Source organism: Oncorhynchus mykiss, chromosome 5 (genome assembly GCF_057628025.1).
Source record: "Oncorhynchus mykiss isolate SJ-2025 chromosome 5, ASM5762802v1, whole genome shotgun sequence".
Classification (NCBI taxonomy): Eukaryota; Metazoa; Chordata; class Actinopteri; order Salmoniformes; family Salmonidae; genus Oncorhynchus; species Oncorhynchus mykiss.
This window is the reverse complement of record NC_143026.1, coordinates 55393027-55658731: the sequence shown is the minus strand read 5'-3', so window position 1 is coordinate 55658731 and position 265705 is coordinate 55393027. Positions and strand designations below refer to the sequence as shown.

The 265705-nt window shown below is 43.9% G+C and overlaps 9 protein-coding genes across 29 annotated transcripts; 3 read left to right on the top strand and 6 right to left on the bottom strand.

The window, feature by feature from the left end:
* Positions 1-9734: 9734 nt before the first annotated feature.
* Positions 9735-21456, bottom strand: LOC110524041 (nexilin). 4 transcript variants are annotated; one of them, XM_021603338.3, is made up of 14 exons: positions 20934-21456; positions 20428-20619; positions 19717-19801; positions 19264-19412; positions 17751-17948; positions 15533-15709; positions 14758-14946; positions 14369-14560; positions 13580-13627; positions 12815-13012; positions 11476-11697; positions 11180-11371; positions 10635-10998; positions 9735-10431 (listed from the first exon to the last, which is right to left on the bottom strand). In XM_021603338.3, the coding sequence occupies exons 1-14, from the start codon at positions 21423-21425 to the stop codon at positions 10418-10420; spliced, it is 2712 nt and encodes a 903-aa protein (XP_021459013.3). In that variant the 5' UTR covers positions 21426-21456; the 3' UTR covers positions 9735-10417. The 4 variants fall into 4 exon arrangements, with proteins under 4 accessions (XP_021459013.3, XP_090091322.1, XP_090091321.1 ...); XM_090235196.1 differs by lacking the exon at positions 13580-13627; XM_090235195.1 differs by lacking the exon at positions 9735-10431 and having other exon boundaries at positions 10600-10998.
* A 15073-nt stretch (positions 21457-36529) lies between these two features.
* On the top strand, positions 36530-53338 carry LOC110524038 (TGF-beta-activated kinase 1 and MAP3K7-binding protein 3). Of its 4 annotated transcripts, XM_036977838.2 has the most exons (8): positions 36530-36590; positions 40145-40467; positions 43671-43844; positions 45267-46578; positions 46734-46894; positions 47292-47385; positions 47500-47583; positions 52456-53338. In XM_036977838.2, the coding sequence occupies exons 3-8, from the start codon at positions 43743-43745 to the stop codon at positions 52602-52604; spliced, it is 1902 nt and encodes a 633-aa protein (XP_036833733.2). In that variant the 5' UTR covers positions 36530-36590; positions 40145-40467; positions 43671-43742; the 3' UTR covers positions 52605-53338. The 4 variants fall into 4 exon arrangements, with proteins under 4 accessions (XP_036833733.2, XP_036833732.2, XP_036833734.2 ...); XM_036977837.2 differs by lacking the exons at positions 36530-36590; positions 40145-40467 and adding an exon at positions 42149-42531; XM_036977840.2 differs by lacking the exons at positions 36530-36590; positions 40145-40467 and adding an exon at positions 42394-42531 and having other exon boundaries at positions 45187-46578.
* On the bottom strand, positions 39281-42482 carry LOC110524039 (uncharacterized). 3 transcript variants are annotated; one of them, XM_021603335.3, is made up of 5 exons: positions 41049-42482; positions 40707-40764; positions 40152-40522; positions 39739-39930; positions 39281-39386 (listed from the first exon to the last, which is right to left on the bottom strand). In XM_021603335.3, exons 1-5 carry the CDS (start codon positions 41579-41581, stop codon positions 39308-39310), a joined length of 1233 nt encoding a protein of 410 aa, XP_021459010.3. In that variant the 5' UTR covers positions 41582-42482; the 3' UTR covers positions 39281-39307. The 3 variants fall into 3 exon arrangements, with proteins under 3 accessions (XP_021459010.3, XP_021459011.2, XP_090091320.1); XM_021603336.3 differs by lacking the exon at positions 41049-42482 and having other exon boundaries at positions 40707-40798; XM_090235194.1 differs by lacking the exons at positions 39281-39386; positions 39739-39930 and having other exon boundaries at positions 40105-40522; positions 41049-41865.
* Positions 53339-53457: 119 nt separating the features above from the next.
* LOC110524040 (transmembrane protein 47) lies at positions 53458-64580 on the bottom strand. The gene is made up of 3 exons (XM_021603337.3): positions 64030-64580; positions 56974-57114; positions 53458-56877 (listed from the first exon to the last, which is right to left on the bottom strand). Exons 1-3 carry the CDS (start codon positions 64253-64255, stop codon positions 56699-56701), a joined length of 546 nt encoding a protein of 181 aa, XP_021459012.1. The 5' UTR covers positions 64256-64580; the 3' UTR covers positions 53458-56698.
* A 10850-nt stretch (positions 64581-75430) lies between these two features.
* Positions 75431-80216, top strand: prrg1 (proline rich Gla (G-carboxyglutamic acid) 1). 6 transcript variants are annotated; one of them, XM_036977836.2, is made up of 4 exons: positions 75431-75677; positions 76465-76510; positions 77028-77191; positions 77837-80216. In XM_036977836.2, exons 2-4 carry the CDS (start codon positions 76501-76503, stop codon positions 78266-78268), a joined length of 606 nt encoding a protein of 201 aa, XP_036833731.1. In that variant the 5' UTR covers positions 75431-75677; positions 76465-76500; the 3' UTR covers positions 78269-80216. The 6 variants fall into 6 exon arrangements, with proteins under 6 accessions (XP_036833731.1, XP_036833730.1, XP_036833729.1 ...); XM_036977835.2 differs by having other exon boundaries at positions 75550-75677; positions 77819-80216; XM_036977834.2 differs by lacking the exon at positions 75431-75677 and adding an exon at positions 75788-76300.
* A 416-nt stretch (positions 80217-80632) lies between these two features.
* On the bottom strand, positions 80633-90544 carry LOC110524036 (oxygen-dependent coproporphyrinogen-III oxidase, mitochondrial). 2 transcript variants are annotated; one of them, XM_021603332.3, is made up of 7 exons: positions 89845-90544; positions 88809-88952; positions 88459-88569; positions 88220-88361; positions 87342-87560; positions 84799-84903; positions 80633-81366 (listed from the first exon to the last, which is right to left on the bottom strand). In XM_021603332.3, the coding sequence occupies exons 1-7, from the start codon at positions 90380-90382 to the stop codon at positions 81282-81284; spliced, it is 1344 nt and encodes a 447-aa protein (XP_021459007.3). In that variant the 5' UTR covers positions 90383-90544; the 3' UTR covers positions 80633-81281. The 2 variants fall into 2 exon arrangements, with proteins under 2 accessions (XP_021459007.3, XP_090091316.1); XM_090235190.1 differs by lacking the exon at positions 84799-84903 and having other exon boundaries at positions 89845-90517.
* A 465-nt stretch (positions 90545-91009) lies between these two features.
* ccdc181 (coiled-coil domain containing 181) lies at positions 91010-96985 on the top strand. Of its 2 annotated transcripts, XM_021603329.3 has the most exons (6): positions 91010-91267; positions 91941-92045; positions 93418-94440; positions 94616-94762; positions 95108-95265; positions 95566-96985. In XM_021603329.3, exons 1-6 carry the CDS (start codon positions 91064-91066, stop codon positions 95735-95737), a joined length of 1809 nt encoding a protein of 602 aa, XP_021459004.2. In that variant the 5' UTR covers positions 91010-91063; the 3' UTR covers positions 95738-96985. The 2 variants fall into 2 exon arrangements, with proteins under 2 accessions (XP_021459004.2, XP_021459006.2); XM_021603331.3 differs by lacking the exon at positions 91010-91267 and having other exon boundaries at positions 91841-92045.
* On the bottom strand, positions 96986-193639 carry LOC110524034 (prolyl 3-hydroxylase 2). 5 transcript variants are annotated; one of them, XR_016496149.1, is made up of 16 exons: positions 192827-193639; positions 126922-127074; positions 122119-122308; positions 110701-110832; positions 108345-108472; positions 103797-103886; positions 102259-102299; positions 101502-101593; positions 101048-101175; positions 100510-100605; positions 99972-100122; positions 99514-99631; positions 99219-99294; positions 98830-98970; positions 98122-98593; positions 96986-98061 (listed from the first exon to the last, which is right to left on the bottom strand). XR_016496149.1 is itself a non-coding variant. In XM_021603328.3 (16 exons), exons 2-16 carry the CDS (start codon positions 193085-193087, stop codon positions 98492-98494), a joined length of 1899 nt encoding a protein of 632 aa, XP_021459003.3. In that variant the 5' UTR covers positions 193088-193115; positions 193334-193442; the 3' UTR covers positions 96986-98491. The 5 variants fall into 5 exon arrangements, 4 of the variants coding, with proteins under 4 accessions (XP_021459003.3, XP_021459002.3, XP_090091313.1 ...); XM_021603328.3 differs by having other exon boundaries at positions 96986-98593; positions 192827-193115; positions 193334-193442; XM_021603327.3 differs by having other exon boundaries at positions 96986-98593.
* A 27298-nt stretch (positions 193640-220937) lies between these two features.
* LOC110524032 (coiled-coil domain-containing protein 50) lies at positions 220938-258273 on the bottom strand. Of its 2 annotated transcripts, XM_036977829.2 has the most exons (12): positions 257144-257750; positions 249696-249758; positions 242966-243095; positions 237113-237203; positions 236238-236340; positions 231961-232938; positions 231159-231319; positions 230624-230668; positions 226876-226992; positions 226483-226562; positions 223808-223917; positions 220938-223480 (listed from the first exon to the last, which is right to left on the bottom strand). In XM_036977829.2, the coding sequence occupies exons 1-12, from the start codon at positions 257190-257192 to the stop codon at positions 223461-223463; spliced, it is 1947 nt and encodes a 648-aa protein (XP_036833724.2). In that variant the 5' UTR covers positions 257193-257750; the 3' UTR covers positions 220938-223460. The 2 variants fall into 2 exon arrangements, with proteins under 2 accessions (XP_036833724.2, XP_090091312.1); XM_090235186.1 differs by lacking the exon at positions 231961-232938 and having other exon boundaries at positions 257144-258273.
* Between the last annotated feature and the right edge of the window lie 7432 nt (positions 258274-265705).

Below are 265705 nucleotides of genomic sequence, written 5' to 3'. Positions count from 1 at the left end.
GATAGAGTTCAGTGTGTCAAATCTGAGGGTCTGTTGTCCGGACCTCTGGCAGTCTCTATGGGGGTGCCACAGGGTTCAATTCTTGGACCGACTCTCTTCTCTGTATACATCAATGAGGTCGCTCTTGCTGCTGGTGAGTCTCTGATCCACCTCTACGCAGACGACACCATTCTGTATACTTCCGGCCCTTCTTTGGACACTGTGTTAACAACCCTCCAGGCAAGCTTCAATGCCATACAACTCTCCTTCCGTGGCCTCCAACTGCTCTTAAATACAAGTAAAACTAAATGCATGCTCTTCAACCGATCACTACCTGCACCTACCCGCCTGTCCAACATCACTACTCTGGACGGCTCTGACTTAGAATACGTGGACAACTACAAATACTTAGGTGTCTGGTTAGACTGTAAACTCTCCTTCCAGACCCATATCAAACATCTCCAATCCAAAGTTAAATCTAGAATTGGCTTCCTATTTCGCAACAAAGCATCCTTCACTCATGCTGCCAAACATACCCTTGTAAAACTGACCATCCTACCAATCCTCGACTTTGGCGATGTAATTTACAAAATAGCCTCCAATACCCTACTCAACAAACTGGATGCAGTCTATCACAGTGCAATCCGTTTTGTCACCAAAGCCCCATACACTACCCACCATTGCGACCTGTACGCTCTCGTTGGCTGGCCCTCGCTTCATACTCGTCGCCAAACCCACTGGCTCCATGTCATCTACAAGACCCTGCTAGGTAAAGTCCCCCCTTATCTCAGCTCGCTGGTCACCATAGCATCTCCCACCTGTAGCACACGCTCCAGCAGGTATATCTCTCTAGTCACCCCCAAAACCAATTCTTTCTTTGGCCACCTCTCTTTCCAGTTCTCTGCTGCCAATGACTGGAACGAACTACAAAAATCTCTGAAACTGGAAACACTTATCTCCCTCACTAGCTTTAAACACCAACTGTCAGAGCAGCTCACAGATTACTGCACCTGTACATAGCCCACATATAATTTAGCCCTATCAACTACCTCTTTCCCAACTGTATTTAATTTATTTATTTATTTTGCTCCTTTGCACCCCATTATTTTTATTTCTACTTTGCACATTCTTCCATTGCAAAATTACCATTCCAGTGTTTTACTTGCTATATTGTATTTACCTTGCCACCAAGGCCTTTTTTTGCCTTTACCTCCCTTCTCACCTCATTTGCTCATATTGTATATAGACTTGTTTATACTTTATTATTGACTGTATGTTTGTTTTACTCCATGTGTAACTCTGTGTTGTTGTATCTGTCGAACTGCTTTGCTTTATCTTGGCCAGGTCGCAATTGTAAATGAGAACTTGTTCTCAACTTGCCTACCTGGTTAAATAAAGGTAAAATAAATAAATAAAAAAATCTGCAGAGTTAGCTCCAGGTAAATGTTGCAATTCTTCAGCCATTCCTGGACCTGTGACCAAAAACAAGCTACATGTGGACAGTACCAAAACAAATGATCTAATGATTCTGTCTCTCTTCACAGCCAAATCTGCATGGTTGTATCCCCCCATATATATAACATTATATTGGTTGCAAGAATTCTGTATAATAATAGAAATGGAAAAATTCAAAGTTTTGAATCCGGCGTCGTTTTGAGTATAAGTTCATAAACCATGTGGCATGGAATCAGTACATTGAATCTCTTCATTTCCACAATTAAGGAAGGATTTCCATTACAAAAATTACATTTTTGGCAAGCAATTATTATTTTAGCAAACAATTATTGTGATTCATCCTATATTGTCCCTAACGTCATTACCCCATAGCAACAGATGTGGGACACACACACACACACACACACACACACACACACATACACACATACTCATACACACTCCCCACCCTTCCCTCACAAACAACCACAAGCTCAGATGTTCAACAGTTGTTCCATCCCCGAGCCCAACTCCAGAAAGGACTTGATGTGCGAATGTCTATACAGTTGCAGCTGTTTGAGAAGGCATGCAAGATGTAGGAAAAATGGGGAGATTTGATTAACCAATTTCAAGTCCTAGCTGAAGGAAATCAGATACACCTCCTTTCCCTGAAACACACACACACACGGGTTCCCCTTGTGACCATTTTCCCAAGCATAATTTACCTCCTCTCTGATTGTCCAAATGTGACCACCTCCCCATGGGTTACTGCAGCTAGTGTTGCCAGCACTGGGTGGGGGTGTAACGGATGTGAAACGGCTAGCTTAGTTAGCGTGGGCGCTAAATAGCGTTTCAATCAGTGACGTCACTTGCTCTGAGACCTTGAAGTAGTAGTTCCCCTTGCTCTGCAAGGGCCGCGGCTTTTGTGGAGCGATGGGTAACGATGCTTCGAGGGTGACTGTTGATGTGTGCAGAGAGTCCCTGGTTCGCGCCCGGGTATGGGCGAGGGAACGGTTTAAAACTTAAACTGTTACATTGGTGCCGTGACCCGGATTACTGGTTGCTGCGGAAAAAGGAGGAAGGTCAAAAGGGGGGTGAGTGTAACGGATGTGAAACGGCTAGCTTAGTTAGCGTGGGCGCTAAATAGCGTTTCAATCAGTGACGTCACTTGCTCTGAGACCTTGAAGTAGTAGTTCCCCTTGCTCTGCAAGGGCCGTGGCTTTTGTGGAGCGATGGGTAACGATGCTTCGAGGGTGACTGTTGATGTGTGCAGAAGGTCCCTGGTTCGCGCCCGGGAATGGGCGAGGGACGGTCTAAAATTTAAACTGTCCCAGTGAACAAGCACCAAACCAGCGTGCGTGAATGCAGAGTTGGATGGTGAGACGTGCATTGCATGACTTGCAATTTTGTGTCGTTCTTATCAGAATAAAGCTACATGACTGGTGCTACATGTTGGAGTTCCGTGTCGATGACTGATTGTACACAACGCAAGACGAGTACTGTTACAGGGGCACCCCACCGGAATCCCCACCGGCTAGGTAAAAGGTTGTCAAGGTTCTCCTTAACAGCTTTGAGAAATTCCTTGTATATTATTCTCACCCATCAGGGGGACATCACCGGATTCCTGCCGCTCTGGATCATTACACCGGATCATCGCAGCTACCTAGCTGCAAACGAGTGGCTACTGTTAGCTAACGCCTCTGTCCCGAAGCAAGCACCAGCTAGCCTTGAGCTAGCCTCGAGCTAGGCCCACCAGCTAATTCTAGGGCTACAATACCTCCTCTGCCAATTGGCCTGGACCCTTTATTGTCAACACGGAGCCCCACCGATCTATCAGGACTGGACCACCGACGTGATCGCCCGATGTGGTCTCAACAGGCTATTCTGTTACGATGTCACCGAAGAACCATCTACTAGCTTTTCTGAATGCTGTGTCCCCTGCTCGCCTAGCGTAGTAGTGACTACCGAATGGCACCCTGATTCACCTGTTACTGCTCTTTTGACCCTATGATCACTCAGCTACACAGCTGATGCCCCCTGGACTGTTTCAATAACACGGTACCTAATTTTGTTCACCTGTCGGCCCCAGCCTCGAACTCAGGTCCTGCATGTACCTAACTGACCCGCTCTGCCCATTCATCGCCATTTACCCGTTGTTGTCTTAGCTCTCCTGATCAACACCTGTGATTGCTTTATGTCTCTCTCTAATGTCAATATGCCTTGTCTTATATATGCTGTCTTGGCTAGTTCTTATTGTTTTATTTCACTGTATAGCCCTCAGTCCCACCCAAAATGCCCTCTTTTGTACCACCACACACACATGCAGAGACCTCACCTGGCTTAAGTGGTGTCTCCAGAGATGAAACCTCTCTCATCATCACTCAAACGCCTAGGTTTACCTCCACTGTATTCACATCCTACCATACCATTGTCTGTACATTATGCCCTGAATCTATTTTACCACGCCCAGAAATCTGTTCATTTTATTCTCTGTCCCCAACGCACTAGACGACCAGTTCTTATAGCCTTTAGCCGTATCCTTATCCTACTCCTCCTGGTTAACCCAGGCCCTGTAGCTCCCAGTTCCACTCCTACTCCCCAGGCGCTATCATTTGTTGCCTTCTGTAACCGTAAAAGCCTTGGTTTCATGCATGTTAACATCAGAAGCCTCCTTCCTAAGTTTGTTTTATTCACTGCTTTAGCACACTCTGCCAACCCTGATGTCCTAGCCGTGTCTGAATCCTGGCTTAGGAAGGCCACCAATAATTCTGAAATTTCCATCCCCAACTACAACATTTTCCGCCAAGATAGAACTGCCAAAGGGGGTGGAGTTGCAATCTACTGCAGAGAGTTGCAGAGTTGCACAGTTCTGTAATGCAATCCAGGTCTGTGCCCAAACAGTTCAAGCTTCTACCTTTAAAATCCACCTTTCCAGAAATAAGTCTCTCAATGTTGCCACTTGTTATAGACCCCCCTCAGCCCCCAGCTGTGCCCTGGACACCATATGTGAAGTAATTACCCCCCATTTATCTTTAGAGTTTGTACTGTTAGGTGACCTAAACTGGGATATGCTTAACACCCCGGCCGTCCTACAATCTAAGATAGATGCCCTCAATCTCACACAAATTATCAAGAAACCTACCAGGTACAACCCTAAATCCATAAACACGGGCACCCTCATAGATATTCCTGACCAACCTGCCCTCTAAATACACCTCTGCTGTATTCAACCAGGATCTCAGCGATCACTGCCTCATTGCCTGCATCCGTAATGGGTCCGCGGTCAAACGACCACCCCTCATCACTGTCAAACTCTCCCTAAAACACTTCAGCGAGCAGGCCTTTCTAATCTACCTGGCCCGGGTATCCTGGAAGGACCTCTTTCTATCAGTAGAGGATGCCTGGTTATTCTTTAAAAGTGCTTTCCTCAACATCTTAAATAAGCATGCCCCATTCAAAAAATGTAGAACTAAGAACAGATATAGCCCTAGGTTCACTCCAGACTTGACTGCCCTTGACCAGCACAAAAACATCCTGTGGCGTACATCTGTAAATAGCCCACCCAACTACCTCATCTCCATGTTGTTATTTATTTTTTTGCTCATTTGCACCGCAGTATCTCTACTTGCACATTCATCTTCTGTACATCTATCACTCAAGTGTTTAATTGATCAATTGTAATTATTTCACCACTATGGCCTATTTATTGCCTTACCTCCATAATCTTACTACATTTGCACACACTGTATATAGATCTTTCCATTGTGTTATTGATTGTATGTTTGTTTATCCCATGTGTAACTCTGTGTTGTTTGTGTCGGACTGCTTTGCTTTGTCTTGGCCAGGTCGCAGTTGTAAATGAGAACTTGTTCTCAACTGGCCTACCTGGTTAAATAAAGGTGAAATAAAATAAATATATAAATGTAAGAATGCTGTTCATTGACTACAGCACAGCATTCAACACCATAGTACGCTCTAAGCTCATTATCAAGCTGGAGGCCCTGGGTCTCAACCCTGCCCTGTGCAATTGGGCCCTGGACTTTCTGACAGGCCGCCCCCAGTTGGTGAAGGTCGGAACCAACCATCTCCACTTCGCTGACCCTCAACACTGGGGCCCCACAAGGGTGCGTGCTCAGCCCCCTCCTGTACTCCCTGTTCACCCACAACTGCGTGGCTATGCACGCCTCCAACTCAATCATACATTTTTCAGATGACACAACAGTAGTGGACTTGATTACCAACAACAACGACACAGCCTATAGGGAGGAGGTGAGGGCCCTCGGAGTGTGGTGTCAGGAAAACAACCTCTCACTCAACGTCAACAAAACAAAGAAGATGATAGTGGACTTCAGGAAACAGCAGAGGGAGCACCCCCCTATCCACATCAAAGGGACAGCAGTGGAGAAGGTGGAAAGTTTTAATTTCGTAGGCGTACTCATCACAGACAAACTGAAATGGTCCACCTACACAGACAGTGTGGTAAAGAAGGCGTAACAGCTCCTCTTCAACCTCAGGAGGCTGAAGAAATTTGACTTATCACCCAAAACCCTGACAAACTTTTACAGATGCACAATCGAGAGCATCCTGTCGGGCTGTATCACAGCCTGGTACGGCAACTGTGCCGCCCTCAACTGCAAGGATCTCCAGAGGGACTGCACAATGCATCACCGGGGGCAAACTACCTGCCCTCCATGAAACCTACACCACCCGGTGTCACAGGAAGGCCAAAAAGATCATCAAGGACATCAACCACCTGAGCCACTGCCTGGTCACACCGCTACCATCCAGAAGCCGAGATCAGTACAGGTGCATCAAAGCTGGGACCGAGAGACTGAAAAACAGCTTCTATCTCAAGGCCATCAGACTGCTAAACAGCAATCACTAACACAGAGAGGCTGCTGCCTACACTGAGACCCAATCACTGGCCACTTTAATAAATGGATCACAAGTCACTTTATACAATGCACTTTAAAAATGTTTCCATATCTTACATTACTCATACCTCATGTATATACTGTATCTTATACCATATATTGCACCTTGCCTATGCCGCTCGGCCATCGCTCATCCATATACTTATATGTACATATTCTCATTCACCCCTTTAGATTTGTGTGTAGTAGGTTGTTGTTGGGGAATCGTTACTGTTACTGTAGGATATTACTGCACTGTCGAAAATATAAGCAAAAGAATCTCGCTACACTCGCATTAACATCTGCTAACCATATGTATGTGACAAATAACATTTGATTTGAAAATGGAATACAGAAATATCTCATTTACATAAGTCTCCAAAACCCTCAGTCAATACAAGTTAGAATTACAGCAGTCTTTCTGGCTACATCTCTAAGAGCTTTGCACACATTGATTGTACAATATACAGTGGGGTAAAAAAGTATTTAGTCAGCCACCAATTGTGCAAGTTCTTCCACTTAAAAAGATGAGAGAGGCCTGTAATTTTCATCATAGGTACACTTCAACTATGACAGACAAAATAAGAGAAAAAAAATCCAGAAAATCACATTGTAGGATTTTTTATGAATTTATTTGCAAATTATGGTGGAAAATAAGTATTTGGTCACCTACAAACAAGCAAGATTTCTGGCTCTCACAGACCTTCTTTAAGAGGCTCCTCTGTCCTCCACTTATTACCTGTATTAATGGCACCTGTTTGAACTTGTTATCAGTATAAAAGACACCTGTCCACAACCTCAAACAGTCACACTCCAAACTCCACTATGGCCAAGACAAAAGAGCTGTCAAAGGACACCAGAAACAAAATTGTAGACCTGCACCAGGCTGGGAAGACTGAATCTGCAATAGGTAAGCAGCTTGGTTTTAAGAAATCAACTGTGGGAGCAATTATTAGGAAATGGAAGACATACAAGACCACTGATAATCTCCCTCGATCTGGGGCTCCATGCAAGATCTCACCCCGTGGGGTCAAAATGATCAGAAGAACGGTGAGCAAAAATCGCAGAACCACACGGGGGGACCTAGTGAATGACCTGCGGAGAGCTGGGACCAAAGTAACAAAGCCTACCATCAGTAACACACTACGCCGCCAGGGACTCAAATCCTGCAGTGCCAGACGTGTCCCCCTGCTTAAGCCAGTACATGTCCAGGCCCGTCTGAAGTTTGCTAGAGAGCATTTGGATGACCCAGAAGAAGATTGGGAGAATGTCATATGGTCAGATGAAACCAAAATATAACTTTTTGGTAAAAACTCAACTCGTCGTGTTTGGAGGACAAAGAATGCTGAGTTGCGTCCAAAGAACACCATACCTACTGTGAAGCATGGGGGTGGAAACATCCTGCTTTGGGGCTGTTTTTCTGCAAAGGGACCAGGACGACTGATCCGTATAAAAGAAAGAATGAATGGGGCCATGTATCGTGAGATTTTGAGTGAAAACCTCCTTCCACCAGCAAGGGCATTGAAGATGAAACGTGGCTGGGTCTTTCAGCATGACACCGCCCGGGCAAGGAAGGGGTGGCTTCGTAAGAAGCATTTCAAGGTCCTGGAGTGGGCTAGCCAGTCTCCAGATCTCAACCCCATAGAAAATCTTTGGAGGGAGTTGAAAGTCCGTGTTGCCCAGCAACAGCCCCATAACATTACTGCTCTAGTGGAGATCTGCATGGAGGAATGGGCCAAAATACCAGCAACAGTGTGTGAAAACCTTGTGAAGACTTACAGAAAATGTTTGACCTCTGTCATTGCCAACAAAGGGTATATAACAAAGTATTGAGATAAACTTTTGTTATTGACCAAATACTTATTTTCCACCATAATTTGCAAATAAATTCATTAAAAATCCTACAATGTGATTTTCTGGATTTTTTTTCTCATTTTGTCTGTCATAGTTGAAGTGTATTTACAGGCCTCTCTCATCTTTTTAAGTGGGAGAACTTGCACAATTGGTGGCTGACTAAATACTTTTTTGCCCCACTGTATATGCTGTACACTACCGTTCAAAAGTTTGTCACTCAGAAATGTCCTTGTTTTTGAAAGAAAATCAAATTTTTTGTCCATTAAAATAACATAAAATTGATCAGAAATACAGTGTACAGTGTTAATGTTGTAAATGACGATTGTAGCTGAAAACGGCTGATTTTTAATGAAATATCTACATAGGCGTACGGAGGCCCATTATCAGCAACCATCACTGCTTTGTTCCAATGGTACGTTGTGTTAGCTAATCCAAGTCTATCATTTTAAAAGGCTAATTGATCATTAGAAAACCCTTTTGCAATTATGTTAGCACAGCTGAAAACAGTTGTGCTGATTAAAGAAGCAATACAACTGTCCTTCTTTAGACTAGTTGATTATCTGGAGCATCAGCATTTGTGGGCTCGATTACAGGCTCAAAATGGCCAGAAACAAATACATTTCTTCTGAAACTTGTCAGTCTATTCTTGTTCTGAGAAATGAAGGCTATTCCATGCTAGAAATTGACAAGAAACTGAAGATCTCGTACAACCCTGTGTACTACTCCCTTCACAGAACAGCGCAAACTGGCTCTAACCTGAATAGAAAGAGGAGTGGGAGGCCCCGGTGTCTAGATTGAGAAACAGACCCCTCACAAGTCCTCAACTGGCAGATTTGTTAAATAGTACCCGCAAAACACCAGTCTCAACGTCAGCAGTGAAGCAACGACTCTGGGATGCTGGCCTTCTAGGCAGAGTTGCAAAGAAAAAGCCTTATCTCAGACTGGCCAATAAAAAGAAAAGATTAAGATGGGCAAAAGAACACAGACACTGGACAGAGGAACTTTGCTTAGAAAGCCAGCATCCCGGAGTCGCCTGACGTCGCCTCATCTTGACGTTGAGACGGGTGTTTTGCTGGTACTATTTAAATGAAGCTGCTAGTAGAGGACTTGTGAGGCGTCTCTTTCTCAAACTATTGTTTCAAAAACAAGGACATTTCTAAGTGACCCCAAACTTTTGAACGGTAGTGTATATTTTTCATATATATATATCATACTTACGTAACTTTTGATCAATGTACATCAAAATCCATGCACCTTGATAAAGGTGCAACTGAAAATAGTATATGTCTTACAACATTGTAATAAACTACAAATGCCCTAGAATAGAATAGAATCAAATGGAATAAGTAGAAACTCTCCATCCATCCATCCATCCCTCCATCCATTCATCCCTCCCTCCCTCCCTCCCTCCCTCCCTCCCTCCCTCCCTCCCTCCCTCCCTCCCTCCCTCCCTCCCTCCCTCCCTCCATCCATTCATCCATCCATCCCTCCATCCATGCATTTACATTACTGTAATTCATGTTAAAATAAATGATAAAACAGTTGCACAGAGACTGGTATTTAGCAAATTTTATTAAAACTTTAAATAAATGTATCACAAATATTTAGACTAGCATAAAACCAATTGTGTCATTATATTTCAAACCATACAACTATATAATGCATATCATGTAGAGTTGTATTTTAGCTTAACATGAAGAAAAAAACTTTTGGGATATGAAAAATCTTTTGTGTACCTTTTAGATGAACAAAATATTAAAAAAGAAAAGAAACAAAAATCCTAAATAGATATTTTTATTAGTAACCAATGTTTCAGACAGATTGTGCATACTGTTGTATCTATTTCACAGGGATATCAAAAGGCTTTAAATTGGGTTGCACCATATTCTCAAATGAAACTTTATGAAATTTGACCTTTGAAGGGACATTTTCTCAGATGCACAGGCGTTGTGATCTATGATATGATCACAAAATCAATCTGAACGTCATTCATGGCAGCAATCACTCATGGGACCAATATGTGATTTGGCACAGATTTCATCCTAAACATAATAATGAAAGGGATGAATGATGAGCAATACGTAAACAACATGATCTTGCACTTTTCATTTTGTGTGTATCCCTAGAAGGAATGGCTAGCATACTGCTGTTTCCTCCTCTTTTTGGCTCTAACATGAGATATTACGTTATACAAAAAGAGTGAGAGAGACAGGGAAAGTTCCAGAAAAAGGAAAGCATCAGTAGTCCTCAGCTGGAAGAGAGAAACAGAAAAGGGAGGTGTTACCCATAGATGAACCAGCTGAACCAAGCCAATGCGGAAGAGGAACATGCGATCCCATCCAATCATAGAAAGAGGAGCATGCGATCCCATCCAATCATAGGAAGATCAGAAAACTAAAACAGGAAGTGGTATCATGCAGGCATGCAGTGGCAGTCAGACGGACGATTGCTTACTTTCTATCGTTAGGATACAGGTGCTGGCAGCGGTGCCTCTGCTGTTGACAGCTTTGCACATGTACTCTCCCTCGTCCTCTGGGAAGGTCTCTGGCAGGTAGAGGCAGAATGTCTCCCCTCTCTCTATGTACTGATAGTCCTCACAGTCCTGGAGCATATTCCCCTCAAACCACCAGGTCACCTCCGGCTTGGGCTCCCCGGTGATCTTCACCGTGAACCGCACTGGCTCGGCATCCACCACCGATTGGTTCTTCAGGGGCTTCTTAAACCACGGAGCCCCCGACCTGGCGTGGTCCTCCTCATCCTCATAGGCTGCCGAGCCATTGATGATGCTTCCCTCTTCCTCCTCCTCATCTTCCCTTTTCTGCCAAAGACATGACACGTGATATCACATTTTAGATTTGTGGAACCCCTCCCCCCTCTCACATTACCACTTCGGACTGAACTGAGCTGTCATGCGTTTTTAGAATGTCATGCGTGTCAAGGATGCCCACAGTTTAACAACGAGAAACCCGATGATTGAACCCGATGAAAGAGGGATTTACTTTTTGGAGAGCAGCGTCAATCTCTTGCTGCTCGAACTGCATCCTCTGCAGTTTCTGTTCCTCCACCCTTTTCCTCTCCTCCCCCTCTCTGGCTTTGGCCATTTGTTCGAACCGTGCGCGCATGTCCACCTTCTGTCTGAACGGAGCCTCCTCAGCCCCCTTCGCTATGTCCTTTTTGCCTTCATCATCCTCCTGAAAAAAACAGCCCTCACAGTAAGTGATTTCAGAAGAACATGATACAGACCAACACGTTGGCGTTCCTAAGCGATTCTGAAGGACCATGCTCAAATATATACCTCCTGGACCCGCTCTTCTTCCCTCTCTTTGATTTCCTCGTCTACGGCCTTTCTCTTTGCTCTCACGTCCTCAATCGTTTTCTGGATCTCCTCGTCTTTCAACTGCTTGATCTTCTCAAACTTGGACTTGAGGTTCTTGGCCTGGATGGAGCCGGTCCTCTTGAGTTTCTTCAGCTCCTCATACTCCTTACTCACTGTATCAGAGCTCTCATTCACTTCATCCTTTGGAAAGAAGCACATTGAACTGATGAGTGATGAGGATACGATCACAATCGAAGCATACAGTGAGCTCCAAAAGTATTGGGACAGTGACATCTTTTTGTTGTTGTATTGGCTCTGTAGTCCAGCACTTTGGATTTGAAATGGTACAATTGACTACGAGGTTAGTGCAGGCTGTCTTTAATTTGAGGGTATTTTCATCCGTATCGGTTGAACCATTTACAAATTACAGCACTGTAAAAAAAAAAAAAATATTCAGCAAATATGTGTATTAAAGTAGTCAAAACTTTAGTACTTGGTCCCAGATTCCTAGCGCACAATGATGACATTAAGCTTGTGACTCTACAAACTTGTTGGATTCATTTGCTGTTTGTTTAGGTTGTATTTCAGATTATTTTGTGCCCAATTGAAATGATAATGGTCAATAATGTATTGTGTCATTTTGGAGTTTATTCAACTTTTATTGTTAATAAGCATAGAATATGTTTCTAAACACTTATACATTATTGTCAATTCTACCATGATTACGGAAAGTCACAAGCTTGTGGTAATCATTGCTGCTAGGAATATGGCACCAAATACTCTACTTTTGACTACTTTAATACGCATATAAGTGAATTTGTCCAAATAGTTTTGGTCCCTAATATTGGGGGACTGCGTACAAAAAGTGCTGTACTTTCTAAACAGTTCTCCCGGTATGGATGAGAATACCCTCAAATTAAACAGTCTGCACTTTAACCTGATTTTATCATTTCAAATCCAAAGTGCTGGAGAACAGAGCCAAAACAACAAAACAATTGCCATTGTCTCAATGCTTTTGGAGCTCACTGTAGGTCTCATGGTTTAAACTGGAGCCGTATGTATCAAGCGTCTCATAGTAGGAGGGCTGATCTAGGATCAGGTCCCACCTGTCCATGTAATCTTGGGATTGTGATCTAAAAGGCAAAACTGATCATAAATCAGCACTCCTACTCTGAGACGCTTGATAAATACAGTCCCTGGTTCTCCTCGTCTTGTCATCAATCTCTGCAGTTGGTAGTTCCATGCCAATATCCATGAGACTTCCCATGTGGGTTTTAGTTAACAGCATTGTGAGACGGATACCATGTTGATGACTGACCTCTCCCATCTCTTGTCTGAGCTGCTCAAACTCCAGTTTCTCCTGCTCCATTTTTTTTTTGCGCGCCTCCACCTTGCGCTTCCTATCGGCTTCCTCCTTCTGCTTCAGCAGCTCCTCGAAGTTCATCTCTAGTTTCCCAGGGTGCAATGCTTCCTGGGACTCGCTCTTGAACATCCCTTCCTCTTCCTCGTCTAGCACCTGGCGGAATACAAACACAGAGCATGGTGTCATTTGACATTTCACTATAAACCAATCAGAATCAAACAGCACAAATAATCTTTAATCACAAATCAATCATCATATCAGCTTCCAATAGCAATTTAATCCACCGGTTTAACACTCCCAGAATGATTCACAAACAGTGAAGCACCCAATGAAAAGCAAAGCTAAGCAACATAGTCACATTGAACAGCAAAGCTAAGAGAACCAAATCACATTGATCTTCTCACCAGATACTGTAAAAAGCCCTAGAATGAGATGAAGATTTTTAATCTCGTTCTAGTAAGTCTTTCAACATCATTGTAGAATCAATCCAAGTAACCAGGACACACTATTACACACTGATGGGGAGCCACTTTTAAAGGAAGCCAGCAGTGTTAGTATGCCTACTGAATATCCCATTCAAACAGACCATTCACATCCATGCATATGACCTTTGACTTACAATAAGAACTTACAGTATTAGCAGTTCATGGGAAACACTGTGTTATTTCTTCTTAGTCAGTGTACAAGTACAATTGTCATTTGAAAGTGAAAATATCTTACTTCTCCATCTTGATATGAAGTCTTAGATTTTTCCCGATCCAGGGGGCTCTTTAAGAAGATAATTTGAAAGTAGGAACAGCAATTGCAAGTGTAGTGTTTCAGTAACGTTACATCATCATGTAGGATTAATCCATGTCCTATTATAGACCAATTAGAGATTGAGTTCTTATATTAAATATAGACTTCCTCAAATGTTAATATTGGGGTTAGTTTTCAGTAGATTATAGCAACATTGGTCCCACTTTAAACAGACTAGAACTTTAAATGAACTATAAGAACCGTGGAGCCATAAAAAAGCCTTCGTAAGGCCTACACAAATCATTTATAAGCAAATGTCATTTGCAGTTTGTTTAAAGTGTGAGCATTACATTGGATATGAGCTCAGATGACACATCTGGATCAAGCAGAGTTCAAAATAGCGCACAGCGTGAGAGACTGAAGGTATTCATCTGTGACATACATACGCAAAACAAGTTACAAAAAGTAACTCGCTGTGGCTCTAATCATGATGAAAAAACAGGAATAAATTATTCATCAAAATAATTTTTATCTTTTCACATGCTCCTTCTGAACGCAGCCTACTATAACCTAGATGTTAGCGCAGGGCTTCATAAGCAACATGCTGGTGCTGCCTGCAGAGGTGTGTTCATAGAGATCCTATGATTCACAAATGTTTCTAAAATCAAAAAAAATTCCTGGCAAGATGGCAGATTTTTTTATCATGATGCTAAGATACCAAATTCCACTAGTGAATTGTAGGATCTTTATGGGTATGTTACCCAGTCCTACCATATTCTTGCGGGCCTCTGCAAAGAGCCTCTTCTCCTCCTCCAGCCTCCTCTTGGCCTCCTCCTCTGCTTTCTTCTCCTCCGCCTCTCTCCTCTGACGCTCCTTGTCCTCGAAGCTGACGCACAGCTTCCCTGGCTTGCTGCCCTCCAGGTTCAGCATGGCCAGGAACACCTCATCATCATCATCCACTATCTGGAAAAGGAGGACAACAACGAAAGACGCTCAAACTAGTGTCTGACATCTCTGGGTGGGATCAGTATGAAAAAGGATCTCTAAACACAATGACCAATGGCAATGGCAATGACATGGCAATGACCATAGGAGATGGCAAGACAGCACAAACAGATCTGGGGACCAGGTGTAGTGACCATGATATTACTCTCACTGACCATGCTTTTCCTGGCCTCGGCGAAAGCCCTCCTCTCCTCTTCCATTCGTCTCTTGTACTCTGCCTCTGCTGCCTTGCGCTCATTCTCTACCCTCTGTTTCTCAAGCTCCTCGAAGCTCAGCCTTAGTTTACCAGGCTGGATCACCTCTCTCTCGCCCTGAGCTCCTTGTGAGTCCTCCTCATCGTCGCCCTGCAAACACATCAACTTCCAAAATCACACAAGGCACAAGGCTGGGAAGTATAGCTCAGTTGGTTAGAACGCAGCGCTAACAACAACATCGCAGGTTCAATCCGGGAAGAGCATCAAAGCACCTTATCGAAGCTTGATTGTACGTAGTGCTAAGTAAATGCTACTGTTAAGAATGCACTGACTGTTTAATACAGGTTTTTTTTCCAGGGGGTTTTCTTGTTCAGAAAAGATGGATCGTTTTAGGTCTCATCCCATGTTTACGAGATTATGTTCACCTTTATAACTACATTATACACACCAACATACAAGCTCTGACAGATTGAGATTGCTTCTTTAAAAGTCTTACCAAGACCTAAAGATGCCACAAGTCAACTTAACACTTCAAAAGCACAAGAGAAAAGATATGCAGGATGTATGAAGGGGATATGCAGGGTTGGTACAGAATGGCCACGCTGATAATTTACCCCCAAGGTTTACAGTATCTAGCAAGTCTGAAATATCTCAGCTATCACAAGGAAAGTACAGGCCATTGAAACGTAATATGCTAATAAGGAATGAGCTAATAATGTTTCATAAGATCTGTCACCATTTCCAGCTTGGCCACTTCGAAGGCTTTCTTCTCCTCTTGCAGACGTCGTTTAGCTTCCCTCTCAGCCTGCTTCCTCAGCCTTTCCTGCCTCTCCTTCTCCGCCTCCTCAAACGTCATCTTCAGCTTCCCAGGAGTCACCTGTTCCTTCTCCGTGGGTTGCTCCTCATCCTCATCCTGCATTGACCAAGACAGTCTACCTTAGAGACCACCATATCCACATGAAGTAGTGACACAGAACGGCTGTCATGAAAGATGAGATGTTCCTAGTTTCCTAGAAACACCTACAGTGCCTTGCAAAAGTATTCATCCCCCTTGGCGTTTTTCCTATTTTGTTGCATTACAACCTGTAACTTAAATGGATTTTTATTTGGATTCCATTTAATGGACATGCACAAAATAGGTCAAATTGGTGAAGTGAAATGAAAAAAATTACAAACAGAAAAGTGGTGCGTGCATATGTATTCACCCCCTTTGCTATGAAGCCCCTAAATAAAGATCTGGCGCAACCAATTACCTTCAGAAGTCACATAATTAGTTGAATAAAGTCCAATATAAGTGATCTGTCACATGATCTCAGTGTATAAATACATCTGTTCTGAAAAGCCCCAGAGTCTGCAACACCACTAAGCAAGGGGCACCACCAAGCAAGCGGCACCATGAAGACCAAGGAGCTCTCCTAACAGGTCAGGGACAAAGTTGTGGAGAAGTACAGATCAGGGTTGGGTTATAAAAAAATATTGGAAACTTTGAACATCCCACAGAGCACCATTAAATACACTATTAAACAAATGAAATAATATGGCTCCACAACAAACCTGCCAAGAGAGGGCCACCCACCAAAACTCATGGACCAGGCAAGGAGGGCATTAATCAGAGAGGCAACAAAGAGACCAAAGATAACCCTGAAGGAGCTGCAAAGCTCCACAGCGGAGATTGGAGTATCTGTCCATAGGACCATTTTAAGCCGTACACTCCACAGAGCTGGGCTTTACGGAAGAGTGGTCAGAAAGAGCCATTGTTTAAAGAAAAAAATAAGAAAACACGTTTGGTGTTCGCCAAAAGGCATGTGGGAGACTCCCCTAACATATGGAAGAAGGAACTCCGGTCTGCAATTGAGCTTTTGGCCATCAAGGAAAACACTATGTCTGGCACAAACCCAACACCTCTCATCACCCCGAGAACGCCATCCCCACAGTGAAGCATTGTGGTGGCAGCATCATGCTGTGAGGATGTTTTTCATCGGCAGGGACTGGGTAACTGGTCAGAATTGAAGGAATGATGGATGGCGCTAAATACAGGGAAATTCTTGAGGGAAACTTGTTTCAGTCTTCCAGAGATTTGAGACTGGGACAGAGGTTCACCTTCCAGCAGGACAATGACCCGTAGCATACTGCTACAGCAACACTCAAGTGTTTTAAGGGGAAACATTTAAATGTCTTGGAATGGCCTAGTCAAAGCCCAGACCTCAATCCAATTGAGAATCTGTAGTATGACGTAAAGATGACTGTACACCAGCGGAACCCATCCAACTTGAAGGAGCTGGAGAAGAATGGGCAAAAATCCCAGTGGCTAGATGTGCCAAGATTATAGAGACATGCCCCAAGAGACTTGCACCTGTAATTGCTGCAAAAGGTGTCACTACAAAGTATTGACCTTGGGGGGGTGAAAAGTTACGGACGCTCAATTTTTCAGTTTTTTTGTGTTATTTCTTGTTTGTTTCACACAAAAAAATATGTTGTATCTTCAAAGTGGTAGGCATGTTGTGTAAATCAAATTATACAAACCCCCCAAAAATCTATTTTAATACCAGGTTGTAAGGCAATAAAATAGGAAAAATGGCAAGGGGGTGAATACTTTCGCAAGCCATTGTAAGCTGTTCCTTTGTCCTACCGAAACTACTTCTCTGTGGGCTGCTCCTCATCCTGCTTTGATATAAACAATCTACACTTAGACCCCCATTTTACCACAAGGTATTGACACAGACAGAATAGATTTCATTAAAGATTTTCCTTGAAACACTTAAGCTCTTTCTTTGTCCTGTGGGCTGACATAAACAATCTACACCATATTCCCACGAAGTATTGTATTGAAGTATTGACACAGACACATGGATATAATGGCTTTCTTGAAATATTAGATTTTCTAAGATTTCCTCCTAAAACAGCTACGCTGCCAGTCCTGCCAAAGCCTATTGGAAAGGTCCTCCTCAGCTCACCTGTACAACCGAGCGCCGCTTGGCCTCGCGGAAGGACTGCTTGTTCTCGTCGTAGCGCTTCTTCTTCTCCTCCTCAGTCCTCTTCTTCAGCTCTTCCTCACGGTTCTTCTCCAGGTCCTCAAAGTTCATCTTGATCCTGCCTGGAGGTCGCGACGGCTTCGATGGCACCACACAGACCAGGATGCTGTCATCTCCCTCCTGACATAAGTGGAGCCATTGTGAGAAAAGGAAATTACATTTAACATGAGATAAGATATGATAAGACAGTACTTTATTGATTCCCAAAGGGGGTTTAGCACATCAGCAACACAAACCATTTCCTGGTCTGTGAACTTGACAAGTGCTAAAGTGGTTGTGTATAACCAAGTAAAGGACTAAAGCTAAGTTATACATTATGAAATTACTAGTTGATACCTGCCTATGTCATGTCAAAATAGAGAGAAAAATCCCCACTAACTAAACACACGCACAGAGAGAGAGAGAGAGAGAGAGAGAGAGAGAGAGAGAGAGAGAGAGAGAAGCTAACAGCCCATAAAAGAGAACATTCTTTCGGCCTAATGGCCACCATTTTCAATGGGTCAGTCTGTGAATGTCAGCCCTAAAATAGGAGGGGTGGGGGGGAAACAGGGGCTAATTTAGTCAGTGGTGTGGGAAACAGTTGCCAGTCACATGTTGTCTACACCTGACAGTGTATGTGGCTCAAGCAGCAGCAGAACTTGTAAGCACGGTGGCCCAATTGTTTATAGCTCACTCGGTCAGTACTGGCTCAGGTTAAAGCTACCGCCCACCCTCAATAAAGACTTCCCCAAGTTTTGTCTCACTACTATACAGTAAAGGTACATGCAGTAGGTTGCAGTGAAAGGAGACAATGAAGATTGAAGTCCATATAGCTTTCACCATGTTCAAGAAACAAATAGATCACTGGAGTAGATCAACAACGAAGATCAACAACATGTGTACAGTGAGCACTGAATAAGGCATAATGCTTACTAGTACTTCCTAGTGTGTTTTGTCACTTACTGAAATCTACCACCTTATCGTATCTAGGTCAACATAAATTTGGAGAACTGGCTTCGGTCCAGTTTGACATGGTTATAGCTACAGCATTGCAACTAGCGCTGAATGCCTTTCGAAAGCAGCAATTTAGTTTGTGATCCATTCTAAGGATACTAAAGCCACTCCGCGATGACAAGTGAGGAAAACCTTGTTCAACTTGACAGATACACCCAAAATTCATAGCATATGACCTGAATGTGTGTTCTCAGAGCTGCTGTGGCTTGCAGCCCCACTGGTCTCCACTGCAGGATTTCCCTCCAACCTGCACCAACTGTTAGCCTTTCAAATGGCACTTAAAATAACTCATCTGGGTGGCAGCTGAGGATTACCTGACTGATTACACATCGATGGAGGCCCGTCCCTCAGTAGAGGCAGCGACTGAGCAATCCAGCCGCACTGTCCCACTTCCTCTATAGGCTACACTACAGTATACCTGGAAGTAATCCCGCATGTTTACCTCTGCGGCTTTCTTGGCCAGCTCCTTCTGCATCTTCGCTTTCTCCATGATGTCCTGGGTGGCGCGCTTCTTCCTCTCCTCCTCCATCCTCTTCCTCTCCTCCTCCTGTCTCTGCTTCTCCATCTCGGCAAACTTCCCCTTCACGCTACCTGTAGAGTGTAGAACCCACACGTAGATGATGGTGAAGATGAGGCCACAGCACAAACAACAGGGTTGTGTCCGTTAGGCATGCAACGTTTTAAAACGTTTTGCAGCTGGAATTGAAAATGAGCGCTCCTTATTGGATGAGTCCAGGTAGTCCCTCCCTGTTTCAGTCCGTATCCTTTCAGTTTGTTGCCAAATGAATTTGCCCCATGGGTTGAGATGAGAATTAGAACAGAGCCCTCTTCCTCAGTCCTCTCCCACAGCCCACCTGCCCTTATCTACACCCTCAACAACACCCCCATTTCCTACCTGTGATCTTGGGGACGTAGGATTTCTCTACCTTGGCTGGCTTCACCTCCTCCTCCTCATCACTGGAGGCAAGTAGTTCTTTTATCTGTGGTGGATCAGAGGGAGAGCTTTGCTGAGAGGTTACCAGTTTATCTGGGATCATCTGCTTTGCACGCTCAGGAGCCATGCTGGTCCCAGCAAGTTCTCAAGCCCCTAATCCTGTGTAATTGCACATGCATGTGACCTGCAGGGGGGCCTCTGATTGGATCATGTGGTTGTGACATGGGGGGAGATCAGCATGAAGGCATCCCGTCTCGGAGAGTTGACTACAATAGTACAGGGCGTTTTCTCTCCCCCCCCCCCCCCCCCCCCTCCCCCTCCTGAGTATCAATGTGTTAATCCCTCGTATCGGTCACTGTTTGTTTTACCACGCTGCAACCTGTGATACAGCTTGTGATAAAGGACAACATGCATAAAATGCACAGTTGATTTAGTATGTTATCAGTAATTATCAGTAAAAAAATGTTTAGAATAATCCCCCTAGATGGATAAAAGCACAACCCAAACACAATTATAAGGTACTTCAATTAAATAAAAAATGTGTAATTTTTCTGCACAAAGTGATGTGATGATGTTCTCCAGTACACCCACACTGTGGTTGTTGAGGCTAGTGCTCCATACCATGCAGGTCACAGTTAGTTGGGGTTATCTCTGTCTTGTTTGACCTCCGACCTGTTGCTTCCTGCGGTTGTATTCCCTCTCCTTGACATACTGCTCCTTCCTCTTCTGGTGCTCCTCCTGGCTCCTCCTACTGTTGCGCTCCTCCCTGGCCTTCTGCATGGCCTCAAACTTGTTCTTCACGTCAGCCTTACCAATCTGGGGCACGTAGCTCCTGGCCACTGGCTTTTTGAAGCGCAGGAGTCTCTGGAGAAAGATGAAGATACACGTGTCAATGTAACATTCTTTTGTAAAGGATTGGGAGTGTGCTAAGGGAAAGATTCATAGGAGTGAGATCCATAGGGCTGAGAGTCTCAGAACTCAAACACGTTTTGAATAGTGCCATTCAGTTGAATGCTGCAGAAACCTTATGAGAGATCTACAGGCACACTCCCTGATGTAACATCAGTAATTGTCTCGACAACCGACAGTATTTCATATTGAACATGTCCAGAAGTAAACCTTACTATTCAGTAAGCTAACTCCAACAGGATAAACTCACAGATATGGCCGTGCCTCACCTCTTGTTTCAGAGCCACTTCAGATATGTTCTGTAACTGGTCTTTCTCTTCTTCCTCTTTTTCATTGTCCATGTCGTGAGCCACACCATTTTGTGCCTCATCCTTCTTGTCCTTCCTCGATCTTGACCTTTGCATCGGCTTGTCCTTTGCCGTGCCATTTTCCCTGTGCTCCACCTCACTCATGTCGTGTGCCTCATCTTCCTCGTCCTCCTCAGGCTCTGTGTGAACCTCGTCCTCTTCGGTGTGAACCTCTTCCTCATTCTCGCTAAGTGCCTCGTCATGCTTGTCAGGTGGGGCATCGTCCTCTTTGTGTGCCCCGAGACCGCGCCACTCGGTCGCGACGTCGCCATGCGCGTTCTCATCCGCATCGGGTGCCGCGTCACTCGTGTCGCGTGCCACATCGTTCAGGCCGTGTGCCACATCAGTCAGGCCGTGTGCCACATCAGTCATGTCGTATGCGACATCCGCAACATTCTGTGCCACCTCAGTCATGTCTGCGCCACTCTGACAAATTGACAAGGTCCTCTTCAAATGTTACCTGTCAAAAAAGAAAGGAAGCATTACGGTATCGTACATATAACAACCTATTAATCTTCACATAATCACTTTATTATTTATTGTGCATATCGCTTTAACAATTTTATTAAGCTCCTCTTTCTCATATTCAAACTTACTCAACCAAAAAATGCTAACTAAATGTAGTCTCATTCATCTCAACCATCATCAAAGATGTAATGGTCTGACAGAGCTACCAATGATGGACTTCAGATTGAGCTGACTGAACTAACTATATTGAATAGGCAACCATTTTACAGGTAAACATTACAAATTGCCCTTTCTGAAATGCGGTGTGGTAAATGACTAGCCTATATGGACTTCAAGAATGTGTGTAACTTTGAATATCTGTCATTGTTTTACTACCCTACATATTACACTGTAAAGCACTTTGTGACAACTACTGTAAAAGGGCTCTATAAAATACATTAGATTGATTAATTAATACCCTGCCTACACAATATCACATTATAAATAAACACAATTGCTGAGCATCTGAAGTCTTGCGAGTGTCTGTTTGGGGAGGCAGGCACCTCATGGCTGCTGCAGTTTAGGGGAGGAAAGGGTTGCTCCTCCTCCTCCCCCTCCTCCTCCCCAGTGCAGGGTCAGAACGCTAAGTATAGCCCACTTGTGTGTCCAGGCCATGTGATCATGGTTATTTCTGATGAGTGATATGCGGTGGGATAGAGCTAGGGTCGGCAGCCGCATGTCGCCCAACAGACCCTTGACAAAACGGACAGACTTAGTCCCAGACAATCGGATGAGCAAGAGATGTTTGGGCCATAGAGTCATCAGACACTAAAAAGGTTACTGTTGATCCGTGTGTTAGAAATCTAAGCTTGGCATCTGGCATGGCTATACATTTTGAATGTGTTCTCATCAATTCACTTGGTAATAATACTGACGTAAACAGTCAGGGGGTTGCGGTGAACAAAGTGCAGTGCAAAGTACCGCTAAACATGTGCATGTGACCAATACAATTTGATTTGATTTGAATTTTTTTAAAGATAGGCCAACAAATACAATGTCATTGATTTGACTGATTGATGGATTGAACGCTTGAAAGGTAGGCCTAAATGTACCCACGGTTGGCCAAATGTTGATTATATGGGCCTACTTAACAGAGTACGACACGCACAACTTTTTGTCAAAAGGACCACCTGTTGCAAATTTGACTTTGAGTTCAAGTTCAGATCGATTTCCCATTACACACCTGATAGACAGCTGTGTTGGCACATATCACATCAACTACTGTGAGTACGACAACTACTGTGACGTTGATGGTATGGATCACCCAGTCTGAGAGTAACAGGTAATTAACTGGATTCTAACAATATATGAAAAACCCAAGGCTTCTTTCTAAAAAAAAAATGTATCTCAACCAATGCACTATTAGACTGGGATCAGTACATCTGTTACAGCTGTGGATTTGGTCATCAGAATACACTGCCCTCTTCAATCCAGCTGTGATAACCAGGCATCATAATAAAGGTGATCATTCATGTAAAAAAAAAAAAAAAAATTAAATGATACCCTTTTTATCGCAAAATTGTCTCTTTGTATATCACAAATGGACACTAATCCAAATGATGCAATATAGGGATGCAGCGACCAAACACAAAGCCCAAGTCACCATCTCTCTACAAAGAAGTTGTCAAGCCTTTGCTGAAACACAAATACCATTAGAGAAATATAATTCCAGGCACATTTATAGTATTGTTGAAGCACTTCCATATGGTATAAAAACTTAAGTAGCTTATCAATCATGACCTCATATTTAATCATTTAGAGTATAACATATTGGCAAGAGGAATAAAAAGTTATTACCGTAAAAAAAAAAAGATCTACAGTCTATTGAATTACAGTTACACCCATGAGTACTTTTCTTGACCCCACATTTCATGCAAGGATTTGCCTCGAATAACTTGAACTGCCATATCATAGTTAACCAACACATTTAGGCCTGGCAAGTGAAGTCCTATTTTGGTCTAACAGATATACTCAGCTGCCACTAAATACCATGACAATGTGCTAGAAGAATCTGTGTGTTCAAATAAAAAATAATCTGTGTTTTAAAAATGTCTGGATTTCTTTGATGTTTGGTCATGTTAGACCGACATTAAAAAGTAAGAGTACCAAACTAACATAATATTTTATTTTACAGCTAAACAAAACATGTTTTTGTGTAAAAAAAATTATACCCAACAGCTGAATGACAAAGCAAAGTCAACTAGGCCTAACTGAAACATTATAACTTTCAATATTTTACCTTTTTTTATGACTAAATTATAGTTTGCCTAGCATTCTTTAAAAAAATGTACATTACAAATCTCAATTTAAAGATCAACAATTGAGGGGCAAATTTGAAACTCTCCCCAACAGGTGAATTTTAACATCCACATAACACACATTATTTTCAACTAAAGTCTTGCAGGAAAAAAAAACGTTTACCTGTTTCAGTGTAATATCCTCCTTTATCATAGGAATTTTCTGTACAAATAGTGGATTAAAACAAAAGTAATGGCAAGATGACAAATCCCAACTTGTCAAAGCACGGAGATGTGTGCGCCCTGTTCACTGTCAGACGACTCAAAGTCGAATGGGTGAGGTTACATATCCTTAACCAGCTTCCATAAAAGTAGGCCTACCGCTACTTTTGCCGTCTAACGCATTCCGCGCGCGCCAGCGCTAGCTTCAGCTGTCGCCTCAAATACGCATGGTGGTTTCTGTTCGCTTGATGCAGATACAGCTGCAGTTCTCTCAGCCAGTCTCCCTGCCTGTGTTTGTATTTGTCAAATGGTATATTCCCTGACGTTATAACGACATTGCGTGAGTTAAGGAAGGCTACATTTAATAAACTATTTTGTTGGCATGTTATCTTTCAGCAATTTGGCTACTACTAGTCCTATGATTGACCCTTTTCCACCAGAACATACAGATTGTCTTAAAAAAAACAAATGCTGACAGTGTGGTAGGCTTGCTATTTGAACATGTCCAGTGGAGGCTGCTGGGGGGAGGACGGCTCATAATAATGTCTAGAACGGAGCGAATGGAATGGTATCAACTGATGAGTTTGTTGTATTTGATACCATTCCACCTATCCCACTCCAGCCATTACCAGGAGCCCGTCCTCCCCAATTAAGGTGCCACCAACCTCCTGTGGTTGAGACATAAACATGTGTGAAACTTGCACAATACTGAACTCATCATCAGGCCTATGTCAAATGTAAAAATTGTGTTTACATGAGAGACCGGCTCAAACTCATGATAGGGTATGCCTACTTCTCAGGACGCATTCCAAGTTCCACTGTTCATCCCTAACTTTTATATGGAATACATTCATAATCAGCTCGGGACACAGTCGAAGGTGGCAGGTACCCTGGTGGTTAGAGTGTTGGGCCAGTAATCAAAAGGTTGCTGGTTCAAATACCTGAGCTGACACAGTAAAAAAGCTTGAGCAAGTCACTTATCCCTAATTTGCTCCAGGGTTGCCATACTACTATGTCTGACCCTGGAAAACAACACATTTCACTGCACCTATCCGCTTGTTGGTGTTGAGAGGCAGGATGGCTTATCTGGTATGAGTGAAAGCAGGTTGCCTTTGTTTTCCCACTTCAGCCCAGCAATAACCCAAATATCACTGTCACTGTGCTATGCAATGACGACTAGCTGCCTAGGCTACATATCAGTGTCTCAAGGGCCATACAATAACAGGTTTACAGCCTTACTTTGCCATATAATAACCCACATATTCCATATACAGCATCAGTCATTTAGGGTCAAGCATTTGTCCAAAGGCTATACCATTCTGTATGATATTACTAACCCCACTACTCCTCATAGTAGGCTGATGCCTCTGAAGTATGATGAGAAAGTAGTGTTCACCAAGGGAAAAATGGTGGTGTAGACAGACTTAGTCCCAGGGGGGGGGGGAACAGTACCCGGTGGGTCCTCCCTTGGAATTGTTTTTGAGATTTCCTGCAATTTCCTGCCATCCTATACAGTTTGGCATGACTTATTAGCCTTCTATTGAGGGGTTTTGAGGGGGATATGGAAGGGTATTTTGAAAACACAGTATAAGTGGGGGGAAAAAAACACTTCAAAAACCCCACCTCAAATCTCAACTGTTTAAAAAGTGCTCGCTATTTCCTCATAGAGGATGATGTCAATTCAGATCAAATCAAATCACATTTTGTCGTGACATGCTTTGTAAACAACAGGTGTGGACTGACAGTGAAATGCTTACTTAGAGAAATAATAGAAAAGTAAAACACGTAATGATAAAAGTAATAATAGATACACAATGAGTAACGATAACTTGGTTATATGCAAGGGGTACCAGTACCGAGTCAGTGTGCAGGGGTACAAGGTAATTGAGGTAGATATGTACATATAACTAGGAATAAAGTAACAGATAGTAAACAGTAGCAGCAGTGTATGTGATGAGGAGGATGAGCTGGCCAATCAGTGGTCATGAATATCTTTTACGACCGGTATACCATTCTGTTGTTGGGGTAAGCCCACACCATTCCAACACAGAAAACCTGCTTTATAACATACTTAACTACAATTTTTTGAAAGGAAAACTATTTCACCCATACTGGAATTAATTATAGGTCATATTTCATAGAAATCTGGAAACACTGGACAGTTACTTTAAAGGTCGACTTGGGTCAAAAACACAAAAATAACTCCTTTAAACTGTATAACTGATCAATCCACCATCATACCAGGTCATTTAATGCTTACATTTATTTTTTGATGAATAACATATTTGGCTACAGAAGTGCCATTTCTTACCGATCTCTACAGCTTCCGTCCAAAAACAAATCTTGTGAAATGACGTCAACGCGTACTGGAGGAGTTACTGGCTAGCTAAAGTGGCTAACGAACTAGCTTCGTTCGTCACGGTGCGCATGACCAGAATGACACATCGATGAACGACCAAAGGCATACCTCATTTCTGTTTGAAAATTGAGAAAGAGAAGAGTTTGAATTTTTTTCTTGAAAACAAATTTCTTGCAATTCTAAAATTTTTGCCATCGCTTATGACGCGGTCATATACTATCTTTAGGGGGATTTTAAAGAAACTAACGGGGGGGATTGACCTATTCTGAATATTGTAGCAATTTTAACCTATGGTGCTCACCATGGTGAAGGATGTAATAGAAACCCTGATTCAGACACATTTGTCAGCTCTTATCAGTCTCACTAATGGCAGTCTCACAGCTGCTGACTCACTGGCCAGTCTGGCCTCTTCTTCACTATGCTGGAAAGCATTAGTAGCATTTTTGTGAGCAGTATACTGGCCATGCACAGGAATGTATCATGTATCATGGCGCCGGAGAAGATGGCTGACGTTTTACGTGCTACTAACCAATTGTGTTTTTTTTTTTTTGTGTTGTTTGTAACTTATTTTTGAACTCATTCCGTACATGATGTTGCTGCTACAGTCTCCTATGACCGAAAATAACTTCTGGACATCAGAACAGCAATTACTCACCACGAACTGGCAGAAGCTTTTTTTTCATTTAACAAGTCCGACGAGCCCGATGTGAAGGACATTCTGCTTTCCCGGGAACAGGCCCAAATCCCCGTCATTTGCATGAACAGAAGACGGAGAAAAAGAGGACGGAGGTCGGGCTGCCTTCTGAGAATTCAGAGGCGATCAAATAAACCCCCACTACAGTGGCTTGCGAAAGTATTCACGCACCTTGGCATTTTTCCTATTTTGTTGCCTTACAACCTGGAATTAAAATAGATTTTTGGGGGTTTGTATCATTTGATTTACACAACATGCCTACCACTTTGAAGATACAAAATATTTGTTGGGGTGAAACAAACAAGAAATAACACAAAAACACACAAAACTTGAGCGTGCATAACTATTCACCCCCTCAAAGTCAATACTTTGTACAGACACCTTTTGCAGCAATTACAGCTGCAAGTCTCTTGGGGCATGTTTCTATAAGCTTGGCACATCTAGCCACTGGGATGTTTGCCCCCTCTTCAAGTCAAAACTGCTCCAGCTCCTTCAAGTCGGATGGGTTCAGCTGGTGTACAGCAATCTTTAAGTCATACCACAGATTCTCAATTGGATTGAGGTCTGGGCTTTGACTAGGCCATTCCAAGACATTTAAATGTTTCCCCTTAAACCACTCGAGTGTTGCTGTAGCAGTATGCTTAGGGTCCTTGTTCTGCTGGTGAACCTCCGTCCCAGTCTCAAATCTCTGGAAGACAGAAACAGGTTTCCCTCAAGAATTTCCCTGTATTTAGCGCCATCCATCATTCTTTCAATTCTGACCAGTTTCCCAGACCCTGCCAATGAAAAAGATCCCCACAGTGAAGCATGGTGGTGGCAGCATGGTGTTCTCGGGGTGATGAAAGGTTTTGGGTTTGTGCCAGACATAGTGTTCTTCTTGATGGCCAAAAAGCAACATTTTTGTACTTTCTTCCATATGTTTGGGGAGTCTCCCACATGCCTTTTGGCGAACATCAAACGTGTTTGCTTATTTTTTTCTTTAAGCAATGGCTTTTTTTCTGACCACTCTTCTGTAAAGCCCAGCTCTGTGGAGTGTACGGCTTAAAGTTGTCCTATGGACAGATACTCCAATCTCCGCTGTGGAGCTTTGCAGCTCCTTCCGGGTTATCTTCAGTCTCTTTGTTGCCTCTCTGATTAATGCCCTCCTTGCCTGGTCCGTGAGATTTGGTGGGCGGCCCTCTCTTGGCAGGTTTGTTGTGGTGCCATATTCTTTCAATTTCTTTAGAATGGATTTAACTTCTTTGGGACAGGGGGGGCAGTATTGAGTAGCTTGGATAAAAAGGTGCCCAGAGTAAACTGCCTGCTACTCAGTCCTAAAAGCTAGAATATGCATATAATTAGTAGATTTGGATAGAAAACACTCTGAAGTTTCTAAAGCTGTTTAAATGATGTCCATGAGTATAGCAGAACTCATATGGCAGGCAAAAACCTGAGAAACAATCCATCCAGGAAGTGGGAAATCTGAGGTTTGTAGTTTTTCAACTCTTTGTCTATCCAAGATACAGTGGAAATGGGGTCATATTGCACTTCCTACGGCTTCCACTAGATGTCAACAGTCTTTAGGACCTGTTTTGATGCTTCTACTGTGAAGGATGGGGGAATGCGAGCTGAATGAGTCAGAGGACTGCCAGAGTGGCATGAGCTGGTCATGCGCGTTCACGTGATAGGTAGCTTGCGTTCCGTTGCAATTCTACAGACAAAGGAATTCTCCGGTTGGAACATTATTGACGATTTATGATAAAAACATCCTAAAGACTGATTCTATACTTAGTTTTACATGTTTCTACGAACTATAATATGACTTTTCGACTGAACTTCGCCTGGACCTGCCTGCGCGTCGTCAGTTTGGATTGTGTATTAAACGTGCAAACAAAAAGGAGTTATTTGGACATAAATGATGGACTTTATCAAACAAATCAAACATTTACTGTGGAACTGGGATTCCTTGGAGTGCATTCTGATGAAGATCATCAAAGGTAAGTGAATATTTACAATGCTATTTCTGACTTTGTTGACTCCACAACATGGGGGATATCTGTATGGCTTGTTTGGGCTCTGAGCGCTGTACTCAGATTATTGCATGGTGTGCTTTTTTGGTAAAACTTTTTTTAAATCTGACACAACGCTTTCATTAAGGAGAAGTTTATCTAAAGTTCCATGCATAACACTTGTATTTTCATCAACATTTATGATGAGTATTTTTGTAAATTGATGTGGCTCTCTGCAAAATCACCGGATGTTTTGGAAGCAAAACATTACTGAACCTAACGCGCCAATGTAAACTGAGATTTTTGAATATAAACATGAACTTTATCGAACGAAACATACATGTATTGGGTAACATGAAGTCCTATGAGTGTCATCCGATGAAGATCATCAAAGGTTAGTGATTAATTTTATCTCTATTTCTGCTTTTTGTGACTCCTCTCTTTGGCTGGAAAAATGGTTGTGTTTTTCTGCGACTATGTACTGACCTAACATAATCGTTGGTGTGCTTTTGTCGTAAAGCCTTCTTGAAATCTGACACGTTGGCTGGATTCACAACAAGTGTAGCTTTAATTTGGTGTATTGCATGTGTGATTTCATGAAAGTTAAATGTTTATAGTAATTTATTTGAATTTGGCGCTCTGCATTTTCACTGGATGTTGGCCATATCCCAGAGAGATTAATGGTGCTCCGTGGGATGTTCAAAGTTTCAGATATATTTTTATAACCCAACCCTGATCTGTACTTCTCCAAAACTTTGTCCCTGACCTGTTAGGAGAGCTCCTTGGTCTTCATGGTGCCGCTTGCTTGGTGGGGCCCTTTGCTTAGTGGTGTTGCAGACTGGGGCCTTTCAGAACAGGTGTGTATATTATACTGAGATCATGTGACAGATTACACACAGGTGGACTTTATTTCAGTAATTATGAGACTTCTGAAGGTAATTGGTTGCACCAGATCTTATTTAGGGGCTTCATAGCAAAGGGGGTGAATACATATGCACGCACCACTTTTCTGTTTTTATTTTTTCTATTATTTTTAAACAAGATATTTTAAAAATTTCACTTCACCAATTTGGACTATTTTGTTTCTGTCCATCATATGAAATCCAAATGAAATCCATTTAAATGACAGATTGTAATACAACAAAATCCCCAAAATGCAAAGGGTGATGAATACTTTTGCAAGGCACTGTACCTTTCATTCTACTAGCTAACATGCAATCATTGGAAAATAAATCAACAACCTAGGAGGAAGATTAAACTACCAACAGGATATTACAAACTGTAATATCTTATGCTTCACGGAATTGGGCCTGAACGACAACATTATCAACATACAACTGGTTATAAGCTGTATCGGCAGGATAGAACAGCAGCGTCTGGTAAGACAAGGGGGTGCTGACTATGTATATTTTTAAACAACAGCTGGTGCACGATATCTAAGGAAGTCTCAAGGATTTGCTCACCTGAGGTAGAGTATCTCATGATCATCTGTAGACCACACTATCTACCTAGAGAGCATTCATCTGTATTTTTCGTAGCATTCTACATACCACCACAGACCGATGCTGGCAGTAAGACCGCACTCAATGTGCTGTATTCTGCAATAAGCAAACAGGAAAACACTCATCCAGAAGAGGCGCTCCTAGTGGCCGGGCACTTTAATGCAGGGAAACTTAAATCCGTTTTACCAAATTTCTATCAGCATGTTAAATGTGCAACCAGAGGGAAAAAAACTCTAGACCACTTTTACTCCACACACATAAATAAGACACACATAAGACACATAAAAGCTCTCCCTCACCCTCCATTTGGCAAATCTGTTCATCCTATCCCCCTGATTCCTGTTTACAAGCAAAAATTAAAGCAGGAAGCACCAGTGACTCGGTCAATAAAAAAGTGGTCAGATGAAGCAGATGCTAAGCTACAGGACTGTTTTGCTAGCACAGACTGGAATATGTTCCGGGATTCTTCCGATGGCATTGAGGAGTACACCACATCAGTCATTGGCTTCATTAATAAGTTGCTTCGATGACATCGTCCCCACAGTGACTGTACATACATACCCTAACCAGAAGCCATGGATTACAGGCAACATCCGCACTGAGCTAAAGGCTAGAGCTGCCACTTTCAAGAAACTCTAACCCGGAAGCGTATAAGAAATCCTGCCATGCCCTCCAACGAACCATCAAACAGGCAAAGCGTCAATACAGAACTAAGATCAAATCGTACTACACCGGCTCCGACGCTCGTTGGATGTGGCAGGAAGTACTTCTATGCTCGCTTCGAGGAAAATAACACTGAAACATGCATGAGAGCACCAGCTGTTCTGACGACTGTGTCATCCCGCTCTCTGCAGCTAATGTGAGTAAGACCTTTAAACAGGTCAACATTCACAAGGCCGCAGGGCCAAATGGATTACCAGGACGTTTACTGCAAGCATGCGCTGACCAACTGGCAAGTGTCTTCACTGTCATTTTCAACCTCTCCCTGTCCGAGTCTGTGATACCAACATGTTTTAAGCATACCACCATAGTCCCTGTGCCCAAGAACACTAAGGTAACATGCCTAAATGACTACCGACCCGTAGCACTCACGTCTGTAGCCATGAAGTGCATTGAAAGGTTGGTCATAGCTCACATCAACACCATTATCCCAGAAACCCTAGATCCATTCCAATTTGCATACCGCCCTAACAGATCCACAGATGATGCAATCTCTATTGCACTCCACACTGCCCTTTCCCACCTGGACAAAAGGAGCACATACGTGAGAATGCTACTCATTGACTACAGCTCAGCGTTCAACACCATAGTGCCCTCAAAGCTCATCAATAAGCTAAGGACGCAGGGACTAAACACCTCCCTCCGTCTGCAACTGGATCCTGGATTTCCTGGCGGGCCGCCCCCAGGTGGTAAGGGTAGGTAACTAACTATAAGCATCAGCTGTCATAGCATCTTACCGATCACTGCACCTGTACACAGCCCATCTGTAAATAGCCCACCCAACTTCCTCATCCCCATATTGTTCCCCATATTGTTATTTTATTGCTCTTTTGCACCGCAGGATCTCTACTTGCACATCATCATCTGCACATCTATCACTCCAGTGTTAATGCATGTAAATATAAATAAAGGGAACACTAAAATAACACATCCTAGATCTGAATGAATGAAATATTCTTATTAAATAGTTTTTTCTTTACATAGTTGAATGTGCTGACAACAAAATCACACAACAATTATCAATGGAAATCAAATTTATCAACCCATGGAGGTCTGGATTTGGAGTCACACTCAAAATTAAAGTGGAAAACCACACTACAGGCTGATCCAACTTTGATGTAATGTCCTTAAATCAAGTCAAAATGAGGCTCAGTAGTGTGTGTGGCCTCCACGTGCCTGTATGACCTCCCTACAATGCCTGGGCATGCTCCTGATGAGGTGGTGGATGGTCTCCTGAGGTATCTCCTCCCAGACCTGGACTAAAGCATCCACCAACTCCTGGACAGTCTGTGGTGCAACGTGGCATTGGTGGATGGAGCGAGACACACAAGGCGTCTGAGGATCTCATCTCGGTACCTAATGGCAGTCAGGTTACCTCTGGCTGTGCGGCCCCCCAAAGAAATGCCACCCCACACCATGACTGACCCACCGCCAAACCGGTCATGCTGGAGGATGTTGCAGGCAGCAGAACGTTCTCCACGGCGTCTCCAGACTCTGTCACGTCTGTCACGGGCTCAGTGTGAACCTGCTTTCATCTGTGAAGAGCACAGGGCGCCAGTGGCGAATTTGCCAATCTTGGTGTTCTCTGGCAAATGTAAGCACAACCCCCACCTGTGGACATCGGGCCCTCATTACCACCCTCATGGAGTCTGTTTCTGACCGTTTGAGCAGACACATGCACATTTATGGCCTGCTGGAGGTCATTTTGTAGGGCTCTGGCAGTGCTCCTCCATGCACAAAGGCGGAGGTAGCGGTCCTGCTGCTGGGTTGTTGCCCTCCTACGGCCTCCTCCACGTCTCCTGATGTACTGGCCTGTCTCCTGGTAGTGCCTCCATGCTCTGGACACTACGCTGACAGACACAGCAAACCTTCTTGCCACAGCTCGCATTGATGTGCCATCCTGGATGAGCTGCACTACCTGATTCACTTGTATGGGTTGTAGACTCCGTCTCATGCTACCACTAGAGTGAAAGCACTGCCAGCATTCAAAAGTGACCAAAACATCAGCCAGGAAGCATAGGAACTGAGAAGTGGTCTGTGGTCCTCACCTGCAGAACCACTCCTTTATTGGGGGTGTCTTGCTAATTGCCTATAATTTCCACCTGTTGTCTATTCCATTTGCACAACAGCATGTGAAATGTATTGTCAATCAGTGTTGCTTCCTAAGTGGACAGTTTGATTTCACAGAAGTGTGATTGACTTGGAGTTACATTGTGTTGTTTAAGTGTTCCCTTAATTTTTTTGAGCAGTGTATTTTGCCACTATGGCCTATTTATTGCCTTACCTCCCTAATCTTACAACATTTGCACACACTTTATATTGATATTTATATTGTGTTAATGACTGTACATATGTCTATCCCATGTGTTGTTTTTGATGCACTGCTTTGCTTTATCTTGGCCAGGTCGCAGTTGTAAATGAGAAATTGTTCTCAACTGGCCTACCTGGTTAAATAAAGGTGAAATAAAATACATTATATGCCACGCTGATCCTCAACACAGGGGCCCCTCAGGGGTGCGTGCTCAGTCCCCTCCATGTTCACTCATGACTGCACGGCCAGGCACGACTCCAACACCATCATTAAGTTTGCCGATGACACAACAGTGGTAGGTAGGCCTTATCACCGACAACGACGAGTCAGTGCGTATGGCCCAGTACTTCACTGTGGCCAAGCTTCCTACCATCCAGGACCTCTATAGCAGGCGGTGTCAGAGGAAAGCCCTAAAAATTGCCAAAGACTCCAGCCACCCTAGTCATAGACTGTTCTCTCTGCTACCGCACGGCAAGCGGTACCGGAGCGACAAGTCTAGGTCCAAGAGTCTTCTAAACAGCTTCTACCTCCAAGCCATAAGACTTCTGAACATCTAATCAAATGGCTACCCCCCCCCCCCCCCGCCCCCACTCCCTCTTTTACGTCGCTGCTACTCTCTGTTGTTATTGATGTACATGTACATATTACCTCAATTACCTCGACTAACCAGTGCCCCCGCACATTGAGTCTGTACCGGTACCCCCTGTATATAGTCTCGCTATTGTTATTTTACTGCTGCTCTTTAATTACTTATTCCTTTTATTTCTTATTCATATTTTTTAAACTGCATTGTTGATTAGGGGCTTGTAAGTAAGCATTTCACTATAAGGTTGTATTGTGTTGTATTCGACGCATGTGACTAATACAATTTGATTTGAAGTACTGTTCAAAACACGCACATCATGAATTGAAATTGGGCCTTCAAACAAATTAGCATGAAGGGAAGGACATCAGTCACACATCGAAAAATAAATGTTTCATCGAAAAGGAATGTCATTCCTTTCTGGTCTAAATGCAGATGTGTGCATTACATTCTTATAAGCAGTGATTTTTATAGAGTTATGGAATGGGAAGAAACCCCAATAACTCAGAGACATTGATGTCAGTGTCATCAGTCAATATGCAAAGAAATATGACATAAGGTTACAATTTTTCACTCAGTTACTGAGATGGTTTTAAGAGTGTACCGGTCTTTGGGAAAGCCACCAGCATGCCAAGAGTCAACTCTCCGGCTAATGTCCGGAATTGAAACCTGAGAGCCAGACCAGCATGCATCACTCAGCCAGACCAGCATGCATCACCAGTGCTACAGGTCACAGTCAGTATAAAAGACACACTGTAATCGGCTTACTGTATACTACGATGTAAGATTTTAAATCGTTGATTTGACAGATAGGACACAGTGAGACTTTGCTCAGGTTACAGAGAAGAAGGACACTGGGGAGTTGTGGGGCCTGTCTTTGACACAGGTCCACTGAAGAAGGTATGTCGTCAAAGCTGGGGACACACCAAATAGTGTTTCAAGAGCACGGATTACTATGATGTGAAAAAAAGCAACGGGTGCCAGCGTCATTACAGCTGCTCTCTAGTGTTCACCCCACCTCATCCATCCACCTCCTCTCTTGGGGCAGAGGGTAGTGTGAACGGTGGAGTCAGTTCCTTGAATCCCAAGACTGAATGGTATTGGTCCCAACCAGAGACCCTCAAGGCATCAGGGACAACAAGAAGACTGCCTTATATAGCCCCACAGCTGTGGGAACTAATCAAGTCTGGCGACAGGTCGCTTGAATCAGGCCAGGCCTGAGCCTCAGCTGCTGTGGCACGGCCAAACACCCCTTCGACCAGCCTCAGAATGGTACGGCCCACACACCCCTATGTCTGTCCAGCCCTGGAGTGGAACGTCTCGTCAGACTTTCACTATGCTGGGTCAGAGGCACTGGTCTAGTGATGGCCACTACCGTAATAATTTTATTCACTTTAATTGGTAAGTGTGAAAAAATATGATACCCCTGCCAAAAGGATACCCAAGCTAAGATACTACTATATGTACATTGCTTTTCCCTCAACATATTGGTATATCTTGTCTCACAAGATAGACCACTACATCAGGGTGTCTTTATGTGAAAACAACATAAGAGATGTCTGTATCGATGAGTAGCTTGCCTATCTATAATTGGCTCATCTGCTGAAACAGACAACACATACACGTGTGTAAAACGAGATGAAAGTTGTGGATGAAAGCTGCCAACTGGTGGCAGGTCTGACTGCGTGGCAGCAGTATCAGACTGGACTAGTGTCTTCCGACACGGCCGGCATGTCATGACCCCGTGACCTGGTGGGGCCTCTCCTTTCCAGGAGCTGCCTTGTCCGTGCAGTTAACTGTGGTGGCACACAGGTGGCAAGATAAGAGGTGAGGTGGCAAGATAAGATCCCCCCCCAAACACAAACATAGAGAGCAAATCAAGTAATTTCTGTTGAATTTTTGCTACTGGGATTGGGGACTTACTGTCATTAGACTTCTCCCTTTAAAGGGGTAACCTGAAGTTGCTACATCCATTTTTGGACTTAATAAATTAATAATATTACCCATTGATTCCTGAAGAATACGGCTTTTTATAACTTGTTTTGCTCTAATGTTGTTATACACAGTAAATGTAAACAAACACTGTTTAGCCTCAAAACATATTTAAAACTAGAATTTTGATATCGCGGATGGTCAGTCATTGCATCCATAGCGCTGCCTATGAATTTGAGAGTGGATACATTTCTCCAGCCCTATCCCTCAGCTTTTTAACCAAAATGGGAACGGGGAGAAAGTTTTGTTATTGTTTCAACTGCTGATTGCCGCTTTAAAGGCAGGATGTGTAGAGGTCCACTACTGTAGACCTTTATTTTTTACAGGAGTCCAGAGATTGGCGCTGTGCTCCACTGAACTACATTGTGGCCACCACAACATCGATGGGAAGGTGCTGTTTCAGGGGAATGTCACAGAGTCCCAGCTGTGGTGTGTGTGAGCTCAGCTGCAGGGGGACTTGACAGGTGAGAGGCCACTATGACAGGTGTAAGTCTCTGGTTAAGTTTCTGCTAGCATAGAGAGCCTACAGGAGATCACATTGGATTATAGCTATCATTTAAGGACTATAAACCTTTCCACAACAGAGTAACAAGTTATGGAATAGTTGCAATGGAGTAGTATTTTTTTTTGTCTTTTTTTATTTTATTATTAGTTTGTGCCTACATAGCCTTGTTAATGTAAACCATATTATTGAGAGACACGAAAAATGGGAATTCAAGATTCTTTTGGGCACATTTTTGAACAGGGCACAAGGGTGAAATTTGGTTCCAATGATTTGCACGGTGGGACAAAAAAGACCTCTGCTTCCTCTAGATGTCTCTGTAAGTAGATACAAAGCCTTCAGAAAGTAATCAGACCACTTGACTTGTTCTAAATGTTGTTAGGTTACAGCCTTATTCTAAAATTGATACAATTGTTTTGTCCCCCTAGTCAGTCTACACACAATAATAATAATGACGAAGCAAAAACTGGATTTTAGAAATGTTTGCTAATTTATTACAAATAAAAAAACGTAAACTTTACATTTACATAAGTATTCAGACCCTTTAGTCAGTACTTTGTTGAAGCACCTTTGGCAGCGATTACAACCTTCTTGGGAATGACTCTGCAAGCTTGGCACACCAGTGTTTAGGGAGTTTCCCCATTCTTCTCTGCAGATCCTCTCAGGTTGGATGAGGAGCGTTGCTGCACAGATATTTTCAGGTCTCTCTAGAGATGTTCGATCGGGTTCAAGTCCGGGCTCTGGCTGGGCTATTTAAGGACATTCAGAGACTTGTCCAGAAGCTACTCCTGCGCTGTCTTGGCTGTGTGCTTAGGGTCGTTGTCCTGTTGGAAGGTGAGACTTTACCCCAGTCTGGGGTCCTGAGCGCTCTGGAGCAGGTTTTCATCAAGGATTTCTCTGTACTTTGCTCTGTTCATCTTTGCCTCAATCCTGACAAGTCTCCTAGTTCCTGCCGCTGAAAAACACCCGCACAGCATGATGCTGCCACCACCATGCTTCACTGTAGGGATGGTGCCAGGTTTCCTCCAAACGTGACACTTGGCATTCAGGTCAAATAGTTCAATCTTGGTTTCATAAGACCAGAGAATCTTGTTTCTCATGTTCCTAGTCTTTAGGTGCCTTTTGGCAAACTCCAAGAGGGCTGTCATGTGCCTTTTACTGAGAAATGGCTTCTGTCTGGACACTCTACCATAAGGGCCTGATTGGTGGAGTGCTGCAGAGATGGTTGTCCTTTTGGAAGGTTTTCCCATTTCCACAGAGGAACTCTCGAACTCTGTCAGAGTGACAATTGGATTCTTGGTCACCTCCCTGACCAAGGCCCTTCTCCCCAATTGCTCAGTTTGGCCTGGCGGCCACCTCTAGGGAGGGTCTTGGTGGTTCCAACCAAACTTCTTACATTTAAGAATGATGGAGGTCACTATGTTCTTGGGGACCTTCAATGCTGTAGAAATGTTTTGGTACCCTTCCCCAGATCTGTGCCTCAACGCAATCCTGTTTCAGAGCTCTACGGACAATTCCTTCGACCTCAGCTTGGTTTTTACTCTGACATGCACTGTCAACTGTGGGACCTTATATAGGTAGGTGTGTGCCTTTCCAAATCATGTCCAATCAATTGAATTTATCACAGGTGGACTCCAATCATGTTGTCGCAACATCTCAAGGATGATCAATGGAAACAGGATGCACCTGAGCTCAATTTCGAGTCTCATAGCAAAGGGTCTGAATACTTATTAAGTAAGGTATTTCAGTTTTTATTTTGATAAATTTGCTAATTAAAAAAATTAAATAAAAGTTTTTGCTTTGTCATTATGGGGTATCGTGTGTAGACTGCTGAGGTTTCCCCCCCTCCATTTTAGAATAAGGCTGTAACGTAACAAAATGTGAAAAAGTCAAGGGGTCTGAGTACTTTCCAAAGGCACTGTATAATGTCAGTACTATCAGTTAACAGCCACTGGCTATATTTAGGCCCATGACAAGTGAGACCTGGCTCGGTGACCAAGTGCCCAGAAGCAGAGCAGTTGACTTATCAATTACAAATAACTTTTCCATGATCCACAGCTCTGATCTGGGTCAGCGATTGACTCTGGTTTACCCATTTGAAAAGCGTGAGCAATTTTGGTAACCTGAGATTCTGTCGCGATCTTATATTGTAGACCATCTTCTTTTATTTATGTGCTGATATAATTCAGTAGACACTTCTCAACTGTGAACTCAATGGCCAATACAGTGTAGTAGTAATGTTATGCCAAAATAGAAATCAGGTTCACCATTCATCAGTAAACTGGGATTGTTATGTTTTGACACCATTCTCCTGTTTAAATATATGCAAATCTTCTGTTCCATAATTGATCCATTCTCGTTGGAAATATACATATCAAAACAAATGTTGAGTTACTCATCTTAATTTTTTCGATTTTGAGGGAAACAAGTGGAAGTTCTTATTACCTACTATAATAATTCACGATCCAAAACTTTAGTAACAGTCACCGCTGCCCTCTAGTGGTGATGGATAAAGTTGGCAGTGCACCTGTTTTTTTGTAAAGGGAATTCATTACACAGTACATAGAAGGTAACACATTTCACAATTAAACACAATTACAACTTTTCCTATGTATTACTTTTAGGACAAGGAGCAAAGAGTCTGTATGATACGAATTAGCATAGAAAATGTAACTGCATTTAATGTAATACCATTATCCTCTGTTTCAACAAAATCTCTGCAAAGCCAACCCTCTCACCGTCTTGGAGAGGGCACCATCTGTGGAGAGAAAGACATTCAGGTTAATACAATACAACATAAAGTCCTCCACAATGTCAATGCAATCTATAATGCTCTAATACTCACAAATGGCTGTTATTTAGTCACAATCATTATGAGATGATAATAACATATTATAAGGGGGTCATACATACTCGTGACAAGTTACAATGCCTTATAACCAGATCATAAGGTCTTATACCTGCATGCTTGAAGTAAGGTGTACCTGAATTAAATCTCAATTTGGGATTTTCTGAATCAACATGAGTCAACATGATAGAAATAGCCTTGATCCCCAAACCCTGGTTATCAGGTCATAATCTGGCTGTTACTTTGCATTGACATGACTGACCTCTTTTTCCTCTGCTGGACCACCAGGGGCTTAGTGGGTGCCAACTGTGGAGGGGTCAGGTAGCATGTAGAGCTGGACTTCCAGGGGTGCGATGGAGGTAGGGGGGTGGTGGAGGAGAGCTGGGTGCCTGGGGTGATGGATCTCCCACTGGGAGGAGATGACTCGGGAAAGGAGCGGCCAGGCCTGGTCCCACTGTCACGTCCCACACAGACAGACATATTCATCCTGCACATCACTTCTGTTCTCATAAAACCGAAGATCTAGGTTCCCCCACATAAACACATCAATCAATCAATCACTTTATTATCCCAGTTGGGAAAACTGTTTAAAAAAATGAACGGATGTGCTTTAAAGAACAGTTTAGAGCTTCACTCTAAGAGCTCAACTCTGTCATTGTCTTTTGCAGGACTTACTTCTGACTTGGAGGGAGCCTTCTCAACCCTTTGACCGTAAAAGGATTGGCCTTATTGTTTCCTTTCTTGGATGAAGAACTGGGAACATCAGGGAGAGCGGCGGCCTGCATGGAAGAGGTCTCTCGATAGCCGTTACACCACACCACGTTGTTTTTGAATGTTGACAGGGAGATGTCCCCTAAGGTGGCACTCTTATTGGCTCGTGGGTGCCTCCTGATGACAGCGCTGCTCCTGAGTCGCTGGTTCCTCCGCAAGGCGTCCAACGAGGTCTGTGTTTGTTGCACTGTCAGCAGCTTGATGCCCATGTTGTTGATAGGTGAGTAGACTGTGCCATTTGGCTCATAGTAGGACAGCTCCTTGTCTCCACAATTCTGAGATTAATGGAAAAAGAGATCAAGTATAGGTAGAGGAATAGGGGACCATTTGGGACATAACCAAGGTCTCCAGATTCAATCTCATGGTTTTACAGAGCATTCAAAGTATTGTTGAGCAATATCAATCATTCTAGTGTGTAAGTAAACTGGGAAGGTAAAACTTAGATGTAGGTTAACTCACTTGAAATGACCTTAGCATAGCGTGGCAGGTAAAACAGAGCATTTCATCATCTTGAACACTGTTGGGAAATCAGAGTTTTTCCTGAACTCAGTGACAGTGGCATATATTTTAGTAATTAAACCTTACATAAGATTTCGCATGAACAGACTTTCCTGGCTCTAATCTGTATCAACCAAAACTAGACATAATAGAATAGAAGAGAATCATATCAATTTTGGTGTGACATTTACATCTGTCTTTTGCCAGGCTTTCTAGAATAAAGTGTAGCCTATTGGAAATATCATTTTTGAGCACGCATCTAAAAGTTCACATCATCAGACTGAAAGTAGCCTTTTTGCTTACCATGCAGAAGATAACTTTTTACATTCATCCGTCTGTTTGTGTTTGGAAAACGTGTCTCTTTTTTCAGATATAAGTGCATATTGTTGCTCCAAGTAGTCTCCAGTAGCGCTGTTGTTTTTACCTCTGATTGGTGGCATGGTAAAATCGAAGGGCTCTTCCTCGCAGCTTTTCAGCACCACCCATGTCCCCGGATGTGTAGGGAAATGTGTGTGACAGGGGAAACGGCGCAATCTGTCACTTCTGTATTGTTCAATGAACCGCTCAGGGTCGTTGTAATGCTGAGATTGCGATATGACATCACATGTATTCTCTGCACACTCTCTTCTCTGATATGAAATTATTTTTCTGGACAGTTTGACCTTGGTGCAAATATCAATCCTGTAACTACATGCATCTTGCGACCAGGCACCGACTCCGTCATTGCTCTCTGTTTGATCATAGTAATCAACACAGTCATCGCCGACCTCCAATAAATGTGCAGTTGAAAGTCGATCCTGTTCTTCTTTCGCACAACATTTAATATGTCGTTTCATGTCACTTTGCTTTTATCATAGCCTATAACTTCATAAATTGTGGCGTAGGATTTTGTAGGCCCATGTTCATGACATTGGTCCACATTGTTGCGTAAAAGACTCCAGTCCCGTTACATGGTAACCACAGCATCAGCCGACATGACGCCGTACAACTATGGACTTTTTAACTATAGTACCATTTTTTATTAACTCGTTTTTGAAATGATTAATTCAACTTTTGAGGTATTTGATAACTGTCAATACATGTGTCTTCGGGGCAGGCAATCAATTAGGGAATATTGCCTTAAAAAGAGGAGTGTCTTGCATAATTTTTTTGCATTGAATTGTTATAGCATATTTGTAACACATAGATGGAACAACCTTTCCAATATGCAATCAATAGGCCTAAGAAATATAATGACCCAGGGCCTATATGCTATAGCTTACAATACCTGGGCATGCTTGGCCTACACTGGCTGGACTGTGTCCGATAATAAACTAACTCATCATGCATGACGGCCTTCCCTTGTCAAATCAGATTGTATTGGTCACATACACATATTTAAAATATGTTATTGTGGGTGTAACGAAATGTGTGTGAGAGGAAATAAGAGGAAATATCAAATGACAGATAATAGGATTCGCCTCACATACAGTTATTACAATTACTGTACTTAAACCACATCTACATATGTATTAAGGAAAGGAGGGGGGCTCTACTGGACGGGGCGCAAAAGACAAGCATGTGCAGTACCAACAACTTAGATTTAGACCACTTCCTGCTCCGAAAAGCTTACATTTATCGCGATAGATCCAATTTCGTACGTGGAGACGACGGCCTTGTCTTGGAATGAAACACGATCGCTTTATCTATCAAGAGTGAAATACATATTCGTCTGCCACTTTCGGAAAATATCAGATCTCTGAAACTGTAGCTATAATGGTCCACGACAGGAGTGAGTAAGCTCATGGTAAGTCGAAGTAGCTAACGTTAGCTAGCTAAATCTTGGTTTCGATACATTGTGAGCTTGCTAGCTAGCTAACACCTATAGATTCGCTGGCTAGCTACGTTAACGGCGCTTTAGGAAGAAGTTGTCCGCTAACGCTATCGACGTTAACATTAGCTAATCTCTTTAACTCGATACCAAAGATTTGTTTTGTGTCGATACTTGGTGGTTGCTAGCCAGCTAACGTTAGCAATCAACATACGCATCCTATTTGTCTAGTTAACGCGCTTATCCAAAAACGACAATAGTAGGTAGCCAACTAGTTTCGCTGGCCAACTAGCTGGCTACTCTAGTTACTTAGCTAATTTAGTATGTGGACGGCGCGCTATTTTGTTTAGGTTGTCAGCCATTTAACATTAATTTGTTTTTGTCTTCCGTGTAAGTAACGCTAGCTAGCTAAGACCAATAAGAACAACTAACGTAACGTTTGTCAGTTGACGTTATAGCATGATTGACCAGAAATTATGAATCGGATCACTATTATCCACTGCAGAGGGATAACGTTAGGTAACTTAGATGGCTAAAATGCCACAGACGTTGATGCTGATGCGAACGCAAACACGTTAGTGATCAGTATGAATTAGTTAGCTGACGTAGGTAACACTTGAGCATGTCGCGTTCTCTAGCTAGGTAGCAAGCTGTCTTGGGTCGTTGCTTGGTGCAGTGAGATGACTAAACTATCACACGAGACAGAGACCATGCCTGTCTGTTGCAGCCAAACCCGTCGGTTGTGTGAAGTGTCGGATGGGGTTATTGACCAGTTTTAGCCCGGCTAACCTCTCCTTACTGCTTTATCGGCCTGTCTGTTTGGTCATTAGGGCCCATAAACTGTCCGTAACATATGTGTCGCCTAATTACATTGTTTCTGCAGAGGAACCGCTGACCAAAGCTGCCAAAAAGGCTCCTTCCGTTTGTAAGCACATCCTCTAACCCTTGTTGCTATTTAAAGCACTGATCTGGCGGCAGAGGCGCAGACTTTTAATGTTGTCTGGTGTGTGGCTGGGCTGATGTGATGCAATGAAGACAGCAGATTGTTTCGAGCTTTTCATGATTGTGTGTGTGTGTGTGTGTGTGTGTGTGTGTGTGTGTGTGTGTGTGCGTAGAGGATGAGAAGAGCACAGGTGCAGCAGCAGCGTTCAGGGCTGTGAGCTCAGTGACTCTCCTGTGGGCTCAGGATGGCGCAGGGAGGCCCTCAGTTAGACTATCACATCCTGCAGGACCTCAAGCAGCGCTTCCCCGAGATCCCAGAGGGAGTAGTGTCCCAGTGCCTTCTGCAGGTATGCTACCGTAGCCAGACAGCTATGATCACACGCAATAATAGTGTGTGTCCCAAATGACACCTTATTCCCTATAGTGTATTACTTTGGCCGGGGCCATATGGACCCTGGTCAAAAGTAACATTTAAGCCCTGTTGCCACTGGCTCTTAAAATTAGGGCCAAATTCGAGCTGGCTCGAATGGAATTCTCAACTTCGAGCTGGATCTAAGGAAATCCGAGCCAGCGCAGCCCAGTTTCTCAACTGGTGCCAGTTCGATTAGAATTTGGGTTGGGGATGCTGTTACCATGCAACCACCAAGCTGATCACTGCTGGATGCGGACAAAACGTTTAGCTAGCTCTTCTGAGCACATGGACAAGCAGTACTGCAGTAGTTAGACATGAAACAAATTACCACCATAGCTGTATCCTTTATTAATTTATGCACTAAACAATAACCTTTGAGAACAGAGCCCTCAATGCTAGCTAGCTACCCAACATTAGCTAGCAAATCAGTCTAAAGAAGCGAACAGGTATTTTAGCTGGCCAGGCTCTATCGAAAGCTAGCTAGCTGTCATCTGGTTTGCTTGGATAGCTAGCTAGCTAATAGACCATGGCATGAGAGGTAGGAATTAACACTAATGTCAGCGAGCTAAATACATGGCTCTGAGTCTGGCTGGCACTGGCAGGAGTATGGGGTAATGTTAGTTACAGGGGGAATTTCATTCTTCAACATCTCGCTAGCTAGAAGCCAGCTGCAGTCACATATTGGCTGCCTAGCAACATTATATAATTTATCATTTCCGGAGGCAGTGGAAACGCTTTGAAGTCAACCTAGGTTGGGCCCATTTAAGGCCAGTGGAAAGGGGCTTTAAGTGTACTGCATAGGGAATTAGGGTGCCATTTGGGGCTCACTCAGGCTACAAACATGCACCAATTCTCTCATTGAAATGCCTGTATACTGCTTCACGGCTCTAGGCTTATACATGTATGCCTATATATGAAGTTGAACATCGCCTCCCGAGTGGCACACTGCATCGCAGTTCTAGCTGTGCCACTATAGAGATCCTGGTTCGAGTCCAGGCTCTGTCGCAGTCGGCCGCGACCGGGAGACCCATGGGGTGGCGCACAATTGTCCCGGCGTTGTCTGGGTTAGGGGAGGGTTTGGCCGGAAGGGATGTTCTTGTCCCTAGCGGCTCCTGTAGTGGGCTGTAACTACCATTTGGATACCATGAAATTTGGGAGAATAAAGAGTTAAACTTCTTTTTTTTTAAACATTTACAGTTGTTTGTGTGGTTTAGTTGATGATCTGTTATGACCCCAGGAAGTTAGTATGCCTCTGTTTTTCTACTGTAAATCGACAGACCAGTGACCCCTATAGAACTACAACATCAGCCTGGGCCCCGTCACTGAGCCTTGTATCCTGTCTCCTTTCCTCCTCCAGAACAACAATAACCTGGATATATGCTGTCACCTGCTGGCTCAGGAGAGTAACAGATACCTCTATGGGGAGTACCAAAGTCCGGAGGAGGCCCGTCTGAGCCGGAACCACATGCTGCACATCCAGCTAGGGGGCTACCCCCCCTCGGAGGCGGGCAAGGACAACGGAGGCGGGCGCTCCCTGGTGCACAGCTCCAGTGACGGTTACATCGAGCCCCAGCGCGTTGGCTTCACGGAGCCCCTCTCGGCCCCCGCCACCATAGCCCCCTCGCTAGGGTACAACCCCTTCTTCATGAATGACCACGGGGGGCGCACGGCCAGCACCCCCACTCCGCCTCCCGTGCAGGGAATGTCCCCTACCTATTCGCCTGTTCCTCGCTACACCATGAACCCTATCACTGTCACTCTGTCCCAGAACCTGCCCAACGCCCCCCAGGCCCTGCAGATCCCCGCCGGTCACTATGGCAACAGTGGCGGTAATGCCCTCTACATCCGGCCCTCCCCCTCCCAGAGCCCGCAGCCCTCCCCCTGGCCCTCGTCCGGGCAGCCTGTGTATCAGCCCTCGCCCTACACCACTCCCACCTACCAGTCCCCGTATAGCTCGCCCCAGCACCAGCCCCAACAGCAGGTGCAGCCCCAACAGCAGGTGCAGCCCCAACAGCAGGTGCAGCCCCAACAGCAGGTGCAGCACCAACAGCAGGTGCAGCACCAACAGCAGGTGCAGCAGACCCATGTCTTCCTGCCCATCAGCCCTCCCACCTTGGCCAGCATCCCCTACCACCACCAGCAACAGCAGCAGCAGCCCATCTACCGGCCGTACCTGCCCAAGAGCTCCCTGAAGAACCAGATTGAGATCACCCTGGAGGGCCCGCGGCCCCGCAGCAACTCCCCCGTGCACTGCCCCCCGGGACAGACTCTCTACATGGCTACCAGCCCCTCACCCAGCTCACCCCAGCGGGGCCTCAGCCTGAGCGGGGGGAGCTCTGCCACCTTCCACCCCGGGGTATACCTGCACCAGTGCCCCGCGCGGCCCCGGCCCACTTCCTCACCCCAGCCAGGCAGCCAGGCGGGCTACACCTTTAAGATCAAAGTGTCCCCAGGCCAGGCCCAGCAGCAGAGGCCGCTCTCAGGTTCCCCTCCAGTGGCCTCCTCTCCTGAATCTCTGCTCAACATGGTGGACCAGGGGGAGCATCACGCGCTGGCCCCAGCACCCATCCTGCCCATCTCAGCCCTGCCCGGTAACATTGTCAGCCACATCGCCAACCGCATGCCGCGCCGCTCCAGCTCGGGCTCCGATGACTACGCTTACACCCAGGGTAAGCACGGCTTATGAACGGATACATGTGTGTGTGCGCGCGCTCACAGAACCATAGATGTATGCATTCCTGCACATTCACATGCCGTATCCGGCCCACCTCCCGACCCGTCCCACCTGTTTGAAGCCCTGTCTTCCCACCACTGTGTCCCCCAGCTCTCCTGCTGCACCAGAGGGCCCGGATGGAGCGTCTGCTGAAGGAGCTGCTGATGGAGAGGCAGAAGCTGGAGCAGCTGAAGGCAGACGTCAACGACATGGAGTACGACGCCCTCCAGAGACGCTTCAGGCGAGTCAACAGCACCAGCCTCATCCCCCGGGTAAGAGGGACACACACACACACATACAGGGGGAGCAACACGCAGATGTGATTGCATAGGCACCTAAACACATACATCGGTGAGGTTTAAATGCATGATCACGTGCACGCATATACACACTCCTTTTGAAGGCATAGTACGTAACATGTTTTTTCTTTTTTGCACACACACACACACCTTTGAATGCTTAGGCACACAAACACGTTTGAAGGCACACATACAAACACACGCACATTAGCTACATGTATATATATGTGTGTGTATGTATATATGTGTGTGTATATATATTTCTGTGAAATTTGTATACAAACAGTAAATCAATGCAGGGTATAGAGTTGTCTACATTTTATATTTTTTTGGTCTCATCCAACCCACCGATGTTCTGCGGCTGTTCCAGCCTGAAGAGATGACACGGTTGCGCAGTCTGAACAGACAGCTACAGATTGATGTCGACTGTACCCTGAAGGAGACGGATCTTCTGCAGTCTCTAGGTACACACACACAGAGAAACACACAAACAGGCGTTTGAAGATGCAATATGTACAAGAGCACACATTCAGGTGTCAAATAACAGATGCTGTATGAGTTGTGTAATTTGTCATCAGGGAAGTTTGATCCGCAAGCCGAGAACAACTTTTATAAGAACATTCAGACCGGTCCGGTGGTACCGCCCAAGCCAGGAAGAAAAGGTGAGAAACAGGATGTCTGTCGTCTGTTGTACCACTGTAAACATTGGTAGGACTTTTTTTTAAACAGGCAATCTGTGGTTGGTACATCCAGTTTTTGGACTTAAATGAATTATATATGCCCTCTGTTTCTTGAATAATATACAGTGCCTTGCGAAAGTATTCGGCCCCCTTGAACTTTGCGACCTTTTGCCACATTTCAGGCTTCAAACATAAAGATATAAAACTGTATTTTTTTGTGAAGAATCAACAACAAGTGGGACACAATCATGAAGTGGAACGACATTTATTGGATATTTAAAACTGTTTTAACAAATCAAAAACTGAAAAATTGGGCGTGCAAAATTATTCAGCCCCTTTACTTTCAGTGCAGCAAACTCTCTCCAGAAGTTCAGTGAGGATCTCTGAATGATCTAATGTTGACCTAAATGACTAATGATGATAAATACAATCCACCTGTGTGTAATCAAGTCTCCGTATAAATGCACCTGCACTGTGATAGTCTCAGAGGTCCTTTAAAAGCGCAGAGAGCATCATGAAGAACAAGGAACACACCAGGCAGGTCCGAGATACTGTTGTGAAGAAGTTTAAAGCCGGATTTGGATACAAAAATATTTCCCAAGCTTTAAACATCCCAAGGAGCACTGTGCAAGCGATAATATTGAAATGGAAAGAGTATCAGACCACTGCAAATCTACCAAGACCTGGCCGTCCCTCTAAACTTTCAGCTCATGCAAGGAGAAGACTGATCAGAGATGCAGCCAAGAGGCCCATGATCACTCTGGATGAACTGCAGAGATCAGAGCTGAGGTGGGAGACTCTGTCCATAGGACAACAATCAGTCGTATATTGCACAAATCTGGCCTTTATGGAAGAGTGGCAAGAAGAAAGCCATTTCTTAAAGATATCCATAAAAAGTGTAATTTAAAGTTTGCCACAAGCCACCTGGGAGATACACCCAACCCTCTTCCTGGAGGTCTACTGTCCTGTAGGATTTCAGACCAACCCTCTTCCTGGAGGTCTACTGTCCTGTAGGATTTCAGACCAACCCTCTTCCTGGAGGTCTACTGTCCTGTAGGATTTCAGACCAACCCTCTTCCTGGAGGTCTACTGTCCTGTAGGATTTCAGACCAACCCTCTTCCTGGAGGTCTACTGTCCTGTAGGATTTCAGACCAACCCTCTTCCTGGAGGTCTACTGTCCTGTAGGATTTCAGACCAACCCTCTTCCTGGAGGTCTACTGTCCTGTAGGATTTCAGTCCAACCCTCTTCCTGGAGGTCTACTGTCCTGTAGGATTTCAGACCAACCCTCTTCCTGGAGGTCTACTGTCCTGTAGGATTTCAGTCCAACCCTAATTTAACAGTTTTGATTCAGCTAGTTAAGGTCTTGCTGAGCAGCTAATTACTAGAATCAAGTGTGGTAAATTAGGTTTGGACTGAGAACCCACAGGACGGTAAATCGCAAGGAAGAGGGTTGGGCAGCCCTGCTCTGTATAGCCTCAAAACGTGGTTAAAACTATAATTTTGGTTTCATGGATGGTCAGTCCTTGCATCTATATCTCTTGAGTTTGAGAGTGGTTCCATTTCTCCAGCCCCGTACCTCAGCTGTTTACGAAAACAGTGGTGGGGTGTCTGCTTTGTTATTGTTTGAACAGCAGGTTTCCCCTCTGCAGTATAGCCTAGCTCTTTATAACTTGTTTTATGCATGTATGAGCCTTTTTTATAATGCCTTGTATTACATTTTACAGAATATTGCTTGTTTTAGTTTTTTCCTCAAATTCTCTCTGATCACTCCCCTTCAGTAGACCAAATGTGATAAATGATCGAGTGACCATGGCTTTTGTTGATTTACTTTTGTGTTGCAGAGACTCCCTGTGTGGACATTCTCCATATGTTTTTGAAAGCATTTCCTTCTCAGACAGGTCTTAAAATGGTGCTGTGTGTTTGTATGATTCGTGTGTGTGTGTGTGTGGTGTAATGACATTCATTTAATTTCGTGCTTGATATTGTAATTTTGGGTTAACTCACCTTATTCACCACTAAATAGTCTCACCCTCGTTGGTGATATACGACAGCCATTTTGCACCAGAAGGCTCACCACTACCACACCAGCTATAGCAGTGGAAGGATTGTGGCAATTTGATCCTGTATATGACAGTAGTAGGATAATGGAGCAGGTTATGCATCTAGCCATGACACCAGTGTGGTCGGCACCCCTGCTCTTGCCATGAATGCCTATGGGATCCTTGCTGAACACAGAGTTAGGCCCTCTGTTAACATCCCATTGGAAGGACTTTTTTTTTCTCCCTTCTTCTCCCCCCCCCCCCCCTGTTATGTTTGGTACTGTGATGATGAACCGGTCACGCCAGTTTTGCAGAGGGCGAGACCGAGACCCGCCTCTTCATTTAGATGAAACCAGTGGGCGAGCAGTGCGGTTTCGTGTGAGGCTCGCGCTGCTCAGAATAAAATTACGCTGGTTCAGTTGACAAGATTCCATTGCGCGGCTCATGCCCGAGAACACTTGATAAAGTGGCTTGCTGTCTTCTCCTGCCGGCAAAATGCGGTGTAGCGTCTATAAAAATAAAATAAACTGTTTTCCCAACGCCCCAGTTTACCTCCTCTGTAAGACTTGTGGTATCTGCTGTGTTTGTTGGTGCGATACCAAGTAGAGCTGGGAATCGCCAGGGACCTCACGAGACAATGTTATCACCATATTTAGGTGCCGATGCGATATGTATTACGATTCTTACAGTTCTATATGTATTGCAATTTAATGTTCGAAGCATATTGCTAAGAAAACAAGTTTTGGTCACGTTAAGGATATTAAAGTGCTGGAAACATGTTTGCTCATGATTGAGAACAAGCTCTAGGATGAAACATACAGGAGTTTTGGGGGCAGGAACAGCTGACTAGCGCTAAGTACTGAAGTAAAAAAATATGAGTCGAATATCTATATATTATCGTCCCAAAATAATATTGCAGTTTGTACCGCAACGTGTAAAGTGTTGGTCCCATGTTTCATGAGCTGAGCTGAAAAAAAATATCTCAAGACATTTTCCATATGCTCTAAGCGTATTTCTCATGTTTTTACATCCCTGTTAGGGAGCATTTCTCCTTCGCCAAGATAATCCATCAACCTGATTGGTGTGGCATATCAAGAAGCTGATTTAAACAGCATGATCATTACATGGGTGCACCTTGTTCTGGGGACAATAAAGGCCACTAAAATGTGCACTTTTGTCACACAAACCAATGCCACAGATGTCTCAAGTTTTGAGGGAGTGTGCAATTGGCATGCTGACTGCAGGAATGTCCACCCGAGCTGTTGCCAGAGAATTCAATGTTAATTTCTCTACCATAAGCCACCTCTAATGTTGTTTGAGAATTTGGCAGTATGTCCAACCGGCCTCCCAACCCGCAAACCATGTGTATGGTGTCGTGTGGGCGAGCGGTTTGTTGATGAACCGAGTGCCCCATGGTGGCGGTGGGGTTATGGTATGGGCAGGCATAAGCTATGAACAACGAACACCAATTGCATTTTATCGATGGCAATTTGAATGCACAGAAATACCGTGATGAGATCCTGAGGTCCGTTGTGAGGCCCATTTTCTTTTAAGGTATCTGTAACCAAAAGATTAATATCTGTATTCCCAGTCATGTGAAATCCATAGATTAGGGCCTAATGAATTTATTTAAATTGGCTGATTATGAACTGTAACTCAGTAAAATCTTTGAAATTGTTGCATATTTAAATTTTGGTTCGGTTCATTTTATTTCTCCCCCCACCCATTACTAATGCTAAGACTGTATACAGTGCATTCGGAAATTGTTCAGACCACTTGACTTTTTCCACATTTTGTTACGATACAGCCTTATTCTAAAATTGATTAAATAAAACATTTTCCTCATCAATCTACACACACTACCCCATAATGACAAAGCAAAAATAGGTTTTTAGAAATGTCTGCAAATGTATTAAGTAAAAAAGAGAACCAAGAAACTTCCAGAAGGACAACCATCTCTGCAGTACTCTACCAATCAGGCCTTAATGGTAGTGGCCAGACGGAAGCCATTTCTCAGTAAAAGGCACACGACAACCCGCTTGGAGTTTGCCAAAGGGCACCTATAGGACTCAGATCATGAGAAACAAGATTCTCTGGTCTGATGGAACTCTTTGGCCTGAATGCCAGGAAACATGGCACCATCCCTACGGTGACGTATGGTTGTGGCACTATCATGCTGTGGGGATGTTTTTAAGTGGCAGGCACTGGGAGACTAGTCAGGATCAAGGGAAAGATGGAATGGCGCAAAGTATGGAGAGATCCTTGATGAAAACCTGCTCCAGAGTACTCAGGACCTCCGACTGAGGTGAAGGTTCACCTTCCAACAAGACAACGACCCTAAGCACACAGCCAAGACAATGCAGGAGTGGCTTTGGGACAAGTCTCAATGTCTTTGAGTGAACCCAATCGAACATCTCTGGAGACCTGAAAATAGTTGTGCAGCGACGCTCCCCTTCCAACCTGGCGGTGCTTGAGAGGATCTGCAGATTAGAATGGGAGAAGCCTCTCAAATACAGGTGTGCCAAGCTTGTAGCGTCATACCTAAGAAGAATCGAGGCTGTAATCGCTGCGAAAGGTGCTGATTAATTGGTCTGAATACTTATGTTTTATTTTTTTACACTTCTACGCTTGTTTTTGCTTTGTCATTATGGGGTATTGTGTGTAGATTGAGGGGAAAATACGATTTAATCCATTTTAGAATAAGGCTGTAAAGTAACAAAATGTGGAAAAAGCCACGGGGTCTGAATACTTTCCGAATGCACTGTATGTTCTTTGTTAATGACGCTAAGCCTGTATGTGTGCCCCTCTCCCAGAGGGGGAGCGGAACCCCAAGCCTGCTGTCGCGGGGCCCCAGAGGGATGAGGACTTTGAGGGAGCCCAGTGGAGCTGTGAAGAATGCACCTTCCTCAACCACCCTGCACTCAACCGCTGTGAACAGTGCGAAATGCCGCGCTACACCTGAACCGTTCCGGACAGTAGTCCCCCCCTCCTTACTTCCTTTTCCTGTAAACTCCTCTGCCCATGTTCTTGTGTAATGACCCTCCTTCCCTGTCAATCTATATATAAGCCCCCTCCCACCTGTTGAGGAAGAGCCACCCCCTCACCCCCCCCCCACTCCTTTTGTCTCATTAGAGGAACTCACCCATGCACTTTGACCCTTGTCTCCATTGGTGGAAAACATTTTCCCAGGATGAGGACAGCAGGAGACTATTCCCATGGCAACCCAAAAGGGAGGGACTAGCTGTGTGGACAGTGGCCGTGGCTACAGAACAGCCAATGGAGCGTTGTTTTTAGAATACGGAGGAGGCGGTGTGGTTTATCCGGTGAACATTCCGTTGCAGAATGAATGAGATTGTCCTGTTTACACGACTGAGCCCATTCCCAAACCCCACCGACGGGCGGACGTTCTTTCCCTTACAAAATGACCAGGGCTGCACTCTCTGGCAGTGGGACAATGCAATTGCATAAAGAAAGGGTATGATGAACTAATCCTAATGTAGATTATACACTGTATCAGCTCTGTACCAAGAGCTCCTTCTTTCATCGAATGAAGAACACTAAAGAGGCTTGCATATGAATATATTCCTGGTACTTTTATGCATATTATGCCCACACTGTATTCCATGTTAAAAAAAAGATTTCCCCATGCAAATGCCTCAAGTTGCTGTACTTAATAAAGGAGCTGATTCTATGTGATGGATGCTTTACGCCTGGAATATCTTTCCTGTAGTTTAGTGGCATTTCATTTAATGCACTACTGCTTGCTCTGATGTGGTTGCCCCCCTTTTGCAAATGAAAAGCGCACACACACACACTTTTTCCATTACCTGTTTTATTGTGGTAGTGAACAAACTAATAGGCGTCAGCCACACGGCAGCAGCAATCCATACTCATCCACTCTCGGCACACACACACACACGCCTCGCTGCTCCTACGCACACACTGTCTACCTCCAAGCACACATGCATTCCTACACACTCCATTTACTTGTATTGTTTTTAATATAAAGGCCAACTAACTTTCATTTTAAGATGTTATGGATCAGGAACTGTAGTATATTCTAGACAAATATACTCTTGTCTTGAATACAGAGTATTCAAGACGAGCGTTATTGGGAATAGGGTGCAGTTTGGGATGCAGATCCCAACAGTTTCAACCAATAAGAGGCATCGAATGGGGAGTGTGGGAGTGACTGGTCATATGGCTCAAAGGCCTCTCTCACACACACACACACACAATGGTCGTTTGCCTTCTTCACACACATCATTGGAGAAAGTGGCTAAATGGCTCAACGTCAATGTGGGAACAACGGCAGTGATGTAATTCTCCACAAAACTAAACATGCTTACCCAGACATACTCATCCAGAGTTTAAATATTTGGGCATTGACCTAGACCCTACTTTGAACAACAACAGAACATTAAGATGTCCAGCAAAATCGGATATGTCTTTCAAATTTCCGATACATCAAGATGAATTTACATGCAATGATCTTCTCTCACCTATTGTATAACCAGCTGGCCTCAAGCCAATGAAACATAAATTAAGCCCCTTCGATCTCTATGTAAACAAGCACTGAATATCCTTGACGGGAAATCACATTACCATCACCATAGTAATCTCCCCAAATACAAAACTTTGTTTTCTCAGTTGTCTGTCTAGTTTATAAGATTATCAACTACGTTGCACCCCCACCTCTGAAAGATTTTGTCATTTTAAGCTCTGAACACAGCCTGGTCTCCGACTAAGCGTAACATAGTACATGTAAATCCGGGACACTGAAATGAATATGTTACGTTTGGTATGGTTACATAAGACAGATGGTTACTTATGGTAAATATGAAAGTTGGGTGGGTGTTTAATGCGAACTATGCGATCTAGCAACCCAAAGGTTGTGTGTTAGAATTTCATCACGGACCATTTTGGCTAATTAGCAACTTTTCAATTACTTACAACTTTTTTTGTTAGTTTTCAACTACTTAGCATGTTAGCTAACCCTTCCCTCAACCCTAACCTCAACCCTTTTAGCTAACTCTTCCCCTAACCTTTAACCTAACTCCGAAACTTAACCCAAACCCCTAGCCTGGCTAACGTTAGCCACCTAGCTAGAATTCGTAACATATTGTACGAAATGGGTGATGGACATCCACAAATTAATACATACCACACAAAACCCAACATATCAAACATGTCAAATCTTATATGATACTAAATGGAGTGTCATGGATTTGCATACAGAATAAAGCAAAATGCTTTGAGACCAGGTTGCGGAACAAAACAGCAGCGACCTGAACCTCAACAAGAGGAGACTGTGTCATTCCTAAAAGGAATGGAAAGTCAGCATTCTCCACCTCAGTCATCAGAAAATGGAATTCCCGCCCGTCTACCTTCAGAAGCACTAGCGACTTTAAATCCTTCTCCATGAAGGTTAAATCAAAGCTTGGATCAAGGTGCATCAATCCTGCACACATTGACTAATTCTTAATGCACAAAAGTCTCAATGTGTTTTATTCTATTAGTTGTATTTAATGTTTCCTGTGTTTGCTTTCATCTGTTATATCACATATGTCAAACTCATTCCACAGAGGGCCGAGTGTACTTGATTGATGGATTAAGGTCACTAATCAGTAAGGAACTCCCCTCACCTGGTTGTCTAGGTCTTAATTAAATGGAAAAAAAAAAAACCCAGACACTTGGTCCTCCGTGGAATGAGTTTGACACCCCTGTGTTATATTGTACTATACTACTGTATGAGTGATGTGTGTGGATTTAGGTATGTTTATGTATTTCGTATTGCTTAGTTAGGGACTGTGGATTAAAATTAGCTGTGTTGAGCGTATTCTGGTGCAAGCATCATATTTCACTGTCTGAAACGTGTTTTTATTTGCACATTGTCCCTTTAAATAAACTACTACTAATTCTCTAATTTACTGTATTAGAAATGCATTTACCACACAAAAGCACCTCTAACTACTCTATTTACATATCATACAACTGCTGCTATTCGAAGCAGGCACAGATGGGGTTAGGCCGCAGGGTACAGTTGGTTTTAGATTAGAGTTGGGGGCCATTAAAAATCTGAACTCATCACGAGGGGCAGCAGTGGATCGCAGGTCTGCGTACCCACATCCATACCCATACAGGCACCCTGCGAGCATTTTAGCGTCCCCTCTTGACAGCGGAGAGGAAAAAAAGAGTTTTAGAGTTTCAATTTCCTGCAATTCTACAAATTCTTCCATGGGGCGTAGAGAAAATGTTGCAGTTTTAAAAGCAAGTTTGTTGCAATTCTACACATGTTGCCAAGGGTGGAGAGACTCAAGAGTTTTACAACTAATTCTCTGCAATTCTACACATTTTTCAGTATAAGTAAAAGCAAATGACTCTATGCTGCCTGCCTTAACCCATCCAATCTTCTTTTAGATTGGCACAGATTAAATAAAGGCACAAGCAAAGGTAATCACTTATATGAGTGGGGGTGATGTCATGCATCCTTGATTCCTTTTCTTAGGTGAGTCACCTTCCTTTCCTCAAGATCAATCTGTCCACCTGGCCCATCCCTCTGCTCTCCGATTGGTCTGTGTGTCCGTCACTCTCAGCTGTCCCTTCTCTGTGGTTTATTCATGACAAAGCATTGTGCTGCCAATTCCTACTGGAGTTCCTGCATTAAAGGGGACCTACTGTTGGCTCAGAATGTGGACATGATTTCACTGGTGAATCTGATTGGTAAGTAGTATTCCATTGAACTGTCTGATTGGCTCTTTAGCCTCACCACTTAGCCTATGGCAGATGTTGGTCACAACACAGGCGGAGATGCCTGTGGAGGCCACAAGCTCATACTGTGCTAAAGCGTGTCCCTTTAAGTCTGGTATAGTACAGTATTGTAAAGGTTTGAATGTATAGATAGACACTACTGTTGTTGATTCTCCAATTGATGTGTGTGAACATGTGTTTTCTCTACCAGTTAGATAAGGTTCAGTGTTTCAGCTGCTTTCACAGCGAGTGTGGGGGGAAATGAAGTTGTGTAGAGGCCTCTCCTCCTCTCTAATCTTGCAGGGTTTAGTAGTAGTCGTCATAGTTCTTGGGGTTGAGGCAGTAGAGAATGGCCCCTCCAAAAGAGAAGATGGTGGCCCCACAGGCGAGGCCATAGCCCCAGTTGAACTCGTGGTATATCCTCAGGCTGACCGTCTCAATGAACTTAACAGGGTAGAGGATCAAACTGCAGACCTGGAGCACCACTGTTAGGGAGAGAGGAGGAATGGGCGTAAAGGAGAGAAATGGAGCACATGAACTGACACAGAAAAGGAGAGAATAAGGCAGATTCAATAACGTACCTGCAGCGAACAGCATGACAGCAATGGGTCTGTAGCAGTGGCTCCTGGAGCCGAACCACACTGACACCAGGGCCACCAGGAAGGAGAACAGGATGAGGGCTGCACCACCCAGCAACAGAACCAGCGTGGCAATCTGCCAGTCTGAGAAAAAGAGAGAGAGAGAGAGAGCGAGGGGGGGTTGTAAGAAAATGTTTTCGTGGGGGTTATAAGCCTAGTGATCCATGTTTACAGTGTGGCGTATGGTCCAAGAATGTTAACCCTGCACTAAAATCAGATCTTTACGCAACACAGAAGAATGGACTAAAACGAACAAATGCATGCACGCATACTCTCTCTCTCTCTCACTCACACTCACACACACACACACACACACACACACACACACACACACAAACTCTCTTTCTCCATCTCTTTCTCACACACTCTCGCTGCTAGGCTTCTTAATGAATACCAGTGCAGCAGCAGAAGTAGACAAAGCAATTATCTGGGTGACTCCAGTAATAGGTATCCATCCTGACTGCCCGATGCAAAATCAGCAGCAGTCTCAGCGTTTCATTCAGAAGAACTGCAAAACATTCAACTAAAGTAGAGACTAGAAATAGCACTCGCTGGAATGCTAACAGGGATGGGGGATGGGGGGGGGGGGGGGGGTGACAGGGAGAGAGAGCTACTAGCTAGGTCTACTATATTGATCCACTTCTCTGCATGTATGGAATGAAAAATAATCTTGGTATAATAAAAATGTTGGTGGGTTGAGAAGTAAGGGATAGAAATGCTCTGGAATTTAATAGGCGGTATTTGGGGAGAAAGATGGGATACAATGTGCTCCGTGGTGAAGTTTCCCCTCTGTGCAGATCTAGGATCAGATCGACCAGAAGTGGGGGAAATGCAAAATGACCCAAGATCAGCGTCTACTTGGGCCAACTTCACCCTGCGATAGAATGTTAAACAAGCATAGTCTCACATAGCTAGCTGCTAGACACTCCTATCTAACAGGCTAGACTGTGTGGGGGGTAAACTGGCTTCTAGGCACATAATCTTAGTAGACTGAGTGGGCTATCAAGACTGGACTGCTGAGTGAACTATAACTATATAATTGTTGGGAGTAACAGTCTGGACTCTGGGTGGGGAAATGGCATATGTAAACAAACAAGGCGATGTTATGATGGGGTTGTTGATTACCTATAAGAAATATATGTTAACAAAGTAAATAGCATCACAGAAAGGGTTTGGTTTCTAATGATAAAATATACTCATAGTTAAGACCCAAAGAAAAAAGCAGATCTAATATGTAATCACACAATGTTCATTACAGTCACAGCTAAACAGGATGATGCATGGCAAATTATTAACCCCTCTATAGCAATACGAGAACCATCAAACCATTCGACAATGAGAGAATGTGACAGCGTGTAAGCCGCTTCAACTACAGTCCCCGTCCTCGTTGTCGGGGGGGGGGGATTCATTCCATAGGCCGAGCTGCTCGAACATAAACAAACATTCACTTCTTTGACCAAATATGGCTTCTACAATGTAGAGTTTAAAAATGGTCATGTCATCCATCACAGGAAGCTGGAGGGAACCCACAAAACGCAGAGCTCCCTGCGGCCTCAGTGCTTCCATAACATGCGGTACTGACTCGGAACGACCCTTGACCTCTCATTTGCAGCCACCTCACTGGCTGCCTCTCAGACCGCAGGAGCTACACTAACTCCTGTCCGTCTGTATCTAATCATTCTAGTCATCTCATAGTCATTTCGGTCATTTTTCCCCTATCAGACTACAGCTGAAATTGGAAGAGCTACTGCGGTTCTTATCAGTCTGTATCAGTTGTGTAACAGCAGGATACAGAAACTCATCTCAGCAGCTCAGAGATTTGGAACGGACCCACATGTTCTGCGCGAGAAATACAGCCAGAAGTCTCAGTGCTTGAAGGACAGGAAGGGCTAACTATTAATCTGGGGTTGAGTCACAAATGGCACCCTATTCCCTATGTAATGCACTACTTTTTGAGCTCTGGTCAAAAATAGTGCACTATATAGGGAATATGGTCCCATTTAGGATGCAGCCTAGGTACTGTAATGATGACAGATGGAAATGATGATATGCAAGATCCAATCTGATCGGTAATTACATCTCCCTGTGTGTATTTCAGGAGCAGCCATCCCTGTTAATCGAAAAATCTGTATTGGCCTTCAGGGCCCCTCTCGGCCTGAGACAGTAGAGGGAATGTGTCATTTTTGTTGTGGTCCCGGACAGGCACACCTGATTCTACTTGTCAACTAATCGTCAAGCCTTTGAGAAGTTGAATCAGTGGAAAGGGTTATTTTAGTCGTTTTTGTTATTCACTGTATATATTTATTGTGTCACTATTTCTATTAAAATATATATATATATATATATATATTTATCTTTAACTCTGCATTGTTGGAAGATCAAATAAAATGTTATTTGTCACATGCACCAAATACAATAGACCTTACCGTAAAATGTATTATTTAAAAATATATATTTAAAACATACAATATACTTGAAGTGAAGACGCTCAACAACTACATCACATTAGTCATCTAACAGCCTCCCATCCAGAGAGACCCACAGAAGCAACCAGGGTCAACGCCCTGCTCAAGGTCACATTGACAGATCTCCCACAAGGTCAAAACCGGGGACCCGAACCAGCGATCCATCAGCCACCGGCCCAAGCTCCCAACCGCCATGCCTCCAAGATCCCCCCCCCCCAGTTCCCCAAGAGCTGCCCCTCAACCATCCGAGACCCCCCACAGACCCCCACAATAACCAAGAAAATGAACAAAAGAGAAAAAAGACAAAGGAAAACAGAATAAAACAATGCAGAAAACAACCTGAAACTGAGACCAGAAACAGGCTACCTGAGAGCAATACCAAAACAAATGGTCTATTGATTCTGTATCCTCACAACAACATCTGCAGAGCTTCGATGATTGTATGCCCCAAATATTCAACATTTTGTTGGTGGCAAGAATTCTATATAATAATTTCAACTGAAAAGACTTGAATCTTGCGTTGTTTTATATAGCAACTCATACACCCTGTACCATGGAATTGATACGTCAAAAATCTCTTCCCAACCCTTTTGAAATATGTAGGGCCGTGAAATGTTCAGAAAATATATAAGTCAAAAAATAATAGGGCAACAATAAAATAACAATAACGAGGCTATATACAGGGGGTACCGGTACCGAGTCAATGTGCAGGAGTACTGGTTAGTCAAGGTAATATGTACATGTAGGTCGGGGTAAAGTGACTATGCATAGATAATAAACACCCTCTCACTCACCATCAACAAAACAAAGAAGATGATCGTAGACTTCAGGAAACAGCAGAGGGAGCACCCCCCTATCCACATCCAAGGGACAGCAGTGGCGGAGGTGGAAAGTTTTAAGTTCCTCGGGGGACACATCACGGACGAACTGAAATGGTCCACCCCACACAGACAGCGTGGTGAAGAAGGCGCAACAGTGCCTCTTCAACCTCAGGAGGCTGAAGAAATTTGGTTTGTCACCCAAAACCCTGACAAACTTTTACAGACGCACAATCGAGAGCATCCTGTCAGGCTGTATCACAGCCTGGTACGGCAACTGCACCCGCCCTCAACCGCAAGGCTCTCCAGAGGGACTGCACAATGCATCACCGGGGGCAAACTACCTGCCCTCCATGAAACCTACAGCACCCGATGTCACAGGAAGGCCAAAAAGATCATCAAGGACATCAACCACCTGAGCCACTGCCTGGTCACACCGCTACCATCCAGAAGCCGAGATCAGTACAGGTGCATCAAAGCTGGGACCGAGAGACTGAAAAACAGCTTCTATCTCAAGGCCATCAGACTGCTAAACAGCGATCACTAACTCAGAGAGGCTGCTGCCTACATTGAAACCCAATCACTGGCCACTTTAATAAATGGATCACTAGTCACTTTAAACAATGCCACTTTAAATAATGCCAGTTTCAAAATGTATATTACATTACTTATATCATATGTATCTACTGTATTTTATACCATCTATTGCACCTTGCCTATGGCCGACTCATCCATATATTTATATGTACATATTCTCATTCACCACTATAGATTTGTGTGTATTAGGAAGTTGTTGGGGAATTGTTAGATTACTTGTTAGATTACTTGTTGTTCTACAAGGAACTGATAAGGAATAAAAAGGATTCTACCTGGAACCAAAAATAGTTATTTAAAAGTGTTCTCCTGTGGCAGGGTACCCCAACTGGCGGAATTCGCAGGCAGGTTTTACTGAGAATTGTGCGAGAAACAAAAAACATCCCGTCGGGAGCAGTCCTGTGGCCAAAAACAGCTTGCTGGTGAGAGAGGTCGAAGGAGAACGGCAAGAATCGTGCAAGCTAACAGGCGGCCCACAAGGAAGCAAATAACAGTGCAGTACAACAGTGGTGTGCAGAATGGCATCTCGGAACACACAACATGTCGGTCCTTGTCACGGATGGGCAATTGCAGCAGACGACCAGAACCGGGTTCCACGCCTATCAGCTAAAAACAAGAAGAAGCGGCTCCAGTGGGCACGCGATCACCAACACTGGACAATTGAGAAGTGAAAAAACATTGCCTGGTCCGACAAATCCCGGTTCCTGTTGCGTCATTCGGAAGGCAAAATTTGAATTTGGCATAAGCCCAATCCTGCCTGGTGTCAACGGCCCAGGCTGGGAGCGTTGGTGTAATTGTGTTTACACAATGTTTTCCTGGCACACGTTAGGTCCCTTGATACCAACTGAGCAACGTTTGAATGCCACAGCATATCTGAACATTGTTGCTGACCAGGTGCATCCCTTAATGGTTACAATTTACCCTTTGTCACATGGGTACTTCCAGCAGGATAATGCACCATGTCACAAAGCATGTATTGTCTCAGAATGGTTCCAGGAACATGACCATGGGGTGTTCAGTTTACTTGAGTGGCCTGTGCAGTCCCCAGACCTCAACCCAATAGAGTATCTTTGGGATGAGATGGAACGGGCTGTTCGCAGCATGAATGTAACGCAGTCCAATCTGCAGCAACTGCGGGATGCCATCACGTCAGCATGGACCAACATCCCTGTGGAACGTTTCCGACACCTTGTCGAATCCGTGGCCCAAATAATTCTGGAGGCAAATAATTCTGGAGGCAAAGGGGGGTCCGACCCGGTACTAGATGGGTGTACCTACTAAACTGGAGTGTATGCGATCATATACAAATGTAAGCAAGGTTTGAAACGATTATATTTTATGTCTGGTTGGGCTTCTTGCAGTCTACAAATGATTTGTAATTGTGTTCCGGCCCCCTGACCATCCGCTCAAGAAAAATGTAAAAAACAACCCCTATGGGGTCAGCCGAAGAACCTTTTTAGGTTCCAGATTGCACCTTTAATTCTCAGAGTGTATGTGAGGAATAATATGGTGCCAGCCTGAGTCTAATATTCCCCCCATCATCACCTCTGACTGAACTAGAATCAGTGCTAATAATGGTGAATGCTGCCTGCGTAGTGCTCACACACTCGCTCCACATTCGTTGCGCCCCTCCCACTGGACTGGCATCAGCACAAAACGTTCTCACAGAGACACTCCATATTCCTGAGACTGTGTCAACCCCTGCATGTTTTGTATCTGACCCGACCTCTGCCCTGTGTGTGTGTGTGTGTGTGTGTGTGCATAATAATAGAGAGGTCATCAAAAAAAAGAGAAACCGTGTGTGTGCTTGAGTGTAACATCCAAACGTCACCCATCTCCATTTGTCATCTGCGTTAGCAGAATGCTCTTTGGCACAGACATATAGGACATCAGCAAACATGCACATCTATGCACAACAACCCTGCAGAGCTCATTATTTAAGGGTGCCAACCTGGTAATTGCAACACTAACACCATTTGTGTAATGTCCTGGGCTTGACACCGAGAAAACCTGGATATTGGGAGAAGAAACCGACTGATTACTGTGAGTCAAATCAATATGTAAGCCTAGTGCAAGGCCAAGCCTGACAAAAAATAGCAGTTTGCTGTGTGCAGTTAATGTGGCCTGCTGGCTGCTGCTGACATGGAGACTCCGTGTCTTTATAGGGAATCAAGCTGCACTTTGTGTCAGAGTGACAGTAGGAAGAAGCAGGGACAAAATGACCTTCAGTTACTCATCACAGAAACAAAACAGTGTTGTCAGACAAACAACAAAAAAAAAAATACTTTCTGCCTGCACAACACACAGGACAACAATCAGCAGGCCAAAAATAACTCGCTAAAAAGGCACATTAAAACACACGTGGCGGAATAATCGAAATACAGATTGTTTCTACAAAAGATTCTGTGCTGGCTGAAAAAGAAGTCCCCTTTTCAGAGAGAAACACAGCATTTCTCGAATGCGGCACTTGTTGCCCTGGTTACACTTATCTCCCGGCAGGATATTTGGATCTCTGGGACGTTCGGTTCTCAAAGTTTCCCTTGCTCCATGGCCGGCGGAGGAACCCCAACAAAGGCTGATTTTGTCGGCAACAAAAGCACAATAAAACCCCAGCTGCACCACCGCTCGCAAGGCATATTACCCACATCATTTAGCGGCACGCTGGGCAAATAGAAAAGGGGGTAACTGGGATCTTTGTAAAGTCTCATGTACTTATATTATAAGTATTACTTTGAAATAAACTATTTTTAACTGAGAAAAGACAGCTGTTTTAGAGTGCACACATCTTAAATGGGGAATGGGGAAAAATTATGCTCCTGCTATTTCCTTTTAGCCCCATCCACCCCATAAATTGTTACTGAGCAGAGAGAAAAACAATGTTTGTGCTGATGCACCAGTGGACTCAGCAGCAGAGGATCCATTGTCATTTCTGAATTAATATGCATCTCAATGGATGCTTTGAATATGACTGTGGGTATCAAAAATATCCCCAAATCCCTCAAAATAGAACCCTATCACATGTTACCTAATCACAAACACAATATAGATGCATACGGGCAATTTGAACAGTTACAACAGTCATAACTGTTGACTTTAGTAAGCATGAGGAAGGTCTCTCTCACCAGTCTCGAGTGTGGTGTTGCACTGCCATGTGTCCGAGGTGACGGGCTTCCAGCAGGACTCCCACAGAGACAGGTAGTACTGGTTATCCGCCGTTACCCACGCGGGGCTCAACACAGCTCCGACATCCAGGCAGAGCGCGAGGAAGACGCACACCAAGCCCACCAACTTCAGGGGCGTCAACGCCGATACGCGCACTTCCTCCATTCCACTCCCGGATGAAGCCATGGATGGCGGATTGGGTGCTAAACAAAAGTATCTTTCTCCGAGGATCGTGGGTTTGCGGTTGGGTCGCAAACCAAGAATTTTGGGATTATCCCCCGCGGTATGGAGAGTAGGCAGCCTCTGCGCGTCAGGGACGCTGCTGCAGCCGTACCACAACTGCTGATGTGACTGCACTGCACATTGCTGAAATATCACAGAGCGGCACCTGCAGGGTCACCCCCCCCCCCCCCCCTCCCTCCCATTTTCTCTCTCTCTCTCTCTCTCTCTCTCTCTCGCTGTTTCTCCCTCCCTTTCTCTAACTCTCTCCCCCTTTCTCTCAGAAGGAAACAGGGGCTATGTCATCTTATTTTTATAATTGAACCTAACCGATTCTTATTTTTTCAAGGTAGCCAGGCACCACACCCTAACAAGGTCATTTTCCTTTGCCTAATTCTATCACAATCAACTTTTACCAGTTGAATGTAGATACAAATATAGCTTTTTTTGTATTACAATATTTCTGAAATATTGTATTAAAATACGCAAATTAGGTGATAATTCAGCCTAAATATTTTGTTCCATTTTGTTAAAACACTCCAAGACCGGATTTATACATAGCAGATTGTGGATAAATACACGTTCATGTTTCGATATCTGTAAAATACTAAAGGCCTACCTAAAATCCATTTTGGGCAACAACAAAAACATGAATAAAGTGTATAAAAATGGTATGCCATATCAACAATTCCCGATGTATAAGTCTGGAGAAAAAGTCTAAGGATACCCACACAACATTTGGTGAATGCAGATGCTACTGAGGCTGAGTGTGGGAAGAGTCTGACTTTAGGGAAATGGCAGTTAAAGACAACTACACTGAATTTAGACTGCCAAACGCCAAACACTTTTTTTTTTAGCCCCAATCACCATCTCTTCAAAGTAAGTTACTACATTTGGTAACATGTCCATTTAAAAGTGGTTAGAATTCATGACATTTTGATGGCGTAAACTAACGGAAATATACATTATCATCAACTTTTTGAAAAAAATACTGCCTCAACGCTCTAACCACTAGGCCGCCCATTCAATGAACATGGGGGTTTTCTGAGGAGTGAAATTATTTGATATGATTCATGGTTAATTTCACTCCCATGTAGGCTGTTTGACCTATAGGTGAAGTGTTCATTTTAAACTACAGTCAAATGTGATCATAGACTGGAGTTTGATTAGACATTTTGAATTTGATATTTTGTTTTAAAACATCCCAAAATTAATTGGTTTCTCCTAAGCTTGTATGCTGCATAGGCATGCATGATACATCCCATATCTAACTGTCAGTCAGTGGCTTGCTCTTCAACCGATCACTGCCCGCACCTGCCCGCCCGTCTAATATCACTACTCCGGACGGCTCTGACTTAGAATACGTGGACAGCTACAAATACCTAGGTGTCTGGTTAGATTAAATTAAATCTAGAATTGGCTTCCTATTTCGCAACAAAACATCCTTCACTCATGCTGCCAAACATACCCTCGTAAAACTGACTATCCTACCGATCCTTGACTTCGGCGATGTCATTTACAAAATAGCCTTCAACACTCTACTCAGCAAATTGGATGCAGTCTATCACAGTGCCATCTGTTTTGTCACCAAAGCCCCATATACGACCCACCATTGCGACCTGTATGCTCTCGTTGGCTGGCCCTCGCTACATATTCGTCTCCAAACCCACTGGCTCCAGGTCATATATAAATCTTTGCTAGGTAAAGCCCCACCTTATCTCAGCTCACTGGTCACCATAGCAGCACCCACCCGTAACACGAGCTCCAGCAAGTATATTTCACTGGTCATCCCCAAAGCCAACACCTCCTTTGGCTGCCTTTCCTTCCAGTTCTCTGCTGCTAATGACTGGAACGAATTGCAAAAATCACTGAAGCTGGAGACTCGTATCTCCCTCACTAACTTTAAGCTTCAGCTGTCAGAGTATCTTACAGATCATTGCACCTGTACATAGCCCACCTGTAAATAGCCCATACAACTACCTCTTCCCCATATTGTTATTATTTGTTTTTGCTCATTCGCACCCCAGTATCTCTACTTGCACATTCATCTTCTGCACATCTGTCACTCCAGTGTTTAATTGCTAAATTGTAATTACTTCATCACTACGGCCTATTTATTGCCTTACCTCCCTAATCTTACCTCATTTGCACTCACTGTGTATATACTTTTCTATTGTGTTATTGACTGTACGTTTGTTTATTCCATGTGTAACTCTGTGTTGTTGTTTGTGTCTCACTGCTTTGCTTTGTCTTGGCCAGGTCGCAGTTGTAAATGAGAACTTGTTCTCAACTGGCCTACCTGGTTAAATAAAGGTGAAATAAAATAAAGAAATGACATTTAAAAAAGCCCCTAGCTGTACCTCTACTGCAATTAAAATGCCTAGGGGTATTGTTTTTAGGCCAACAAAAAGTTTCAACCAATACAACAGAAATGGAAAAATGACTCGACAACAAAGAGATGTCGCTCTACATTTGGGTCATAGCCAGATAATAGGGTTTCAACCATCAAAGATAAAGCAGAAGTGTACATCGGTGGAAAAAGTACTCAATTGTCATACTTGAGTAAAAGTAAAGATACTTTAATAGAAAATCACTCAAGTAAAAGTGAGTCACAAATTAAAATACTACTTGAGTATAATTCTAAAAGTGTCTGGTTTTAAATGTACTTAAATACAGTGATGGAAAAAGTAGGCCTACTTGTCATACTTGAGTACAAGTAAAAAGTAAAGGCTATACATCAAATTCCTTATATTAAGCAAACCAGGCAGCACAATTTGTAATTTGTATTTATTTAAGGTCAGCCAGGGGCACACTCCAACATTCCAACATAATTTACAAAAAAACTCAGTATCTGTGTTTAGTGAGTCCGTGTGTGTGCGTGCGCGTGTGCGTGTGGGTTCACGCTTGTCTGTGTGTGTGTTCCTGCATCTGTGTTTGCATTTGTGTGTTTTAGGACTGTAGGACGACTGTGCCTCGTGGCAAAAGTCTTTCTACATAATCACTGATGATTACAGATTCTAATCAAGAGGCTCTCAGGGGAACAAGAAGGCACCGAGTGGATCATCACACACTAACACAACACCCCCTGAGCCACAACAACACAATACATCAATCACATCACTAAGAGACATCACACACTTACTCACACACTTACTCACACACACACACACACACACACACACACACACACACACACACACACAGACACACACACACACACACACACCCACACACACATACATTGTGTACATTGCAGCAAATTTGCCAGTAAGCCTGAGCAAGATCTACATCTACAATTATGTGAATCAGTAAGTGGTATAAAGTACTTAAGTTAAAATATGTTTAAATACTTCTTAAGTATTTTTGGGGGATATCTGTACTTTACTATGTAGATTTTTCACAACTTTTACTTTTACTCCACTACATTCCTAAAGAAAATAATGTACTCCTTACATTTTTCCTGACACCCAAAAGTACTCCTTACATTTTGAATGCTTAGCAGGACAGGAAAATGGTCTAATTCACACACTTATCAAGAGAACATCCCTTGTCATCCCTACTGCCTCTGATCTGGCAGACTCACTAAACACAAATGCTTATTTTGTAAATTGTGTCTCGAGTGTTGAACTGTGACCCTGGCTATCCGTCAATAAAAAAATAAAAAACAAGAGTGTGTCGTCTGGTTTGCTCAATATAAGACATATTAAATGATTTATACTTTTACTTTTGATACTTGAGGACATTTAAAACCAAATACGTTATTGTTTTACTCAAGTAGTATTTCACTGGGTGACTTTTACTGGAGTCATTTAAAAAAAAAGTTGTCTTTACTTTTACTCAAGTAGTATTTCACTGGGTGACTTTTACTGGAGTCATTTAAAAAAAAAGTTGTCTTTACTTTTACTCAAGTAGTATTTCACTGGGTGACTTTTACTGGAGTCATTTAAAAAAAAAGTTGTCTTTACTTTTACTCAAGTAGTATTTCACTGGGTGACTTTTACTGGAGTCATTTAAAAAAAAAGTTGTCTTTACTTTTACTCAAGTAGTATTTCACTGGGTGACTTTTACTGGAGTCATTTTAAAAAAAAGTTGTCTTTACTTTTACTCAAGTAGTATTTCACTGGGTGACTTTTACTGGAGTCATTTTTAAAAAAAAGTTGTCTTTACTTTTACTCAAGTAGTATTTCACTGGGTGACTTTTACTGGAGTCATTTAAAAAAAAGTTGTCTTTACTTTTACTCAAGTAGTATTTCACTGGGTGTCTTTTACTGGAGTCATTTAAAAAAAAAGTTGTCTTTACTTTTACTCAAGTAGTATTTCACTGGGTGTCTTTTACTGGAGTCATTTAAAAAAAAAGTTGTCTTTACTTTTACTCAAGTAGTATTTCACTGGGTGACTTTTACTGGAGTCATTTAAAAAAAAAGTTGTCTTTACTTTTACTCAAGTAGTATTTCACTGGGTGACTTTTACTGGAGTCATTTAAAAAAAAGTTGTCTTTACTTTTACTCAAGTAGTATTTCACTGGGTGACTTTTACTGGAGTCATTTAAAAAAAAAGTTGTCTTTACTTTTACTCAAGTAGTATTTCACTGAGTGACTTTTACTGGAGTCATTTAAAAAAAAGTTGTCTTTACTTTTACTCAAGTAGTATTTCACTGGGTGACTTTTACTGGAGTCATTTAAAAAAAAGTTGTCTTTACTTTTACTCAAGTAGTATTTCACTGGGTGACTTTTACTGGAGTCATTTAAAAAAAAAGTTGTCTTTACTTTTACTCAAGTAGTATTTCACTGGGTGACTTTTACTGGAGTCATTTAAAAAAAAGTTGTCTTTACTTTTACTCAAGTAGTATTTCACTGGGTGACTTTTACTGGAGTCATTTAAAAAAAAAGTTGTCTTTACTTTTACTCAAGTAGTATTTCACTGGGTGACTTTTACTGGAGTCATTTAAAAAAAAGTTGTCTTTACTTTTACTCAAGTAGTATTTCACTGGGTGACTTTTACTGGAGTCATTTAAAAAAAAAGTTGTCTTTACTTTTACTCAAGTAGTATTTCACTGAGTGACTTTTACTGGAGTCATTTAAAAAAAAGTTGTCTTTACTTTTACTCAAGTAGTATTTCACTGGGTGACTTTTACTGGAGTCATTTAAAAAAAAGTTGTCTTTACTTTTACTCAAGTAGTATTTCACTGGGTGACTTTTACTGGAGTCATTTTAAAAAAAAAGTTGTCTTTACTTTTACTCAAGTAGTATTTCACTGGGTGACTTTTACTGGAGTCATTTAAAAAAAAGTTGTCTTTACTTTTACTCAAGTAGTATTTCACTGGGTGTCTTTTACTGGAGTCATTTAAAAAAAAAGTTGTCTTTACTTTTACTCAAGTAGTATTTCACTGGGTGTCTTTTACTGGAGTCATTTAAAAAAAAAGTTGTCTTTACTTTTACTCAAGTAGTATTTCACTGGGTGACTTTTACTGGAGTCATTTAAAAAAAAAGTTGTCTTTACTTTTACTCAAGTAGTATTTCACTGGGTGACTTTTACTGGAGTCATTTAAAAAAAAAGTTGTCTTTACTTTTACTCAAGTAGTATTTCACTGGGTGACTTTTACTGGAGTCATTTAAAAAAAAGTTGTCTTTACTTTTACTCAAGTAGTATTTCACTGGGTGACTTTTACTGGAGTCATTTAAAAAAAAAGTTGTCTTTACTTTTACTCAAGTAGTATTTCACTGAGTGACTTTTACTGGAGTCATTTAAAAAAAAGTTGTCTTTACTTTTACTCAAGTAGTATTTTACTGGGTGACTTTTACTGGAGTCATTTAAAAAAAAGTTGTCTTTACTTTTACTCAAGTAGTATTTCACTGGGTGACTTTTACTGGAGTCATTTAAAAAAAAGTTGTCTTTACTTTTACTCAAGTAGTATTTCACTGAGTGACTTTTACTGGAGTCATTTAAAAAAAAGTTGTCTTTACTTTTACTCAAGTAGTATTTCACTGGGTGACTTTTACTGGAGTCATTTAAAAAAAAAGTTGTCTTTACTTTTACTCAAGTAGTATTTCACTGGGTGACTTTTACTGGAGTCATTTAAAAAAAAAGTTGTCTTTACTTTTACTCAAGTAGTATTTCACTGGGTGACTTTTACTGGAGTCATTTAAAAAAAAAAGTTGTCTTTACTTTTACTCAAGTAGTATTTCACTGGGTGACTTTTACTGGAGTCATTTTAAAAAAAGTTGTCTTTACTTTTACTCAAGTAGTATTTCACTGGGTGTCTTTTACTGGAGTCATTTAAAAAAAAAGTTGTCTTTACTTTTACTCAAGTAGTATTTCACTGGGTGTCTTTTACTGGAGTCATTTAAAAAAAAAGTTGTCTTTACTTTTACTCAAGTAGTATTTCACTGGGTGACTTTTACTGGAGTCATTTAAAAAAAAAGTTGTCTTTACTTTTACTCAAGTAGTATTTCACTGGGTGACTTTTACTGGAGTCATTTAAAAAAAAGTTGTCTTTACTTTTACTCAAGTAGTATTTCACTGGGTGACTTTTACTGGAGTCATTTAAAAAAAAAGTTGTCTTTACTTTTACTCAAGTAGTATTTCACTGAGTGACTTTTACTGGAGTCATTTAAAAAAAAGTTGTCTTTACTTTTACTCAAGTAGTATTTCACTGGGTGACTTTTACTGGAGTCATTTAAAAAAAAGTTGTCTTTACTTTTACTCAAGTAGTATTTCACTGGGTGACTTTTACTGGAGTCATTTAAAAAAAAAGTTGTCTTTACTTTTACTCAAGTAGTATTTCACTGGGTGACTTTTACTGGAGTCATTTAAAAAAAAGTTGTCTTTACTTTTACTCAAGTAGTATTTCACTGGGTGACTTTTACTGGAGTCATTTAAAAAAAAAGTTGTCTTTACTTTTACTCAAGTAGTATTTCACTGGGTGACTTTTACTGGAGTCATTTAAAAAAAAGTTGTCTTTACTTTTACTCAAGTAGTATTTCACTGGGTGACTTTTACTGGAGTCATTTAAAAAAAAAGTTGTCTTTACTTTTACTCAAGTAGTATTTCACTGAGTGACTTTTACTGGAGTCATTTAAAAAAAAGTTGTCTTTACTTTTACTCAAGTAGTATTTCACTGGGTGACTTTTACTGGAGTCATTTAAAAAAAAGTTGTCTTTACTTTTACTCAAGTAGTATTTCACTGGGTGACTTTTACTGGAGTCATTTTAAAAAAAAAGTTGTCTTTACTTTTACTCAAGTAGTATTTCACTGGGTGACTTTTACTGGAGTCATTTAAAAAAAAGTTGTCTTTACTTTTACTCAAGTAGTATTTCACTGGGTGTCTTTTACTGGAGTCATTTAAAAAAAAAGTTGTCTTTACTTTTACTCAAGTAGTATTTCACTGGGTGTCTTTTACTGGAGTCATTTAAAAAAAAAGTTGTCTTTACTTTTACTCAAGTAGTATTTCACTGGGTGACTTTTACTGGAGTCATTTAAAAAAAAAGTTGTCTTTACTTTTACTCAAGTAGTATTTCACTGGGTGACTTTTACTGGAGTCATTTAAAAAAAAAGTTGTCTTTACTTTTACTCAAGTAGTATTTCACTGGGTGACTTTTACTGGAGTCATTTAAAAAAAAGTTGTCTTTACTTTTACTCAAGTAGTATTTCACTGGGTGACTTTTACTGGAGTCATTTAAAAAAAAGTTGTCTTTACTTTTACTCAAGTAGTATTTCACTGAGTGACTTTTACTGGAGTCATTTAAAAAAAAGTTGTCTTTACTTTTACTCAAGTAGTATTTTACTGGGTGACTTTTACTGGAGTCATTTAAAAAAAAGTTGTCTTTACTTTTACTCAAGTAGTATTTCACTGGGTGACTTTTACTGGAGTCATTTAAAAAAAAGTTGTCTTTACTTTTACTCAAGTAGTATTTCACTGGGTGACTTTTACTGGAGTCATTTAAAAAAAAAGTTGTCTTTACTTTTACTCAAGTAGTATTTCACTGAGTGACTTTTACTGGAGTCATTTAAAAAAAAGTTGTCTTTACTTTTACTCAAGTAGTATTTCACTGGGTGACTTTTACTGGAGTCATTTAAAAAAAAGTTGTCTTTACTTTTACTCAAGTAGTATTTCACTGGGTGACTTTTACTGGAGTCATTTAAAAAAAAAGTTGTCTTTACTTTTACTCAAGTAGTATTTCACTGGGTGACTTTTACTGGAGTCATTTAAAAAAAAGTTGTCTTTACTTTTACTCAAGTAGTATTTCACTGGGTGACTTTTACTGGAGTCATTTAAAAAAAAAGTTGTCTTTACTTTTACTCAAGTAGTATTTCACTGGGTGACTTTTACTGGAGTCATTTAAAAAAAAGTTGTCTTTACTTTTACTCAAGTAGTATTTCACTGGGTGACTTTTACTGGAGTCATTTAAAAAAAAAGTTGTCTTTACTTTTACTCAAGTAGTATTTCACTGAGTGACTTTTACTGGAGTCATTTAAAAAAAAGTTGTCTTTACTTTTACTCAAGTAGTATTTCACTGGGTGACTTTTACTGGAGTCATTTAAAAAAAAGTTGTCTTTACTTTTACTCAAGTAGTATTTCACTGGGTGACTTTTACTGGAGTCATTTAAAAAAAAGTTGTCTTTACTTTTACTCAAGTAGTATTTCACTGGGTGACTTTTACTGGAGTCATTTAAAAAAAAGTTGTCTTTACTTTTACTCAAGTAGTATTTCACTGGGTGACTTTTACTGGAGTCATTTAAAAAAAAAGTTGTCTTTACTTTTACTCAAGTAGTATTTCACTGGGTGACTTTTACTGGAGTCATTTAAAAAAAAGTTGTCTTTACTTTTACTCAAGTAGTATTTCACTGGGTGACTTTTACTGGAGTCATTTAAAAAAAAAGTTGTCTTTACTTTTACTCAAGTAGTATTTCACTGGGTGACTTTTACTGGAGTCATTTAAAAAAAAGTTGTCTTTACTTTTACTCAAGTAGTATTTCACTGGGTGACTTTTACTGGAGTCATTTAAAAAAAAAGTTGTCTTTACTTTTACTCAAGTAGTATTTCACTGAGTGACTTTTACTGGAGTCATTTAAAAAAAAGTTGTCTTTACTTTTACTCAAGTAGTATTTCACTGGGTGACTTTTACTGGAGTCATTTAAAAAAAAGTTGTCTTTACTTTTACTCAAGTAGTATTTCACTGGGTGACTTTTACTGGAGTCATTTTAAAAAAAAAGTTGTCTTTACTTTTACTCAAGTAGTATTTCACTGGGTGACTTTTACTGGAGTCATTTAAAAAAAAGTTGTCTTTACTTTTACTCAAGTAGTATTTCACTGGGTGTCTTTTACTGGAGTCATTTAAAAAAAAAGTTGTCTTTACTTTTACTCAAGTAGTATTTCACTGGGTGTCTTTTACTGGAGTCATTTAAAAAAAAAGTTGTCTTTACTTTTACTCAAGTAGTATTTCACTGGGTGACTTTTACTGGAGTCATTTAAAAAAAAAGTTGTCTTTACTTTTACTCAAGTAGTATTTCACTGGGTGACTTTTACTGGAGTCATTTAAAAAAAAAGTTGTCTTTACTTTTACTCAAGTAGTATTTCACTGGGTGACTTTTACTGGAGTCATTTAAAAAAAAGTTGTCTTTACTTTTACTCAAGTAGTATTTCACTGGGTGACTTTTACTGGAGTCATTTAAAAAAAAGTTGTCTTTACTTTTACTCAAGTAGTATTTCACTGAGTGACTTTTACTGGAGTCATTTAAAAAAAAGTTGTCTTTACTTTTACTCAAGTAGTATTTTACTGGGTGACTTTTACTGGAGTCATTTAAAAAAAAGTTGTCTTTACTTTTACTCAAGTAGTATTTCACTGGGTGACTTTTACTGGAGTCATTTAAAAAAAAGTTGTCTTTACTTTTACTCAAGTAGTATTTCACTGAGTGACTTTTACTGGAGTCATTTAAAAAAAAGTTGTCTTTACTTTTACTCAAGTAGTATTTCACTGGGTGACTTTTACTGGAGTCATTTAAAAAAAAAGTTGTCTTTACTTTTACTCAAGTCGGAAAATTAGGTACTTTTTTCACCACTGGAATGAGTCCACCATCTAAGCCATGTATACCAAGATATCTGAACCTCTTGATGAGCTGGCGTTGTGGTCCTACTAAGTGGATGGTGTTCTACTAAGGATGCTACAACTACACTACCTCCATCATCTGGGAAACATGCCTGGCCCTGCGCTCATCCCTGTCTCTAGTTACTCATGTGACTCCTGGGCACGCCTCCAATGGCCCCAGGGAAGTGGCATCCTACGTCTGACACCAGTGCAGTGAGTTCAGGAGATAGGGTTGAATGGGATTGAAACCAACAACCTTGGGTCTGTCAGTCGGATATCTAAGCTATTAATACCAGAGATTTACAGTCAATGTGTTTGTCAATGGTGTTGTGCTATTGGATGTTAGAATATTTTAGGGACCTTAACCCAGCACCTAGTGCTGAGCCAGCACATGGCTCAAAGGTTCAAACATCTTGGCATAACGGCTAAGGTGTTGGCTTGACAGTCACTGGATCTGGGTTTGAATCCCGGTCAGGGGCACCCCCTGATTTCACAATAAATTGGTGTCAGAAGTGGGATGGCGCAAAGGCGGTCATCTGAGAGGTGTGTGCACGAGAGGGACACACTCCCCCGAAGGAAGGGGAGTAATGTAGTGACCCTAACCCAACAACTAGCGACCTCCTCAAGTGGTTTCGAACCTCTTGCATAATGGTTAAGGTATTGGCTTGACAGCCGTTGGACCTTGGTTCGAGTCCCGGTCAGGGCCACCCCCTGAATTTGTCACAACATTGTCAACTCTTCAGTTTAATTGATTGATAGTCTAATGCTACTAAGTGATGAGACTAACAACCCATTTTAAATTGTACAGTGCTATCTATTATTTTATCATTCAAGAGATCATTTAGATAATATGTCATTTCAGTACACTTTGTTAAATGACAAAATGCTTAGTGTCTAGGCCCTAGATTGCTAGGGCCTAGACACTAGACAGTAGATTGCTAGGGCCTAGATTGCTATTGACTCGCGAGTCAATGCCTTCGACAGGCAACGTTTTCTTGTGCATTTAATCATTAACTAAATGTGGACTACATATCTCCAGGGTGCCTAACTGTGCGCCGTGAGTAGCTTTACACAGTCTCTTTAGTTCTTGCTGCACACTCCCAAATGATATAATGTGAAACAAATAATGATATTGTGTAGAAATAGCACATAGCCTTCTAGGGATTTGATACCAGTCACCTGACTGTCCCTTTAAAATGGAAAAAAGAGAAAACGCCTATCCAACAGGCTTTTACGCGTGCGTAGAAACATTTTGGCCATTGAGGCGTTAGTGGAGCTTAGAGCGCATTCGGGAAGGAAAACAGGTAAATAAAGTTGAATTATTTACCATTTTCATTTGAATAATAAATGCTTTGAATCCTACGTTTATTCTTGAAGCGGTCAGCTAAAACCTTTGCTCATCGGAACGATAGGAGTCGCTCCTTAGCCTACAATGTAGCAAATCAGTCAGCGAAATTGTTACAAATCATCCGATTGTCAGCGAGCTAAACGTCAGCCAGCTTCAATCTCGGATGTTGTCCATCTCTCTCACTGTTCACACCTATAGGCAGCTGTGATAATATCGCCAGAGATTAAAGCAGTTTTTGTTGTTCTAATAACGGTTTCGCGATTCACATCCTGTGGCGCTTTTGAAGAGATGGAAGGAACGGGGCTGGCGGCGCGTTGTTTGTTACATTTCTGCTGGTGTTCTATTTCGGTCATCGCGGTAACATTCTTGTGTAACCCTGGTCAGCGTTTGGTAATTCAGCTTTTAGCTGGCCACGGATGTCTGGAATTCACAGTACACCGTGTGTGACGGCCAGTTCCGTTAATACGTCTGTCAGGAGTTCAATAGGTATAACAGGATTATGCGAACTCGGATGCTCTATGGGAAGAGTAACGTTAGCCTTAAACACTGTGGCAATTATGAACCTAGGCCTACTTTATGGTTTGTATATGTAGAATGCTTTAAATGTCTGAATCACCTGGTTTTTTTTTAAATTAGTTTTTTTTATGACTAGGATTACTATTGTCTTGTTTCCTCTCATTGACTTTGTCCCAGTTTAAAAACATGGAACTGACTGTTTCTGGTGAATGTTTTTCTGCCAACAGACACTGTCACCCACCCCAAACAGACCAGCAGGAATCATGGGGAGTGGTACGTTTGTTCTCTAGGCTATTCACAGGCTTCGGCATGTACATTTACGTAAATGTACTACAGGCAAGGCTGGTCCTTGTTTAAACAACTACTCAACACTGTGGTTTGTCCAGGAAAATACAAATGTTAGCCAACTCTCCCTTCTGTGAGTCTAATCAATGTTTTTTTACACACAATATGGTTCCTGTCCATGGAGTCCCAAATCAGTCCAACAGAGGGCCGCTCTGTGCCCCTCTCTTGATTCCCAGAGTTAGTTTCATTTATACTGGCCCGGATTGGCCGTTCTAATCAAAGAAGCTTTTGTTTTATACAGAAATGCAGTTAGTAGGCAGCTCCCTCTTTTCTGCTGGCTTTGTATTATCCTCTGCCTCTTTTCTCTCTCTCTGCATCTCTCCCTCTCTCCCGTCTTTCTTTTTGTCCTCTGTTCTCTCCCTACCATTTCTGAATCTTTCATTACATTTTCTTTCTTCCTCCCCTTCTCGCTCTTTTCTCTTCCCTCCATCTCTCTCTCTGACAGTGTTCCTGCCGTCGGACCTGGCCAACTCCGTGTTGAGCCGGCAGCGCAGGGACAACAGCTACCTGTTAGAGGAGATCCGGCAGGGCAACATCCAGAGAGAGTGCAGGGAGGAGATCTGCACCTACGAGGAGGCCAGGGAGGCCTTTGAGAATGACGAAAAAACTGTGAGTGAGACACACACGCAACACACGTGCGCAACCAGGGTTGGGGTCAATTCCATTTCAGCTCCGTCTAATTAGGACGTAAACTGATATTCAAATTCCATTTTAATTTTTTGTTTCTTATATGGGAAGCATTGAGGAAAATTTGTCCTCCTTTGTTTACTTCCTGAATTGAAATGGAATTGACCCCAACCTTGTACGCAACACTCGCTCACGCGGATGCACACACAATGCTCTTTGTCTCGCTGTTGCTCCCTCATTGACACACACGCACTTGATAACAAAAACACGTGTAATCCTACTCCAAGTGTGCTGGCCTGTGGAATGTTCCTGCTTTTCAGGAAGTGATTATAATCAGCAGGAAGGGTAGCTGACTCTCTGATAGTGCTGCTCAGTAGGGAGAGGGTCATTGCTGCAACTATTGTCAGGACAGGGAATGCACAGTCCGTCCCGCAGAGGGATGTGCAGCACGCACATATGTGGACAGCTTTGTGTTTTTGTTTTATGCGTGTGTGCTCTCTGGAGTACGGCATTCAGAATGCTGCAAATGGCATTTGTAGACTTCACATGTTTATTTTACCTTAAATGCCCAGGAATTGATAATTCTGCCCAGTAATTGGTCTGATGTAGCTCTCTGATTGGCTGCAGCAACGGTTCTGGGAGGAGTATGTGCGGGAGAGCAGCCCAGGTGGCGGGCTGCAGTCGGCGGTTGGCGGAGTCCACTCCCTCTACCTGATCCTCCCCTTGCTCCTGGTGCTCCTCCTCATTGCAGCAGTGGCCATCACTGTGTGGCGCTGCCACTCCCGTAAGCGTTCGGAGCGCAGCCCCGCCCTGGGGGGCTCCCACCGGGACCCCACACTATCGGTGGTCTCCATGGACCAGTGGGGACGGGACTTCCACGACCACTCCGAGCTCAGCGTCCATAGCAGCCCCGCCTACCCGGGCTCAGAGGTCACGTCTGCGAGGGGAAGCAGGGGAGAGCCACCGCCGTCTTACGAGGAGGCAGTTGGCCATACGGATGTGCACATAGAGACAGAGCCGCCGCCTCAGTATGACGACATCATTGGCCATGGGAAGTGAAGTAACCCCCCCCCATGCTCTGTCTTACCTGATGCCCCACCAGCTCCCCTCCTCTCTCTCCAGCCCCCATCCAGCTATATCATCCTCCTGGTCTCAGCCTACACCTCACCTCCCTTTAACTGTTACGTTACTACACTAACGGAGAGCTGTTGGATGCAATAACGTCTACGCTTGCACTGACCATCGGATAGGAGTTGAGTGATAGCAGAGACGATACCAAATGTTTGATCTCACAAAACCAAAATGTTTTTTTTTTTTTTTCATTGTATTTTTTTAGCTTCCTCCATACTACCATAGATTTATGTTATGACTACCCTGGAGGTTTGGGGCTTGCAAATGAACGGTGCATGACAATTGTGTGGTGTAAAGGAAAAATGAGAGAACAAACAAGTTGTTTTGAATGTTCAGGAAGTGAATTGTTAAAAAAACAAGCAATTTTGCTGTCGTTTTAGCCATATGTTTTGGTAAGCCAGTATTGGCTATGTACACGTAGACTTACTGGATCTATGCCAGCGTCATATGAATTGTGGAAGACTGTCCCAAATGGCACCCTATATCTTTATACAGTGCACTACGTTTAACCCGAACCCTATGGGTAGTAGTGCACTAAATATGGTATAGGGTAGTTTGGGATGCAAGCCTGTGTCTGTCTCTCGGAGTGACATTATCTGAGCTGTGCTGGCGTGGAGTGACCTGCAAGGGAATATGGGCCAGGAAGCAGCAGAATATGAAGCGACAATGGCCCTTTTTCACTCACGGCGATAAATGCCACTATGGGCAGTGTGTGGGTGAGCATGTATAAGAGTGCACTCGAGTGCTTCTATTTTTTTTTTCTGCAGATAACTGTAGTGACTACATTGATACTAATGTAGTGGATATATGTGGCGTGACTGAAGGCACTTTCTGTTAAGGCTCAAACTGAGCCGTTTGCTCATGAATTCTAAGGCAAGTCTGGTTTGGGTCTATTCAGCGCAACTCAGCAATGTCACCTATTGATACAACGGTCTATTTTACATGCTAATTATGCAGCTGGGGGACTAATTGCAGACATCCTAAGCACCGACTATCTGCCTAATATTCATTATCACAATACGTCAATGGCCCTGTACACACTTTAGGATGTACAACTGATTTACAACTGATTTACAACTCATTTGACACCCTGGTTATGATACAACGGATAGTTTGGCCGGGATTCAATCTTATCCACGTTATTTGCGCGCTCGCCCTTTGAAAGTCATTTCCATTAAGCCGTCATCTACAGTGTTTTGTTAATGCAGGAACATTGACTTTTTAAAAAGGTGCATTGTCGACCGCGTTTTACCGATTTTTGAATCCTGGCCTTTGTCTGCACAGTAAATGTTTACACACTAATTGTGCAGTGTCTCCAACGCTTGTAATAAAACATTTTACAAAAATGTTCTATTGTGCCATATGTTGTACATTAGTTGTAGAACTAATGTACGGGGCCTGTGTAATACGTTCATTACAGATTTGCGAGCACTGATGTTTTTTGTTGACCTGTGGATCTCAGCACTTGTCCCAATGCTATATGACCTGTGACGTGTTGATGGTCTATTGGTACGTTCAAGACAACTCGAACGATGAGGCCCGAGTTTCCCACTTGGAAAGTATCCGAATCAACCTACGCAAATAACTATTGTTCATTTTAACTTGAGGTTCTGAGCTGTCATGAACGCGCCATATGGCCCTGTCCAGACACAGTATGTGGTGACACACAGACGAGGTGGAATTATTGCTAAATTGCTTCCACCTGTCCGTTAAGTTCAGGTCTAGGTAACGGGGCAAGGAATTCTGGGCAGGGCCAATTTGTTGTACTGTTACCTTTTTTGAAATCCAGTTTTTACGCCTTAAGCAAATGTAAAAAAAAAACCTTTGAATATGTACTGAGCTTGAATTGTAATTTATAATAAAATACTTAAACATGCGGGGCAGTTGTCAGTGCCTCAATTTATCAAACCACTCTGTCTAATGTAAAAAGCATGATGGATGACTTGTCTTGGTCCTTCTGCAGTCCAAAAACACTGGACATGCTCTATTTTAAAAAGGCTGTTCAAACCTAACCATGCATGAAGATACTTTATATTTCTCTAAAGCCCTGGTGTCCTAACCGTGTCAACATTCAGGAAGTAGTCTGGCTTAATTGATAAAAGATCAGTGGGCAGAGCATAGTGAGTGGAGTTTACAGGCAAGACAAATAGAAAAATGCCTTTTGAGGTGAAGGGTGGGGATTAAAAACAATCACATTTCTAACTTGACCTATGTGGAAAAACACGACTGGTGCATTCCCCCTGTCCTAGCGCAGTAGATGAGGTACTGGGTTTGAGTCCAGAGAATCACAGGTTGTTGATCCCCTCAATTTATTTTATAAATGTATGACATGTACAAAGTGCTAGACATAACATTTTAATTCTATTTTACATCAATGGCTTATCACACACCCTGAGTGGGGTCAGTCCACTTTCACGGGTCGGTTTGAAACATGAATTCTCTTTCAAAGTGCCTTGCCTGGTGAACACAACCCTGGGTTGCTTTGGAGACCAAGAGGGCTCTCAGACTGTAGCTGGAGAGACAAATATACTAGCAGAGCAAGCCAATCTAGACCAGTTGGTACACAGGAAATATTAACTGAAGCAGTCGGGCGGAAGGCAAAGGGGTAGCGGTTCAGGGAGTGTCGGGCCAGTTACCGAAAAAGTCACTAGTTTGAAATCAACAGGCCCAAATTGTTCCTGTAAGTCACTCTGGATAAAACATTTAAATGGTAGTGTTAAGGCTTATCTGACACAGACAATTTTATATCAAGCAATAAGAAACAGACAGCAAAATAAATAAAGGCAGGTGTGCATTTTCCAGTAACAACTAGCTAATCGCATCAGCGGTGAGTTGGCCAATGACAAAGCAGTCAAAGGGACGGACGCCTGTTCCAGTCAACATCTGTCGGCTCCTGTTCTGAAGGCTGAGTCAGGTTGGTATCTCCACGGCAACGGCCATTTCAGACCCACTCCTTGGGGTTTCGTAACACCTCTAGCGTATCGGCCTCCTGGGAACCTTTAGGAGGTTCATGCATGTACTCCCACCTGTGAAGAGAGTCGGCATGAATTAGGCGTCTGGGGCTTTTTCAGTGAGTGCATATAGAAATGTAATGTACACAGCTGACAGAGGGCTCTGGTTGATGCTGTGGTGCAGCTCGGTCATGGTACGAACCATGAGGGACATGCACAGTGTGTGTTCCACAGGGCTCTGCTCAATTTGTATTTTATTTAACGAGGCAATAAGAACATTCTTATTTACAATGACGGCCTAGGAACAGTGGGTTAACTGCCTTGTTCAGGGGCAGAACGACAGATTTTTGACTCAATCTAGCAATCTTTCAGTTTTTGGCCCAACACTCTAACCACTAGGCTACCTGCCGCCCCACACAGGCTGTAAAACAGTGATCACTAAGGTCATTAAAGAAATGTAGAGCACTATGTAGGGAATAGTGTGCCTTTTGGGATGTATTCACAGAGCACTGTCTGCTTGTCTCAATGGAAACAGCCAGCTCTCATTTCCCACTAGCACTTTGCTAATTTAGAAGACATTAGTGTTTCACTCTCCAAACAAGTTGCTATGACATGACTCCCTATTCTATGTGACAGTCAATTCAGTTCAACACTACACATTTCTACTTGATCATTGAATAAGCCCTAAAGCATTCACTTCGCTACACAGGCTGTACACAGTACTACAAACACAGGACGTACGCAGTACTATACACACACACACACAGGGCGTGCGCGGTACCACACACACACACAGGGCGTGCGCGGTACCACACACACACACAGGCAGTGCGCGGTACCACACACACACAGGCCGTGCGCGGTACCACACACACACACACACAGGCCGTGCGCGGTACCACACACACACACACAGGCCGTGCGCGGTACCACACACACACAGGCCGTGCGCGGTACCACACACACACAGACCGTGCGCGGTACCACACACACACAGACCGTGCGCGGTACCACACACACACACACACAGGCCGTGCGCGGTACCACACACACACACAGGCCGTGCGCGGTACCACACACACACACAGACCGTGCGCGGTACCACACACACACACACACAGACCGTGCGCGGTACCACACACACACACACACAGACCGTGCGTGGTACCACACACACACACAGACCGTGCGCGGTACCACACACACACACAGACCGTGCGCGGTACCACACACACACACAGACCGTGAGCGGTACCACACACAGGCCGTGCGCGGTACCACACACACACACAGGCCGTGCGCGGTACCACACACACAGGCCGTGCGCCAGCTCTCATTTCCCACTAGCACTTTGCTAATTTAGAAGACATTAGTGTTTCACTCTCCAAACAAGTTGCTATGACATGACTCCCTATTCTATGTGACAGTCAATTCAGTTCAACACTACACATTTCTACTTGATCATTGAATAAGCCCTAGAGCATTCACTTCGCTACACAGGCTGTACACAGTACTACAAACACAGGACGTACGCAGTACTACACACACACACACACACAGGACGTACGCAGTACTACACACACACACACAGGGCGTGCGCGGTACCACACACACACACAGGCCGTGCGCGGTACCACACACACACACAGGCCGTGCGCGGTACCACACACACACAGGGCGTACGCGGTACCACACACACACAGGGCGTACGCGGTACCACACACACACAGGGCGTACGCGGTACCACACACACACAGGCCGTAAGCGGTATTACACACACACAGGCCGTGCGCGGTATTACACACACAGGCCGTGCGCGGTACCACACACACAGGCCGTGCGCGGTACCACACACACAGGCCGTGCGCGGTACCACACACACAGGCCGTGCGCGGTACCACACACACAGGCCGTGCGCGGTACCACACACACAGGCCGTGCGCGGTACCACACACACAGGCCGTGCGCGGTACCACACACACAGGCCGTGCGCGGTACCACACACACAGGCCGTGCGCGGTACCACACACACACAGGGCGTACGCGCTACTACACACACACAGGCCGTAAGCGGTACTACACACACACAGGCCGTAAGTGGTATTACACACACACAGGCCGTAAGCGGTACTACACACACACACAGGCCGTAAGCGGTACTACACACACACACAGGCCGTGCGCGCTACCACACACACAGGCCGTGCGCGGTACCACACACACACAGGGCGTACGCGCTACTACACACACACAGGCCGTAAGCGGTACTACACACACACAGGCCGTAAGTGGTATTACACACACACAGGCCGTAAGCGGTACTACACACACAGGCCGTAAGCGGTACTACACACACACACAGGCCATACGCAGTACTACACACACACAGGCCGTACGCAGTACTACACACACAGGCCGTAAGCGGTACTACACACACACACACACAGGCCGTACGCAGTACTACACACACACACACACAGGCCGTAAGCGGTACTACACACACACAAGCCGTACGCAGTACTACACACACACAGGGCGTAAGCAGTACTACACACACACACACACACAGGGCGTAAGCAGTACTACACACTCACACACACAGGGCGTACGCAGTACTACACACTCACCGGGCGTACGCAGTACTACACACACACCGGGCGTACGCAGTACTACACACACACAGGGCGTAAGCAGTACTACACACACACACCGGGCGTACGCAGTACTACACACACACACCGGGCGTACGCAGTACTACACACACACACCGGGCGTACGCAGTACTACACACACACCGGGCGTACGCAGTACTACACACACACCGGGCGTACGCAGTACTACACACACACCGGGCGTACGCAGTACTACACACACACACCGGGCGTACGTAGTAGTAGCCTCCCTTTGCTCCATTTAAAGGGATATCAACCAGATTCCCTTTCCTATCGCTTCCTCAAGGTGTCAGTCTTCAGACATAGTTTCAGGCTTTTATTTTGAAAAATGAGCCAGAAAGATAACATTGCGTCAAGTGGTCGCATGAGTTTTGCTCGCGCAACAGAGTTTGGACAGCCATTGCTTTTCCCTCTCCTACTGATAAAGACATTTGCGGTTGATATATTATCTATTATATATTTGAAAAACAACCTGAGGATTGATTATAAAAAACATTTGACATGTTTCTGTGGACACGGAAACACACACACACACAGGGCGTACGCAGTACTACACACACACACACACACACACAGCGTGCGCAGTAGATCACACAGTACTACACACAGAGTCTTCACTGGTCCAAGGTTGCATCCCAATAATCTCTCACTTTTTCCCAAAGTGTTCACTTCCCTTTATGGGTTTAAAAAGTGCAATTTATGAGAAGTAGTGTAAGAGTAAACACATCAGGAGGAAGGAGAGATTATTGGGACGCAACCCCAGTACTCATTCCCAATCACTAGTGCTATACATCCAGTGCTAGCAGCAGCATGACTGTGACGTAACAGTACTAACTTGGCTGTGAGGGGCAGAGACATGAGGATGCTCTCGATCCTGGAGCCTGGGGTGGCCAGTCCAAACTTCACCCCTCTGTCATACACCAGGTTAAATTCCACATACCTGAAAACACACACACACAGACCAAAGACTTAATGGGACACAAGCACAGACACAGAACCAAACTGCTATTACACATGCACAAGCATGTAGGTACACCTAGGGCTGTTACTGTGACCGTATTACCGACACGTTGCCAGTCAAATTCCAAGTGATCGTTTTAGTCACGGTAATTAGGCTTCTCCAAGCTCTGATGCTGCTGATGGTCATTAGTAGCCTACCAAACTTGCTAACTGCCTGGTACTCAGCACTCTATTGTCCCTCTAATCACTCTGACATCAATGCAAATTTAATCGAACACCTCATGAGCTCTTTTATCTATTTAACTAGGCAAGTCAGTTAAGAACAAATTCGTATTTACAATGACGGCCTACCCCGGCCAAACCCTAACCAGGACGACGCTGGGCCAATGGTGCGCCGCCCTATGGGACTCCCAATCACGGCCGGTTGTGATACAGCCCCAGATCGAACCAGGGTCTGTAGTGATGCCTCTAGCAAAGATGCAGTGCCTTAGACCGCTGCGCCACTCGGGAAATGTTACACATCATTTCTATAGGCTATGGAATTGCAATAGAAAACAGAGTGATGGCCTCTACTAAAAAGAGGATCCCATCAGCTTTTTATAGGCTAGTCCTACTATATTTATTTCTCAACTTTCCTAATATTAAGCACATTGCTTATCTTTACAACAGGAGTATAGCCTACCTGGCTGGCATGAAAAGGAACCACGGGAAATGCGTCCTCAATTTGCTATTTAAGTGCATAGATGACATGTATTTATTTTTTTCCTGTTTCGAGGCACGTGCAAGATAATGGACCAGTCTAATTAAAACAAATTTCACACATATACTAAATAATGTATGTAAAGACAAAGATTAAATCATGGACAGTCTGATGGGTGACTTATGAATGATATACTGTATTAATCAAAAGCGCATGCCTTTTTAAGTTGCATACCTCATGTAGCCTAGCCCATATGTCTATATGTTTTGATAAGGTTTGTATCACAACTAAAAGCATGACATGCATAATCGCATTTGTGGTCACGTTTGAGAATGGTGTTTTCCCGCTACTTGATTGCATTTTGGAACATTCGCGCCTGTAGCCTCCTGCCGTGTGCACATTGCTGCGCTTATAATGTGAATAAATAGTCTAATAGTTGATCAACATTTGAAGCTAAAAAAGTTCTGATATGTTGCGTCAGCCTCATTGCTTAAAAACTTTTTTTATTTTTTTTATTATGTTAGTGGTTGTATTCATTTGGGATCTATCGCATCCCACAACTGTCCCTGACTATGTTTGAAATATTTATTTCTCGCACAGAATAGGTCAACTTTTGTACTATGGTGGATAGTAGAATGACATAGGCAGCTTATGTCAATCTACTATCCCCCATAGTACAAACGTTGATAGGCTAGTGCTTTTGCTGTTCGTTAGGCCCACTCATCTTGTTGGCTGACAAAGTACATGTGGACAGTTCTTCCAATATCTTTAATGTGCACCTCGGAATTGGATAAGGATGAGCACAGTTGCATCCCCGATGTGTTTGTCTTCACTTGTAGCCTGTGAGAAAGACCCGATCACGTGACGAGCACGCAGCCGGGAGAAGGGAATTATAATTATTATATTCAGCCCAAGGGCACAGCGGCCACTGGCCGCAAAAGGCATGGATTTCTTTAGGGTACATTACGGCTACACAAAGGGGATGCCACAGGGAAATTCGAGGTATTAGCAAGTGCATGTCAAATTGTGAATGAGAGACTGATGAAGTGTGTGCAGCCTGCGCAAAAAAACAAAGCAGAGCTCATGCCTTTTCATGTGACTTTTTTCAAATAATCAGAGTCACATCATGCAGCCTTTGATTTTTTTTTATAGACATTCTAACGCTGGTCTATATTCTTTGATCACAACTAAAGTTGCATAAATAACTAAATTAAGCATATAGGAAGACCGGTTTCTTTGTTAATTGCTCACAGAATAGCGGCATGTGCGCACTCCCTCAGAAATCTTTTGGAGAAAACATCCTTTCTATTTTATTCAGCTATGTTCAATTGTATTCTTCATACTATAAAATAATATAAAACAATGCAAATCTGGTCTGCTAAATGAACTAGTATAGCCCACAGCCATATTGCATAGCCAGACTAGGGCCTAACATAAGGACAAGGAGTATGCCATTCTGTTCTTCTGAAATAAGACTACATTTTCTTCATATCATGTTTCTTTAGACGTGTCTAAAATACATAATGGATTTATTAGACGTTCCAAAAGGTCTGCATCAGTGGCTTGTCGTCTATGCGTGGAAGCCAGGGAGATGCTAAATGTGTTTATGTTAATTAACGGTCAATTACCTTGAGACATGCAGTTATTTGCTTGACAATCACAAAACGTCATGACCGCCACAGCCCGAGGTACACCCACACCCTCTCATTTGTACCCACCTGCCTCTCCGCACCTGCTGCCAGTCCTTCTCCTCTGGGCTGAAGGGGTCATCGAGGTGTTTGTAGACGATGGGCAGGTAACAGGGCACCACGGTCTGGGCACAGCTCCTAACGAAGCTGAACGCCTCCTCCTGGCTGGGAGAGTCCAGGTCGTCAAAGAAGATGCCACCGATGCCCCGCGTCTCGCCACGATGGCGGATGTAGAAGTACCGGTCACACCTGCAGGCAGCAGGAGTGCTTTGAATTAAACTAAGCTTGAGGACAAAAAATGTTGCAGGTTACGGAAACACTTGAATTATACCTGCCCGCAGGTACTGTATATTGCCGTATAACTTGTTATACTCATGATTTTATACCAGCAGGGTTTAATTGAAGTGTTACCAATGTTAATTTCCATAATTGCAGCATAACTTGTACAATGCAGTACTTTTACAGGTATTTGAAACACGGTAGAAATGTTGAGCTACTGGTTTCAATGACTAAACACAGAGGTAGTTATTAGACATGATTACGCTCAATGAAAATGTAACCCAATGTTCTTTAAAAATACAACTACTGTATGTTTGAGTTGAGAGAAGATCAAGACAATCAAAATCAAGATGTCAATCTGGAGGGGATGACCACTGCGTCAATGTGTAAAACACAAACAGCTTATAGGAACCTAGCCATTAAAGTAACACAGACACACACATCCATGTACAGTATCCATACTCACTTACCCTCCCGTTCATTGACACGTCATTCACTAGCTCTGAAGAAATGGCCATTCAACAGCTGAAGATAATGACGAGAAACTCCTTATCCCCGTTGAACAGTAGAGACCCACCCAGTGTAGTCACCCACCCACCCACCCACGAAGTCACCGATATGGGTCGTACCACTTTTTGAAGTCGGGGTAGTACTTGGGGTGATGTTTTTCACAGGCCTCCTTCAGACTGTTGTGAAAGTGAGCGCCATCCTCCTTATTGACATAGGTAGGAGTCAGGTCTGTACCGCCACCAAACCACCACTGTTTAGTGCCTGGGACAGACACACACACACACGAGAAGACAAGAGCCATCATTCATTATCTCAGCTCCAACACTTGAATGGTGTGACGTCACAGCCTGAAACTCACCATCTTCTTCTTCTATCTCAAAGTATCTGTAGTTGAAGTGCACTGTGGGAATGTGGGGGTTCTTGGGGTGGATGACTGAGCTTACGCCCATGGCACAGAATGGCAGGATGCCTAGGAGTGAACATAATACAATATTATACAATACTGTAATATATATCTCAACCATAGTCGGACTCAAGGATCCCATTCCTGATTCCTTGAACACATCAGGTTGTCGGAATGGCATGAATGGCTCTCTCTGGTCTTGAGTGACACACGTAGCATGAGGTAACACACGGACGGTACTGCAAGACAACATAAGGTATTGCTGAAATGAATGAGGTTGATATGAACCTAGGGCGGCCACTCACCATCTTTCCCTCGGAGAACCTTCCCTCTGCTGCGCATCTGCTTGGCGGCCTCCTCGGTCAGGTTCCCAAACACCACGGACACGTTGACCCCCGCCTTCTCAAACACCTTCCCATCCTGCAGCACACAGCTGATGCCCCCGCCGCCTGATACAGACGCAAGATGTTAAGACAGTGAAGAAAGAGCCAAACACCAAGGCACCTTAATGATGCTATGTAAAACAGACAGTGAGACAATGGCATGGGTGCCGAATGTTGCAAGGTGCTACTGTGGATGTTGGGCTCAGTTTAAAAACAAGGCCAGGGTGGATAACCTTTGGATTAGCCAGAATAGACTCTGATCTTAGTTTACAGCTGCACTGGAGTCGGACAGGCTTCCTGATTAGGTTAAGACACCGCAGAGCCGGCACAAACTATGGCTCGGAAAACGTACCTCAATCCAGAGGTGAGAAATGTGTCGTACTCAGAATTGTCCCATTATCCCAACTGTTACGCCAAGAAGATTGAACGACTGCTAAAATTCTAGCAGTCGGCACAAGAAACTGTTCGTCGGGAGCTTCATGAAAAGCCTAAGATCACCATGCGCAATGCCAAGCATCGGTTGGAGTGGCGTAAAGCCCACCACCGTTGGACTCTGGAGCAGTGAATCACGCTTCACCATCCGGCCTGCACAGAACCCTGACCTCAACCCCATCGAACCACCTTTGGGATGAATTGGAACGCAGACTGCGAGCCGGCCCTAATTCCCCAACATCAATGCCTGAACTCACTAATGCTCTTGTGACTGAATGCATGTTCCCGCAGCAATGCTTAAACATCTATTAAAGAGTGGAGGCTGTTATAGCAGCAAATCATTCCATGATTTTGGAATGAGATGTTAGATGAGCAGATGTCCACATACTTTTGGTCTTATAGTGTTGGTCTACGTTGGCCTATAGGTAAGATGCTCTGGCCTTAGGTTGGGGTTCCTAACCGACTATCCATGCGGGATGGGTACGTGTGTACCAAATGGCACGTGCCAAAGGGAGCGATTACATGCCTTCTTTCCGTTCCCACTTGTCCACTTTGAACTTGCCGCCGTCCACCTCCTCGAGCGCTCTGCAGAACTCCGCCTGAGTCTCCATGATCAGCATCTCCATCCTCGTGCACATTTCCTCTTTTTTCTGCTGCAGCACTTTGACGTCAGTACACGGCGGAGACATGAACTTCTTGCATTTCTCCGATATCTCCGTCTCCTCTGTTTTGGTGATCATGGTTGCCCTTTCAGCCCGCTGAAAGTGACTAGCGCTTGCCACAAAACCCACCACTGCCGCCGCTGCTCCAGCAACCAGCAGGGCGCTTCTCCTGGTTCGCCCGGTTGCCGTTTTGCCTGCAGTCTCATTGGACATGAACTGCACTCCAGTAGCTTTGGGAACCCATCTCGCTCCCGGAAGCGGAGTTAACCAGCGGACCGAAGTGTTATGGAAGAAAGATACGCGCGAGTCCACTATGGAACCTCGCGTTGAATACGGAAAAAAACATAGTCTCGCCGTGGTTTGCGCCGTTCTGTTCATGGAATAAAGAACGATGGTCGCCATGATTTGTAAATTATCTAGCTGTCATCTCCATGTAAAATGCACAGTTTGTAGACATCCATCTAGCAAAACTGAAAACTACAATCACAAGTAGACAGCCGCGCAGGCACGCTAAGGTCCGGGGGTGTGTCCTTGTCTTGAACCGAGCGAGGAGGCATGGGAAATGGTGTTCTCGATGAGTCTGTCCAGGTTTGTTTGATTGATAGTAAATTACAGCAAACAGCAAGACCCACAAGCCAGTGCTTTTCTGTAGGCGTGTCGTTATTATCCAGAACGTGATAAGAGACCCCTTTCTTCTCTGCTTATCCGCTCTTTGCCAAGATAGTAATTGAAAAATAATAATTGTCGCATAATGACGAATGGATTTATTTTCTTATTCACATGTTATTAAAGCATGACGTAAAATATGCCACATAGGTCTTCATTTATTTATGTCACTATTTCCAACAACACAAAGACAAGACGTGCACTTAATTCCTCATAATAACATGTTCATAATACCATTTTGGAGCACATATTTAGAGTGTAGCCTACGCTAGTCTATAAAATCCTTCCCAGTACTCATGACTGACAGTTTGATAGATGTATAGATGTGTCTGTGTGCATTGAGGTGAAGAAGTGTGTGTTTGCGCGAGTGTGAGAGACTTGTTTTCTGTTTTACGCATGTGCGTGTTGTAGGTCTCTATGACAACAGGACTATTAAAGCCTTTAGTGGAGCAGGGGAGAGGGACACGCACAGGAGATTATCTGGACAGGTGCTCCGGCCGGCTTGTATCACCAAAATGTAGGCCATTAAAACGAATAACGAGTTCCCACATAAGAGGATATAATACACATTATTTTATTTTTATTCTGAGTAAAAAGGAGACGCACAAGCATCTGGTAGTGGTGAGTTCATTTCGATGTTTGGGTAACGGTACGGTTGTGCTTTAACTATTTCAGACTTGCGCCTCATAATAAAGTGTGTAGGCTATTGCTTGTGGAAATAGTAGCCTATTCTAATGTTACATCATCGTGTTAGGCTTCTATGTTTCCTCTTGAATTGGGGCCTAGAGACCAGGCTATGTCTGTCTGTCACATCACGCAGTCCTGTTGTATCAGTAATATTCTACAAGCTGCAATAAATCTGCCAGTAACTCCAACAACAGTTAAGACAAGTTAGCCTATTTCACAATACGATCCCATAATAAAAAATAATGCAAACAACTGCACCTGTCCCAGGTTGAAGTGTTTATCCTGCGCTATGCGTCATTTGGCCATGGGAGGGCCACGGGAGTCGTGAATACAGGTTCACTATAGTATTGTGTGACATATGATCTGTGAGTGTTCAGAAGTTGTATGCTTGTGATGTGTGCTCAAAACAGTCGGGAATGCTATTCTATTTTAGTTGTATGAGGGATTGTCAATGCACAAACTCGAACTGAACTGGTGTGAATTTAAATACAATGGACGTATGTATACCCTTGGAAGTATAATTATGGGGCTATCATCACAATTGGCCCTGCATATACAATGCTCCGGTTGATCTTCTATTGTCCTTCACGCTATTCCTTTGGAGAAGATGAGTCTGGTGCCAACGAGCACTAGGACCCAGGAGGAGTATGAGGACGACTTTGAGAAGGACCTGGATTGGCTGATCAGTGAGGAGGGGACGAACGATGGCCAGGTAGGTCAGTGTGGATTGGCTGATCAGCGAGGACGGGTGGACCGACGGCCAGGTAGGTCAGAGGGATTGGCTGATAAGCGGGAAGGGGAGGAGCGACGGCCAGGTAAGTCAGAGGGATTGGCTGATAAGCGGGAAGGGGAGAAGCGACGGCCAGGTAGGTCAGAGGGATTGGCTGATAAGCGGGAAGGGGTGGACCGACGGCCAGGTAGGTCAGAGGGATTGGCTGATAAGTGGGAAGGGGAGGAGCGACGGCCAGGTAGGTCAGCGGGGATTAGCTGATCAGTGAGGACCCAGGGCTGCGTTAAGTACGTTTTTATGTTCTGGAACGTTCCACTGACCGGAACCGGTGCTGTACTGAACGTCCAGTTGAAAAAAGGGGAGGGGTTGGGTTGTGGGTTGGGCAACGCTGTCAGCAGAGCCACTGCCTTTTAATGTCACTCATTGCTTCAAGCCACACCTTGCCACACCCACTAAATGGGAGCAAACACACCTCAAAGTCTATTCAAGAACGTATAACAACGTTTTGGGGAAACGTGTCGTTCAGTACAAACCGTTCGGCAACGTAGCAAACAGTTCAAGTGAACTGAATGCACCTCAGGAGCAACGGCCAAGTAGGTCAGTGAGCCGCTGGGTCGCCCGGCTTGCCCACTTCCTGTGACAATGTCACAGGGATCTTTTGAGTAGGAAGGCGAAAGCAACCAACTGTAAACAAAAGTTAAGGAGTGAAGTGGGGGAAAGTGCATCTGGGACAGCCGAAGGTCGGACACAAATATCACTTTCAACTATACATGAATGGCGGCAAAGTTGGTTCCTGTTTTAGTCAGGTCTTTGGTCATGATCACACGAGTCAAACAAAAACACCCTAATGATTGGTTGGCAATAGAGCCTCCCACAACGCAGGTAATGGCTGCAGGATGAAGTTGGTGAAGAGCAACTGCAGAAATACATTTGCAGTCAAAATTTCATGACTTTTGATCTGTTGTAAAGCTCATGCAGTCGTCATGCAAGCGCAAATCTGACTATTTTTTTAACCCCATAATACAACACACTTTGGAAGGCGGTGACCAACGATGGTCACCAACCTGATAAAAGTGATCTGCTCAAATGCGCCCACAGTTTGTGGTGTTGTGTTACCGTGCGCCTGCATCTCAGTGTATGTGTGTGAAATCCAACCCACTGACACACATCCAGACACTTTCATTGGGCCACAGCTATAGGGCTCTGGACTGGGTACATTGATAACCACACACACATACACACAGTCGTCATGTCTCTCACAAAGTATCAAAGTACCTAATTAACATATCGTTTGCTGACACACTGTCTGCTGAGAGACTCAGGTGAATAGAACTCCGTCACTCCTCCTCAACAGGAACCTGACTACGAGGACATCGAGGCTGAAATAGACAAGGCGCTGAAGGAGGAGGGGAAGGAGGAAGAGAAAAAGCGAGGGAGGAAGGAGGACAAGAAAAGCCTGAAGGAGGAGAAGTGGGCGAGCGAGTCAGAGAAGGCGGAGGAGGAGGAGAGGTGGCCCTCGCCCATGGAACCTTTGGAATTCGACTCTGACCGAGACAGTCCATATAAGGGCGGATCCCCCCTAGCGCCGCCACCTCCGGTGCTGGAAGACCAACCGGAAGAGGAGAAGAAGTACATCCTGGAGAAGATCCAGCTAGCCAATCGGCAGCTGCAGGACCAGGAAGCGCCGGACATGACTCGGCGCCGACGCCTTCACTTCAAAGAAACGCTGGTGGATTTGGTGGTGGCGCCACTGGAGTACGAGAAAGACAGCAGCACCCCCCAAAAGACGGGGGTGGTAGAGCAGGTGAGCAGCACGGCCAGCAAGGAAATGGAGGTAGAGAGTGAGGTGTCAGGGAAGCTCTCTGAGCTGAAGCTCAACCCTCGGGAAGGGGAAGGAGGAGGGCAGGGGCTCAAGGGTGGGGGTGGTGGGGAGGCTGGCCAGAGTGGACTGGGGAAAGAGGGCAAAGTCCTGGTGGAGAAAGATGGCAAGTTTGACCTTGTCAGCCTGAAGGAGGTGGAGAGCCGTGGCCTGATGCTGCCACCTTTAGCGAGCTTCCCCAGCGACAACTCACGCTTGTCCTCCCGTCCAAGTGACCTAAGCCCGAACAAGACCCCCACATCCTCCCCGCTGCGTCCCATCTCTAGCACTATGTCCATAGGGATCGAGCACCACCGCGCCCCCAGACCTCCGGCCCAGCCCAGGAACCGGCCCATCTCGGCCAGTCACAGCCAGAGGGGCAGCGGGGGGAGGGGCACCAAGCGCAGGGTGCAGTCGGCCAACAGTGCCCCTACCCAGCAGGCCACCTTCACTCTCTCGCCCCAACAGAAGGAGCTACTGAACAAAATACAGGAGAGGAGAGAGAGGCTCGCCAGAGAGGTGGGGAGCACAGTGCTTATCATGAAAGATAAATCCCCTTTTCTGTTTTCCTGTGTAACTCTTTCTACCTCTCCCCCTTCTGCTTTTATATGATCCTCCTTGCTTCCCCTCTCTCTTTATCTCCCCGACTCCTCTCTCTCTCTATATATATTTCTACCCCTGCCCCTTCTCTCAGGAGGAGCAGAGGAAGAGGGAGGAGGATGAGCAGAAGCGTCAGGAGAATGAGCTGGCGTTCCGGGCATGGCTGGTGAGGAAGAGGGAGCAGTTGCAGGAGGAGAAGAGGATCGACAGAGCCCAGGAGATGGAGAGAAGGAATGGCAGGGTACGCACAGGCCACTAGAGGGCGACACTAGCACACAAGCACAGGCTGTAGTAGTACTGTAATTGTACTGTAGTAGTACTTTGTAGAAATCAGTGCTTTCAGCTAAATGTACATGCTATTTACTTAAATAATTTAATAAATAAAGGGAAGAAAGTTATTTTCTAATACGTATTATAAAGAAATTAAAAAGTTGTTATTGGGTATCTGTATGCTAAACTGCTATAATCTTTTGTGCAATCATAGAATATACTGCATCAGAAAGCTTGTGAAAAGCAAATCCAAGAAAGTAGGATAGTGAGTGAAAACGTTTTGACTAGATTTTTCCCCGTGTCCCGCCTCCCTCAGAGGGAGCACAGTGACCCAGGCGAGGCCTTTAAGTCGTGGCTGCAGAGGAAACACGAACAACAGCAGAGAGACAGACAGCTGGAGGAGATGAAGAGGCTGGAGGAGGAGAGTGGATTCTACATGCACAACCGAGAAGAGTGTGAACGAGCCTTCAAACTGTGAGTCCCTACTCAGTCTGTCTACTGTTGAAGGGCCTTGGAGATAGTCTGGACCATTGCTTTCCAAACCTGTTCCTGGAGAGCTGCCATCCTGTAGGTTTTCGCTCCAACCCTAATCTAGCGCTCCTGATTCTAATAATTAGCTGGTTGATAAGCTGGATCATGTTAGTTACAACTGGGGTTGGAGTTAAAAACCTATATCAGGGTAGCTCTTCAGGAACCGGGTTGGATCGCCCTGGTCCTGGACACTCAAGATCTTTTAAATAATGTGTCCGGTTCTCTCTCTCTCTCTCTCCTCAGGTGGCTGAAGAAGAAGCGGGCAGAGAAGCGGGCGGAGCAGCAGGCGGCCAGAGAGCGCTCCCGCAGGCTGGTGTTTGAGGAGCGGCGCGCCAGGCGCATGCAGGACCTCCTGTGCACCGTCAACGAGACCAAGCCTTTCCGCTTCACTGAGCACCTGGCGTACCGCTTCTGAACCCACCATTCGCAATTCGAGAGGAAATAGTCGAGATCTGAGCAAAGCTAAGAGTACAGGATACACAGAGACACATGAACACGGATGAAATTGTATACGACTTAGGGCCTACATAGTTGTCCATTTTTGCTCTATAAAAGGTACAACTTATTGTTTTTGGGGGGGGGGGGGGGGAAATCACCAAAGAAATCTAGGCTCTGTTCCAGTATCAACTAGCATACAACTTAAAATGAGGCATTTTTACTGAAAGTGAATCTTTAGATGGGATCAGCACTGTTGACTACTGTTGAGAGAAGGGCTTTGTTTTCTACCTTTTCATTTGTCACAGATGATCTCCGAAGTTCTGTTCCCTTCGACGTTACCTCGTAAGACATGCACAACTCCTCAGGGTTCCGAATTGATCAGGCGTCGGGGATCAATCCCGTGCTCGCTGTGTACAGTATATAAAGAGATTATTTGAGCAAATGAATGATTATAACCAAGGTGACTGGCTCAATAGCTGTGCGACGACAAATATATATACAGAATGTGATCATAGGTCTACTGGCACTTGTTCTCTACATTGTCAACAGCCTCCTCTCTGTTGCTGATGCACTTTAACCTAGCCTACTAGAAGACATTGAGCTCACCAATGCCTGCAGTGCTAGTAGGTCGTCTCGGTGTGGGTAGCCCATATTGCCACTGTTACCACAATGCCTTTATAAACCGTTTGTCACCGAGTGTTTTTAAGTTTATTCTTAAATCTATCTTAAGTTAGGTCCTTTGTAGTAGTGGCATCTACGCCGACCACATTGTCTTCCGTCAGAGGGCGTCATTCTACGGCTTCATTCTGAAGATGTTTTGAGGGTGGGGGTGCTGCGAAGATTTTTTTGGGTGTGTGCATTTTTTCCGGATTTCTCAGTGGGTGCTGGAGCACCCCTATTTCCCACGGCTATCTGATTTGAGACAATGCACTGACTATAGATGTTAAGAGATTTAAAAAGAACGATGGTTTGATACGGCATACATTGTTTGTAATTAGACAAGTCTGAGTTGGAACAGTCAGTACTATGCATAATTCACCTCTATGTTTATCTTGATATGTAAGATCGATTTACTTATCGTCATATTCATGTATAGATTTTCAAATACATTTTTGTAAAACCACTACATGAAATGCTGTTGGTTTACAACTGAACCTATAGACAATGTGTTCAAATTGTAAACAATTTACAAGTTCCCAAATAATAAAGGACACGGTTTAAGTTATTTATTGAAATATTGTCTTTTTAATTTATAAGTACACATTAACAACAAAAGAGATGGATACAACAATTTGTTTGTGCTACAGCAATTTATATTTAAATATTAGTGAGTGGCCATCCTCCCTATCAAAAGATAAGATAAAACCCCTAATCTAACTTAAAATGCATAAGTTACGTAGTTAGCAGTTGTAATCATTGAAATATCATAGTACACAAGGCACGTTCTTTCCATTGAATTTTAACAGTGTGTGTGCCTGTCTGTCTATTTTGACCCAGGAAATAAGGAAGTTTCGAAAGGAAAGGACACCTATAAGCCACCTTAAAATAGGAATTCCTTTAAACAGGAATAAATGACATCTTTTATTAAAAAGCTTCTAATATCAAATGCCGACAATTGCAATAGCAGCTGTCTATCTTAAAAACAGACACGTAAAACACACAACAACAACAAAACACACTCCATGCCCGTGTGTCAGCTAACTTGTAAACAGTTATCTTGCTCGGCGTTTGATTGCAATTGACGGGAGGGATTAGCTCTGGTCCAAGGCGTTAGTAAGGCTTGCTAACGCCATGGACCAGAGCTAGGGAGGGATGTGAGTCACGAAAACGGTGTCTCTTCACCACACCACAAACGAGAAGAAAGTGCACGGGAAAATAGTGACAGATCAGTTCAGTCATCGTTGTCAGTCACCGAAAGGGATTTACAGCTCCCTGTTTGTAAAGAAAAGCCTGACCTCTTTCTCTCGGTGAATGCATATACTCCAGCCAATGTTTCAGTGAATAAGTAGATGAAACATATCAACTGTGTTTACACCGCCCGAAGGAGATAATCCCACGGCCGATTTGTTTTATGAGTTCATGTTTGAAACGTTATAAACAGCCCGTTGTCTTTTCTATAACAAGAGAACGGCAATGTCGACTGCTGTTCTTCTCTTTCGCTTGATCACAGTGCAGTAAGAACTGTTCATATGTATGACAGGTCTGTGTTGTAACAACCTTGTGCGCGCGCACACCCGCACACTACACAAAGTCATCACAAAGGGAACTGAGCATTTTAAGTCATCGCAAAGTGAACTGGACCTTATAAAGTCGTCACAAAGTCAACTGGACCATATAAAGTTGTCGCAAAGTGAACTGGACCTTATAAAGTCATCACAAAGTCAACTGGACCTTATAAAGTCAACTGGACCTTATAAAGTCGTCACAAAGTCAACTGGACCTTATAAAGTGTGAGGCACAATGACTGGGTTTCACCCCAACAGAGAGAGAGAGAGAGAGAGAGAGTCAATGGAAAGAAAAACAAAGACCCAAACGCGAACTCAAGTACTGGTATGTACAGAAGGAGAAAAAAATCACAACAACAGACTAAATGCCACGACGGCAACACAAACAACTATATAACCTTGCACTTCAAACAGTACAAAAATAAAATTGTTCTGATCCAAACTTCATTAAATAAATAGATAGATATAAAGATTTGGGGGGTGCTGGGCTGGGGGCCGGCGGACTACTACAGCTCGTCTTTGGGGTTGATGTTGAGGCTTGTGTCCCACTGTGATTGGCTGCTCTGGTTGTCCAACGCCTGCATCACCTCATCTGCCTGCAGGCGCTCCTAGAGGAGAAAGAGAGAGAGAGGGAGAAAAGAGAGGAGGAGTTATGTCTCGTGACATAAACATCTTCCCGAAATAATCATCTTCCTAACTAAAGAGCAATAAATATATCCCTAAATCAATAGCCATTATAAACATCTTGTACATAACATGATGTACTATACTCTAGACATGTGTCTCTGTGAAAGACATAATCAAAGAAGACATTATGATAGGGCCACGGCTGTAGTGTGTTTACCAGTTCTCTGAAGAGGGGGTCCAGGGTGAACCACAGGGCCACGGCACACCTCTGCCCCCTGGTGACGGCCCTCACGCCATGGGGGTTCTCCCCGCCAGACGAGAACCCCACCATACGACCACACTTTGGCTTCACCTGTGCCTAGGGGAGGAGGAGGGGACGGAGGAGGGGGGAGACCAGGGTCAGTACCTGACTGTCGTGGTGGAATGGGATCACATTGGACGTGGGAAATTCCAACTTTATTTAGACGAGGCTCCAAACGAAGAAAGGGTAAGACAGTAGGACTAATAAAAACATGCGAAAAGACGGGCAATAGCAATGACATAAGACATTTTGATCACTTCACTCTTCAAAAAAATTAAGATTTCCCTTCTCAGGAGAGGACTCACTGTGACTGTTTTGGCGTCCATTTCTGTGAAGATGAACTCTCCTCCCTCAAAGTCTCCATTCAGGTACAGCAGAGCACTTAGGACACAATGAAAACCATTGAAAATGTGTTCGAGCCATGACTATTTAACACTAGGTAACGGTAATAATATGGTGCCATTGACAGCGCAAATATGTTTCAATGTTGTTAGGAGGCAGCTTAGCCATGGACCAGAGCTTGTACCCTAAGCTGCTTCCTAACTACATTGAAATGTATATTCATCGCGGAAAAATGAAGGCCCAGAGCTAGGTGGTAACCTGTAGTCTCTGTAGGTGTAGGCTGGTGGTTCTTTCCAGCACTCGTTGGCCTCTGGGTCTAACAGACAGTTGTCAGCGTGGATGGGATGGCTCAGGTCATTTCTATGGTCCTGTTGCCCTATACCAAACAGACATAAAACTTATATTAAACCCAAAACAGAGGCCAACTTTATTAACCCCAAAACAGCACCAAACCGAGACGAACTTGACTAAAGCAACAAAGAGGCAAACTAAACCAAATTTGACTAAACCTACATGCTCAAACTCTCAAAGTCACATAATGCTCAATTTTGTGTGACACTATAATGAAAGGTTGATAATGATATAATGATACCATAACAGGGTTGGGGTCAATTCCATTTAAATGAAGTCAATTCAGGAAGTAAACTGAATTCCAAAATGTTTCTCAAGTCAAGAATTTCATTATAATTAGTAGCATCACTGGCGACTTGGCTCACCTGTGATTGCGGTCCGGCACACCAGGTGTGTGTAGGAGAAGTGGAGCGTCGAGTTGAGCAGGAAGTAGGACTCGATGATGCGTCTGGCCCTCTCACTGGCATCATAGAACAGACGAGCGCTTCTCAATGGGACACGGCCCTCGTAGCCGTACTGCAGGTAACACAGTAGAAACATGGGTAAATATTCCCTCAGCATGTTGCCAAGGATAGAACGGCACTGGCAGCCTGGCTAGTAGACTGCAACTTCTACTAGCCTGGGTGACACTCTCCACTTTTTCCAAAGTTTGTTCTACTAGCCCAGTCTGAAAAATACGAGCCTCAGGCTAGCAGGGTATCTTAATTTGCATCCCTGCTTGTAAGGAACCAAACATATTCTGTAGTTGCCTACTAAGGTACTGAAAGAGTGACTTTTGATAACTTTGAGACAAGAGCGTTACTGAGAGATTGTTATATGAAAAGGGCAATACGAATCAAGCGGTTTCAAACAGAGGTTCAGTTAATCTTCTCCATTGTGTCTATGTATAGGCGCGTTGCTTACCTGCAGTGTTTTCAGCACAGTGGCTCCCTCAAACCTCTCGTTGGGCGTGTGAGGAGACATCTTCCCTCGGTATCCGTCTCCTGCCATAGTGACAGTCTGTAGACCAAACAAGAGCACTGAACCCCTGGCTCTCATATTCTAGAAATGCATTTATCAAGTACCAAACAATGGCCATGTTCACAAAGTGCACTAAGGGCCAGTTTTCTGGACACGGATTAAGCCTCGTCCTGGACTAAAAAGCATACTTGACGGAGAATACTCCATTGAAAGCGCTTTTCAGTCCAAGGATTAGGCCTGATATGTGTCTGGAGAACCGGCCCATAGTGTTCACTGTGAACCTGTAACGACACACTAAATAGCGATCAATTGAAATGCACGTTTACACACAGTACAATTCATGATAGTGAATATTTGGATGTAGTTCTGTCCTTGAGCTGTTCTTGTCTATTAATGTTCTGTATTTTGTCATGTTTCAACAGCTAAAGGGGATCCTAATAATATACCCAAAAATACCAAATATAAGATTCAGCCATCTTACATGGGCCAGGTTTGTGAGCTCGGCACACTCGTCCACAGATATGACATCATCCAGAAGAACCCTCTGAGTTCCGTTCAGGGCCTTTGAGTTCTGGACCAGCTGCACACTGTCATACACCAAGGGCCCTCCTACAGTACACACGCAGACAAACACCAGTACAGAGGATGAGGGCAAAGTGTTACCTCATCTATGATGGAACACATTCATCTGTCAAGTTGTTTACACATCACATCATGGGTTAGTTCAATCTAAATTCTGCTTTATTTGCAGAGTCCTATAAACCTCTCCTCAGAGTCAAGCCGTTCCATGTATTTCAACCATTCTAGAGCTAGCACACATTTGCCAACCGATCAAGTGTGCTAGTTCATGGTCTAACACGAAATTGTGAAGCGTCTGGTGGTCCCCGAAGGAGAGGTTGGAAAAGCATTGGTGTCGGGAACAGAGGATGTCCTACCTTCTCTGAGCTCCTGTGGTGGGGCCAGAGTGAAGTTCTTCTTCTCTGAGATGGGTACATACTCCATCCATCCATCGGTACCAGAGGGGATCCTGGGGGAATGCAAGAACAGAGCACGGAGCCACATAAACAGGCAGACAGTACATGCTTATAACAAGGCTGAGGACAATCATTCGGGCTGCGGTAGGCCTTCAGTGTCTTCTTATGTTACATCTATGGAAGTAGCTAGCAGACAAATACATGTGTATTTGAGTCTTTGTATTTGAAATACTTATTTTCTTTCTGAGTTTTTTCAAATAATGTGGCCGAATTGCCTACTTCTATTTGACGTGTTTGAAAGTATCTCCAAATATATTCCGATATTCAACTGACTTGTATATAACACTTACTCTGAAATGTCTTTGAAAGTCATTGAAATACCCTAAATAGTATTTATTGGGAGCATATATAGAGTGTGCAACTATTTGCCACAACAGATTACACAAGATGCATGCCATACTGAAAGTATCCAATAGATGTCAGTGGTGTATACCACACAAAGCAGAGGTACTACAGTCAAATACAACACAGGATATAATACAGTTTTCATTCATTTATTATTGTCTATAATAAGAATCACTTGAGTCTAAACTATCTATCTGACACAGTGTTGTCCTTGTGAACTACACATCTGATATTCATTAATATACAGGACATTCCATGGGACAACTATTGAACAAGTTAACATTTCCAAGAGGATATTTCTGGGTTTGCTCACCTGTTCGAATCCTCTCTTCCACCTGAGCTGGTCCAGTAATGCTACAAGACAAGGTAAAATACTGACAGATCAGAATTTTACATTTGAGTCATTTAGCGGATGCTCTTGTTCTGAGCAACTTACAGTTATAGCGCTCATCTTAAGGTATCTAGGTTAGACAACCACATATTACAGGCATAGTAAGTAAACCTACGCTGAGTGTACAAAACATTAGGAACACCTTCCTAATATTGAGTTGCACCCCCTTTTGCCCTCAGAACTGCCTCAATTTGTCGGGGCATGGACTCTACAAGTTGTCGAAAGCGTTCCACAGGGATGCTGGCCCATGTTGACTACAATGCTTCCCACAATTGTGTCAAGTTGGCTGGATGTCCTTTGGGTGGTGGACCATTCCTGATACACACAGGACACTTTTGAGCGTGAAAAACCCTGCAGTGTTGAAGTTCCAGACACATCCCGTTCAAAGGCAGTTAATTATTTTGACTTGCCAATTCACACTCTGAATGGGACACATACACAATCCATGTCTCACTTGTCTGAATCAGGGATGGGCTGCCCCCTTTTGTCGGCCCACGGACCAATTTCACCAATATATACAGTACCAGTCAAAAGTTTAGACACACCTACTCATTCAAGGGTTTTTCTTTATTTTTACTATTTTCTACATTGTAGAATAATAGTGAAGACTTAAACTATGAAATAACACTTTTGGAATCATGTAGTAACCAAAAAAGTGTCCAAATGTAAATGTAATCCAAATGTATTTTATATTTGAGATTCTTCAAACTAGCCACCCTTTGCCTTGACGACAGCTTTGTACACTGTTGGCATTCTCTCAACCAGCTTCATGAGGTAGTCACCTGGAATGCATTTCAAATTAACAGGTGTGTCTTGTTAAAAGTTCATTTGTGGAATTTCTTTCCTTCTTAATGCGTTTGAGCCAATCAGTTGTGTTGTGACAAGGTAGGGGTGGTATACATAATATAGCCCTATCTGGTAAGTCCATATTATGGCAAGAACAGCTCAAATAAGCAAAGAGAAACCACATGAAGATCAGTCAATCCGGAAACTGTCAAGAAGGAAACCACTACTAAAGGACACCAAAAAGTACATGAATGAAAAGCTGGATCACCAATGGTTTTCCATCATGGCCTCTAGATGGTGCTGTGTCCTGCGGCTATAATGGTGTAACTACCAGGCACCTGTTACTGTCCTACATACAGCCCATATGTATCAACAAGTGTCACAGAGTAGGAGTGCTGATCTAGGATCAGACCCCACCCCACTCAATTTAATCGTATTAATTGTGATCTAAAAAGCCAAACGGATCCTAAATCAGTAATCTGGCCCCAGCGCGCTTGCTCTCATTTTCTGTGTCCCTATTTCAAAAATGACTCGTTCCAGTAACAGGACCAGAACCGTCACCCCCAATTGACCTTTCAGTAGTCATGGAAGCCATTCACAAGTATCAGAGACAGCCCAAAAAGTTCAAAATAAGAGGCTGAGTTTCCATTTTGTCATCAATGCACTGTACTCACCCCCTCTGTAAATTCCACGTGCATGTTCTCACTGCCAATCACTAGTAGCTCCAGCTCCTGCTTATGGCGTCTCAGGTACCACTCGGCCTTCTATAGAAACACAGAGATATCGGGCAGCCATGTTAATCTCCACAGGTTAAAAACAGTTTTTTTTTAATGACATCACTTTAGCATATTACCGAGCGACTGGATCTCCCAAATTTGACCCCTTGAAGCAGAACGTTTAAGGAAGACTATTGTTTTATAACCACTGTGCCTCTTATATCTTATTTACTGTCCCAACCCTAACACCTCTTCAGCAGCCAAGCCCCCTCTTCGCCTCATTGCTGGACCAAATGGACTGTGCGATATTGCCCCCTCTCTCTCTCGGGTTGTTCTACCTCAGAAAGCACAAGAGGATTTTGACCCCGATTCAAGGCGCCACTTAACCAGGTTGTTCTGAACTCGTTTCTGCAGTTAGAAACAAATAAGATTAGCATTCCTGCGTCATTATTTTATTTAAATATCATTTAATCTCTGAAAAATCAAGTGAATTGATTGTATACAAATTGGCCATTTTAATGAATAGGATTCATATATTATTCAATAAAAGAGTACCTAACATCCGATTTGTACAAACATTTTTTTTTCTAACAAGGAGTTAGACATGAGGAATCCAATGAAATTGTCAAAAGCCAACCACGTACACCACACACCAATCCATTCCCAACAATGTGTAGATATACGGAACAAAAGTAGAAACGCAACATGTAAAGTGTTGGTCCCATATTTCATGAGCTGAAATAAAAGATTACAGAAATGTTCCATGAGCACAAAAAAGCTTATTCTTCTCAGATTTTGTGCACACATTTGTTTACATCCCTGTTAGTGAGCATTTCTCCTTCACCAAGATAATCCATCCATTTTACACGTGTGGCATATCTGATTAAGTCAGCATGATAATTACACAGGTGCACCTTGTACTGGGGACAATAAAATGCCCCTCTAAAATGTGCAGTTTTTTCACACAACACAATGTCACAGATGTCTCAAGTTTTGAGGGAGGGTGCAATTGTCATACTCACTGCAGGAATGTCCAGCAGAGCTGTTGCCAGAGAATGTAATGTTCATTTATCTACCATAAGTCGCCTCCAAAGTTGTTTTAGCGAATTTGGCTGTACGTCCAACCGGCCTCAAAACAGCAGACCACGTGTAACCACGCCAGCCCAAGACCTCCACATCCCACTTCTTCACCTGCGGGATCGTCTGAGACCAGTCACCCATAGAGCTGATGAAACTGTGGGTTTGCACAACTGAAACGGTCTCAGGGAAGCTCATCTGCGTGCTTGTCGTTCTCACCAGGGTCTTGACCTGACAGCAGTTTGGCGTTGTAACCAATTGCAGTAGGCAAATGCTCACCTTCGATGGCCACTGGCACGCTGGAGAAATGTGCTCTTCACGGATGAGTCCCAGTTTCAACTGTACCGGGCATATGGCAGACTGAATGGTGTCGTGTGGGTGAGAAGTTTACTGATGTCTACGTTGTGAAAAGAGTGCCCCATGGTGGCGGGTTATGGTATGGGCAGGCATAAGCTACGGACAACGAACACAATTGCATTTTATCGATGGCCATTTCAATGCACAGAGATACCGTTACGAGATCCTGAGGCCATCACCTCATGTTTCAGCATGATAATGCACGTCGCAAGGATCTGTACACAATTCCTGGAATCTGAAAATGTCCCAGTTTTTCCATGGCCTGCATATTCACCAGACATGTCACCCATTGACCGAGCATGTTTGGAATGCTCTGGATCGACGTGTTCCAGTTCCCGACAGTATCCGCCAACTTCGCACAGCTATTGAAGAGGAGTGGGACAACATTCCACAGACGACATTCAACAGCCTATCAACTCTATGCGAAGGAGATGTGTCAGGCTGCATGAGGTAAATGGTGGCCACACCAGATACTGACTGGTTTTCTGATCCCCTATCTCTTTTTTGAGGTATCTGTGACCAACATATGCATATCTGTATTCTAAGACGTGAAATCCATAGATTAAGGCCTAATTTATTTATTTAAATTGACTGATTTCCTTATATGAACTGTAACTCAGTAAAATATTTTTAATTGTTGCATGTTGTGTTTAGATTTTTGTTAAGTGTCGTATCAGTTCTCTAGTACAAGTACTATGGAGCTGCGGCTCGGAGCATTGATTCTTCATCCTATGCAATGTATTCCCAGTGAATTTGTGTATATATATTTTTTGCCCTGTTCAGAAAAATGTGTCATTGAAGTTGTTAGGTTTATGTCCCTACATCCTGATATTGCCATGTTCTGACCACTAGATGGTGCTGTTCCTGCTATTAGGTGAAAAAACCGTTTGAAGATTCCCCCCTCAAGTTTCAAGTTTTATTAGTTGTATGTACGGGATACGCATAGTATACATCGTCCAACGAAATGCTTACTTGCAGGTTACGTCTCGACAATGCAATAACAATAAGAAATAATATATAAATACGAACATAATGTAAATGGCTCAGTAGAATAGAATAAACATTTTAGCATAATTTTAATACAATATGGCACAATTTATAGTCCAACATTTACATGTGTATTTTGGGAAGGGGAGGATGGGGGCAGTGTATAAACTGAGCAGTATAATAAGAGTAAAAAAATAATCACCTGAAAGCAACAACAGCACCATCTAGTGGTCAGAAGCTGGTAATATCAGGATGTAGGATGGGACATAAACCTAACAACTTCAGTGACTAATTTCTTTGAACAGGCGAAAAAAAAAAAAAAATTCACTGAGAATACATTACATAGGATGAAGAAACAATACTCCAAGCTGCAGCCCCATACTACTTGTCAGACATAGAGAACTGATACTGTATATTCAATGTTGGGTTGGTCTTTTGACCATTTATTTGGATTCCTTATGTCTTACTCATTGTTAGAAAAAAGTTTGGCCCAAATCGGATGTTAGGTACTATATTTATTGAATATTATATGAATCCTATAAATTAAAATGGCCAATTTGGGTGCAATTGATTAGTCTCTGAGACAAATTGATTGCACCCAAATTGGACATTTTAATTATATTTCAACAAAATATTGTTGCAGGAATGCTAATCTTATCTGTTTCTAACTACAGAAACGATTTCAGAACAATCTGAGATGGTGGGTGTCAAATGGCATGTTGTTACAGAGGAGGAATGAGGGAAAGAATGGTTGATCATCTGCAATAGACAAGAAGTGGCGAGGCTGTTTTGAAACCCGAGTAGCCAGTGGCATTTATGGTGGGCAAAAAAATCTCCTCTTTCCACCTGTAATGTAAACAGCTCCTAAATTGTTTCTGTGGGCATTGATGCATGATATAACCCCTCCTCCCTGTTCCTGAAGGACAGGAGGCCTTGCCAGGAAGGCAGGCAGACAGACCACGGCTCTTCACTGCTCAAAATGCTGGCTAAATGAGGTCCCTGAAGCTGCAGAGAGAGAAGGACGAGAAAGAAAGAGAGAGGAATGGAGAGGAGAGAAGAGGGGCTGAGAGGGAGAGAAAGATGGAATGGAGGAAAGGAGAGTCGAGGGGCCGAGAGGAGAGACCCAGAGGGACTGAGATGGTTGATGTCAGAGTCCTAACCACAGTCATTAGCTGCACTGGTTTGTCCACTGGCATGCACACACACACACGCACGCACGCAAACTCTCTCGCACACACACCCTGGCCCTACTGGGAGAACTCACGTTCACTCTAATAGGTTCCAGGCTTTCCAGGAAAATGGGCCTGCAAGGGAGGGAGCGCAGAACAAGAGACTCCTTGGCTGTACAGAGAGTGCAGCAGGTTTTGAGGGTTTAAAGTCAAACGTTTTTGGGGGGGACAAGTTCTTCGGGGTAAAACCGGCTGCCAATTTGCCAGTTCGAGATAGTTCTCCAGGCAAACTGACTTTGGATGCACCCCAAATAGCACCCTATTCCCTCCACGGGGAATAGTGAGCCGTTTGAGACGCAGCCTATTCTCTGAATTATCAGCACATTTACATTCCCAATAACCTGATAATTAGGAACAACCAAGGGGATATAATTGCCGGTAAACACAAACGATGAGTCACAAAAAAAAAAATCTGGCATTAAATTCACGCAGCAATATCAGGCTTATAAAACCTATTGGGCAGTAAATCTGTAGGAATTAAAACTAAACCCTGGGCCCCAACTATTTGGCCATACAACGTAGAAAGAGCAACAGTAACTGATTAAAGTACCCTCCAATGTGAACAAAGCAAATAACAAGGTGCGTCTATTCCTTACAGTGCACTATTTATTACTACCTAAAAGTAGTGCACTATACCATATAGGGAATAGCTAGCCTGGGTGCCAGTCTTTTTGTGCCAACATGCCACTCCTTGCCACTCATTATCATGCCAAACAGTTTGGGTTGACAAATAGTTTAAATTATAGCACAAAAATGATCCGGGACCAGGCTAGGGAATAGCCCATGAGGGTCCAGATTAAATATGGTGCACTATATAGGGAATAGGGTGCCATTTTGGATGCAACCAAGGTCCTACCTCCCGGGGCTTGACGTCGTGGCCCACGGCCTCTCTGTAGTAGTCCACGTTCTCCGTCATAAACTCCTCCCCCTCGTGGAACAGCAGGTAGGACTTGGCACACTCCATCGCCTCCTCCACCATGTTCACTGGAGAGACAGAGAGAGAGAGAAGACATTATAAAATGGAAGTTAGTGTTACGTTCTGTTGTATTGCTTTGACAACACAATTGAAAATGGAATTGAATATTGAAAATGAAAGAAAGGGGGTAGTGCGAGAGAGAGAGAGAGAGAGTGTAAGAGAGAGAGAGAGAGAGAGAAACAGAGTGAGAGAGAGAGAGAGAGAGAGAGCGAGAGAAAGAGCGAGAGACAGAGAGAGAGAGATAAATCAATAGAAATAGGTTTCAGGCAAGGTGGTGTTTAATGAGTCGAGGTAGAGAGGTAGAGAGGTTGAAAAGACCTCCATCCATCCTTCTGAGCCCCGCCTATACAAGAGGGACTGTCATCACACCTCCATTATAGACTCCCTCCCTGAACTCCCCTGTAAGACTGCATCCCAAATAGCATCCATGGAGCTCTGGTCAAAAGTAGTGCACTATATAGGGAATAGAGTGCCATTGGGGATGAAGACAGTATGACAGACACTTCCTATAGGTTTCCACTCAAAGTTCGGCGCAGGTCCACGTCATAAAGCAACCCCTAGGTCTAAATGAGATTTTGAAGTCTAGTGCGGCTGAACATTCCAGGGGCATGACCACAATGGAGCAAGCAGCAGTAGCGCTACAACAGTGAGAGGTTGTCAGAGGCTAGGTGAGGTACTGGAAACACACACACACAGCTGCTCCAGGCTCCAGGCTAGAGCAGTATCTCCCGTCCCTAAAGTGCTTACAGCAAGTAGTGGATTGCAAGTAACAAACACACACGCATGCACACACATACATCCACCCGGACACGTGCGCTTTACCATCTTGTAAAGTAGTTGGGCTCACATATCACTTCCTGGTGGGGCGGCCAGGCCTGAGGCAGCAGCATTTCTGCGGTCAGCGCGTCTCCTCCTGGTTCCCAGGTCGTAAACAGTGAGGGGCTTTGAGGCCGTAAACCCCCCCCCCCCCCCCGACAATGTCACCGAACGGATCATTGAGGAAACAGCTTCCCGCAGAGCAATGTGAGGCTGCTGAGTGATGGGGAAACTTGACTTGACAGGCGAATCAAGACTTGTCGACTTCCAGTCATTGCACTAACGCTAGTTAGCATTGGCCTGCGAAACTAACCCTCTTCCCTCATACTGGACACAGATACATAAAAAGGGCATCCATGAGTTCATCCGACTCTGGGGAAGTACATAAAGGGCATCATTGCCAAAATCCTGAACTATCGCTTTAAGTGCTGCTGCTGGGAATGATTCACTGAGCTCTGTGTTTTTCCTAGGATCCCATGAGCCAATTGGGTTTATTAGACATATGATGAGCTCATTGGCTTTTCCTTCCTTCTCTCCTTTCCTATGTTGTCCTGCCAACCCCCCCCCCCTCTAATGTCTGATCCCAAAACAGCTCAGACTACACAAATGCTGGTGGCCTATTATGAACAACAACAGACCAGATCATGGACAAATGTTGCTGAATCAGTTTGAGTGGAACAGTGTGTGCTTCTCTATTGAGGTGTGGTCCTGGTCTGTTTGGTGTTGATTGTCTGGGCCTGTATTCACAAAGTGTCTCAGATTAGGAGTGCTGATCTTGGATCAGGTCCACCCTGTCCCGATTTATTACAATCTAAAAGGTCGAGCTGATCCTAGACCAGCACTCCTACTCTGAGAAGCTTTATGAATACGTGTTCTGGCCTTTCTAATCCCTGCCTTTTCAAATGCCCGCGACCAGGTGTTCCTCAGCTCCCTGTCTCTCAGAGTCAACAGGGGAATACTGACCTAATTCATGATAATTCGATATAGGTGTGTTATCGTTAGTGAATAAAAGCCTGTACACACGACATCCCTCCAAGATCTGGGTTGGCCATCGCTGCAGTCTGAACACCACACCCTGTGGTTTGGAAAGTCGGCAAGCAGTGTCAGGTAGGGTAAAGCAGGGTGCGGTTAGGTAAGACTTGGGGCTGGATTCAATCCGTATTGGGGGGAAGTATCTCGGAAGATCCACATTCAACTGCGAAGGTAATATCCGATTGAGCCGACACATGCAGCGGTTTTTACCGCGAATGCAGTCTCCGCGATCGTGGAAACGTTGCCTTTAAATGGCCATCTAGCTATAGCGCGGATCTCCGGCGATACTTCCAGCCCTTACTCTGGAAGCGGGTGAACTGCAGGCAGTCGAAGCGTAAGAGGTAAAACCGAGGTGAAAGTAGGGTGCAGTAGGGGGATTGTTGCTCACTCTGGAAGTAGGCAAACTGCAGGTAGTCGTAGTGTAGAGGCAGGTAGTTCTCCATGGGAGACAGACGGCCGGGCCGGGTCGACAGGTCCCTCACACACTCGTGTTCACAGTGCAGCGCCTGGGTGAAGTGGTCTGAAACACACACAGGAGGGTGGGTGGGGATACAGGGGGAAGTCATATATTCACGAGCATTTATCAAGCAGAGTTTTAAAGGAAAAGCATTGAGCCGTGTGATCACGACGAGGAACCATTCGCAATGCCTACCGTAATGTCTCATGCAGTGTCGTCATCCGACTGACTGCCTGCCGTACATTCTTTATTGCGATCACAAAAGGTTTCTTTTCAGCCAGGTTGCCACCGATTTACTGTAGATATTGTGCTTTGCGTTCTCCGCACTAGATGTGCAATCACTATGGACACGTCAGCCCAACACTTGGTTCAGATTCAGTGGCTAGTAGATCCGATTCAAAATGTGTTTTCTTTTCATTTGCACTACATTTAGCTTCACTCACTGAGACTCTCAGGTCGACTGAGGAATTCACATCCTAAAGCCACACAACAAACCTTAGCGTTCAACGTTTTCATCACCTTCCACACACAGTGGGTAACAGTAGTGGGTGAATTAAACATTTAGCACAGGAATAAAATGGACCTAGTGACATGCATGTATAAACTATCGTCATCCTTTCTCTAATGGCCGAGGTGGGATTCAGGTTAACCAATGTCCCCCCGGTGACATGCTCCTGTGAAGTCAACCACTGTGAAATCACAGGCCAGACAACCGGATACTCCTGTATCTCTATAACTAAAGAACACTAAAAATAATCTCTTCTCTTGTTGCTAGTCTTTGCATTTGTTGATTCGTTGCCAGGTCTGTAATTTGTTTCTCTCACACATGGATGGAGAAAATAACACCCTAAGTTTATCAACAAACATGTCCGTTCTTTAGGAGAGTCAGTCATGTTGATTTCATGGCGCCGTTGTGTAAGGTTGCTGTATCGTTCCGTGATGTCAGTCTGGAGGGGCTGGGGGCAGGAGTTGGAGAGGAGGAGGGGGAGGGGGACAGGAGCCAGATGGTGTGTTTGTGGCCAATGAGGTTGAGCGTGAGCATGCTGTCACAGAACCACACTCTGCATTGAGGAGAGAGGAGAATGGAGGCACACGCTCTCCAAGGAAGAGATGTCCCCTAATATTGGGTGAACTTAGAATTCTCAAACCATGTGGCTGGACAACTTTCTTTGTATTGCTTTTAAGTCTTTTAATACATTTCTAATCGGGTTAACAACACATTATTCTAGCTAGCTGTTGGTGTAGGTAGCTATCAAGTAAACAAAAGAGGGTTCAATTTGACTGGCTGTCACGAGCAATTTCCATCGCGTTTGAGTTGCTTCGTGTATCAGCAACGTTTTTTGAGATCTTGTCACTTGCAACTGTAAATAAAATTGCACGAAAGGTGCTTTGTGTAACTCCTTATATTGTGCCACCCCCAAAACCACGGAAGAAAGTACGTCGGAAGACATTAAACCACTACAGGATCACATAAATATATAACATTGTGAATACTGTAGTGTAAAGGAAAATTAATTCCTTCCATTCACATGTACACTACATGACCAAAAGTATGTGGACACCTGCTCGTCGAACATCTCATTCCAAAATGATGGGCATTAATATGGAGTTGGTCCCCCCTTTTGCTGCTACAACAGCCTCCACTCTTCTGGGAAGGCTTTCCACTAGATGGAACATTGCTGCGGGGACTTTCAGCCACAAAAGCATTAGAGATGTCGTGCACCAATGTCGGACAATTAGGCCTGGCTCGCAGTCCGGCGTTCCAATTCATCCCAAACGTTTATGATGGGGTTGAGGTCAGGGCTCTGTGCAGGCCAGTCAAGTTCTTCCACACTGATCTCAAAAAAACATTTCTGTATGGACCTTGCTTTGTGCATGCGGGCATTGCAAAGCGGAAACAGGAAAGGGCCTTCCCCAAACTGTTTCCACAAAGTTGGGAGTACAGAATCATCTAGAATGCCATTGTATGCTGCAGCGTTTAGGTTTCCCTTCAATGGAGCTAAGGGGCCTAGTCCGAACCACGAAAAACAGCTCCAGACCATTATTCCTCCTCCACCAAACTTTACGATCCACACACTACGTGTTTATGTTTTCAAATGTATGTCAATTATAAAGTATTTTGTCTGTAATGTCTTTTTCATTATGTGTCGGAACCCAGTAAAACTAGCTGTCGCCATTGGGGATCCTAACAAATCAAGTCAAATCAAATGCCTTTCCATGCAACCTTACTTCTCCATCAAGATCAAAATAGCACTTTAGACTTCATTCAGCACTTGAGGTACATAGTACCACGGTCAAAGAAACTACAATTGCGCTGATTCTACGGTTGTTGAAGCCTTACGGAAAAATAACTCTTGGCATGATTAGACATTGAGAAAAGCCTCATCAAAGCCAAGACTGTACGTTTTTGGCATGTTTGCGCAATGATACGAGTGATTGAGACAAAGCACGCTTGCCATCGACTCAGCTTAGCTTCAAGGCCACCACAATACCGCTAGCAGCAGAGCGTTCTGTGAGGGGAACTGCGCAACTGGCTAATGTCAACACAAACACAGCTGACTACGCTTGTGTGTGTGTGTGTGTGTGTGTGTGTGTATAATTGCATAATCACATGACTATTTTCCAGTGCTATGAGAGGCCTGACACCCCTGTCACCACAGGAGGTTGGTGGCACCTTCATTTGGGAGGACGGGCTTGTGGTACTGGCTGGAGCGGAATGGTCTCAAGTACATCAATCTCATGGGTTGATGCCATTCCACTTGCTCCGTTCCAGACATTATTATGAGCCGTCCTCCCCTCAGCAGCCTCCGCTGCCTGTTACACATCCTTCCACATCAGAACATCCAACATTATCCAGCTGTGCTGCTTCTGGGCCCACATTCATAAAGCCTCTCAGAGCAGGATCAGTTTCCTTTTAACGCATAATGAATAAGATTCCATTAAGAAGGGAGGACCTGATCCTAGATCAGCATTCATGATCTTTATGAATATGGGCCCTGGAGTCTATGGACTCACAAGCTAGGCCTGACGCAATGACACTTTGGACTAACAAAAATGTAACAATACGACAGTACGTTAAGCGAATGCTTTCCCTCAATGGAGCATTAACGCCAGACTGTACACTGAGTACTCGCTGACAAGACTTTATGGAGTAATTATGAAACTGAAGTAGTAAAAAAGGAAAACAAATCTGAAACAACTCTCTCTCTCAGTTCAACGGTTGTAGACGCAGGGCTGGATACGTGGGGCTGTAACTGACCAATGAGTTCACCAAACATTGACCAGACCTGCTCTGGATGACTTTGTGGTCAGAACCTTATGGCTATGGCTGATGAGGAGAGGTTATGAGAGCGTGAGAGAGACAGTGAAGAAAGAGAGAGAGGGTGGGTGGGGAAAGAGAGAGAGACAGTGAAGAAAGAGAGAGAGGGTGGGTGGGGAAAGAGAGAGAGACAGTGAAGAAAGAGAGAGAGGGTGGGTGGGGAAAGAGAGAGAGACAGTTAAGAAAGAGAGAGAGGGTGGGTGGGGAAAGAGAGAGACAGTGAAGAAAGAGAGAGAGGGTGGGTGGGGAAAGAGAGAGAGACAGTGAAGAAAGAGAGAGAGGGTGGGAAAAGAAAGAAAGAGAGAGGGTGGGGAAAGAGAGAGAGGGTGGGGAAAGAGAGAGAGACAGTGAAGAAAGAGAGAGAGGGTGGGGAAAGAGAGAGGGTGGGGAAAGAGAGAGACACAGTGAAGAAAGAGAGAGAGGGTGGGTGGGGAAAGAGAGAGAGACAGTGAAGAAAGAGAGAGGGTGGGTGGGGAAAGAGAGAGAGACAGTGAAGAAAGAGAGAGAGGGTGGGTGGGGAAAGAAAGAGACAGTGAAGAGAGAGAGGGTGGGGAAAGAGAGACAGTGAAGAAATAGAGGGAGGGTGGGGAAAGAGAGAGAGACAGTGAAGAAAGAGAGAGAGGGTGGGGAAAGAGAGAGAGGGTGGGGAAAGAGAGAGACAGTGAAGAAAGAGAGAGGGTGGGGAAAGAGAGAGAGACAGTGAATAAAGAGAGATATGGTGGGGAAAGAGAGAGACAGTGAAGAAATAGAGAGAGGGTGGGGAAAGAGAGAGAGACAGTGAAGAAAGAGAGAGCGGGTGGGTGGGGAAAGAAAGAGAGACAGTGAAGAGAGAGAGGGTGGGGAAAGAGAGAGAGACAGTGAAGAAATAGAGAGAGGGTGGGGAAAGAGACACAGTGAAGAAAGAGAGAGGGTGGGTGGGGAAAGAGAGAGACAGTGAAGAAAGAGAGGGTGGGGAAAGAGAGAGTGAAGAAATAGAGGGAGGGTGGGGAAAGAGAGAGAGACAGTGAAGAAAGAGAGAGAGGGTGGGGAAAGAGAGAGAGGGTGGGGAAAGAGAGAGAGACAGTGAAGAAAGAGAGAGAGGGTGGGTGGGGAAAGAAAGAGACAGTGAAGAGAGAGAGGGTGGGGAAAGAGACAGTGAAGAAATAGAGGGAGGGTGGGGAAAGAGAGAGAGACAGTGAAGAAAGAGAGAGAGGGTGGGGAAAGAGAGAGAGGGTGGGGAAAGAGAGAGACAGTGAAGAAATAGAGAGAGGGTGGGGAAAGAGAGAGAGACAGTGAAGAAAGAGAGAGAGGGTGGGTGGGGAAAGAAAGAGAGACAGTGAAGAGAGAGAGGGTGGGGAAAGAGAGAGAGACAGTGAAGAAATAGAGAGAGGGTGGGGAAAGAGAGACAGTGAAGAAATAGAGAGAGGGTGGGGAAAGAGAGAGAGACAGTGAAGAAAGAGAGAGAGGGTGGGTGGGGAAAGAGAGAGATAGAGCCCCAGGACCTGTTTACAAACACAAACAGACCCCACAGAGTCCCAGGACAGCCCCAGGGTTCGACCCAACCACATCATGAGAAAACAAAGATAATTACTTGACCCATTGGAAAGAATTAATAATAAAAAAAATAAATAAAATAGGCAGACCTGGCTCTCAAGAGAAGACAGGATGTGTGCTCACTGCCCACAAAATGAGGTGGAAACTGAGCTGCACTTCCTAACCTCCTGCCCAATGTATGACCATATTAGAGACACAAATTTCCCTAAGATTATACACAAAGATTCAAAAACAAATCCAATTTTGATAAACTCCCATATCTACTGGGTGAAAGACCACAGTGTGCCATCACAGCAGCAAGATGTGTGACCTGTTGCCACAAGAAAAGGGCAACCAGTGAAGAACAAACACTTTTGTAAATACAACACACATTTTAGTTGATTTATTTTCCCTTTTGAACTACATAATTACAACACTGTATATAGCCACAATATGACATTTGAAATGTCTCTATTCATTTGGAACTTTTGTGAGTGTAATGTTTACAACTTGCTTTGGCAATGTAAACAAATGTTCCCCATGACAATAAAGCACTTTGAATTCAAAGGATGGAGAAACAGAGAGAGAGCGAGAGAGAGAGAGAGAGAGAGAGAGAGGGAGATTTACAAGCAGGGCTCACTATGGCTGTGTCTTTAGGCAATAGCTAGGCACTCATGCTGGCCCAGTTTCAGACTGTTGGCTTTTTGGATCATCTAAGATGGTAACAGAGCAAGTCAAAAAGATGTCAAAAAGGCGTTGCACGTGAACACACACAGAGACAGCCAGAGGAAAGAGTAAAGTATATGCACACCGTACACATTTGTCTCCAACTGTGTTGGACTTCACACAATCAATACACTGCTCATTGTTTTTCCTGCACTCATCTCCGCCCGTTTAGAGGTTCTTTCAAGATGTTCAGTGGTCTGTTGGACCACTTAGCCAAAGACAGACTCATGGCCACAACAATGTTTTGAAATTACAATACCAGGATATTACACAGGAAATGCCAAGAACCAAAATATGTGTGAGGAGTCATGGGTGTTTCAAGCCTTGTCGGCCATTTTCCTTGAGTGGCCAAAAGAGATGAAGGGAGGAGGTTTTAAAATGATCTGTCCCATGAAGTAGTCCAGGTGGAAAAGTCATTTATCTGAAAAAAAGTATCCTCGAGGAGGTAACTTACTGTAAGTAGCTCTCTCTAAAAATTAATGGCAGAACCACATGAGATATGGCGTAGGGGTATTTTCTGTTAAGTAGAGTGTACCAGTACTCCCTTCATGATGAAAACACAGCCTATTCATCAAGATTAATGTTGTTTTAAACTATTAATATGAAAAAAACATTCAACCATTTCCAAACTGAGGGAGTTGTTTCCGTCAAATCAATAAAGATTCAGTTTGCAAGAACGATTTGGCTAAAACATGGCAGCCATCTCAAACTTCACCTCATTCAATTATCCTCATTCAAATATGTTCTGAGCAATGACCAATCTTCGACACTAAAGTGTGACATCAAAAACAAGTCACCATAATTATGTGTGCGCTGTCAGGCCCTGTGAAAGAGAGAAATTGGGCTGTTTACACAACAGTTTGTGATTTCTTGGCATTTGGCAACCAAGCGGTCCAGAACGCCCTCTCTCTCTCTCTGCATATTTTCCCTCATCTGCCTTTTGACCAGAGCTGGAGAGTCACAGATTACATGTAAGGGATTACAAAAAAAAACAGAAACTGCAATCCGTTACATTACCAGCAAAAATATTGTAATCAGATTACAGATACTTTATGAAAAACTAGATGATTACTTCAAGGATTACTTTTAAATTCAGAGAGGATGTTTTCGGGAAAAAGATATTTGACACTTCTCCGTTTTCTCAGTGACCTTCAAATCAGCATTGAAAAAAGGCACAAATTTAAGTTTAAGACCACTATGATGACACACCAAATGTGTTTGATGATTCGCGGGAAAAGAGCAGGAATAGGCTTTTGTCGGCTGCAGTCCAAGCTATGTCTTCCAATGGTGCGACTGCTGTTGGCATCCAAAGATTATCCAACTTGACTAAACGCTTGGAGGTAAGGATGACAGCAGTGGTGTAGTCTATGGTGATACAGATGTCACTTATTATAGGTATCTACATAACACATTGATGTGAATCACACTGCTGCTCTCTCATTTAGCTAATTGCGCCATATGGGTTGTGGTTGTTGTGGATGGCTGTTCACAAATCTAAATGTGTATTTCAACCCAATAATGGTTGAATTCAAGAAGTTTAAGCTGCGTATCAATCATTGATTTTGAAACCAGTGGACAGCCTATGGAATAAAAGTGGGGCTTTTATTGCTCAATCTAATTCAAGCTGATACATTATTTTTTTCCCCTTAAAGGACACATGCTGAAACTCACACACTTTTGAATCTGTAGTTGCTACATCAATTTTGGGATTTATAAATTATGTATACTGTATATCCATTGATTCGTGAAGAATATAACTTATTAAATGCCTCACGAGGTTAGTTCAACTGTCACACTCCATGAGAACCCAAAATATAAGCTTGTTTTTCTCCCAAGGTTTGTAAACATTGTAAATGTAAACTGACACTGTATAGCCTCATAACATGGTTAAAACAATCATTTTGATATCATGGATGGTCAGTCCTTGCATCCACAGCTCTGTCTGTTCATCTGAGAGTGGTTACATTTCTCCAGGCCCATCTGTCACGGTCGTCTGTAGAATAAATGGACCAAGGCGCAGCGTGCGTAGAGTTCCACGTGTTTAATTATTGAAACTCACCGAAACAATACAGAAACAAACAAAACGTAGTGGCGTGCTCACAGGCACTACACACACAAAAAAACAAGATCCCACACACAACAGGTGGAAAAAGGCTGCCTAAATATGATCCCCAATCAGAGACAACGATAGACAGCTGCCTCTGATTGGGAACCATACCAGGCCAACGTAGAAAAGGAACAACTAGACTACCCACCCTAGTCACACCCTGACCTAACCAAAATAGAGAAATAAAAGGTTCTGTAAGGTCAGGGCGTGACACCATCCCTCAGCTTTTTACTAAAACAGAGGCCTACATTTTGTTATTGTTTCATCTGTGGATTTGCCCTTTAAACAACTGCATATTATTAAGATAAAGTGTCACCAACAAAAAGGTAAACAATAGGCCTATAACAAATGCAACATATGCCATTCATTTTTTACATGTACAGTGCCTTGCGAAAGTATTCGGCCCTCTTGAACTTTGCGACCTTTTGCCACATTTCAGGCTTCAAACATAAAGATATAAAACTGTATTTTTTTGTGAAGAATCAACAACAAGTGGGACACAATCATGAAGTGGAACGACATTTATTGGATATTTCAAACTTTTTTAACAAATCAAAAACTGAAAAATTGGGCGTGCAAAATTATTCAGCCCCTTTACTTTCAGTGCAGCAAACTCTCTCCAGAAGTTCAGTGAGGATCTCTGAATGATCCAATGTTGACCTAAATGACTAATGATGATAAATACAATCCACCTGTGTGTAATCAAGTCTCCGTATAAATGCACCTGCACTGTGATAGTCTCAGAGGTCCGTTAAAAGCGCAGAGAGCATCATGAAGAACAAGGAACACACCAGGCAGGTCCGAGATACTGTTGTGAAGAAGTTTAAAGCCGGATTTGGATACAAAAATATTTCCCAAGCTTTAAACATCCCAAGGAGCACTGTGCAAGCGATAATATTGAAATGGAAGGAGTATCAGACCACTGCAAATCTACCAAGACCTGGCCGTCCCTCTAAACTTTCAGCTCATACAAGGAGAAGACTGATCAGAGATGCAGCCAAGAGGCCCATGATCACTCTGGATGAACTGCAGAGATCTACAGCTGAGGTGGGAGACTCTGTCCATAGGACAACAATCAGTCGTATATTGCACAAATCTGGCCTTTATGGAAGAGTGGCAAGAAGAAAGCCATTTCTTAAAGATATCCATAAAAAGTGTTGTTTAAAGTTTTTGAACTTTTTGGCAACAATGCAAAACGTTATGTTTGGCGTAAAAGCAACACAGCTGAACACACCATCCCCACTGTCAAACATGGTGGTGGCAGCATCATGGTTTGGGCATGCTTTTCTTCAGCAGGGACAGGGAAGATGGTTAAAATTGATGGGAAGATGGATGGAGCCAAATACAGGACCATTCTGGAAGAAAACCTGATGGAGTCTGTAAAAGACCTGAGACTGGGATGGAGATTTGTCTTCCAACAAGACAATGATCCAAAACATAAAGCAAAATCTACAATGGAATGGTAAAAAATAAACATATACAGGTGTTAGAATGGCCAAGTCAAAGTCCAGACCTGAATCCAATCTAGAATCTGTGGAAAGAACTGAAAACTGCTGTTCACAAATGCTCTCCATCCAACCTCACTGAGCTCGAGCTGTTTTGCAAGGAGGAATGGGAAAAAATGTCAGTCTCTCGATGTGCAAAACTGATAGAGACATACCCCAAGCGACTTACAGCTGTAATCACAGCAAAGGGTGGCGCTACAAAGTATTAACTTAAGGGGGCTGAATAATTTTGCACGCCCAATTTTCAGTTTTTGATTTGTTAAAAAAGTTTGAAATATCCAATAAATGTCGTTCCACTTCATGATTGTGTCCCACTTGTTGTTGATTCTTCACAAAAAAATACAGTTTTATATCTTTATGTTTGAAGCCTGAAATGTGGCAAAAGGTCGCAAAGTTCAAGGGGGCCGAATACTTTCGCAAGGCACTGTAAATAGCACTTTTCAGTAGTGCTCAAAGCAGGCCATTCCATGAGAGCAGCATTTATTTTCAACTCAAATCAATGAGCGCAATCAGTCCTCCTTGACAACAAATCATAAACAGACTAGCGCTAGCTAATAAGTCCTTAGTTTTGGGGTCATGCTCAGGTAAAACAATTTGGCAAATCTATACTTCCATATTTCCAAGTCCTATTCTTGAATATTTCAGGGGTATAACATTTATTGGAATGACTGGAATTCTGATAGACTTTGTTTTTTATGTAAATATATAATTTAATCGTATTATTATATTTAGTAGAAAGCGATGGGTTAGAATAAGCCTACATAACCAATCCATAAAGTAAAATTGAAAATCCATATATGGCCAGCTATGTAAACTTTAACATTGATTTATCCTGCAATAGACTTCATTCAGTTGGTAACATACATTTTTGTTTTCTTCTAATGCCTCTTAAAGGGAAAGTAATCTAAAAGTAACTGAATGTAATCAGATTACTTTACTGAGTTTGGGTAATCCAAAAGTGACATTACTGATTTTGGACAGGTAACTAGTAACTGTAACAGATTGCATTTAGAAAGTAACCTACCCAACCCTGTCTTTGACCCTGTGCCAAGTCCCCCACCATGTACCAGCCCACTGCCCAATAGCCGTATGCCATTTCAAAACATCTGAAAGCAAGAGATGTTTCCCATCCCACATTAAACCTCCACTTCATAACATGATAAATGGCTGTTTTTCACAAGGCTATGTTTCTCGGGGGGGGGGGACATTTTGCACCAGGGGGTTGTGAGCAATGTGAACCATCACTCAAAGTAGAAAGCTCTGTTTTTTAAATAAAAAATACTACCTCTGGCTGCTGAGAGACTCCTCACTGCAGTAAAGTAGCTGTGAACACAGAGAAATCAAGTACCAAGGTCTTCTGGTCAGTCAGCAATACAGCATACAAAACAAGCAGCTCACACCCACGCAGCGCATATTACATATCCATATATATCTATTCACAGAGGTCAACAAACTGCGCGGTGTCAAAATCCACCGAGCAATCAATCAGCGAGTCACAAAGGAACAGAGTACAACAAGAGTTGAATTCGAATCAAGAGCCAGAAAACTCAGATTTGAGTAAAATAAACGATATATAACCAGATGTGAGACACCACGACTTATGTAGGAGGTGTTAGACACTGCATAGACTGACTATACAAAACATTAGGTATACCAAAGAACACCCACCCCCCCTCCCTCTACAAGGTGTCAAAAGCATTCCGCAAGGATGCTGGCCCATGTTGACTCCAATGCCTCCGACAGTTGTGTCAAGTAAGCCGGATGTCCTTTTGGTGGTTGACCCTTCTTGATACACACAGGACACTGAGCGTGAAGAACCCTGCAGCATTGCAGTTGACACAAACCATACCCTGTTCAAAGACACTTAAATATGTTGTCTTGCCCGTTCACCCTCTGAAAGGCACACGTACACAATCCATGTCTCAAGTGGCATCGATAAGGGATCCTAGCTGTCACCGTGGTTCACCTGGTCAGTCTATGTCATGGTGTTCTTAATGTTTTGTATACTCAGTGTATATGTGTTAAAGGCACTACGTAGACACGACATAGGAGCTGTTATAAACACTACATACATACCCAGCCATCGCGTGTCTTAAGATGTCTCAAGACATGGTGACAGCTGTGTACTTAGCCATTACATAGGAGGTGTAATAGATGCACAGAACTACATAGTGACTGACCTGAGACCAGTTCGTATAGGCTGTAGCAGTAGAGGACATGGTCCTGCTCCTCGAACCTCTGGGGCCCCTGGCAGAGGGCCCGACACTCCACGTCGGCCCTGTAGTACTCCTGGAGGGCCTCCTCGAACAGGGCGATGGCACCCTTGTAGTCTGCAGTGTCATACAGCTTCACCCCGGCTGAGAAGGACCTCTGTGGGAAGCGAGGGGGAGGGAGGGTGGGAATAGGAGAGGAGGATAGGGGAGAGAAGAGACAATAATAGGGGAGGCAGAGAGATATAGGGAGACAAAGGCATAGAAAGAGAGAGGATGAGAGCGATGGGGGAGAGAAAGCAGATAAAGAATTTAGCTCAGCTTGCGACCACATCTATACACATTGAGTTGTAGTATAGACAATCATAGACAGCTCATACAAGTTGCAGCTGCCTGCTAAATGACGAAAGCACAGAGTAAACAGTGTGTGGTCTGTGTCTGTGTGGAGAGACAAACCGGCAGTCAGGCACCACTGCAGCACTACAATGAATTTGACAGTGTGTGAGCATTGACAACATCCCTCCACAACCAAACCTCAATGGGCTTCAGTGCTCTCCACAAGCAGCAGTCAATTACCTAAACTCGTCTCCGCTCATGAAATTGCACTGACCACTGTCAGCCAAAAGACTTGGATCACGGATAACCACCAACACAAAGAACCATTTACACATAGAGCAGTCACACAATGCACTTTATTTAGAATGGTAATGCACTTGATTTAGAATGGCAATGCACTTGATTTAGAATGGTAATGCACTTGATTTAGAATGGTAATGCACTTTATTTAGAATGGTAATGCACGTTATTTAGAATGGTAATGCACTTTATTTAGAATGGTAATGCACGTTATTTAGAATGGTAATGCACTTTATTTAGAATGGTAATGCACTTGATTTAGAATGGCAATGCACTTGATTTAGAATGGTAATGCACTTGATTTAGAATGGTAATGCACTTTATTTAGAATGGTAATGCACGTTATTTAGAATGGTAATGCACTTGATTTAGAATGGTAATGCACGTTATTTAGAATGGTAATGCACTTTATTTAGAATGGTAATGCACTTTATTTAGAATGGTAATGCACTTTATTTAGAATGGTAATGCACTTTATTTGGAATGGTAATAGCTGAAAATGTGTTAAAGACAGACACTGGTTCAGCTAATGCGAACTGGCACTCAATGCTCTGGCTAGGTACTTACTGTTTTGTAGGCACGATGCATATGGCACTCAAAGAAACACAGAGACCTGCCAACACCAAAATGTTCAATAGAAAGACTGTACACCCATTTCTGTTTGGCAAAAAGAGGCAAGAGGGTTTAAAGAGAGAAAGCCCAGCCTGGTCCTGCCAAATAGGCTTGGGCGGTATACAGTATATACCATATTCCAGGGTACTTGGAAAAAGCCACAGGATGATTTTTCAATGTGAATATTTTCTAGCTACTTTTTAAGTTAATATCCGCAATAACCAGACTATTTGCATTGCACCCCCTCCTCTGTGTACACTTGCTGCTCTTCCTTCAGAAAAGCATGCATCACAACTTTGTTCATTTTCACAATTTATCTGGTTCATTTTCGCTTGGAAATATCCACACTCACCAAAAATGATATTCGGTAGCTACTAGCTATGCTTGTATTATAACTGTATGAGCTGGATTTTCCTGTCTTAGCAATTTGTTTGTTTGTTTTCGTTAGCATTAACTAACAGCGTCTATGTGATTTCGCTATTACTTGTGCAGATTTTTTGGGATTGTAGTGCCTCCTTGTTTGCTATGCCGGTAATTCCGCAAATTCCAAGATGGCAGAAGAATGGTATGACGGTATGAATATCTGGATACCGCCCAAGCCTACTGCCAAAGCAATGGTAAGGGAAGCTCTGATGGAGCCTCTGTCAGTCTCTGGACTTGTTCCAACACCATTAAAATGCATCCTTCCTCCCTTTAGGTAATTACTAACCCATAAATTGATTGGATAACTAAAAGTACAATTTTGTATTTCTTTTTATTTATCCTATTGCCATTATTTTGTTTTTTTCCATGTTCATTTTATACCCTAAGATTTCAGATTATTTTGAAAATATTTTTCGTGTCGGGGGGGGGCATTGAGTTTTCATTATTGGTCAGGTATATCATGAGACTGTCTGCAAATACATTTTGTTTATATTCATGTTTACCAATACTGGTACCTGTTACATTTGGGTTCTGTATAATTCTTTCTGCAAGCGGTTCAATACGCCAGTGCAAACAGGAGTAGGGAGAGAGGACATCCCTGGCTTGTGCTCATTTCTAAACCGATAATGTATTATTTGTATATATTTTTCGCTTTAGGACATTTACATAATATTTTTTATAAATGTACTATTTCAGCTGGAAAGTTTAAAGCTTCCAAAGTTAGAAATAGAAAAGGCCATTGAAGACAGTCTCATCGTTGCAACTCCCCAACGGGCTCGGGAGAGGCGAAGGTCGAGTCATGTGTCCTCCGACACATGACCCGCCAAAAGGCGCCTAACACCCGCCCGCTTAACCCGGAAGCCAGCTGCACCGATGTATCGGAGGAAACACCCTTCAACTAGCCCGCCACAAGGACTCGCTAGAGTGCGATAAGCCAAGTAAAGCCCCCCCGGCCACACACACTTCAGAGTAGTGTCTGATGTCCTCCCAGTCACCCCGTCCCAATCCCTTGGAAAGAGCCCCTCTCCACTCTCACCAATAACCACCGTTGAGTCATAACTATAATGACAAACAAGGGACAATAATGACTCGACATCATCTCCTAATCGGTCCAGAACTCTTATTCATTTTACCGCAGGCTTGCAAGCCACAAAATCTAATTAAAATACATTATAGTATAGCATGTAGTATAGTTCATTTGTTCCTTCAAATCAAATCAAATGTATTTATAAAGCCCTTCTTACATCAGCTGATATCTCAAAGTGCTGTACAGAAATCCAGCCTAAAACCCCAAAGAGCAAGGAATGCAGGTGTAGAAGCACGGTGGCTAGGAAAAACTCCCTAGAAAGGCCGGAACCTAGGAAGAAACCTAGAGAGGAACCAGGCTATGAGGGGTGGCCAGTCCTCTTCTGGCTGCGCCGGGTTAAGATGATAAGTATAAGTTCCCTCTCCCTCGCCCATGCCAAATCCTCCCTCTCCGCCTCCCAGTGTTCTCCCCCCTTATCCACACCCAAGCAAAGCTTATCACCCCCTCCCATCCTTGCCCTCCCTTACCCACCCAGGCAAAGTTCATCCCCACTTTGTCTTTTTTCCCACCCTCCATTCTTCTTAGACACATTTACACACATCCATATATCAACTTACTCATCCATTCTCCTTCACTTACATACAGCATATACCCCGTGCAGCCACCCACCCATTCTCTCCCACCCTCCTACACATATTCACCCTCCTTCACACTCCCATTCATATGCACAGACACATAAACACACATACACACACTCACACCCAGTGGTGTGAAGTACTTAAGTAAAAATTTACTTACGTCGTTTTTTGCGGTATCTGTACTTTACTATTTATATTCTTGACTGTGACTTTTACTCCACTACATTCCTAAAGAGTATAATGTACTTTTCACTCCTTACATTTTCCCTGACACCCAAAATTACTAGTCACATTTTCAATGCTTTGCAGGACAGAAAAAGGGTCTAATTCACTCACTTATCAAGAGAACGTCCCTGGTCATCCCTACTGCCTCTGTTCTGGCAGACTCACTAAACACAAATGCTTGGTTTGTAAATGATGTCTGAGTGTTGAACTGTGCCCCTGGCTATACGCAAATTTAAAAAAAACAAGACAATTGTGCCATCTGATTTGCTTAATATAAGCCATTTGAAATGATTTATACTTTTACTTTTGATACTTAAGTATATTTTAGCGATTATCTTTACTTTTGATACTTAAGTACATTTCAAACCAAATACTTTTACTCAAGTAGTATTTTACTGGGTGACTTTCACTTTTACTTGAGTCATTTTATTTTAAGGTATCTTTACTTTTACTCAAGTATGACAATTGGGTACTTTTTCCATCACTGCTCTCCCATTGAACAATTCTTGACATAAGCAATAAGGCAAGGGGGGAGGGGGGAGTTGTATATGGCTTTTCCTATGCACGACGCAACGAGGCGCGCCTAGACACAGCCCTTAGCCGTGGTATATTGGCTATATACTACAAACAAAAGTGCCTTATTGCTATTATACATCGGGCTACCAACGTAATTAGAGCAGTAAAAATAAATGTTTTGTCATACCCGCGGTATACGGTCTGACATACCACGGCTGTCAGTCAATCAGCATTCAGGGCTCGAACCACCCAGTTTATAATTTCTCTTTTGTATTGTCTTTTCAGCGTCCATGTAACTCATTGGCATCGGCTACTTCTATCGTTACTTCCTAGAGAAGAACAATTACTTGGGGACAGTAGAGTTTAGATCGTATTGGGGGAAGGGGAAAATAATATTGTCTCAACGTCATGGAAGTTGGAAAGGAAGGATGCAATTTAAAGGTAATAAAACAGGCCCTGAATTTTTACACTAATCAAACAAGTTGTGTAAAGATGGATTAAAATCATTCTCAATGGAAAATCCCCATTGAGAGTACTTTGGGTAGGGATGCATCTTTCTCCAAACTTTCCCAAAATTCCCATAAATGCTGTTTGGAGGATTCCTGGGATTTCTGGAAAACCAGGGAATTTGCGGAAAAAAGAAAGCAGAATTGTTGTAACCCTAGCCTCGAGAAACAGGCAGTTACACACTCTTACCTGATGAGGCCGGGCCTCTCTGTCCACAAAGTGGTCCTGGTCGGATCCCTCCAGAGCCTTGTACTGCTCTAAGTTCTGATCCATTTCCACATGCTCTGGGTTGGCCTGGAAATAGGTGTGGGCCGCCGCCGCTGCCTTGTCCAACTGCTTCAGCTATACAGGAGAGAGAGAGAGAGAGAGAGAGAGAGAGAGAGAGAGAGAGAGAGAGAGAGCGGGGGAGAGAGAGAGAGAGCAGGGGGAGAGAGCGAGAGAGAGCGGGGGAGAGAGCGAGAGAGAGCGGGGGAGAGAGCGGGGGAGAGAGCGAGAGAGAGAGCGGGGGAGAGAGAGAGAGCGGGGGAGAGAGAGAGAGAGAGAGAGAGAGAGAGCGGGGGAGAGAGAGAGAGAGAGCGGGGGAGAGAGAGAGAGAGAGCGGGGGAGAGAGAGAGAGAGAGAGAGAGAGCGGGGGAGAGAGAGAGAGAGAGAGCGGGGGAGAGAGAGAGAGAGAGAGAGCGGGGGAGAGAGAGAGAGAGAGAGCGGGGGAGAGAGAGAGAGAGAGAGCGGGGGAGAGAGAGAGAGAGAGCGGGGAGAGAGAGAGAGAGAGAGCGGGAGAGAGAGAGAGAGAGAGCGGGGGAGAGAGAGAGAGCGGGGGAGAGAGAGAGAGCGGGGGAGAGAGAGAGAGAGCGGGGGGAGAGAGAGAGCGAGCGGGGGAGAGAAAGAGAGCGAGCGGGGGAGAGAAAGAGAGCGAGCGGGGGAGAGAAAGAGAGCGAGCGGGGAGAGCGAGCGAGCGGGGGAGAGGGAGAGCGAGCGAGCGGGGGAGAGGGAGAGCGAGCGAGCGGGGGAGAGGGAGAGCGAGCGAGCGGGGGAGAGGGAGAGCGAGCGAGCGGGGGAGAGGGAGAGCGAGCGAGCGGGGGAGAGGGAGAGCGAGCGAGCGGGGGAGAGGGAGAGCGAGCGAGCGGGGGAGAGGGAGAGCGAGCGAGCGGGGGAGAGGGAGAGCGAGCGGGGGAGAGAGAGAGCGAGCGGGGGAGAGAGAGAGCGAGCGGGGGAGAGGGAGAGCGAGCGGGGGAGAGGGAGAGCGAGCGGGGGAGAGAGAGAGCGAGCGGGGGAGAGAGAGAGAGAGCGGGGGAGAGAGAGAGAGAGAGAGAGAGAGCGGGGGAGAGAGAGAGAGAGAGAGAGCGGGGGAGAGAGAGAGAGAGAGAGAGCGGGGGAGAGAGAGAGCGGGGGAGAGAGAGAGAGCGGGGGAGAGAGAGAGAGCGGGGGAGAGAGAGAGAGCGGGGGAGAGAGAGAGAGCGGGGGAGAGAGAGAGAGCGGGGGAGAGAGAGAGAGCGGGGGAGAGAGAGAGTGGGGGAGCGAGAGAGAGCGAGCGGGGGAGAGAAAGAGAGCGAGCGGGGGAGAGAAAGAGAGCGAGCGGGGGAGAGAAAGAGAGCGAGCGGGGGAGAGCGAGCGAGCGGGGGAGAGGGAGAGCGAGCGAGCGGGGGAGAGGGAGAGAGCGGGGGAGAGAGAGAGAGAGCGGGGGAGAGAGAGAGAGAGCGGGGGAGAGAGAGAGCGGGGGAGAGAGAGAGGGGGAGAGAGAGCGGGGCAGAGAGAGCGGGGCAGAGAGAGCGGGGCAGAGAGAGCGGGGCAGAGAGAGCGGGGCAGAGATAGAGAGGGGGAGAGAGAGAGACAGAGAGCGGGGGAGAGAGAGAGAGCGGGGGAGAGAGAGAGATAGAGAGCGGGGGAGAGAGAGAGAAAGAGCGGGGGAGAGAGAGAGAAAGAGCGGGGGAGAGAGAGAGAAAGAGCGGGGGAGAGAGAGAGAGAGCGAGAGAGAGAGAAAGAGAGAGCGACAGAGAGAGAGAAATTAGCACAGATATCCATGAAAACCACTACACATGAGTGTACGCCAGCTGCACCTGGCTGACAAATAGCTGCTTTTAGCCAAACATAGCCTTTCCCAGGGTCAAATTCATTGCGCCACAGTTGGAGAAATCAACCACACACAGATGATATAGTCCTGTAGTCCAGCTGTCTCTAGCAGGGCAGTGTGGCCACGTGGAATACTTTGGTGTGGCCGAGGTAAGTACAGGACAGTGGAGTATATTAATGACAGTGTTCACCTCAGGAAGTGGGAGTGGAGACACACCCTGACCCGCCTCCTCATCACCACTCCCTTCACATGGAATATAGAGGACGGCACAGGTCTCACACCAAGATGATACACTGTCTCACTTCTACTGAAGTGGCCCCTTCAATTACCTGTAATCCTCCCCCCAGCCACTGACCACAAAGTCTTTGACGACATTTATGCGGACAGGGCAGAGACTGCAGAAGCAATCAAATGAAGTAAAATGGGGTGTGTACCGTGCCATTCAAAGAACGGGTTAAGGCCATGACCTGACCTCACACCTTTTTTTTTTTACAAAATATAGTGCTAAGATTTAGGGTTGGCGGAGAATCTACTGCACTAACAGAGAGTGGCATATCACAAGCCACAGATCAAAGAAGACCTTTAAAACCAGTGCTGACTTGAGCACAAAAAGACTCCTTCATTAAGTTATCTAGTTTGCAATATTAATGGTTCTGGCAGAGCAGGAAGACGAGCAGGCGAGAAGAACCGTGACTTTTAGAAGGACACATTGTTCCCATTTACTTCCCGTCGACATGGAAACCATCCATTCCATCAATGTCACCCCAAATGATGGATTTGCTTCCTTCATCTGGAAACGTGGGAATCATACTTTTGGGCACATTAGCATGAAATAATTATCCCAATCCCAAGGATTTTCTTCCATCCCAGACCAAATGCATCAAGAATAAACTCAGAAGGATAAAACTGGGCCTGTCAAGCATCTTTGACTCCTATCAGAGGCCTCCCGAACAAGACAACACAGACGTGGGGGTGTTTGAGTAGAATTGCTGTGGATACTGTACAGACCTCGGGGCTGCTGGTCTAAATGAGCTCATGGTCAAAATGGTAAAAAAAGCCAGCCGCTGCTATTTCTCAGGCTTGGCAGCTTGCCGACGCAATCTCCGCTAAGAAGTGCTCTGAACTCTCACTTGGGTTCCATGTTTTTAACTAGTCAATGACCTGTGTGACATTTGTTGAGGGATCATTGACTACAAGTGGGTCTGTTTGACGCTTCATATTTACCCAGAAATGTAGTGGTCTTCTAATGGTTCTGGAAGACAGTAGCTCGTTAAAATGTTTCGGCCAAAACCATAACGCTTTAAGAATGTTCTTGAAAACATGCTATTTCCATTGTTCTTTTGACAAATGGAAAAAGCCAAAGTTTCTTTCCTCTGAAATAGCCATGACACACCGGTGGGTCCCACATCACCATTTGGGGAACTGACACAAAGGCTCCACAGCTGTTGAATATAACCAGACTAACAGCATCGTTCACTAACAGCCCACTCTAATAGGCTAGCTGCAGACAGAGCGGATTCCCACGTGCCGTGAAATTTGAGGTCTTAATTCTGCCTTCACAAGCACCGCTGTACTTAGGACACAGTGTTTTTTTCCCCCTTGGCTCTACAGTTAAGAAGCCCATATCTCCCTCCCTCCCTCCCTCCCCATCTTCCTCCCTCCCTCCATATCTCCCCATCTCCCTCCATATCTCCCCATATCTCCCCATCTCCCTCCATATCTCCCTCCCTCCATATCTCCCCATCTCCCTCCATATCTCCCTCCCTCCCCATCTCCCTCCCTCCCTCCCCATCTCCCTCCCTCCCCATCTCCCTCCCTCCACATCTCCCTCCCTCCACATCTCCCTCCCTCCACATCTCCCTCCCTCCACATCTCCCTCCCTCCACATCTCCCTCCCTCCACATCTCCCTCCCTCCACATCTCCCCCCCTCCACATCTCCCCCCCTCCACATCTCCCCCCCTATCTCCCTTCATATCAAAGGGTCGTAAAACCTCAAATGTCACTTTTTAATTCCACTTTTTCGAACGTTTAACCTGCCTGCTCATGTCAGATAAGGAAACGCAGTTTAAGAGATTGGATCACATCAACAGGGAAAGAAAGGTATGGTTTTGCTCCAGCTCCTGTTGCGTCCTGTGTTGGTTGCTTGAAGAGCTCTCAGGGTGCTATCAGATCTGATCAAATCACTGTCAAGTCCTGACAAAGCAAGTTATTTGCCAATCTTTCTCTAGGACATTGCCGGAAAAAAACAACCACCTTTCACAATAGCTCACATCAAGATGTGGCATGTCGTGGCCTGAGAAACATGCCCAGGACAGAGATGGACAGACCCTCAACATCGCAGGGATACAATAACACACTCCCAAGAGATTAGGGATGCTTCACAGACCTCTGTCTGTGTGGGAGTGAGGGTAAGAGAGAGACAGAGAGAGACAGAGAGAGAGAGAGAGACAGAGAGAGAGAGAGAGAGAGAGAGAGAGGTTATGGTCAGTGGTAGCGGGCGAGCAAGCAGCAGAGGTGGCTTCCTGCTTAGCGTCCAAGGAATAAGTGTACGAGACAGTGAGCTCTGTCTAGATGGGGGTCTCATGTGGTGCAACGTTAGCTCTGTCTCGTAAGAAGGGAGGTGACTACATGATCCTGCTCATTTTAAATCCTTCCTGTACTCGTTAAAAACAGGTGCCGTTTTGAATGGTCTGAGACCAAAGACCAGGCTCCAAGCTTGTAACTCCACTGTCAGATCTAGGCTCTTTCCTGACTAGGAATGCTGGCCGCAAAGTCCTTATCTGGGTGCTGTGCTGATCAACAATCTCCTCTCCTTTTTTTCCCTTCTCTTTTTGCGACATAGCCACGGAGAGGAGCAGGGGAAATAAAAGCTGTGTGGACATGCTTGGTTACCTCTGAAAGGCCAAAGAGCGAACTGGCATCAACTACATTCCTGCACTGTCCACCTCTCCCCGTGCTGCCCAGGCTAAGGCTAAGGACCTATCGGCCAGAGGACAGCCAGAGGGACGGTGGAGGCATTTTTGTGTCCCATCCAAATGCTGACCTCTCCACTTTTCCGGTAATCACGATGAATTCTGACGGACTTCTCTCCGTCCGAGAGCTAGAGCCAAGGACGGAGCTGTGACGTTCAGGAGATGGGCTGGGTGGAATCCAGCCACCTGTGGACTGTCTAGGCCCACCTGCCGTTCTGCTCCACTACTCTCCCCAGTCCTCCCCCTAACGCCTCAGAAAGGCAGGGTCAGGAGAAAGGGGTATTAAGTCCAGCTGCAGCACCAACACAGCTGCGTCTCAGCACTGCCAGATCTATTGTCTCGAGACATGAGAGAGACTAGAGCGAGAAAGCGGAGGAGGAGACTCAATCTGACGCACGACAGCAGCACACTGCCATCCGGCTTTGATCATGAGAGGCCACAATACCATCATGAATCTGTGATCACAATTCTGCACAACCATTAAAGTGAGCAAAGTACCAAAAGTAGCGCTTTTACATCGTTTTAAATCTTTCTTGTGTGAAGTAGTTTCCTCTAAGAAAAACACAGTTTCAGAAAATTGTGCAATTAAATAGAACATAGCAAAGTGAGGGTGAAGGTTCGCTATGAAAACTGCCATATAAAGACCTCAGTGGTATTCCATAAGCAACATACAGGACTGGGCAGCCGTGCTGAGAGACTCATTCCCTATAGTGATAATAGATTTACAGTGATACCCCGCAGTGTTGACCTCAAAACATCCAGTGATGTCACTGGTTTATGGAAAGAGAAAAGATCTGTGATGCTGGAGGTGGGGCTAAAGAGGAGACTGCCAGGAGTACAGTACCACACTGTATACTGGACAAAATTAGAAAACGCAACGTAAAGTGTTGGTCCCATGTTTCATGACCTGAAATAAAAGATCCCAGAAATAATAAATAAAATAAATAAAATAAATCTCAAATGATGTGCACATCCCTGTTAGTGAGCATTTCTCCTTTGCCAAGATAATCCATCCACCTGATGGGTGTGTTATATCAAGAAGCTGATTAAACAGCATGATCATTACACAGGTTCACCTCGTGCTGGGGACAATAAAAGACCACTTTAAAATGTGCAGTTTTGTGACACACACAATGCCACAGGCTCAAGTTGAGGGATAGTGCAATTGTCATGCTGACTGCAGGAATGTCCACCAGAGCTGTTGCCAGGGATTTAATGTTCATTTCTCTACCATAAGCTGCCTCCATTGTCGTTTTGGAGAATTTGGCAGTACGTCCAACCGGCCTCAAAACTGCAGACCACGCGTAACCTCGCCAGCCCAGGGCCTCCACATCCGGGTTCTTCACCTGCAGGATCGTCTTAGACCAGCCACCCGGACAGCTGATGAAACTCAGGAGTGTTTCTGCCTGTAATAAAGCCCTTTTGTGGGGAAAAACTCATTTTGATTGGCTGGGCCTGACTCCCAAGTGGGTGTGCCTTTGCCCTCCCAGGCCCACCCAAGGCTGCACCCCTGCCCAGTCATGTGAAATCCATAGAACAGGGCCTAATGAATTGATTTAAATTGACTGATCTCCTTACATGAACTGTAACTCAGTAAAATCATTGAAATGGTTGCATGTTGTGTTGATATTTATTGTTCAGTATAGTAAAGCATGACGCAATCACTCTGATATTTCACAAAAAACATCTGCACATAAATCAAACCCCCAAATTAGTCCAAATATCCCCCACGGGATGACATTGCAGGCCCAGTGCGAATATATCAACTTTTTAAAGAGGGATACAGCACGACCAAATAGCACTATGGAATAACATTATCAAATACTCCCAGGCATATCACAATTATTTCCATTATCAAGCAGGGAGACTCGTGTTGAAGAGTGATGTTAGATTAGCCACATCTTTAGTTTTTTTTGTGACAACTCCTAGATCAATCTCTATTACATGTATCGGTTGTCCCCCGTTGTGTTGCCTTGGCCAATACTAAACATAGGACCCCGGGACCAGGTTGAGAAGGGGACATCTGAGGAGGGGTTAGGTGTAATGAGAAAACCACATTCTTCCCACAGAATCACTACGAGGCTGATATAGACAGTCTTCTTGTAGTAAGTTATGCAAAATAGATCAATTACTTTCAGCCAACCTTTCAGTTTAACTACCAATCTTTGTTATCAACAGCTTTATGGATGATGCGAATTTTCGCAGCTTTTTGTTAAAAATCGCGCAACATTTCAAAGTCCTGCTACTCATGCCAGGAATATAGTATATGCATATGATAAGTATGTGTGGATAGAAAACACTGAAGTTTCTAAAACTGGTTAAATCGGGTCTGTGGCTATAACAGAACGTGTTTAGGAGTAAAAATCCCTGGTAAAACTGTTTACCAAAAACAAAACAAAAAATATTCGTCCGCCATTCAATGTATTGTTAAAGGCGACCTAAAATAAATGAGGATCCCCTGTAAACGCCTACAGCTTCCACACGATGTCGCCATTGCTGTCATTTTCAGATCAATTATCCTTGGTTACAACACGAATAGACCCCTCCTTTCTTGAGGCGCACCACAGTATGTTGTGAAACTGAAAAAATGGACGATGATTTCCAGACTTGCTGCTATCGAATACAGATCGCCCCGTGATCAATTTGATACATCATTAACGTTTATTAATACCTAAAGTTGGTTTAGAAAAGTCATTTGAAGTGATTTGTAAAAGTTTATAGGCGACTTTTGTAATTTTAAAAAGTGACGTTGCGTCTTGTAAATGGACTTTTCTCAGCATCAGACTGGTCTTCAGCAAATGACATTTTCGGTATACAATGACGGATTTAAATCGGGAAAAAGACCCAATTGTGATGTTTATGGGACATATAGGAGTGCCAACAAAGAAGCTTGTCCAAGGTAATGAATGTTTTATATTTTATTTCTGCGTTTTGGGTAGCGCCAGCTACCGCAAAATCTGTTGTTTACGTGTCGTGCTGGTATTTTGGGGGGGTGCATGCTATCAGATAATAGCTTCTCATGCTTTCGCCGAAAAGCATTTTACAAATCTGACTTGGTGGCTAGATTCACAACGAGTGTAGCTTTAATTCAGTACCTTGCATGTGTATTTTTATGAAAGTTTGAGATTTATCGAGTACTATACTCAAGTAGGTGGCGCTCTGAAATTTCCGCTGAGCTATCCCTGTGCAGGGACCACCTCCATAAGAAGTTAAGACAGTAAGACTTTTCCCAAAACAAAATAGATTTTTCCTTTCATATTTAAAAAATAATAATTGATCAATACACACCAGCATCACCTATTTACGCTTCAAAGCTAACAACCGTAACAACCTTACCATTAACCATCAGGTATCGAACACAGAGTCCTTGTATAGCAAGCACATGTTTTTCCCCTCATGAATTTCAAAGGTGCACCTGTAATGGGGAAATAACTCGTGCCCAGTATGCACCCTCACCCTGTCCTCCCTACAGAAAACAAACCTGTGTTATAGCCCTAGTTGGGCCACCTTGGCATTCTCGCTGAGTAAAAACCTTGTGGGATTGGCGAGAAGCCAAGTCAAACGGCCATTTGCATGTTTCTCTCCCCATGAGCCTCACACTCACTTCAGAAATATGTCAATCGCGCTGTATCCGGGTCAAAGACACAGCGGGGCTGTGATGACAAGCACGTATCCCTCCGACACAAATTGACAGGAGACAGGGGTTGGCGTCAAGACTAGAGTCAGCAGTAATCACCAACCAGGCAACCAGCAACCACTGTCTTCCCACAAACTTGGAAGAACTGGGGGAAATCTGGCAGTGACTGGCCTGCACACATATTCATAAAATCCCTAAGTAAGCTGCTTTCTAAAACACAGAAAATACCTTAGACTAGAAGACCCTAGGTCAGGTTCCCCAACTGGCAGGGTTTCCCCAATTTGGCCCATGGGTGGTTTTATTTGGCCCTCCCAAAGATTTCTGAGCAAAGAAAATAATACTATTAATATTTTTTTTTTTACTTGTTGAGAATTTTAGCTGTTGGACATAAAATACTGCAAAAACACCAGGAAGTCAGCTCCAAGGGATTTTAATTTTGGAAATCTGTGCCCAAGAATTCCCACACATAATATAGAGACACATACAAATGTAAGCAGGGTTTGAAATAATTACGCAAATATTATATCTGTTTGGGCTTCTTGCAGTCAATTTATTTGCAGTCTACAAATTATTTGTAGTTACTGTATGTTCCGGACTTCCAACCATCCGCTCCAGAAAAAAATTGTCCCTTGACTGAATCTAGTTGATGACCCCTGCTCTAGGTCATTGGCATGCTATAGGGTCATGGTTTGAGTTTTAGTACCCTGGACTCTAGTACAGAAGGCCAGAATCAAAGAGTGAGAACTTAAGCCTTAAATTCTTGGAAACAGCTGGGGGTTTACGGCCTTCCGGAGTTCTAGAGTAGAGCTTGTGGGTCTTTAACAGGCTAAGGTTTTGGATGCACACATACCAGCACCTCTATGGATCTGTCTGGCATGGAGATTGACCCCATTGAGAAAATGTACTTGTCTTCTACTTGTTTTATCGGAGGAATCATGCCGGGAATTACCGTATGCCAAATGTCCACAGTACTGTATCCTAGGTCAGGACACAAATGGAAACAGCTTCCATCCTCATTCAGGCTTCAATGGGGACCAGTAGATTAACAACACCCTAACTACGCGCTAATAGCATTTAGCGCATGTAGCGCTTGGGGTGTCAAATGTATGCCTGTGGCTGTTATACGTGTAAACATTTCTCACTGCTGCTATTAAAACACCCGGCCTAGTCTGCTAAGCCTCCACTGACAGAAGTTTGACCATCGCGAAAAAGGTCTTTAAAACGATTACGGTTTCCCTCAAAGAAGTACTGTCCAGTGAGTTCCTTGGCCCCAGGACTTAGCATAGTACACATTCCAGCAGCAGTAATGCCTGTATGATAACAACAGCAGCCAATAATGGTTTTAAGGCCCCTAAGAGAATAGCTGCCAAGCACTGCTAACTAGGGTCAAGTTAGAAATCAAACATCTGCCAGAGAACGTATCTAAGAAGAAACGCTGCTTCGATGAGATGCATTGTTTGATTTGATTGTCGTTTCGATGATATCCATTATCTCTAAAGATGTGATGACCTGTGTTTATACATGGCCAGGCATAACCAGTAGGTGTCATGGCTTTAGAAGTCGTACCTTCAAAACACCAGTCTCAACATCAACAGTGAAGAGGCGTGACTACGGGATGCTGGCCTTCTAGTTGCAAAGAAAAAGCCATATCTCAGACTGGCCAATAAAAATAAAAGATTAAGATGGGCAAAAGAACACAGACACTGGACAGAGGAACTCTGCTTAGAAAGCCAGCATCCCAGAGTCGCCTCTTCACTGTTGACGTTGACACGGGTGTTTGCGGGTACTATTTAATGCAGCTGCCAGTTGAGGACTTGTGAGACGTCTGTAAAAATGTGCTTTACTTTCAAAAACAAGGACATTTCGAAGTGACCCCAAACTTTTGAACGGTAGTGTAGTTTCTCCAGTCAAGTCACAAACACCATGAAACAGACCGCCGCTGACAGTGCTCTACATTCTGTCGCGCATGACGTCATCAGACAACAGTCTATCATCACCTATTGACATTGCATTGATCTTTCGCATACATTCCAGTCATCTCTTAGGTCACTATGTAACGTTAATACCAGAAGATATACTAAATCTAGACTAGGTGTATTCTTATAACGTGTTATAATATTTAGTGGTCTGTAAACACAGTAGTTATTAACTGATTAGGCTGAACCAAGAAAGAGTTTACTGTTGCAAACCCGATATTCATGTTACGAAGATTGGGTCCAATCTGGACTGGGGTTGCTTAGCCATACAGGGAGGAAAACTACAGAATGTCTACAGTATGGTAGTCATATCAAGAAGATGTTGTGGTCTAGTTGCTATGTGTGTGTGTAGACCAAACATAAGTTTAACATCTTAGTTGCATAGACACAACATCGGGAGTGCTTTCCGCCAATCTTTTTTGGCAAGGAAAAGTAAAGGAGAGGCAGTAAATATATGAACCCATTTGGAGAGAATGGAACTGATCATGGCACCTTGAATTAAGGTACTTTTCCCCGCTACTTTAAAATCAATGCCCCAAAAACGTAAGTAGATTAACGTGTGGCTAAAGGCAAACTGTAACAATAGGGATAAATGTGGCCTGTTCATACATCGCAAACCGTGTTCATAGTTTCCACTGTAAACCTACTGGCTTTGATGGATGCTGCCTGAAAGTTTTTTTTTTTTTGGGGGGGGGGGGGGGGGGGGAGACTACTGCTTGGCACCTTGATAAAAGCATCTGGTAAAACATCCAAGAAAACTACCACAACCATTCAACAGTGTGTACTGTAAATCATCAACAAATGGGGAGTATGATTGAATCTCCATCTGGCCAGAAATCAAATTGGAAATGCACTCCATGGTGCTTAAACCAAACAATGTATTTGTATAAATGGGCATTACTAGCTGTAGTAGCAGTCTTCTAGGCAGGAGTTTTTGGCATTGGGAACCCCACCTATAGGAAAATATGTGTAAATGTTCAATTACCTGAGGTGTTAAGAGTATAATAGACAAGGGATTATGTTGTAAATCTATAAAACGCCTTCTTCTCAGCTCATTTCAGTTCAAAAGTAGGGGAGACTGTAACGGGGGGCCAATTGTCAAACCTTGAAAAAAGCTAGAGTGATGAAACTCACAGCACATGCACATTTAGGATCTCTCCCTGCTTGAAAAGTTACAGTCAAATATCTCACTGTTTTCAAATTTTATGGGCAAATGTTTGTTTTTTAGGGTTGAAAGTCGTTTTTCCTCCCATCGGATTGGTCTTATTACTGCCCTGAGCATTAATGTCCAATAATTCAAAATAGCAGAATTTTCATGGCTAAAACCACACTATTGTTCTCTTTTTTTCAAGTTTTTATTTTTTAAATGTAATTTATTACACTCATATAACAGTAAATACAAATCCATAAGTATACAACATATTAATGGATAAGAGCAACAAAATAAAAAAAATAAGAGTAAAAAAATGTCAATCAATCATGTCCTGCGACTGGGCCTCTGTACGACTGTTTAAAGCGACTCAATCAAATGAGCAGAAATATTTGAGCCAAATTATGAAAACAAATGATTTTAACTTGAAGATTGTATGAATTATACATTAATTATACAAACACTAACTTCCCAGGCTTGGGGTCCAGTAGAGTACCAAATAAATTGTAAACAGATATAATCTGGGCCCCATTAGATTGTTCAGATGTTTTGAGAGGAAACTAATGGCCATGTACAAACATGTGCGTTACTGTTGTTAAAAGGAAAAATTGAGGAAAATTGAGGAAAAATTGTAGTTACATATCGCAATATTATTTTTGGACAACATTTTATTGTTGGATATTTGACTCCAAGTACCAATTTTGTATTGTTCATCCTATAGCTTCTTCTCAGTCTTCTTTTAAACTAGAAAGTCAATATTTTTTCAGCACTTTTATTTCCCTGACATCACATGCTCTCTCGTCTTTTTGCAGCGTACATACACGGAGTATAACAAACATTAGGAACACCTTCCTAATATTGAGTTGCACCTCTGTACTCAGAACAGCCTCAATTAGTCGAAGCGTGGACTCTAAAAAGGTTTTAAAAAAGAGTTCCACAGGGATGCTGGCCCATGTTCCTTCAAAACATTTTTGACACTGAGCAAATTTCAGGTCTGCTTAAACAAACTTTAACGTAGTGAAAATGTTGTGCACGTTTACTGTGAACACTGAGGCTGTGCCCGCTTTAAGTTGCAGTTTTATCTTTAGGCTACTCTGGCTATTTGATCATAATGTAGGCCTACCAGAGTGGCCTACCATCAAAAATAACAACCTACATTCCGTGAGACTTTTGAAAAAAACTAAACATGCAGGGTGTTGAAATGAATCCTTCAGACACGGAGGTGACTGAAAATGTTGTTGTATTGTTTGATGGAAGAAAATACTTTACAAAATCAAATGCATTATTATTCCCATACCATAATTACAGAGACTCAGACAAATTATGCTACCCTCTGCCTATTGGCTAATTCGCTTATTCAAGCCTGTCTCAAAATACAACAGTGCCCTTTGAAGACAAAAAAAGCTATTTACCTGACTCAAAGATGTCTAGAAATGTATATGTTTTGTGCTCTTGTAGGAAGCCCTCGCTCCCCTATTGCTGACTACAAATTATCTATAACTGGGCAAACAACTCACTAACTAACAAAGGATATTAACAAAAATGTGAACACGTGGCTACATGCAGCTCTCGCTTTGATCTCAAAACAAGCGCATCTACTCACGACCGCTCATGCTGTAAACACAGTCCAGTTCAAAGTAAATGGCACAGATCCATATGGTCTATTTGCATATAGTCCTACTGAAGCTCTGGTTGTTTATGCCGCACCGGTCTGTGTAGAGTAGGGGCTGAGTAGTGCGTGTCAATGAAATAGAATCCTACTCCAATGCGTTGTCCCAACGTCATGACAGCGTTCTGCCTACAACAAAATCTCTTGCATAGTTTGTTTTGTTTCGGTATGTTGCATTGAAACGGGCTAATATTGGGTTGATTCAAAAACAATTGCCACAGTAAAGGAAAACGTTGACAGTGTTAACAGAGTCAAGATCCCTTTGAGTCAAAAGGCAGGCTGAGATCTACCGCTCCATTTTTTTACTTTTGTACCCGTTTCCTCCAGCATCTTCACACGGTCCTTTGCTGTTGTTCTGGGATTGATTTGCACTTTTCGCACCAAAGTACGTTAATCTCTAGGAGCCCAAACGCATCTCCTTCCTGAGCAGTATGATGGCTGCGTGGTCTCATGGTGGTTATACTTGCATACTATTGTTTGTACAGATGAACGTGGTACCTTCAGGCCTTTGGAAATTGCTCCCAAGGATGAACCAAACTTGTGGAGGTCTAAAAACAAATGTTGAGGTCTTGGCGGATTTCTTTTGATTTTCCCATGATGTCAAGCAAAGAGGCACTGAGTTTGAAGGTAGGCCTTGAAATACATCCACAGGTACACCTCCAATTGACTCAAATAGTGTCAATTAGCCTATCAGAAGCTTCTAAAGCCATGACACCATTTTCTGGAATTTTCCAAGCTGTTTAAAGGCACAGTCAACTTACTGTATGTAAACTTCTGACCCACTGGAACTGTGATAGTGAATTATAAATGAAATAATCTGTCTGTAAACAATTGTTGGAAAAATGACTTGTGTCATGCACAAAGTAGATGTCCTAACCGACTTGCCAAAACTATAGTTTGTTAACAAGACATTTGTGGAGTGGTTGAAAAACAAGTCTTAATGACTCTAACCTAAGTGTATGTAAACCTCCGACTTCCAACTGCATGTCTATGATAAGATTATAATTCATAATAATGAATGTTTTTGAAGTTAAGTGAATTTGGTTTATAGTTTATTATTTGTAGGTGTTTCATTTGACCACAGCTCGTGATAATTGCCTGTGGCACAAATGTAACCGTCCGCTCAATAAAATCAATATCGTATGTACAGACATATAAATGGTATGAATGATTTGAAGACATATGTACGTTTCTTATATCAAAAATGTCTGGCCTAGTTTGAGCAATGGAGTAAAATACAAAAACGGTTACAACTGCCCCCAGTCTCCCCTACATTGTGTCGATCCAGATCCACTGTTTGAGGAACGCTTTAGAAATCAGAGGAAAAGGGAAAACAACTTATGTGCCTTGTCACATATGCAATAAGGTAATGTCTGTGCTTCCACCTGTAGATCAGATCACTCATTCCCTGGCGATCAGATTATATCAAGTCTGTGTCCGATCAGTTGTGCAGCTCACTTAGACAGGGGTCAGATAAATCTCTCTCTCACACCCATTCACACATAGTACATACAGTACACAGGGCTAAAGAGTGCTTGTTGTGACGTGAGTGTGACGCTGACAAATAAACCGTTCCGTCAGGTGCCTTTCAAAACAGTGATTTTCATTAAGTCCGCCCGTTAAGCTAATGAACTAAAAGCACTTTCATGGTACAACTTCACAAGGAGCACAGAACGTCAGTAGGCTACTGTACATGGAGTCTGAATAAGGCGCTTGATCACCTCTGCTGACTGGTTAAACTGACCAGACGTGGGCATGTTTTTCCTCAGCCGCTAAAGCACACAACACTTTAAGACACTGGCGCTCCACTATAACTCACACCAACACCGACCAGGAAACCAGCCAGCCAGCTGCAGTGTGTATTTCATAGGCTGCAACACGGCTAGCGCATATAACACGCCTCAATGAAAAACACATTTGTGCTGCTATAAGAAGGGGGGGGGGGGGGTGTGAGAGGGGAACTTTCCTATGTGATGTCATAGGTGCGCTTTCTGGCCATCCTTGAGCTTTCAGCTCCCCCTCCATCGCTTCTTACCTCACCCTACCCTTTTCTTCCTCGATATGTCCCCTCCCCGTTGGAAGCTCTGCACACTGCACCCATTCTGGTTATTCTCGCCCCACCCTGGGCCCAATGCGTGGTCATCCAATAAGGTAATGTCTGAGGAATTCCTAAAAAGCCTTGTCGGCCGGCTGCCACATACACAGCCTCTTTCATTAAGACAAGACCGCTTGAGGACAAGAGGCTGCAGCGGCAGGAAAATAATCCAACAAGACTGTGTGTTGAAAAGGAAAGAAAACAGTGGTGGGATAATCTTGCCGTTGTACACAGGAGCACTGGGTAGTGTAGAGCTACCCTGGCTGTGTGGTCTGGTCCTGAACAGGGGGGCCGGCTGGTTTTGATTAGAGAACACGGAGGCTCCCTCACAGTGGTCGGGAACGCAGAAGAGACCCAGAGTGGGAACAGCGGGTCGTGGTCGGAGAACTTATTAGCAAACAAAACACAATTCGTGACCATTATGATGAATCTCAGATGCCAGTCTCCTGATGGGAATCTGTGTTTGGACAGATCTAAAATGGAGATGCTTATTATGCAGTGCAGGAGTACTCTGTCACTGAAACTGGTCACGTGTGTGGCGTTTTACTCATTAAGGTGATTGGACATGACAGACCATTCACTCCACTTCTCAGGACTCTTGAGTGAAGCCTCCGTGGAGTGGTTGTCAAATCAGTGACAGTGAAAGACTATCCCTTTCTCCTCAACGATCCCGAGGCAACACCAGCTACTGTATCCTCAGCCAACCATCACTCACTCCCTGCAGTCTGCCCCCTTTTCCTGACACACAAGGCCTGCTTTGTGCTGGCACCCTGAAAACAGAGGGTGTGTGAGGCGTGAGACGAAAATGGGGCTTCAAACGTCCTCCTCGCACTTCTCTCCCGTGCCCTCCTTCCCTCCTTCCCCATGTACAATAACACACTCTCCTTTCTCCCAGGAGCTTCTAAAAACAGGCCTGGCTGGCCCCAGTGTTATTTTTAAACCGCTCTTGCCCGCAATTTCAAACACCTGCGGTTTCCACTGGAATAAAGCAGCTCTTTCTGTGGAAAACGTAAAACATTTTCAATTAGTTATTTGTCCCCCCACAAACTTGCCAATATATGCATTTTGTCCCTGTAGGGCTGTGTGTGTGTGTGTGTGTGTGTGTGTGCTATACAAACATCATGAAAAACATTTAAGCAAAATCCCTGAAGTAATTATACAGTCAATTGTACAGTCCCATTTCATAGAAACAATTACGGACGGACCCCTCCGAGGCATGTGTGTGAGTGTGTGTGCCCAGACAATGCCAACATTCATCCAGCTACCCAGCGTTCGCTCTATCCCTCCCAACCCCTCTCCAGAGAAATATCAAATACAACATGTATTTGTCCATGTTGAAATCAATCTGCTCGTGTAGTTACGAAGGAGTTCTTAAAAGGACAGACGGGACACAGCCTGCAGTATTAGGCATGTCCATGGGAAACGCTCCACTGAAAGGAAACACATTCAAGACACATTTGGAATCCGAGATGAATTTGAAGGCATATCTGAAATGAATGGATCATTCACATGGGCCAGCTGTGCAAATTGTTCATATTTTAAAAAGGGATCAGCAGATCTTCAAGACCCTCCGTTTCAGAATGCAACACATGCATGATTTGCATTAAACACGTTTCCTGTAACTTTTCTCCAACACTTCCCTGAACGTTGTAAGTGGATCTTGCACTTAAGAATATTACCGTTAACAGTTCAAGCAAGAATGTTGATCTGGGGCTTGGGACTTGCGTCAGCATCCAGTCATCGCGGCAACATCCTCAAACTCATCAAAGCAGTGTGCTACTGGGCACCACAAGTCACAACCATATCAGAGCAGAACATTTATTTAATGAGATGGTCAAGACTCCTACAGGCACAGCTCCTAATTCAAAACTCACGATCCATACTATGACGAAGATCTGTGTCCATCCTCGGGGTTAGGTTCAGGACAAGACCTGTCTGCTCCTCCCTTAATCCTTAAAGCAGCCCCCCCCACCCCCCCCCCCCCCCCTCCCGCGCCTCTCTGATTCAGAAGGGTTGGGTTAAATGCGGAAGACACACTTTGGCTGAACGTATTCAGTTGTGCAACTGACTAGGTACCCGTTTTCCCTCCCCGTTCCCTACAGCAAATTACTCAATAGATCCCATCTCATTTGTACATGTATAACCTTTCACTAAATGTCACGGAACACTCAACAGTGAAATCTAGACTTGTCTTCCAAGAAGGTTTGCCCTATGGCAATGGAAAAGAAAGGTTAGGTGGTTAGTGAATGGGTAGAGATAGACACCGTTCCAAGGACTGGATGTCAATCAATCGTCTCAGAGTAGGAGTGCTGATTTAGGATCAGTTTTGCCTTCTAGACCACAATGAATAAGATAACGTGGACAGGGGAGAACCTGATCCTAGGTTGCTCCCCAGCTGCAAAAATCTCAGTAGCTTAGCCCACGACAAGACAATTCCTGAGGTGAGAGAACTATTAGACCCCCGTTAGAAGTAAAGAGAGGGAGCTATTAACCTGTCCGTCAGAGTCTCTCTCTCTCTCTCACCCCCCTGGTGAGAACACCACAACAGTACGGAGGAGGCAATAGGAAACAGACCAACCTGCCTGAGGGGCATCAACAGCCTGGGAGGCCAGAAATACATTTAACCAGGACGACAGCCGAGGAGGGCTTGACTCCTCCTCTCAATTATCTTAGCCAACAAGACACAGGGATGAAGTTTGTTTTCTGAAAGCTCCGGGGGAGGCAGAGGTGATATCAGTTTATCAAAACATTCAAAATATAAAACTCATCCAATATGGGTAAGCTTAGTTAGATAGTTGAACTTTGGGCTCTCACGGCAGAGCGGTGGACTCATCATATGATGCAAGATGCTCTGTACAATTTTAGCTCTGCACTGAACGTGTACCATCTTGAAAACGTAACTGCTGACATGCACTATTTTAGGGGATTGTACCAACAGCGGAGGAAGGATAGTTTGAGTGAACTATCCCTTTAAGTGTTCCCGTGCTTGACGTTTCTCTTTATGACTATGTACACAGATCAGTGAAATGAAAGAAGTCCATTATCGTCCGTGTTTCATAGCTGTGGAAACACAGCAGGGCTATCCTCTCCTCATATCTAATCTTACTTCACATCCTCCCCCGACATCTTGTAAAAACAGGACAGTGCTGGGAAGGGTTTATGTGGAGGAGTGAGGAGTGTCCTTAATAAAAGACCATCTCAAGTCCGGACTCATGCCCAGTCGTCTGAGAACTCCAGCACCTATTGTACAAAGGAAGCATCTCAAGTGGCAACTTATTCCCTATATTTTGCTATTTGACATCTACAGATACAATAATATGGCGTCTTACATTTTGGCCTGGTTAAAGGCCTCAATTATACTTTTAGCTACAAATGTCAAATATATGTCAACAATCTATCCTCCAAAGGACTATTCTATGGATTACACTTCACGAAAAAAACCCAAAAAACAATATTTTGGCCAGGGCCCATAGTAGTGCACTATGTAGGGAATAGGGTGCCATTTGGCACTCCACCCAGGTCACATACATCAGGAATGGCTTGACTGACGATAGGATTCTCAGTACACCCTGAACAACACCGTATACTACACGATGGGGTAAGAGATTGCGGCCAAAGGGGCAAGAGGGGGGAGAAACTGTAAGGTCACACCAATACAGTGCCTTGCGAAAGTATTCGGCCCCCTTGAACTTTGCGACCTTTTGCCACATTTCAGGCTTCAAACATAAAGATATAAAACTGTATTTTTTGTGAAGAATCAACAACAAGTGGGACACAATCATGAAGTGGAACGACATTTATTGGATATTTCAAACTTTTTTAACAAATCAAAAACTGACAAATTGGGCGTGCAAAATTATTCAGCCCCTTTACTTTCAGTGCAGCAAACTCTCTCCAGAAGTTCAGTGAGGATCTCTGAAGGATCCAATGTTGACCTAAATGACTAATGATGATAAATACAATCCACCTGTGTGTAATCAAGTCTCCGTATAAATGCACCTGCACTGTGAGTCTCAGAGGTCCGTTAAAAGCGCAGAGAGCATCATGAAGAACAAGGAACACACCAGGCAGGTCCGAGATACTGTTGTGAAGAAGTTTAAAGCCGGATTTGGATACAAAAAGATTTCCCAAGCTTTAAACATCCCAAGGAGCACTGTGCAAGCGATAATATTGAAATGGAAGGAGTATCAGACCACTGCAAATCTACCAAGACCTGGCCGTCCCTCTAAACTTTCAGCTCATACAAGGAGAAGACTGATCAGAGATGCAGCCAAGAAGCCCATGATCACTCTGGATGAACTGCAGAGATCTAAAGCTGAGGTGGGAGACTCTGTCCATAGGACAACAATCAGTCGTATATTGCACAAATCTGGCCTTTATGGAAGAGTGGCAAGAAGAAAGCCATTTCTTAAAGATATCCATAAAAAGTGTTGTTTAAAGTTTGCCACAAGCCACCTGGGAGACACACCAAACGTGGAAGAAGGTGCTCTGGTCAGATTAAACCAAAATTGAACTTTTTGGCAACAATGCAAAACGTTATGTTTGGCGTAAAAGCAACACAGCTGAACACACCATCCCCACTGTCAAACATGGTGGTGGCAGCATCATGGTTTGGGCCTGCTTTTCTTCAGCAGGGACAGGGAAGATGGTTAAAATTGATGGGAAGATGGATGGAGCCAAATACAGGACCATTCTGGAAGAAAACCTGATGGAGTCAGCAAAAGACCTGAGACTGGGACGGAGATTTGTCTTCCAACAAGACAATGATCCAAAACATAAAGCAAAATCTACAATGGAATGGTTCAAAAATAAACATATCCAGGTGTTAGAATGGCCAAGTCAAAGTCCAGACCTGAATCCAATCGAGAATCTGTGGAAAGAACTGAAAACTGCTGTTCACAAATGCTCTCCATCCAACCTCACTGAGCTCGAGCTGTTTTGCAAGGAGGAATGGGAAAAAATATCAGTCTCTCGATGTGCAAAACTGATAGAGACATACCCCAAGCGACTTACAGCTGTAATCGCAGCAAAAGGTGGCGCTACAAAGTATTAACTTAAGGGGGCTGAATAATTTTGCACGCCCAATTTTCAGTTTTTGATTTGTTAAAAAAGTTTGAAATATCCAATAAATGTCGTTCCACTTCATGATTGTGTCCCACTTGTTGTTGATTCTTCACAAAAAAATACAGTTTTATATCTTTATGTTTGAAGCCTGAAATGTGGCAAAAGGTCGCAAAGTTCAAGGGGGCCGAATACTTTCGCAAGGCACTGTACATCACCGTCATCTTTCAGGTGTCTCTCTCTATTGACATTCACCAAGGAACGACAGGAGGGATGGTTCAGCTGATGTGACTGTGGAAAGAATGTCTTCCCGAGGGGCATTAAACATTGTCAACATCAGCAGCGCTAAGGCAGTGGTTCTCAAACTCCTTGGGGACCCCCAGACGTTTCATCAGCCCTGAACTAGCTCCGAGCTTGCTCACCTTAAGGGCTTGATAATAAGTTGACAAGTTGAATCGGGTGTGCTTAATCTGGATTAGTTCAAATACATGGACCGACTAGGGGCCAAGAAGAGAGGTTTGAAAACCCCTGCTCTAAGGAACTTCCGGAGGATTCAACAATTATCTTCATCTAGAAGACGGTCTCTCTGATTTCCTCATACCAGCCATAGGATGGATTTTCACTCTGCCATCCATTAGCATGGGCTGTTCATGTAGCAGTTCTTGTCACGTTACAAATGACCAGAGCTACTGACACAGCATGCTAGAAAGAATCCAGGCCAACTAATAGCACAGCGAAGGGTTGACATGGGTTAGACCTGTCAGTTTGACGGTCTGCATTAGCGCAGTACCAACAGGAGATGATCCAGTTTTAAGTTTAGCCTAGGTACAGATGTAGGATCAGCTTCCCCTCCCCAATCCTAACCCTAACCATTTGTGGGAGAAATTCCAAACTGAGCCAAAATCAGTGTCTAGGGGCAACTTCCCCCTATACAGTCAGGAGAGGGGGCCCTATGTATCACATGAAAAGGAATTGACCAGCCACCCTCGACACCCACAATAGTACAACAAAACTCAAATGGCCACCCTTGCTTAGAGTGAAATTATGTCGGCCAAAGGTCACGTGTTTAAGACAATAACACATCCTGGGTCACGGATTATGTCTTAAAATAAGGTAAACCCTCACAGTGCTGTAGGAGAAATGGGCTTTCACTGAGAGAGTCCAGAATATAGGTGTGTCTTGGTATGCGGAAGTGCATGTGTTTCCATCTGTGTGTGCAATTAGGTGCGTATGTGCTTTGCAAGGTCAGGACCTCACATTGGCCCTTTCCCTTTGATGTGACATTGATGTGATTGGCCGGGAGCAGTTGGACAGTCCAAGGTCAGGGGTCGTGTCAGTGGCTGGCTGACGACTTCATGGTGAGATGTCCCCGGCTGTTACTATGTGGCCTGCATTCCAAATGCAGTCAGGGGGTCAGAAGGGGAAACCCCACAAGGAGTGAAGATTCCTCTCCCCCAATCCTCACCTTAACCGTTAGTGGGGAAAATGCAAAACTGACCCAAGATCAACGTCTTCACTCAGGAACAAGTCTCTGCGAAAGCAGCTCAGGTAGTAGAGCAGCTCAGCAGCAGGTAGTAGAGCAGAGGCCCGAGGACACACACTTAATATGTTGTGAAATCTGTTATGAATGTATTGTAATGTTTTTAAAATGTATAACTGGCCTTAATTTTGTCTGGATGCCAGGAAGAGTAGATGCTGCCTTGGCAGGAACTAATGGGGATCCATAATAAATATAAATACAAATCAGCTGTGACTATGGTTGGTCACTATGTCTAAAACGGCTTTCTCCCCTTGTCTCCTCTCCTTCATCTGCACTGATATGAAAGAACTGGGTAGGTGATGTCTAGGGCGTTGGTTTCCCTTTTCCATTCTTTCAACATACAGTGAGGACCAAGGAAAGGAGACAAGATCAAGAAAGGCACTTTAGATTATTGAGGTGCGCCCACTAACACTGACAGACGTCATCATTGAGGCAGCAGCGGAGGAGATTGACAACCACCCAAGAGCAAGCTGGCATTTTTTATTTAACTTAATTTAAACAGGGAGTCGCCATTGAGACCAGAGTCTCTTTCGCAAGGGAGCCCAGCATATACAATTCATAAGACAAAATCGAATCAACATCAGATACAAAGTAAAGCAAACTAAAATAGAGCACAACACAAATATTCAAGAAAAAAACATTTACATTCCTCAGTAAGAAGTTTCCTAACCAATATTTGAAATTGCCTAGCGGCACCAGAACATCCCGTTGTAGTTGGTTCCAGCAACGAGGTGCATTAAAACTAAAAGCGGATTTACTTAGTTCGGTGGACACCCGAGGAACCCCGAAGTGATCTACGGGACTTAAATGAGGACCAGCCAAACCTTTTGATGCATGATGCAATGTTGAGTATTATAACTGTCACCAGTGATAAAAACAAATGACGCTATGATAGACGGCATCTCCTAGCAGCGGCACCCTCCTTAAACCACTAGCCTAGCCGTAGATCCATCCATCCGCCTTAGGGGCAGCTTCCTGTTTTAGACCTGCATATCTAAAAAGGATGATGTCATGGCCCTCGCATGGCTTGACGACTAGTTGCAGGGTCTTGGTGTTGGTTTTGGGCCTGTTCTAGAAAAGGGAAGGATGATTATTTCTCTCTTCATGAGGAAGGGAAAGTGCTAGCAAGTCTAGGAGGGGATGGTGAGAGTGCTCAGTCATTAAGTTGTTTGTGGTTGTGTCGTAGGACATGGACGGAATGCGAGCGTGATGCTCTGGCTCAGGCTCAGCACAAACTTGTAATTTCGGTGACATCGCTTTCGCTTGTCATTGTTTCCATGGTTAAGTTTGTCACGGGGTTTGAAATGTATACAGTAGGGTCCTTGATTTAAAAAAAGACTGTATAAAATAAATAATACAAATACTGAGCTAAATTGCATGTTCCAAAAAATTGGGAAATGATATTATTTTATACTAATTCAACTGCTCAGAGAAATAGATTGTAATAAAATAAAAAATCTCCAAAAGATAGGGGTCCCAATTATTGGCACCCCGGTTTTCAATACTATGTTTCATGAGATTGGAGAACATAATTCAAACCACAGGTTTTCAATGGTGTTCAAGTCCAGAGACAGAGATGGGCATAGCAAAATGTTGATTTTGTGGTCAATTAACAGGATGTCACATATCTCAGGGTATCGAATGAGTCCATATCCGGCCATTGTAAATGTCCCATGTCTAATATTCGGAGTAATCCCAATATCATATATGTCTAAAAGAGACATCTGGATTCAGAATGTCAAAAATGCATTAGAAATGGCCTGTATTCTCTAGAATATCTAAAACATGTAAACGCATCTGCTGATATGGACCCTTTTCGCCCAGTTAGATGTAAAACTGCACGACTAAGACCTCCTAGGTAAAAACATCAATTTATTACGGATTTCTTGATTTATCTTATGTAAATTCTGACTAATTTGAGGAAGTGTATACTAGCCATGTTGTAGCTATGGCGTCTCAAGAGGAACTAACAGTAATATGGCTGCTTTTTTTCTTGTTTTCAAGCAAAGGTCATATGCGAGGCACAGTCGTTTGTTTCGCCTAGCCGAGTTCCGCTAGGAGCAAAACAAACCTAGTATGCAGGCACCTTAATAGGGAAAGGGAATGGTAGGTGTGTCTGCATATATGTGTGTGTGCATGTACGCATCAGTGGAAGCTACTCAGAGGAGGAAGGGGAGGACCATTCTCCTCAGTGAATTTCAGAAAAATTTAAAGTGAAACATTCAAAAAGTTATCCTTTGTAGATAAAACTATACTAAATATATTAACGTCACCAAATAATTGGTTAAAACACACTGTTTTGCAACGAAGGTCTACAGTAGCCTCAACGTCACTCTGTAGGGTAGCACCATGGTATACAGTGCATTTGTGAAGTATTCAGACCCCTTCCCCTTTTCCACATTTTGTTACGTTACAGCTTTATTCTAAAACGGATTAAATAAAAAATATTCCTCATCAATATACACACACAATATCCCACAATGACAAACTGAAAACACGTTTTTAGAAATTGTTGCAAATTTAAGATAAAAAAAGAGAAATACCTTATTTACATAAGTATTCAGACCCTTTGCTATGAGACTCGAATTTTACCTCTGGTGCATCTTGTTTCCATTGATCATCTTTGAGATTGGAGTCCACCTGTGGTAAATTATATTGATTGGACATGACTTGGAAAGGCACACGCCTGTCTATATAAGGTCCCACAGTTGACAGTGCATGTCAGAACAAAAACCAAGCCATGAGGTTGAAGGAATTGTCAATAGAGCTCCGAGAATGCATTGTGTCGAGGCACAGATGTTGGGAAGGGTACCAAAAAAAATCTGCAGAATTGAAGGAACCCATGAACACAGTGGCCTCCATCATTCTTAAATGGAAGAAGTTTGGAACCACCAAGACTCTTCCTAGAGCTGCAGCACTCCACCAATCAGACCTTTATGGTAGAGTGGTCAGACGGAAGCCACTCCTCTGTAAAAGGCACATGACAGCCCTCTTGGAGTTTGCCAAAAGGCACCTAAAGGACTCGGAGAAACAAGATTCTCTGGTCTGATGAAACCAAGATTGAACTCTTTGTCCTGAATGTCAAGCGTCACGTCTGGAGGAAACCTGGCACTATCCTTACAGTGCAAAGTACAGAGAGATCCTTCATGAAAACCTGCTCCAGAGCGCTCAGGACCTCAGACTGGGGTGTCTAACTTGTGAGGTGTAGAAACACTTTGTTGCTTTTATGAATTTTGTCTTGCTGCTTTTTGTTCTATGTTGCTCTGTCTGTATGCTACGTCTTGCTTGTCCTATGTTGCTCTGTCTGTATGCTATGTCTTGCTTGTCCTATGTTGCTATTGTCTATATTGTAATTGTTTTTAATAACCTGCCCAGGGACTGCGGTTGAAAATTAGCCGGCTGGCTAAAACCGGCACTTTTACTGAAACGCTGATTAATGTGCACTGTCCCTGTAAAAATAAAATAAACTCAAACTCAAAGTTCACCTTCCAACAGGACAGCGAAAGCACACAGCCAAGACAACGCTGGAACGGCTTTGGGACAAGTTTCTGAATGTCCTTGAGTGGCCCAGCCAGAGCCCATTGTCATTATGGGGTATTTTGTGTAGATTGTAGAAACGATTTAATCCATTTTAGAATAAGGCTGTAACGTAACAAAATGTGGAAAAAGTGAAGGGGTCTGAATACTTTCCGGTGCACTGTAGCCGGAGGACAGCTAGTTTCCATCTTCCTCTGGGTACATTACTTCAATACAAAAACTAGGAGGCTCATGGTTCTCAACCCCTTCCATAGACTTGCACAGTAAAACATCAGGAGGACGTCCTCCAACCTTTCAGAGCTCTTGGAGCATGAACTGAGATGTTGTCCAACCAATTAAAGGCTCAGAGAACGAATCTAATACTGTAAGCATAAGCTACAGCTAGCTAGCACTGCAGTACATAAAATGTGGTGAATAGTTGAGACTATAGTTGAACAGTTTTTAACAAACTAATTTATAAAAAAATTAAGTAGAAGCAAGAGAGAGATATGTCATTGTTGTTGTTTTTTCATTAAAACTTAGCTAGGGAATGCAGCTATGTAGTTTAGCATATTAAAACACCCGCCTCAAACAGAGAAGGATACTATGCTATCTATCTGGCTATAGCTATCCAACACTTTAAGTCTTTCGAGTCAAGGTGAGCTTTTGGTTTTTATCTATTTATTTTGCACCCGGGCCCGCCGGTGTAACTGCTAGACTGATTGCTTACTGTACACTGTACTTCATGATTGTAGAGGGTTTACTAGCACGTTAGTTCTATTAGCTATGTTGACTAGCTATGACGTTAGCTAATATGGTGACAAAGATGTAGGCTGTGTGTAGCGGTTATGATATAGAGGTTTGGCTTGGAAAGGTTTTTTCGCCTTGTCATACAGCTGATGTGTTGTGCACTGAAGTCCACAAGCGAAGAGAAAAGATGAGAGGAGGAGAGTGTGTAGATGCTAGAGGAAAGTCTACAACGAGCAAAAAGATCATGCTGTTTATTTGTGGCTGCCAAGAAAGCGAACTGCGTTTGAGTGTGATCAGGGGTGTATTCATTCTGCCGAATCTGTTGAAAAACGTTTCTTAAACGCAAGCAAACGGAATGAAACGGGGATAAACATACCTGAATTTGTCCAATAGAAACTCTCGTTTGCAACTGTTGGACTCACGATTACACCCTAGATCAGCTAGGTGAAGGCAAGAGTGTGCAAGGTGGTATTGAATGTGTCTGTCACCTTGATTACTCAAATTTTTTTCTCAACTTTCATTCATAGGCTAGGTTGTAGCAACCTCATGATGGGCATAGGGTATCATGTAGTAGCCTAAACCTATCGATATTACATTGAGCTGGGTGAATGGAATACGAAGGACAGTCATCCAACATGCTGTAATAGAAATAAGGACATGCTCATGAAAACAACAACAAAAACTCCTCCCTCATCTTAAACCTCACCGACTGCCACTGGTACGCGTGTAGGTTCCAGTCCCCTGCTAAGTTTGAGAAGTTACAGACTCACCAAACTAAATTGGGCAAGGAGAATAGATAACGTGAATATGCATTCACCTGTATTGTGAATAAGCGTAGGGTATATCTTGATTGACCTCGTTTAAAATTGTGAAAACGTCTCGATTTACCCACTGTGGTATTATGGAATTGATGATAATGCCCTTTTAGTGTAAGAGTGGTTTGAAATATCAGCATGTTTTGGTGGGAGGGAGTTTTGGCCTGCCTGGTGACATTACCAGGCGGTAAATTAGTTAATAGATCAATAAGGAAGAGAGTTCCAAACCTCTGTCAACAACAGCTAGTTTTCAGTTTCCCCCTCCATTCCTAGCAAAATTCTTGCTTGAGAAATCGGTCTTTGCTATGAAGGCATTTTTATTTAATTTTTACAATGTTAATGGAAAACAATCACAGTAAGGTAATTAAAGGTCTAGTGCAGTCAAAAACGTGATTTCCTTGTGTTTCATATATACACTATATATACAAAAGTATGTGGACATCCCTTCAAATGAGTGGATTTGGCTATTTCAGCCACACCCATTGCTGACAGGTGTATAACATCGAGCACACAGCCATGCAATCCGATATCATAACCGTCATCGATTAAAGACAATACCATGCAGACGTATTCATCGACCTGGCCAAGGCTTTCGACTCGGTCAATCACCACATTCTTATCGGCAGACTCAACAGCCTTGGTTTCTCAAATGACTGCCTCGCCTGGTTCACCAACTACTTCTCAGACAGAGTTCAGTGTGTCAAATCGGGGGACCTGTTGTCTGGACCTCTGGCAGTCTCTATGGGTGTGCCCCAGGGTTCAATTCTTGGGCCGACTCTTTTCTCTGTATACATCAACGATGTTGCTCTTGCTGCTGGTGATTCTCATTTACACCTCTACGCAGACGACACCATTCTGTATACTTCTGGCCTTTCTTTGGACACTGTGTTAACTAACCTCCACACGAGCTTCAATGCCTACAACTCTCCTTCCGTGGCCTCCAAATGCTCTTAAATGCAAGTCAAACTAAATGCATGCTCTTCAACCGATCGCTGCCCGCACCTGCACGCCCGTCCAGCACCACTACTCTGGATGGTTCTGACTTAGAATATGTGGACAATTACAAATACCGAGGTGTCTGGTTAGACTAAAAACTCTCCTTCCAGACTCACATTAAGCATCTCCAATCCAAAATTAAATCTAGAATCGGCTTCCTATTTCGCAACAAAGCATCCTTCACTCATGCTGCCAAACATACCCTCGTAAAACTGACTATCCTACCGATCCTTTGACAGCGAAGTAATTTATAAAATAGCCTCCAACACGCCACTGAGCAAATTGGATGCAGTCTATCACAGTGCCATCCGTTTTTTCACCAAAGCCCCATATACTACCTACGAATGTGACCTGTATGCTCTCGTTGGCTGGCCCCCGCTTCATATTCGTCGTCAAACCCACTGGCTCCAGGTCATCTATAAGTCTTTGCTACGTAAAACCACGCCTTATCTCAGCTCACAGGTGCAATGATCTGTGAGCTGCTCTGACAGCTGATGCTTAAAGTTAGTGAGGGCGATATGAGTCTCCAGCTTCAGTGATTTTTGCAATTCGTTTCAGTCATTGGCAGCAGATAACTGGAATGAAAGGCAGCCAAAGGAGGTGTTGGCTTTGGGGATGACCAGGGAAATATACCTGCTGGAGAGCGTGCTACGGGTGGGTGCTGCTACATAGCCCATCTGTAAATACCCCATCCTCATCTCCATACCTCATCTCCATATTGTTGTTTACATTTTTTGCTCCTTTGCACCCCAGTATCTCTACTTGCACATTCATCTTCTGCACATCTGTCACTACAGTGTTTAATTGCTAAATTGTAATTACTTCACCACTACGGCCTATTTACTGCCTTACATTTTTGGTGTAACATATTATAGACCTACTATGCTACAGCATATGCTGTTATATTCAGTTTGGTTACGTAAAATATGAATGAATCATTGTGACCTTGCGAGACATTGTTTCAGCTTTGAGCTAACTTTACTAAGCGAGCATCATTGTGAGAAGTGATAATCCTCTATTTGTAATAATAATAAGTGATGAGTAGGACTATTTGGTGTAGGCAACAGATCTTTATGAGGGTTACCTTAATTGATTTGAGTGCCGTTAGAATCGTGGTGTAGAAAGGACAGCACCGTAACCTAGTGGTCACATATGGTTCTAGGTTCCACCGCACTAGAGGTTGTCCATGGAGTTTTCGGGAACATCAAGGCAGACACGCGGTAAATTTGGATCCTAGATGTCATTGGTGTGATGATAAGGTTCATGCGGGGGGGGGATACGCATATCTGCATACGCAATAGGGGTGGTTTCTGTAAGCTAAGCACTCGGACAGTAGGGCGAGTTCAAGTGTGTCGTACATGAGCCCCAAGTCCATTACAAAGTCCAGGACAGCCGTTTTACATTAGCAACCCCTGGTAGACTTTTCTGTCTGTGGCCCCCTCAAATGTCAGATTTGGCCCGCTCAAAGCCTCTGCACACACACCTAGAGTTATTCAGAATTTGCCGCCAGAGAGAGAGAGAAGACAAGGAAGAAAACGTAATGTACCGGCATATAGGCTGCGATAGCCTACATATTTATTTGTTTGTTATCCTATAGTTTTCATGGAATTTCTGTGGTAATTAAATATCATTGATTCACATTTTTTACCAGCTCTGTGTATTTTATAATTGAAAAAAAGCGAGGGAGCGCTGTTCCCCCGCCCTACAGCAACACTTACATCCCTGATTTCCACCCTATGAGGTTGGAATAATACTGTGACATTTTGAAAATGATGATAATGCCCTTTTAGTGTAAGAGCTGTTTGAAAAGACCGGCCTGAAATTGTCCTGTTTTTGGTGGTAAATTAGTTAATAAAACAATAAGAAAGAGAGTTCCAAACCTCTCTGCCAATAACAGTTTTTCACACCCAGACAGCCCTAGCAAAAAAAAATTTATAGTTTCCTTTTGTCTAAGCAAAATTCCTGCTTGAGGAATTTCTCTTTGCTAATAAGCCGTTTGAAAAACATTTGCTACCCAGAAATGATTTGATATTGAGATATAAAATGCTGCATAGGACCTTTATCCTTCTATTACAGATGAAATGTTGTTTACATATGTGACGATTGTCCTACAGTGTGTCCTCTGTCACAAGCTAAAGTCTTCCCTGATTTACCACGTCCAGACATTGATTTAACAGCCGTTTATTATGAGAAGCACATTTTATTGAATGTTACTGATGAGGGGATATTTATAAATATCATTTATATTTATCATGTGGAATATATTACCTGAACGTGTTTGTATACTCTTTTCATACCTGTATTGAAGTTGATTGTCAATTAGGTAATTGCTAGGGTTTGTGATGTAGTCTGTGTATTGGGTATTGCTACAAAAACCATGTAATTTCTTTGTTTGTTAGACAAGACAGTGAGATAGCGTGCGTGCGTGCATGGTCTTATATCTATATCTATTTTATCTCAGCCCCAGTCCTCGCAGGAGCCCTTTTGGTAGGCCGTCATTGTAAAGAAAAAATAATTGTTTAGCTGACTTGCTTAGTTAAATAAATGTAAAAAATAAAAATGTTAACAATTATTTGAAGCCTGTGTTTTTGTTTTGAGAGATCTCTATGGTAAATTGATCCCGTTTTCTGACCCTAAAACAGGGCACGAATGCTTTCTAACTATTTGGACGTTCTCTCTTCAAATGTGTCTCCCTCCTCAGCAACCAGCTCTCCCTCTCGGTTGTTTTACTGCCAAACCTCATAATACTCCTTGGGATCTGTTCCTCCAAGAATCAGACACTGGAAACACTGGCACTCACCTCTCCTCCTTAAAAGCATTCCCAGAGCTATGAATGTGTCTATAAACAATGGCCATCGCCATTTTTAAGATAGTTTACAGCATCAGCTTTGGCCATAAGGGACTATAAAAGTATTAGAGGAATTTTGATTTTTTTCCGTGTGAGAGAGGTCTCAGTTTCAGCTCCAGCCCTTACCCCAGAATATACAGGGGTATATGAGGAAGTGGTTTGGCATTACATGGCAAACAGGAGGTTGGCAATGACACATCTGTTTAGTGTAAAACAAGGGTCTGCGTCCCAAATGGCACCCTATGCCCTATTCAGTTCACTTAGTGCTTTGGTCAAAAGTGGTGCATTATGAAGGGAATAGGGTGTGATTTGGGAAGCAGCCAAGCTCTTTCTGGCTGCTGATGTGGCAAATGTATAGACCCCCAAACATTCCCCACTGTTTTAAATTCAGACTTTTAAAAAGGCATTGCCCATGCAAAATCCTTGCATATAACAACCTCTAACTTAACACAAGGCTGTGTGGCAGGACGAAAAATAGGACGACTTCAAGTTGACGAATGCCGCTTAAATATTTATATTCACCTGATCCAATTGGAGCATAACACACTTTTCCTCTAAACATCCACCGCTAAGGCTGCACGGAACGTGCTCCATCATTTAAAAAAAAAAAAGTCTCTCTAGGCAAACATACGAGGAATGTTATGGCTCGAGGCAGCACCCTGAAACAACAACTGCATATGTCATGTTCTCACCAGATCGCTTAAATTAAAGACATTTTCCCACCTGACCGAAAGGATGAATTGCAAAATAGCGGTCATAAAAATGCTGAAAACACACATCTCGACTACTGAGATGGCTGAGGCCTGTTGCCAGGGCTATTTATACGGTCATTAAATGAGGGTGTGAGGCCTGGTGCCAGCACCGCAGGGAGAAACACCAGTCAAAGGCTTGCTTTCACCAGCAAAGTCTGTCGTTCCCAAATGCAATGTTGCGGTGAAGTCGTGATTCATCATTAAAGGGTTTCCTGAAAGGCCCAACTTTTATCTGATCCTGAAACCCCCCCCCGGTCCTTCTGGTAACTTCGAAAGCCTTTTTTTGTGTGTCTTTGTGTTTAAGTAGCTCTCTGACAGACATATTGCACACTGGGGAATTGAACAGGACAAGCATGATTACTGATATCCTAAAATACATCTCAAGCTTTGATGTGCTTAAAAGGCGACAACACTGTCAACGACTTTTATAAATAATGGAAGGCAAAATCCTCCATTTTGACAGTTGCAATTATCATCAGCCAAATTAGGAGCTGTGCTTATACACGTGTCAATTCAGAGTGTATTACAAAAACACCATGACATGAGCTGAACTTGAAAACAGAACAGTGGGCAGTAATTGCTATCCCAGACTGATGACACACACAGTCATTCGCAAGCATCAAAGAGAGAGTAACAAGCCCGCCACAGTCATGTGATCCTAAAGCTTTTTCCTTTATCGCCACCGTGATGTGACGCGTGTCTGTGATGTAAATTAACAGCATACACGCATGTCTGGTCTTACTTTATACTTAACAACAAACGTCTGGGGAAGACACGTTGTCTAGCAAGCCAGCAAGACTTCCTCGCTAGGCTTCCATGTGCTATCATCAAGCAGGCCCTCCTGACTACAAGGTGCGAGACCGTGTGACCCAGACGAGAATACTCTCGCCCACATGTGACTTCCTTTTCTGTCAGAGAGCGAGAAAGAGAGGGAGAGAGAGAGAGAGAACGAGACAGGCAGACAGAGACAGCGAGGGAGAGAGTGTGAGAGAACGAGACAGGCAGACAGAGACAGCGAGGGAGAGAGTGTGAGAATGAAAGAGACAGGCAGACAGAGACAGCGAGGGAGAGAGTGAGAGAGAGAGAGAGAGAGACAGGCAGACAGAGACAGCGAGGGAGAGAGTGTGAGAGAACGAGACAGGCAGACAGAGACAGCGAGGGAGAGAGTGTGAGAGAACGAGACAGGCAGACAGAGACAGCGAGGGAGAGAGTGTGAGAGAACGAGACAGGCAGACAGAGACAGCGAGGGAGAGAGTGTGAGAGAACGAGACAGGCAGACAGAGACAGCGAGGGAGAGAGTGTGAGAATGAAAGAGACAGGCAGACAGAGACAGCGAGGGAGAGAGAGAGAGAGAGAGAGAGAGAGAGAGAGAAAGGTTCTGAATAGTTTGTTCAAAAGTTCAGCATCCATCGTCATCCACCATAGAGTCCCAGACTGGTATTAAACATGGTAAAAGTTCAGCATCCATCGTCATCCACCATAGAGTCCCAGACTGGTATTAAACATGGTAAAAGTTCAGCATCCATCGTCATCCACCATAGAGTCCCAGACTGGTATTAAACATGGTAAAAGTCTCAGTTTGATGGTGAGTCTGGAACACTGTCCACCCAAAGCTGTTTAACCATAAAACCCATAGTTGAGTGCGTGACTCAGCGAGTGGGTTAGACTCGGCTGGGAGGGGCAGACATAAACAAACTAAGAGAAGAGACTTCTCTAGGTCTGACAAATGATGATCAAATAGAGATGGTCCGACAACTCCCAGCAGAGAGGAGGGAAAGATGACAACTACAGGTCAGGGAGGTCAGCGTTCACCAAGCCCAGCTGTTTAACAAGCAGCTGTGAAGCAGAAGGGCTTTCTCTTCTCATATGCCCTATGGGCAAGTAATTATCCAATACACTGTGCTTAAAGGTGTTAATTGCTCCAGAGAAAGGGCCTGCTTGGTTGATGCAAAGCAAAGCCCCCCCCCCCCCCCAAAGTCATCGCTGGGCTAATAACCTGAGCCATTGCTAACTGAAATCTAAACTGAACAACAGCCTTTTAATAGTGCCTATTTGACCTGCCTTGAGAGTGGGAGCACCCCGGAAGACACATTTTTAATTGAGGTGATAAACGATGGTGAGGTCACTCAACAAAACACTTAGTCTAAATCATCGGGCAGCATTGTCTAATGGCCATATGGAAACCAATTTTGTGGGCATGGAGCAAGACCAGTCAAGTCTTTGTCTGAACTAGCAGGCAGAGGTCAGTGTCAGAGAGTTTATGGGACGAGATGCCAAAATACACTCATTAGTTAAGTTTTACATCCCCGTTCTGTCATAAGTAAATGATTTTTGTTGTAAAAAATGTGCCAACTTGGGAAAAAAATTTTTTTTGATTGAAGACCCTGAATTTGTTTTGTCATCAAGCCCACCAAGTCCAGGGTTTTCCTCATCCGTCACCGGTAGAAGCTGGAAGCGATTGACTTCAGGCGTGGCCTTTACAACAACGTTAACATAAATCACTCCCCCTTTTAAGGAGATGTGCCGGAGAAGACACACACTTGCGGCAAATAACTCTTCCCCTTTTCGACTGAGGAACCCCTCCAAGAGAAATGTCTATAACATGAAGAAGAGTTTGGAAAGAAAATCAAACCCAAGTGAAATAATCCACAAGATGTATGATCCTATACGACCATAGGCAATAGTTAGAAAAACGATATAGCTTAAAAGCCCATTGTGAAAACTGTTAACCAGACAAAACGAGGACTGAGTGAAACCTCTGTTTCTTTCAGCTACTGTATTGATCTCTCAGATCTACGACAAGGAGTAAAAGAAAAAGGGAGTGAAAGGAGTGACATATGCAGACGGGATCCTCCCACTAAGTCATGGCAAGGAGAGTTGTCCGTCCCCAGGGGGCGAAAGGAAATCTCCAGCAATCCCAGGCAGGCTGGAGGGAAAAAAACTAACAGGCCGTCTCACACACAAAGCAGTCTGGGTCTGGGAATCTCACACCACCACCACCACCACCATAGCATCGCCACCACCTGGCTTGCAGCTTGAGGAGTCAGCCAGGCAGAGCCAGTAACAGGGTTCCTGAAGGGAGATTCTCCATAGTTTCTCCATACAATAAACGACAGGGGAGGGCATAGAGAGTAAATGAACAACTCAACTGTGACTATTATTTGTGATGGGATAGAGGCACCAGGGGCTGTGGAAGAAAATGTATTCCCTTAACACCCTGAGTAGTGATTGACCTCACTTCCTCTTCGGGCAACAAGGGAGTGGGACAAATGTTCTCCTGAGCATGAACCCATCAGGTGGCTCCACTCGGATCTTCAGTTCTTGCATCCCGTCACAACTCGAGAGGAGGGGAAGTGGCGGCCGACAGTCACACATGCAACTACCTCCATTAGATCCATTCGATACGCTCCTGACCAGGAATCATACACAATATCCTGGGATGTCAGAGCTACATTTCTAAAAAACAACTTTTCACTTTGTCATTACGGGGTTTTGTATGTAAATGGGTGAGAAAACAAATATATTTAGTCCATTTTGAATTCAGGCTGTAACACAACTAAAAAGTCAGTATTCAATCCCCTTGATTTATTCTACATTTTGTTGTGTTACAGATAGAATTTTATTTAATTAAAATGACCATTTACACACAATACCCCATCATGACAAAGTGAAAACATGTTTTTAGAAATGTTAGCAAATGTATTTGAAAAATAAATACAGAAATATCTTATGTGCATAAGTACTCACAGCCTTGAGTCAATACATGATAGAATCACCTTTGGCAGTGATTACAGCTGTGAGTCTTTCTGGGTATATCTCTAAGAGCTTTGGATTGTACAGGCATCCTTATTTTCACTCTGTCAATTAGGTTATTATTGTGGAGTAACTACAATGCTGTTGATCCATCCTCAGTTTTCTCCAATCACAGCCATTAACTGTTTTAAAGTCACCGTTGGCCTCATGGTGAAATCCCTGAGCAGTTTCCTTCCTCTCCGGCAACTGAGTTAGGAAAGACGCCTGTATCTTTGTAGTGACCAAAGTGTAATGAATAACTTTACCATGCTCAAAGGGATGTTTAATGTCTGCTTTTTTTTACCCATCTACCAATAGGTACCCTTCTTTGCGACGTATTGGAAAACCTCCCTGGTCTTTGTGGTTGAATCTGTGTTTTGAAATACACTGCTCGAATGAGGGACCTTACAGATTATTGTATGTGTGGGGTACAGAGAAGGTAGTCATTTGAAATCATGTCAAACACCGTTATTGCACACAGAGTAAGTAAATGCAACTTATTACGTGACTTGTTAAGGGTTTCATTTTCAATTCATCAGTAAAACTGTCAAGAAACATAATTCCACTTTGACATTATGGTGTATTATGTGTAGGCCAGTGACCAAAATCTGATTTGAATCCATTTTAAATTCAGGCTGCGACACGAGAAAATGTGGAAAAAGTCTAGGGGTGTGAAGGGTTTCTGAAAGCACTGCTGTACGTCTCCCCACAGCTTTCACTGCCAAGCAGTAAGCAGTCCTGGGGTCCTGATCGTGTGTGGCACGGAGAACTAATAGCAGGGAGCAGCGCAGTCTAAATTAAATAATCACAGTAATAAAACTATGCGGCTTCGCATTCCGCGGCTAACGTCATTGGAAAGAAACGGTCACAATGGGAAATGCTCTGTGACAGACTGGGGAGTACGTGCGGCTAAGTGCTGGGAGCAAGGTGAGTTAATGTCAAAGGAGAAGCATACAGTAAGAACAGAATCTTCCAGAAGGGGGGTAATTCCCAAAGAGCATGTTTAATTAGAGGGAAAGGCTGACAGATAAGTGCCCTACCTGTCTGCTTGCTCAACTTTCACCAGGCACTTCACGCGGCCGTGTCGGGAGTAAGCTATAGTTACATCCTTCCATAATATCTGCCCTTTTGTCCTGGGGCCCTGGGGCAGAGATAGCTGTTTGTTTTGAATGGGAGTTTTTCCACACAGAGCCGCGAACGTTGTTAAGTGGTGGGGCTGACAAAAGAAACCTGAAGACACTCCTAAACCCTTCAAAGCTTTCTTTACCTTCATTTCTATATCTCAACCAGGTGATGGTAAGCGGTACTCGCCCTTGGCAGCGGATAGGGCACAATATAATAGAGGAACCGGTCTCAGGTGTATAGGCAAAATAGCTTTTCCACTGAGTTCTAAACACTGCTTTTTGTTCTTGTACGAAGGGAGCGTTCTTAGTTATGAAAAGACCCCCCCCAAAAAAAGAGACATCCCTCCACCCTCATCCAAAAAAAAGCTTAGCCAGAAAGTGGTGTTGGTCTCTAAACCTTGTCCAAGCCCCATTGAGTCACACACAGTAAGCTGAAGGGCACTGGGAAAAGAGGGTGAACTGAAGGAGAGGGCTATTTTACCATCCAGAAGAGCATCCCCAATGGACGGGGTGCCCTGATTGAAAACACACAGGTCATAAGTTACTTTCCCAACACTCCGGTCATTTTCACACAGGATGTGGTGGGGTAGAGACAGTTCCTGATGCATTGCTATGGGGTTCAGATTTGTTTTGTGGCTCGTGGGTGTACTTGGATTCAGAACCAGTTCTTGAGGGGGGGTCTTTTCATCCGGAGCCTCTCCCTAAAGCCCTCAAGTATCAAATTCCTCACTCACATAATCCTGGCTAACCTATGGCACATGTCATACTGTAGGCTAGTGGTGTGAAAATACTCAATCGATATTGCAACAGAAACCTCTGCGAATTCAGTTGCCCAGTCAAGTGAACACAAATCTTCCTTCAATTTTAGTCAAGACTCACTCATGTGCCATTCATTTCCTTTTACAGTCCCCGTCCTGTCCTATTACAGCACCACTCAGCCTGTCTGAGGTCAGATGATACTGAGTGTGACTTTGCTTAGTGCCTGGACTTCCCATTACAGAGGCTCTCTGCTAGGCTTCCTACCACAGGCAGCCTGAGCCCAGGCAACCTGCTTGTCTGTAGCATTAAGGCAGGTAACACACTGCCTTTTCAGTGAGCTCAGATGATACAGAGAGAGAAAGAGCAGATAGATGTTCCTCCAGGCAGCACTGTCTTGACATTTAAAGTAATGTGACTGATCATTTTTTTCACCTTCACAAGTCAATTGGCTGAAACTCTTTCTGCACATAAAACATTCTGCTGATTTTCCACGACTCAAATGAAGAATGGAGCTTATATTGACACAACAGGCACTGTTAACAGGTGAGGGTGTAATTGTAAGTTTCAGAGTTCCTCAAGGTTCCGTTTTAGGACCACTATTGTTTTCACTATATATTCTCTTGGTGATGTCATTCGGAAACACAATGTAAACTTTCACTGCTATGCGGACAACACACAGCTCTACATTTCGAAGAAACATGGTGAAGCCCCAACTTTTTTCACCACTTTTTTCCATTTTCGTAACATTGCAAAAATCGGAAAATGTTTGTCCAGAAATTAGGCAGAAATGCTAATCCATGCTTTTGTCAATTCTAGATTAGACAACTGCAATGCTCTACCCTCTGGCTACCCGGATAAACGACTAAATGAAACTTCAGTTAGTGTTAAACACGGCTGCCAGAACCCTGACTAGAACCAAAACATTTGATCATATTACTCCAGTGCTAGCCTCTCTACATTGGCGTTCTATTAACCTCGTTCAGCTAGGGGGCACTATTTTTATGTTGGAAAAAATAACATTCCCAATGTAAACGGCCTATTTCTCAGGCCCATATGCTAGAATATGCATATCATTGACAGATTGGGATAGAAAACACTCTAAAGTTTCCAAAACTGTCAAAATATTGTCTGTGAGTATAACAGAACTGATATTGCAGGCGAAACCTGAGGAAAATCAAACCAGGAAGTGGCTTCTATTTTGAAAGCTCCATGTTCCATAGCCTGCCTTTCGCTCCATTTAAAGGGATATGAACCAGATTCCTTTTCATATCGCTTCCTCAAGGTGTCAGTCTTTAGACATAGTTTCAGGCTTTTATTTCGAAAAATGAGCGAGAAAGATAACATCGCGTCAGGTGTTCGCATGAGTTTTGCTTGCGCAACAGAGCTTGGGCAGCCATCGTCTCTCCCTCTCCTACTGAAAAAGACAGTGCCGGTTGATATATTATCGATTATATATTTTAAAAACAACCTGAGGATTGATTATAAAAAACGTTTGACATGTTTCTGTGGACATTACGGATACTATTTGGAATTTTCGTCTGTGTTGTCGTGACCGCTCGAGCTTGGGGATTTCTGAACATAACGCGCCAAACAAATGGAGGTATTTTGGAAATAAAAATAATCTTTATGGAATGAAAGGAACATTTATTGTGTAACTGGGAGTCTCGTGAGTGAAAACATCCGAAGACCATCAAAGGTAAGCGATTAATTTGATTGCTTTTCTGATTTTCGTGACCAAGCTACTTTGATGCTAGGTGTTCATGATGTTTTGTCTAGTGATCGATAAACTTACACAAACGCTTGGATTGCTTTCGCTGTAAAGCATATTTTCTAAATCTGACACGACAGGTGGATTAACAAAATGCTAAGCTGTGTTTTGCTATATTGCACTTGTGATTTCATGAATATAAATATTTTTAGTAATATTATTTGAATGTGACCCTCTGCAATTCAGAGATTGTTGATGACAATTATCCCGCTAACGGGATAGGTAGCTTCAAGAAGTTAAGGCTAGGGCTGATTTCAAGGTTTTACTGCTAACATACAAAGCATAACATGGACTTGCTCCTACCTATCTCTCCGATTTGGTCCTGCCATACATACCTACACGTACACTACAGTCACAAGATGTAGGCCTCCTTATTGTCCCTCGAATTTCTAAGCAAACAGCCGGAGGAAGGACGTTCTCCTATAGAGCTCCATTTTCATGGAATGGTCTGCCTATCTATGTGAGAGACTGTCTCGACCTTTAAGTCCTTACTGAAGACTCAGTAGGTCAGTAGGTCCTTCAGTAGGTCCTATGATTGAGTGTAGTCTGGCCCAGGGGTGCGAAGGTGAACGGCAAGGCACTGGAGCGACGAACCACCCTTGCTGTTGTAACGGATGTGAAACGGCTAGCTTAGTTAGCGTGGGCGCTAAATAGCGTTTCAATCAGTGACGTCACTTGCTCTGAGACCTTGAAGTAGTAGTTCCCCTTGCTCTGCAAGGGCCGCGGCTTTTGTGGAGCGATGGGTAACGATGCTTCGAGGGTGACTGTTGATGTGTGCAGAAGGTCCCTGGTTCGCGCCCGGGTATGGGCGAGGGACGGTCTAAATTTGTACTGTTACATTGATGCTGTTGACCCGGATTACTGGTTGCTGCGGAAAAAGGAGGAAGGTCAAAAGGGGGGTGAGTGTAACGGATGTGAAACGGCTAGCTTAGTTAGCGTGGGCGCTAAATAGCGTTTCAATCAGTGACGTCACTTGCTCTGAGACCTTGAAGTAGTAGTTCCCCTTGCTCTGCAAGGGCCGCGGCTTTTGTGGAGCGATGGGTAACGATGCTTCGAGGGTGACTGTTGATGTGTGCAGAAGGTCCCTGGTTCGCGCCCGGGTATGGGCGAGGGGACGGTTTAAAATTATACTGTTACACTGTCTCTGCCTGGCCGGCTCCCCTCTCTCCATTGGGATTTTCTGTCTCTAACCCTATTACAGGTGCTGAGTCAGTGGCTTACTAGTGCTTTAGGGGGAAAGGAGGGGTGCGTCACTTGAGTGGGTTGAGTCTCAGATGTGATCTTCCTGTCCGGTTTTGCGCCCCCTCAGATCTTTGTGAGCTATACTCAGCCTTGTCTCATGGTAGTACGTTTGTGCTCTGTTGATATCCTTCTAGTGGTGTGGGGGCTTTGCTTTGGCAAAGTGGGTGGGGTTATATCCTGCCTGGTTGGCCTATACGGGGGTATCTTCGGACGGGCCCACAGTGTCCCCCGACCCACCCGTCTCAGTCTCCAGTATCTATGCTGCAATAGTCTATGTGCCGGGGGGCTAGGATCAGTCTGTTATATCTGGCGGAATTATCCTGCCTTATCTGGTGTCCTGTGTGAATTTAAGTATGCTCTCTCTAAATCTCTCTCTCCCCTAGGACCATGCCTCAGGACTACCTGGCCTGATAACTCCTGGCTGTCCCCAGTCCACCTGGTCATGCTGCTACTCCAGTTTCAACTGTTCTGCCTGTGGCTAGGGAACCCTGACCTGTTCACTGGACGTGCTACTTGGACCTGCTGTTTTCGTCTCTCTCTCTACCGCACCTGCACTCTCGACCTCTGCATGACATCTACCCCTGAGGCACTGACCTGTTGCACCCTCTACAACAACGGATTATTATTTGACCCTGCTGGTCCTCTATGAACGTTTGAAAATCTTGAAGAACAATCTGCCCTTAAATGGACATGTACTCTTATAATCTCTACCCGGCACAGCCAGAAGAGGACTGGCCACCCCTCAGAGCCTGGTTCCTCTCTAGGTTTCTTCCTAAGTTCCTGCCTTTCTAGCCACCATCCTTCTACATCTGCATTGCTTTTTGTTTGTGGTTTTAGGCTGGGTTTCTGTATAGCACTTATAAATACATTTCATTGACTGACCAGGAGTTAGCCATCTGCTAGAGGCCACAAGGCAAAAGGTGAAGTAATCCTTACCACCAGCTCAGCCAATACATTTCTCCCTGATGAAGAGCTGCCTACAGTCGCCACACCGAGAACCAGATTTCTCATTGGTCCCTCTGTTTGTTTCATCGCTGCTTAGCAACCACCCTCAAACAGTTGACTTGTGACTACATCCTACCATGTAGACCTCATTAATAAGTATTTATTCACTCTTGGTAATAACTAAGCAGAAAGCCATTCCAGAGACATCGCTCAGAGATCACTCAAAGCATCTATCTGGCCATGGATATGATTTGGTTTAGGGTTCCTCTCAGAAGAATCCTATAGCATTGCTAACCTTCAGATTACAGAGTATCAATGGGGTTTGAAAACAACTCCCCTTGTGTTCAGAAACAGCATGACTGAATATCCCGGTATGGCACAAGATGGGTATGATGGTATGACAATCTGGACACTGCCCCAATCTGTGATAAATTAAACTTCTACGATGACAGCTTTCTATGGAACAGCAGTTCTCCCAAAAACGTTTAGCCCTCCAAGTAAGTTGTAGTTGTTGTTTAACTTGGCTCTGCATATAATAATAATAATAATAATACATTAGTAATCTAACAATTACTAATATAACAATTATACCTCTGCTTTAGGTAACTTACCTTCATGTAAATACCCTCCTTTCTTACACGGCCATTGTTTATTCCTTGTCAGCAAACATGCTCGTCATTAGCCTACTCTGCTATCGAATATATGCTTATTAGACAGTCCTTGTTATCGAGTATTGCTGTGTAACAGCTTACTGTTTATTGCTGCAATGTATTATCATAGTCTTCTCATAGTGTGCCATTACATGGCTACAGCTCATTCACTACTCTGCTCGATCCATTGTAGCCTGTATGTGAATCGTCATTATTCCTTTGTCTGTGCCTCTCAGAACCATCCCCATCTACGTCCCCGTGTTCATCTTCCTCAGCGTGTTTAAAATAACGTTCCTGTGTGCTAACTATCGGGATGCTTTATCCTTTATTATCCTATCTTAACCGGGGGCAGTGTCACTGAGCCACAAACCAGTAGAATACGTTGAGCCGGGTTGATCTCTTTCACACACATCTATATTTACCACGCCAATTGAGATGGAAAGACTGAGGAGTAGGGGGGAGCAGATCTGTGCAGACACACCTGACAGGTCCGTTCGGATGAGGACATGCTGTGACGAGGTGAACCCCCAGAGAAACAGCGGAGAGAACTCTAAACGACATCTTGCCAAAGAAGAAAAACAATCTCTTTCCAAAGTGAAAAACTAGAACAAACATTTTCCATGTTTTTGGAGTGTGTGCTGACGGAGAGAGATGGATTTACACCAGTAAAATCACCCCGACGCCCACTTCCTGTGGCCTTGAGAGCCTCAAGAAGTTCTTTACTCGAGGCAGAGTTACAGTGAATCGCAATGCTGTGGTAAATTGAACCCAAACAAAACAAAGCAGCTTCAGAAACAATAGATAAATGTAAACATTAGGGTTGAGCAGTATCCAGATTTTCATATCGTCCTACCGTTCTACTCTCATCCAGGGACTTAGTGTTACCGGCTTAGTACACAAAAACACACAAAAAAGCCCGTTGGACGTTGTAACGGTTTTCGTTGGTGGAAGAAGGAGTAGACCAAAACGCAGCGTGGTAAGTGTTCATGTTGGAAATTTAATCAAAACTGAACACTAAACAAAATAACAACGAGGAGTAACGAGAACGAAACAGTTCTGTCAGGTGATACACACAAAACAGAAAACAACTACCCACAACTCAAGGGCGAAACCAGGCCGCCTAAGTATGGTTCTCAATCAGAGACAATGATTGACAGCTGCCTCTGATTGGGAACCATACCAGGCCAAAAACATAGAAATACAAACATAGAACAAAACATAGAATACCCACCCACATCACACCCTGACCAAACTAAAAATAGAAACATATAAAGCAATCTACGGTCAGGGCGTGACAGACGTCTATTACTAGAATGCTAAAACAATTAGCACAAGGAATAGTACATTTCCATGTAGGGTGCCAACTAAATATACTAATGAGCACAAACAGACAGTCCAGATGATAAAGTTATACATACAGTTGAAGTCGGAAGTTTACATGCACTTAGGTTGGAGTCATTAAACTCGTTTTTCAACCACTCCACACATTTCTTGTTAACAAACTATAGTTTTGGCAAGTCGGTTAGGACATCTACTTTGTGCATGACACAAGTCATTTTTCCAACAATTGTTTACAGACAGATTATTTCACTGTATCACAATTCCAGTGGGTCAGAAGTTTACATACACTAAGTTGACTGTGTCTTTAAACAGCTTGGAAAATTCCAGAAAATTATGTCATGGCTTTAGAAGTTTCTGATAGGCTAATTGAATTAATTTGAGTCAATTGGAGGTGTACCTGTGGATGTATTTCAAGGCATACCTTCAAACTCAGTGCCTCTTGCTTGACATTATAGGAAAATCAAAAGAAATCAGCCAAGACCTCAAAAAAAAAATAGAGACCTCCACAAGTCTGGTTCATCTTGGGAGCAATTTCCAAAGGCCTGAAGGTACCACGTTCATCTGTAAAAACAATAGTACGCGAGTATAAACACCATGGGACCACGCAGCTGTCATACCGCTCAGGAAGGAGACGCATTCTGTCTCCTAGAGATTAACGTACTTTGGTTCGAAAAGTGCAAATTAATCCCAGAACAACAGCAAAGGACCCTGTGAAGATGCTGGAGGAAACAGGTACAAAAGTATCTATATCCACAGTAAAACGACATAACCTGAAAGGCCGCTCAGCAAGAAAGAAGCCACTACTCCAAAACAGCCATAAAAAAGCCAGACTACAGTTTGCAAATGCACATGGGGACAAAGATCGTACATTTTGGAGAAATGTTCTCTAGTCTGATGAAAGAAAAATAGAACTGTTTGGCCATAATGACCATCGTTATGTTTGGAGGAAAAAGGAGGAGGCTCTGAAGAATACCATCCCAAACGTGCAACACGGGTGGCAGCATCATGTTGTGGGGGTGCTTTGCTGCAGGAGGGACTGGTGCACTTCACAAAATAGATGGCACCATGAGGGAGGAAAATTATGTGGATATATTGAAGCAACATCTCAAGACATCAGTCAGGAATTTAAAGCTTGGTCGCAAATGGGTGTTCCAAATGGACAATGACCCCAAGCATACTTCCAAAGTTGTGGCAAAATGGCTTAAGGACAACAAAGTCAAGGTATTGGAGTGGCCATCACAAAGCCCTGACCTCAATCCTAAAGAAAATGTGTGGGCAGAAGTGAAAAAGCCTGTGCGAGCAAGGATCCTACAAACCTGACTCAGTTACACCAGCTCTGTCAGGAGGAACGGGCCAAAATTCACCCAGCTTATTGTGGGAAGCTTGTGGAAGGCTACCCGAAACATTTGACCCAAGTTAAACAATTTAAAGGCAATGCTACCAAATACTGATTGAGTGCATGTAAACTTCTGACCCACTGGGAATGTGATGAAAGAAATAAAAGCTGAAATAAATCACTCTCTCAACTATTATTCTGCCATTCCACATTCTTAAAATAAAGTGGTGATCCTAACTGACCTAAGACAGGGACTTTTTACTCGGATTAAATGTCAGGAATTGTGAAAAACTGAGTGTAAATGTATTTGGCTATGGTGTATGTAAACTTCCGACTTCAACTGCGTGTGTTGAATGTATGTGTTGCCACCCTCGTGTCACGCACCACTCATAAAGTACATTTAGAACATTTATTCATCAAAAACATAAAATATCATCAACAGTTCTTCAAATACTGTGATATGATCATTTGGCCATATCGCTCAGCCCTCATGGGGTTTGCCACGATGTTCGTGATTTCACCCCAAGGAATCACATTTCTGTTTAGTTTCCCATCTCCAAAGAGCATTTTATGGTCACTTCTTTGTAAAGGCATCCAGGAAAATGTAGAACTTCCCTTTTATTGAGCGCATGTGGACTTTGTTGGGCAAAATCAAATCTTATTTGTCACATGCGCCGAGTACAACAGGTGTGGTAATCTTCACCTTAACCAACAATGCTTTAAGAAGTCAAGAGTAGCAAATAATTAAACTGCAGCAGTAAAATAACAGTAGCGAGGCTATATACGGGGGTACCAGTACAGAGTCGATGTGTGGCAGCACCGGCCGGTAAAGGTTGCTGGTTTGAATCCCTGAATCCCTTCCCAATGTGTCATGTGGTGGTCGCAGTCATTTCTCTCAAAATCACAACTTTTGAAAATGAACACGAGGAAGGCTTATCCACCGTGTCAATTCACAGCCCGCTGAGCGTTTTACGTAAGTCCGACTTTGAAACTAGCACCCTAATGACAAGTTGATATCATGGCAAATAAAGCTGACAAGACCCAATAAATTCAAGCGCAGGGGGTCATTGTAAAAACAGATGTAAAATAAAAAGCTTCACACATGTTTATGAATAGCAGTATACTTGAGCTGATAGTCGTCAAAGAATTGAAACGGGTTTTACTCGGTTTCAATGGCCTACTACTAAAGGTGGACAGTCACACACGGTATCTGCGCATGTGCATGGGTTCATTTCACGCCGTTCACAGCGTGGTAGCCTGGGAACCCAAAACAGAGGAGAAGTTGAGCTAAAAACTTTCTTAGTTGTTGCGGAAATTGACCCGCGTTGCCATTCGCCTCAACGTCACATCGTCAAGTCTACCTTCAAAGAGAGAGTGAATGAGTTACCCCATCCCTCCTCCCTATCCTTCTTTCTCCATATAAGCCTTCTGTACTAAACACAGAGAGAACACATGATGCTGCCTGCTTCTCCAGGAAGACATCCACGCGGAGTCTGTTCTAGTTGTGTACATATCACAGCATCCATCGGGCAATGCCTTGATCATGAAGAGCTACTACGACTAGACCTGCTCATTCACTTCAAATGCACACGACACAATCTAGCCGTTTGTTCTGTACATTGCCCCCACTGATCTCAGCGGCTAGCCGCCTACGTTGATTTTGCGCCGGCCTTCACTGCTCTTCAAACAGTTCATTGATACCTCATCTCCTCACACTGGTCCGGTCTGTTCTCACCAGGAACGGAGTCATTCGTATGAGGAATCTCCACATCAAGTCGGCAGACTCCACTTAACTGGACAGGACTCTGACATAAGGGAAACGTTGATCGGTTGAACTGGGGGTTAAGCTTGTGGAGTGTCTTTTATACAGCTAAGACAACAACAAAAAGTCCTGTACAAACAGGGACCGTGAGGGGCCCAAGTCAGGGCCTGACACTGATCTCTAAGCTGTTACACTCATCGGAGATGAAGAGAAGGAGACGGAACACTTTCACAGCTAGGTACCTCAGAAGGGAAGTCTCATATTTCCTTCCGTTAAGGCCAGGGGAGTGTAAGACAAAATTGACCTAACGTCTCTAACCCAACCCCCAGTGTGGGATCTTCACAGGGTTACGACCTTGTCAGGAAGCAGTCAGAGGCATTTGATTGAATCTCAACCAAGAATGCCCATTGCTCCAATCATGGACCCAATCATCCTCGCACTACGCGTTATTCCAAGACAATGCTATTACTTGGGTTTATTGCACAAGAAAACTTCACTTTCCAAAGGCATGAACCCAAGTGACTGCGGCTATTGTCATCACGTCATGCCAGATCACCGTCATCTATTTCCATAGTTCTAATTCACTACTCATTACTACATTCCGAAACTCTCTCCACATCCCATTCATCAACCGAGCTAATCTGCTTGGGGTGCTGTGGAAGCCAGCGGGAGATCTTCTTGCGAAATAACTCCCACTCTTTGTGAGGATCATGACATACTTCCCCCCTGTGAATTTTGGGGGAAGCCCCAGGATGTACGGTCAAGGTTCTGTAAGGACATCTGTCCCGGGTCCACTGATAAAGGATAACGTGGTGGACAATTCCAACGTATACGCTCTCCCTCAGCACTTTGCTTAGTCATAATAACCTAGCGGAAGTCAAGAGTTGTGACCCTGGCACATGTAGGACTTTAACTTTAATTTTCAGCAGGGCTGTCTGGTGAGGAAGGAGGACAGTGAGGCACTCGTTGTAAAAGGTGTGTCAAATAAACCACTCGAACCACTGTAATCGAGTAGGCAGGGAGTCTGTTAGCCATCATGGCTGGTTAGGGCTGCGTTTAGCTGTAATTCACAGAAGTGGCACACAATCTGAACCAGATGTGGAGATGATGCCTGCCTCAAAGGTCGGCTTTGGGTCGCAGCCAGGTCACCGCAGGGTCTTGAAAATGACCCCCCCCCCCCCTCCAGATAAACACTGAAGAGGAGTAGAGAAGAGGTTACCACTTGGAAGCCCAGCATCATGTGGAATGTGAATCTGGGGTGGCAGTGGTGTGTTATAAAAATCTCCATATCGAGATCGTGTTCTGTGTCCAAATCTCATGGAACAGGATATTCACATTTTTCCAAGATTGATAAAGCTCAGCTTGTCAGAAATAAAGAATTTTTGGGCTATTAGCTTATGCTTAAACATGTGTCTCGCTCTCTGTCTCTCTAATTCACACACACACACACACACACACACACACACACACACACACACACACACACACACACACACACACACACACGTGTGTGTTTGTTATACTGCCACCCTGGTCCACATTTCACCAGGAAATTGCCTCAGTCTCGAGGTGAGAGAGTGAGAGCTGAGAGCGACCGGAATACCCAGAATCCACCAAAACAGGATTTCTGTAAAAACAGGGTTTTGGGGAAGTTAGCAAAAATTTTCAACCCCATTCAGCACATTATGAGACATTAAAAAGAGACATGTAAACATGTCACAAGCCTACCATCTCAAAAGGCTGCAAACTATTCTAACATGGCCACTACATTGGACCCAGTCATGCATCACAACGTAGATCGCTGTCATCGCTCTTACGTTAGGCCTTACGGCACCGCAGTCTGATTAGACACGGCTTGCACAACACAGGCCCCCGATCAGTTCCTGCAGCCTGGCTGCGTTGTTTGAACACCAGTGTGTTGATTGAATCGCGGTGGGTAATCAGAAACGTATGGATCTGCCGTGACATCTGAGGAGCAGACCGCTGCCTGCTATATTATCGCAGGCATATCCAAAAGCCCCACAGATTCTCTGTTTCCACAGAGGACTTCAGTCAAGTTTAATTCAATTCACTAGGACAGAGTTCAATTCATTGCATGACTGGGCAGTACAAGCTAGCTAAACTAATCTCCTTAACTGGGTGGGCCAATCAAGCAATGGTCCAGGCTTTACTGAAAGAAGATAACATCTAGACGTTTGACGAAATCCGTCCTTATTTAGGAAAAGACCAGAGGACGATTTCAAAGTCCTTTTTCGCCACCCACCCACTCAGTTGCTCCACCCTAAACACATCAGGGGCCTCATTTATAAACGTTGCGTACACACAATAATATGCCCCAAAACATGTGTGTGCCAGTTTTCAAACAAAAGTTGGAATTGATCAAAACTGAACCTGACGTGAGAATGTGCTTATCCGCCCGCAAACTTTAGACCATTGCGTACGCACAGTTTCTAGTGGTTGAAGTCTGAAGCATTGCAAGAAGCCAAAAGTAGCTTAGTAATAGCCTTGTGCAGGAATATATGATGACACTCTTATTCATAACAAAAAAATTGCCTATAGGCCTAAAACATGTGGTGATAAGCTGCCATTTCATTTAATTGGACCCACTTCATTGTAGTAAATAGAAGTGAATAGATGAGATATTTCAAGTATTTTGCTCTATTTTATCTGGGCTGAAGCACAGTTTAACTGCAAAACAGACAGTTCATATTTTCCATTGACTTTTGTAGTAGAGAATGACTGATAAGGATTTTTTTGAGGGCCCGATACCGATTTTTGGGGGTCAAGGAGGCCCCACGGCCGATATTTTTGGCCGATATTCGAATATTATTACATTTGAAAATGTTGATGACAAAACTTCCCAGAAACAATAAAACTGACTTAGTTTTTTACCAACCTAACTACATAACATAATAAATGGTCATTTGGGCTGGGCGATATATCGTGTGACGATAGAAAAACGTCTAATCGTTTCATATTATGCTCTATCGTTTATTTTGTTGTGTCGCAAATCATATTTACGTAATATTTTTTGTCAATTGGACGACGATTTGCATTTGAAATTTGCAACACAAACAAACGTGGAGGAGAGTGAACGTGACACAGAGCACGGTGACACGAAGCTCCTACCTAAAAGAGGGGCTACTACGGTCACATGGACATGGTTTGGGTATGAAAAGTCTGACACGGACCAGAAAACTGTCCTCTGCAAAATATGCCGCAGGCCGGACCCAACAACAGGCTCAAACACCACTAACCTCTTACCACCTACGCAAGAATCATACGGAGAGAGTCTACGGATGAGAACCCAAAAAGTACAGTCGAGTGCTCAAAACAAACGAGGCTTTTGCCCGCGGCACACCATATGGCAAAGAATCACGAAGATGAAAGGAGATAACAGCTGCTGTTACAATTTACATTTGCAAAGACATGGTCCCAATCTACACGGTGGAGAAACGGGGGTTTCGTGAGTTGGTGCAAACACTCAACCCAAGGTACCAAATGCAAATTGATGTGACACGTATTAATGCCAAAATAACATGCAAAACAAGCAAGCCCCCAAAAATATATTTATATATTTTAGGCCTATATTTCATTTTGTTTGCAACTATAGTTGAAGTGTTTTCTATTTACCTTTTTAGATTTTATACATTAATATTTTATTAAATGCTTAATTGAGATTTTGCACAAAGGTTCTAAATATAAGGAAAGATAATCAAATATGAGTAAGTACCTTTTATTTGTTGAGTTTAATTCAAAATGTAATAAGACTTTACAGGTGTTCATTTTATATAAACTATTTTTTCATTGAATTGACAGAAAATGTGTTATATCGTGATATGAAATGACCTATATCGGGATATGAGATTTTGGCCATATTGCCCCGCCCTAATGGTAATAATTGTATTTGAATGGTAAATCTCTTGATGAACTGGGTAAGTTAAGATGGCATAGGCAACTCATTGAGTTATTGAGCTCATTTTGACTGATCAGTGGAGTCTATGGTGCTACAGATGAAAAATAACCTGTTTTCCTTCAATGTGGCCTACTGATCAACAACATTTGCATAGAAGCATCAATTCTTTATTTAACTAGGAATGTCAGTTAAGAACAATTTCTTATTTACAATGATGGCCTACCCCGGCCAAACCCGGACAATGCTGGGCCAATTGTGCAACGCCCTATGGGACTCCCAATCATGGCCGGATGTGATACAGCCTGGATTTGAACCAGGGACTGTAGTGACACCTCTTGCACAGAGATGCAGTGCCTTAGACCGCTGCGCCACTTGTGAGCCCTATGTCATACCTGTATGGAAGAACATCATATAGGCACTGCTGTTAGTTTGACGGTATAAAATAACATCTATTTAATGCAAATGGTCCAACGTAACGTCCTTATTTGTAGATTTAAACATTTTCAGCTGTCAGGACGCATCTCTAAAAAACTCAGCTGCAAGGATAAAATTCGAAACAACTAAATTGGCTAGTTCAGCTATCTTTCAAGAAATGGATGTGTTGTAATTTGATCTCACTGCTACGATTGGATAGAGCGAGGCTGTAATTCCGCTCCCTTTCACATCTCTCTCGACCACTCATATCATTTGCTGGCTGCTGTTTACTGCTACTATGTTAACTAGTTCAATGGCGTTGACACTGAATGACTTAGTTTGAGAAGTGAGAACACGGGAACATCTTTCTTGGCCATAAACATGCAGGAATTTTCTTAGGTAGCTAAACCTATTGCCAACCTTTATTTAGGTATTCTAAAACACTTCCTTCTTTCCCTATTACGAAAATCATCTAATCCGACAATCAACTTTCAATTTACGGATACGATTGCGGCTGGTCAGATCAGCACACCAGTAAATAGCTGACATTACACCAAAGAGGATTAGAAACACTGTGGTAACACCGCAGATGGCTCATTGTTGAAAATGGTGCATGTTCAAAATGATAACCAGCTAACATTAGCTAGCTACGTTGGCTAATAACTCCTATTTGTTATCTTAGCATCATGTTTTTCTAGCTAGCTAGCATAGTAGCTAATATAGGTAGCTAACACCACAGATGAAAGGGTTAGTTATACATAATATTTGCTGACAAGTCACACAGCTATCTGCTTAGGTAGCTAGCTAGCTTGCATGTCGACAAGTATTTTTTACTGGTGAATTAAATCTAAACTAATATTTACAACAGGAGTTAGATTTTGGTCACTGTGTCAATTTATCCATTTCTCAATATTGCACCTTTCTGTTTGAGAATGAGCTAGTTTGCTGCTGATTATTTTTTTTCGCCGCTTGACATTCCTTGGCATTGTGCAGTGCTCGTGGCCGAAGCACTGAATGGCTCCTGGCATAGCAGCAGTTTTGCTATGTAGCGGGACTATCGGCAATACTGTAATGACAAATTTATTGAGTAAACAATTTCATTTTTTTATTTCAAAACACACTTAAGAACATCATAACCATTGCGGAACATATTCCTCACCTTTTCTGGCCATGATCAGTTCATATTCCCGAAGTAGCCATACAACAAATTACCATGCACATCTCTAATTGTGCCTATTAGATATTATAATTTAAAGTTTTTGCATCCGAAAGGGAATGCGGTTTATAACATACAGTAGAATTTACCAAGTGAACAGACAGTAGATCTTTTGCATTGAAGTATGTAGGCTACTGTAACTAGGCCTACTGTAGGCTAATTAAACAAAAAAATCAGAGTAGACAGTGGGGAGTGCAGTATATTTTTCTTAGTGAAAACGTAAATGCAAAACATTATTGAATTCAAACTATCTTTTGACAGGTCCACAACAATTTGCATTGTTTTTGTCTTTCAGACACGGTCAGATACAGCAAATGTCAGATTTTCTTGTAGGCAGAGCGCATTGGAGATGGATTCTGTTGCATTGACAGGCAGGACACAGGCCCGTACTCTACACAGACCAGTGTGCCATAAACGGTTAGAGCTGCAGTAGGCCTATAAGCAAATAGCCATTGCCATATATGGATCTGTGCCATTCACTTTGAACTGGACTGTGTTTACAGCATGAGCTGTCGTGAGTAGATGCACTTGTTTTGAGATCAAAGCGAGAGCTACATGTAGCGACCTGTGCACATTGGTTCATATTCTTTGCTAGTTAGTGAGTTATTAGCCCAGAGGTAGTTAATTTCTAGTCAAAGATGGGTTGCTTTCTACAAGAGCACAAAATGTGTGTGCATTTCTAGCAGGGCTGAACCCATTTAGTCGACTGGACGATTTGCGCCTGTCTCAGTGGAATTATCAATTATCAATTTCGGATGCCACACAGAGGGCATGTGATACTGAAATTGTATATGGTTATATTATGCAAAAATAAATGGTGCAACACTAATAAATCTGATATTATTTTATAACAAAAGTGCTTTCTGCCGTGTTGGATACGGTCGCTGTCCTCGGTTCTGAAACATAATCTTCAGTGCATCGTAGAATTGGCGCCTTTCCCTAAATTGCTATGTGCATAATAGCAAAGTACACCAGCATATTGGGATTGAGAACAATGCGGCAGAGGGAGCAGCAGCAGAGATGAGGAAACAGCCCTTGCCTCTAAGAAAATTGAGGAGAGCGGAAACCCCAACTTAATTAGGTCTATAATCAAGACCCTTACTGTTAAATGTGCCTGGCTTTATAAATCATCCATACATATCTACAGAAATAAAATAGATCTTGCATCTGTTTCCTGTTTGAGTGTTTGTTTAACAGTCTACTGATTCCGCGAGCACAAAGCCTCATGCAAAGGCAAAATGTTGGATAAAGCAATTTCACAGATTCGGCTGTTTTGAACCTTTGCTATGCTGTAATAAAGGTTTTATTTCCCCCCCGTTAGAACAGACTGGCATTACTTAGAATTAATTTAGTGTTGTTTACACTGCTCCAAACAGGCAGAAAAAGAACACTGTAATCTAACAGCACCTTGTCACACATAATATGCACGCAGCTCACTCCTGTAGCCTCCTTTTTCTTGATTTCCTTCTTATTGTTATTATTACTATTATAATAATGATCATAATTATAATAATAAGTCATGTCGTTATCATTAGTAGCCTTTGTGTAGTAGTCTTGTATAACCACCATCGAGCTGTAGGCCTAAGAGAGCATCCTGTTCAGTCTTAATACCGTAACTTACTTAGGCCTATATTTCAATACCTATACAGGCTACTGTATCAATCAATCATTCATTCATTCGTGCCATCTCACAGCATATGAGACGTTCATGCTTTGAAACGCAATCAAGTATTTTGGGGTTAAAAATTAAATAACAAAGGGAGCTTTGAATAATTAGCCTAAACAATAAATAAACCGCAATTCACCATTTGTTTGTTATGGTTATTGTTATTGTCATTGTTATTGTTATTGTCATTGAACCTTTATTCAACACCACACCACTACATAAAGAGAGCCCTAAGACAACAGCATAACATGGCAGCAACACAACATGACAACCACATGGTAGCAAAACAGCATGGCGGCAGCACAACATGGTAGCAGCGCAAAACATGGTACAAACATGATTGGTCACAGACAGCACAAAGGGAAGGAAGATAGAGACAACAATACATCACGCGAGGCAGCCACAACTGAGTGTTTCTTTGCAGCTCGTTCCAGTCGCTAGCTGCAGCGAACTGAAAAGAGAAGCAACCCGGGGATGTGTGTGCTTCGGGGACCTTTGACAGAATGTGACTGGCAGAACGGGTGTTGTTGGTGGAGGATGAGAGCTGCAGTAGATATCTCAGATAGGAGGGAGTGAGGCCTAAGAGGGTTTTATAAATAAGCATCAACCAGTGGGTCTTGCGACGAGTATACAGTGATGACCAGTTCACAGAGTGTAGTGTGCAGTGATGTGTCCTATAAGGAGCATTGGTGGCAAATCTGATGGCCGAATGGTAAAGAACATCTAGTCGCTCGAGAGCACCCTTACCTGCCGATCTATAAATTATGTCTCTGTAATCTAGCATGGGTAGGATGGTCATCTGAATCAGGGTTAGTTTGGCAGCTGGGGTGAAAGAGGAGCGATTACGAAACCAAGTCTAGATTTAACCTCATTCTGCAGCTTTGAAATGTGCTGACAGAAGAATAGTGTACCATCCAGCCATACTCCCATGTACTTGTATTTTTTTTTTAATTGTACATTTATTTAACTAGGCAAGTTAGTTAAGAACAAATTCTTATTTACAATGATGGACTACCGGGGAACAGTGGGTTAACTGCCATGTTCAGGGGCAGAACTACAGATGTTTACAATGTCAGCTTGGGGATTCAACCCAGCAACCTTTCGGTTACCGGCCCAATGCTCTAACCACTAGGTTACCTGCTGCCCCAAAATGATGATGTGATGTATGATGTGACTAACTCAAACTCTAAACCCTCAGAGGTAGTAATCACACTGGTGGGGAGAGGGGCATTCTTCTTACCAAACCACATGACCTTTGTTTTGGAGTTGTTCAGTACAAGGTTAAAGGCAGAGAAAGCTTATTGGACACTAAGAAAGCTTAGTTGTAGAGCGTTTAACACAAAATCCGGGGAGGGGCCAGCTGAGTATAAGACTGTATCATCTGCATGAGCGAGCTTCCTACTGCATGCCACTGTTTTTAGTCTGCTGTAATAAAGGCTTTATATATTTTTTTATTTTGTTAGAACAGACGCTCTGGTACACCTATTAATTTAGTGTTGCTTACACTGATCCAAACTGTCACATTTTTTAAAATCTCCAGAAGCTTCCACAACTAGGTCAAATGTCTTCCACAGATCTGACTTCCTCTTTCCCTCCTGAGCAACCAGTAAACATTTCCCTGTTTCGAGTGACTTTTTCACGTTCACCGCATCCATTTTGCTGTCACGTCTTGCTGTTTTCGGAGTTTGTTATTATCAATTATACCTGTAGCCTATTGGTCACATGCATGCGATGCTTACATGTTTCACGTAAAGAGAGAAAGGGTTGAGGGAATAGGGAATGTTTCTCCTAAACAATTAAGGGATTTCGGTAACAGAACTTTTCAGTCAGAAACTAGTAAGAAACTAAAATGGCTGAAATGATGTCACAGCACGAACAGCGCAATAAACACTTGCTGTGCTGTGGTGCCTTTTAACTGCAGTAGGGAGGAGAATGAGACAACGTGCGCCAGTCACACAAGCACTCGCTGTTTTTTTTTTAAAACAGTGTGACTATTTGGCTCTTTGAGTGATTTGTGTGTCTTCATTATTTAATTAAACAGTGTGCTTAAAGCATCAGACAAGCTCAGTGCATATGAAGTAGATGTTTTTTCAAACACATAGGGTGTCTGTCTATATATGGGAAAAACAAGTTTAAACATTTGGACCAATCGCTTGATCGAAAGTACAGGACGACTCTCGTTCTACACATTTTTTTTTAGGCGTGGGACATCCCTAATTTCTAGCCATCTTTGAAAAGCGAGTCAGGTAAAGAGCATTTTTTTAAGTCTTAAAGGGGCAGTGTTATATTTTGAGACAGTCTTGAATAATCTAAGTAGCCAATAGGCAGAGGGTAGTATAATTTGTCTGATTCTCTGTAATAATGGTATAGGAATAATAATTCATTTGACATTGTGAAGTGGTTTCTTGCATCAAACAACAAAACATGTTCAGTCACCTCCTTGTCTGAAGGACAAGTGGATAAACAGGTTAATGTCAAGCCCTGCATGTTTTTTTTTCTCCAAAAGTCCCATGGAATGTAGGTCTACATTGAACACCACACATTTTCTGCTACTGTAGGCTGAATGATAGAACAGCTATTTCCATGTTAAAATGTTATGGGATGCATTTTTGTCCATTGTTTTTGATGGTAGGCCACTCTGGTACACCTACATTATGATCAAGTAGCCAGAGTAGCCTACTTGGCAACTGTTAAAACTGTAACTTAAAGCGGATACAGCCTCAGTGTCCACAGTAAACGTGAGCTGGTAGTTGCACTTCACTTTTTCAATGTTCAAGTTTGCGCTCAGCAGACCACAAACTTGCTCAGTGCCGGAAAAAAAATGTGTCAACATTGATTGTCACCATATACAGGTGAATGATGGGCGTTTTTGTTTTTTAGGTGGAGTTATAATGCTTGCTCACGTGCACACAGTTTCAGGACAGGCCAGATATATAAATGGGGAAACACGCGTACGGTAAGTTTAGAAATCTCAATAGTTTTGTGTGTGCGCAGTCTTTTCAGGAGTGGCACGCGCATATATTTAGTGTTACATTTATGCAACAGTTATAAATGAAGGGCCCAGCTCTCCAGAAACTTCCCGGGAAGTAATACGAGAGCCGAGATTACTTTATAGCACAAGGTCAGGCAGAAAGAGTTACGGTATCGGCCGACCTACAGTGGCAAGAAAAAAATAGGTGAACCCTTTGGAAACAACCGGATTTCTGCATAAATTGGTCATCAAATTTGACCTGATCTTCCTCTAAGTCACAACAATAGACAAACACAATCTGCTTCAACTAATAACGCCCGAACAATTATATGTACATGTTTTCATGTCTTTATTGAACACAATGGTGTAAACATTCAAAGTGTAGGGCGGAAAAAGTACCTGAGGGAAATGTCACTTTCCCTGTGGAAACTTCTCAAACGCGGACTTTGTCCATGCTGAAACAACTCTTTCTTAAGACAGAGAACCACTCAAAAAAATAAGAACACATCATCAGCCAGTGGCTGACTGTGGACAATATCACCTCGGTCAAAAAAACAAACCTGTGGTTACCAATTCTGTCCTGCCCTTAGTGTACATTACCCCCTTCCCATTTCTCCCCACTGTGAAAGACCGGACGGTGCGTCACACCACGGAAGACCCAGGAATAAGTCCACCACAGTTTGTCTTTCTCCTCAACATCATCCCCCTCCTACCCAATCCCAACTCAGATATCTCCCTCTAGGCCCATAGCGTAGCTCTGTGGGATTTACAGCAAACTGTCAGTTCATAGACAAATGTCCCTTTGGTCTCTATGGATGTTCTCTCTGGCCTCGCACACCTGACAGCAGTTCATCCTCGAAGCTGTCAAAGTTTCACTTTCCTGTTTTTGTGTGAACATGCACATAGACCCACGTAGATAAACATAACGGTAGACAACGTGTTTGCATGTGCACACCACACACCCACACTCTCACGGTTTTTCCTCTGGTCATTCAAAAGAGCCAGGCCTTCTGCTATACTGGCAGGGGACAAAAGCAGATCGTTCAAAATTGAGAAGGTGGAGGGTCCCACAAGTTTGCTGATCCAAACCTTCAGCAGCACATAGTCATTAATCAAGCCTAACAGATTCTGGGCCTGGCAAGACACTCCACCTTTTTCCACAGGCAGGATCCTTCCCAAGGAGACAACCAAGGGTTCATCCCCTCACAGCCCACACAATAATTCACATCCCACACTCACACAGTCAATGCCAACCCCTGAGCCCTCCGCTCAAACTGATGAATGCCTCTTTAATTAAAACAAGAGTAACTGAGAGAGACATGCGCTCTGATCACTGGCTGGTTGGATCAGGCTACTGCGTCGCCATCCAACTGCGTACTTCCGTGGCGAGGGATATTGTGATCTATGGCAAGGAACTGAAACCGATATCAAATAAGCAGCAGACGCTTGATTTCTCTGTTCCTGGATTCAGAAACAAGAGCACGGGCAATTTCTCTCTGTCGATTGATTACAGCTTTACACTGTGTCAACACTTGACAGTGTCACTTCCTGGCCAGGTCTTTCTCTTTCTTCACTCTCCAGAGTCTGCAGCCTCATCTCCCCTTGTAAAAACTGCAGTCTTCTAGAAAGTCATTCTCAGGATTCTCCTCCCTTCTTTCCCCTAGCCTTCTGATCGTTAATAAGGTAGACAGCATTAGAGTGATGCAGTAATACAGTACAGTCCATTGGAGAAAGTTCACCCACATTCCTGCTGTGCTGTTATCCGCTCAGAGGTAGTCATGCAGAAGGTCTTTGGCAGAGCCGAGTGCCACTCCGTCTAGGCCCGGCCACGCTCACCGTGGGCAGAGTGCAGGAAGTTAGTTATAGCATGCTTCAGAGTCAGCCAGGGGAGGATTCGGGATTGGTCCATGAGCTGAAGCGAAGGTGCACCGTAAGGAGAGTTTTATCGACTCGGCGAAAGGTTTCATGAAAGCAACACGGCAGATTACGTAGAGACACTTTTCTAAAACATTCGTTCCACATGACATCTATCTAGGGTCCTTAATCTGTAGGCTAGAGCTGGCCCTCAAAACACAGGAAGGTGGAGAAGTTTTTTTGGGGGGAGGGGGGGCCTCTCACCATATGCATTCCCTGTCTTTCTCCTAAGCCTCTATCCTTTTTCCTAGGTCCTATCCTTCATCCGTGAGGAATATCCCTTATCGAAAGGTTCCAGAGGAAGAAAATCAAATTGCTCTCTGTCCTGGAGTCACCCTGACTCTGGATCTCTGTTTGGTGTAAATAATATTCATCCCCTCGACCCCTTCCTTCTTCTCAGCTCTTCTATCCTCCACTATCAGTAACAGACGACAATAACAGGATCTACTCCCCCCATGCCAGACACATACTGTGCTGGAGTATCATGGGTAATAGAAACGTCGTGGAGAGAGAGAGAACGTTTTATTTCCACTCTAAAAAAACCCAGCTTCCAACTCCAGCATTCCTAGAAACAGACACCTCCTCCTTCTCCTGCCCTTGTCGGCGGGTTAGCTAACTGGATCAGCGTGATGACAGCACTTTGAATGAGATAGATGCGACGATGATCAATACTTCGGTGGCGTGGTGTAAAAGGAGTCCTTGTAATTGGTTAGGGTCACGAGCCTCCCCTATCCCTCCGTACTGAAACTCCCTTACACACATCCACTCTGATCAAGGCAGGGATTTGAGTGAAACAGAAGCCCCGTCCAAGTCCTAATCTCAGAGGAGATCTACGCTGGAGACAGTTGGAGCTGAACAACAACAAGTAGCCTGCTGAGTGGATATCAAATAATCAAGTTATTCACAGTGGAAAACACAAGTCCTAGAGTCCTCATGATGTGGCAGGGTCTCCCAAACTCAGTTCTCAGGACCCCAGGAGGTGCACGTTTTGGGTTTGGCCCAAGCTCTACACAGCTGATTCAAATAATCAACTAATCATCAAGCTTTGATAATTTGAATCAGCTGTGTAGTGTTAGGGCAAAAACCAAAACGTGCACCCCTTGGGGTCCAGAGGACCGAGTTAGGGAAACGCTGATGTAGAGCCTTGAGATAGACTTGTAATATGCGAGGCATTCCGGACAGAGAGAGCAGGGAACAAGAACAGCAGGATTCATAAAGTCACGCTGGGAGAGGTGGGGAAAGTTTCCAAAACAAAGCAACAATGGGAAATCAGTTCGTCCACAAAGGGATACAAGAGCGACGTGCAGTCCAATGTGTCATATGGTGGGCAGACGGAATTTGTGAAGGCAGATTATCCTCATATGTCAAGTAATAAATTAATTCATTATAAATCAAACCGTTGCGCCATCTGGCCCTAGACAAAGCCATATAGAACCTCTGGCCCCAGTCGTATCTCCAAGAAATACAGCTATTCAAGCGATCAAATTGAATTGTTCCTTTGTCTCTTCAAATACGTTTCAGTTAATTGGCAATACATGGCAAATACTTTTAATACGGTAACTAATCTAGCCACAAACAAACTTCACAACAAGGGAAATAAGTACTTAAAGAGAGGCATCCCTGTTATTATTTAATTACATTTCTCTTCCATTACAAACGGCACCCACAGGGCCTTACTGCACTGTGGTTAGGATCTCTGGTTCACACCAGTTCAAACTCCCCTCAGAATGGTCGACCAGTGGCCCTCCCCCAGATGGGTTGGCGATTACAAGGATTGTTCTGCCATCGAAATCCTTGGACGGGCTGCCTAAGCATTTTTTCAAACAGTGTAACAGTCAAATATTCGGGATTGAAACGCTTTCTTTGTAAACTTAAACCACTAACTCTGCTCCTGTTCTCCAGGAGCAGAGTTAGTCATCTCCTGTTATTGTCTATATGATCATCTACTGTTATTGTCATGTTGTCATTATCTGCTATGAATGTTTTCTTGCTCCATCATACTGGGCTCATAATATGTGAGATACACAGATGAATTGAAAACACTAGCACTGCAAACGCTCAGAACAAAGAGAGCAACAGTGCCTGGACTTTGCAGTCTCCCTCTTCACGTCCCCCTTCCGAGACTGGCTGCCTGTTGAAAACAAGTGACAGGCAGAACCTTCCACCCACACAGTAACCACCTCCTCCATATTCCACACACCAGAATTCAGTATTTTAGTCTATGATTGCCATGTGAGTGAGCCCCTCCCCCCCAAAAAATCTGTGAAAATAAATGAACGACACAATTGTACCAAAAACAATCAAAGTTAATGTATTCAAATCTTAAATATTACCAGGTTGGTTTTCACAGTTGTTTCACAAGGTGTTCATTATTGTTTGTTATCCTTTGTTTGTATCTATTAGGCTCCACACTATTCATTGTTGTATCCTAGGACCTACAATAGATAGATATATATTCAACCACCAGGGTGTACTAATGAGCTATGCCAGACAGATTTTTTTTTTATCGTAACAGGACTACTGAAATGATATTATGTCAGTGTAGATAAGGGAAGGGCAGGTTAAATTAAAAACATGGCAGCCAGACAAGCCAGTGTATGAATCAAATGGATTTGCATATGAATGGAGTGGGAATTAGCATGTCTTCCTGATCTGTAAGGTAAGTAACTCTAATGTGTAAAGCAGATTACACGTTTTCTTTGCCATTTCCGAAACGTAGCAACGTTTAAGACATGGATTTCATGTTGTAATGTTAACAAGGTACCCAAAAGTAGTTCAAATTAATGTTTTCATTTTATTAGCTCAACAAAACTTGTTTAAACAGCGAAACTGCCCTGGAAACCAGCCTTGTTTGCATAGCGAGGATGAAAAGAACGCCGTTTAGGCTGTAACAATCTCCAAAAATTCTAATCATTAGGTCATCACACTGTTGACATAGCAATGGACACTAATAGTTTATCGAATCCCATGGTGATGTAGAGGGGGACACTATTTGGTGTGGCAGGACCTCCAAAATGTTCTCTTAAATTCAGCCGTGCCTGACCCATTGCCGTGCCCACCACCTAAGACCCTTTTTGATCCAGATTTTAAAAAACTAGATTAGCATCGAGCCCTGGGGCCAGGGGGACCAGGTCCTGGGAGTCCAGGGGCTGCTGAGGGCCTTTGATCCTGCTGTGGCTTTAAGCTGTGGAGCCAGCTCTGGCCAACCACCAGGTACTACTGCTGTCTACCTGGGTCAGGCCCCACAAGTGTCTCCCTATACCTCATGCACAAGCGTAGCGTGTCTCTCCTTTTAGCAAAGCAAACAGGCCACAAAAGGGAGAAAACAAATATTTGCCCAGCTAAATGACGAGCGAATTGGGGACACACGTACCAGCCTTAATAGGGCAGAACAGTTGGTGTCTGTGTTGGTGTCTATGGGCCCCTCTGCCAGGCCGAAAGGGGTCATTATGCCAGTGGCTGGGTCCAGAGGTGGAATGTTAAATAGTGGAGGAATGTTGTTTATTTTCACAATCACCAGTACGCGCCCCCACCTCGATGCACACCGACACACATTCACAGAGCCTGCTCTTACTAACATCGTCGTATTAAGCCAACCAATAGGAATGCCTCAGATCGCCCCCTCGACCTGTTGTGAGGTCAACACAGGACCCCTAGGCCTTGATGCGCTGCCATGTTAGTCAGTTCAGAAAGACATCAACATGCTGGGAGACATGCAGGGACGCGGAGGAGTAAATCTATTAAACAGCCATGGCGGTATTAGTTACTGCCTTTTTTTGTGTGCTTATTATTCTGTTTGAAAATATCATAATATAATGCCACCAAACTCTGTTGTGCAGATGGTGGTAAAATAATTTCCCCTTTGCAGCACAGATGAGTAATATTTACAGGGCTGGGCCAAGGTCTTGCCTAAGAGGATGTCTGTCCCAAATGTCTAGACTTGTACATTGTTATTTTATGGGCCGCAGCACCCCCAGTCTATAAAGCATTGGGCCAATCCAGATAGAGGGAAGCAGAACCATCTTTGCCTGCAGACAGTGACTTCCCCACCACTTCTAAGGTGGGGGACCTGTGTCAGCGAGTTGGCATTGGATCCCCCATGACTCACACAGGCGGCAGATGAATACGTCTGTAGGCAGCCGGGGAAGTGTAGCCGGGTGTCCACTAGGCTCTTTGATGAGCCGCAATGCCCATCCTGAGTTCAAAGTTCAGGGAAATCCAGGGGCGTCTGATAGCATCTCAATTACACACTTAGTTCATGTAAAGGATGAATGAGACATGGATGTCTCAATGCGTACATTAATTAGGAACAAACTAAAGAATTGTCCTTCTAAAGCCAAACACATGCAATTGTGAATTACATGCCCTAAATTAACCCCTATTATTATAGACCTTAAAGTTTCAATATGCAGAAATCACTTTGCCATTAGCTGGTTGCAAAAATTCAAATATTTTGCCTAATTTCAGTTTATGTGACAAAACAAGCAATACATACTGTAGAGAATCATTATGCCATCTAAACCGCTGTGAAATATATAAATGTATTATTTTTTACCTCCCCTTTTTCTCCACAATTTCGTGATATCCAATTGCGATCTCATCGCTGCAACTCCCCAACGGGCTCGGCGAAGGTTGAGTCATGCGTCCTCCGAAACCTGACCCATCTAACCACGCTTCTTAACATCCGCCTGCTTAACCCAGAAGCCAGCTGCACCAATGTGTCGGTGGAAATGCCATTCAACTGACAACTGAGGTCAACCTGCCCGCCACAAGGAGTCACTAGAGCACAATGAGCCAAGTAAAGCCCCCCGGGCCAAACCCTCCCCTAACCCAGACGACGCTGGGCCAATTGTGCACCGCCCTGTGGGACTCCAGGTCAGGATACAGCCTGGGATCAAACCTGGGTATGCACTGACACCTCAAGCACTGCGATGCAGTGCAGTAGACCGCTGCACCACTAGGGAGGCCGTGAAATATATTTCCAGCTGTTTTAAGCTGGGGTAAAATACGCAAAAATGAAAATAAATAATGGGAAACATAGAAACAGCGCATATAGAAAAGATACACCGCTTCTTAGACTTGCTTTCAACGGGAATGATAGATCTATAACTCACAATTCTATGTTAATTTGGTCGGGTCGCCCCGATTACTGCCATTAGGGTGTGTGAATGATTAACTGGGCACTTGAGTCTATAAAAAAAGGGAATGATATTTCTTCTACAATTCAAATAGATATTCTCATTGTTCCCACACCCATCTGCCAGCAGCACAGTAAAATCTAAGAGCTCTGAGGAAAGGGTTGATCTCAGCGTCAATGTCGGCTATAGGGCCTAAGTTATCCGAGACAATTTGGGACAGTGATGATGATTCTGTCTACTTGTGGGTATTTCTGCATTATTTCACAATCAACTGACCACAAGATGCTGTATTCGATGTTGCTGGTGCTTAAATTACTGGGGAGATCACAATCATTCACCAGCTCTGTGATGTTGTTAGGCGTATGCATATGTTTTCAGAAAGTCCAATGTCATACAAAGTGCTGCAGATCTGGGTTTGAGAAGCACCCTGCAATCTGATACCATTAGTTTCTGTGAGATGGGACGGAAATCAAGGAGTAACTGGCAGCCAAAGCAAAAACACACACTTCAGCAGTTGCGGCCAGCAGTTGGCATGGCACAGCAAACCACCAGGCTGTAAAAACGCATAGAATTCTCTAAAATTGAAAACAAGTGAACAGATGTGTGTACCTGTTTCGCTTCAATGGCAGAGGCATGTCTGGAAAACTTTATGAATGAGTGCGGGGAGAGACTGGGAGAGGGGCTAATGTGTGTAGTGTTCAGTGACATGCGGCTTACCTACCCTGTGATAATTATTGAAAAAATAACAAATGAAAAATACATCAATACATTTGTTTTAGTCAATAATACTATTGTACACTGTATACATAGCATCGAGGCAAAGTTGTCCCGTTCAAGTGGGTCAAACAAAAACACTAATGATTGGTTGACAATGCAGGTGGTGGCAACAAGTTGCAGCTGGTGAGGAGCAGTCGACTGCAGTTTAAACTTCGTGACCTTTGATCACAAGGTTGTGGTAAAGTTCACGTGACATGTAGGCCCTTGTCGAACATTTGTATCCCTATAATGCAACTCATTTTGAAAGGCGTGATCCACAACTCATTTTGACAAAGTGATCCACTAAAACGCCCAATATGTCCCATCCATTTTCATTGCGCTCAAATAATAAATGCGCATGGGTATTGGCGTGAAAAAAAGTTATGGGAAAGGCTGTGTTCTCACCTACCAACGGACGTCACACGTAAACGGCCTTTTGGCTGTTACATCCGTTTTACTGCTAACTAAAAGAAAACTGATCAGGGTGGCTAGCATATTGCATCTGAAACCGTTTTAAACGTGTGACTTTCTAGCGTAACGGGGTGATACGGGATGAAAGACCAAGACCTGAGTTTAAGGACCCATTTCAAAGGAAGGGCCAGAAAATAGCATGATAATTTCAATCTCAGTGGTATCTTCGGAAAGACTGACCTCATGGTTGGCTTCAAGACATTTGGAAAATGACGAGGTCAAACATGATGTCAGTGATCTTCAAGTCAGAAAGTCGGAGTTCTAGAAAGAAGCCAGAGTTTCCGATTTGCAATTCCGGGTTAGATGACCTTTCAAAACGAATTTTCCCAGTCAAAGCTCGTTTTTTTTTTTTTTTTGAGTTACCAGTTGTCTTGAACGCACTGAAGTCAGAGATTTCCGAGTTCCCAGTTGTTTTGAACGCGGTATCAGACCTCGCCGCATGTCACTGGTATTGATGTATATGTGCGTGTGTGAGCACGTCGTGTTTACGTTAAATTATAAAGATAGCAAGTTTTGTGACCACACTTCATGTGAGTGATGGAAATGTCTCCCTCCCTCAGCCTCGAACCTGCGCACACAGTTTGCTTAATTTCCCCGCAGGTCTATATTGCAATAGACACACAACATATTGCAGAACTAAAACGCACAGAAATTGAAGCACAAAGCTGCTTATCATTGTCTACAATAGCCCTTTGTGTTAGGGCTATACATAGGCTAATAACAGAGCTGGGAAGGAGAACACGCCTGAAAAACGGAAACAAAGTTCCACTCAAAGTCCCAAAAATGATTTGCAACAAAAACTGATACACTAGGTAGGCTCTATCAGAGACTTATGTAAACATTGTATATCTTCTTGCGTCGCCCCAGAAACGGCAACACCGACGGCTTCACGTTGCTCAGCAGCAGCAACAGCGGTGAAGATCCAGCTGCGCACGAGTTTATCGCAGTAGCCTTTGTATGTAGGTCACCGAATGATACGCTATAAGCCGAATAAAGGTGGGTGACTAATATCCAGAACTTTCCTATCAAACGCTGATTGTCAGATATACAAAAAAAAAACACCTTACCTTCTGATACGCCAACTGAAGATAGTTGTACGGGATTCGTCTCTGGAAATCCTGGTTGACATCCTCGCTGACTTTGTGCATGGACTGCGTTCCAACCTTCTCTTCGATGCACTCGTTTTGACAATTTGATCTTCGGAGAACCACGTCAAAGAACTGCAGGTCCATGGAAACAGAGTCAAACGGGTGCTGGTCCTGGCACCTCAGTCGACATCGGACTTTAGTCTGGCGGACCTCTGCGTAGCTGCTGAGCGCTCCCTCCATGTATCGCACTACATCTTTATAGTCACTTCTGTAAAAGGCGTCGACGGCATTATTGTATAAAAGGTCGTAGGGCTCCAACGAACCATATGAAGACGACAACAAGAGCGCTTGAAGGACAATGGACAAGATACTACTAGTGGGAAAGTGCACATCCATCTTTCTGTCGTTAGTTATCTTTGGTGGGACACTACTCAAGCGCACTAGCTTGCAGTTTGTACAAAATCCTCAGTCATGTAATACAATTACCATGGGCGGCTTGCGGAGTCCAGCTGGAACGTGACAGTCACGTAAGAGTTGAAAATGAAGATTCGAGTCCCATTAAATGCGTCCTTTGGTAGATGCTGCGGACGGCTGTGGGGCGGAAATTGGACTACTTCAGTCAGGGACACATTTGCTGTAATGACCCCCCTCACACACACACACACTAACTCCTCCCCCTCTGCTATGAAATTAATGGTCATGACATCTCACTGAGTTCTTATGATTTTTGCCGTGTTGTTGAGACACAATTAGTAACTACGTTTATGAATTGCGCTATGGTACTGCACGAATAACAGTTGTATCATAGCAACAATCAGCCTAAATCTATAGGCTAGGCTACTTCACATGAAAAAGTATAAATCCAATCTGGATGAACTGTTTGAAGTGTAGTCTATACTAGTAAACACACAGGGTAGAGTGTAACTAGCTACTGTTCAGTTGTAGAGGTGTTAGAGTACTGTTGTAACTGTTAGCTTATTAGGCTACACTGCAAGCCTACCCTCTAGATATTACCATACACAATTTTGGAAATGTTAAATGGGACTCACATTTTTAAAACATTATAAAAAAAAAAAACATAAACCATTTTATTTGAGAGATCGAAGGATACCTGGAGTACCTCATATCACCTTTCGTAACTCTCTCAAAATGTCCAATCACTGGATATTGTCTCCCCCTGCAGGCCACATGTAGTCATTCTAGTACTTTCTGGTACTTTCTGCAGAGCGTCATTACTTGCTCTTATGAGAAATACTTAAATTATATAATTTTCCCCTTTCAACACTTTCTTACCAGACAGCATATTATTCGAATCAAATCAAACATGTGTGGTAAGGGAAATAATAACTCTTCATACCACAACATGAGCCATTGTGATACACTACAAAAATATGTGGACACCTGCTTGTCGAACATTTCATTCCAAAATCATGGGCATTAATATGGAGTTGGTCCCCCCTTTGCTGTGATAACAGCCTCCACTCTTCTGGGAAGGATTTCCACATGGAACATTGCTGCTGGGACTTGCTTCCATTCAGCCACAAGAGCATTAGTGAAGTCGGGCACTGATGTTGGGCGATTAGGCCTGGTTCGCAGTCGACGTTCCAACTCATCTCAAAGGTGTTCGATGGGTGTATAGTCAGGGCTCTGTGCAGGCCAGTCAAGTTCTTCCACACTGATCTCAACAAACCATTTCTGTATGAACCTCACTTTGTGCAGTGGGGCATTGTCATGCTGAAACAGGAAAGAGCCTTCCCCAAACTGTTGCCACAAAGGTGGATGCATAGAATAGTCTAGAATGTATTTGTATGCTGTAGTGTTAAGATTTCCCTTCACTGGAACTAGCCCGAACCATGAAAAACATCCACAGACCATTATTCCTCCTCCACCAAACTTTCCAGTTGGCACTATGTATTGGGGCAGGTAGCGTTCTTCTGGCATCCGCCAAACCCAGATTTGGCTGTTGGACTGCCAGATGGTGAAGCGTGATTCATCACTCCAGCAAACGCATCTCCACTGCTCCAATGGTGGCAAGCTTTACACCGCTTCAGCCAACTCTTGGTATTGTGCATGGTGATCTTAGGCTTGTGTGCGGCTGCTCAGCCATGGAAACCTATTTCATGAAGCTCCCGATGAACAGTTCTTGTGCTGACGTTACTTCCAGAGGCAGTTTGGAACTCGGTAGTGAGTGTTGCAACCGAGGACAGGCGATTTTTACTCGCAATGGGTCCCGTTCTGTGAGCTTGTGTGGACTACCACTTTGTGGCTGAGCCGTTGTTGCTCCTATACGTTTTCACTTCACAATTACAGCACTTGCAGTTGACCGTGGCAGCTCTTGCAGGGAAGAAATGTGATGAACTGGCTTGTTGGAAAGGTGGCATCCTATGACGGTGCCATGTTGAAAGTCAGTGTGCTATTCAGTAAGACCATTCTACTGCTGTTTGTCAATGGAGATTGCATGGCTATGTGCTCGATTTTATACACATGTCAGCAACAGGTGTGGCTGAAATAGCAGAATCCAATAATTTGAAGGGGTGTCCACTTACTTTTGTATATATAGTGTATGAACTGTCCCTTGGGCTGGGCGATATACCATATTTGACTATAAATCCCTTTTTTCATCAGCAGATGTCACACAGTGCTTATACAGAAACCCAGCCCAAAACCTTCAAAGAGCAAGCAATGCAGCTGTAGAAGCACAGTGGCTAGGAAACACTCCCTAGAAAGGAAAGAACCTAGGAAGAAACCTAGAGAGGAACCAGGTTCTGAGGCGTGGCCAGTCCTCTTCTGACTGTGCCAGGTGGAGATTATAAGAGTACATGGTCATTAAGGCCAGAATGTTCTTTAAGATGTTCAAATGTTCATAGATGACCAGCAGGGTCAAAAATAATCACAGTACTTGTAGAGGGTGCAACATGTCAGCACCTCAGGAGTAAATGTCAGTTGGCTTTTCATAGCCTTGCATTCTGAGGTCGAGACAGCAGGTGCGGTAGAGAGGAAGCAGCGGCGCCGCGATATTTTGCATGTTTTTTTGGAATTAATATGTGTCACATATCAGTTTGCAAACAATGTAAAAAGTTAATAAAGCCGCATACCAACAAGGTCTCTTTTTTGTTTTCTTAAGTAAGGCAGCTTCAAAATGCAGGTGTTTCAGCCTAGCTCAGTACTTCCTGTTGTGGTGGGGCAGCCAGCAGAAAATATGGAGCACAGGGGTTGGTAATGTTCTCTAGTTGCGCTGTGATTGGCTCAGTGTTCTGTCACTCGTGGGGACACGACATCACTGAAAAATCTACGGGAGAGCTCGAAAATTCAACCCCCGTGGGTGCTGCCATTGACTTACATCAGAAGTTGCCATCCAAGAAGGCTCAAGGTCATTGGCCACAGATAAAACAACGTCAAATCACATTATATCTACCGTGGCTTTGATTGGACGAATCATGTCAACACCATACTTTCAAAATCTTAGCTAGCAAGGTAGACAAGCAGTCATCATCATGCATCAGGTCGGTAATCTACTGGCAAATCCTTTTCAATATTTTTCATATGAAGATAAATTATAGATAAAACGTATCGGTGCTCATCGGCCATTGGACATAAACATTACACAAGTTGAAAATCTCAAATTCAGCAATGAGTGCGAAGGTGCCACTTCAGTCCTGGGACATGTCCCCCCACAATCTTAAATTGCATTTTTGTCCCCCCCAGTTTAGCATTGGAATGTGATACAAACCGAGGCAATGGTGTGCTTTAGGACCTTGCGGATGCCTCAGAGCGGTCAAGTAGGCTGTTTGGAGTGTTTATCTGACTGGATAAAAATAAATATATATAATAATTATGTTCCCGCCACTTCTAAAACCAAAGTTGCACCCTCCCAAGATTACATGATAAAATCGCCACTGAGAGGGAGAAAGATTCGTCCCGCTCTCATTTCAATTTCAATTTAATTTCAATTTAAGGGGCTTTATTGGCATTGTATATGTTTACATTTCCAAAGCAAGTGAAATAGATAATAAACGAAAGTAAAATAAATAATAAACATTTACAGTAAACATTACACTCACAGAAGTTCCAAAAGAATAAAGACATGTCAAATGTCATAGTATGTCTATATACAGTGTTGTAAGGATGTGCAAATAGTTTTAGTACAAAAAGGAAAATGAATAAACATAAATATGGGGTTTGTTCTTCACTGGTTGCCCTTCTCTTGTGGCAACAGGTCACAAAACTTGCTGCTGTGATGGCACACTGTGGTATTTCACCCAGTAGATATGGGAGTTTATCAAAATTGGGTTTGTTTTCGAATTCTTTGTGGATCTGTGTAATCTGATGGAAATATGTTTCTCTGATATGGTCATACATTTGGCAGGAGATTTTGAAGTGCAGCTCAGTTTCCACCTCATTTTGTGGGCAGTGTGCACATAGCCTGTCTTCTCTTGAGAGCTAGTTCTGCCTACGGCGGCCTTTCTCAATAGCAAGGCTATGCTCACTGAGTATGTACATAGTCAAAGCGTTCCTTAAGTTTGGGTCAGTCACAATGGTCAGGTATTCTGCCATAGTGTATTCTCTGTTTAGGGCCAAATAGCCTTATAGTTTGCTCAGTTTTTTTGTTAATTCTTTCCAATGTGTCAAGTAATTATCTTTTTGTTTTCGCATGATTATGTTGGGTCTAATTGTGTTGCTGTCCTGGGGCTCTGTGGGGTCTGTTTGTGAACAGAGCCCCAGGACCAGCTTGCTTAGGGGACTATTCTCCAGGTTCATCTCTCTGTAATGGCTTTGTTATGGAAGGTTTGGGAATCGCTTCCTTTTAGGTAGTTGTAGAATTGAATGTCTCTTTCTGAATTTTGATAATTAGCGGGTGTCGGCCTAATTCTGCTCTGCATGCATTATTTGGTGTTCTACATTGTACACAGAGAATATTTTTGCACAATTCTGCATGCAGAGTCTCAATTTGGTGTTTGTCCCATTTTGTGAATTCTTGGTTGGTGAGCTGATCTCAGACCTCACAGCCATAAAGGGCATTGGGTTCCATAACCGATTCAAGTATTTTTAGCCAGATCCTAATTGGTATGTCAAATTGTATGTTCCTTTTGATGACATAGAATGCCCTTCTTGCATAGTCTCTCAGATCATTCACAGCTTTGTGGAAGTTACCTGTGGTGCTAATGTTTAGGCCAAGGTATGTATAGTTTTTTGTGTGCTCTATGGCAATGGTGCCTACATGGAATTTTATTTGTGGTCCTGGCAACTGCACCTTTTTTGGAACACCATTATTTTTTGTCTTACTGAGATTTCCTGTCAGGGCCCAGGTCTGACAGAATCTGTGCAGAAGATCTAGGTGCTGCTGTAGGCCCTCCTTGGTTGGTGACAGAAGCACCAGATCATCAGCAAACAGAAGACATTTGATTTCAGATTCTAGTAGGGTGAGGCTGGGTGCTGCAGACTGTTCAAGTGCCCTCGCCAATTCGTTGATATATATGTTGAAGAGGGTGGGGCTTAAGCTGCTTCCCTGTCTCACCCCACGACCCTGTGGAAAGAAATGTGTGTGTTTTTGCCAATTTTAACCGCACACTTGCTGTTTGTGTACATGGATTTTATAATGTCGTATGTTTTTCCCCCACCATCAATATGTATAGCAGACCCTCATGCCAAATTGAGTCAAAGGCTTTTTTGAAATCAACAAAGCACGAGAACACTTTGCCTTTGTTTTGGCTTGTTTGTTTGTCAATTAGGGTGTGCAGGGTGAACATGTGATCTGTCATATGGTAATTTGGTAAAAAGCCAATTTTACATTTGCTCAGCACATTGTTTCCACTGAGGAAATGTACAAGTCTGCTCTTAGTGATAATGCAGAGGATTTTCCCAAGGTTGCTGTTGACGCATATCCCACTGTAGTTATTGGGGTCACATTTGTCTCCACTTTTGTGGATTGGGGTGATCAGGCCTTGGATCCAAATATTGGGGAAGATGCCAGAGCTAGGGATGATGTTAAAGAGTTTAAGTATAGCCAATTGGAATTTGTGGTCTGTATATTTTATTATTTCATTGAGGATTCCATCAACACCACAGGCCTTTTTGGGTTGGAGGGTTTGTATTTTGTCCTGTAGTTCATTCAATGTAATTGGAGAATCCAGTGGGTTCTGCTAGTCTTTAATAGTTGATTCTAAAATTTGTGTTTGATCATGTATATGTGTTTGCTGTTTGTTCTTTGTTGTAGGGCCAAAAAGATTGGAGAAGTGGTTTACCCATACATCTCCATTTTGGATAGATAACTCTTCGTGTTGTTGTTTGTTTAGTGTTTTCCAATTTTCCCAGAAGTGGTTAGAGTCTATGGATTCTTCAATTACACTGAGCTGATTTCAGATGTGCTGTTCCTTCTTTTTCCGTAGTGTATTTCTGTATTATTTTAGTGATTCCCCATAGTGAAGGCATGGACTCAGGTTTTCTGGGTCACTATGTTTTAGGTTGGATAGGTTTCTCAAATTCATCAAACCATTTGTCAGTGTTGTTAATTTTCTTAGGTCTTCTGTTTGACCTTTTCAGATAAGATAGGGAGGCTGAGAGGTCAAATATACTGTTTAGGTTTTCTACTGCCAAGTTTACACCTTCACTATTACGGTGGAACGTTTTGTCCAGGAAGTTGTCTAAAAGGGATTGAATTTGTTGTTGCCTAATTGTTTTTTGGTATGTTTCCACACTGCATTCCTTCCATCTATAGAATTTCTTAATATTTTTCAATTCCTTTGGCTTTGATGCCTCATGATTGAGTATTGCTCTGTTCAGGTACACTGTGATTTTTCTGTGATCTGATAGGGGTGTCAGTGGGCTGACTGTGAACGCTCTGAGAGACTCTGGGTTGAGGTTAGTGACAAAGTAGTCTACAGTACTACTGCCAAGAGATGAGCTATAGGTGTACCTACCATAGGAGTCCCCTTGTAGCCTACCATTGACTATGTACATACCCAGTGTGCGACAGAGCTGCAGGAGTTGTGACCCAGAGGTCTGGGAGAGTGTCTCGCTGGTCTGGTTGAGGTGTGTATTGATCTGTTGCTCCTGTGTGACTTGTTGGGGCTGCTTTTGAGGGCGATGCCCTTTAGGGTCCGGGCGAAGTCGGTGGGCCAGGTTAACATTTGGTTTTGAGGCACAGTCACGGGAAATACTTGCGTTTACCTGCTGCATGGTAGACGGTTGGAAGTCTTTTCGTGGTAACAAGGTGGAGATAACCGCTTGTAGAAGAAGCTTTTTCAATCACTCCCTTGAGTGCTGTGGCCACCCTTTCCTGCTGTGCTCTCAGGTCGTTTGTGCCTGTGTGTATTATTATGTGGCTGGGTGACCCTACCTTGTCCATCCGACAGACGATCCAGGACGCGCTGGGTGTTTGGACACCAGAGTTTAGACACTGTGTGTTTGTGAAAAAGTGTATTTTCTTGTATATATTTCCCGTTTGAGTCCATACGGAGTATCTCTCTCTCTCTCTCTCTCTCTCTCTCTCTTTCTCTCTCTACACGCCGCTTTCCACGGAGACCCGTCCTGCCCCCCTGTCACTCAAGGAGCTAATTTGGCTCGGTTCACGTAAAATAGCCGCATCATTTGGCTCCCAACCAGCTGTTCATTCAAAATGCTTGAAAATCTCCCGTGTAAAGCCCAGAAAGTATATTACCATTATGCTAGATTGTGATATGTACGTTAATTATTATTTATTTTTTTAAGTACCTGACCAAATTATTAGAATGGCCTCCTTTCTATAGCCCATGCTGATATTGTGTGTGTGTGGGTGGGTGCAGAATGTTCCCACAGGAGAAGGACACAGTGTGGCATCTGTGCAGATCACCATGAACTTTATCTAGTTACACCAGCCAATACAGTGAGTTGCAATCTGACTTTTGATTGTTGTGGGTGTAACTCATGAACCTATTTCCCTGCTTACTGAAAGGCAGATGTAGAAAAAGCACAATGGTGAGGATGCTACATTGAATTGCTACAACCGTTGGCCTACTTTTCTGAATGCAAACCTAACACCTTTTCAGGAGGGGCTGATGATCAGTGATATGGAGAAAGTCTGATATTACTTGATTACTGACCCCCCTCTCTCCCTCTCTCTCATTCACAGTACCATTCACATATCCAGAAGCTCTCAAGGTCCTACACTACTTCCTCCTACAACACCCTAATGAGAAGCAATACACCTGGCCCCATGACTGTATGTTTGCATATCTCTCTAACTCTGCTGTAACCTACCGTGCTGAGACAATCTGACTCTGGAACAGTATTACACTATATTTTTTTATTGAATGCTCAACATTGATAATTCATCTCTCTCTCTCTCTCTGCCATCCTCACAGTTCACTCACTCAGATGGTATGTAGGCCGGTTGATGGCACCTACAGGCCTGTTTGAGGGACAACTGGACAGAGCATATCGAAACGCTTGAACCTCAGCTGAGACCCTCCTCTCCTTCCCTGTATTTCAAGGAAAGACCCTTCTTTACAATTCCTGTTTGGCATGATGCTCTCAAGGTGTGTCTCTTTCTCATGTTGTGTGGTATTAACTATAGATGACTCCTTGACACTTTCACATAGTTTCCCGCTGAACTGGTGTCCACATCAGGCTATTTTCTTGTTTCCTGTGTGTTAGAGTACTCAATCCCTTTCACATCATTTGAACGATAACTCCACTGCCACCTGTTCTCTTTCTCTCCAGGATACATTAGGGGACGTTGTTTTGCTGTTGGCACCAATCCCACGCTGCCAGACAACATCGCCGACTTTATACCCTTCATCCTAAACTTTGCTAACTCGTTCAACTTTGATTCAATCGGTTTAATTAAATGTTTACGGTCACTTCAAGTCCGATTTTTCTTTTTTACTGAAAGTTGACAGATGACACTTGTATGGAGTTTGACATTTCAAAGGGTAACTTGAAGCACAAACCCCATTTTCCAGTTGCTTTTGGCTCAGTAAGACACATCAAACCCTGTCCTAATTTCAACAATGTGTACCACGTGGTATATCTGATATTTTTTGTAGTAAATTTAGCTAATTTGTGCCCTTGGACTGGAAAGTTCAGTATCCAAAATGTTCTGGCTGCTCCCATAGGACATAGTAATTCCAAAAGTGTACAAGGCTGAAAGTAGGGGTTAAGTATAATCGATCTAGTATGGTATTTGTCATTAGAATTTAGATGGGCACTATGCTGGCCCAAAGACTCCATGGCCACAAGAAAAAGCTATATTATGAATCAGATGGGAATTTTCTACCACAATTCATTTGACCAGGATAACAGAGGACCTACTGCCCGACGCCTCTGGATCTGCAAATAGATACAGAGAGGATATTGGCACTCACCCTCCAATCGGTGTCGGCAACTCGATAGCATTGGAAATTACACCCTTCATGTACTGAGCAAATGTGAAAATTAATGAAATGCCCTTCATTTGCATGGCAAATGTTGCTTTGATGGTTGTGATCAACATTACGAATGTAAGAGTGGTAAAGGAATGTAATACAGTGGCAGTATTTTTATGATCCAGCAGATGGCAGTAATTCACCTTCAATAACTGAGCAGCCCAAATGAGTAAGGGCAGAGAGCAGGAGGTTTTGGCTTGAGATCCAAAGTCTTTGAGTTCACACAAAATGTGCCTATTATCCAGGGTTTACCAAACTTGGTCCTCGGGACCCCAAGGGGTGCGTGTTTTGGTTTTTGTCATAATACTACACAGCTGATTCAAATAATCATGTGGAAGACGACTGGATATGTAGCTTCTTCCAACTCACTGCAGTCAGCCAGTAAATTAGTCTAGGTTATATTTTGCTGGCATTGTTTCAAATCACTTTTAACCTGATTTGATGTTTAACTCTGTTACAGTAATAAACTGAATCCACCGTGATATGGAATAAGGGTTTATTCAACACATACATTATGTCACGTATACTCCCTCTCCGGCCTCTAGGTCATCAGGCTGCTGATTATCCCACACACCTGTCACCATCGTCAAGCACACCAGCGCCTCATCACCTGGACTCCATCACCTCCTTGATTATCTTCCCTATACCTGTCTCTCCCCTTGGTTCTTTCCTAAGGTGTTATTGACTCTGTTTCGTGTCGGCGCGTTGTTTATTTATTAAAACACTCACTCCCCTGTACTTGCTTCCTGACTCTCAGCGCACTCATTACACATGAACACGTACAGTATCAGTCAAATGCTTGTACACACCTACTCATCAAAGGGTTTTTCTTTATTTTTTAAAACTATTTTCTACATTGTAGAATAATAGTGAAAACATAAAAACTATTAAATAACACATGGAATCATGTAGTAACCAAAAAAAGTGTTAAACACATTTTTGGGGGAACAAATATTTGGGGAATCTCAAATATATTTGAGATTCTTCAAAGTAGCCACCCTTTGCTATAATGACAGCTTTGCACACTCTTGGCATCCTCTCAACCAGCTTCATGAGGAATGCTTATCCCACAGTCTTAAACGAGTTCTCACATATGCTGATCACTGCTTTTCCTTCACTCTTTTGGTCCAACTCATCCCAAACTATCTCAATTGGGTTGAGGTCGGGTGATTGTGGAGACCAGGTCATTTGATGCAGCACTTCATCACTCTCCTTATTGGTCAAATAGCCTTTACACAGCCTGGAGGTGTGTTTTGGGTCATTGTCCTGATGAAAAACAAATTATAGGCCCACAAGCGCAAACCAGATGTGATGGCGTATCACTACAGAATGCTGTGGTAACCATGCTGGTTAAGTGTGCCTTGAATTCTAAATAAATCACAGACGGTGTCATCAGCAAAGCACCCCCACACCATCACACCTCTTCCATGCTTCACGGTGGAAATCACACATGCAGAGATCATCCGTTCACCTACTCTGTGTCTCACAAAGACACCGCGGTTGGAACCAAAAAATCTCACATTTGGCCTCATCAGACCAAAGGACAGATTTCCACCGGTATAATGTCCATTGCTCGTGTTTCTTGGCCCAAGCAAGTCTCTTATTATTAATGGTGCCCTTTAGTAGTGGTTTCTTTGCAGCAATTTGACCATGAAGCCCTGATTCATGCAGTCTCCTCTGAACAGTTGATGTTGAGATGTGTCTGTTACTTGAAATCTGTGAAGCATTTATTTGGGCTGCAATCTGAGGTGCAGTTAACTCTAATGAACGTATCTTCTGCAACAGAGGTAACTCTGGGTCTTCCTTTCCGGTCCTCGTGAGAGCCAGTTTCATCATAGCGCTTGATGGTTTTTGCGACTGCACTTGAATAAACTTTCAAAGTTCTTCAAATTTTCCATATTGACTGACCTTCATGTCTTAAAGTAATGATGGACTGTCATTTCTCTTTGCTTATTTGAGCTGTTCTTGCCATAATATGGACTTGGTACTTTACCAAATAGGGCTGTCTCTGTATACCACCCCTACCTTGTCACAACACAACTGATTGGCTCAAACACATTAAGAAGGAAAGAAATTCCATGAATTAATTTTTCACAAGGCACACCTGTTAATTGAAATGCATTCCAGGTGACTACCACATGAAGCTGGTTGAGAGGATGCCAAGAGTGCGCAAAGCTGTCATCAAGGCAAAGGGTGGCTACTTTGAAGAATCTCAAATCTCAAATCTATTTTTTATTTGTTTAACACTTTTTGGTTGCTACATGATGCCATATGTGTTATTTCATAGTTTTGATGTCTCCACTATTATTCTACAATGTAGAAAATAGTCAAAATAAAGAAAAAACCCTTGAATGAGTAGGTGTGTCGAAACTTTTGACTGGTACTGTACATGAGTAAGTCTTTGTCAGAGCTAGACAGCCACAACTGAACGAAGATATAATTTTGTTTCTAAACTCAATAGAAAAAAACAAATTTTAGATCTGTCGATCTAAACACATCTGTGAGTGATATCATTGAGCTGTGACAATGCATCTTGATATGGCCTATAATTTAACATAGATTACTGTCAAACACATTTTGAATTCTACTGTAGCTGTAAAATTGTAAAGCTGCAGCCTATTGTGTGCTTAACTTAGAGAAACCTTAACTTTCAGAACCATTAACACTGGAAAGAATGGTTTCATCACCACCTGAGCTGTCCCCAGACCTACCACCCCCTGCATTTCTGGTGGGCCCTCTGCCAGGCACTTTAGGCCACCTGTGCCCACTTTCTCCCACAATCCAGGCACCCCTTGCCTGTGGGACCAGTCAAGGGGCCAGGCTTTTGGCTTCTCATCAGGGTGTTGTAGGACCTTGAGATATTCTGGATAGGACTGAGGGACTGGACTGTGTGAATGGTCATGTGAATGAGACAGAGGGAGAGAGAGCACCGCCCGAACAGGCAGGGGAGCCAACTCGTGACAGTACAACCCCCCCCCCCCCTGACGCGCGACTCCAGCAGTGCGCCGCCACCGGCCTTGAGGACGACCCGGAGGGCAAGGGGGCGGAAGGACCTCAGGCACCTCACCTTCCTGCAGGGGATCAGCCACCACTGGCCTGAGGATAGACACATGAAACGAGGGGTTAATACGGTAATACCCAGGAAGTTGTAACCTGCAACACACCTCGTTTATTCTCCCCGGGACTTTAAATGACCCCACACACTGCGGCCCCAGCTTCCGACAGGGCAGGCGGAGGGGCGGGTTTCGGGTCGAGAGCCAGACCCGGTCCCCCGGTGCGAACACGGGGGCCTCGCTGTGGTCAGCGCTCCTCTTCTGCCGTTCTCCCGCTAGTCTTAGCGACTCCTGGAGCGCTTTCCAGGTGTCCTTGGAGCGCTGTACCCATTCCTCTACCGCAGGAGCCTCGGCCTGGCTCTGATGTCAAGGGGGCCAGGACCGGCTGGTAACCCAACACACACTCAAAAGGGGACATGTTCGTTGAGGAGTGGCGGAGGGAGTTCTGAGCGAGCTCAGCCGAAGGAACATACCTCGCCCACTCACCAGACCGGTCCCGGCAATATGACCGCAGAAACCTGCCCACATCCTGGTTTACGCGCTCCACCTGCCCATTACTCTCGGGGTGAAAACCCGAGGTCAAGCTGACCGAGACCCCCAGTCTCTCCATAAATGCCCTCCAAACTCTGACGTGAATTGGGGGCCCCGATCAGAAACGATGTCCTCAGGCACCCCATAGTGCCGGAAGACATGGGTAAACAAGGCCTCCGCAGTCTGCAGGGCTGTAGGGAGACCGGGCAACGGGATGAGACGGCAGGACTTAGAAAACCGATCCACAACAACCAGGATCGTAGTACTTCCCTGGGACGGGGGAAGGTTGGTAAGAAAGTCCACCGATAAGTGCGTCCACGGCCTGTGGAACGGGGAGGGGCTGTAACTTCCCTCTAGGCAAGTGTCGAGGAGCCTTGCTCTGAGCGCACACCGAGCAGGAGGAGACATAAAATCTCACGTCCTTAGCCAACGTGGGTCACCAGTATCTCCCTCTAAGACTCCGCACTGTCCTCTCGATGCCAGGATGACCCGAGGAGGGGAGAGTATGAGCCCAACGGATTAGCTTATCCCGGATCCCCCTCGGCACGTACTGAGCCCCCGCTGGACAGTTAGGGGAGGCCGGCTCTAACCGTGAGGCCCTCTCTATCTCCTCGTCCACCTCCCATACTATCAGTGACACGAGACGTGAAGGTGGAATGATGGGAGTTGGCTCAATGGACTGCTCCTCGGTATCATAGAGGCGGGACAGCGCGTCGGCTTTGGTGTTTTGGGAGCCTGGCCGGTACGAGATGGTGAACCGAAACCGGGTAAAAAACATGGCCCTTCTAGCTTGACACGAATTTAGTCTCCTCGCTGCCCGGATATACTCAAGATTACGATGGTCAGTCCAGATGAGAAAAGGGTGTTTCGCCCCCTCAAGCCAATGTCGCCACACCTTCAGAGCCTTGACTACAGCTAACAACTCCCGGTCCCCCACGTCATAGTTCCGCTCCGCCGGACCGAGCTTCCTCGAAAAGAAGGCACAAGGGCGGAGCTTGGGTGGCACGCCCAAGTGCTGGGACAGCACGGCCCCGACCCCAGCCTCGGACGCATCCACCTCCACTATGAACGCTAAAGAGGGGTCCGAATGCACCAACACGGGCGCATTGATGAACAGCTCCTTCAGACGACTGAAAGCTCTGCCCGCCTCTGCTGACCAATGCAAGCGCACCGGTCCTCCTTTCAGCAGTGAGGTAATGGGAGCAGCCACCTGACCAAAACCCTGGCAAACCCTAAAAACCGCTGCATCTCTTTCACTATGGTCGGAGTCGGCCAATTACGCACGGCTGTAACGCGATCACACTCCATCACTACCCCAGAGGTGGAAATACATAACCCAGGAAGGAAACAGCCTGTTTGAAGAACACACATTTCTCTGCCTTGCAATATAGGTCATGTTCCAGCAGTCGCCCAAGTACCTTATACGCACCAGAGACACGTGCGCCGCGCGTGTGGCAGAATAGATTAAGATGTCATCGATGTACACTACCACTCCCTGCCCGAGCAGGTCTCGGAGAATCTCATCTACGGCTGGAGCATTTTTCAACCCTTGACTCATCCATGACGCGGTACTCATAATGGCCAGATGTAGTACTAAATGCGGTTTTCCACTCATCTTCTCCCCGGATACGCAACAGATTATACTTATACGCACTCCTCAGGACAAGTTTTGTGAAGAAGCGCGACCCGTGAAATGATTCCACGCTGTAGCGATGAGAGGTAGTGTGTAACTAAACCCCACTGTGATGGAATTCAGACCTCGATAATCAATGCACGGATGCAGACCTCCCTCCTTCTTCACAAAAAAGAAGCATGAGGAAACGGGTGATGCGGAGGGCCGAATGTACCCCTGTCCCAGCGATTCAGCAACATAAGTCTCCATAGCTACTGTCTCCTCCTGGGACAAGGGGTACACGTGACTCCTAGGAAGTGCAGCGTTTTCCAGGAGGTCTATTGCGTAGTCCCCTCGACGATGGGGTGGTAATTGGGTTGCCTTCCTTTTACTGAAGGGGATAGCCAAATCGGCATATTCAGAGGGAATGCACACGGTGGAAACCTGGTCTGGACTCTCCACCGTAGTCGCACCAACGGCAACTCCTACACACCTGCCTGAACACTCCTCTGACCACCTCTTAAGAGCCCCGTCGCCAGGAAATCACCAGGTTGTGCTGAGCTAGCCAGGGAATTCCCAACACCACTGGAAACGCAGGTGAATCAATAAGGAACAGACTAATCTGCTTTTTATGACTCCCCTGCGTTACCATGTCCAGCGGCACCGTGACTACCTAAAAACACAGGGTGCCAAGTCCAGAAAATATAACCACCTCTACCTAAAACGCACACATGTAACATAAAGACAATCCCGCTCAAAACAAGGGCGGGTACACATACTTAAAATAGGGAAGCTCATAAAGCCATACAACGGAACACAGGTGAAACTAACAAGACAAAACAAACAGACAAACGAAAAAGGGATCGGTGGCGGCTAGTAGGACGGTGACGACAACCGCCGAGCACCACCCGAACAGGCAGGGGAGCCAACTTCAGCGGAAGTCGTGACATCATTATTAGCTTACTTAGTCAATAAGCACCAGCCAGACATAATATCTTGCTAGCTAAGTTACCTACAGAAAGTAATATTTAAATCTCACCTTTCTCACCTTTCTGCAGCAGGTACTGTACCTACTGTACACTTCATCTTAGCAGGTTGAGGGACTAACATTAACTTACTTCCACTAGCTCGTTAGCTTCTACTCTCCACCATTCCCGCGGAATACTAGGACCTCCGGGAGGTTCTCAATAAGGCTCACGCTACTGTACATATCTCCCTCGAGCATACGACTGCGCTGTCGACCTTCTCCCGGGTACTACATCACCTCGAGGGGCGGCTGTATTCCCTGTCAGGTCCGGAGACCAAGACCATGGAGAGGTACATTGAGGATTCTCTTGCTGCAAGGAGTATTCGTCCATCTGCCTCCCCCGCCGAGGCAGGGTTCTTCAATGTGGAGAAGGACAAAACCCTGCATCTATGTATCGACTACCGGGGCCTAAATTACATCACTGTTAAAAAACGTTACCCTACACCACTCATCTCCTCGGCTTTCGAGCCTCTCCAGGAGGCAAGGATCTTCTGAAAGTTGGACCTTCGGAATGCCTACCATCTGGTTTGGATACGGGAAGGAGACGTATGGAATGGACAGCTTTTAACATGGCTAGCGGGCACTATGAGTACCTTGTAATGACATTCGGACTGACCAATGCTCCCGCAGTGTTCCAGGCCCTGGTCAACGATGTGCTCCGTGATATGTTGAATCGGTTCATGTTTGTCTACCTTGACAACATTTTTCCCGGTCAGCTCGTTTTTTCCCGGTCAGCTCAAGAACACGTCCTCCACGTCCGACAGGTCCTTCAGCGTCTCCTGGAGAACCAGCTTTTTGTTAAAGCAAAATAATGTGAACTGCATCGCTCCACCATCTCCTTCCTAGGGTACGTCATTGCTGCTGGAAATATTTGGATGGACTCTGACAAGGTGAGAGCGGTGGTGGATTGGCCTCAACTCAAATCCAGAGTGCATTTTCAAAGCATCCTGGGGTTTGCTCATTTCTACCACAGCTTCATCCGGGGTTACAGCACCCTAGCTTCCCCCTCGCAGCAATCACCTCTCCCAAGTTTCCATTCTCGTGGTCTTCAGCAGCTGACCGGGCATTCTCGGACCTCAAGCATCGGTTCACCACAGCTCCCATCTTAGTCCATGCAGACCCTTCCCATCAGTTCGTGGTGGAGGTTGATGCTTCGGACGTCGGAGTGGGGGCCGTCCTGTCCCAGCGTATAGAGAACCAGGGGGGGCCCGGCTAACTGGATGTTTGTCCCGGACTCTGCTCGCTCCCCGGTCCTGGAATGGACTCCTTCCTCCAGACTTGTCTGCCATCCTGGCTCCCGTCAGACCCTGGCCTTTGTACAACAACACTTTTGGTGGCCCACCATGGTTCCTGATGTCACCGCATTCGCCACCCCCTGCACTGTGTGTGCTCAGAATAAGACTCTGCGGTAAAGCCTCCTTCAACCACTCCATGTTCCTCACTACCCCTGGTCTCATATATCCCTGGACTTCATCAATGGTCTCCCTCCATCAGATGGAAACACCACTATCCTTACGGTGGTGGATAGGTTTACCAAAGCCCCCCATTTCATTCCCCTTCATAAGTTACCCTCAGCCAAGGAGAATGCCCAGCTCATGGTGCAGCACGTCTTCCAGATCCATGGACCCAGCAACTTGGGTCTCCGATCGCGCTACTCAGTTCTCTTCCCGGTTCTGGAAGGCGTTCTGCACCCTCATTGGGTCGTCAGCCAACCTATCCTCCACTGTTTCACCCCCAGTCCAACGGCCAGTCGGAGTGAGCCAATCAGGACCTGGAGACGGTTCTTCGTTGCCTCGTCTCCACCAAACCCCACCACCTGGAACCAGCAACTCTTGTGGGTGGAATACGCCCGCAACACCCTTCCCTGCTCGGCCACTGGTCTCTTGACTTTTGAGTGTTCCATGGGATATCAGACTCACAGGAAACAGTAAACTATTGGCCACAACAGGACACAATCAGGCAAAGTCCTATCAAGCTGATATTTATAGACACTTACTCTGCAATATAGTTTTAAGGTTCCAGTAACTTTCCTGCTTATTCCCTCCAGGCTGATTCTGGGATCTTTCAACCAGTATTTCTGGAAAACCTGGACATTTTGAGAGTAGAATAGAATGTTGCAAACCAACTCTGCAGCATTGTACTGTATATTGATAATGGTATATTATGAAATGGTAGACATTGGCAATATTAGTAGATTCCTTACTGAATGCACTTACTTACTTTAGGTTGAAAACACATATGGCAATGGTAGGTGCAAGACATCATGACCAGAGGCTGTTGCCAACCATCTTCACACATCCAAACACAATTCCTTACAAAAAATACTTTCAGGGGAGCACACCGACTTCCCAAATGAACTCTCACAATCATAACATAGTGTAAGCGAGTCACAGTTTCGTGCTTCAGTAATTACACGTATTCGGCTCTACTCCTCCATAGTTTTGAGTAGTAGGCTCTAGACATGGTGTAGCCCCTGAAACCTAGTCGGAGTTGGGCCTGGGGGATGGAGACTAGTTTGGGATGAGAGATAGATGGAGCTGAGCACGAGCCCCGTGGACAACCCCCAGGGACACCTGTAGCACAGCAGAGATCCACCCACCACAGAGCAGAGGGCTGCACCCCAGCTCACCAGCACAACCAATTTCAAACCTGTTGGTTTACAAAAAGAAAACACTGTGAGCACCACAGAGCAGCACCTACAGAGAAGAGTGATCTTAGCATATCTTACTAAACAGTATTAACAGCTTCTGCCACTCAAAATGGAATTGATCTGACTACAGTATCAGCATGTTCAGTTGCACAAGTGGCCTAAGGCAGCATTGCAGTTAGGCGATGGGACAGAGCTCTGCGGACAGAGCTGAGTTGCGTTACGCCATTCGATAAAACTTTTGGCATTTCACTATGTAGCATGCACTGTTCAGAGCTAAGTAGATTGAACGCAGGCGGTCACACAACAGCCGTTACTGATATGAAAAAGCCTACTGTACCTATGGTGATGAAGAGCACTTCTCCAGCAATGGCCACTTTCTCCTTCTCGTCCTCCTCCAGGCATCGGGTGCGTCTCACCCCCAGTGTAGGCACCAGTATCAAAATGGCTAAAAACAGGATACTGAGGATCATCAGCACTCGGGTCGTCTGAATCTCCGCTACTCACACACACAAGTCAGAGGTCAAAAGTAAATTCATACTCCCCACACTCTCACACATACCCAAACATTGAGTACGGCTACATTGAACACATCCATATCAAAGTCATTCGTGTAAAACTGACTGAGAGAAGATATATACTTAAACTATTACTATTTGTAACAATAAATGGTTGTCGTTATCAGTTATATTTCTCAAAATGTATAGTGTATTACTCAGCTGTGTCTTTTACATTGCAATAGGACATCAAGTAACTTACCGCACCATTAGATGATATATCGTGAGTGGCCAATGACCTTAATGGATGGGCACTTCTATGTAAATCCATGGCAGCAACCAAGGGGGCTTGAACTTTCTAGCTCTCCCTGTAGATCTTTGCGGTGGATGTAGTGTCCCCATGAGTGACAGAACACTGAGCCAATCATGGCGCAACTAGAGAACATTACCAACCCCTAAGCTGTATTAATTTCTTAAGAGATCAATTCAAATGAATTCACTCACCACTATACAAAACTGAAGTTGTAATACAGTACCAGTCAAAAGTTCAGACTTACCTACTCATACCAGGGTTTTTCTTTATTTTTACTATTTTCTACATTGTAGAATAATAGTGAAGACATCAAAACTATGAAATAACACATATGGAATCATGTAGTAACCAAACAAGTGTCAAACAAATCTTTGTAAAAGTCCATTCGCAGTCATTGAGCCACAGAGACCGATTAAAGCAAGAACATAAGCTTCAGATAATAAAGGATAGGCCTACTAAAATGTGAGTTGATTAAAAAAAAAGGACAATAGGAAAAAACGCTGACAGATTGATACAATATCTTTGACTAAATGTCTATTAAATCTCTTGAAGTAAACTCCTCTATAGTAAAATTCCTGACAGGGTGTGGACCATTGTCTTGCGCTCTCTGCGTTGCACCTGTGTTCAGTGAGTTACGCATCCACTTTTGGCTGTATTGAAACCATCTGTAGGACAGCTGACTTGAGCCTGCAGGTGGTTATAGATAGTTAGAAACTGGGTGATTCGAGCCCTGAATGCTGTTTGGCTGACAGCCTTGGTGTATCAGATCGTATACCACGAGTATGACAAAACATTACGTCTAATTACGTTGGTAGCCAGTTTATAATAGCAATATACCACAGGCTAAGGGCTGTATCCACGTTGCTTTGTGCATAAGAAGACATGGGAGTCACCGTAGACGTGGTATGTTGGCCATATACCACACCCCCCTCGGGACTTGCTTGAATATATTTTTGAATTAAAAGGTTGGCAATTTCTCAAAATGGGTGTGTTAGAAAGGGAAAGGCAACTCGTGTATTAATTTCTTAAGAGATCAATTCAAATTAATTCACTCACCACTATACAAAACTGAAGTTGTAATACAGTACCAGTCAAAAGTTCAGACTTACCTACTCATACCAGGGTTTTTCTTTATTTTTACTATTTTCTACATTGTAGAATAATAGTGAAGACATCAAAACTATGAAATAACACATATGGAATCATGTAGTAACCAAACAAGTGTCAAACAAATCTTTGTAAAAGTCCATTCGCAGTCATTGAGCCACAGAGACCGATTAAAGCAAGAACATAAGCTTCAGATAATAAAGGATAGGCCTACTAAAATGTGAGTTGATTAAAAAAAAAGGACAATAGGAAAAAACGCTGACAGATTGATACAATATCTTTGACTAAATGTCTATTAAATCTCTTGAAGTAAACTCCTCTATAGTAAAATTCCTGACAGGGTGTGGACCATTGTCTTGCGCTCTCTGCGTTGCACCTGTGTTCAGTGAGTTACGCATCCACTTTTGGCTGTATTGAAACCATCTGTAGGACAGCTGACTTGAGCCTGCAGGTGGTTATAGATAGTTAGAAACTGGGTGATTCGAGCCCTGAATGCTGTTTGGCTGACAGCCTTGGTGTATCAGATCGTATACCACGAGTATGACAAAACATTACGTCTAATTACGTTGGTAGCCAGTTTATAATAGCAATATACCACAGGCTAAGGGCTGTATCCACGTTGCTTTGTGCATAAGAAGACATGGGAGTCACCGTAGACGTGGTATGTTGGCCATATACCACACCCCCCTCGGGACTTGCTTGAATATATTTTTGAATTAAAAGGTTGGCAATTTCTCAAAATGGGTGTGTTAGAAAGGGAAAGGCAACTCGTGTATTAATTTCTTAAGAGATCAATTCAAATTAATTCACTCACCACTATACAAAACTGAAGTTGTAATACAGTACCAGTCAAAAGTTCGGACTTACCTACTCATACCAGGGTTTTTCTTTATTTTGACTATTTCCTACATTGTAGAATAATAGTGAAGACATCAAAACTATGAAATAACACATGTGGAATCATGTAGTAACCAAACAAGTGTCAAACAAATGAAAATATATTTTATATTTGAGATTCTTCAAAGTAGCCACCCTCTGCCTTGATGACGGCTTTGCACACTCTTGGCATTCTCTCAACCAGCTTCACCTGTAACGTTTTTCCCAAAGGTCTTGAAGGAGTTCCCACATATGCTGAGCACTTGTTGGCTGCTTGTCCTTCACTCTGCGGTCCAACTGATCCCAAACCATCTCAATTGGGCTGAGGTCGAGTGATTGTGGAGGCCAGGTCATCTGATGCATCACATAGTCTGAACTATTCCATTCATTTTCTTAATAAACAACTTTTTCTAACCCATATGAAATTCAAACCGAGGTATTTTGATCCTTATTTTGACACAAAATCTAAATTCTACCAATGCGGATTGTAGGCTTACATGATGGACTTGATTAACATTTCAGGATTGCCCATTTTGATGCAAATTGATTGGAGATAAGCATTACATGTACGGTAGGCCTCCAGCTGTTAGAACGGGACAGCTTAACGAGGCCTAGTGACACACACCTAAAAGATTGTGTTAGTCTGAGGGAACTGAGGTCCCTTTCTTAACCTATTTGTATGAGTTTGTATGAGAGTACATGGAAATAGCTGTTCATAAGGCCAGTCCTGAGATGGGGAAAAATATTATTATCCTACAACGTTCCTCAGTCTTGGAACGACCTGCAAAAGACCTTAAAACTGGAGAGGGTGGTTTTTAGTGTATTGTTCCTGTATGTTATTTTGTACTTTATCTACATGCTGAATACTTCCTGCTGACCTCTTGCCAGGTATCCTTCGCAAAAGAGGTTTCTAAACTCAAGGGTCTTTTGGTTAAATACATAATCAAATATGTGGTAAAAATGACTGCCAGAGAAAGGGTCAGTACACACAAACATTTGAAATATACTTGATTTTATTGACAAAAAAAGTGAGTCATCTATTGATTTGAGACAATTACCATATAATATGGCATAATAAACATTATATACGTAGCCTACCTGTAAACTTGCAAAGCATAAACAATTAAAATAATGTTTAAAATGACGTACAATATTAACATGGGTGCATTTAAAAAAATATATGTTTATTTTTAGCACTCAAAGACCATACGTTGCACCACAGAGCTAGAATGGGATTCTATTTAGGGTAGCACCGCCCTATCCTAAAAAACAGCAGGATAACTACAATACTTAAAACAGGCCTCTAATGTCTTATCATGTTACTTGGATACTGTCATCGCATCACAGGTTTGAGGCCGTCACCTTACAATCAATGAAATCAAGGCTACTCACTGTGTCAGTAGGTAAAACACAATAAGTGGTTAAAATTGTTTCCAGGTCAATTAATTTGCAGGTCATTTTGAATTATTGGGACTCTCTGAACAATGGTGATTTAAAGTGATGGATAATTTCAGCCAGTTGTTTTGAAAAATGGAGCCCACGAACCAAAAAAAACATTAATAATTCAAATATTTCATAAAACATGTTATGTCCTGCAAAAAAAAATGAATTCCCAGATCCATAAGAGAAGCCAGCTTAGTGAGGGTCTATTGTATCTTTACATATCTGTGGAGGAGAGTGCTGTCCATTGTCATTCTATTGGGTTAAGGTCCCCATCTAGTGGACTATCGAAGTAACACACCTAAGACACTATAAGTGACAAGTTGAGGTAAGATCTGTAAAAATGAATATCAGTCTATGTTTAGTTTATGTTCCCTTGTCTGTGTATTTCATTTTTTGTATTTCCCCCTTTTTCAGAAATGTAGTGTTTCAAAACAATCTGTGACACTATTTACCTTTTTACTCATTGGGTCAGTTTCCCAGACCGAATATGCTCGTCTTGGAGGCTCGCTCGTCTTGGCGCTCTCAATTGAGAATTTTCATTGAGAAGCTCCATTGAGAAGGCTTTTTAGTCCAGGAAAGTATCTTATCTGCAGTTACAGACTAGCTGAGTAAGTTTAACTACCTGGTGTAAGAGTGTTAAAAGGGGAAAAAATATAATGATTTAAACACTGCCAGTAGATCAGTACAACAGAAAGTCCCTTTGCGCTAGAGTGACTTTAAACTATGCCTTAAAACAGATATGTGACTGAACACATGCAGACTGTCTTGGCATGTATTAGAGGTGACTCCCTCTTAGCACAGACACCAGGACTGCTGTTGTCAAACCAGTCCGATATCATTCCTGCATCAGGCACAGCACACAGTGCCCTGGGCCAAACAGCCTGTTGCCTATTTTTAACTAACACCCAATGATGGGAATGTTTGCATTTGATCTCTCTCTACCCGCATTCAGGGTGTCGATGCAGCTTAAATCACTATACAGGCAAATGTTTTATTTATCTAACTAGTCAAGTCAGTTAAGAACAATTCTTATTTACAATGACGGCCTGCCCAGGCCAAACCCTAAACCGGACAATGCTGGGCCAATTGTGCACCGCCCTATGGAACTCCCAATCACAGTCAGATGTGATACAGCCTGGAATCGAACCAGGATCTGTAGTGAAGCCTCTAGCCCTGAGATGCAGTGCCTTAAACCGCTGCGCCACTCGGGGGCCCAAATAATAGGTTTCCGATCCACAACTTTTAGTGAGGGGATAGCCGAAATGAGATTATACAGACTGTCAAATTGTTTTTGCAAATGGAAATCATAACACCAATGACAAAATGTTTATTAGTCAAAGTCGTCGCCGTTTTTAATATTGTCCTCATGCAGAAACCAAAAGGTGTGGCACCACACAACCACACCAGCTTTAGTTTACTGTAAAGGAATGTGACATCAGATTCAGAGAGAACTCTCAGATTCAGAGAGAACTCTCAGATTCAGAGAAAATTCTCAGATTCAGAGAGAACTCTCAAGCCAACCTAATCAGAGGAAGGGGGGAGGGGGACTCACATGGAACATGTTACTCAAGTTCCATAATCTTTCCCTCCTTTCTTATCTCACTGTTATCAACTGAAAAAAATAATAACTTCAGAATTTAGCATGACATCTAATATTTCCACTGACACTTCATGGTATACCGCATGAGATGAAATGCTACAATGAAATAAGTCATGAATCTTTCTTCGTAGCCTACACTCATGAGGTTCAGCTAGAAATGGACAAACATTGACAAAATGGCACTTAACTGCAGTATAGTAGAAAAAAGGTAAACAATGCATATGTGTCAATGCTAATTGATAACCATAACGTTTTAAGGGGAAATAGCAGACTAGGGAGAACTAATAACTAATTTCACACATTTTGAGTCAACACTCAAAGGCTGGTTTAATTCGGTACAGAGGTGCTTGTCTGCCTGACACATCCTCTGTCTTTGACCACTGAAGATGTGCCCAAGGCATATTAACTTAAATTAAGAAAAAAGCGTAAACGGCATGAATTAAAGAATTTGGCATTTGGAATGGCAAATTCATTTGGTAAAAAGTATATGTTGGTCTCGCCGTCAACAACACAAGCGCCATCCCCTTACAACAACAAAAAAAGATTGCGGTCTGAGTGAAGTATGAGGCAAATACTGCGTCCAAAATCATTTGTTTTACTGCAGTAATTTGTGTACAACTGCAGTAGACTGCAGCTATTCTGCGTCAAAAAAAAAAATGCCACAGTCGACTGCAGTTACTGCACTTTCAAAACTCGATACAAAAAGTGTCTCGGGTGACTGAGTTGGCTGTCCTCTCCAATGATGAATGCGCGAAAGTTGCGCTGATTCAACTGGGCGTGTGTCTTTTCCATGTCTCGACAAGGCATGTTCTAGGTTCGGGACGGCTGCATTTACTTTCAATTCTCAGGTAAGGCAAGCCATACAACGAGTGACTGCTCTAGTTGACCAGCTCGACTTCATTATTTACATGATTATTAAAATGGAACATTTCGACGACACCGCAGGTGAGTTAGCCCACGCACACCTTGAACTGTCAAGCATGTTATATTCATTGCCATACGTCGTGTTGTTCCTTGAAAATGTTCTAGTGTTTTAATAGTAATTCCAAGTGTTTGACTGACTAAAAGTTTAATCGGCACAGGTAAACATCTGAATAACCTGTCACCAACCTACATGACTGAAGCAATGGCTCCTTCAAAACGCCAAACTGTCGTAAATGTTTGAGCCTAGACAGCCTCGTTAGATTTTATGAATCAAACAGGCTAAAATCCTTAGATGTAACTAGTATAGTCATTGCATTGATCATGCCACATGGAATTACTTACTGCTTCAAGAGAACGTTTAATACTGTAGGCCTACATGTATTTGATAACAGCAAAGAACCATGATATTGTTGTATTGCAATAGTTGGCAACCACAGTGCGTGCACTAATGATACAAATATCCACCTAGGACAGTAATAAATGTACAACAGTAGTTTACCTCTCTGAGTCCTTTCCAAGTGTTGCATGTTGCCCACACAGCTAGAAACCTTGCCTGAGATGTGCCAACAGATTTCAGTCATTGTTTCTGGTAGTGTGCGTAGCAGGTCCATCAACAGGTGTCAAGGCCTCCGGTTTTAAATTGGAGAATGGAGACAAAGTCCACATAACCTGAGGAGTTTGAGTGTGATTGAGCCGGTTACCCGGACACAGAATAAACCTAGTTCTAGACTAAAAAGCATTGTCAATGTCGAATGTTTTAATCCATGACTAGGCTTTGTCTAGGAAACCGTATTTTACTGTGTTTTTAAGACTCATACATACCTGTTGTAGCCAGGGGGCAGTAGCGTGTCTCAATCAAATAAACATTTAAATAAAAAACTTGGACATAACGTACTGTGTGCAGTCTCAGTGGGAGAATGTCAATTGCTTACTCTACACATCCTCTCCCCAAAACCCATTGGAGGGGGAAGGTCAGACGGATCTCTGTCTTCCTCATCCAATGGGTTTTAAGGAGCCGAGGAGAGAGGAAGCGAGAACTACACAATTGACTATTCTCCCACAGTAGGTTGCCAAGGGTTTGTTTCCCCCCTGATGTTGCAACATGCAAGCAAACCATCACTACAGGATCATCTCAATTGCATACTCCTCGTGTCCTCTCTCCTCGCTTCCTTCTCAAAACCCATTGGATTAGAGAGCCAGAGGTCCCTCCCCTCTGACCTTCTCTTCCAATGGGTTTTGAGAAGGAGGCGAGGAGAGAGTATGCAATTGAGACAATTCCAATGTCTGGTATGTTGGTGAACCAGCTCCACTGAAGCACTCAGCCCTCTTCCCTGTGAGTTTAATGAGGAAGGAGTTAAATGGGTTAATGTACTTTCCCCGATGACCGCAACCCAGCATGACTCACTTTTATATTTGATCAAATTGCCATGAACTCATCGCAAGGTTGCTCCCTCTCAACATTATCATGAAAACCAAATGAGTAGATTTTAGGCTGTTAATCTGGAGATGGACAATGGTAGTTGTTTTTTTTTAGCAAACAAATCTATTTGGCTGACAATTTATTGTAGGATACTGTAGCAAAAGATTAAGGACACCTGCTCTTTCCATGACATAGATTGTGTGTGCCATTCAGGAGGGTGAAAGATTGAAGTGCCTTTGAACAGGGTTTGGTAGTAGGTGCACCGGTTTGTGACAAGAACTGCCACGCCGCTCTAGGGTTTTCCCGCACTCAAACAGTTTCCTGTGTGAATCAAAAATGGTCCACCGCCCAAAGAACATCCATCCAACTTGACACAACTGTGGGAAGCATTTCAGGTCAACATGGGCCAGCATTCCTGTGGAGCGCTTGACACCTTGTCGAGTTCATGCCCCGTAAAAATGTAGGATGTTCTGAAGAAGAAAAAATGGAAGGGGGTGAAACTCAATATTAGGAAGGTGTCCTTAAACATTTTTTGTACACTTTTCTTCTGCATTATCATGAACGTTGAAGGGGAGAAAAGTGAGCAAATTTCACTGTTCAAACAAGAAAATAATGTGCTAGTTTTTTAGTAATTTCAATCCATAATGATTTGAGTACCATTTCACCTCTGTGCCCAACAAGACTTCGTACAAGCATAGCAGTTGCAGGCCCTACAGTGAAAACAGGTTACACTTGTAACAAACTGGTGATACTCATTTGGTACAGTTGCCTTGTAATGCAAATATTGATCAGGAGTCAACCATGTCATTACTGGTAAATGTCTCATAACCGCTTAGTTAGAACAAACACACGTGTGAACAGAGATTACAATTAGACTAGGCCTACATAAAACGTGGCTTTGTAACATTTGCCACTTCCTGTTAACCTGGTCGGCGTTACAGGATTATGAGGGGGCGCATTAAGCAGGGGCACAACGTTGCGGAATGTTCAGATAGCCTTATGTTATTTAGAGCAAACGTTTGCCTAGTGAACATGACCGAAGTCTTAACTTGTAGGCTAAAACATGGAATTGGCCCTTGGATAGTACTGTGTGTTGGAGACAGCCTTCCTCCATTCCACATTGTGGTGCAGGCAAAACCAGGGCATCAACAGAATGCTGCAATAAGTGTATGCATGTCCTCTCTCTCTCTATAGGTAAGTGGGGAATCCTACCCAGACCATCCCTTTTCCCTGACAAGAGACTGAAAAGATGGAATGCAGCACAACATGTTCTCAGTGTAGTGTTAAGAGAATATGGTTGACTTTACACTGACATATTTAATACTTGTGCTTTGATTGGCAACTCTTCTGCAATACGATTCGTACAATATCTGTAACTCGCTGAATAAACACTAAGCCAATTCCTAGGAGTCTGAATCTCGATTGATTCTTTCCGAGGGGAGCTACAGTAATAGCACCCAAATGCACCTCAAAATATTTAGGCTAGTTGGGGGCCATACATAAACCATTCACTTGTGTGCCTTGCATCATGTTTTAGTCTCGATAGAAATGTGATATCGAACCCGGGCCTGAAGTTAGAATACAAGTGACGCCACAGAATTGGACATATGTTTAGTGAATAAAACACATGCAAATATTGTTTTGAGATGGTAAAAGCAAAACGTTTATTCAGTTCATGATACAAAAGAGTCTCACAGTAAGCGCCAAAACACACACGTCTTTGATTTTGTAGGCCGCATACAGACCCTGGATCGCGAAACGGTTCAAACGTGACTCGATTTCAGTTCGTTTTGCGCTCACAGCATATAGCACAAATCAGTATACAGCAAATCACCAATATGCACTCACTATCTGTTCCGATGATGTACGTGTTCTAATTCGATATTCAATTTGTCCACAAGGTGATCCTATTATCAGACGAAAGGAAAAATACATATCCCTTAGTTCTGGGATTTTTTTTTTTACACCGATCCTCCTCCACTGTCATTATCTTAAAAAGAGCAGAGATTCCCCGTTTATCGACAAGTCCCAGACAATAATCATCCTTAAAATGGCACAAATCTTATCCAGAACATTTTTACACGTATCAAAATGTCTTGACGAGTACAGAAGAGTCTCCGGGGCAGATGCCACCAACTCGGACAAAGCACGCCATCGGACTTGGATAAAGAAGCTCGGTCAATGGGGGAAAATCTAAAATACGACAGGATCATAATTAAACATTTAATGTCTATCAAATTGGGAACAGTGTCTGATTTACTCTTTCCACCTGTGAAATAAACAATTATGTCCATTATGCGCCATGTCCATTTGCGGCACAATGTGCAAGTCTCCCAAATGGCACCCTATTCCCTACATAGTGCTCTGGGGGGGAAATGTGTGCACTATGGGTCCTGGTCAAAAGTAGTGCACTACATAGGGAATAGGGTGCAATTTGGGAGGTGTGCTATATCCAAAAGTCCCTATAGCCTCCTGTAACCCCTTTTGATACATGCATCTCTATTACAGGAGGACGTCTGATATGTGTGTTCTCTATTCCCACTATTGTGATCTTTATTCAATATGATGAGAAAATGACAACTGGCCACGGAGCAGTGAACCCTATCAACACAGCTGTCTGAGTCAATAGGTCCCTTTTGAGTAGAAAGAAATCCTGTTCTCACTTTCCCTGTTAATTCCGTGGATGACTGAAACTTCCCTCCACTCTCTCATGCATGTCTACCCTGGGAATGTTTACTCATGTGACACAACCCTCTCGGTCAGAGAGGAGTGGTGTGTGTGAGAGAGAGACAGAATGCATTTTTATTATGGAATGTACAGAAAAGATTTTGCAACGGAAAATGTTTTGCAACAAAAATCAGAGTTTCTATTTCTGCCAATTCAGTTAGGTCCCTCCTTGTTTTGTCCCGTTTGGTTCCAAGTGAATACAGCCCTGCCAAGACCACCACAATCTTATGTTTGGCACAGAGGTGCAATATACATGCATTCAATTCTTACTGGTCAACTTGTCTTAGCGCTGAGAGCATGTAAACAGATGAGACTATCAAATACTGGATGGAACATACAACCAAATATATTAGGGCAATATTTACAAAGAGCATTTTGTTCATCCACAAAACAAAATGGATGGAGTTCAGTGGCTTGGGCTCTCGTTGACTCACGGAGTGTCAGAGTTTCGCAGAGAGGATAGAAATTCAGCCCACAAGAGAGCACAGTCAGTAAGCATGCACGTAAAACACTTAACCATGGCAGTATGTCCCATAAAACCCCACTTCTACCTCCCAAGTCTTCATTCCAAGTAGGGAAATGCCCCTTTAGAAAGACACAGGGGAAAAATACACGCATATGGAAACAGCATACAGCCAGCAACAAGTCAGAAGTCCACATACGATCACCATTCGCTTCTGGACTGGAAAGCATTAAAACACAAAGCCAAAAGACCCAGCATCCTGATATAGTAGGTTCTCTTTTTTTTCTCCCCCCCTGTGAATAAAATGCTAAAATGTCTTATCAAAAGGAGTATTATATGCAGCGCAGCACGTATGACTGGGCCTGTCACGTTGTTCATCCTAGATGCGCAGCACAATACGAGGACGGGAGAACTGGAGCCTGGGAGTGCAAAACACAAGCGTCGGCCATCTTGGCTCAAAGACGTACAATGGGAGGCCATTTCGGCTCCAAATACAGGCACATCCCATAGACAGCGATAGATAGACGGCGATTGCACAGTTACAGTATATCCAGCAAAGGATTGATTCACCATGATCCACAGACGGACGGAAACACCAGCAAACGACAACTACAGCAAAACAGAAACGCCTTCATCTCCCCCCATCATCATCTTCAACAGTTAAAAGCCAGCAAGAGGACAAATATCACAAGGCATCTCCTTTGAGTCTTCTTGGCTGTTGCGCCAATTGAAAGAAGACAACCAAAATGGAAAAAAAGGGAACGATAAAAGAGTGTATGCTCTCAGCCGCACGTTTTCCCGAACTCCCGGCCAACTGGACATGCTGGAGAATCCCACCGCCAACGACTAGGTGACATTGTCCCAAGGCTCTTGGTCAATATAAAGTGATGGGAGTTTTTACAAATACAGCAACGATGAGTAAAAAAGAAAAGGAACAACAAAGTCACGGATGGATAACTTAGGGAGCCTGGGTCACTGCCTGTAATAGGTACCTGGAAGAGACAGACATAAAAAAATAAGAGACAGCAGACATAAGCTTAAACTTTTCATTGCAACCACAACTGTGTGTGTATGGTAGAGAATCCAAAACAGTGGGAGATCTCTTAGGAAATTAACTAATCCGTTCAGCGCATGTCAACAACGTGGTATGCTGGATAGTTAGCTCCATTGGAAAGAGGGTTAAATCTGCACTAAAACGATCCAAGTGACAATGGGAGTCAGACTGGTTCAGTAGAACGTTGCACTCAATGTACACGCTGATCTAGTCGGGTAATGTAACTTAAAAAACACAGCAGGGGGCCTCCGGTAGCTGGACTGACCTTTGTAAGCAGCCTCAGGTCTGGCTGGAGTGCGGGAAGAGTAGTGGCTCTCTGAGTAGCTGTAGCTGGTCTCCACATTCTCATAGTCCTGTGGAAGAGGTTGAGGAGGTCTGAGAGACGAGAGAGAAATAACAAATCATGTTGTAAGGGCATTATATTGGTGTAAAAAGAGTTTAATGTAACAAGGGGTGTATTTAATGTTGTGATAAGTGTTGCAATGTTGTGGGGGGGGGGGGTAGATCAGCTTTAATACTGCATTATTTATATATATATATATATATATATATATATATACACACACATACACACACACACACACACACACACACACGGTACCAGTCAGTTTGGACACACCACCTCATGCAAGGGTTTTTCTTTATATTTTACATTGTAGAGTAATAGTGAAGACATCAAAACTAAGAAATAACACATATGGAATCATGTAGTAAGCAAGAAAAAAAAAAAAGTGTTAAACAAATCTAAATATTTTATGTGGGATTCTTCAAAGTAGCCACCTTTTTGCCTTGACAGCTTTGCACACACTTGGCATTCTCTCAACCAGCTTCATGTGGTAGTCACCTGGAATGCATTTCAATTAACAGGTGCGCCTTGTTAAGTCAATTTGTGGAATTAATGTGTTTGAGCCAATCAGTTGTTGTGACATGGTAGGTGTAGTATACAGAATATAGCCTTATTTGGTAAAAGACCAAGTCCATATTATGGCAAGAACAGCTCAAATAAGCAAAGAGAAATGACAGTCCATCATTACTTTAAGACATGAAGGTCAGTCAATATGTAAAATTCCAAAAACGTACATTTTATTAAAGTGCAGTTGTAAAAACCACCAAGCTCTATGATGAAACTGGCTCTCATGAGGACCGCAACAGGAAAGGAAGACCCAGAAAATAAGGACAAGTTCATCAGAGTAACCAGCCTCAGAAATTGCAGCCCAAATAAATGCTTCACAGAGTTCAAGTAACAGATACCTCAACATCAATTGTTCAGAGGAGAATGCGTGAAACAGGCCTTCATGGTCAAATTGCTGCAAAGAAACCACTACTAAAGGAAACCAATAATAAGAAGAAACTTGCTCAGGCAAAGAAACACGAGCAATGGACATTAGACCGGTGGAAATCTGTCCTTTGGTCTGATGAGTCTGCGCTTAGTGGGACTATCATTTGTTTTTCAACAGGACAAAGACCAAAAACAAATCTCCAGGTTTTGTAAGGGCTATTTGACCAAGGAGAGTGATGGAGTGCTGCATCAGATGACCTAGCCTCCACAATCACCCGACCTCAACCCAATTGAGATGGTTTGGAATGAGTAGGACCGCAGAGTCTAGGAAAAGCAGCCAACAAGTGCTCAGCATATGTGGGAACTCCTTCAAGACTGTTGGAAAAGTATTCCTCATTAGCTGGTTGATAGAATGAAAGTGTGCAAAGCTGTCAAAGTAAAGGGTGGCTACTTTGAAGAATCTAAAATCTATATGATTCCATAGTTTTGACATCTTCACTATTATTCTACAATGCAAAAAAGTAAATAAAAACCCTTGAATGTGTAAGTATCCAAACTTTTGACTTGGACTCTATCTAGGTACAGTGGGGCAAAAAAGTATTTAGTCAGCCACCAATTGTGCAAGTTCTCCCACATAAAAAGATGAGGCCTGTAATTTATCATAGGTACACTTCAACTATGACAGACAAAATTAGAAAAAAAATCCAGAAAATCACATTGTAGGATTTTTAATGAATTTATTTGCAAATTATGGTGGAAAATAAGTATTTGGTCACCTACAAGCAAGATTTCTGGTTCTCACAGACCTGTAACTTCTTCTTTAAGAGGCTCCTCTGTCCTCCACTCGTTACCTGTATTAATGTCACCTGTTTGAACTTGTTATTAGTATAAAAGACACCTGTCTACAACCTCAAACAGTCACACTCCAAACTCCACTATGGCCAAGACCAAAGAGCTGTCAAAGGACACCAGAAACAAAATTGTAGACCTGCACCTGGCCAAAATTGTAGACCTGCACTTGATCTGGGGCTCCAAGCAAGATCTCACCCTGTGGGGTCAAAATTCACAAGCAAAAATCCCAGAACCACACGGGGGGGACCTAGTGAACGACCTGCAGAGAGCTGGGACCAAAGTAACAAAGCCTACCATCAGTAACACACTAAGCCGCCAGGGACTCAAATCCTGCCGTGCCAGACGTGTCCCCCTGCTTAAGCCAGTACATGTCCAGGCCCGTCTGAAGTTTGCTAGAGAGCATTTAGATGATCCAGAAGAAGATTGGGAGAATGTCAGATGAAACCAAAATATAACTTTGTGGTAAAAACTCAACTCGTCGTGTTTGGAGGACAAAGAATGCTGAGTTGCATCCAAAGAACACCATACCTACTGTGAAGCATGGGGGTGGAAACATCATGCTTTGGGGCTGTTTTTCTGCCAAGGGACCAGGACGACTGATCCGTGTAAAGGAAAGAATGAATGGGGCCATGTATCGTGAGATTTTGAGTGAAAACCTCCTTCCATCAGCAAGGGCATTGAAGATGAAATGTAGCTGGGTCTTGCACAATTGGTGGCTGACTAAATACTTGTTTGCCCCTCTGTAAATCGGTGCTACAACGTTGTAATAAGGTGTTCTACATTGTTGCAGCTAATAGAGTGAGACATACCTGGCAGGCTTTTGGTGGTTCCTGTGCCTCTGATACTCCTCCTCTCGGGACCTGGGACGCACTACCTCCTCTGAGTTGGGCTGGAACACACATACAGATAGTGTTTTCCTGTCTATCTGTGGTCTGGAATCCATTATCAACAAGTTGACAAAAAAAAAACAGGCACCCTAAACTGTGCCAATACACCGTGGCTCTCTTACTACAGAACTCCTATGTCAAAACCAGATCATAATCGGCACCAAAGTTAAAATACATGCATCCATACATTACAGTATTGAACACAAATTCCATCTTGATGACTATCAAAATACTGTACATGTAGTGCTAAAGTCAAAGTGTTACTGATCATAAAGTCGTCTCGTCCAGAAAAACGATGCGAAGAAGACCAGTCACCTTGAAGTCTCCTCCCTCTGGCCGCCTCCTCTCTTCCAGCCTCATCCCCTGCTTCTCCTTCTCCCTGGACTTCTTGTACTCCTTCTTCTCCTGCTCCATCAGCAGCCGGGCTATCTCCTGACGGCGCCAATACAACCTGGTTCACTACACAGCTCTAGTACAAGACAGACGCACTCCTTGTCCCAATGAATTAGAGCGCGGTGACACTTCTCCAGCCCCATCCCCCAGCGGTTTACCTAAACAAGTGGCTTGGTACCCACCGTTGTTTTTCCAATCCCAGATTGAACTTTTCAGCCACATACAGTAGTGCTGCTTCATATGTTATCTGGCAGTATACACTGACAAGAGCTATTACCCATGATGTGGTGAAATGTGATTAACCCCAGGTTAAAACCGACCAAAGAGAATAAATGGGACCAGGGTTATCATTTATTTAACAAAGGCAAACCACTGTCACGCTCAATAGCTGGCTTTATTGATGGGGTGAAAGTCGAGACATCAGTGACTGAGAGACCGGGCAAGACAGAGAGAGACAGCCAAGAGAAAGAGAGCGATAAAGTGAACGAGAGAGAGCGAGAGACAGCCAAGAGAAAGAGAGCGATAAAGTGAACGAGAGAGAGCGAGAGACAGCCAAGAGAAAGAGAGCGATAAAGTGAACGAGAGAGAGCGAGAGACAGCCAAGAGAAAGAGAGCGATAAAGTGAACGAGAGAGAGCGAGAGACAGCCAAGAGAAAGAGAGCGATAAAGTGAACGAGAGAGAGCGAGAGACAGCCAAGAGAAAGAGAGCGATAAAGTGAACGAGAGAGAGCGAGAGACAGCCAAGAGAAAGAGAGCGATAAAGTGAACGAGAGAGAGCGAGAGACAGCCAAGAGAAAGAGAGCGATAAAGTGAACGAGAGAGAGCGAGAGACAGCCAAGAGAAAGAGAGCGATAAAGTGAACGAGAGAGAGCGAGAGACAGCCAAGAGAAAGAGAGCGATAAAGTGAACGAGAGAGAGCGAGAGACAGCCAAGAGAAAGAGAGCGATAAAGTGAACGAGAGAGAGCGAGAGACAGCCAAGAGAAAGAGAGCGATAAAGTGAACGAGAGAGAGCGAGAGACAGCCAAGAGAAAGAGAGCGATAAAGTGAACGAGAGAGAGCGAGAGACAGCCAAGAGAAAGAGAGCGATAAAGTGAACGAGAGAGAGCGAGAGACAGCCAAGAGAAAGAGAGCGATAAAGTGAACGAGAGAGAGCGAGAGACAGCCAAGAGAAAGAGAGCGATAAAGTGAACGAGAGAGAGCGAGAGACAGCCAAGAGAAAGAGAGCGATAAAGTGAACGAGAGAGAGCGAGAGACAGCCAAGAGAAAGAGAGCGATAAAGTGAACGAGAGAGAGCGAGAGACAGCCAAGAGAAAGAGAGCGATAAAGTGAACGAGAGAGAGCGAGAGACAGCCAAGAGAAAGAGAGCGATAAAGTGAACGAGAGAGAGCGAGAGACAGCCAAGAGAAAGAGAGCGATAAAGTGAACGAGAGAGAGCGAGAGACAGCCAAGAGAAAGAGAGCGATAAAGTGAACGAGAGAGAGCGAGAGACAGCCAAGAGAAAGAGAGCGATAAAGTGAACGAGAGAGAGCGAGAGACAGCCAAGAGAAAGAGAGCGATAAAGTGAACGAGAGAGAGCGAGAGACAGCCAAGAGAAAGAGAGCGATAAAGTGAACGAGAGAGAGCGAGAGACAGCCAAGAGAAAGAGAGCGATAAAGTGAACGAGAGAGAGCGAGAGACAGCCAAGAGAAAGAGAGCGATAAAGTGAACGAGAGAGAGCGAGAGACAGCCAAGAGAAAGAGAGCGATAAAGTGAACGAGAGAGAGCGAGAGACAGCCAAGAGAAAGAGAGCGATAAAGTGAACGAGAGAGAGCGAGAGACAGCCAAGAGAAAGAGAGCGATAAAGTGAACGAGAGAGAGCGAGAGACAGCCAAGAGAAAGAGAGCGATAAAGTGAACGAGAGAGAGCGAGAGACAGCCAAGAGAAAGAGAGCGATAAAGTGAACGAGAGAGAGCGAGAGACAGCCAAGAGAAAGAGAGCGATAAAGTGAACGAGAGAGAGCGAGAGACAGCCAAGAGAAAGAGAGCGATAAAGTGAACGAGAGAGAGCGAGAGACAGCCAAGAGAAAGAGAGCGATAAAGTGAACGAGAGAGAGCGAGAGACAGCCAAGAGAAAGAGAGCGATAAAGTGAACGAGAGAGAGCGAGAGACAGCCAAGAGAAAGAGAGCGATAAAGTGAACGAGAGAGAGCGAGAGACAGCCAAGAGAAAGAGAGCGATAAAGTGAACGAGAGAGAGCGAGAGACAGCCAAGAGAAAGAGAGCGATAAAGTGAACGAGAGAGAGCGAGAGACAGCCAAGAGAAAGAGAGCGATAAAGTGAACGAGAGAGAGCGAGAGACAGCCAAGAGAAAGAGAGCGATAAAGTGAACGAGAGAGAGCGAGAGACAGCCAAGAGAAAGAGAGCGATAAAGTGAACGAGAGAGAGCGAGAGACAGCCAAGAGAAAGAGAGCGATAAAGTGAACGAGAGAGAGCGAGAGACAGCCAAGAGAAAGAGAGCGATAAAGTGAACGAGAGAGAGCGAGAGACAGCCAAGAGAAAGAGAGCGATAAAGTGAACGAGAGAGAGCGAGAGACAGCCAAGAGAAAGAGAGCGATAAAGTGAACGAGAGAGAGCGAGAGACAGCCAAGAGAAAGAGAGCGATAAAGTGAACGAGAGAGAGCGAGAGACAGCCAAGAGAAAGAGAGCGATAAAGTGAACGAGAGAGAGCGAGAGACAGCCAAGAGAAAGAGAGCGATAAAGTGAACGAGAGAGAGCGAGAGACAGCCAAGAGAAAGAGAGCGATAAAGTGAACGAGAGAGAGCGAGAGACAGCCAAGAGAAAGAGAGCGATAAAGTGAACGAGAGAGAGCGAGAGACAGCCAAGAGAAAGAGAGCGATAAAGTGAACGAGAGAGAGCGAGAGACAGCCAAGAGAAAGAGAGCGATAAAGTGAACGAGAGAGAGCGAGAGACAGCCAAGAGAAAGAGAGCGATAAAGTGAACGAGAGAGAGCGAGAGACAGCCAAGAGAAAGAGAGCGATAAAGTGAACGAGAGAGAGCGAGAGACAGCCAAGAGAAAGAGAGCGATAAAGTGAGCGAGAGACAGCCAAGAGAGAGCGATAGAGAGCGAGAGACAGCCAAGAGAGAGAGCGATAAAGTGAACGAGAGAGAGCGAGAGACAGCCAAGAGAAAGAGAGCGATAAAGTGAACGAGAGAGCGAGAGACAGCCAAGAGAAAGAGAGCGATAAAGTGAGCGAGAGACAGCCAAGAGAGAGCGATAGAGAGCGAGAGACAGCCAAGAGAGAGCGATAAAGTGAACGAGAGAGAGCGAGAGACAGCCAAGAGAAAGAGAGCGATAAAGTGAACGAGAGAGAGAGACAGCCAAGAGAAAGAGAGAGAGACAGCCAAGAGAAAGAGAGCGATAAAGTGAACGAGAGAGAGAGAGAGAGACAGCCAAGAGAAAGAGAGCGATAAAGTGAACGAGAGAGAGACAGCCAAGAGAAAGAGAGCGATAAAGTGAACGAGAGAGAGAGACAGCCAAGAGAAAGAGAGCGATAAAGTGAACGAGAGAGAGAGACAGCCAAGAGAAAGAGAGCGATAAAGTGAACGAGAGAGTGCGAGAGAGAGATTTGCAGTGACACGTCAGTCTGTAAAAAACAGAAGTTTCCAGACCGAGAGAAGGGGCCACATCCTTACCTCATCCTGAGCCACTTGGGCTGCGCGCTTGTCCATCTTGCTCGCCTAGAACCCGAAAAAAACAACAATTAGAAGCCAAGTTTGAGTCACATTCCCCCCCCCCCCCCCTCGGGTACTGAACATTATTATCATAACATAGGAGGTGGCCATGTCGAGACGAAGACCTTCCTCAAAGACTTGAGACATGAAGCTACACGGCACAATACAAAGCTGAGATGTACTGAATGTAGACTCCGCTGTTCACACTGGTCAGGATATCGCCAATGCATAGATTCTGTTGTTAAATTCCCCAAGTTAAATTGACAATGAACCCCCCAAAACACAGCACAAATGACAACTATACATGTATCTTTGATGCTGCTGTAACTAAATGCACCTAAAATAGGGGGCTAAGGTAGAGGCCAACTGAATGGCGAGAGGGAGTATTACAGTACACGGTTGTGACATGGATGATCTTGAAAATAAAAGGGTGTTTTTACATTTTTTTTTGGGGGGGGGGGGTCGTCGACATTCACTCGCTGACCAGTCCTCTCACCTTGACCTCTTCCTCTTGTAGTTTCCGGGCCACCTCCATGTCCAGGATCTCCTGCTCCCTCAGGTCCAGTTGGGCGATGCCCTGGGTGGCCTCGCCCATCCCGTACTCCCCTCCTACCACCACTGCGCCGCGACCCCCTGGTCCCCCTTGCACGATACGACCTGCAGGGGGCGCCACATACGAATTAATACAGCTGTATGTCGAGTCAATGATACAAACCACAGTATCCCCAACTCTGATTCCTCCAGGGCTTGTAGTGCAGTGTCTATAGATTTAAGTCACTGGCATTTTTTAAATTTATGGTCCGAGACAGTAGATAGGTGTTTGGACAAATCGATGGCAAATCAATGCCAGTACTCGATCAGTTGTGGAGAGTAGGGCTATAAACACTGCACACCGACGGAAGCCCGTGTGGACTAGAATTAGAAGGTTCAAGACAGAAATGTAATGTATACAAGCTGACAAATAATGGAATCATATCTGTTCTACACAGTACATTTCTATCTGGACCATCTGTCATGTTGCATTTCCCGATGGAACAGAATCCACTGAGCTCAAATCACGACCCCCCCCCCTTCCACTACAGTGGAATCGTCACCATAACGATAAATCAGATACGGGAAGGAGAGAAACCCACCACACCAAGAAGAGGAAGAAGATGAAGAGGAAGATAAGGGTATGATTAGTAATTATTGTGTTAGGGAGCCAAAACCACCACCAGCAGCTCCCAGCAATGGGCCAATCAAGGCTACACATGCACACACCACACACGGTTGACCATGGGCCCGGCATTGCGCCGTACCTGGCTCCCTGGGAGCGGGGTGCGTGTAGGAGCGCTCCGTGCCCATGCTGGGCCCCTCCTCAGGGTCCTTGTGACCTCTCCTCTCCCCCCTCATCACGCGGGGGCTCCTTCTGGCCTCCTCCTCCTCCTCACACAGCTCACTGGGGCCAGAGTGGAGCCTGGCCATGGGCCCCCCCTCATCCCCAGGGCCCTCCACCCCACCAACAGTCCAGGCCCGGCTGCTGGGTATGGGCTCGTAATAGTCTTCATCAAGACCTCGCTCCCTGCTCTTGGTTCTCTCTCGGCGTCTGTCTTTTTCTCTGTGTTTGTCTCGGCCATGCTCTTGGTCTTGCGATCGCAGCCCATGTCTCTGTCCGCCTCGCGATCTCTCCTCGTGTCTTGGTGCGTCTCTCTCCCTCTCCTCGTCTCTCCTGGCTTCCCTTTGCCGGTCTTTCTCCCACTCTCTTTTTCTCTCCCAGGCCTCGTCTCTCTCCACAGGGTTGTGGGACTGCGGGGGCGGCCGGGCGGGCCTCTCCTTCCTCCTCACCACCCGCTCTCCCTCATCCCCTCTCTCCTCTCTGTGTCTCCTGGGCTCACGGCTGTCTGGGTAGAAGGTGGACTGGGACCCCTGGGGGTCTCGGCCCCTCTGGCCCCCCTTCCCTTTACTTCTACCCTCGGTGGGGTGGTGGTAGTCTGGGTAACTGCCCCCACGTTTCCCCCTGCTATTGGAGAGGTGGTCCTCGGGGTATGGGTCTCCATGCTTGCCCCTACTACCCCCTCCTCTACTCTCTAAATGGTGCTCGGGGGATCTGGAACATCCACTGGTGCTAGGCTCCACAGAGTCGTATGGGGGGTATCTGGTCCTGCTAGGCTCAAAAGAAACGTACTCGGGGGAGAGGTCGCGCCGTGAGCCTGGGGTAAGGGGATGCGACTCGGGGGAGTGGCAGTTCGAACCAGGTCGCCTGGGTTTGTCATCCAGGTCCAGAGGGGCTCGGATGGCTGGGCCGAGGGGAGGGGGATGAGGGGGGGGTCGATGTAGAAGGAAGACATGGATGGATGGGACAAGACAATGGCAGATGTGAGCAAACACTGGGTTGGTTAGTGAACACAGGGTTAGTTAAGTCACAGCACCTGCATGTAAGGACCGTGAGGGTCCATCATGGAGCATGTTTAAAATGTTGAGCCATGGATATTTCGTACAGTTTCAGCAAACTTAAGTTTGATAATTAAACGGGTGCCATTTTGGCTCCAATTATTCCCAGACAATCGGATCCGAGTTAGAATGCAGAGTGGGATGTTATTATCATGGGAAGTTTGAAGCCAACACGGAGGGCTAGTTAGCCGATCCCCGTACATCTATAGCCGAGGTAAAAACCAAGCTACTGCTCCAAGCACCTCAGGCAGGGAGAAGGGATGACATGCAGGCATTCATGTTATGACAATCAGTGAGTGACATCCACGAGAAAGCAATGGAACAATATGGACATAGTATAGTAATACGTGGCATTTGACAGACAAACCTCTTGGAGTGTGTCGTACCGGATAGCTTCGTATTGAGCTGTGGTCGGAGGCACTTGAAATTGAACAGCTTTTTTAAAGCTATAAAAATAATAATCAGACGATTATTGGGTGGGGGGGGGGGTCATCTGATTTGAAAAAATATATAAATACAATTCATGCTTAGTTCAAAGAACCAGTAGCCGCCAGATGAGGTTGTAACAAGCAGATCGGTTTCTGTTTTCTTCCTACACGTGGCTTCTTCTTCTGAACATTTTAAGTGACAAAATATTATGGCCCCATCACTGAAAGATCAGACCGTTTCCCCTCAAGCCGCGCAGGGCAGCACGGACAAGACCAGGCACGGATATCAGGCAGGAGGGAAAAGAACAATCAACGACGCTGTTCTTTTCTACACGGAATATCACACAAAATGATTGCCTGATGACCTTCGGGAACTTCCCTTTCTGATGCATTTCAGTCACTTCAAACCATACTTCCTTCAGATTGAAATACTGTCAAAAGTAGTCAGACCGATTTGTAATACAGTCATAGCCGTCCCCCCCACCCCCCAAAAAAAGTAAACAACGGCCTTTGATTACATCACTTTTTTATATGGTGGGGGTCGCCGGCCAAAAAAAGCCTGTCGTCAGCTGAATGGAATGTCGGCCATCCTGCAGCTGTTGCTGAAGCTAATCTCGTCAACCGAAACTACTGTTTATGTTTAACTTTTGAAACAAGAGCGAGGCAAGGGAATGTACAAACCTACGTTAAAACACATTTAAAAGTCATTGTTGAAAAACAAAAGTTCCGCCCTCAGCCTGGGCTGCTCTCCAATGGTGGCTTGAGGATCGAGCCTACTTTGTGGTCACCGTCATCTGCCGAAGATGTATTAGCCAACTAAGTCGGTACCGAGTATTCCGAAAAAGGTGAGCGGTTGTCATGCTCTGAAACGCAACATTTTGGAAATTATTCTCTCTAGCCTATTTCTGTGGCTTAATAAAAAAAAGGCAAAGCCTGGATATCTCGTCTTCCTTCCTTCCTTCCTCGGTCTCCTCTCCCTCCCTTCCCACTTCTCTCCCCTCCTCTCTTTCCAATGGCTTATCTGCGTAGAAGAGGCTGAGCGTTAAACCAACCGTTTCTCTCCCGATTTGGAGGATTAAGACAAACATGGCAGCGCCCCCTCCTTTCCTCACTTCCTGAGAGGGGCAGCCAATCACACGACCTGCCAGAGATAAGACATGGCAGAGTGTGTGTGTATGTATGGATATTTGAGATTTAAAATGCTCAGCCAGACAGCATGTACACACACAGGGTAGTACTGCATATGAGGCTTTAGTTCTTGGCCTATACTCACAAAGCATCTCAGAGCAGGAGTGCTGATCTAGGATCAGGTCTCCCTCCTGTCCGTGTAATCTAAATCGGAAAAAAAGATCAGCACGACAACTCTGAGACGGTTTGTGGATACAGAAAAATGCCAATCACTAGGAAAGTAGAGATCCGTGTGGAAAGACGAGACAGCAGTGACCGTCCCTTCAACCCTGTTCATGTCAACACAGAGGTGGAGGGAAAACCTGTGTGTGTGTGTGTGTGTGTGTATCGTCCACACCTAACCTATATACTGTAACCACAGCCTTAGCTTTGTGTAGAGTAGAACGAAATCCCTGACTATACTCTCTGTTCCTTTTAAAAAAGAGAAAGAAAAGAAAATCACTTTGAAGAGAAGATTTAATCCAATCGTTAGGTGAAATAGAGAGCGGTCCTGGGCAAATATTCCTCCTTGCCTTCTGTCTAAATAAAAGTAGCTAGGTGGGGCTGGGCCTGCAGGAAAACCTCAGCCTACCGACCTACCCCACTGTGTGTGCGAGCGCCAGCTGCGGAGGAAGGTGAAGAACATTAAAGAAACCAATTAATTAAAAATACCCCCTGCACACGCATGCACACACCTGTGCCTCTAGCTATGAGGCCTGAAAGAGCTTCCACCACTAACGCCTCAGTGAATAAGGTAAAATGCCCACCAACACTTCCCAATGAGACATTAAAATGATTAACGACAAATGTCTTACTGTTTTTAAGGCAGGGGGATGAGGAGGCTGGAACCCACTATGACAAACATTAACTGCCAAAAAGACCCTTCAAGTCTCTTGATTATTCTGACAGCAAGCTTCTAACTGTTTAAAATGGAGCCTTATTGCTGCAGTCAAGTCTAAGCTGTTCCCGCAGCCCTGCAAAGCACTGTCTCGGCTCACTAAGGAGCAAAACCACTGGGTGTGTGTGTGTGTGCGCAAGAGAGAGAAAGCGAGCGATGACAAACGACTCTTTTTTTCTACCTTAGTACCTACGCAGTACGCACCCTCAAGGTCAACTATGAAACAGCCCTCCTAAATCCTCGTCCGAAAGATCAACCCTACAGTAACTCACGCACCTCTCCACACACACCTCGTGCATCTCCATCCCTGACCAACACACACACTGTATGACCTTTCCAATCCACCCCTCGCCATAATGACCCACCCTGACACACACGCATGTGTGAATGGCTGCGTGTGTGCACGTACCCCGGCCACTCTCACCCCAACCGTATCCCGGCCACTCTCACCCCAACCGTATCCCGGCCACTCTCACCCCAACCGTATCCCGGCCACTCTCACCCCAACCGTATCCCGGCCACTCTCACCCCAACCGTATCCCGGCCACTCTCACCCCAACCGTATCCCGGCCACTCTCACCCCAACCGTATCCCGGCCACTCTCACCCCAACCGTATCCCTCCCTGAAACAGACAGGGGGCGCTCGACCCACCTCCTTTATCCTCATAGTACTCCTCCTCAAAGTTGGCCTCCAGCTGCTTCTGTCGCTTCCTCTCCTCCTTCATCTCCTTCTCCTGCAGCTTACGAGCGATGGCCTGGATAAAAACACACACACACACACACACACACACACACACACACACACACACACACACACACACATAAAAACAAAACACCTTCAAAACTGCTGACACCTCGCTTGTTATTTTTATCCTGGATTTCTCACACAGATGAGCTGCTTTTCACTGAGGATTACAAATGAAAAGGTTTGAAGAAGTAGCCTATGACGAATCCGTAGTATGGCCCTGTACCTGCACAGTGCCAGTCAGACCTGGATTCAAATACAGGCCTATTTGAAACCTTTTAGCGTTTGCTTTAGCCTGCCGGGGCTAGCGCCGGATGGGCAGGGTGACGTTTTGGGACTATTCTATTGGTTCCATTTGAAGCAGGTAAGCTAAAAAAAAAAATCAAGCACATATGAAGTATTTCAAATGACTCAAAATAGTTTTTGAACCCAGTTCGGGTGCCAAGGAGGTCACCATTAGGCTAGACATGCTTTACTAACAGTAAAGTGGAACAAACAAGTACAGGGTGTAACACCAGCAGTGGATTTGAATAGGCCAATCCGGTGACCCGCCTGTGGTGACTCATCGATACTACAGTGGGGGTAGGGTGGAGGGGGTGCACCCATGTTGATTGGGTGCAGGTTGACGCTTCCCCTGGACCCTGATCTTGGGTCGGTTTAGCATTTCCCCCACTAACGGTTAATGGTTAGGATTAGGGAAAGGGGGAAGCTGATCCTAGATCTGTACCTAGGGACACTTCACCCCAGAGCTGTTGATTGGGTGTGGGTGTAGTGTCACTTACCGCATCCTTCTCCTCCTGCTTGCGCTGCTGCTCCGCCTGTCGAACCAATTCCTCCTGTATCTCCTGGGCAATCTCATTGTCGCTGCGCTCTCTAGGTGTGTGTGTGTGTGTGTCAGAGACAAAGGAGACAAAACATTAGAAGCAAATACAGAACAGTCAACTACCCCAAAACCTGTACCCTGCCCAAAGTTCTTGTATGGATAGTAGGGCTATTTGTATCTTGTCCACACTACCCCACTCCATAACACTAGTGGCAAAAACAAGGGCTTTCACAGAACACAACAAGGACGCTAGTGCTTCTATATCTGCATTGCTTGCTGTCTGGGGCCGGGTTTCTGTAGAAGCACTTGGACATTTTGCGGATGTAAAAAAAAACAACAAAAAAAACTGCCTTTATTAAACAATCGATTTGATTGACTAATCAAGCGCGACCTCGATAGCGTCTCTCCGTTTCAGTCTTCCTCCTCTCGGCCTGTTCAGGATTACGAAAGACAGATTTATCCCGTGTTGTAAAGCGGTGAGGAGACCTGTCACAATGTGGCGGCGACAGCTAGGCTAACACAGTCGGGCTGCGATCGTTGACGCGTTGAGCTGTAGCCGTGTTGGCTCAGGGTACCAGGGCAGACGACGACGGGTCCGAGATTAGGCAGATGGGAGGTCTTCGCTACCGATCTGTCACGCATATAGCCTCCACTCCAATGACCTGCGCGCGCGTGTGTTCGTCAACTGAACCGATTCGGAAGCACAGCATCTGTGAGACTCAGGCGGCTCACACCCGAGCTGACTGATTATTCGGGAGAATATGCCAGTATGCAAATATGTAGGCTATTTTCTTATCTGTTTTATAATTACCTGCCCCCTTTGAAAACAGTGGAGACTACCAATAACAGTATACGGGCATTACCAAAATGAATAGACTTCCATTTGAACTTCAGAAAACGGCTCCTATTTCAATTTCAGGTACCCTGCTTGAAATGCTCATATTGGAAATAGATGCTATGAATTACACTGCCGAGGTGGCAGCCGGGCTGCGGGCCCCCCCCCCAAAAAATGGTATTACCAGCGCCTGTGGCGTGCTCTCCCCAGATCACCCTCTCGAAGCCAGCAGTGACGTTGAGAGGCCATCCCCTCACACACCCACAGCTAGCCGTGTGGCTAAAGGAGCTAAGCGAGGCATGGGGTAAAGAGAGCGAGCGAGACAATAGGCCTGGGAATTGCCAGGGACTTCACGATACGATATTATTGCGATACTTAAGATGCCGATATGATATGGATTGCGGTTCTATATGCATTGTGATTTTACTGCGATTCGACGTTCCAAATATGTTGCTCACCACGTGTCTGCTGCAGAGGGACAAGAGAGAGCCATGAGAACTAGTTTTGATTTGATTTGTTGTGGAAATAAAGTGCTGATGAACTGAAATACTAGTTTTGGTGCAGGTACAGCCAACTAGCGCAAAACATATTGCCTATAAACATTATTTTATGTAACTATCGATTTTATCCCACATCACTACAAAACAGCCTACAAAAAAAAGTGGGGGGTGGGGCGAGAGAGAGAGAGAGAGAGGGACAGACACACACTGGGCAAAGGCAGAGAAGATGGCAGCAGGAGCTCCCAGCATGCCAAGCAGCATTAGCCGGGCTGTATGCGCAGCAGAGCATCTGGCCTCTCTCTTGGGGGCGCTGCCCTGCTGCTAGTGAGCGTGTGAGGAAGACTCACTTCGGAGCACAACTTTCACTGCGGCATGAGCCAGCATATTTGGCACCAAAAAAAAAGAAAAGAAAAGTGGAGCACTTTCTTCCACATCTGACACAATAAAATGTGGCTGTGGCAGGGTGTTTAGCATCATGTAAACGGTGTGTATAATACGGTATGTGTGCGACTCATACGTACCGGTGGCGTCTAGGACTTTAGGGTTAATGTGTGGGTTAGATCATGGTTCTCTAGGAGTGTCTCTAGAACCTTCGGCTAGGTTAAGATAGCAGTAGTTTGTGTGGATGCGAGTGCGTTTTCCTACATTTGACACCCAAATGTCTGCTGCCGTGTTATGGTCGTAGTAGAGTCCGTGGTCGAATGATATATAATTAAGCAAAAAGGCCCGAGGGGGTGTGGCATATTTAAGCAGTAAAGCACGAGGTGTGGTATATGGCCAATGTACCACAGCTAAGGGCTGTTCTCAGGAACAACGCAGAGGTGCTTGATTGCTATATAAACTGGTTACCAATGTAATTAGAGCGGTAAAAATAAATGTTTGGTCACACCGTTGGTATACGGTCTGATATACAGTGCATTAGGAAAGTATTCAGACCCCTTCGCCTTTTCCACATTTTGTGACGTTAGCCTATTTCTAAAATGGATTAAAGAAAAACATTTCCTCAGTCTACACACAATATCCGAGGCGGTGCAGCCAACGGGTTTCTTCACGCATCGCGCAGACAGAAACAAACATCTTTCTGGTAAGAAGAGGGGCGGGGGCGTATGCCTTATGACATGGTGACATGGTGTGATGAAAGAAACATACAGGAACTCAAATCCTTCTGTTCACCTGATTTTAGAATTCCTCACAATCAAATGTGAGAATGAGAATTCTCTTCGATTATAATCACAGCCGTATATATCCCCCCCCCAAGCAGACACATCGATGGCTCTGAATGAACTTTATTTGACTCTTTGCAAACTGGAAACCATTTATCCGGAGGCTGCATTCATTGTAGCTGGGGATTTTAACAAGGCTAATCTGAAAACAAGACTCCCTACATTTTATCAGCATATCGATTGCGCAACCAGGGGAAAGCCCTTGGATCATTGTTACTCTAACTTCCGCGACGCATATAAGGCCCTGCCCCGCCCCCCTTTCGGAAAAGCTGACCACGACTCCATTTTGTTGATCCCTGCCTACAGACAGAAACTAAAACAAGAGGCTCCCACGCTGAGGTCTGTCCAACGCTGGTCCGACCAAGCTGACTCCACACTCCAAGACTGCTTCCATCACGTGGACTGGGACATGTTTCGTATTGCGTCAGACAACAACATTGACGAATACGCTGATTCGGTGTGCGAGTTCATTAGAACGTGCGATGAAGATGTCGTTCCCATAGCAACGATTAAAACATTCCCTAACCAGAAACCGTGGATTGATGGCAGCATTCGCGTGAAACTGAAAGCGCGAACCACTGCTTTTAATCAGGGCAAGGTGTCTGGTAACATGACCGAATACAAACAGTGCAGCTATTCCCTCCGCAAGGCTATCAAACAAGCTAAGCGTCAGTACAGAGACAAAGTAGAATCTCAATTCAACGGCTCAGACACAAGAAGCATGTGGCAGGGTCTACAGTCAATCACGGACTACAGGAAGAAATCCAGCCCAGTCACGGACCAGGATGTCCTGCTCCCAGGCAGACTAAATAACTTTTTTGCCCGCTTTGAGGACAATACAGTGCCACTGACACGGCCTGCAACGAAAACATGCGGTCTCTCCTTCACTGCAGCCGAGGTGAGTAAGACATTTAAACGTGTTAACCCTCGCAAGGCTGAAGGCCCAGACGGCATCCCCAGCCGCACCCTCAGAGCATGCGCAGACCAGCTGGCTGGTGTGTTTACGGACATATTCAATCAATCCCTATACCAGTCTGCTGTTCCCACATGCTTCAAGAGGGCCACCATTGTTCCTGTTCCCAAGAAAGCTAAGGTAACTGAGCTAAACGACTACGGCCCCGTAGCACTCACTTCCGTCATCATGAAGTGCTTTGAGAGACTAGTCAAGGACCATATCACCTCCACCCTACCTGACACCCTAGACCCACTCCAATTTGCTTACCGCCCAAATAGGTCCACAGACGATGCAATCTCAACCACACTGCCCTAACCCATCTGGACAAGAGGAATACCTATGTGAGAATGCTGTTCATTGACTACAGCTCGGCATTCAACACCATAGTACCCTCCAAGCTCGTCATCAAGCTCGAGACCCTGGGTCTCGACCCCGCCCTGTGCAACTGGGTACTGGACTTCCTGACGGGCCGCCCCCAGGTGGTGAGGGTAGGCAACAACATCTCCTCCCCGCTGATCCTCAACACTGGGGCCCCACAAGGGTGCGTTCTGAGCCCTCTCCTGTACACCCACGACTGCGTGGCCACGCACGCCTCCAACTCAATCATCAAGTTTGCGGACGACACAACAGTGGTAGGCTTGATTACCAACAACGACGAGACGGCCTACAGGGAGGAGGTGAGGGCCCTCGGAGTGTGGTGTCAGGAAAATAACCTCACACTCAACGTCAACAAAACTAAGGAGATGATTGTGGACTTCAGGAAACAGCAGAGGGAACACCCCCCTATCCACATCGATGGAACAGTAGTGGAGAGGGTAGCAAGTTTTAAGTTCCTCGGCATACACATCACAGACAAACTGAATTGGTCCACTCACACAGACAGCATTGTGAAGAAGGCGCAGCAGCGCCTCTTCAACCTCAGGAGGCTGAAGAAATTCAGCTTGTCACCAAAAGCACTCACAAACTTCTACAGATGCACAATCGAGAGCATCCTGGCGGGCTGTATCACCGCCTGGTACGGCAACTGCTCCGCCCTCAACCGTAAGGCTCTCCAGAGGGTAGTGAGGTCTGCACAACGCATCACCGGGGGCAAACTACCTGCCCTCCAGGACACCTACACCACCCGATGTCACAGGAAGGCCATAAAGATCATCAAGGACATCAACCACCCGAGCCACTGCCTGTTCACCCCGCTATATCATCCAGAAGGCGAGGTCAGTACAGGTGCATCAAAGCTGGGACCGAGAGACTGAAAAACAGCTTCTATCAAGGCCATCAGACTGTTAAACAGCCACCACTAACATTGAGTGGCTGCTGCCAACACACTGACACTGACTCAACTCCAGCCACTTTAGTAATGGGAATTGATGGGAAATGTAAATATATCACTAGCCACTTTAAACAATGCTACCTTATATAATGTTACTTACCCTACATTATTCATCTCATATGCATACGTATATACTGTACTCTATCATCGACTGTATCCTTATGTAATACATGTATCACTAGCCACTTTAACTATACCACTTTGTTTACATACTCATCTCATATGTATATACTGTACTCGATACCATCTACTGTATCTTGCCTATGCTGCTCTGTACCATCACTCATTCATATCCTTATGTACATATTCTTTATCCCCTTACACTGTGTACAAGACAGTAGTTTTGGAATTGTTAGTTAGATTACTTGTTGGTTATTACTGCATTGTCGGAACTAGAAGCACAAGCATTTCGCTACACTCGCATTAACATCTGCTAACCATGTGTATGTGACAAATAACATTTGATTTGAGAATGTCCTTGAGTGGCCCTGCCAGAGCCCGGACAAACCCGATCGAACATCTCTGGAGAGACCTGAAAATAGCTGTGCAGCGACGCTCCCCATCCAACCTGACAGAGCTTAAGAGGATCTGCAGAGAAGAATGGGAGAAACACCCCAAATACAAGTGGGCCAAGCGTCATACCCAAGAAGACTCGACGCTGTAAATGCTGTCAAAGGTGCTTCAACAAAGTACTGAGTACAGGGTCTGAATACTTATGTAAATGTGATAATTTTTTCATTTTATTATATAATCAATTTTAGAATAAGGCTGTAAAGTAACGTAACAAAATGTGGAAAAAGTCAAGGGGTCTGAATACTTTCCGAATGCATGGTATACCATGGCTGTCAGCCAAATCAGCAGTCAGGGCTGGAACCACCCAGTTTATAATGTCTGATATACCACAGCTTTCAGCCAATCTGCATCCAAGACCCAAACTACCCGGTTTATTATAGTATCTGTGTCACTCACATGTCCCGGTGTTGTCTCTTGGCCTTGGCCTGGGCCCTCCGGTCCTCCTCCTCTTGCAGCTGCTTGGCCAACGCTACGTCCTGCTGCACCAGACGGCTCTTGTGGACGTTGGATGCCAAGTGGCTCTCGACTGCAAAGGACAAAAAAATAAACAAACACCATGCTGACTAGTACACAATCAAGGCATGAACACGAATTGCTCTCGCAAGCTGCCTCCCCAAACAGCACCCTCTGGTCAAAGGTAGTGCACTACGTAGGGAATAAGGTGCCATTTGAGACCGACATTCAGTTCATCTGGCCAAACTGCAACGCTGAGGAACAAGATGGACGACATCAGTCACAAGCCTCGGGTTTATTTGTTTTGGTGCCTTTTAAACCGCAGGACTGGGACGCAAGTACTTGGAGTTGAGTGTGTTTATTTAGCGAACAGTTTGGACATACATTTTGAGGAGTAGAAGGGCTGTTTTAGAGTTCACTCTGTGGACGAGACGAGAGGGGTTAAAAACACTGACGCTTTGTGACTCACTGAGCTTGGCTATGACGAACTAGCCCGCTTGGATCAACTTGATGAAGAGCTGCCAATTCCAAGGCTGTGAGTGGCTGCACGTGACGAGACAGGGCCGTGGACTCGAACAGGGCAGGCTCTAAATCCTCGTTGCCGACGCACTCCCAGCCCAAAACGTGTGAAGGAGCGTCGCTCACTCCTTTGCTACTCATTCAGCTCCACTGGACTGGCTATTGATCCACTCGTAGGCTTCATGTGAAAAAGACCAAATTACGCCACTATTTACTAGAGGCTCCATGAAGTTGCTGCGGTGACAAGCTGGGAAGCAGTGGATCACCAGAGAAATAGACTGACATCGATTTTTAGGACAATGCTGATCGATTGTGTGGTGGGTTTACGGTGCCTCAATTTTTTTTAGGGCAAACACACGACAACAGAGAACAAAATATATTGTGACGTTCAATGCTATTTTTTTCCTCCCGGGTAAAACCACAGTTTGCTGTTATCTTGAATTTCTAAGAACACAGGATAAAGGCTTCTTGTTAACTCAACTTGAGAGATCTGATATCCTCCTAATCAGTGGGCCACAATCTGGTCTAAGACACTACAACTAGCTTAAGTCTATACACAGCGTAGCCTGGGAAATGAAGTTTCTGTATGGGCTACTTCTACCAGTTCTCTGTGGCTGGCATCCAAGAGGACCAGACAGCATTGGACAATGACAAAGAACACATGGGACAGTGATGCTGGACAATGAAAAGGGGAATCCTTCAGAGGCATAAACAAAGCTTAAGTTTATAGGACTAATGTGATGGAGAGACCAAATGTCAGGCCTAGCTGGCCCATCTGCCTGGGTTAAGAGGCATGACGGATGCTTTCAGAATGAAGCCTATTTATTATCTCAACCCAAGGCCATTCATGTCTTTTGGTGCATGACGGTTCTACCAGGGTTTTAAAGCAATAGGCTCTATATCCTACCATGACAGCCATGCACTCGACAGTTCTTCTGTTGAGTGAACCAAGCCTTGCGTGCAACAATCCCTCCTCGAGGCCTTCCGAGTCAAAATACCCGTTGTTTGAGTTCCTCTCTTGCTGCAGATGCAAATATGCCAAATGTTTTGGTTAAGCAGAGCTGGTCGTGGGGTAGTAGTCATCTGTTGGTTAGAGTGAGGATGACACTGTGCAATGTAGGGGACAGCCAGGCCGTGTAAAGAGTAATTCCCAGTGACCTCCAGGACAAAGGAACACGCAGATGGACTGGCTGCTAAAACCAGAACGGTTGCTGTGGCAAAGAGGGGACCCGCCCTGTCGTGACGCACTATAGCAGTGGAGGGCGGAGGACTGATACAAGGACCGACCCAAACAGAATCCATAGGCTCTTCACATTGAGGTATGGATGGATAACGGAGTCCTATCATCCAGTGTAGAATTTCTGTGTTGAAAAGCCATTGATTGTGTTTGTTGCGACTTTGTCGTCGTAGTAGTTTAAACAGGGCCGGTCCTGGCCGTACTGTCACTCTAAGCAAGACCAAAAATTGCCTGCCCCTACAAGAATAGTCCCCGTAAGCAAAATGGCGTTGAAAAGACGTCTAAAATATGTATTTTTCCAAACGTTTAAGCTAGGTTCAATTTAGGTTCTGAACGAATACGTATTTTCTGGACGTTTTAATGAAGTTAATTTTCTGTTCTGAATGAAAGTTGAAAATATGTCATTTATAGATGTCCATGTTTGGGCCAAATCAAGGCTGGTCCAGACCAGACAAAATATGAACCAACAATAATGTCTGACTGTTCCAGATTTGGTCTGGACTGGAAATCAAGGCTGGTCCCGACTGCACCAAAAAAAAAAAAAAAGGCCAGTCCAGATAAGACCCAAAAAGATCAAAAAGGCATCAGCATCAGTCCGTGATTACTGAGGTATAGCCTACAGCAGGGTCCTCGGGAGCCGGAGTGGTGTAACTTCCCATCCCTAATCAACACAGCTGATGAAACTAATTGCATTCTAAACTGAAGATCATGATTAGTTCATTATTAGTGTCAGATGTGTTAGCTGGGGCAAATATGTGACACCAATTAGGCCCGAGAGGACTGGAGTTGCCCCACAGTGTTGCCTGAAATGTCATTTTAGGAATGTCCATCTGTGGTAGACCTACCATTTTTTTTTTCTTTTTTTAAAACACACACACGACGACCACCGATCCGGACAACAACAAAAAAAACATTGCCTACGGACCGTGCTTCCTGGGGTGTAGACTACCTTGTCAGCCTGTTATGGAATTTCATGAATGCCCATCCATATTAGGCCCTCTGTAAAACAGGCCGTTGTAAATGGCTTTATTAGTCCCGATTCCTATGACTAATCAAATTGGCGGAACATCAGCAACCCAACTTTATCAGGAGTTATCCTGCGCCTTTTGTAATGTGATTACATAGCGGGAAATGCAGAAGCGCTTTCTTTTTCGCTAAGGTCAGCTTGTAAAACATTTGCAGATACAAACTAAATGACAATTTTAGACCAAGGGATGAAACTCATGGACAGCAGTTTTGAGTAGCCCGATTGTCCATTCCATATTGTACATTTTACTTTGCCCTGTCCTGTTTTTAGGATATGTTGTTTGTTAACATGACAGCACATTTTTTGTTGTTGTTGATTGGGCGCTATTTAGGTCCGGCTATTTGAGCGGAGAAACCTGCATGATGTAAAAAAAGTGTCCGTCTCATTACATTGTCATACAGGCTGGAGATAAAAATGTAGGCTACAGAAAAGGCCACATACTCTTTCTACCATATACGATATCTGCGGCCCCCTAATCCTGCCTAAATGAGCGGGCCGGCCATGAGTTTAAAGGATGTTATGTTTTGAACTGAGGTGCACATTGTTAGAAACTTACCGTTATCGAATCAATTGCAGGCAATTTATCACAATATGGATTTTTGTCCATATTTCCCAGCTCTACCGAGGGACACGAGGGCTATAATCCCCAGCCATCTGGGGGATAATGTTTATTTGTGGAAGTAAGTAGGAAGTAGTAGTTATGTCTGGCCTGGACTTTCATCTATTCTGGGAAGGGTGACTTTTTCACCTCGGGGCCTAATGAATACTGGGAGGCAGCCAATGACAGTGCTTACAGTCAGATAGTTTCACTCAAAGCCTAGGTTTCTGAGCGAAAAAAAAGGGCGACACTGAAAGATGAACGACACACATTCACAGCCTAATTATGATTAGACACACACAGACAAGTACACACCCAAGGGCAGACACAAAGAAACTGAAATGTCAAAGATGACACATTCATCTAAAAATCAAACACGCAGGCAAGAATTTGGTTTCTAAGGACAAGTTGAAGAGTCTATGAGATTCAGTTTAATAGTCACATGTACAGGGCTGTAGGTGTGATTGCAGTGAACAGTGAAAATCTTAGGCTTCAACAACATGCAGTGCAAGTGAAATATAATAATAAATGGTAATAAAAACAATATAAAATAGCACTATATACAGTGCATTCAGAAAGTATTCCGACTCCTTGACTTTTTCTACATTTTGTTACATTACAGCCTTACTCTAAATTGGATTAAAATTGTCCCCCCCCCCCCCAATCTACACACAATACCCCATAATGACAAAGTGAAAACAGGTTTTTAGAAATGTTTGCCATTTTTTACAAATTAAATCATTTTATTTACATAAGTATTCAGACCCTTTGCTATGAGCTTCGAAATTGAGTTCAGGTGCATCCTGTTTCCATTGATCATCCTTGATCTTTCTACAGCTTGATTGGAGTCCACCTGTGGTAATTTAATTTGATTGGACATGATTTGGAAAAGCACACCTGTCTATACAAGGTCCCACAGTTGACAGTGCATGTCAGAGCAGAAACCAAGCAATGAGGTCGAAAGAACTGTTCGTAGAGCTCCGAGACAGGATTGTGTCGGAACAGATCTGGGGAAGGGTACCAAAAAATGTCTGCAGCATTGAAGGTCCCCAAGAACACAGTGGCCTCCATCATTCTTAAATGGAAGAAGTTTGGTTGGAACCACCAAGACTCTTCCTAGAGCTGGCCGCTCTGCCAAACTGAGCAATTGGGGGAGAAGGGCCTTGGTCAGGGATGTGACCAAGAACCCGATGGTCACTCTGACATGGCTACAGAGTTCCTCTGTGGAGATGGGAGAACCTTGCAGAAGGACAACCATCTCTGCAGCACTCCACCTTACAGACTTTTATGGTTGTGGCCAGACGGAAACCACTCCTCAGTAAAGGGCACATGACAGCCTGTTTGGAGTTTGCCAAAAGGCACCTAAAGACTCTCAGACCATGAGAAACAAGATTCTCTGGTCTGATGAAACCAAGATTGAACTATTTGGCCTGATTGCCAAGTCTGGAAGAAACCTGGCAAACCATCCCTACGGTGAAGCATGGTGGTGGCAACATCATGCTGTGGGGATGTTTTTCAGTTGCAGGGACTGGGAGACTAGTCAGGATTGAGGCAAAGATAAACAGAGCAAAGTACAGAGAGATCCTTGATGAAAACCTGCTCCAGAGCATGCAGGACCTCAGACTGGGGCGAAGGTTCACCTTCCAACAGGACAACGACCCTGAGCACACAGTCAGGAGTGGCTTTGGGACAAGTCACTGAATGTCCTCGAGTGGCCCAGCCAGAGCCCAGACTTGAACCCAATCTAATATCTCTGGAGAAACCTGAAAATAGTTGTGCAGCGACGCTCCCCATCCAACCTGACAGAGCTTGAGAGGATCTGAAGAGAGGAATGGGAGAAACTCCCCAAATACAGGTGTTCCAAGCTTGTAGCTTCATAACCAAGAAGACTCGAGGCTGTAATCGCTGCCGAAGGTGCTTCAACAAAGTACTGAGTAAAGGGTCTGAATTCTTATGTAAACATAATATTTCTGTTTTATATTTGTATACATTTGCACAAATTTCTAAAAACCTGTTTTTGCTTTGTCATTATAGGGTAGTGTGTGTAGATGTATGAGGAAAATAAACCATTTTAGAATAAGGCTGTAACGTAACAAAATGTGGGAAAAAGTCAAGGGGTCTGAATACTTTCCAAATGGACTGTACATAACAACAACAACAACTGTGGCCGTGATGAATAAAAACAAATAAATAAAACATTTCCTTGTGGTAGAGGAGGATGTTGCAGGGCTGGAATGACCATAGGGGGAACATCAGCATGATCATTGAGTGATGTAAAAAAATATACATATTAACAACTACAATAGTGATTGTCATTTGTGTGGGGGCGAGTTGACGGTGCGTGTGTGTTTTTGGGGGGGATGTCCGTGTTGGAGGAATGTCCATAGGGGGAGTAGCAGGGGGGAGAAGGTAGCCCAATGGTCTGAGGGTAGAAACTATTGGCCAGTCTTTCAGCTTTGCCATGATGCTCCTGCACTGCCCGCATCGGAGCGATTGAAGCGGATGAGGTGTCCCCCCCCCCCCGATGACATCACAATCCCTGCTAATCTGATTGTGCTGGCCTAACGTCCACCCAGACTAGACTGTGTTGTTGTCCTACAGTAGATGGGCATTAATGTGATCCAGACACAGTGTGCAAACAACAAGCCCACTAACGCACACCAAAGCCCCAAAGTGCTATTGTGGTTGCAGCCTAGCAGGAGTCCTGCAGTGCCAAGCCTGCTGGGTGAAGCAAACTGTGGCTAGGCTTGTGTTTTATGGCTGCTTACTGCCTTGCTTCCACTGACGCTGCGCTTTATGCTGTCAGACGTGACAGATTTTCTGAGGGAAAACTTGTGGATTCATTAGACCTCTCTAAATTCTAAATATTTGGAAAAAAATGTTTGATAGTCTGTATTCTCATAAAGAAGACAAAAATGGGAGCTTGGAATACTTTATAATAAATATGCTGCAAAGGAAGCTCAAAGTGCTTTTTCTAGACCGGAGGAGCAGTTTGCATGAAATAGTTGCGGCTATTATGGACAATATATTGTAAATGGCTTTGACGTAAATGAGACTTCAAAATGTGCATGAAGCCGACTGTCTGCATCCAGACTTAAAAGTCAAATAATGCCCAGCCCAGATCCCAGCCCAAAGCACTCCGCCTTTACTTGACACATTCAAAAATAGGGGTCTGTTCTCTGTTGCACTGAGAGCTCTGCTTTGGGAACAGCCAGTACAAGCTGAAACGATAGGGATGGGTGGGAGAAGCGGATGTCCAGGTCAACCTGAAGTGTAGTGGTAGTATACTTACTTTCCTGCTCCTGGAGATTATGGGCCAGGCAGTGGTCCTCCAGCACAGCAAAGTCTCGACACACTGTACAGAGAGACAGGAACACAAGGTTAGGGAGCTCTTCTGAAGGTTTATAAAAAATATAAATAATATTTTTTTTTTTTTTTTTTAAATCGGTAAACTTTAAAAATTAACTTTTGTAGTGAAAATAGACGACACATTCCTGCTGCAACAAAAGTTGTCTCTTGTTTTGCGATACAGCTGAAGGACCAAAACGCACCAAAGGGCCTTTTGAAAAACAGTTTTTGGTGGTGTTCTATGACACAGAACATTTGAGACATTGTGCCCGCCCACACATGATGTTCTACTACAGAAAACACTGAACAGTCGCCCCAATCAAGGGCAGGAAACTTGAACAGAGCACGTAAGACTAAACAAGCTCCCCCAGTTTAACCTTAAGCTAATCAGATGGAGGCTATTGTGACTAAACTACAGCATGAAATGGAGCAGTGGCAAGGCCATTGAATGATCACACAATGCTGACAGAGAGGAAGTCCTTGTCTGCTTTGTGGCCAAAAAGGATGATTGCTGCACTACAAGCCTTATCTGCCAGATAAGAGCTAAAAAAAAGACAAAAAAGACAAAATAAAAGCTAAACTAGACTGTCTCAAGCAGGGCCCCTGAAAGACAAGTGGTCTGTAAATAAAGAGAACAGAATGAAGTAGAACTGTGGTTGAGCAAGCGGCGGCACCGAGATTTTGGTTTGAGTCAACAGCGTAGCTCATTTTGAATTAGGCTCCGCGAATCCCTTTTCTGAGCCGTATAGCCTAAGCTTGCTGTGGTAAATCAAAGTATTTTTTTTTTTACAATACATCAAAATACAGAAAAACGCACAGGAAAACCAGTAACAACTTATCAAATCTTCTAAGAACATGAAAGTCACATCCAATGCACAGCAGCATGGCAAAGTCAAAAGTGTCTTATGCTGAACCTTCCTACATGTCACTCAATCAGAATAGCAATGCTCTTGTTATTGGCAGTATCTGGCACACATTCAGCCGTTTTTGCTGAGGACATGCAAACAGTTTAAAATGAGCTTATGGGGAAGAGGAGGGAAGCAGCAGCTTCCAAACAAATAGTCAGCGGAAGGCTAACAAAAACCATTCAGACCGTCAGACTGAGGCAAAGCAGTTGTGAAACAGCAAAGTGCTACAGTTTAAGGCAAATCAAGATGGAGAACAAGAAGAATCACAGGGGTAGAAAAGAGAGAGAGTGAAACTAATGGAGGAAATCTAGGGCTGCATCCTGATTTGCACCGTACTCCCTATATTAGTGCACTACTTATATATTATTATTTTTAAAACGGGGCCCATGGGGCTCTGGTCAAAAGTAGTACACTATGTAGGAAGACAACTAGATTCAGCTGCAGGACGATTTTTGTCTTGAGCGGATGGTCAGGGGACTGGAACATACTAAAATAATTTGTAGACTTCAAATTGACCCAAACAGAGTGCCTTCGGAAAGTATTCTGACTCCTTGACCTTTACCACATTGTTACATTTCTGCCTTATTCTAAAATTGATGAAGAAAAAAAGAACCCCTCAATCTACACACAATACCCCATAATGACAAAGCACAAATAGTTTAGAAATATTTGCTAATTTACTAATATCACTTTTACATAAGTATTCAGTACTTTGGTGAAGCACCTTTGGCAGCGCCAAGTCTTCTTGGGTATGACGCGACAAGCTTGGCACAACTGTATTTGGGGTGTTTCTCCCATTCTTCTCTGCAGATCGTCTCAAGCTCTGTCAGGTTGGATGGGAAGCGTCGCTGCACAGCTATTTTCAGGTCTCTCCAGAGATGTTCAATCGATCGGGTTCAAGTCCGGGCTCTGGCTGGACCACAAGGACATTCTGAGACTTGTCCCGAAGCCACTCCTGCATTGTCTTGGCTGTGTGCTTAGGGTCGTTGTCCTGTTGGATGGTGAACTTTCGCCCCAGTCCAAGGCCCTGAGCACTCATCAAGGATCTCTGTACTTTGCTCCGTTCAGCTTTCCCTTGATCCTGACGAGTATCCCAGTCGCTGACACTGAAAAATATCCCCTCAGCATGATGCTGCCACCACGCTTCACTGTAGGGATGGTGCCAGGTTTCCTCCAGATGCGACGCTTGGCATTCAGGCCAACGAGTTCAAGCTTGGTTTCATTAGACCAGAGAATCTTGTTTCTCATGGTCTGAGAGTCCTTTAGGTGCCTTTTGGCAAACTCCAAGCGGGCTGTCATGTGCCTTTTCCTGAGGAGTGGCTTCCGTCTAGCCATTACCATAGAAGGCCTAATTTGTGGAGTGCTGCAGAGATGGTTGTCCTTCTGGAAGGTTCTCCCATCTCCACAGAGGAACTCTGGAACTCTGTCAGAGTGACCATCAGGTTCTTGGTCACCTCCCTGACCAAGGCCCTTCTCCACCAATTGCTCAGTTTGGCTCTAAGAAGAGTCATGGTGTTTCCAAACTTATTCCATTTAAGAATGAAGAGGCCACTATGTTCTCAGGGACCTCCAATGCTGCAGACATTTTTTAAGTACCCTTCCCCAGAACAGTGCCTCGACAAAATCCTGTCTCAGAGCTCTACGAACAATTCCTTCAACCCTCAATAAAATGATGCACACGGGCCAGTTGGGGAACCCCGATGTAGGGAATAGGGTCCCATTTGAGACATCCTAAATGTCCGACAGGTGGGTGGATGTCTTTGGGAGACATGCACTGTAGCCTGTTTTCGCTTGTGCAGGACTTGAACAAGAATTTAACTGACGGTCGCTAGTGTTATCAGTAATGCTGATATGGATATTCATATGATTACCGTCATTATTTTAAAACCATTAAGGGGGGGAAATCAGACAGATTACGTAGGCTAACCCTAATCCCGAAAAGTCTGTCCTAGCAAACAAACAAACCATAATTGGCATTAGGCCTACTGAACAGCCAATCAACTACATGGAATGTTCTAAATCCCTTTCATACAACTGTATGCACCAGCCATCTCAAATCACTCGACCTTCAGCAAGCAAATGATGATTCAAAACAGACATGCTAATATCTTTTTGCATTTTAACTCCATGCGTCCAATAGACCTGTGCAGAGCCTTGCTACCGTAGGGTCTGTTTTGATCTCGAACATTCTCAGGGTGAAGCACGGCAAATGTTTGCTGAGGAACATTCGCATGTGTTTAATAAGCCGGGTAAAACTGTACTTAAGCCCCTTCTGTTTATCTGTGGTGGACATATTTTCTCCCTGCACTGTGACTATGTTAGAGGATACAAGTAAGCTGTGATTATAAATGTGTAATTAACCATGTTCCCATCTGCTACTGGCAGTGGGTGGCTGACGTCTAGCCTAATTGTATCACCAGATCATAAGTTCAGATGTTTTCTACACCGAAATGTGCAGAAGTTGCACGTCTAGCAGCACTTGGGTCTAGTTTTGAAAGAAACTGTGTGGGCTAACTAAGGATGTAAATAAGTTATTTTTTTCCCCCGTGAATATGAATCCTTGTCATCTATAAAACGAGAGATTAACCAATGGGGGTTTGGGGAGGGATGGAACCATCTCCGATGACCATAATGAATCCCGTGGATGGTGCTATGGAGACAGCCGCAGAGCAGTGGAAAGGCACGTTCTCCCATCATGCACTTTTCTAGACCAGCATCGCAAAAATTCGAAGGAGTTGGATTGGAACAGCTGTTTTGCACACGCAGGAAGAGTTCGTTACACTTCTCCATTCCGATCAGATTGAAAACATACAGAGGAACAGGAAACGTGCATGAGATATCCAACCCGGGATCTGTCCAGTGGCCACACAGCAGCTGTAACGTACTATTGTTTTAGGGAAGCGGTATGCTTTCTGATTTCTCCACCACTACATTTCTGAATAACATTTAGGCCATTTTGAGGAAACATTGGGATTGTTTTGCACACTGACATGGAATATTTCTGTCAACATACCGCTATTAAAATAAATGAGATGTTTTCTCCATTAAGTAATTCAACAATGTGTATGCTGCCATCTTGTCTAGGCTAGTGTTAACCCGGGATCCTTCGGCCGTCCCTACCCTAAAACCTAACCCAGTGGTATTCAAAGTCGGGGTCATAATCTCGAAGGGTTGCGGGGAACAAAAATTAAGAGAACAGATTGTATGAGACAACACACAACATGAGACTTTTTTTTTTTTTAAACTATTTTGAAAAAAGTATTTATTGGCTTCTTTTCATAAAATGTTTTTTTTATTTTTTAAACATGGGGTCAACAGAAATTCTGGTAGAAAACAAAATGGGGCCCTCGCTGAAAAAGTTTGAATAGTACTGCCCTAACCCTCAACCATAATCCTTAACCGTTTTAAATGTCAACTTCAACAGGGGTGATGGCAGAGTTGGGAGGTCCCAAGGATTCCATTTAGACTTGTCCATCTTCTCTATTTCAAATATTCTTAGTGACCGAGACAGGTGGGATTTAGGTATATATACACAGTACCAGTCAAAAGTTTGGACACACCTACTCATTCAAGGGTTTTTATTTTTTAAATGTTTCTATGAAATAACACCTATGGAATCATGTAGTAACCAAAAAGCGTTAAACAAATCAAAATATATTTTAGATTTTTCCAAAGTAGCCACCCTTTACGCACTCTTGGCATTCTCTCAACCAGCTTCACCTGGAATGCTTTTCCAACAGTCTTGGAGTTCCCACACATGCTGAACACTTGTTCGCTGCTTTTCCTTCACTCTGCGGTCCAACTCATCCCAAATCATCTCAATTGGGGTGAGGTCAGGTGATTGGAGGCCAGGTCATCTGATGCAGCACTCCACTCTCCTTGGTCAAATAGCCCTTACACAGCCTGAAGGTGTGTTGGGTCATTGTCCTGTTGAAAAACAAATTATAGTCCCACTAAGCGCAACCCAGATGGGATGGAGTATCGCTGTAGAATTCTTGGCTCAAGCAAGTCTCTTCTTATTGGTGTTCTTTAGTAGTGGTTTATTTGCAGCATTTCTACCACGAAGGCCTGATTCACTCAGTCTCCTCTGAGCAGTTGATGTTGCGATGTGTCTGTTACTTGACCTCTGTGAAGCATTTATTTGGCCTGCAATTTCTGATGCTGGTAACTCTAATGAACTAATCCTTTGCTTCAGAGGTAACTCTGGGTCTTCCTTTCCTGTGGCAGTCCTCATGAGAGCCAGTTTCATTATAGCGCTTGGCGGTTTTTGCGACTGAACTCGAATAAACTTTTGTAATGGTGAGAGGTTAGCATGTCTTGGTGGTATGATATTTGTGGGTCTGTAACTTTCGCACTCATTGTTCATGATTAATCAACTCAGAATTATCGTGGTAGCATCCACATTAATGTAGACGTTTTTAGAAACATTCTATTATTAGACTCAAATTATAATACATTTACCATTCATTTCTACTGGGCACAAAACAAACAGCAAATGCATCCACCAAGAATGTACAGTCACAAGATTAATGTAGTCATTGCAGTGCTAGGAATATGTGAACAAATACTTAACTTGTTTATACTTTAATACACATGTGAATTTGTCCCAATACTTTTGGTCCCCTAAAAATCGGTTCACACGATATGGATGAAAATACCCTCAAATTAAAGTGGAGTCTGCACTTTAACTTCACAGTCCTTGTATCATTTCAAATCCAAAGTGCTGGAGTACAGAGTCAGAACAACAACAATGTGTCACTGTCCAAATACTTTGAGCTCACATTCACACAGTTTATTAGGTACACCCATCTGGTACCGGGGTCGGACCCCCCTTTGCGTCCAGAACAGCTACAGATATGCTGTAATGTTCAAACATTGCTCAATAGGTATCAAGGGACCTAACGTGTGCCAGGAAAACATTCCCCACACGTTGACACCACGCAGGATAAGGCCATGGACTCAAGCCGCTTACTCCACTTCCTGACTTTTCCATTAGCATGACGCAACAGGAACCCGGAATTCGTCAGACCAGGCAATGTTTTTCCCACTCCTCAATTGTTCAGTGTTGGTGATAGCGTGCCCACTGGAGCCTCTTCTTGTTTTTAACTGATAGGAGTGGAACCTCGTGTGGTTGTCTGCTGCAACAGCCCATCGTTGACAAGGACAAACAAGTTATGCGTTCCAAGATGCTGTTCTGCACACCACTGTTGTACTGCGGGTTATTTGCCTGTGTGGCCCACCTGTTAGCTTGCATGATTCTTGCCACTCTCCATCGACCTCTCTCATCAACAAGCCCACAGGACTGGATGTTTTTTGTTTGTTACACCATTCCCGGTAAACCGTAGACGCCTGTGCATGAAAAGACCAGGAGGCCAGCCATTTCTGTGATACTGAAACTAGTGCACCGGGCACCGACAATCATACCACACTCAAAGTTCCTTAAGTCACTCGTTTTGCACACGCGAACGTTCAATCGAACAGTAACTGAATGCCTGATTTATATAGCAAGCCACAGCCACTTATGATCTGTAGGAGCAAACAATTTGTGTAAACTGGCCACTGAGTGTAGAGCTAATGTAACCGTGATTGACCACACACTGCAGCACAGTAGGTGGCGGCATGTACCTTAAACGTTTGTTTGCGGACCGCCACCATAGAAGAAGAACAAACAAAAAGACAAAGGTGAGTCCACCCCAAACGCTGCATGTCATGGTGACACTCATCTGTCTACTCTTGATCAATGAGAGAATATTTGAAATAGACAAGAGGACACATTGTTGTATTAGCTACTTAATGGAGAGATTAAAATCTCGATTTAAAAAAAAAATCTATATTTTATTAACAGAACATTTTCTAAATTAAAAAAACGATCCAAGTGCAAATCTGCTCAAAATCTTTGTCAGCATTAAAATGTATTGTATACTGTATTGTATACTGGACATACGCATTTCAGAAGATACGTGTTTGGCCAAATCGAGAATGAAGACACTATCGCCAAGTTAATATGGTTGGTCGAAAATACTCAGCGCTACGCCAAACAGTACCTATCCTGCCCTAATGGAGCGTCACATTAGCCCGCGTCACAATCTGCTAGCTAGGCTGGCTGCCAGGTAGGCAGCTAAAAGCTCACGCTAACAACGGGGGATATCTACAGTAGCTTTATAAATAATCCCGGATACAGTAAAAAAAAAAAAAAAAAATCTGCACCAGGCTAGATAGCAAATAAAACATAACGAACGTTAGCTAGTTACACTGGCACGCATGGATTCGAACAGTAACATTACTGATGCCCTCATAACATCAGTACAGTACTAGTACTGTAAACGAGATACTGTAACGTTATTACCTGGCTAACAAAACAAACAGATGCACGCACTTGACACCTGAAATGTGGAAAACAACCACCTGGTAACAAGTAGGTCTAAACACGAGGCTAGTTCTACAGATGAACGTTGAATAGATCACGCTCGCCAGCAAACGTTACCTTCTTTTACTCCAGGCAGTTTGTTTTGATCGATGGGAAACTCAGCCATGTTGTCAGCGACGTGTCAAAGCCGTTCCCGTTGAATTATGCTTCCGCGATGTGCCGAAGGTTACCAGAGCAGAGTCTGACCGTCTGTTGTCATAAAAACCATTGGTGATTCCGGTACTAACATTACGGGTGTCCCTTTGATTCTTGTCGGCACTGTGGCTAGCCAGTCAGATTTGGTGAGCGAGCCTCCCGTCTTCCTCCGTTCTGCAGCTGTGGGTTTGATTAGCGAGCTAGCTAGCTGAGGGAAGGAAGAAATGAAAAGAGTCCAGCTACGGATAGCAGGCGGGCCAAATCATTCACGGTTAAATATGTAAGGGATGAAAGAGTATAGAGGAGATATTGCGTTCGCTCAACGTACACACACACAATTACACAAGCATAACCACTATTACATCCCTGGCTGTATATCAGGAGTAAAAGTCATGCGGTACGGTACGGGCAAAACGTAAGCCTATCACAATTATTACAACATGCCCCAAAAAACGATAGGTTATAACCACCATTATTTAACGTTGCTGCATGAAAAATGTGCCAATTGACAGGAAACCGGGTGGCATATGCTCAAAATTGTTATGGTTTGAAGGGAACAATTACATTTGGTCAAGTCTGATAATTGAATGTATTTCTTTTAACCTTTATTTAACTAGGCAAACGTTTTAAAAACGCATTCTTATTTACAATCAAGGCCTGCTCATTGTGGGATGGGGGCTGGGATTCAAAATAAAAGTATAGGACAAGACAGACACCACAACACTACATAACGATAGACCTAAGACGACAACATACCATGGCAGCAACGCATGACAACACAGCAACGGTAGCAACACAACATGACAACATGGTAGAAACACAACAAGGCAGCAGCACAACATGGTAGCAGCACAAAACATGGTACAAACATTATTGGGCCCAGACAACAGCACAAAGGGCAAGAAGGTAGAGACAACAATATATCACGTGAAGCAGCCACAACTGTCAGTAAGAGTGTCCATAATTGAGTATTTGAATGAAGAGATCGAGATAGAACTGTCCAGTTTAAGTGTTTCCTTGCAGCTCGTTCCAGTCGCTAGCTGCAGCGAACTGAAAAGAGAAGCAACCCGGGGATGTGTGTGCTTTGGGGACCTTTGACAGAATGTGACTGGCAGAACGGGTGTTGTATGTGGAGGATGAGGGCTGCTGTAGGTATCTCATATAGTGGAAGTGAGGCCTAAGAGGGTTTTTATAAATAAGCATCAACCAGTTGGTCTTGCGACAGGAATACAGAGATGACCAGTTTACAGAGAAGCTCCAGACAAGGGAGGATGAGTGGCCCAGACCGATGCGTGCGTTGACAACAATTTAGACTACAAGTGTAGGCCTAATAACAATCGCATAATGTTATTGTTCGTGGGGTTGCCTGTTTCGCATGTTATTTTCGCATTAATACGTGTCTCACATCAGTTTGCAAACAATGTAAAAAATACAAATCATTGAGTTAATAAAGCTGCATACAAATATGGTCTCTTTTTTTGTTGTTGCTTAGGACAGCTTTATGTAGGTCCTAACAGTTTGTGGGCACCGTTTGTCACCGTTATAGTGCAATTAATGTATTGTTTAGTGTTGTGTAGTGGCTTTGCTGGAATGCATATAAAAACTTTTTTTAGGAGTTTGCCCCACCAAGATTTACATACTAAAATTGCCACTGCGTAGGAAACTTGTCAATAAGACTAGGGGAAGATAAGCTTTCCCTAAAGTAAATTATATTACACTGAACAAAAATATAAAAGTAACGTCTAAAGTGTTGGTCCCATGTTTCATGAGCTGAAATAAAAGATCCCAGAAATGTTGCAAAAAGCTTATTTCTCTAAAATGTTTGTTTACATCCCTGTTAGTGAGCATTTCTCCTTTGCCAAGATAATCCATCCACCTGAAAGATGTGGCACATCAAGAAGCTGATTCAACTATAATCATTACACAGGTGTGCCTTGTGCTGGGGACGATAAAAGGTCACTCAAAAATGTGCAGTTTTGTCACATTACACAATGCCACAGATGTCTCAAGTTTTTAGGGTGCGTGCAATTGGAAATCTGACTGCAGGAGCGTGTGCTGTACCTTTTTTTCTCCACACATAGTGTTGTGTGTTCCTTCCAAACAACTCAACTGTAGTTTATCTGTTCACGGAATATTTTGCCAGTAGTGCTGTGGAACATCCAGGTGCACTTTTTTCAAACTTCAGACGTGCAGCAATGTTTTTTTTGGACAGCAGTGGCTTCTTCTGTGGTGTCCCCCCATGAACACCATTCTTGTTTACTGCTTTACGTATCGTAGAGTCGTCAACAGAGATAGCATGTTCCAGAGATTTCTGTATGTCGTTAGCTGACACTCTAGGATTCTTCTTAACCTTACTGAGCATTCTGCACTGTGCTCTTGCAGTCATCTTTGCAGGACGGCCACTCCTAGGGAGAGTAGCAACAGTGCTGAACTTTCTCCATTTATAGACATTTTGTCTTACTGATGAACATCAAGGCTTTTAGAGATACTTTTGTAACCCTTTCCAGCTTAATGCAAGTCAACAATTCTTAATCTTAGGTCTTCTGAGATCTCTTTTGTTCCAGGCATGGTTCACATCAGGCAATGCTACTTGTGAATAGCAAACCCAAAATATATAGGGCAAAGGCAGCTCTAACCAACATCTCCGAACTCGTCTCATTGATTGGACTCCAGGTTAGCTGACTCCTGACTCCCAGCGTCGTCCGGGTTTGGCCGGGGTAGGCTGTCATTGTAAATAAGAATTAGTTGACTTTCCTAGTTAAATAAAGGTTCAAATAAAAAAAATATTTAAAAAATACAATAATTTGTGTTTTGTTAGTTTTAGCACTCTGTTTGTCTATTGTTGTGACTTAGATAAAGATCAGACCAAATTTGATGACTAATTTATGCAGAAATCTGGGTAATTCCAAAGTGTTCAGTTACTTTTTCTTACCACTGTATCTGTATTCCCAATCATGTGAAATCATCATATATGAATATACAGTGCCTTGCGAAAGTATTCGGCCCCCTTGAACTTTGCGACCTTTTGCCACATTTCAGGCTTCAAACATAAAGATATAAAACTGTATTTTCTTGTGAAGAATCAACAAGTGGGACACAATCATGAAGTGGAACGACATTTATTGGATATTTCAAACTTTTTTAACAAATCAAAAACTGAAAAATTGGGCGTGCAAAATTATTCAGCCCCTTTACTTTCAGTGCAACAAACTCTCCAGACGTTCAGTGAGGATCTCTGAATGATCCAATGTTGACCTAAATGACTAATGATGATAAATACAATCCACCTGTGTGTAATCAAGTCTCCGTATAAATGCACCTGCACTGTGATAGTCTCAGAGGTCCGTTAAAAGCGCAGAGAGCATCATGAAAAACAAGGAACACACCAGGCAGGTCCGAGATACTGTTGTGAAGAAGTTTAAAGCCGGATTTGGATACAAAAAGATTTCCCAAGCTTTAAACATCCCAAGGAGCACTGTGCAAGCGATAATATTGAAATGGAAGGAGTATCAGACCACTGCAAATCTACCAAGACCTGGCCGTCCCTCTAAACTTTCAGCTCATACAAGGAGAAGACTGATCAGAGATGCAGCCAAGAGGCCCATGATCACTCCGGATGAACTGCAGAGATCTACAGCTGAGGTGGGAGACTCTGTCCATAGGACAACAATCAGTCGTATATTGCACAAATCTGGCCTTTATGGAAGAGTGGCAAGAAGAAAGCCATTTCTTAAAGATATCCATAAAAAGTGTAGTTTAAAGTTTGCCACAAGCCACCTGGGAGACACACCAAACATGTGGAAGAAGGTGCTCTGGTCAGATGAAACCAAAATTGAACTTTTTGGCAACAATGCAAAACGTTATGTTTGGCGTAAAAGCAACACAGCTGAACACACCATCCCACTGTCAAACATGGTGGTGGCAGCATCATGGTTTGGGCCTGCTTTTCTTCAGCAGGGACAGGGAAGATGGTTAAAATTGATGGGAAGATGGATGGAGCCAAATACAGGACCATTCTGGAAGAAAACCTGATGGAGTCTGCAAAAGACCTGAGACTGGGACGGAGATTTGTCTTCCAACAAGACAATGATCCAAAACATAAAGCAAAATCTACAATGGAATGGTTCAAAAATAAACATATCCAGGTGTTAGAATGGCCAAGTCAAAGTCCAGACCTGAATCCAATCGAGAATCTGTGGAAAGAACTGAAAACTGCTGTTCACAAATGCTCTCCATCCAACCTCACTGAGCTCGAGCTGTTTTGCAAGGAGGAATGGGAAAAAATGTCAGTCGCTCGATGTGCAAAACTGATAGAGACATACCCCAAGCGACTTACAGCTGTAATCGCAGCAAAAGGTGGCGCTACAAAGTATTAACTTAAGGGGGCTGAATAATTTTGCACACCCAATTTTTCAGTTTTTGAATTGTTAAAAAAGTTTGAAATATTCAATAAATGTCATTCCACTTCATGATTGAGTCCCACTTGTTGTTGATTCTTCACAAAAAAATACAGTTTTATATCTTTATGTTTGAAGCCTGAAATGTGGCAAAAGGTCGCAAAGTTCAAGGGGGCCGAATACTTTCGCAAGGCACTGTATCATCATATATTCATTTCAATTGAATGATTCCGTAATATGAACTGTAACTCAGTAAATTATTTTAAATTGTTGCATGTTGTGTTTATATTAAGTGTACATTACTTACATTATTATGAAGAGGCAGCCGCAGAGATGAACAGCGCATGGGTTCTGAAAGTAGGCCATTTCGAGGCCTATAATTCATTTAAACAAGTCTTCATTTTAATTTGACTTCAGGCTACTAACATCAATAGGGCTTTGTGTTGGAGCCTATTGATACCTATTCAAGAAATAAGAGATAGGCCTACCTGTTTGACAGACTCAATTATATTCTACTATCCATAGATTTTGTCAGCCAATTCCTTCAGTCACCATGCACTCCTTAAATATCTCAGTGTCTGTAAAGGGCTTGTTGTGCTAGGTTAAAACTAGCGCTTGAATTGAGAGGGTATGTGAGGGATTTGTGGCTTTTGTTATAGAAAATGGCTAAAAGCATTGGCCTACCCCTTGTTAGCTTAAGATTTAGATTTTTTTTATGGACCTGATTATATAAAGTAATCTAAAATTATGCTTTATTCCGCAATGGTAGGAACAAGCTGTAAAATGCCGGGGAAAACGTGACTCTGATGCATATGGGATATCTTTGGTTTGTCTTTATGACATTCAGAGGCAGCGCTACAACCTTCCATAGCCAAGGAGACAAACAACTTTGCTTGGGAACTAATGTGTGATTCTGTCACTATCAATTGACGTTCAACATTTGTTTGTAAAATGTTACCCCCTTTTTCTCCCCAATTTCGATCTTGTCTCATCGCTGCAACTCCCCAACAGGCACGGGAGGCGAAGGTCGAGTCATACGTCCTCCGAAACATGACCCACCGAACCGCGCTTCTTACCACCCGCCCACTTAACCCGGAAGCCAGCCGCACCACTGTGTCGGAGGAAACGCCATTCAACTTGACGACGGAGGTCAGCCTGCAGGCGCACGGCCCACCACAAGGAGTCACTAGAGTGCGATGAGCCAAGGAAAGCCCCCCGGCCAAACCCTCCCCTAACCCGGACGATGCCGAGCCCACTGTGCGCCGCCCTATGGGACTTCCAACCACGGCCGGTTGTGATACAGCCCGGGATCAAACCCAGGTCTGTAGTGATGCCTCTAACCTTAGATCGCTGCGCCACTCGGGAGGCCTACGTTCAACATTTCAACAGGCTATTAAACAACATACTGTACTAACTCTTAATCAGTCCGGAGCAAGCCAGGTAGCTTAAGAAAGAACAAAAATAAGGGCCTCCCGGTTGGCGCAGTGGTTAATAGCTGTGCCACCAGAGACTCTGGGTTCGCGCCCAGGCTCTGTCGGAACCGGCCACGTGAGCTACAGTATGCATGCCTAGTTTGCTAATTTTGATTACGTTCCTTAAATTCCTATGCCTTAATCACAGTCAACACAAATATACTTTGAAACCAACAATATCATGGAATAGAATAAATTAGAAGATTATAGTTTCCCAAAGGAAAAAAAAGTGACATGCATTTAGGCCTAACTGATGATATGAGGCTGCTGTGTTAAAAAAAACAAAAGTTTTTTTCTCAAATTCATTGATGATCAGATACTTCAGTTGTAACTGGTTCTGTTGCGCTCAATTTTTACAGTTGATAGACAACTTTAGGCCTGTTCCAAACTTAGACAATCCTCTTTTTTTAACAAAAGAATATAGATCAAAACATCTCGGGAGCTGCAACACTTTGCTCCAGCACGCACTCATTCATTGTCATCCTCCACTGTGGTATTACAAAATATTCTGCTCGTCTCCAGTAATGTAAAATTACACACATTACATAAATTAAATGAGTTTATAAAATCTATATATTTTTTTTTCAGACCACAAATAAAATGATAGATTCATGCAGTGCTTTTATTATTACGGAGATCTTTCCACACCTACCCTTGTCTGCGGTGGTCTGCGAATCCACAACCTTTTGCCATGTAATGCTTACATAGTGAAGAACAGTTTGTAAAACTGCATATCTAAGAATCTGGTCTGTCCTCAGAGTGAGAGTAAAATGTTAGGCATGTTCTCTGCTATCCACTTTGTTTTAATTATTATTTTGGGTATAGGAGAAGGTCAAGTTTTTTTTTCAAGCGTTCAGGGAGGATCTGGTAAAACATATTTTACTTTCAGAGAGGTACGATTTTCTCAAGGTATCCCTCATTATAAAAAACGTCCAGTCCTTTCGTCTTTGTCATTACATGATCTGTTTCACCTGTCTTTGTGCTTGTCTCCACCCCCCTTGAGGTGTCGCCCACCTTCCCCATTATCCCCAGTGTACTTATCAAATCAAATTGTATTAGTCACATGCTCTGAATACAACAGGTGTAGACCTTACAGTGAAATGCTTACTTACGAGCCCCTAACCAACAATGCAGTTTAAAAAAATATGAATAAGAAATAAAAGTAACAAGTAATTAAAGAACAGCAGTAAAATAACAATAGCGAGACTATATACAGGGGGGGTACCGATACAGGATCAATGTGCGTGGGCACCGGTTAGTTGAGGTAATATGTACATGTAGGTAGAGTTATTAAAGTGACTATGCATAGATGACAACAACATAGAGTAGCAGCAGAGTAAAAGAGGAAGAGGGTGTTCAGCAGTCTTATGGCTTGGGGGTAGAAGCTGTTTAGAAGCCTCTTGGACCTAGACCTGGTGCTCCGGTACCACTTGCCATGCAGTAGCATAGAGAACAGTCTATGACTAGGGTGGCTGGAGTCTTTGACACTTTTTCCTCTGACACTGCCTGGTATAGAGTTCCTGGATGGCAGGGAGCTTGGCCCCAGTGATGTACTGGGCCGTTCTCACTACCTTCTGTAGTGCCTTGCAGTCGGAGGCCGAGCAGTTGCCATACCAGGCAGTGATGCAACCAGTCAGGATGCTCTCAATGGTGCAGCTGTAGATCCTTTAGAGGATCTGAGAACCCATGCCAAACCTTTTCAGTCTCTTGAGGGGGAATAGGTTTTGTCGTGCCCTCTTCACAACTGTCTTGGTGTGCTTGGACCATGTTAGTTTGTTGGTGATGTGGACACCAAGGAACTTGAAGCTCTCAACCTGCTCCACTGCAGCTCCGTCGATGAGAATGGCGTGCTCTATCCTTTTTTTCCTGAGGTCCACAATCATCTCCTTTATCTTGATCATGTTAAGGAGAGGTTGTTGTCCTGGCACCACACAGCCAGGTCTCTGACCTCCTCCCTATAAGCTGTCTTGTCGTTGTCGGTGATCAGGTCTACCACCGTTGTGTCATCGGCAAACTTAATGATGGTGTTGGAGTCGTGCCTGGCCGTGCAGTCATGAGTGAACAGGGAGTACAGGAGGGGGCTGAGCATGCACCCCTGAGGGGCCCCTGTGTTGAGGATCAGCGTGGCAGATGTGTTGTTACCTACCCTTACCACCTGAGGGTCAGCCCGTCAGGAAGTCCGGGATCCAGTTGCAAAGGGAGGTGTTTAGTCCTAGGGTCCTTAGCTTATTGATGAGCTTTGAGGGCACTATGGTTTTGAACGCTGAGTTGTAGTCAATGAATAGCATTCTCACATAGGTGTTCCTTTTGTCCAGGTGGGAAAGGGCAGTGTGGAGTGCAATAGAGATTGCATCATCTGTGGATCTGTTGGGGCGGGCATGCAAATTGGAGTGGGTCTAGGGTTTCTGGAGTAATGGTGTTGTTGTGAGCCATGACCAGCCTTTCAAAGCACTTCATGGCTACAGACGTGAGTGCTACGGGTCTGTAGTCATTTAGGCAGGTTACCTTAGTGTTCTTGGACACAGGGACTATGGGGTCTGCTTAAAACTTGTTGGTCAGCTTACAGACTCAGACAGGGAGAGGTTGAAAGTGTCAGTGAAGACATTTGCCAGTTG

Excerpts from the sequence above, each read along its gene's own strand:
- LOC110524041 (XM_090235195.1), bottom strand. The coding sequence starts at position 21,425 with ATGACTGAGGTGGCACAGAATGTTGCGGATGTCGCATACGACATGACT. Across the intron at positions 13,628-14,368 it reads CAGAGGCCCGCAAGAATATG|AGCCCCCTGGATCGGGAAAA; the intron begins GTAGGACTGGGT and ends ATCTTCTTAAAG. Across the intron at positions 11,372-11,475 it reads AAGAAGAGCGGGTCCAGGAG|GAGGATGATGAAGGCAAAAA; the intron begins GTATATATTTGA and ends TGTTTTTTTCAG.
- LOC110524039 (XM_021603335.3), bottom strand. The coding sequence starts at position 41,581 with ATGAAACGACATATTAAATGTTGTGCGAAAGAAGAACAGGATCGACTT. Across the intron at positions 40,765-41,048 it reads AAAAAGTTATCTTCTGCATG|TGTTCAAGATGATGAAATGC; the intron begins GTAAGCAAAAAG and ends ATTTCCCAACAG. Across the intron at positions 39,931-40,151 it reads AGGCTCCCTCCAAGTCAGAA|TGGGACCAGGCCTGGCCGCT; the intron begins GTAAGTCCTGCA and ends GGGACGTGACAG.
- LOC110524038 (XM_036977838.2), top strand. The coding sequence starts at position 43,743 with ATGGCGCAGGGAGGCCCTCAGTTAGACTATCACATCCTGCAGGACCTC. Across the intron at positions 43,845-45,266 it reads TGTCCCAGTGCCTTCTGCAG|AACAACAATAACCTGGATAT; the intron begins GTATGCTACCGT and ends TTCCTCCTCCAG. Across the intron at positions 46,579-46,733 it reads TGACTACGCTTACACCCAGG|CTCTCCTGCTGCACCAGAGG; the intron begins GTAAGCACGGCT and ends TGTGTCCCCCAG.
- LOC110524040 (XM_021603337.3), bottom strand. The coding sequence starts at position 64,255 with ATGGCTTCATCCGGGAGTGGAATGGAGGAAGTGCGCGTATCGGCGTTG. Across the intron at positions 57,115-64,029 it reads CAACACCACACTCGAGACTG|ACTGGCAGATTGCCACGCTG; the intron begins GTGAGAGAGACC and ends TCTTTTTCTCAG. Across the intron at positions 56,878-56,973 it reads TGTCATGCTGTTCGCTGCAG|TGGTGCTCCAGGTCTGCAGT; the intron begins GTACGTTATTGA and ends TCTCCCTAACAG.
- prrg1 (XM_036977833.2), top strand. Across the intron at positions 76,511-77,027 it reads AGCAGGAATCATGGGGAGTG|TGTTCCTGCCGTCGGACCTG; the intron begins GTACGTTTGTTC and ends TCTCTCTGACAG. Across the intron at positions 77,192-77,818 it reads TTGAGAATGACGAAAAAACT|CTCTCTGATTGGCTGCAGCA; the intron begins GTGAGTGAGACA and ends GGTCTGATGTAG.
- LOC110524036 (XM_021603332.3), bottom strand. The coding sequence starts at position 90,382 with ATGGCGACCATCGTTCTTTATTCCATGAACAGAACGGCGCAAACCACG. Across the intron at positions 88,570-88,808 it reads GGTTCTCCGAGGGAAAGATG|GCATCCTGCCATTCTGTGCC; the intron begins GTGAGTGGCCGC and ends GTTCACTCCTAG. Across the intron at positions 81,367-84,798 it reads TCTCTGCCCCTCACAGCCAA|GTGGGAGTACATGCATGAAC; the intron begins GTTAGTACTGTT and ends CTCTCTTCACAG.
- ccdc181 (XM_021603329.3), top strand. The coding sequence starts at position 91,064 with ATGACAACAGGACTATTAAAGCCTTTAGTGGAGCAGGGGAGAGGGACA. Across the intron at positions 94,441-94,615 it reads GAGAGAGGCTCGCCAGAGAG|GAGGAGCAGAGGAAGAGGGA; the intron begins GTGGGGAGCACA and ends CCCTTCTCTCAG. Across the intron at positions 95,266-95,565 it reads TGTGAACGAGCCTTCAAACT|GTGGCTGAAGAAGAAGCGGG; the intron begins GTGAGTCCCTAC and ends CTCTCTCCTCAG.
- LOC110524034 (XM_021603327.3), bottom strand. The coding sequence starts at position 193,243 with ATGGATGTGCACTTTCCCACTAGTAGTATCTTGTCCATTGTCCTTCAA. Across the intron at positions 101,176-101,501 it reads ACCACAGGAGCTCAGAGAAG|GAGGGCCCTTGGTGTATGAC; the intron begins GTAGGACATCCT and ends TGTGTACTGTAG. Across the intron at positions 100,123-100,509 it reads CTGTGCTGAAAACACTGCAG|TACGGCTACGAGGGCCGTGT; the intron begins GTAAGCAACGCG and ends TGTTACCTGCAG.
- LOC110524032 (XM_036977829.2), bottom strand. The coding sequence starts at position 257,192 with ATGGCTGAGTTTCCCATCGATCAAAACAAACTGCCTGGAGTAAAAGAA. Across the intron at positions 231,320-231,960 it reads CCCCGCTCCCAGGGAGCCAG|GTCGTATCGTGCAAGGGGGA; the intron begins GTACGGCGCAAT and ends CGCCCCCTGCAG. Across the intron at positions 226,993-230,623 it reads CCCAAGTGGCTCAGGATGAG|GAGATAGCCCGGCTGCTGAT; the intron begins GTAAGGATGTGG and ends TGGCGCCGTCAG.